Source organism: Jaculus jaculus, chromosome 3 (assembly GCF_020740685.1).
Source record: "Jaculus jaculus isolate mJacJac1 chromosome 3, mJacJac1.mat.Y.cur, whole genome shotgun sequence".
NCBI classification, from domain to species: Eukaryota; Metazoa; Chordata; class Mammalia; order Rodentia; family Dipodidae; genus Jaculus; species Jaculus jaculus.
This window is the reverse complement of record NC_059104.1, coordinates 114,437,023-114,725,380: the sequence shown is the minus strand read 5'-3', so window position 1 is coordinate 114,725,380 and position 288,358 is coordinate 114,437,023. Positions and strand designations below refer to the sequence as shown.

Sequence of the window (288,358 nt, the reverse complement as noted above, 5' to 3'; positions counted from 1 at the left end):
CAAGAACAGAACTTGGGCGTCTTTCCTTTCTTTTGTCCCTTCTTTTCTTCCTTCCTTCCTTCCTTCTTACCTTCTTTCTTTCTTTTTCTTTTTAGGTAGGGTCTGACTATAAAGCTGGCCTTGAACTTGAAATCTTTCTGACTCAGCCTCCCAAATGCTGTAATTATAGGTGTGTGTTACCATGCCCACACCAACCTTATTTGGCGAATTTACACTGTAGCTACATTGGTGACAATCACAGAAGGTTAAAATTGCTCTACAAAGACTTAATCTCCTGTGTGCAGTACAGCAAGGTGTGCACACCAGCAGACACTCAAGAGTTCTGAGACCCATGGAAAGAAAGCAGACTGGGCTTCCATTTCTAGCTCAGCCTGAGGGTAGGAGGAATCTACCAGTCATTTTGTTTGTTTGTTTGTTTGTTTGAGACAGAGTTTCCTATAGTCTAGACTGGCCTCTGTCTCCATAGCAAGTCCCTGTCTCAAACCTGCCTCATTCTGCTAAAGGCTGTTAAAGGCCTTACACTGACCCAACAACTATGTTGGCTTCCATACCCAGTTTCAGGCAGCATCTCCCATAAGGGACCCTTCTCCAGGTCTTTGCTAGCAATCTCAGTTGTGGACCATGAACTGAAACTTATTACAAGTTCCCAATGGGCCATTAGATTCACTGTCTCATAGCCAGTGGAGTGAACAGCAGAGCTGTCCAGTACCCTGAACCAGCTGGAGGTTTTTCTGATACTGAAGGTCCCCTTAGACTGTGGTTCAGATCACTCAGCTCACAGGCTGCTATGGGCTGACCCCAAGTGGCCATAGTTTATCTTTCCATAATATTTTAAATCTGGATTTAAAAATTAAAAATAGAATTTTAGGTGAGCATGTGACTGCCCAGTCTATCTGACAAAATACACCATATGTAATAGCTAATCTTCATTGCCAACGTGATTGGATTTAGAAGTACTTTGGGGAAAGTCTCTGGGTGTTTTCAGGGAGGGCATTTCTAGAAAGGTTTAACAGAGAAGAGAAGACCCACCTTGAGCATGCTTAGCCATGTACCATTGGCTGAGACCTCTGACTAAAAGAAAAAGAAAAAAAAGCTGACACCAACAATTATCTCTGTACTTCCTGACTACAGATGCAATGACTGGCCATCTCGAGCTCTGACCACCATGTCTTCCCCACCATGATGGACTGTAACCTTGAACTGTAAACCAAACTACCCCTTACTTCTTTAAGTTGATTTTGTAAGGCATTTTGGTCTTGGTGATGAACAATGTAACTAGTGTGCTGTGTGAACAAGAATGACATCCCAGGGATGGCAAAATGACTCAATGGATAGATCTTGGGTCCCAGGATTCTTTTTACTATCTTATTAGGCTTGGGCTACTTACTATTGAATTACCTTGCAAAGAAAGAGGAGATACTTTTCTAACTTGTATAAGGCATTAGCAACTAAACCAGTAATGTACCTGTTGCAGTCTGCTTCACATTGCTGTCAGAAATCACCCAACCAAGAGCAGCTTTGGGGAAAAAAATAATAATAATAAAGTTTATTTTGGCTTATAGACTCAAGGGGAAGCTCCGTGGTGGCAGGGAAAATGATGGAATGAGCAGAGGGTGGACATCACCCCCTGGCCAACATAAGGTGGTCAACAGGAACAGGAGACTGTGCCCAATACTGGCAAAGTGAAATTGGCTATAATACCTATTAGGCTGCCCCCAACACCTACTGGAGGTGTTAATTCCCAAATCTCCATCAGTTAGGAACCTAGCATTCAAAATACCTAAGTTTATGGGGGACACCTGAATCAAACTACCACATTCAGTCCCTGACCCCCATAAACTGATAATCACCCATGATGTAAAATGCAATGTATTCAGTCCAACTTTAATTTTTTTATTTTTTGTTTATTTTTATTTATTTATTTGAGAAAGAGGCAGAGACACACACACACAGAGAGAGAGAGAGAGAGAGAGAGAGAGAGAGAGAGAGAGAGAGAGAAAGAGAGAGAGAATGGGCGCACTAGGGCTTCCAGCCACTGCAAATGAACTCCAGATGTATGTGCCCCCTTGTGCATCTGGCTAACGTGGGTTCTGGGGAATTTAGCCTCGAACCAGGGTTCTTATGCTTCACAGGCAAGCGCTTAACTGCTAAGCCATCTCTCCAGCCCCAGTCCAACTTTAAAAGTCCCCATATTTTATCAATCCTAATGATGTTCAAACATCTCCACAATCCAAGGTCTTTTAACTGAGCCATAATACCAAAAAATCTTCCCAAACATCATATAATGGCAGAGATTAAACATTCACATGGCAAAAGATGACATTGGGCACAGCAAAGAAATATTCAACTAATACAAGATTCAAACAGGGCAAACATCAAACTCTGTAGCTCCAAATCCAACAACTCTAGTCAGTGACAAATCTCCAAGTCCAATGATTCTAACCAGCAACAAGTCTCTGGAGCTCCAATTCCACCCCTCCAGCTATGCTACTCACAATCCTGGAAAACTTCATCCAGGGCTGGCAGCTCTCCTTAGAAGCCATCTCATAGTCCCAGCATCGCCACTGGGTCTCCATTGCAAGCCACAGTCCATCTTCACAGCTCCACTGGGTCTCCATGCAGGCATCCAGCAAACCTGCTTCACACTGTGCATGGCAGTTTCCAAAACATAAGACTGCAATTTAATGATCTTATCTTTCCTGCATTTCTTATACTCCATAATACCAGGTAGAGTACAAATTTGTTAATCCATAGGGGAATAAAGCAGATTTTGAAGAACAGGATACTCCTTGAAAACTCAGGCCCCTTCAAAAGAGTCTACCTTCTTCCCATTGCACCAATGTAGGTCAGCTGGACCAATCTCAAAGGTTGTAATCTCTCACATAATTGCAGCTGAACAGGCAGAAGTTTCAGCCCAAATATTTTATTTCTGTGCCATATCCCTCCACTCCCACCAGTCCATTGCAACCCTGCACAAATTCTCTGGTCACAGGCATAGCAAGCCTCTCACACAAACTGCTTTTAGCCCAGTCCAAGCAAATCTCTTTCTCATGATCATTAGCCAAACCTCACAGTCCATAGGCCAAGCTTTCAAATCCTTCCACATTCCCCTTGAAAATCAGCTCCAAAAGGCCAAAGCCATATAGTCAGGTGTCTGTCTAGCAGCAACCTCACTCTTGGTACCAATATTACTGTTGTAGTCAGGTTTGCATTGCTGGCAGAAATCACCTGACCAAGAGCAGCTTTCATATAAAAAGGCTTTATTTTGGCTTACAGGCTTGAGGGGGGAAGCTCCATGATGGCAGGGAAAATGATGGCATGAGCAGAGGGTGAACATCACCCCCCGACCAACATAAGGTAGACAATAGCAAGAGGAGAGGCTGCCCAACACTGGCAAAGAGAAACTGGCTATAACACCCATAAGCCTGCTTCTAACAATACATTCCCTCCAGGAGGTGTTAATTCCCAAATCTCCATCAGTTGGGAACCTAGCATTCAGAACACCTAAGTTTATGAGGGACACCTGAATCAAATCACCACAGTACCTAATTTACACAATGCAAGTAGAAAGTAGATGGAAGTGCAAACCCCACATTTAACATGTCACTTCCAATCAAGAAAGGGCCACCAAACTTTGTCCTCTGCTCGCCACTCTCTTTTTCCTTTCCTTCTTCTTTTCTTTTTTTCTTTGGTTTTTTCTTTTTTTTTTTTTTTTTTTTTTTTTTTGGTTCTTCATGGTAAGATCTCATTCTAGCCCAGGCTGACCTGGAATTCACTCCGTAGTCTCTGCGTGACCTTGAACTCATGGCAATCCTCAATCCTCCTACCTACCTCTGCCTCCCGAGTGCTGGGATTAAAGTATGTGCCATCATGCCCATCTTCACTCTTATCTCTTTTTCTCCCTCTTTTTTTATGTCCTCCTCAATCACATGAAATTCCCCAAATATGGCACATTTTTGAAGTTCCTTTATCAAAAATACAAGCAAATATACTTATTATCCTTATCAATTCTTTTTGTGTGTGTCTGAGAACACGGTGTGTGTGTGTGTATATGTGTGTTTGTAAGTATGTAGGTCCACATGTGTGTACAGGTGTGCATGTGTGTGCACATGGAGACAAGAGTACAATCTTGAGTGTCATTCCTTAGAGGCTGTACACCTCTCTTCGAAACAAAGTCTCTTACTGGTTTATCAACTAGGCTAGTCTAGCCTGCCAGCAAGCTCTAGAGATCCACCTGCCCACACATCCCTAGCCCTGAGTTTACAGGCACATGCTATTGCAGGATTAGTGTTCTGGGGGATTATAACTCTACAAACCTGGGATCCTCACCCACATATAGCAAAGAATTGAAAGCATAGAGTCAAAGAGAAATAAGTTATGGGGAATTTACCAAGGTAGAGTAGAAACAGAGGAAAAGAAAAAGCAGAAATGCCCCCAATCCCAGAAGAATTCCTCTTCTCCCAGCCAAGATGGCAGACGAGGAAGGAATGCTCTCATATAGGGTAAACTCTCTAAGGGGAAAACCGCTCACACACATGGCTCATGTCCACTTATATGAATTATCTATCTAATCAGAATGAGCCTCATTACCATCAGTCAATTAACAAAGACTCAGGATGAGCAGGGAAGAGCACTGATTCAGGAAGGGCCCACCCACAGGGGCTAAGCCGGTGAAAAGTTGAGGAAGAACCAGCAAGTTGTGCGGACAGCCATTTTGAATGAGTTGGAATGAGGCTGGAGTTCTAGTTCCACCAGGGCAGGTGGCATCTGCATGTCTGTGTGTCGGCCCCCAGCTGACTGCCTACCAGAAGCAGCTACTTTCCAGGCTGCAGAGATGGCTTAGCCATCATAACACTTGCCTGCGAAGGCTAAGGACCCAGGTTTGATTCCCATGGAAGCCAGATGTACTAGGTGGCACATACATGTGGAGTTCTTTGCAGTGGCTGGAGGACTTGGAGTACCCAATCTCCCTCTTTCTGCCTCTTTCTCTCTCTCTCTCAAATAAATAAGATAAAATAAAATAAAATATATTTTTAAAAAAGCTAATGTTCTCCTAATCATATCAATGCCACTGATACTGTCTAGGGGTGTTGGGTTCCTCTTCTCTACTTATTAAAGAATTTAAAGGCAGGAGGGGACTAAAAGGAATAAAGATTTTTAAAGTAAGAGAAAAAGAAAGCAGAGAGAACAGACTCCTGTGGGAGCAGGGGATTCCAGATCTGGAAAACCTATCATCCAGGTTAGAAGCCAGACTTTTATTGAATGGGGGAAGCCCACCAATCCCGAGTCCATGATTGGTCAACCTAAATGAAGGTGAACGTGCTATTGGCCTTCGATGTAGCCAGTACTGCTCAGGTCCCAGAAAACCTGCCAAGCAGGCCCACCTGTAGGAACTTTCACTCATTACAGGAAGGAGGAAGTGGGGTCCCCCTCTTCACTATCTTGGGTTAGAATATAGCCACCTCCCAGGGGACCACAGGAGACTGTCTCTCTCCTACTGTGTTTCACCACCATGCGTGCATTTGATGTGGGTACTAAGAGCAAGCTCGGGTTCTCATGCTGGCATAGCAAGTGCTTGACTGGCTAAGCCATCTCCGTGGCCCTTCTTTTTCAAGCTTTTATAATAGTATAATAACAACAACAACAACAGATTAGCCTTCATCTCTCTCTGTCATTGTGGAGGATATTTTGAAACAGGGTTCTTATAGCCCAGGCTGTCCCTGAACTCCATCCTCCTGCTTCCATCTCCAGAGTGCTAAGGTTATAGGTGTGCACACCCACACCCAACTGAAAGATAGCATATCTCATACAGTTTGCTGCACTTTGCTTTTTATTTTTATTTATTTATTAGACAGAGGAAAAGAGAAACAGAAAGAGAGATAGAGAAAATGGACATGCCAGGAACTCTAGCCACTGCAAACAAACTCCAGACGCATACACCACCATATGCATCTGGTTTATGTGGGATCTGGGGAATCAAACCTGGGTTCTTAGGCTTCATAAGCAGGCACCTTAACCACTAAGCCATCTCTCCAGTCCCACTTTACTTTTTCACTCAACTATATACCACACATAGCTGGTATGGTGGTCCCACCTGTAATCCTAGCACTGAGGAAATGGAGGGAGCAAGATCAAGAGTGCAAGGCCAGCCTGGGTTGAGATACTGTTTCAAACAGAAAAAAAAATATCCTACGTATCTCTTATATCAGTGCATATAAAGTGCACATTTTTAGCAGCTGCACAGTATTTTCCACATAGATACCATAGTTTATTTAGCTGCTTCCTAGTGGCAAACATACGTTATTTCCGTTCTTTTGTCATTTCCAACAATGCTGCAATAAATACACATACATCATTTTGAACATGTACACTTTATTAATAGAATAAGGTTCCAGAAGCAAGAATGTTGAATTAAAGGAAATGTGCATTTGTACTTCCTGATGCATTTGATGGGTTTGATGAAAACAGACAAATTTTAGAACAGAGACAGTTCCGTGTTTGTATTCCTGCCATTTGTGCCACTTTTCCAAAGCTTTGTCAACAGAGCATGGCGTCTAGTTTTGGAACTTTGCCAAATCCTTTGGTAAGACATGTTACCTCATGGTTTTAATTTGTATGTCACTTAGGATCAATCAAGTTGAACATCTTTTATATGCTTAAGAACAATTTGTATCTTTTACTATATAAATTATTCATTTCAGTCATTTTTCCATTTTACTGCTGAGTTGCTGGAATTTTCTTCATGAATATAAAGGAACTCTTTATGGGAGATTAGCCCTCCTGTGTCCTACAGATTGTAGAGAGCTTCTCTAGCCTGTCATTAGTCTTTTGACTTAAGGTATTTTGTTGATACATGATTTTTTAATTATTTCTATTTATTTATTTAAGAGAAAGAAACACACAGGGAGAGAGAGAGAGAATGGTGTGCCAGGGCCTCCAGCCATTGCAAACTAACTCTACATGTATGCACCACCTTGGGCATCTGGGTTACTTGGGTCCGGGGGGGAATAGAACCGAGGTCCTTTGGCTTTGAAGGCAAACGCCTTAACCATTAAGCTATCTCTCCAGCCCGACACATGAATTTTATATAGCTGCAGTTTCAATCATTGTAACCTCCCCTGCTTCAGATCTTTGGACCCTTAGAAATATTGGGTGGGAGCCGGGCAAAGTGGCACACGCTTTAATCCCAGCACTCGACAGGCAGAGGTAGGAGGATCTCTGTGAGTTCGAGGCCACCCTGAGACTCCATAGTGAATCGCAGGTCAGCCTGGGCTAGAGTGAGACCCTACACCTCAAAAAACCACAAAAAAAGAAATATTGGGTAGAGCCGGGCATGGTGGCACACACATTTAATCCGGCACTCGGGAGGCAGAGGTAGGAGAATGGCCATGAGTTCAAGGCCTACCTAGTGAATTCCAGGTCAGCCTGAGCTACAGTGAGGCCCTACCTCGAAGCCCACTCCCCCCCACAACAAAAAGAAATATTGGATGGTGGTGCACTCCTTTAATCACAGCACTCAGAAGGCTGAGGTAGGCGGATTGCTGTGAGTTTGAGGCCATCCTGGAGTTACATGGTAAGTTCCAGGTCAGCCTGGGCTAGAGTTACTCCAAAAAAAAAGGAAAAGAAAAGAACAATGAAAGAAGAAAGAAAAAATATATCGTGTGATGTTGGACCCTGGGAATTTTTTTTTTGTTTATTTATTTACTTATGTTTTTGTTGTATGTGTTTTGTTTTGTAATTTTTGTTTTTTTGTAACTCACTATATTCCAGGCTGGCCTTGAACTAGGAACAATTCTGCCTCAGTCTTCTGAGTGCTGGGATTACAAGAGTAAGCTACCAGGCCTGCAGGAACCCCTGGGATTTGGAAAGTCGTACCAGACTGACCTTGAATTTGGTATGTTGCTGAGACTGGCTTTGAACTCCTGATCCTCCTGCCTCAAAGACCCACATGCTAGATTTAGAGGTGAGTGCTACATGCCTGGCTTGCTTTGTTTCTTGGAGACAGGGTTTCACGTAAGCCAGGCTGACTTCTGTGGGGATGAACTATAAGAACAAGTTGTGGAAATGAACTGTGGGAACAGAAGAACTGGGAATCTTTCTTATGGACCTTACAAATAACTTTTGTGATATGATTGCTGTGAGATGCTAAATTCCTTACTTATAACTTGCTCTACAGTTAATCTTACAACTGTGTAACCATCTACTTAAAACTATGTGACAAGGTCTCCTCTGCCTTGGTTGATCTTTGTCCTGAACAGCACAGATGACCAATATTGACAAGCAATGTTTAGAGATGCTGACTGAACTTAAGTATATGTTCTATGCTCCTTTCCTCAGAGGCCTGATTGGACTCTCAACTCAGAACAAACACATGTATAAGAAGTATTGATCCTCAGCACTGAAGACAAGTAAGTCAGTAACTATGGACCCACAGAGTTGGTGAAGGCAACAGGTTGGCTTCATGTGACTGCTCTTGTGATCAGAGTGTATGCGTGCTCTGGGTCAGCAGAGATCAATAGGTCATACCCCTAAATCTCTTCCCTTCACAAATGGTTAAGGATTATCCAAGGTTGAAGTTTCCTTACCCTTTGCGCATACAATGTACTACTTGTTCACATATTACTGGTTTGTGCTGTTCAATAAAAATGCCAATGAGTAGTGGCACATGCCCCCAATCCTAGTACTTGGAAGGCGAAGGTAGGAGGATCGCTGAGTTCGAGGCCACACAGACTACATAGTGAATTCCAGATCAGCCTGGGCCAGAGTGAGACGCTACCTCAAAAAACAAAACAAACAAACAAACAAACAAAAAGCCAATGAGTACCTGGGTACAGGAGGGACGGAGTCGCAGTGGCAGTAGCATCAGTGCAGTGGTAACAACAGATGCAGCCAGTTTACTAATGGCTTAAACTTCTCTTCAGTTTCCCTTTTCCTCAGGCTGCTTAGAGGCAGCTAGCCCCCTCATGGGATGGGGTATCAGGAGTCAGCTCTCTCACCTCTCAAGCTCTATTAATAGAAACTGTTTGCCCCCTTCTGGATAGGAAAGTTCCAGAGGTTAGTCTTCTCTAAATTCAGGGCTGGGTCTCCCAAACAGAGCAGGCCTTGAAATTGATATGTAGCTTTGAACCTTGAACTCCTACCTCACCAGTCTGAGCGCTGACATTACAGGCTGCAACACCACACCTGGTTTATGAGTGGTGGAGATTGAACCAAGGGTTTAGTAGTTTATTTTATTATTATAAATTTATTTTTATTTATTTATTTATGAGAGAGAGAGAGAAAGAAAGAGAAATGGGCATGCCAGGGCCTCTAACCATTGCAAACAAACTCCAGATGCATGTGCTACCACATATATCTGCTTATGTGGGTTCTGGGGAGTACAACCTGGGTCCTTAGGCTTCACAGGAAAGTACCTTAACCGCTAAGCCATATCTCCAGCCATTATTACTATTTTTCTTTATTTACAAGCAGAGAAAGAGAGAGAGAGAGAGAGAGAGAGAGAGAGAGAGAACATGAATGAGCATGCCAGGGCTTCTAGTCACTATGAACAAATTCCCGATGCATGCACTACTTTATGTATCTGGCTTTATGTGGGTACTGGGGAATCAAACCCCAATCATTAAGCTTTGCAAGCAAATGCCTTAACTATTGAGCCATCTCTCCAGACCTTATTAAAAAAATATTTTATTTACTTATTTGAGAGAAAGAGGCAGATATATAGAGAGAATGGGTGCACCAGGGCCTCTAATCACTGCAAATGAACTCCAGACACATGTGTCACCTTGTGCATCTGGCTTACATGGGTCTTGGGGACTCGAACATGGATCCTTTGGCTTTGTATGCAAGTACCTTACTACTAATAAATCTCTTCAGCCCTTTATTTTATTTTTTTAAACAATATTTTATTTACTTATTTGAAAGAAAGAGAGAGAGACAGAGAGAGACAGCATGGGCATGCCAAGGACTTTTTCCACTGCAGATGAATTTCAGACACATGTGCTGCTTTATTGCTTTATGCATCTGGATTTGCATGGACAGTGAGGAATCAACCCTGGACCATCAGGGTTTGCAAGCAAGTGCTTTTAACTGCTGAGCCATCTCTCCATCCCATAACTCGTGGCCATCTTCCTACCTCTGCCTCCTGAGTGCTGGGATTAAAGGCATGTACCATCAAGCGTGGCTCTTAATACATTTCTAAAAGAACTTATAATATTTAAAATTATCTAGGTTTTATGTGCTATTTTTAAGAGAAAATATAAAAACCAAATTACAATGGACTAATCTTGTTTGCTTTGGAAGGAAGTGTCTTTAATCACCAGCCATCTCTCCAGGCCTCATTTTTTTGTTTTTTGAAACAGGGTCTCACTTTTGCCCAGGCTGATCTGCAACTCACTCTGTAGCCCCAGATGGTCTCAAAGTCACTGGAAAAAGGTGTGCCACCACATCCAGCCTTAACCCAAGGTTTAGTGCATGCTAGGCAAACACTTTACCAACTAAGCTATATACTCAGCCCTTGTTCTGTGTTTTTGAGTCAAGGTCTCATAATGTAGCCCAGACTGGTTTTGAACTTTCAGTCCTCCTGCCTCTATCTCTTGTGTACTGAGATTACAGTGTTGTGACCCAATGTTTTGCTGTTGTTTTGGTGTTTTAGTCTTTTTCTAGTGAAGAATAGTAGATAGAAATTGGCTAGGTAGCTTAGGTGACAGGACCCCAAAGTGAATAGCTTTCTCTTAGCTAACATGGGAATTGTCCTTGGCCCTGTAGGGAAAAATTTAGGTCATTTCACTTTAGTACAGGTCAGAAAGGTCTGGACCTTTCCTTATCTCTGCCTCCTTAGGGAGTCCTTTCACCCTTTCTGAGATGGCCCTTTCTAGGAAATCCTGACCCCAGACATCTGAAGTCAGGACTAGACTCACTAGACCATCAGCCCATCCTGGGAGCTCACATTAAAAACAAAACAAAACAAAAAAAAAAAACACCTGAGTCTCAAGGCAAGCTTCTCAAACCCCATCTTGCCTCCTTGAACAAGAGCTTTGCATCTATTCCTTCTCTAATACCCCACCCCTTGCTATTAAAGCTCTCCCTCCTAAAACTCTAAGCTATAATAAAACCTTTCTGAACCTTATCCTCTGGTCTGTGGATTTCGTTCATCAAATCCCTAAGACAAGAATCCAGAGACACCCCCGAAGTATTGTGTTGGCATATCATATATTGATGCATTGGCAAGGAACCACAATTCAATCCATAGAATAGGTAGGACCTTCCTTCCAAGGCCCGATAATTTGTAGAGACCCATAGTTAATCAGCCATGGCCAGGACCTGTGGCTCACTCAGACTCTGCTGCCTGTATTTGTAAAGACAACACCTCACATCTACCTAACCTCTGCTACTGTTAGAAATCAGAGCACCAGTTTCAGTTGGGGTGGAGGCGGACTGCTGTTTCTCCCAGTGTTCTCAAGGTCTTGGTAACCAGGGTCAGGGACAGAGTTAAGAAAAGAGAGAGTTCACCAATTCCAAGTGCACTCTAGCATTCTTTTTTTCCTAAGCCTTTGAGTTATTTCTTTCACATCACACTAAGGAATTTCTGGCATCTCAGCCTCAATTAGCATGGGCGAGCTAGGGCAGACTGAGAGGGCCGACCAACTTTTGTACACTGGTGAGAATGACATTCAGACCTGGCTAAGAATTCTCCCACTTGGTTTCACACTTGCTTAAGAATAATCACAGGTGATTATGGACACATGCCAGCGTGAATCAGCCCCCACCCTAGGGTCCCCGCTGTGCATCACCGGAGCTGTGCTCTAAGCTGGTGGTCTCAACTGCCCCCCAGACTGAAGAGGCAGGTACCAAGTGAGCTAAATACTCAGCCCCTGAGTTCTCTCTCTCTCGATTTTCTTTGTTTGAAACAGTGTCTCAATGTAGCCGAGGTTGGCTTTGAGTCCCAGTTCTCAGTATCAGTGGGGGTCATAAACAGGCCTGGCTCTCCTTAGGGTCACTTTAGTCTAAAAGAAAGCCCAAGATCAACATTCAAGGGTCCATCTATTACCAAAAGAGGAATATTCTCTCTCTTTCCTCACTCTGTAGCCCAGGCTGGCACACAGGGCTTCAGTCTTTTCTTTCTCTATCATGAGACTCCTGGGGAAATTCACTTCCTTGGGATCTATAATGGTTAATCTTCTCAACATGATAGGATTTAGAATTGAATCTCTGGGCACATCTGTAAGAAATTCTATTAGGTTATTTGAGGTTGGGAAATCCAGTTTAAATGTGGGTGGTAGCATTCCATGGACAAAAGAAACAGTGCCACTAAGCACAAACATTTATCACACTCTCTGCTTCCTGATTATGGAGGCAGTAAGACCTGCTACTTCACGTCCCTGCCCCCATACCTTCCCTGACATGACCGGCTTTAACCTCAAACTGTAAGCTGAAATAGACCCTTCCTAACTGAAGTTACTTCTGGTCAGGTATTTGGTCACAGAAACCAGAATGGAATTAATACAGCAAATTGGTACCAGGCATGGAGCCATTGCTGTTATAATCTCACCATGTGGTCTGTATACCTTTGGAACTTTAGTTTACAGAAGAAATGTAGAAGTGGCTAGAAAAGTCTTTGGAATATGTAAGATTTTCTTTATCTGCCTCTTATTTATTTATTTATGAAAGAGAGAAAGAGGCAGATAGAGAGAAAGAGAGAATGGGTATGCCAGGGACTCTAGCCACTACAAACTCCATATACATGTACCACTTTGTGCATCTGGCTTATGTGGGTACTGGGGAATCAATGGGTCCTTAGGCTTTGTAGGGAAGTGCTTTAACTGCTAAGCCATCTCTCCAGCCCTATCTGCCTCTTCTCTCTCTTTCTCTATCTTTCTCAAATAAATAAAAGGGGGAAAAAAAAGTACTGAGAGAAATGTGGACAGTGAAAGCCTGGTTCTTGAGGTTTCAAAAAGAAACAAGGACTTTATCAGGATCTAGGCTATAGGCAGTTCATACTACAGGCTGCCAAAGAAATGGCCTGTCTTGAGAACTTGAATAATGCTGAATGCAAAAGTAGGAGAGGAGGGCACCCAGCCTGGTGCCAAGAAAGCCACTATAATTGAAGAGATCAGCTAAAGAGATACCTCCTGTGCTATCTGGGGCAATAGAAAATGTGTCTTGAGGACATTGAACCTTTGGAAGGTCCATCTTGTGAAAATCAAAATTCATTTGAAAGAATAAAGCCTAAACAGACAGGGTTACCTACTCAAGCACACCTGCCTAGAGAAATGTATTGCCAGTCTGGAAGGCATGTGAGGCTGCTACAGCTGTGTTCAAAGATGTCAACTTACATCCCAAGTCGATGTGGTCCTACTTTTGGAGGTATGAAAGGCAGAAGATTGAGGAGATTATGGAGTATTTCATCACAGTTCCAGAGAGTTGTTGAGTCCATGTGTCAGGGTCAGAGTCTCTGCATGGTGGCTCTTACAAGACATTATGTGCAGTTATGATGGTGAGCCCTAAGCTGCATTGGAGACCTTGGGATGTTGGAGATGCCAAAACCATGGGACATCTGCTGAAGAAAGCTGCAGGCATGGAGTGGAGCTGCCCAAGAGAGAGGGCACAAGCAGCAGAGTTGAAGAGGCAGAACCACCCAAACCATGTGGAGCTCAGATAATTCCCTCACAAGTCCCAGATACCAGACATGGTGCTGCAGGATTTGGTGCTTTCCCTGATGGGTTTAAGTTTTTTTTTTTAAGGTAGGGTTTCACTCTAGCCCAGGCTGACCTGAAATTCACTATGTAGTCTCAGGGTGGCCTTGAACTCACAATGATCCTCTTACCTCTACCTCCTGAGTACTGGTATTAAAGGTGTGTACCACCATGCCTGGCTTTAAAAAAAAAAACAAACTATTTACTTATTTATGAGAGAGAGAGAATGGTGCACCAGGGCACCTAGCCACTGTAAACAAACTCCAGGCACATGCATTCCCTGTGCATCTGGCTTACATGGGTACTGGGGAATCAAACCTGGGTCCTTAGAATTTGCAGGCAAGTGCCTTAACTGCCATGCCATCTCTCCAGCCCGGGTTTAAGTTTTGCTTTGGTCCAGTCTTTCCTTGCTTTGTCACCATGCCTCCCTTTTGAAATGGTAATGCTTTCTCTAAGACATGGCATACTGGAAGTATGTCGCTTGCTTTTCAAAAAATATTATTTATTTATTTATTAGAGAGAAAGAGAGAGAATGGACATGCCAGTCCTCTAGCCACTGCACACACCAAACATATGTGCAGCCTTGTGCCTCTGGCTCATGTGGGTTCTGGGAAGTTGAACCTAGGTCCTTAGGCTTTGCAGATAAACACCTTACCTATAAGCCATCTCTCCAGCCCCATACATGCTTTTTGATGTTAAAAGCTCACAGTGAAGAGTTTGCCTGAATCTCAGAAGAGACTCTGCACTTATACTTTGATCAGAGTTAGAACTGTTTAAAATATATGCGAGAACTTTTGATGTTAGACTGAATATATTTTAAAATTTAATATTTTTATTTATTTATTTGAGAAAGAGAGAAAGAAGAAGATAGAGAAAGAGAATGGGGCGTACCAGAGCCTCCAGCCACTGCAACCGAACTCCAGATACACTTGTACATCTGTCTTACATGGGTACTAGGGAAATGAACTGGGCCCTTCAGCTTCGCAGGCAAGCACTTTAACTGCTAAGCCATCTCTCCAGCCCCTCAATGCATTTTGCATTATGAAATAGTCATGAGCCTATGAGTGCAAGGGATAAAAGGCTATAGCTTAAAAGTGGATAATGAAGATGTGGCACATTTATACAATGGAGTTCTACTCAGCGGTAAAGAAAAATGAAGTTATGAAATTTGCAGAAAAATGGATGGACCTGGAAAGGATTATACTAAGTGACATAACCCAGGCCCAGAAAGCCAAGCGCCACATGTTCTCCCTCATATGTGGATCCTAGCTACAGATGATTGGGCTTCTGCATGAGAATGAAAATACTTAGTAGCAGAGGCCAGTAAGTTAAAAAGGAGACAAAAAGGGAAGAGAAAGGAAGGGAGGAGGGTACTTAATAGGTTGACATTGTATATATGTAAGTACAATGATTGTGATGGGGAGGTAATATGATGGAGAATGGAATTTCAAAGGGGAAAATGTGGGGGGGAGGGAATTACCATTGGATATTTTTTTATAATCATGGAAAATGCTAATAAAAATTTAAAAAAATTAAAAAAAGAAAGTAAAAAAAGTGATATATTTATTTAAATATTAAAAAATATATTTTCAGGGGTGAAGAAGATGGCTTAGCAGTTAAGGCATTTGCCTGCAAAGCCAAAGGACCCAGGTTTGATTCCCCAGGATCCACATAAGCCAGATGCACAAGGAGGCACATGCATATGGAGTTCGTTTGCAGTGGCTAGAGGCCCTGGCACTCTCTCTCTTTCTCCCACTTTCTCTCTCTCAAGTAAATACATAAATAAAATAGATTTTAAAAAATTATTTTCAGGAGAGAGAGATAAAATGGGCTCACCAGGGCTTTTGGCCACTACAAATGAACTCCAGATACATGTTCCACTATTCGTCTGGCTTTACATGTATACTGGGAATCAAACTCTGGCTGTCAGGCTTTGCAAGCAAGCACTTTAACTGCTGAGCCATCTCTCCAGCTCCAAAAGTGATATGTTTTTGAGTGTCAAGTTGATAGGAGGTAAAGTTGTAAAGGTTAACCTTGTCAACTTTCTGGAATATTGAATTACTATGGAAACAAATCTGTGGTCAGGTTTGTGAGGGACTTTTTAGATTAAGTTATTTGAGGTGGGAGGACCCACCCTAAATATGACTAGAGCCATTCCATGGGCTGGAAATCCTGGGCTGTATAAAAAGGAGAAAGGGAGCTGAGCATAAGCATTCATTGCTCTCTGCTTCCTGATTGTGGACTCCATGTGACCAGCTCTTTCGTGCTGCTCCATCCTGCCTTCTCTGCCGTAACTGACTGTTACCTCAAATTGTAAATTGAAATAAACTCTTTATTTCTGAAGTTTTTCTGGTCAGGTATATATATGATCACAGCAATGAGAAGGTCACTGACACAGGGCTCATTGTCTTAGGAGTCTGGTAGCTCAAGAGAAGAGAACAAATGTCTCTTTAGAATATCTTTGCTCCTGCCAGGATAGTTGCTAAACCTACTCTTTGTTTGTAGATCTCAACCTTGAGGGACTTGCTATGAAAAATCCTGAAACATGCCTGTCTGAAATACATATAAAGAAAATATAATTTGGAGCCAAGATAGTCTGTTGATGTCAGATAACCATACATAAAACCATTTTTCCATAGCCTCTTCACTTTACTTTTGGAAGTCACTGGCACAAGTGACTTCATTTTGTTCTTTACTTCAATATGGTCTTGCTATGTAGCTCAGGCTGGCTTCAAATTTATGATTCTCTTGCTTCAAGTACTTTGGTTATAAGAAAATGCTACCATGTCCAGCATTAGGCTATATCTTAATAAAAGATGGAATACACCATTAGAGTTGGTCCTTCCCCTTTGACTTAGCCCAGTTATCTATCTATCTGGTTTGTAATCTCAAGCATTTGTGCTTTAGCTTCCTACTTGGTCACCAGCAGGTGGAGCCTGACTGGAGGAGGTGTGACACTGGGGGCTAACCTTGAATTTAGCCCAATGAATGTTCAGAACTAGCTATTTTTGCTTCTCTCTCTTTCTGTTGCCGATGTGTAACATTATGAGGCCGTTGTTCTTCTCCATTATGATGAAACATCTTGAAATTGTAAACCTGAAATAATCCCTTCTTCCCGTAAGCTCTATCTGGTTGGGTGTTTTGTCCTAGCAACAAGTCACCAATTGTTTATCTATCTATCTATCTATCTATCTATCTATCTATCTATCTATCTTTCTTTCTTTCTTTCTTTCTTTCTTTCTTTCTTTCTTTCTTTCTATCTATCTATCTATCTTTCTTTCTTTCTTTCTTTCTTTCTATCTATCTATCTATCTATCTATCTATCATCTGTCTATCTGTGATACTGGGGTACCAACTTAGGGCCTTAGATCTACTAGGCAAGTGCTTTACCACTGGGCTATGACTGGGACCTCCTTTTTTAAAATTAATTAAGTTTTTTTTTTTTATTGACAACTTCCATAATTGTAAACAAAATTCTATGGTAGTTCCCTTCCTACCCCAAGTAACCCCTTTGAAACTCCACTCTCCATCATATCCCCTCCCCCTCTTAATCAGTCTCTCTTTTATTTCGATGTCATGATCTTTTCCTCCTATTATGGTGGCCTTGTGTAGGTAGTGTGACTGTGAGGTCATGGATATCCAGGCCATGTTGTGTCTGGAGGAGCACGATATAAGGAGTCCTACCCTTCCTTTGACTCTTACATTCTTTCCGCCACCTATTCCACAATGGACCCTGAGCCTTGGAAGGTGTGACAGAGATATTTCAGTGCTGAGCACTCCTCTGTCACTACTTATCAGCACCTTGGTGCCTTCTGAGTCATTCCAAGGTGACTGCCATTTGAAAAGAGAAGCTTCTCTAACCAAAAGTGAGAGTAGCATTAACATATGGGTGTGAATATTAAGAGAAGTGCTTACTGGGCAGTTTGGTGATCACAGTATATAATTTAGCCAGACAACAGCAGATGTTATACCCCTAGGGCTCATGACTAACCCTGTTGTAGGTTTTCAGTATCAGGGATGTATTCCCTTCCATGGAGCTGGCCTCCAGTCAAATTAGAGGACAGTTAGTTTCCCCCATAACAGATGTGCCACTATTGCACCCATTGGCTGGCCAAATATAAGGTTTGCAGTGTCCACTGTTGGGTATCTTCACTGGTGTTTTCTATCTCTCCCATTGAACTGCATGCAGCATGGCTTTTTCCAGATTTCTGCCAGCTGGTATACATGGAGGAGGTTATCAGCTCAGCTTGCAGTCCAAGTATGTGGAATCTTCAGCAATAGGTCCTACCTTATATTCCTGGTGGGAAACCAGGGGCCTTGGCAATGGCCTATAATATTTTGGGGGCATCAGGAACCGCCCTGGCAAAGAACTCACTGGAAGGTATCCCATCCCTGGCACTGAAAATTTTCTAGTAACAATGTATGGCTCCTGAGTATTCAATTGTCCAAAAAAAGTAGGTTTCCATATGACTTATTTATATTCTCTTGGATTTTGATTAGCCCTCCCTCCACCTTTCCTTTACTCAATCTCTTCCCCTGACGACCATCTCTCTCTCTCTCTCTGTCTCTATCATTTATCTGTGACACTGGGAACCAACTTAGGGCCTTGGATCTACTAGGAAACTGCTTTACCACTGGGCTATAGCCTATAGCCTGGGCTCTCCTTTTCGGTTTTTTTTTTTTTTTTTAGGTAAGAATTTGCTCTAGCCCAGGCTGGCCTGGAGTTCACTATGTAGTCTCAGGGTGGTCTTAAACTCACAGCAATCCTCCTACCTCTGCCTACCATCCTCCTTTTACTTTTTATTTTGAAACAAGGTCTCATTAAGTTGTCCAAACTGGGCTTGAACTCAATCTGTAGCCTACGCAGGCCCTGAACTTGGGATCTTCCTGCCTCAGCCTCCCATGTAGCTAGAATTGTAGGCAAGCATCACAAAATTTAGTTACCATAGTGATTTCAGAATCTGTTCATTTTCCTGCCACTGATAATTTAGTCTTATTTAAAATTGTTTCTAGGGCTGGAGAGATGGCTTAGCAGTTAAGTGCTCGCCTATGAAGCCTATGGGCCCCGGTTCGAGGCTCGGTTCCCCAGGTCCCACGTTAGCCAGTTGCATAAGGGGGCGCACGCATCTGGAGTTCGTTTGCAGTGGCTGGAAGCCCTGGCGCGCCCATTTTCTCTCTCTCCCTCTATCTGTCTTTCTCTCTGTGTCTGTTGCTCTCAAATAAATAAATAAATAATGAACAAAAAAAAATTTAAAATTGTTTCTAGCTGGGCGTGGTGGTGCACACCTTTAATCCCAGCACTGGGAGGCAGAGGTAGGAGGATCACCATGAGTTTGAGGCCACCCTGAGAGTACATAGTGAATTCCTGAGCTAGAGTAAAACCCTACCTAGAAAAAAAAATGTTTCTAGTATATACTTCCAAAATGTTCTCTCTCAGTCTCACCATGTAATTGGCACTGAGTTCTGATTCTAATTATGGTTTGAGAAGTAAGGGAGAGGAGGGCAAGTGAAGAATGAACTTTGCCTTGAAAGCTGGTAAATTTGTTGAAGGGTCTTCAAGCAAACCAAGATAAATCATAAGAAGAGAAGCAAGGCAGCTTCCACCAGCAAGGGAGGCTCAGAATATGTCGACACACTTGCTTAGTTGTGCAAAGCCCCAGGTTAAAATTCCAGCACTGCACATTAGTACAGATATATTGACAGTCCACAGTATGATCTAGTCATTTCTCTGGGAAACTTTCACTTTCTATGGCTGAGAAAACTGTTAATTCAACTAATAATATAATTTGGTATGTAATAAGACCCAACTTCAAGTTTGGTTTTATCTTCTTCATTTAGCCCAGAAATTGTAAGCAGTAAGTTTTCCTTTAACAACCATCACAGAAGGTCTTTTGTTTTCAGCTGGGGCACTGGCCAACAATTTAGGACTTTGTGCTGGTTATTCTGTTTAATGACCTTCAGTTCATCGGTTCCTGTGGCTTTCACACTGCTTTGTGCCAGTCCCAACTTGTTTCCCTTAATGTCTCACCTTTAAGGAGCACCTCAGATGCACTCTTAGTGAATAGTTTTGCCACAAGCCCCCAGAGGGGCATCCTTTAATATTGCATGGATTTCTTTGTTTATGAAGGTGTGTCACTATGTAGCCAAGGCTGCTCCAAACTTGAAGTTTTGATTACAAGCAAAGAAAGATACTCAGATGAATTTATTTATTTATCTTATGTTTTGTGTTTGTTTTTTGTTTTTTGAGGTAGGGTCTCACTCTAGCTCAGGGGAACCTGGAATTCACTATGTAATCTCAGGGTGGCCTCGAACACATGGCATTCCTTGTACCTCTGTCTCCCAACTGCTTGAATTAAAGGCATGCAGCACCATGCCCAGCTTCCTTAGGATTTTAAAATAAAATGGGGCTGAGAGTATAACTCAGTGGAATGGTACTTTTCTAGCATTTGTGAAGGCCTGAGTTTGATCCCCAGAAACACATATGCATGCAAGCATGCATGTACACACACACATACACAATTACATTTTGCTTCATTTTTGTATTTATCCCATTTGCACATGTTAACTTTTATACCTCATAATTCTAAAAGTTTATGGCTTATATATTAAAATGTTTAAAAATAGCAGGGCCTTATAGCAAAATAATAACATTTTAAAGAAAGTTTTATTTAATTAACTAATGTTGGTGTGAAACCCAAGGTCTCTTGAATGCAAGGCAAGTGCTCTACCACTGGGCTGTACCCCAATGCCAAGAAAGGTTTTTGTTTTAATTATTCAAAACATTTTATTAGCAGATATTCATCATACATGATGGGTTTCATAAAGACAATTTTCTTCAAATATATCAGGTACTTTGACCATATTTATCCCAGCCCAGGAAGGTTTTATTCTTGATGTTTGCTGGCCAAAAATACTAAAACTTTTGGGTTTGTTTTGCTTTGCTCAAGTAGACCCAATCATGGTCCTGTCCTAAATCGGAAATTGGTTCAGCAAGGGGCAGGTGTAGCCATACAGCAAGTCTTATTGGCTCTAGCCATCACACTAATCCTGGCAAAATGAGAGAGAGCATGCCAGATCAAAGCCCATTTGGAGAAGGAAAGAAAATAATTCCAGTCTGTTCCTTTGATGTGACATTGAGCCATTAATATACATCACATCTGTCCAATTTAAAACTCCTGCCCAGTACTGGTATGAGTTAACTGCACACCACTTGAGACCTGGATATTAAGTTACTGTGCCCTTGTATGGGAAACAGGATTTGTACTACAGTTAATGATGGGGTTTAGAGTCAAGCCCATTGTCATGCATTCTCTGTCCTCCCCACCAAGCTGTCTATGTGTTCCTCTTGAATAACCTTGCCTGTGGAAAAGTGGGCTCTAGCTCTGCTCCAAAGTGGGTCTCTTCAGCTGTTATGCCCTCTTTCTGATATACACTCTTGACTCTCTGGAATAGAAGGAAAGGATGTAAGTGTTGGCCTTTTCTCTCTGGTAGCTGGTGGCATTCCCATCTTTTTCTGCCCTGTCTCACTGACTAGAAGGGAGAGGGGGAGGGTTTTAAGCTGTTAGCAGTATCTTGAAAAATAAATCCATCATTCAAAATATCACTTTTGTTTTGCATGCATTTTAGAACATGGCCCTGAGTTTTGATTTTAGAAAGTTTAATTTTAGAGATTTTATTTTAGGCTTGTGCAAAATTTGGAGGTATTCAAATAATAGAACCAAGTTAAAGACTAGGTTTATAAGTGCACAAGATGTTAACCTCTGGTCGAAGTGGGAATGAAGTGGTAGAGGATCACTTCCTGCTCTGTATCTATCAGGGTGCAGAGTAGCAAGTGGACACCATGAAGGAACTGGGAGTAACCACAGAGGGCGTGGAGCGATGGACCAGGTTGGTAGTGAGGAGTGTGGATGCAGAATGGTAAGAAACTGGTATCTTGGGAAATCTCTGCAGAGGGAGCCTCCCCTCCCCCATGAGAAAACCAGCCTGGTCTAAAGCCATGGGCCTCATGCACAAAACTTAGATATCTGTTGGTAACTTGCATGAAGGTAAAAGAACTCATAACAAGTTGATGCTCATGGTACTCCTCGAGGTTAGCTAAACCAGGAGCTAACTTTAAAAAAAAAAAAATCTCAAAATATTTGTGACATGCAGTATAGCTTAATGAGTAACAGTTATGTCAGGGCAAATGACACATCAATGATCATTTCTTTGTGTTGGGGACACTCAAAATTCTCTATATTTAAAACAAGTTGATATAATTTAAACTTACTTCTCCATAACTAGCAATGAGATTGAATCAGTAATAAAGAAAATATATACTTAGAGCCAGGTGTGGTGGCACATACCTTTAATCCCAGCACTCAGGAGGCAGATGTAGGAGGATCACAGTGAGTTCAAGGCCACCCTGAGACTACATAGTGAATTCCAGGTTAGCCTGGGCTACAGTGAGACCCTACCTTGCAAAACCAAAAAAAAAAAAAGTCCAGGACAAGATGGATACACTACCAAATTTACCAGACTTTAAAAAAAGAATTAATGATATTTCCTGAAAATAATTCCTAAAATAGGAAAGGAAAGAACTCTGATAACAAAACTAGATAAAGACAATGAAAAAAGAAAATTATAGAGCAATCACAGGATCATCTTAATAGATGAAGAAAAGGCTCTTGACAAAGCCCAGCCCACCCTCATGATACAGGCACTGAAAAAAGTGCATTTGCTGTGGCAAGAGGCCCTGGCAGGCCCATTCTTTCTTCCTCTCTCTGCTTGTAACTAGCTAGTAAAATATTTTTAAAAATTCATTGAGATTCCATCTTACCCCAGTCAGAATGGCATCATTAAGAAAATAAAGAGCAAATGCTGGTGCAGATATGAACAAAAGGAAAATCTAATAGTGGGAATGTGTGGTCCTACCTCTGTGGAAATCAGTTCTGAATAAAGTAAAAATTGACCTACCATGGGATGCCGCTATACTTCTCCTCAGTATTTACCTGAAGGAGTCTAGGTCAACATGTCATAGAAGCACCTGTACGTCAGTGTTTATTACTGTGCTGGTCACAGTTAATGATGTTATAGAACCAATCTAGGTATCTTACAACACAGGATGGATAAGGAAAATGTGGCATGTATGGATGCAACTGGAGATAATGTTAAATGAATGATGCCAGCCAATCTCAGAAAGACAAAGACCATATGTTTTCTCCTATTGTTTCTAGATTTTATATAGCTACATAAAATCGTATGTGTATTTTTGTTTTGTTTTGTTTTTTTTTTCAAGGTAGGGTCTCACTCTAGCCAGGCTGACCTGGAATTCACTATGGAATATCAGGGTGGCCTCAAACTCACAGTGATCCTCCTACCTCTGCCTCCCAAGTGCTGGGATTAAAGGCGTGCACCACCACGCCCGACAATGTATTTATAAAATGAAACTAGAGGTGGAATTATCTAGATCAACAAAAAGGACTAATGGGAAAGAAAAGGTATGAGAAAAGGAAAAGTAGCAGGGAACAAGGTAGGAAATATGTTCAGCATATTATATGTACCTGTAAAGTTACTGTTACAAATATGCTCTGTCTGCACAGAGTGTAGTGACGTATGTCTGCAATCCCAGCACTGGGGGGGATGAGACAGGAGGATCATAAGAGTTAGAGGCCAGCTCTTGCTACCCAGTGAGACACTGTGTCAAAAAAAGAACATTTAGTTTTTTAGTTTTTAAAACAATTTTTTGGTTTTATTTATTTAAGAGTGACAGACAAAGAAAGAAAGAGGCAGAGAGAGAGAGAGAATGGGTGCATCAGGGCCTCTAGCCACTGCAAACAGACACATGTGCCCCCTTGTGCATCTGGCTTACATGTGTCCTGGAGAACTGAGCCTCGAACCAGGATCCTTAGGCTTCACAGGGAAGGGCTTAACTGCTAAACCATCTCTCCGCCCCCTGTGTTTTAACTATGTAGTCTCAGGGTGGCCTTGAACTCATGGCGATCCTCCTACCTCTGCTTCCCGAGTGCTGGGATTAAAGGCGTGCACCACCACGCCCGGCTTTTTTAGTTTTTAATTCAATTCAGTTTTTATTTATTTATTTATTTGAGGGCAGGCTGGAACCTGTTGCCATTCCAAAAAACCCAGATGCATCTGCCTTTACTACACAATTCATTTTTATCAGTCTTCTGTGCTATAGAAGATTAAAACTATTCCATGAAACCCTGAACTTGATCTCTAGCAGTGCAGAAAAGGCAGTGAGGGTAAAGGGGAAGCTGTGCAGAGTGAATAAGAGCAAAGTATAATGGTACATATATATGAAAATTTATAAGGCAGGTAAGATTACTTGCTGTACAAGCTTGAGAACCTAAGTTTGATCCCCCAGCACCCACATAAAAAGCTAGGAATACCCACCCATGCCTGCAAAACAAATGCTAGTGGGTTGGGAGGGGGTGGGCAGAGACAGGAGGTTCACTAGAGCTCACTGTGGCGCACGCCTCTAATTCCAGCACTCGGGAGGCAGAGGTATGAGGATCACCATGAGTTCGAGGCTACCCTGAGATTATATGGTGAATTTCAGGTCAGCCTGGGCTAGAGTGAGACCCTACCTCAAAAAAAAAAAAAAAAGGAAAGAAAACAAATGGGAAGCACCAAGGTCAAGGAGACACTCTCAGTGAATTAAGGAGGAAGGGCAAGAGAGGTGGACACTCAGTATCTTCCTTTGGCCTATACATATGTGCACAAAAGGGACCTACATCTGCACACACATGTGCATCAAAAAAATGCCTGGCATAGGCAGGATGTGGCCACTGTTACAATAGTGCCAGGACTGTTCTGGGGATAATCCACTGCTCTCCGATTGGATTTGAGGCCTATACCACAGGAGGGAATTTATGCCTGCTGCTGTAAACCTGGTCAAAAGTCCATAACTAGGGAGGTCATCGGCCCTACGAGTGGAGCTTACTACTGTTATGGTACTAAATGGACAGGTCAAGCTGCTTCCTAATATGTATGTTTATGCCCATCAATGAGTGCTGCTCTCAGCCTCAGTTACAGCAGTTTCTCTTAGCAGTGGACAGAGGTTAATGCGGACATATAGCTGGCATAAATGCTGAGAATAAATAACTCTTGTGTGCTCACCCTCAAACAGGACATCTATACCCTCTCCCCCAGGGCTCAGAAAACATGGTGGAAGGAACTGGAGAGATGGCTTAGTCATTAAGGCATTTGCTTGTAAAGCCAAAGGACCCAAGTTTGATTCCCAAAACCCATGTAAGCCAGATGCACAAGGTGGTTCATGCACCTGGAGTTTGTTTCCAGTGGCTGAAGCCTGATGTGCCCATTTCTTCTCTCTCTATCTGCCTCTCTCACTCTCAAATAAATAAATATGTTAAAAAATTATTAGAAAACATGGAGGAAGAGGAGGGCAAAAGAATATTAAATGCTGGGGAAGGGGGAGGAGCATTGTGGAATGCTGTCTTCTGGACATGGTGTTGCTGTTATGCTTACAACTTCACAACAGTCGGCGGTTTCCTGCCCAAGACTGAGGCCCCTCCCCCTCATCAACATCCTGTCATGGATGAGAAAGGGGCTCTGTTGTAGTCAGGGTCGCATTGCTGGCAGAAAACACCCAACCAAAAGCAGCATGTGGGAAAAATGGGTTTATTTTGGCTTACAGACTTGAGGGGAAGCTCCATGATGGCACAGGAAAACGATGGCATGAGCAGTGAGTGGACATCACTTCCTGGGCAACATCAGGTGGACAACAGCAACAGAAGAGTGTGCCGAACACTGGCAAGAGGAAGCTGACTATAACACCCATAAGCCCGCCCCCAACAACACACCACCTCCAGGAGGATTCAGTTTCCAAATTGCCATCAGCTGAGGACCTAGCATTCAGAACACCTGAGTTTATGGGGGACACCTAAATCAATCCACCACAGGCTCACAAGACTCCATTCCTCCCAGAGTAGCTATTGGCAGCTAATAGTTGTGATGGATGGAAATGGCCTGTTTTCCATGGTGTAGCTACTGGTAAGTTGTCCATACTTCAGGAAGTCACATCCCACCCATGCTCATGCAAACAACTGCACTTACCTCAGTAACAAACACACACAGCCATGAAAGTAAGAAGGGATTAGTTGGGAAGGAGAAGGGGTTTAGTGGGAGGGGGATAGGAGAGTAATGCAGGGTGAATATGATTGAAATACATTATATACACTGATGAAATAGTGAAAAAAAAAAGCCTGGTATAGTGGTGTGTGCCTAAAATCCCAGCACTAGATAAAAGAATTCCTGTGGCTCACTGGCTAGCTAGTGTATCCAAATAGGTGAGCACCAGGTGGTTCAGAGGGCCACCCTGACTCAAAGAATAAGCTTGACAGTGGCCTCAACGCCCACACATACCAACATCCATGTACACATACATATGCAAAAAAGAAAAGCAAATAATATGTGAGTGAAGTGGGGAAATGATGCTGGCATTGCCAAGAAAGAAAATCTTCGAACTTCCCTGTTATCTTTTCTAAAATGAGAACTTTATTTAAAATAACAACATACCATAGATTTTTTGCTTTTTGCTTTTTGTTTTTTGAGGTAGGGTCTTGCTCTAGCCCAGGCTGACCTGGAATTCACTATGTAGTCTCAAAGTGGCTTTGTACTAGCAGCAATCCTCCTACCTCTGCTGAGTGCTGGGATTAAAGGCATGCGCCACCACACCAGGCCTTCTACATACTGTTATCTTCTTTTATCCCCTCTTCCCCACCCCCATTCCACTGAGGAGCCCCCTCTTTCTAGGTAGTCCTTTTTCTGTTTGGTTGTCTCATTCCTCTTGCCCTCCTCTGCTCTCCATGTCAAAATGCTGACGGGCTCCAAACAGTGCAGGTCTCATGGAGCAGTGCCTCAAAGGGTTCCTTCCTACCCTGTGGCTCTTATTCCTGTTATCTTAAAAATTCATGCAAATGTATTCTTGACTGGTTTTCAATATCAATTATGTGCTCCATTCTAGACTATGACTTGACAAAGTGTATCAAGCCCATTGCCATGGGAATCTGTGAAGGAACCCGACTGTTCATTTGCAAGAACAAACAGATGAACTGCAATTAGCCCATTTCCAAATAACACTTCTGAAGATACTGGGACTTTCACTTAAATGTGTTCAACCATTTAACCAAATATTTTAGTAACCTGCAGAATCCTGGGAGTATGACTTTACATGCCAGCCTGTTCTGTTCTCAGCTGAGCAAATGAAGCTTGGCACGACTCCTTCCTGCAAGGATGTTCCCATCAGCATGGCTCATTCCAAATTCTGGGCAAATCGAGAGTCAGTGTTAAATGACATCATGTGTTTCCTCTGGCTAAATAAGTCTAATAAGTCATGATCTTTTTTGTTTCAGAAAATGGAGATGTTTTGTAGTCTGATCATGTTGAAAGAATATTAACTATGCATTTAAAAAACTTAGGGGGTCAAGAAGAGTGGAGACGTTCAGACTACATTGGGCATGACTATCATTTTACTTTCAGAATTGAGGATTTTTTGAGGTGTTATGTGAAACAAGTCTGCTTTACTTTTGGGTTAAAATATGTCAAAATGTTTTGAGAAATGATAGGTGATGTTGTTAAACACAAAACAAGAAAAGGCAACATTTATTTGAGTATGTAAATTACAAATTAAAAACCATCTGAAACTGAATGCAAGAGGATGCTAAGCATAATTCCTTTGAAAAATGAAGAATCATATTCAGACATCTTTTGTTTGTTAGGTTTTTTTGTTTGTTTGTTTGTTTGTTTTGAGGGTATGGTCTGGCTTTAGCCCACACTGACCTGGAATTCACTATGTAGTCTCAGGACAGCCTCGAACTCACGTCGATCCTCCTGCCTCTGCTTCCCGAGTGCTTCCTGAGGGATTAAAGGTGTGTGCCACCACATTCTGCTTGTTTGTTTGTTTTTTCAAGGGTTAGGGCTAGTAGTTTCTCACTTTAACTCCAGCTGACTTGGAACTCACTCTGCAGTCCCAGGCTGGACTCGAATTTACAGCAATCCTCTTGCCTTTGCCTCCTGAGTACTGATATCAAAGGCATTCACCACCATGCCTGGCTTCAGACCTCTTTAATTGTTCAAACTACCTCTAAATTCCTATATTACTCAGTATTTATTCTTCATGGAAATACTTGAAGGAGGGTTAGTAAAGTTACAAATTTCAAACCTGGCTCAAGATCAAACTAAGAGAGTGCTCCCTGCTTGTCTCCGGTGCCAACACTTTACCTGGATTGCCATTCCCGAGCTGCCTTCTGCAGACTGCACAGAGGATCCACGGGCTTGGGAAGGTTCCCTTCAGGGCTCCTAGAAGAACTGATTCCACAGCCAAGCTTCTGTATGTCTTGTAATGTGCTGGCCCAGGAGGAAGACTGGGCCCACTGAAGATATGATCCTCTAGAACCCAGATTCATACAACTGAATATAGGATTCACAAAAAAAAAAAAAAAAGGCAATAGTAAAATGTTTCTGGATGCACAATGACCAAAATTTAATTCAAAATCAAATGCATAATGAATCTGAGGGTTTCCTGGTGCAGTAGGCATATTATATCTGTAGCCTTGGTTCTGACACACAACCTGCTCTTGATACTTACTGTGCAAGTCCTCCAGCCACAAGGTGCTAACTGAGCTGCTGCCTGAAACACCTTGGCTCAGAGTCAGGACTATGAACTGCAGTGTTTTCAGCGTGCCCTCAAAGGTTTTTGTTCTTATAAAAACATAATAGTGACCAGGCATGTTGGCACATGTCTTTAATCCCAGCATTTAGGAGGCAAAGGTAGTAGGATTGCCATGAGTTTGAGGCCACCCTGAGATTACATAGTGAATTCCAGGTCAGCCTGGGCTAGAGCCAGACCCTACCTTGAAAAAAAAAAAAAAAAAAAAAAAAAAACAAACAAAAACGGGGGCAAACAAAAGAAAACAAAAAGACCATAATGGTGGCTGGAGAGATGGCTGAGCAGTTAAGACACTTGCCTGAGAAGCCTAAGGACCTTGGTTTGAGTCCCCAGTACCCACATAAACCAGATGCACAAGGTAGTACATGCATCTGGAGTTTGTTTGCAGGGACCAGAGGCCCTGGTATGCCTGTTCTCTCTATTTACTTCTTCCTCTCTCTCTCTCTCTCTTTCTCTCAAATACATAAAATATTTTTAAAGAAAAAAAAACATAATGGTTATATTAAGGAACACAAAGATTTCTGATATTTTTCACATGGACATTCCACAGAGTATAAGTATCAAATTCATATGTCTTTGGATAGTATTGTGTTAGAATGTTCAATTTTAAAAATTGCTTTTTGAAGCTGGTTGTGGTGGCGCACACCTTTAATCCCAGCAATTGGGAGGCAGAGGTAGGAGGATCACTGTGAGTGTGAGGCCACCCTGAGACTACATAGTGAATTCCAGGTCAGCCTGGGCTACAGGGTGACCCTACTTTGAAAAACAAAAAACAAAACAAATAAAATGCTGTTTGAGTTACTTACTTGTGTTTCCTAAAAATTCTTCAATAAATTGTGGTTTAGGATTAAAACATAATTTCTAACAGTTTCTGAAATGGCCTTAACTATATGTCTGCCATTTTGTATCATGTATTTATGCAACATGGATTTCTCAGCATTGATGGTTATAAAATCCAAATATCTAGCAACTCAGAAAGCTGTTGAAGATGCTCTGTATCTTTAAAAAAAATTACACACACACACACACACACAGGTTTTTGTGGGTTTTTTTTTTTTTTTTTTGTGGTAGAGTCTTTCTCTACCCCAGGCTGACCTGGAATTGTGTAGTCTTAGGTATCAGGGTGGCCTTGAACTTATGGTGATCCTCCTACCTCTGCCTCCCAAGTGCTGGGTTTAAAGGTGTGTACCACCATGCCAAGTTTAAAAAACATTTTGTTTTCAAGGAGGGAGAGAGAAGGGAAAGAGAAAGAGAGAATGAAGGGGTGTGCCAGGGCCTCTAGCCACTGCAAACGAACTCCAGATGTATGCACCACTTTGTGCATCTGGCTTTACATGGATATTGGGAAATTGAACTCTGATCTTTAGGTTTTTTTTTTTTTTTTTGAGGTATGGTCTCACTGTAGCCCAGGCTCTAGCCCTGAAACTCTGTAGTTCCAGGTTGGCCTCAAGCTCACAGCAGTTCTCCTACCTCTGCCTCCTGAGCACTGAAACTAAAGGTGTGTACCAGTATTTTTAATTTTTTAATGCATGTGTGTCCATGGGCACACCTCTGCAAATGAATGCCAGACACTTGCACTGCTTTAAATTTTTTTAAATTTTAATTTATTTATTTGATAAAGAGAGGGAGGGAAAGAGAGATAAAGTGGCAGAGAGAAAGAAAGAGGGAATGGGCACATCAGGGCCTCCATCTGCTGCAAATGAACTACAGATGTATGCATCACCTTTGCATCTGGCTTACATAGGTCCTGGGGAGTTGAACCTGGGACCTTTGGATTTTCAGGCAAGTGCTTTAACCACTAAGCCATCTCTCCAGCCCTTGTACCACTTTAAAAAAAATGTGTTTATTTATTTTATTATTTATTTGTGGATCAAGGGCTTCACAGGTAGAGAATTCATGTGCTAGGGCCTTCAGCAACTGCAAACGAATTCCAGACACATGCATCACCTTGTGCATCTGGCTTACATGGGTCCTAGAACATCAAACCTGAGTCCTTTGGATTTGTAAGCAAGCACCTTGATATATATATTTGAGAGAAAGAGGCAGATAAAGAATAGGCATGCCAGGACTTGTAGCCACTGCAAACAACTCCAGACACATGTGCCACCTTGTGCATCTAGCTTTACCTGGGTACTGGAGGATTGAACCTGGGTCCTTGGGCTTTGCAGACAGGTGCCCTAACCATTGAGCAACCTCTCCAGGCCATGTACCACTTTTTGCATCTGGTTTTATGCCAAAGAACTTAACTCAGGCCAGAAGGCTTTGCAAGCATGAGCCTTTAACTGATGAGCCACCTCCCCAGCCCAAATATGTTCAGAATCAAATAGTCAAGATTTAATTTTTTCTAAAAAAATCCTGTAATTTATTTATTAATTTGCAAGGGGGGAGAGAGGGAGAAAGAAACAAATAGGGCCTTTAGCCCCTCTGAACAAACTCCAGATGCATGTGCCCCTTTGTACATCTGGTAAAAATTTCTTTAGGCAAAAAAGGGTTGTGAGTAGAAAAGGTTAAGAAGCATTGGGTAATGTGGTGGTTTGATTCAGGTGTCCTTCATAAACTTAGGTGTTCTGTATTCTAGGCCCTCAGTTGGTGGCAATTTGGGAATTGAAACCTTCTGGAGACAGTGTACTGTTGAGGGTGGGCTTATGGGTGTGATAGCCAGATTCCTTTTGCCAGTGTTTGGTAAACTCTCCTGTTGTGGTTGTCCATCTGATATTGCCAGGAGGTGATGTCCACCCTCTGCTCATGTCATCATTTTCCCTGCCATCATGGAGCTTCCCCTCAAATCTGTAAGCCAAAATAAACCTCTTTTTTCCCACAAGCTGCTCTTGGTCCAGGGTTTTCTGCCAGCAATGCAAAGCTGACTGCAACAGGTGACAGACATATAAATTCAGTTGGGACAGCAGTGAGCTCTCTTCCTACAGAGAGGTAAGAGACAGCGGTGAGCTCTCTTCTAACCTAGAGGTAAAGGACAGAAGATAGAACCCAGGGACTGAGGTTCACAATGCCCAGGTGGATGTTGCATCTGGACAGCCTTTCACTGTGGGCTTGCTCTATGCAGGGACACCAGTCCTTGGCCAACCGCGGTAGAGCAGACAGGTGAAGTCTGGGGTACAACTTCCAGGGGAAGGCAAAGTCCCAAGGAAGCGCCAAATTCCTGAAATCAGCCCTTGTGGTGAAGAGGAGGTTCAGGCTGCAAGTCAAATAAACTTCTGAGGAGCTATAAACGCTTCGAGTTGGCAATTCAACTAAAAATGTTTTTCCAGGGTCTCCAGGGTCTTCCTGCTCCTTGGAATCTTTCTTTTCTTCTTCTTTTTTTTTTTCGGGGGGTGGGGTCGGATGGGGGTGGAGTTAAGGTAAGGTCTCTCTGTAGTCCAGGCTAACATGGACTTCACTAAGTAGTCTCAGGGTGGCCTCGCACTCACGGCGATCCTCCTACTTTTGTCCCCAAGTGCTGTGGTTAAAGTTAGCGTGAGCCTCCACGCCTGGCCTCGGGAAGCTTGAGGCAAGGCCCCCTTTCCCACCGCCGCGGAGTGGGACACTCCAGGAAGAGAACATGTCGTTACCAGGGCGTTTTAGCACCACCCTGAAGCTGGCTGGGAGGCTTGCCGAACCGACTTCTGTGGGGCGCGACCGAGGGTCTTCAACGTGTGGGCCACTCTCCGGGGGGACATTCTGGTTGGTCACGCCTCCAGACTACCTGTCAGTGGTCGCGGGGTTTCCGACAGCATTTCCGGTATGCCGAGGGACGCGACCGGTCAGTCTCCCCGGGATCTGCGAACGGCGGGCCGCACGCGGGGGGGCGGGGCGGGGCGGGGCGCGTGGAGCATGCGCGCTAGCGCCGGTGAGGACGCCGGCCAGCGGGTGAGCCGCCCAGCCCCGCTGCGGGCAGCGCCGCTCTGATGCTGGGACGACGACTTTGAACTCCACGGTGACATAGCTCCATAGATTCGGTTTCCTACCTCCGGAATGACGGAATGACGTCAATGACCCTTGCCTTTTACAGCTGCTTGATGACTAAAAGAATGGTCCATCTCGGGTTGGAGGGGTGGCTTATTAGTTAAGGTGCTAGCCTGCAAAGCAGGAGAACCCAGGTTTGATTCCTCAGGACCCACATAAGCCAGATGCGCAAGGTGGAGCACGCGTCTGGAGTTCGTTTGCAGTGGCTAAAGGCCCTGACGCACCCATTCTCTCTCTCTCTACCTTTTTCTCTCTAATAAGTAAATAAAAAGAAGAATGGTTGATCTGCCTTTGTACCTAGCCCTGACTGATGACATTCGTGTTAATTTTGTTTCTTTTTATCTTCACATTCAGTCTGTTCAGCAAGTACCTACTGTGGGTCCCCTGGTTTCCAGAAATGCAGATTTAATGGTAGGATAACAGTCTAACCGTCCAGTGGAGAGACACAAATACACGGCTGTTAAGAGGGGCTGTGGTGGCCCAGTTGCTGGGTACCACTGTCAAGGCGTCACGTGAGCCCTCCTGTGAGGAATCAGAAAGAGATAGGTAGAGGAAACCTAGGAGAGACAGATGCCGTCTAAGCTCAAAAGTGACAGCACTGAGGCAGACCAAAAATAAACCCAACACGGCTCAGGGAAATTTTGCGGAAGAGGGGGCGGAAAGAATGTCAGAGCCACATGTTGGGTGATGATATGCAGAGACATTTATCTTACCCATAACTGTGAGCTAACTCCACAATGCACGACCCATATACCTCAACAAGGAGGGGCCAAGGGGAGGGGGCAGGTCACGGATGAGCCTAATAATGGTACCAAACTGACTGTATTTGCTGAATAGAAAACTAATAAATAAATAAATAAATTTTTTAAAAAGTTTAGCATAAAAAAAGTGAGATCAGGGAAAAAGATGAAGTAGTTTTAAGTCCAGTCAGGGATGCTGGAGGGTAACCCAGGCCAGATCATGAAAGATCCCAATGTATAACATTGTGGTGGCAATACAGGTTTATCTGGGCTGTTGTTGTTTGAGTCAGGATCTCACACCATATCCCAGGCTGGCTGCAGATTTGTGGCAACCCTCCTGCTTCAGCCTTCTGAGTGCTGGGATTATAGGCATGGCCTCCTGCCCTCTCTCTCTCCCTCCGTGTGTGTGTGTGGGGGGGTGTGAATTGGAGCCTCCTTGCACATGGGGATGGTAAATACACTTCTACAACTAAGCTACATTCAAAGTTCCCACATTTGTTTATTGAAGCACAAAGTGGTCATTTAAGGGTCTTGAGAGAGGGATGCGATCTTAGTTGGATTTTAGTAAGGTTTGCTGGGGAGAGGTCACCTAGAGATGAGGTACAATTTAGCTTGTAGGCCACAGGTAGAGTCTCTGTCTCTAAAAACAAAGAACAAAATACTTTTAACCTAGTAACTGACAGTTTTCAATAATGTGGAAGCTTCTCCTATGTTAAATAAAATAGTATGTACCATTAGAACTTTGTTTGAGGGCCAACAAATTCCTCTGGAGTCTAGAAAGCAATTGGAAAAATCTCAGGTAAGGCCGTACAATTCTGAATCTTCAGAAACTAGTGTATGGGTTTGTTAGTTCTTTTCCCTACAACTAGGACTGAGGCTTTAGTACCTCCTGTATGAACTTAAAAGGTTTAATTTGAAAGAAAATATTAGGACTCAGTTGGCAAAGCACATTCATGCTTTCATTACTCAAATGCCCCTTTGTAAGCCTGCATTTTTGCTCACCTGTACAAAGCTGGGAGGTAATGAAGTGTTATCAGACTTGTGTAAGACAGGCCTCTCCCTCAAGATGTTGGAGAGAAGTTGGGCCAGGCTGAGCAGCAGGCTCAGGCTTGCAGGCTGGCCATGGGGATTAGAAGCCCTAGGAGAGTCACTGGAGGTATTCCTCTCCATCTGCCTTCCTGTTAGGTGATAAGTGAGTTGAGTATGCTTTTATTTCAACAATGTAGTCCTGAATATTGCTTTTGAAACCACAGTTTTCAGGATTAGCTAATAACATGTTATCATTCCTATTTAAACCTAGCTATCAGTGATGCCATCTCAGGTGTGCTCAGGGCAGGCCCCAGGGTTTCAGTGCCCAGCCCTAACCTTGCATGAGGGATGGGCTGGTGGGTCCCCTCAGAGTTCCTTCAAGGGGGAAGTTCTAAAAGAATGACTTTGGACCAACTCTTTCTGTGCTGCTCTCTGTGTGATTATGTATTGACAGAATGCAGACCTGAGGGGCTGGAAAGGTTGCTCAGTGGTTAAAGGTGCTTCTTACTTGCAAAGCCTGCCAGCCCATAATTCAATTCTCAAGCCATCAACATAAGCTCTACTCAAAAAGTGGCATGAGCACGTGGTGGTTGCAGTGGCAAGAGGCCATGGTGCTCTCGCTCTCCACACATGTAAATAAATAAATATTTTTTTTTTTTTAGTGTAGGCCTGAATTTAGTCTGAGCTGCTCTTATTGTGCAGTGATCTGTGTTACCCCTTCCATTCTCTTAAGCCTGTTCTAAAATGAGAGTTTGAGTGATTGCTGGACGTTTCCTTCTGAGGTCCTGATGAACAGAGCTATATAAATCAAATCATTGTTAATTCTTTTTTCTGTGGAGACAGGGTCTCAATAAGTTTCCCAGACTTGTCTCAAACTTGAAACCCTCCTATCTCAGCCTCTTGAGTGCAGGGATTTTAAGTGTGGACCACCATGTTAAGCTCAAATTACTTCATTTAAGGTCATAGCACGAAACTGTAAACTAAAGAACTGTCTGCAAGCATGCCTTTTAATCTTCATTTTTGCCTGTTAACCAGTCTTCTTGTCATTGCAAAATTGATTTCTATTTTTATTTGTTTATTTATTTGAGAGAGAGAGAGGCAAATAGAGAGAGAGAGAATGGGCACTCCAGGACCTCTAGCCACTGCAAATGAACTCCAGATGAATGTGACACCTTGGACATCTGGCTTATGTGGATGCCTAGGAATTGAATCTGAATCCTTGGGCTTTGCAGGCAAGTGTCTTAACCATTAAGCAATCTTTCCAGCCCCCCACCAAATTGATTTCTTAATGACACCACAAATATTGTCAAGTACGCAGGATTGCATAAAGTTGAATATAATGGCAGAGATGGCACAGTCTTTAATAAGTTTGGCTCTTGCCAGACAGGAACATCTAGAAACTGGAGGAAGATGTTAACAGGAGTAGTGAAAAATAAGTGACATCATTACCAAAGGTCAGAGACCTTCAGAAAAACAGGAAATGCCCATTCAAGGTTCTTTATTATGATACATAAAACACAGTGATGAGGAAAGGAGTGTCAATAAAGGAGCAAGCATTTGACTTATTGGGACTGTAAACTAAAATAAAATAGAATTGTTTTTATAATATCATTGTGTATCTTTGAAACAAAATTCAAGTTTCTATAAAATTTTAGGCTTCTTAAAATTAAATTCTAACTTAGATAATGTTATAGACACCATTTCCTGAATTTATTAATCTTCTTTCTTGTTTCAGAAGAAACTACCTAACATTTTGTGTTTAATACCAACATATCCTCAACTCTTCTTTTTTCTTTCTCCAAGGTAAGGTCTTGCTCTAGCCCAGGCTGACCTAGAACTCATTCCGTAGTGTCAGGCTGGCCTTGAACTCACAGAGATCCTCCTACCTCTGCCTCCCAAGTGCTGGGTTTAAAAGCGTGCACCACCATACCTGGCCCTTATAACCTCAGCTCTTTATCACCAGAAGAATCCATTTTCTAGACCTGTCCTGCTCCTCAATCTATTATTTATTTTAATTTATTTTTTGATGTGTGTGTATGCTTGTGCGGATGTCCATGTCAGTGTGTATATGGAGGTCAGAGGACAAGTGTCAGTCTTCCACTTTGTTCTCTCATTCTTTTTCCTTTTTTTTTTTTTTTTTTTTTTTTGGTGTTTTGTTTTTTAGAGGTAGTGTCTCACTCTAGCTCAGGCTGACATGGAATTCACTCTGTAGTCTCAGGGTGCCCTCAAACTCACAATGAACCTCCTGCCTATGCCTCTGCCTCTGCCTCCTGAGTGCTGGGATTAAAGGCATGCACCACCACACCCAGCTTCTCTCATTCTTCTTTTCATTGCTGTGTTTACCAGGCTAGCTGGTCTGTGAGCTTCTAGGAAATTTTCTTGTCTCTGCCTCCCTTCTCAAGGTTGGCATGCTGGGGTTACAGAAGGTCATCTCAGCTTCCAGCTTTTACATGAAGTCTAAGGATTCAATCTTAGATACTCACATTTGCTCAGCAAGTACTTTACTCTGAGCCATCTCCTAATATTTTGTGATGTCAGGGATTAACTCCAGGGCTTTCTGTGGATTAAATAATCACACAACCATGAGCAACATCCCCAGCCACTGGTCCTCATTTTAAAATACATTTTGTCAGACAAGTGTGTTGGCACATACCTACAATCCCTGCATCAGGGAAGCAAAGTTGGGAGGATCATGAGTTCATGGCTTGTCTGGGTTATAGTGCAAGTTCCATGGAGAGACACTTTCTAAAAGAAACCCCTCAAACCCCTCAAAAGTCCCATACATTTTGCTTAATAACTAACATTTAAAGCAATATGGTAGTTTTTCCGGTATTAAATAATATACAGCCGGGCATGGTGGAGCACGCCTTTAATCCCAGCACTCGGGAGGCAGAGGTAGGAGGATCGCCGTGAGTTCAAGGCCATCCTGAGACTCCATAGTGAATTCCAGGTCAGTCTGGGCCAGAGTGAGACCCTACCTCGAAAAACCAAAAAAAAAAATATATATATATATATACAGCATGCATTATTTATTTTATATTTTATATATAAAGGGCTGGAGAGATTGCTTAGTGGTTAAGCACTTGCCTATGAAGCCTAAGGACCCCAGTTCGAGGCTTGATTCCCCAGGACCCACGTTAGCCAGACACAAGGGGTCGCACGTATCTGGAGTTCGTTTGCAGTGGCTGGAAGCCCTGGTGTACCCACTCTGCTCGCTCTCTCTCTCTCTCTCTCTCTGCCTCTTTATCTGTCTATTGCTCTCAAATAAATAAATAAAAAATAAATAAATATATATTTTATATATAAAGATTGTGTGTCTTGTACATTATATGTATCATGAATATATGAGAATCATACAATATAAAAATCAGAGATATATGACAAGTTCATATATATATATATATATATACACATACATATTTCATATGCTCATTTCTGAACAGTTCCAAAGCTAAGACTGTAATTATTGCTAAAAGTCAAAGTGTTTCTCTTACCTCATACCACCTTCAGTGTTGAACATCATGAGGTTGGGAGAGAGAGAAGACTGGGATAGTGGTTTGTCAGAGCATGAGTTAGAAGTTTGTGAGGGAAGGTGTGAAAGAAACTTGGAAAATAATAGGGTCTGGCAGGTGTGAAATAATAATAATAATAAATCTTTCCAAGCCTGAAGAGAAGATAATGGAAGACATTATTATTACTGCAGCCTTAAGCTCTCTGCCACTAAGCTACATACTTTGCATTGGAGAGCATTTTGGGGATAGGGGCTTGAGACATGGTTGCATTATATATTCCTGGCTGGCCTCGTACTTGCTGTGGAGCCTAGGATGGCCTTGAACTTCCAGCAAAGGTCCTATCTCAGTCACTGAAGTACTGGTAATATAAGCATGCATCACTGTGCCTGATCCTAGACAGCATCTTTACACACAGCCTATATCTGCTGTGGTCTAGGAACTGTTCATATCTAGGCCAGAGAGGAGAATAGGAAGCCAGAGGAAGGGCAGGAGGGAAACATCAGGCTGAGGAGAGCCTGGAGGAGCACTGATATCACATTCGTATTGCTTCTCTTCTCTTGCTCAGGAGAAACTGAATGTATGAATGCTGGTCTTTCGTCTTTCTGTTCCATCTAGGTAAGTTTTCTGTTTTCCCATCAGTGACTCAGAGGTATTTTGGGTGGCAGTGGTGAAACTAGCTTGTCTACTAGTTAGGTGGAACATAAGGTCCTTTCCACTGCTACCTACCAACCATTCTATTTTTAGATGCCACAGGTGAGAACATACTGGAACTATCTTTGAAATGTTCTACATAGTTATTCTCATATTCAAGAACACTTAAAGAATAGAAAAAACACAAGGGGGGCTGGAGAGTTGGCTTAGCAATTAAGGCTCTTGCCTGCAAAACCTGAGGACCCAGGTACAATTCCTTGGGACCCATGTAAGCCAGATGCATAAGGGTGCACATGTGTCTGGAGTTCGTTTGCAGTGGATAGAGGCCCTGCTGGCGTGCCCATTTCCTCTCTCTCAATTTTTCTGAAATTATATATATATATGCTTTGTTTGTTTGCTTTTGGTTTTTCGAGGCAGGGTCTCACTCTAGCTCAGGCTGACCTGAAATTCACTGTGCTGTCTCAAGGTGGCCTCGAACTCATGGCAATCCTCCTACCTCTGCCTCCCAAGTGCTGGATTACAGGTGTGTGCCACCATGCCCAGTAAAAATATTTTTTAAAAGAATAGAAAAAAGAAGAGGGGCTGGGGAGATGGCTCAGTGGTTAATGGTGCTTTCTTGAAAAAGAGAGAAAATGAACCCTAATAACTCCAACCCCATAAATCACAATGTCATATTTTTCTTATGTAAAATTAATCTGGGGGCTGGAGAGATGGCTTAGCAGCTAAGCACTTGCCTGTGAAGCCTAAGGACCTCGGTTCGAGGCTCAATTCCCCAGGACCCACGTTAGCCAGATGCACAAGGGGGCACACGCATCTGGAGTTCATTTGCAGTGGCTGGAGGCCCTGGCGCGCCCAATCTCTGTCTCTCTCTCTATCTGCCTCTTTCTCTCTCTGTCTGTTGCTCTCAAATAAATAAACTTAAAAAAATTAATTTTTAGGGGCTGGAGAGATGGCTTAGTGGTTCAGGCATTTGCCTGCGAAGCTTAAGGAGCCAAGTTTGATTCCTCAATACCCATGTAAGCCAGATGCACAAGGTGGTGCATGTGTTTGAAGTTCATTTGCAGTGGCTAGAGGCCCTAGCATGTCCATTCATTCTCTTTCTCAATAACTAAATAAAATATTTTAAAGAAATTAATTTTTTTGGAGTGCTAGGCAGATGGCTTAGTGATAATGGCACATGCTTGCAAAGCCTGTTGGTCTGGCTTCAAATTGTCTAGCCACCTGCTAATACCAGACGGATACTTGCTTGCAGTGGCAAGAGAACACAAATAAATAAATAAATAAATGATTTTTTTATTTGTATTTTTTGGGGGGGTAGAATCTTGCTCTGTAGCTCTGAATGTCCTGAAACTTACTTTGTATACCAGGATAGCCTTGAATTATTTTGGAGACAAGATCTTAGTCTCATGTAACACAGGCTATCCTAAAACTATATAGCTAAGGCTATCCTTGAACTCCTGACACTTTTACTTCCACCTTCCCCAAGTGCTGAGATTACAAGCATGTGCCATCATGTTTGGCTCTATTACAAAATTTTAAATCTTGTTCTTTCACCTATTGTAACAGCAAAAATATAGCCGCATGTTGTTACTGGTCTTAGTAGCCATCCAAGTAGACAAAATGATCAGTGGATGACTGAATCACAGTTTTCTCACTTTAGTCATGTAGGCAGCTTTGGATTAATTGTAGTCCAGGCTGGCCTCAAACTCAGTGATCCTCCTAAATCTGCCTCCTGAGTTCTGGGATTAAAAGTATATATACATCACCATGCCTGGCTAATTTTAATTTTCATTGTATTTGTTAGCAGTTTAGGGATGGGTTGGTGGTATAGTAGACAGCTTCAGGTGGCTGGGATGAACCTCCAGACCAGATATAGTGTATACAGGAAGGGATTTATTGAAGCTTTCAGATGCAGGGGAAGTTCCATAATGGCTGAAGAAGCTGGTCCCCTTTTACGGGTCCACACACACACAGGGAAAATCACCAGCAGTGTAAGCAAGCACACTCTAGAAAGCCCATAATGGCAGAACTCAAGCACTTTACATATCTTTAGATTGGAATTCCAGGTGTGCCCCCAACACTTTAGGGCAGGACCCTAGGATTGGCCCACAGTGACACCAAGTTACAAGCTTTAATAAAACTTTGAAATCAATTGGGGACCATCCATTCAAACTACCATGGGCGATTTCATTAATTTATTCACACACAAATGTTAAAAACCTATTAACTCAACAAATGCTATCAAATATGATGATCTGCTAGGCATTGAAAGTACAAGTCTTTTTTGAGGACCTTGAGAATTGTATCCAGAGCCTTGTGTATGCTAGTAAGCATTCTACCACTAAGCTACATCCCCAGGCCTCTAAAACATTTTAAATAAGGGACTAGATTGTTCTTTGGTTGCCAGAACCAGTTTTAGGCTTATCTCGGCTGTCAAAGGCAATGTCAGAAACCACACGTCTGAAAAGCTGAAGTTGACAACTGCCTCACCTAGTCATGCTTTTACTGTGAAAGATCAGCCAGGACCTCTCAATTTCCACCTGTGGACATTTGCCAGAGCTTGAAGCACAGTCACTCTGCCCTACGCCCTGGATCAGCTCAATTCTCTGAGGAAGTAGCTTGCTGTGTTGGTGGAAAGACCTAAGTTCACATTCCCAGCTTCAGGCAGGCAGAGATGCTGGGGGAAGCTGGCTAGCGAGACTTGCAAGCTCTGGGCTCAGGCAAGAGCGGCCTGAGCAAAACAAAGAGGGGAAGCCAGGCATGGTGGCACGTGTCTTTAAACCCAGGAAGAGGTAGGAGGATGGCCATGAGTTTGAGGGCACCCTGAAACTACATAGTGAATTCCAGGTCAGCCTGAGTTAGAGTGACTCTACCTTGAAAGACCAAAAACAAACAAACAAACAAACAAACAAAAAAACCAAAAAAGGAAATCAAGGAAGACAGCTAACATCAACCTCTGACCACCATGTGCCATACAACTACACACATGTGTGTCTACATGCCACAGGTACACCATACATATACTCATACAAAAAAAAAAAAAAGGAAAGAAAATCCTTTTCCTTGGAGAGTTGATGACTTACACACACAAACCCTATTATAATAAAAACATGTCACAAGAGTAATATAGATGTTCCTTGACTTACTATGGGGTTATGTCTTAGTGTTCTGATAAACCCATCATAAGTTAAAAATACCCTATGTTGGGGCTGGAGAGATGGCTTAGCAGTTAAGGCGCTTGCCTGCAAAAGCCAAAGGACCCAGGTTTGATTCCTCAGGACCCATGCAAGCCAGATGTACAAGGTGGCACAAGTGTCTGGAAGTTCATTTACAGTGGCTGGAGGCCCTGGCATGCCCATTCTCTCTCAAACAAATAAAAAAATATTTTTAAAAATCTTTTTAAATATCCTATGTTGGAAGCACATTTACTCAAAGTGAATTCAAAGAAGGAGATACATTTGACATATGTACCAGCTGAACATCCATTTTAGCAACACAGTGCGCTGTAGAGTGTGGGCTGTTTCCCCCTTGACCACCAGGCTAAGACCTGCACTTGTCCCTGCCCTGCATTGTGAAGTGGAAAAAATGGTTGTGTTGAACCATCGTAAATCAGGCATCCATTGTATTAACAAATCCTCATATGAGTTCAAATACAGGCTCGTATAAGGGACCTTGGAGGAGGTGTCATTAGTATTGCTCATCCCTAGGACTAAAAATATCAAGGTAACTAATGACAATGACCTAGATTTCCTGGCTTCCTGTTTATGAACCTGTTCTGCTGCCTTAACAAACTGTATCCCTTAAGACCAGGTCACTGAAGCAACAGACCCTACTGCAGTTCCTTACCATCTAGAATTCTTCATGAAGCAGTATGGCAACTGATTTCCCCAAAGTGAGCAACCCAGGAAGGGGCAAGGCAAATGCCACACTGTGTTTGAACACCCTGCTTTGGAAGACACACATCATTTCTGAAATATCCTATGGGCTACATGGGTCAGCCCTGTTCAGTGTGAGCAGGAACCACAGGAAGCTAGAAGCTCAAGATCCACATGCCAACATAGTTTTTGGTGAGAAGTGTTACTGATCTGCAGACAGTTGTCTGTTCCTATAGCCCCATAAGGGCCGCATAGAGCTGCTAACTCACTCGAGTATTTTCTTATAAGGAGGGCAATAATCCTGTCAGATCAGACCCCACCTTTAGGAGCTCATTAAACCATTGAATTCCTCAGGGTCCCTATGTTAGCCAGATGTCCATAGCTGCAATGAATACCTAAGTGTTGGCAGTCAGGTTCCCATTGCTGGTAGGAGTCACCTAACCAAGAGCAGCTTGTAGGAAAAAGAGGTTTATGTTGGTTTACAAGCTTGAGGGGGGAAGCTCCACGATGGCAGGGAAAACAATGGCATGAGCAGAGGGTGCACATCACCCCCTGGCCAACATAAGGTGGACAATAGCAACAGGAGAGTGTGCGAAACACTGGTGAGGGGAAACTGGCTATAACACCCAGAAGCCCGCCCCCAACAATACACTTCCTCCAGGAGACATTAATTCCCAAATCTCCATCAGCTGGGAACCTAGCATTCAGAACACCTAAGTTTATGGGGAACACCTGAATCAAACCACCACGCTGAGATAAACAATTTAAACAGAGTAAGTATTCTTCGGGATCACAGTTTCAGTGGATGGTCATTTGGTTCCATTGTCCCGGGCCTGTGGTAAGGCAGAGCATCATGGCTGGAATGCATGGTACAGCAAAGCTGCTAACTTCATGGCAGCCAGGAAGCAGAGAGGGTGGGATGGGAGGAGAGGGGCTATGGTCCCAATTCCCAAAGCCTCCATCACCTCTTGACAGGTCCAACAGGCCCTTAAGCTATGAACTCATGGATGGATTGATCCATGGATAAGATTAGAGACCTTATAATCCAATCACCTTCCCCAAAGGTTCCATCACTGTGTTTTCGGATTTTTACCTCCTGCCCTGTGAATCCTAAGTTTTAGCTTCTCATTTATTTATCAAAGATTTGAGGAAGTGGACTCTGAGAAGGTTAGCCTATGAATTGTGAGATGTAGGGAGAAGTGGTCTCCAAGGGGTGGTTAGGAAGGCTCAGGCCAGAAGGAGATTCCTTGCTCAGCTGGAGAGTGGACAGAGGACATGGAAATGAGGTGTCCAGTGAAGTTGGAAAAGGGCCAGAACTTAGAGGAGGTTAAGGTAAGAGGGAAGAAATTCTCCCCCCCCCCCATCCCTGCTGGGCTCAGATGGCTAAGGGAGAGAGCTGATTCATTTTTGGGACTTAAGGGGATTTGCCCCAAAGGGCCCAGCAACTCAGGAGTGTTAGACTGGGGAGGAAGTAGTAGGGGTTACTGTTGCCAAAGAATTGTTCAGACCCATCGGGGGTAAGACTGCCAGGCACCAAGTTCCAGCTTTGCTAGCCCTGCAAGGGTAAGTGAGGTGGCAGCTCTTTACTTCCTCTCTTTGAGCCTTTGTCTCTGACTGACTACCAGTTGAAAAACAAAAACAAAAACTACCTTGCTCCTATTTCTCCTGAACACTGCTCCATTAGGGACTAAACCTAGCACATGAACCCTGAGGAACATTTCAGATCAAAACCTATCCCCAAATATAGTAACTTTGCACCAATGGCTTCAACACATGGAGCTTTTTTTGTTTGTTGGTGGGGTTTTTCAAAGTAGGGTCTCACTGTAGCCTAGGCTGACCTAGAACTCACTCTGTATCCTCAGGCTGTCCTCAAACTTACAACAATCCTCCAACCTCTGCCTTACATGTGCTGGTATTACAGGCGTGCATCACCACGCCTGGCTTCCATATGAAGTTTTGTGGGATACAATTCAATTGATACTACATATGTATTTCAGTATACCATTAAAATTAAATATATGTGTAGTGATTTGATATAGACAATGGATCGAAGAAGCAAGAATGCTTTTAGGGTATGGTGGCATTCAGATTCCCAGAATAAGTGACTGGCAGCTGATCAGAGAATACAAAAGAAGAGATAAGTTTGAATCAAGAATCCAAATCGAATGTTTTGCTTTGATGCTATACCTGTGGAAATTCAAATAGGCATGTGCCCAAAATAACATCTGTCATGGCAGCCAACTCCAAAGGATTCTCCACTCCAGTATTCCTACCTTCCTGTGGGTCCCTCCACACTCAGTAGGGCTGACCTATGTAACCCGTTGGATATCTCAGAAATTATGTGTGTTTTCCAAGGCAGTGTTCAAAGAGTATGACTTCTGCCTTGCCCCTTCCTGGGTCACTCACTTTGGAGAAGCCAGTTACCATGGAGTGTTTTTCCAAGGGAAATTCTAGGTGGCATACGAGGTCTTGTTAACAATAGGTACTTATTTGGCAGGCATGAAAATGAGCCAGTTTGGAGGCAAATCCCCCCAGCCTCAGGAAATTTTTCCTGTGAGAGAAGTCAGATACCAATCATCCTCAAGGTAACTTTGAGAGCCTGAGGCAGAACAGACTAAGCCACCCCTAGGATCTCCATTTGTAGAAACTGTATGAGATAATAAATATTGATTGTTTTTGGCTACAATTTAATGGCAAAAGAGAATATATTTGCCTTGGAGATAGATTACAAGTCATCCTGAAGCAGCCCATACGTAGTTAAGTATAGCAGAGAGATGTAAGAGCTTGGTTTCTTGTGCTGGACTTAATCTTGTCTCTGCCGTTTATCCCTCTGGGCGTGTTTCCTCATAACAAACTAAACTGACCCATTTTATTTTACTTCTGAGGAGTCAATGAGTTACTGTATAAAAATTAGCTACAGGGCCTAGGAAATAGTATTCTCATCATCTTTGCCATTATCATATGTGTCTAGTGACACTACTCAGTAGTGTTATCTAAGCAGTAGTATGTTATAAGCAAGCAATAGATCTGGAGTTTCAGGAACAGTGTTCTTTCAAAAGAGGCCACTGTATGCATAAGGGCCTCAGGGGCTTCTGACTGCTGCACATTTTGCTGCCTCTAATTTCAAAGTACCTAAAATCCTTCTAGAATTTGCCACAATGCTTACATACCACCATTTTTCCATGGCCATTACCTGTCAGAATTTTGAAGCTATACTAGATTCCTTGATGATATCCTAGATTTACCTTGTTTCTTTTCTTTTCTTTCTTTCTTTCTTTTCTTTTTTTCAAGGTAGAGTCTCACTCTGGTCCAGGCTGACCTGGAATTAACTCTGTAGTCTCAGGATGGCCTTGAACTCACAGTGATCCTCCTACCTCTGCCTCCCAAGTGCTGGGATTAAAGGTGTATGCCATCTTGCCCGGAATTTTTTTTTTTTTTTTAGGTAAGATCTTTTGCTCTAGCTGACCTGGAATTCACTATGTAGTCTCAGGCTGGCCTTGAACTCACAGTGATCCTCCTACCTCCACCTCCTGAGTGCTGGGATTATAAGTGTATGCCACCACACCTGGTTTTTATCTTTTTTTTTTTGATCCAATCATTTGTTTTTTTTTTAAATATTTTATTTTTATTTATTTATTTGACAGAGAGAAAGAGAGAGAGAGAATGGGCACACCAGGGCCTCCAGCCACTGCAAACAAGCTCCAGACAGGGGAATGAAACCTGGGTCCTTTGGCTTTGCAGGCAAACTCCTTAACTGCTAAGGTATCCCTCCAGCCCCAATCATTCGTTTTTGTTTTTTGTTTTATTAATTTTTGTTTTTGAGGTAGGGTCTTGTTCTTGATCTAGCCTATGCTGACCTGGAATACACTATGTACTCTCAGGCTGGACTCAAACTCATAGTGATCCTCCTACCTCAGCCTCCCAAGTGCTGGGATTAAAGGTGTGCACCAATATGCCCAGCTAAAAGTATTTTTTAAAACTTGACAACTTCTATAATTATAGACAACAAACCATGATAATTCCCTCCCCTCCACAACTTTCCCCTTCACCAATCCACCCTCCATTACATTCCCTACCCCTCTCAATGAGTCTCTTTTGTTTGATGCCATTATCTTTTCCTCCTATGATGAAGGTCTTGCATGGGTAGTACTAGCACTGGGAGGTCCTGGATATTGAGGCCAATTTGTGTCTGGAAGATTGGATTGTAAGCAGTCCTACCTTTCCTTTGGCTCTTGCATTCTTTCCACCACCTCTTCTGACTTAGACCCTGAGCCTTGGAAGGTGTGATAGAGATGTCTCAGTGCTGAACACTCCTCTGTCACATCTCAGCACTATGGTGTCTTTTGGGTCATCCCAGTGGTCACTGCCATCTGAAAAGAGAAGCTTTGCTAATGAAAAATGAAAATAGCATTAACATATAGGTGTAAACGTTAAGAAAAGTGCTTACAGGGCAGTTTAGTAGGCATAATATATGCCTTTAGCCAGACAACAGCAGACATTACTCCCCTAGGGCTCATGACCTCCCCTGCTATAGGCTTTCAGTACCAGGCTTGTATTCCCTCCTGTGGAACAGACCTCAGGTTCAATGAGAGAGCAGTCAGGGTTAGACATGCCACTATTGCACCTGTTGGGTTATTTGGCCTGGCTGGTCAGACTTAAGGTTTGCAGTGTCCACTGTTGTTTATCACTACTGATGACTTCTCTCTCCCATAGGGCTGCATGCAGCGTACCTTTTTTCAGCTTTTGTCAGTTGACCCATAGGGAGGAGATTTTTAGCTCAGCTCCAGTAAGATTTCTCAACATGGAGTCTTCAGCAATAGGGTCTTACCATGTATTTCTGGTGGGAAAGCAAGAGCCTTGGCAATAGCCTATAATGTGTTGGGGGCTTCAGGGGCCTCCCCGGTCAACAATTCACTGAAAGGTATCCCGTTTCTGACACTGAAATTTTTCTAGTAACAATCTATTGCTTCAGGGTGCACCATTATCCAAAAAAGTAGATTTTTATATGGCTTCTTCATAACATCTTAATTTTTTAAAAATTTTCTTTCTTTCTTTCTTTCTTTCTTTCTTTCTTTCTTTCTTTCTTTCTTTCTTTGTTTCAGAGAGTGAGAGAGAAAGAGGGAGGGAAGGAGAGAGAAAGAGAAGGAGAGAGAGAGAGAGAGACAGAGAGAGAGAGAGAGGGAGAGAATGGGCACGCCAGGGCCTCCAGCCATTGCAAACAAACTCCAGATGCATGTGCCACCTTGTGCATCTGGCTTACGTGGGTTCTCAACAGTCGAATCAGGATCCTTTGGCTTTTCAGGCAAACACCTTTACCGTTAAGCCATCTCTCCAGCCCAACATTGTAAATTTTGATTAACCCTCCCCTCAACCTTCCTTTACTTAATCTCTTCTCCTGACTATAGTTAGGCCTTTCCACCCCCAGTAGTCTGTTACATCTACTTACATGTATACAATACCATCGTTTTAAGTCCTCTTCTCTCCTTCCTCCTTTATAGCCCCTTTCTAGTTTACTGGCCTCTGCTACTGATTTTTATGCCAACTCACAGACAAGTCTATACATTTTTAGCTAGGATCCACATATGGGAGAGAAGAAGCGGCATTTGGCTTTTTGGACTTGGGTTACCTCACTTAGTATAATCCTTTCCAGATCCATCCATTTCACTGAAAATTTCTTTCTTTCTTTCTTTTTTTTTTTTTTTTTTTTTTTTTGTTTTTTTTGAGGAAGGGTCTCACGCTAGCCTAGGGTGGCCTGGAATTCACTATGTACTCTCAGGGTGGCCTTGAACTCACAGTAATCCCCTTACCTTTGCCTCCGGAGTGCTATGGTTAAGGGCATGCACCACCATGCCTGGCCATAATTTTATTTTCCTTTACAGCTAAATAGAACTCCATTGTGTAAATGTACCACATCTTCATTATCCACTCATCAGCTGAGGGACATCTAGGCTGGTTCCATTTGCTAGCAGCAATAAACATGGTTGAGCAAGTGTCTCTAAGGTAGTGAGATGAGTCATTAGGATGTATGTCTGGGAGTGGTACAGCTGGGTCACATGGTAGATCTGCTTTAAGCTGTCTCAGAAACCTCTGCTCTGATTTCTACAATGGCTGGACCAGCTCGCTTTCCCACCAACGGTGTAGAAGGGTTCCTCTTTCTCCTCATCCTTGCCAGCAGTTATTGTCATTTGTTTTCATGATGGTAGCCATTCTGACAGGAGTGAGATGGAATCTCAAAGTAGTTTTAAGTTGCATTTCCCTGGTGGCTAAGAATGTAGAAGATTTTTTTTTTTTAGATATTTATATGCCATATGTATTTCTTCTATTGAGAACTATTTAGTTCCATAGCCCATTTCTTAAATTGGATTGCTTGATTTCTTATGATTTAGTTTTTTGGGTTCTTTTTATATACTGGATATTAATCTTCTGTCAGATGTATATCTAACGAAGATTTTCTCCCATTCTGTAGGTTGCCTCTTTGCTCTATTTACAGTGTCTTATTCTGCACAAAAGCTTTGTAATTTCATGAGATCCCAGTGGTTGACTAGTGGTTTTATTTCCTGAGCAACTAAGGTTATAGTCAGAAAGTCATTGCCTATGTCAATATGTTGAAGGGTTTCCCCTACTTTTTTCTCTAGCAGTTTCATAATTTCAGGTTTGATATTAAGGTCTTTGATCCATTTGGGCTTAATTCTTATGCATGGAGACAGATAAAGATCTATTTTCAATCTTCTACATATAAAATATTTTTTATTTATTTATATTTACAATGGGAGGGAGAGAGAATGGGTACATTAGGGCCTCTAGCCACTGCAAACAAACTCCATGTGCCACCTTGTGCATCTCCAGTCCTAATCATTCTTTCAACATGTATTTTATACACCATGCCCCTGTGCCATGCTAGGGGTAGACCTCAGGGCTTCATTCATACCAAATGAGCACTACTCCACCCTCTGTCCATATACGAGAGAGAGAGAGAGAGAGAGGGAATTTAGTAAGTACAATACTGTCCTCCAGACACAAAGTGGCTGTGGAATTCATAACCCACAGTGGCTGATGCTACCTCATAATACCTGCATAATAGGAGGAAAAAATGAAAAAAAATGATGACATCAAAATATAAGAGAAACTGGTTAGATAGAAGGATTAATGACGGGGGGTTGAGAGGGTGGTGGGAGGGGATTGGGATCATGGTATATTGTCTATATGTATGAAAGTTGTTAATAAAAAGTGAAAAAGGGACTCTAGGGCTGGAGAGATGGCTCAGCAGTTAAGGTGCTTGCCTGTAAAAACCTAAGGAACCAAGTTAGATTCCCCAGTACCCACATAAGCCAGATGCACAAAATGGTGCATGCATCTGTAGTTCGTAGTGGCTACAGGCCCTGGTGTACCCATTTTTTTCTCTCTTTCTCCTTGCAAATAAATAAATAAAATAGAGGCTGGGAATGGTGGTGCATGCCTTTAATCTCAGCACTCAGGAGGCAGAGGTAGGAGGATTACCATGAGTTTGAGGCCACCCTGAGACTAAAGAGTGAATTGTAGGTCAGCCTGAGTGAGACTCTACCTCAAAAATAAAAATAAATAAATAAAATAATTTTTTAAAAAAGGATTCTAGTAAGTGTCATACATTATTTCTAGATATGGGGTTAGAACCAGGGAACAAGCCAATGTCTCTATATGAACACAGCACACATTCTGTCATTCTAGTGAGGGACACAGTCTATCTACAAACAAGACTATACCATGAGATATGGATACACACTACACAGAAAAGTAAGCAAGGGTAAGAGGAGGCAGAGGAGAAACCTGACCATGGCTGTGAATCTGACCTCCTCAAAGTCTTTATACCACATCTTTCCATCCCATAGCCATTATCAGGGTGCTTTGCCCTCCCCACCCTCTTCCCATGCCTGGGTTGTTCCAAACCTCACCTCCCTCATTACCTGGAGTCTGGGCCACTGTGTCCAAATCTGAGCATGTTTTGTTCTTGCTGTAAGTACCTCAGCAGTTCAGTATCCTTCAGAGGATGTAACCTGAACTTCTCTACACTCTGGCTGATTAACCCTTCTCTTCTTTCACTGAACAAACAGAAGCAACCGCAGAGAACATGCGCGATCTCTTGACAGCTCAAGTCCCCACTATCCTGTATTTGTGCCCAGCTGCCTTTCCTACCCTGTGCAGTTAACTGTTCACACTACTGAGGTAAACCCACCCACTTGATGCTGATCTCCGTCCTCTCAGCTACTCAAAGATGTCACTCACTCTCTTCTCTCTTTACAAAGCTATTTCCATGGTAGACAAACATGATTTCTGACATACTTCTGCATTTTTTTTTTTTTTTTTTGGTCTTTTTCAAGGCAGTGTCTCACTCTAACTCAGGCTGACCTGGAACTCACTCTGTAACTCAGGATGTTTACAAACTAACAGTGATCCTCCTACTTCAGCTTCCTGAATGCTGGGATTAAAGATGTGTGTCATATCTAGCTTCTGACACAATAAAAACCACTCTGTTGGGCTATGGAGATTGCTCAGTGGATAAAAGATCTCGTGTAACTCTTGCGTTCCTGAGTTTTCTTCCAGGACCCCACATGAAAGCTGGAAGGTGTAATAGGCTTCTGTAATCCCTGTGCACCAATGATGAGAAGAGGGCTGGAGACAGGAGAAATTCCCAGAAGCTCATGAACAGATTGGTGAACAAGAAACGCTGCCCCAAACAAGGCGCAAGGCAAGCACCAATACATGGAAATTGACCTCTACGCATGTGCTGTGGAACATGTAAGCCTGCATTCACACACAAACACACATAAACATCAAATAAATATTTTGTTTTACTTTAAAAAATTGTTTAATTTTAAAAATTATTTATTTATTTATTTGAGAGAGCAAGAGAGAAAGAGGCAGGGAGAGAGAGAGAGAATGGGAGAGAGAGAATGGGAGCCCCAGGGCCTCCAGCCACTGCAAACGAACTCTAGACCCATGTGCCCCCTTGTGCATCTGGCTTACGTGGGTCCTGGGGAATCGAACCAAGGCCCTTTGGCTTTGCAGGCAAACGCCTTAACTGCTAAGCCATCTCTTCAGCCCCAAATAAGTAATTTTTTAAGAGTCTGCTTCTTTTTCTTTGAGGTAGAGTCTCACTCTAGGCCAGGCTGACCTGGAATTCACTATGTTTTCTCAGGGTGGCCTTGAACTCATGGCAATCCTCCTACCTCTACCTCTGCCTCCCGAGTGCTGGGATTGAAGGCATGTGCCACCAGGCTCACCTATTTTCTTTCTTTCTTTCTTCTTCTTCTTCTTCTTTTTTTTTTTTTTTTTTTGCAAAAGCTCTGTTTCTCCTATCCCAAAGGCTTAGCTCAGTTTTCTTGTCACACAGATAGTCAATTTCTTCTTGGTGTTCTTGCAGCTCAAAAACTGCTAAACTAAGATGAAGGTCTCAGGCACAGTGCTTCTCTTTGACCTTTTGTGCTCATGTCCTTTGCTTTCTTTTCTCCCCTACTAGGAGAAAATAGAAACTTGAGTTTCTCTTCCACAAGGCAGGTCATAGACACTAGAATCTCCTTTCCCCAAAGCATGCCATAAAGCCCAATGATAATATTCTCACCTTCCCTGCCCTTCTGTCTTGCAGCTGGCTGGAAAGAGTTCTCTGACCTATCTTGTCTGATGGGAGCGCATAGGGTCCTACCCCATATCCTGGAGGGAAGAATGCTGAGTGGAAGGCCTGGAAGCATCTGAACAGACAGGCTCCGCTAGGTTTCCCTGTGCAGCCCATTTCTATTAGCTCACAAGCTTTTTGGCAAATCATATTTCTGTCAATTGTCCCTGCTTCATTGAAACTAAGCCTAGAAAAAGAGAGTTTATTTTGGGGCATTGGGACTTCATTCTGTCACATAAAACTCTGATCAAATAAATTTGTCATGCCTGTCTTTTATATAGTGTTGGTAGACATGACCTTTCCTGATGGACAGGGAAGGGATTGATTTTTGCTTTCTGTGCTTAGGATGAAACCTAGGGTCTCAAGAGTGCAAGGTTAGTACTTTATCACTGGTCTATATTCTTCCCCACTTTTTAAAAAAAACTTTGAGACAGGTTCTTGCTAAAGTTTCCATTCTAGCCTTGAACTTGTTCTGTAACCTGGGTGGTTTGAGCTTGTGATTTGCCTGCCTCAATATCCTGAGTAGCTGGGATTTATAAGCCTATAAAATCAGGTCCAGTACGAACATCCTTTTTTCACTTAATTTTATTTTTTCACTTATTAGAGAGAGGGAGAGAGAGAGGATGAGCATATCAGGGTCTCCAGCCTCTGCAAACAAACTTCAGATGCATGCACCTTTTGTGTCTGGTTTACATGGGCACTGGGGAATTAACCTGGGTCCTTTGGCTTTGCAGGCAAGTGCCTTAACTGCTAAGCCATCTCTCCAGCCCAGGAATATCCTTTTAACCAATCCAATTGTATTAGACAGTCTCATTACTTAAAACGTACATGTTATTATGTGCTAATATCTCCTAATATTATATCTCCAGAACATTAGGTTTATATATGAGGTTGCTCTCAAAAACCCTCTCATTTTTCTGTTACATCTCAGTACACGAAGATGTTATTCTTCCCTATACCCAAAGCCTTGGTATCAATCATATATATATATATATATTTTTTTTTTCTTTCTCTTCAGACAGAATTTTTTGTTTTTTAAATGAAGTAGGGTCTCACTCTAGCTCATGCTGACCTGGAATTAGTCTCAGGGTGGCCTCAAACTCTGGAGATCCTCCTACCTTTGCCTCCTGAGTGCTGGGATTAAAGGTGTACACCACCACACCCAGCTCAGACAGGATTTTATGTAGCTCAGAGTGGCTTTGAACTTGCTATGTCGTTGAGGCTGGCTGTGAACTCCTGATCAGGAGTCCCGCCTCCACTTCTCAGGTGCTGGGATTACAGGTGTGCATCATCACACTTGGTTTATATGGTACTGGGGACTGACCTCTGGGCTCCGTGCATGCTAGGCAAACTTCCTACTGCTGAGCTATATTCCTAGCCTTTGCATTTATTTGACATTCTTTTAAAAAGGGTTTTATTTTATTTTATTTGACAGAGAAAGAGAGAGACAGACAGAGAGAATGGGTGTGCAGATGCATGCACCCCCTTGTGCATCTAGCTAACATGGGTCCTGGGGAATCAAACCAGGGTCCTTTGGCTTTGCAGGCAAATGCCTTAACTGCTAAGCCATCCCTATTTGACACTCTTGAAGTCATTGTTCAAATGGCATCTTGTTGGTGAGCTCTTTTGACTACTGTATTTGAAAAAATAATATATGTGATATATATTATTATATGTTATAGTCTTATATCCCTTCTTCCTCAGTCACTGAGGGCCCTCCTCTGACTATTATGTTTTTGAATTTTGTTTATTGACAGTTTTCACATATGCATATAATGTGTGCCTTTAAATTTTTTTTAATTATTTGGGAGAGAGAGAGACTGGGCATACCAGGACCTCTAGCCACTGCAAACGAACTCTAGGCATGGGCACCACCTTGTACATATGACTTACATGGGTCCTAAGGAATGGAACCTGAGTCCTTAGCCTTCACAGGCAAGGACGTTAACCACTAAGCTATCCTCCAGCCCTATAATGTGTTTGACCACAGTCCCCTACCATTCATTACGTTCTTATGTCCCCTCTCCCTGTCCATTGAAACCATTCTTCTTTCCAGCACCTCCTCCTTCTACTTTGATGTCTTTCATTACTTCTCTACTGTCAGTGATGAAATGTTGATGGGCCTTATGCAGGTCTTATGCAGGTAATGACAGCTGCTGTGGGGTCATGGCTGTTTCATGTTTAGAAGATAACACTCTACAGAACTCATCCCCATCCTGTGGCTCTTGCATTCGTTCCTCCTCCCTTTTCACAAAGTTCCCTGAGCCTTGAAGAGAGTAAAACAGATGTCTCATTTAGGGCTGATCACTCAACAGTCACTTACTCTAGCACTTTGATGAGTTTTGAATCTCTCTAGTAGTCACTGCCAACTGCAAAAAATGCTTCTCTGACCAAAGGTGAGAGCAGCATTAATCTATGGACATAAGAATGAACATTCAAAGGGCAATCTGATGGTACAACATATAAATTTGGCTAAATAAGAGTAATAGCTTACTTCCAAGGTTCTACCTTCCTAGCAATGAACTTTAGTGTAGGCAATGAATTCCCTACCATAGTGTGGGCCTCAGAGCCAATCAGAGAGCAGTTGGTTACCCCCATAACAGTCATGCCACTATTGCACCAATCTGCATATCTTGCCTGGCAGGTCAGTTGTGTAGCTTGCAGGCAGCTAGGTTAGCTGAATTGCTGAACTTCAGGTTCAGTGAGCCACTATATCTCAATGTCTCAGAGGAAAAAAGGGGGATTGAAGAAGACACCTGGCATCCACCTTCTGTAAATGGCCTGTCAAGGACACACAGTCCACTGATTTTTTTTTCCCTCATAGTATGTTCTTGTTTCTCTGAACTTTTACTTCCCTTTTCTATGCTCCTTCATATATCTTCATGTTCACTTTGCTTTAGTTTGGGTAGTGAAAGTTCTTCGGTGACACATGTTGAAGCGTTGGTTCCCAATCTGCTCCACTATAGGGAGGCAGTAGAAGGTTTCAGAGGTGGGGCCTGGTGGATGGATGCGAGGTTGAGGGAGGCGGCATGTCCTTGGAGGAGATTTTGGGAACAGAAACCCTTCCCTCTCTCCTCTCTCTTTGCTTCCGACTGTCAGAACATGAAGTGATTAAGTCTCCCCCTCATAGTGCTTGCACCCTGAAGTCCTTTGTCACCAAATCAATGGGTTCAAGTGAGTATGGACTAAAACTTCTCAAACTTTGAGCCCAGATGAATGAAATCACCTTATTAAAGTGATAGATCTCTGGTGTTTGCCACAGAGGCAATCACTTTTCCTGCTTCTCAAAGTCATGTGAGTATCTGCAACACTTCACACCTCCTGGTATCTTTTCCAGGGTGTTGAATGATTTATTCTACTCCAAGTAAATGAACTCTAACTTTTCTTTTTTAAAAATATTTTTATTTATTTATTTTAAGCTGAGAGACAGAGAGAAGTGAGATAGAAAGAGACAGAGACAATGCTCCAGAGCTACAAGACCCCCAGCCACTACAAATAAACTTCAGATTCATGTGCTACTTTGTGCATCTGGGTTTACAGGGGTAATGGGAAACTGAACCCAGGTTGTTAGACTTCGTAGGCAAGTGCCTTAACCGCTGACTCATTTCTCCAGCTCAAACTCTAACTTTTCATATGATCATTATGTTCCAGCCTCCTTAACCCGAGTGGCAGCATGGTCTTCTGGTTCCTGCCTGCACATGCTGCCAGGATGTGTGGCTGCTTTGAACATACTCACTTCCATCCTTATCAGGCCCAGCCAAACCCTATCTGGGTTATACTATAACTTAACCTTGTTAATAGCCTTGGGGCCATAAGATTGTATGGGGACTGATCTTGGGCAAGACAGGTTATTTTGCAGTAGGTAAACCTCCCATAAGTAAAAATTAATGTATGATTAAACCAAGATCACGCCTCCAGAAAACATGGAAATTTGTAATTGTAAACAGAAACTATCATTATCTTTCCTCTGAGGTGGTTTTGTGCAGTGATTCCCAAACCTCAAGGCAATGGAATGCATTGCCTTAAAGTGGAGACCTCTGTTTTTTATCTGTTTATACCTGATTTTCATTTTCTAAATTGTCATCCATCTGTTTGCACCTTCTGAATGCTGTGATTGATTTCTCATTACAAGACTTTCATTACTTACAGGAAGGGCCAGCGTCTACACTTACTGGTGGGCAGAGGCAGCATCACCAAGGTTTATCTCTGCTCCTGCCAGCTAGCAAATGGCAATGATCACATTACAGGAGTTCTATCTGATACAGCAAAGTGGTCACCTCTTCAGATATAAGACACGTCCCAAACCAAGGTGGACAATTCTCCAAAAATATGCTTGAAAATCACTTTAGGACTCAGATCCATCTTTCCACAGGAATAGAGAAATAAGTGAAGATCAGGTAAAGCCTGAATTCTCCCCCATGGGTATAAACATATGATGTACCCAAAATCTTGTTGGCTATTCTCTAAGTCCTTCTTCCTCTCTTTGAGCTGTAAGATCATCTGCATCTAACCTTATCATCCAAGTCAGTGCTTAGAACCCTATATTCAATCAAGCTTCAATTATGATCCTCAAATCTTTCTTTAATCTTAATGTCTTTTTCCATCCCCATTGCTATGATCTCATCAGGGCTGTGATCCTAGCTTTTTGTATGTTTGTTTGCTTATCTTGTTTTGTTTTTAAAATTCTATTTATTTATTTACTTATGGGAGAGAGAGAGAGAGAGAGAGAGAGAGAGAATGGGTGGACCAGGGCCTCTAGCCATTGCAAATGAACTCCAGATGTGTGTGTCATTTTGTGCATCTGACTTACGTGGGTTCTGGGGAATCAAACCTGGGTCCTTTGGCTTTGTAGGCAAGTGCCTTAAGTGCTAAGCCATCCCTCAATCCTACCTTGTTTTGTTTTGAGACAAGGTCTTGTCATTTAGCCCAGGCTGGCCTGTATCTCAAAACATTCGAGGTCATGCTCAACTACAGAGCTGGTTAGAGGACAACCTGGGGTACATGACACCCTCTCTTTCTCTTTAGGGGACCCTCAAAAAAATGACACCACCACCACAACAAAACAAGAAATAAAAACATGAGCCCCTGCTCTTGGGAGCTCAATCTAGATGGGAATAACAACAAGTAATCAAAAGCCACTGAGAGAGTCCCTTGATATAGGCCTGTCAAGGGTGCATGAGGTCCAAGGACAAGAGTAACTGCACTGACTTTCCTAGGAAACCTGGAAGCAACACAAGAGGAAGTGATATTTGAGTTGACTCATGAATGGTGACTGGAACTTCATGGAATGTTCCAAGGGGAAAGAGCCTTGCAAGTGGAGACTAGCATTTGCAAAGGCGAGAATGCATGGGCAGGGTTGGCACATTTGGAGAACTGCAAATGAATTCATGCGGCTGCAGGGCAGGGTGTGCCTGATAAGGCAGATCAGGGAGGCCTCAGCAGCCCATGGTTATTAGTACCTTTCTCTTTGCTAGTATAGAATACCCAACAGCAAGCAACTTAAGAGAGGAACAGTTGATTTTGGCTCACAGTATGAGGGTATGTACCCTCATGGTCTGGAAGGCATGGAGTGGCTCTTGCCTGTGGCAGCAGGAGGGTGAGGTTGCTTGTTCACATCTGAGTAGGTCAGAAAGCAGAGACCAGACTGTAAACCTCCAGGCTTGGCCCCCGGAGATCCACTTCCTCCAGCTATGCCCTCTAACCTTCCAAACAGCACCACCCCCTCCCCTGGGAACCAAGTATTCAAACATATGGGGAACATTTTACAACCCAAAGACAGCACTAGGTAAGAAGTTTCCACTTTATTTTCTATAAATACCTATTACAGAGTTAAGCATTCTGAGGCCGAGGAGATGGCTCAGTGTTGTGAGTGCTCTCTAAGCAAGTGTGAGGACATGAGTTTAGCTCCCCAGCACCACATAAAAGCTGGAGAGGCAGATACAGGGCATGCCTGGGTTTGCTGGCTAGCTGCTCTAACTGAATCAATGTCCAAGTGAGACACCCTGTCTCAGAACAAAACAAAAAAGGGTAGAGAGCAAATGAGAAAGACACCTTATGTCTAGCTCTGGTTTCCATACTCATGCACACACATGTGCATAGATTCTTGCACATACATATGCCCACACATACACATATCACACCACACACACACACACACCAAAAAAAAGACCTCTGGTTTATTTATTTTTATATCACCTCTGGCATCTAGTACCATGGTGGATACATAGTAGGTCTTCTGTGTTTTATATTTTAAATGATTTTTTTTTTAAATGTGTGTGTATGGTGCTGGGACTTCGGCCTAGGGCCTTGTGTGTGCTAGGCAAATGCTCTACAACTGAACTATGCCCCCAGCCCTTAAATGACTTTTAAAATAGTTTTTGTTCTCTTCAAATCATAAAAATCTGGCAAAATGTAGCTTAAAACTGAAAGTTAAGTTTAATAAAATCTGCAAGCAAACTTCTTACATTTTATTACATTTCCACTATCATTTTAATACAAAAACAAATCCAGATACACAAGAAAAGGAGCTATTACTTTCTCCTTTAATTTTAAGTTTCTGTACTGTTTAAACACTGAAGAAATAAGTTTGTATATTTTTCCAATTTAAAAAGAGTTTATGTTTTGTTAATTTAGAAAAGCAAACAAAGCCCTAAATATTGAAGCTCTACAAATAACTCCCTTATGGTTTCCATCCCCTGAGAGTTGTTGCACAGTGAATTAGTTCACTGCAAACCCACTAGCAATGTTTCACTCCATTATAGATTTCTTTGGTAGGACAAATTTGATTTTTCCCTCTTAAACAATGAGTGGTTTATTTTAAAGTAGGTGAAAGGTAATGTGGAGGGGCCGGGGAAGGGAGGGGAGCCCCAGCTTCACAGATGTATGGTTTAAAGTTTGCCAAGTACTTAGTGGAGGGTTGTGCTAACTTCAAACAGTTGGAAGGGCTAATGTAACCTGAGAACCCGAGAGTCTTGTCTCCCTTTCAGCTCTTACCACAGTCCCCTGCACACCATCAGCACCAAGAGCAGGATTTCAGAGGTCACAGTCCCCAGTGGACAGCACATGAACACAGGAGGAGAAAATGGGTGATTACGTTTCCCTTCAGTTGCATGTTCTGTGCTGGATTTTGCAAACAGCTTGCACTGTCCTTGAGAAAGAACTTTGCGTTCTCTGAGAGTCTGTGTTCTCAATTAGTTTGTTGCTAAAGTCAAGCAGTGATGGTGTACAGAGTTACCATTTCTGGGTAGGCTGAACAGGCAATTGAACATCTTATGTGTTCATAAGCAAAACAAATACAATGTTGGTGATAATTCTGCATGACTTGTCACTTGTTAATAAAGCACTCAAGCCTTTGCCTTTTGCGGCAGGCATGGTGGCACAGGCTTGTCATTCCAGCACTGAGGTAGAAGGATTGCGTGTTTGTGGCTAGCCTGAGCTATACAGTGAGACCCTGTTTCCAAAAATCAAATTAAGACAATAACAAAAGGTGGGAAGAAGCTGGGCATGGTGGCACACACCTTTAATCCCAGAAGTAGGAAGATCACTGTGAATTCAAAGCCACCCTGAAACTACATAGTGTGAATTCCAGATCAGCTTGGGCAATAGTGAGACCTTACCTTGAGAACAAAAAATTAAAATAAAATAAAAAATTCCCTGGGTTTGAAGTATCTTTTCTAAGCAACCCACTCTGGTACCGTTTTTCCAGAACAGATCTCAGAGCAAGGGTGTTTCAAAACAGACAGTTCCATTCTTTGAGACTTTTCTTGGAGGGTACTATTTGCCTCAGCCTGCCCCAGATCTCTGGTAGAGGGCAGGGTAGGCTGGGGGCCTTTGGCTGGTACCCTGCAGAATTCCACCATAGAAAAGCTCTGGGCAAGGGGTAAATTGGGACCATCCTCTGGGGACAGGAACCTGTCTTTCCTCCCAAAGGAAGGAAGGAGATATCTTCTTGTGGCATGTCATTTGGTTTGTTTGTTTTTGTTTTTCAAGGTAGGGTCTCACTCTAGCCCAGGCTGACCTGGAATTCACTCTGTAGTTTCAGGGTGGCCTTGAACTCACGATGATCCTCCTACCTCTGCCTCCTGAGTGCTGGGATTAAAGGCGTACACCATCATGCCTCTCATGGTGCGTCATTTTTGAAGTGGAAGTTTACCTGATGTTCCAGAAAGAAATGCTTTAGCCACCAACTGGCTTCCTGGGGCTCAAAGCCAAATGCAGAGCTCCATTTTTTTTTTCTTTTAGGCAGAGTCTCAGGCCCAGGTTGGCCTTGAACTAGACATATATCTGAGGATGACCTTGAACTTCTGATTCTCCTTTCTCCACTTCCCCAGTGCTGGGATTATAGGCATGAGACACACACCTGGCCCAAAGCTTAGTTCTTTTAGTTTAAATACAAACACTACCTAGTAGAAAATAATTTGCTACTCTGAGCCAACAAAGTTAGAATGAGGCCTTATTTATTCTGAATACAAGGCTGAATAAAATGGAAGAAAAAGTACTGGAGTACTGTGATCTTGGCAGCAGAGGGAAAAGAAAGAGGCTGGTTTAAAATCAATAATAAGAGCCTGGCATGTGGCACACACCTGTAATTCTAGCACTTGGAGACTGACAGAGGAAGATTGCCATGAGTTTGAGGCCAACATGGGCTATGGAGCAAGACCTTGTCTCAGCAAAAGCAAACCAAACCAAACAACCACCACCACAACAGATGCCAAAGCCAAAAACAATAATAAAGAAGTTAGACATGGTAGGACATGCTTGAAACCCTAGCATTTGGGAGACCTAAACAGGAACATTGCATGAGTTTGAGGCTAGCTTGAGCTACATAGCAAGACCCTGTTTCAAAAAAAAAAACCCCACAGGCTAGCCTGGGCTACATGGAGACCCTACCTTGAAAAAAACCAACCAACCAGACAAACAAACAAAGGCTGAGGATATAGTCATTTCACACAGAGAGGAAAAAAAGGAAAAGGATGGAGAGTTAAGACAAATGTTTGCTATCTCCTTCCTTCCTTCCTTCTTCCCTCCCTCCCTCCCTTTTTCTTTCTTTCTTTCTTTCTTTCTTTCTTTCTTTCTTTCTTTCTTTCTTCTTTCTTTCTTTCCTTATATCTCACCTTCCCTCCACCCCTTCTCTTTCCTGCCTTCAATTTAAATTTTTTGAGAGAAGGTCTTATTATGTAGCCGCAGCTAGCTGGAGCAAACTATGATAAAAGCAGTTGGCCTTATGGGCTGGAGAAATGGCTTAGTGATTAAGTGCTTGCCTGCGAAGCCTAAGGACCCCAGTTTGAGGTTCTATTCCCAGGACCCTGTAAGCCAGATGCACAGGGTGGTACATGCATCTGGAGTTCATTTGCAGTGGCTGGAAGCCCTGGCGCACCCATTCTCTCTATCTGCCTCTTTCTCTCTCTGTCTGTCGCTCTCAAATAAATCAATAAAAATAAACAAAAAAAAAGTTTAAATAAAAAAAAAGAAGTTGGCCTTAAACTTTGGGTGAACAGGCAGCCTCTGCCTCTTGCATGCTGGCATGACAGGTATATGCTACCCTGCACAGAGAAGGTTTCATTTTTAATAGAGGCGATAGCATGTTCATTCTGCAAGCAACTCCTGAGTGTTCTCCACACAAAGACTAGTTCACTATTTTATATCAGAGGGAAAAAAAGCCCAACACTAGAGAAATGCATGTCTAAATTTTCCCAGTGGTTCTGTTCTCAATGTCGAATTGGAGGACAAATCTCTTAAGTGTTAGCGATAAAACACAGGACCTCATTCGTGCTAGGAAAGTGAGCTACTATTAAGCAACATCTCTAGTCTGTTTTCTACCAAAAAAGTATCAAAGGAACATGGTAGATTAAAGTAACCACCCCGAATGTTCCTCTGGCATCTTTCAAGATGGCTGTTCAGAGGGCCTGGAGAAGCTGTCCTGTTGCAGGGGTAGATCAGTGAGGTCAGCTGAAGCTGCAGACATTCTCTGAGGCTCCCTTATCTGCCTTACCTGGATTTAGGGAAGATGATATCTATGCCAGCCGGAGATTGCCACAGGACGCCACATATTCTGAGAGATGTTATCTGAGAGGCTCTGTGCCTAAGGAGAATGAGCCTTTGTTCTGCCTTTCCTTCTTCAAACTCCCACCACCGCTGGGGGCCTCGAGCTCCTGTTTCTTCTTGGAAATTTCAGTTTATGTCCTCTATGAACATGTGTATGCTAATAACATTCTGCTGTTTTTCTCCTAATGTATTAGTAGTTTAGCAGATTCAATGCTTTTTCAGGGGGAGGGTAGCACAAGGGAAGTGCCAGAGAGTGAGCCCAGGATCTCGTGCATGTTAAGTGCATGCTTTATTATTGCTTGACACCACACTCAGTTACTGATTTTTTTTAAACACTGGCGATGGACCCCAGAAGTTTGCACATGGTAGACTAGTACTGTCCCGCTGAGCTACAATCCCTGCCCGAGAGCTGTTTTAATCAAAGTTGAAAAAAAGAATCAAGAGTCGGATAACCTTTTATGATATATAAAAACTGCATGAAATTCAAATTTCAGTATCTGCATTCAAAGTTGTATCAGACCATAGGCATGCCTGTCCATTTAGGTTCTGTCCACAGAAACTCTCTGCCCAGAGGGGAAGAATGAGACTAGTCTATGCCTACAGTGCCAGCATTGGGAGGCAGAGGTAGGAGGAAAATGAATTTGAGCCCAGCTTGGACTCCAAATTGAGAGCTTGCCTCACAAAAAGCAAAAACAAAATAAAGAAGCCCAGAATGAGAGAGGTGAGTAGTTGCATCAGAGCTTTTATCCCAGTCCCACAGAGCTGAAAGTCTTTACTGTTTGATCCTTTACAGAAGGTAGAACAGGGGCTGGGGAGAGGGCTGAGCCATTAAAGGTGCTTGCTTTCAAATCTTGATGCCTGGGGTTCACTTCCATGGTACTCTTGTAAAGCCAGATGCACAAAGTGGCACATATCTCTGCAGTTTGTTTGCAGTGGCAGGACACCCTGGTATATCTCTCTTAAATAAATAAATAATAAAATATTTTTTAAAAGGTCCATCAGGGCTGGAGAGATGGCTTAGTGGTTAAGCGCTTGCCTGTGAAGCCTAAGGACCCCGGTTCGAGGCACAGTTCCCCAGTTCCCACGTTAGCCAGATACACAAGGGGGCGCACGCGTCTGGAGTTCGTTTGCAGAAGCTGGAAGCCCTGGAGCGCCCATTCTCTCTCTCTCCCTCTATCTGTCTTTGTCTCTGTGTCTGTCGCTCTCAAATAAATAAATAAAACATTAAAAAAAAATTTTTTTTAAACAAAAAAGGTCCATCAGCTGGGCATGGTGGCGTACACCATTAATCCCAGCACTCGGGAGGCAGAGGTAGAAGGATCACCATAAGTTTGAGGCCACCCTGAAACTACATAGAGAATTTCAGGTCAGCCTGATCTAAAGTGAGATACTACCTCGAAAAACATTTAAAAAAAAAAGGTCCATCAGCTCTTGGTATACAACACTGCTTCTCAAATTGCATTCTATAAAATATAGATGCTTATGTAAAAAAGGCTTCCATAGACAACCAGTATTTATTTTAATTTTCAAATATATATATATTTAGAGAGAGAGAGAGATTTTATTTATTTATTAGACAGAGAGAGAGAGAGAGAAAGAGAGAGAGATAGAGTTGGGGGGGGGGAAGGGAAGGAGACAATGGGCATGCCAGGGCCTCTAACCACTGCAAACAATCTCCAGATGTATGTGCCACCATGTGCATCTGGCTTAGGTGGGACCTGGAGAATCAAACCTGGGACCTTAGGCTTCACAGGCATGCACCTTCACTGCTAAGCCATCTCTCCAGCCCTCAAAACTATTATTATATTTATTTGCACATGTGTGTATGTCTGTGTGCATGTGCATGGGTACACTAGGGCCTCTTATCCCTGCAAATAATCTTTATGTGGCTACTGAGAAATTCAATCCAGGCCACCAGGCTTTGCAAACAAGCACCTATAATAGTTGAACCATCTCCCCAGCCCCAGAATTTGTTACTATTATTACTATTAGCACTTTTTTGTTTGTTTTGAGAGATGCTCTCACTCTGTAGCCCAGGCTGTCCTGAACTCACTATTTTGACTAGTCTGGCCTTGGACTCATGGTAATCCACGTACCTGAGTCTCCTTAGTGCTGGAATATAGGTGTGAGTCACCATATCCAGCTTTATTCTTTGGATATTTTTGGACAGGGTCTCATCATGTAGACCTGGCTAGTAACATATACCAGGTGAGCCTTGAACTCAGGTGGTGATCCCACCTCTGCCTCTTGAGTTCTGGTATTACAGGTGTGTACCACCACACCTGGCTCAGACTGTGTATATTATTGTGTGCACTGGCCTTTAAAGGATATGAGCAGTCCTGTAGTCAATCAGTCCTGTTTATTTTAAAATATTTTTATTTATTTGCAAGCAGAGAGAAATAGAGAGAAGAAAGTCCAAGAGAATGGGTGTGCCAGGGCCTCTAGCCACTGCAAATAAACTCCAGGTGCATGTGCCACTTTGTGCATCTGGCTTTATGTGAGTACTGGGGAATTGAACCCAGGTCATCAGGCTTTGCAGGCAAGAGCCTTAAACACTGAGCTATCTCTCCATCTCTTAAAGCTATTTTTATTTATTTTACTTTATTTTTTGTTTTTTTGAGGTAGGGTCTCACTCTAGCTCAGGCTGACCTGGAATTCACTATGTCATCTCAGGGTGGCCTTGAACTCACGGCGATCCTCCTACCTCTGCCTCCTTAGTGCTGGGATTAAAAGCGTGCACCATCATACCCAGCTTTTAAAGTTATTTTTAAAAGTTTATTTGGCCTCAGCACAATCTCCCTTCTCTTGCTTCTCTTTTACACAATGCCTATACACACCCATGGGACTAAGAAGAGCTCTTGCCTGGAGCAGGGACTTCCTTCCAGGTGAGAGGTATTTTCAAGCAAGGTTTGACGTGTTTTTACAGGACTCCTTCAGTTTCTAAGGAATGTTAGAAATCATTTTGCCCATCTGTCTTTTCATAGATTGGGAGATGGAGGTTGATAATGGTCATGTCAATGGCTGTTATTTCTTCAGCCCAGGATGCTTTTTCACTTTATAGCCATCTAGCTTAACCTTGTGCCTCCCTCATGTATTTGCTCAGATGTCAACTTCCAGAAGTGAGAGCTTCCTTGCTATAACCCTAAAGAAAATTGACACCCCTTTCCTCACTCCTCATACACACCTCCTGCATAGTTTTCTTTATAACACTTATCACTTATACATCCTACACAATAGATTTCCAAAAACATTTGCTCTCACTCCTCATTGGAATGTAGGCTCTCAGGAGGATTCGTCTGTTGTGTTCACTGTCGAATCACGAGGCCAAGAATAACAAATGACTCCTGTGTACCCTTTAGGGATTGTCATATGTGCTGGAAGCTGAGGTGGATCTGTTGCCAGACCTATTACATCCTGTAATGGATGCCTATTAGGTAAGAGGATGAACGTGAGGTGTCAGCAACATGAATGTTTGGATTCAAGCTCTTTCTCTCTCTCTTTTCTTTTTGGATGGTGCTGGAGAGCTAACCCAGAGTCTAGGGTAGGCCAGCATGTGCTTTGCTCTGTTAGTGAGTTTTCCTCCCTACCCTGGATTCAGAGTCTGACCCTGGCCTTTGGTAGCTATTGCAGTTTGGTCCAGGTTTGATGCAGATACACATAACACTAAAAAGGCATTATTTTATTTTTATTACTCTTTTGCAATGGAGAATCCCAGGTTAGTAGGACAAGACTACAGACAACAGGGTCTCAGGATCCATGTTTCCATGGATCTTCTCCATGTTCCTGAAAGGAGGTTTTCCACAACCCAGATTTTTTCCTGGCTGTGTGAGCTCACAACTGTGTTAATGGCTGATGAAGACTCCAGGGAAAGAGTTTTAGGGTCTCCTTCTTATTTTTTGTTTTGTTTGCTTCTGTTTATTTGCTTATTATTATCACTCTTATCTTTATTTTTTTTTCTTAGTTTTAGTTTTTCAAGATAGTGTCTCATTCTAGCTCAGGCTGACCTGTAATTCACTATGTAGTCTCAGGCTGGCCTCGAACTCACAGTGATTATCTTACCTCTGCCTCACAAGTATTGGATTTAAAAGCATGTACCACCACACTCCAGTTAATATTTTTACCTTTTTAAAAATATTTATTTTTAGTTTTATTTATTTATTTGACAGAGAGAAAGAGGTAAAGAGAGTGAATGGGCACACCTCGGTCTCCAGCCACTGCAAACAAACTCCAGATGCATGTACCACCTGTGCATCTGGCTAACATGGGTTCTGGGGAATAGAATCTGGGTCCTTTGGCTTTTCAGGCAAACATCTTAACCACTAAGCATACCTCCAGCCCTATTTTTACTTTTTAAAGGCAGGATCTCATGTAGCCCAAGCTGGTCTTGGATTCCTTGCCTCTATCTCCAAAATGCTAGGATTGTAGGCTTGCAACACCATGTCTGGCTTGCTACTTGACCATTACTGAGTACTCTTATATAGATGATTAGAAAATTGCTCAGAGTGCCATTTAATTACATTATGTGATATATTTAACTATATGCCATTTATTTATAATCACATAGAATGTGTTTTCGTGTGTGTCTTAAAGTGTTGCCCTAGCCAGCACAGAGGTGGATGGATCCTTCCCTCACTCAGCAACTTCAGCTTAGGTGTGGAGGCTGCTGACGCCACGCACCCCAAAGGATAGGGAACGGTTATTCATTGCATACAGAGGTGTTGTAGGGAGCACAGCAGTGCTCGGAGAATGAATGGAGAAAGGGAGTCTGGCTTGACTTCTGTCGGGACGATGGCCAGGTTCTATGGGACCAGGGCTTACACGATTGAATTTCACTGCAGTGAAAAGGAGTTCATTGCCAGGGTTTCTTATCAGCCTGCCCACCAATGGAGCAGGAGGAGAATCATCAAGATCTAAAGCTTTCTAAGCATAGAAAATGGAGTCAGACTTAGTCAAATGACTTTCAGGTATTTACCCAAAGGACTCCAGGTCTATATGTTACAGAGATACTTGCCCATTCTTATTTCAGCTTACTTCAGCACTGTTCACTATAGCTAAGTTATGGATCTGACCTATGTGCCCATCAATAGAGGAATGAATGTGTATCTTATATATGGAATTGTATGCAGCCATGAATAGAATGGAATTGTGGGCTGGAGAGATGTCTTAGTGGTTAAGACACTTGCCTGGGAAGCCTAAGGACTCACATTGGAGTCTCCAGCTCCCACATAAGCCAGACAGAAGGTGACAAAGGTGTGCAAGGTTGAACATGCTCACTAGGTGGCACTAGGCATCTGTAGTTTGATTACAATGGCTGGAGGTCCTGGGCATCGCAATTCTATCACTGTCTCTGTTTCTCTCTCATAAAAAAGGCCAGTCTGTTGGGCTTGCCTCAAGCAATAACAAAAAAAGAAAGGAATCATGTTATTTGCTACTGGAGTTTAACTATATGAAGCAGATTAAGTCAGTCTCAGAGAGACAAACATTGCATGTTTTATTTCATTTGTAGATCCTAGATTTTTGCTTTTTTTGTTTTTTCAGTTTTTTTTTTTTAAAGGCAAGATCTCACTCTAGCCAAGGGTGGCCTGGAACTCACTGTGTAGCCCCAGGCTAGCCTTTAACTCACAGCGATCCTCCTACTTCAGCCTTCTGAGTGCTGACACTAAAGGCGTACACCACCACGCCCAGCAGATCCTGGATTTTATAAGAACACACAAACCATAAAGGACATCTGACATGAAAGCGGAGGAGAAACTGTCTAGGGGAATGAGGCAGACCGATAGGAGAGAAAGGAGAGAGTGATGGTATTTGGGGGAACATGGGCAAAGTACATGACACACTTGTAAAAAATGTCTTAATGAACTCCAGTATGGTGTACAATGAATATCACCAATAAAAACAAGTCAGACTGTAATCAGAATAAAAGACTTGGAAAGTCTCACGTTTGGGCTGGGGCTGTAGCTCAGTGCTGCAGCTCTTGCCCAGCACGTACAAAGCCCTAGTTCTGAGCCCTAGCATAGCAACAAAACATTCAAACTTTCTAAAACGTTCCTGTTACACGTTATTTTCTTCCTGCTACTCAGTGGCAAAAGTAAAACACTTAAGCACATTTTATTTTTATTATTTAATTTACTTATTTATTTGAGAGAGAGAGACAGACAGAGAGACAGGGAGAGAGAATGGCTACACACCAGGGCCTCCTGCCACTGCAAAACCTCCAGACACATGCAGCACTTTATGCATCTGGCTTTATGTTGGTACTGGAAAATCTAACCCAGGCCATCATCAGGCTTTGTAAGCAAGTACTTTTAACCACTGAGCCATCTCTCCAGCCTCTTCAGCACATTCTAACAATTACTTGATGGTCTTAGAAATGTTAAGGACTGAGGAGAGAGTACTTGCAGTGATGTAAAGTGGGTACCACCACCCTAAGGGGCTGTCAAGGCAGCTTATTTCAGAAGCTGCTTTAAACAGTATGCAATCTGTCAGCTTGTCTCCATTGGAAGAGAAGTTTCACTTTATTAAATGGGTGAACAAAGCTGGAAGTGATGGAGGATCATGCTTATAACCCCAGCACTCAGGAAGCAGAGGCAGAAGGATCACTCAACTTTAAGGTTATCCTAGGCTGAATAGTAAGTTCTAGTACAAATGAACAAGCAAACCATGCTTTTTAGTTTTGCCTTCAAAGCTTGAAGCATCTTAACTAAGCCATGTGCTGAGGATTAGACTCTTACTGTGGGGATTCCCCGTCCTCAGCTGGAATGCAAGTCACAAAGGACATGAGGCTTTTGATACTGTCTGTGTCCATTGTTTACTGTTAAATAGCACACATGACACAAGTGCTGGACGGTTGGATGGTGACTGGATGGTTGGATGGATGGATTGTTGATGGATGGATAGCGAGTAGATGGTGGATAGATGATGGATGCATGGATGAAGTTTAAGCAGGCTGCCACTAGGTGGCAATGCTCGCCTGGGTCTGTGCTACAAATGTTCACAGCCTCTTCAAAGTCCAGGGAAAGCGAACAGTTAGTCCTACCTCTGTCACCCCAAACCCAAAATGCCTCAAGCTCTCTCATTCAATCCTTCCACCCCCATCCAAGGATGATCCTTCGTCCACAAACTTCAGAGCATTAGAATTACAAGATTTTTCTCTTTGGCAGTGATTCTAGATATTATCTATTATATTTCAACTCTCCAGAGTTCCAGGACAAGGAAATACAGGACAGGCAAGCCCCAAGCCTCACAATAATAGAATAATTCGCAGCAATCAGTTTAGTTCAGATATCTCAAACTTCAGATCCCAAAACAAATAGCCTGAGCTATTTGTTCATGAGAAATTCACGTACAGAGGAGACTGGGAAGATGGCTCAGTTCAAAGCCCTCTTGCACAATCCTGATGACCAGAGTTCTGAGCCCCAGAATCCATGAAATGCTAGACACAAGTAGTGCTCTGTAATCCCAATTCACTTATGGCAGTGGGAGGCAGACTCAGGTGGGTTCCAAAGTTCACAGGCCAGCTCATGTGGAATTTGCAGAAGCAAACAAAAAGAGACTCTGTTTCAAAAGAAGCTGGAAGACAAGAACAATACCCCAAGGTTGTCCTCTGAATTCCGCACACATCACATGGCATATGCACTTTAGCAGGGCCCTTCCAAAGTAAAAGTGAGGAATGTCTTTGAGCCTGTAGGAGGAGAATCTCTGTCCTTTCACTTTGCCAGAGGTTGGAAATGTCAGAGGAGTCTGGCCTTTTATTATGTCTCCCTCCCTAGAGGAGTTCTCCTTTCTTAGGAGACATCACCACCCACTTTCCACAAGGTTACATCCTTCCTGGAGATTTGAGAATCCTAGGAATATTGTCCTTTCCTAGAATTCCCGACCCTCTATCTAGACACCTGGTGTCAGGGCAGAACTGACTAGTTCAGTCCCACTCCATAAAAGACCCAAGCCTGGCTCAGCTGGGTAGGAGCCTTGTCTTTTTTCCTTCTCTTAAGCTCTAAATTTGTCTCCCTTTCCTAAGATGTAAACCCTCTCTCTCTCTCTCTCTCTCTTTCTCTCTCTCTCTCTCCATATGTGTGTGTGTATATATATATATATATGAATGATATCTTTCTAAAGCTTATCCTCTGGTCTGAGGGTTTCATTTGTCAAAATTCACAAGCATCTGGAGGCTGATGTCTCAGTGAGAGCTGTGTGTGACTGCTGAACTTTTGGGACTCTAGCACCTGGGTTATTTCCCAACCAAACACCAAGATAAGGTTCGGTTGCTCTCAAAGATACTCCAAATTTTTGTATTATAGATACACAATCATACACACATGTGTGAGCACACACACCTAGAGAAGTTCCTGAGCAGACTCGACATGACACCTCCATGGGATCCCAGTGCAGAAGTCAATCCCATTCCCTGCTGTGCTGCAGCTGACCCTGAATTCCACTTGTGCCCTCACATTTGTTTTCTTTCTGTGGTGCTGGGATCAAATTCTGCTTCTTCTGCATGTAAGACAAGCACACTGAATTACAGCTTCAGCCCCTGCATTTCCTTAGGTTTTTTGTAATTTTTGTTTTTTTAAGGTAGGGTCTCATTCTAGCTCAGGCTGACCTAGAATTCACTACATACTCTCAAGGTGGCTTCAAACTCACAGCACTCCTTCTACCTCTGCCTCCCAAAGGCTGGGATTAAAGGCTTACACCACCATGGCAGGCTTTTTATTTTTGAGACAGGGTCTTGTATATCACAAATGGCTCTCAAACTCATTACCACAAAATTACTATAGCCTAGCCAGGTGTGGTGGCACACACCTTTGATCCCAGTACTTGGGAGGCTGGGGTAGAAGGATCACTGTGAGCTTGAGGCCACTCTGAGACTACATAGTGAATTCCAGGTCAGTCTGGGCTACAGTGAGACCCTATTTGAGCAATAAAAAAGAAAAACGTTGCTGTAGTCCAAGTGTACACCACCATGCTAAGTTTATGTGGTACTAGGGATCAACACTAGAGTTTTGTATATGTGAGGCAAGCACTACCAGTTGAGCCCCTTCTCAGCTCTACATTCATTTCCATTCCTAGAGAAGCTATGATTTGCTTGCTGCCAGCAACTAGCTCTGCTCTTTGACCCTTACACCTGACCTTTCTTCATTTGCCCTCACCTTCCCCTCCCCATTTGTGACAGGTGTTTAAAGTCTGAAAGGTCCTAGCTGAAAATACCATACTTATGTGGGTGGGACCCAGTGATGTCTGACTCATTGCAGACTGGCCCTTAACACAGCCTCCCTGCATTAGTCATGTGACCCCACGTTTTGGCAGTCATCCAAAATGTACTCTTCTCATAGCAGCTTCATGCAGCCATCATTTGTAAGCATTTTCTATGCATCTATCACATAGGATCAGGCTCTGTGTTTGTTTATAAAAACAGATACACAACTGGGCATGGTGGCACATGCCTTTCATCCTACCACTCAGAAGGCGGAGTTAGGAGGATTGATGTGGGTTCAAGCACAGCCTGGACTACACAGTGAATTCCAGGTCACTCTGAGCTAGAGTAAGACCCAACCTCAGAAACCACAACAGTTATACCACTTTCATGTCAAAACTAGACAAGCAATTGATAAAAGTATGATCAAACATCTAGTGTACAATAATAGAATGAGAGTATAGAACAGAGTCTTCTGTCAAAGAGAAATGAAAAATCATTCTGGAATCAAGATCACTTCAAAATCTTTATCTACACACAGAAAAAAAAATCGACACATAGTCTCACTCATCTACAACACCTATCCTGAATCTACCCAAGATACCTTACATACCCAGCAAGCACCTCATGGACTAGACAATAGGATGGATGGGGAGGGCGGGGAGGGCATCGAAGGGTAGAAAACAGTAATCTGGACCCAAACGGCAATGGTACCATAAAATTCTACTTCCTAAAAGACAGACCCAATGGCTGAACCTTCACTAGACCCTTACAGGAAACACCTGAACCACGAGACACTGGAGAGGGTAAGATCAAGACTAACCTAAATCTTCTACATCTTCCCTCCCTCCCTCTCCTCCTCTCCCCCCCCCCCCTCTCCTCTCTAACTCTTGTATATTAGTTATGTTTTTCCTCAATTTCTTAGTGGGCACCGACCTGTAACCCCCACTTTCAGATTGGGGCTAACATCCACAATGAGCTTTTGATCAGAGAAACCTACAAGGTTTCCCAAAACAATGACAGACTTCTATCAGAGTACTTGATGACCCACCAAAGGCCAGTGGTAAGACCCTATTGCTGAAGACTCCATACGCAGCTGACACATAAAATGGAATGGCATGGCTGGAAGCCAGGAGAGAGTCAGTCCCCAGATAGTCAGCATGTCTAGTGCCAGAAGGTGCTACATGGGCGACTGGGGGAAATGACCAATATCTGTCCAAGCAACTCATTGTCTAACCTAATTAGCAACAAATAACCTGATGTGATGTCCACACAAATGCAATAGGGGTACACAGCCATGGTGAGGAACCAACTGCTCTTGATTTGGCTAACTGATCCCCTCAATGGTACGAGACCCATAGCTGGAGCTGGGAAACAAGTCAGAACCATACCCAAACACAAGCCCACTCTACAATATCAAGCTACCATCAATCACGGGGTATAAGAGGGCCTACACCTATCATACTGTCTATCAAAAAAGTAACTGTTATCTCAATTTTCCGGGTGCTAACTTACTCTCCGTTGGAGAATCTGCTTCTCTTTTTCAGATAGATACAGATCCTAAGAAGAGAGCTGCCCCAACATACCTCAAAAGGGGCCCGATTGAAACTAAGGACAAGTGGCGAAACAAGCAAGGGTGATGTTTTCCTGATGAACTGGATACCAGCACAAAGGGGAAGGAGACCAACACAGAGAAAAATCAACTCCTACCAAATCAGAGAGCCAGAGCCTCAGAGGCCCCCAACACCTCATCATTGAAGCAGACCAAAAATGAGCCCAACATGGCTCAGGGAAATTTTGCGGAAGAGGGGGCAGAAAGAATGTCAGAGTCACATGTTGGGTCATGATATGCAGAGACATTTAGTGTACCAATAACAGTGGGCTAACTCCACAATGCACGACCCATTTACATCAACAAGGAGGGTCCAATGGGAGGGGGTAGATCATGGATGAGCCTAAACAATGCTACCAAACTGCCTGTATTTGCTGAAAAGAAAACTAATAAATTAAATTAAAAAAGATAAAAAATAAAGATTTGTAGAATATTAAAAAAATCTTTATCTACAAAATAAGAATGCTAATCTCTGCCCAAGCAAGTATGAAAATTCTGAAGCTAAATCTATATTTCCATATTCCTCAGTCCAGCTCCTAGCTCAGAGTAAATGTTCAAGACTGCTTTTTTTTTTTCTTTTTTTTTTTTTTTGGTTTTTTGAGATAGGGTCTCACTCTAGCCCAGGCTGACCTGGAATTCACTATGGAGTCTAAGGTGGCCTCGAACTCACGGCAATCTTCCTTCTTCTGCCTCCTGAGTGCTGGGATTAAAGGTGTGTGCCACCACGCCCGGCTCAAGACTGCTTTTTGATTTTTCCCTCCTTGTATAAGCAATCCTTTGTGGGAACATAGAGGGGAAAAGAAGTTAACTAAGAGCTTCCTGACAAGCTGGGTGTGGTGGCGCATGCCTTTAATCCCAGCAATTGGGAGGCAGAGGTAGGAGGATCATGGTGAGTTTGAGGTCACCCTGAGACTCCATAGTGAATCCCAGGTCAGCCTGAACTGGAGTGAGTGAGACCCTACCTTGAAAAACCAAAAAAATAAAAAATAAAAAAGCATTTCTGCAAAGCAAGCAAAACTCAAGTTGCGGTTGGAAGGGTGAATGGGAACTTGGGAGCACAGGAGAAGGCTCCAGGCAGAGGACAAAGCACTTCCTGGAAGCTGTCACTGGCAGACCTCGGGAGTCAGATTCAGGGACAGAGTTGAGCATCGTGAGACTGTGGGGAAGTGATGCTGATAAGAAACAGAGGAGGCCAAAAGCGGTCCTGGCAGAACAGACAGCATGGCAGATGGAGGTCTTCCTAACAGACTGGCTTATCTGGGCAGACATTTCCAGGCCCTAGGGCTCTTCAGGAAAAGCATGCCCTCAGCTAACATGTGGCAGGTCCCAAAGGCAGTAACAGCTGGAGGCTGTCAGCCAAACACACTCTTGGCAGCTGAACAGCAAGTTTTTTTCTTGAAGATCTACGAGGCATACTTCCAAATCTGTCACAAGAGGTATTTTGTATTTGTATTTTGTATTTGGCATACTTCCAAATCTGTCACAAGAGGTATTTTGTCCTACTTCCTCTCAACCTTCCAGAGCACTCTCACTTGCCCAGACACTGTGCCAAGTCCTCCTTTCACTGACTCACAACAGCACTTTGAGATAGGGGACATTACACTTTGCTAAGGAGCAAAGCATAGTTTGCTCCACATGCTCTCGAGCTGCTGAAAGGGTCCTGATGGCTGCTGTGTGCTCCAGCAGATGTGACTCCAGGGAGCCAGTGAGGGTGCCTTGGGATGCAGGAAGAAACAAGTTCCAGTTAATGACTCTGTTCTTAGAATAAGCTTAAAAGGCAACCTTTAAAGATAACCTTCAGGGTAGATAGTGGATGAATTTGAAAGGATTTGGTGCTCTTTAATGTGAGAGGAAAAATGAGAAAGGGAACATGAGATTGGGGGAGGAGGAGAGGAAGAGGGATGGGAGAAGAGAGGAGGTGAGAAAGAAAGAGAGAAAAGCAGAGGCCTTCAGAGGAATGGGCAGAGAGTGATGCAATTGATGGCTGGCTGATTCTGTGACATTTTGGCACTTTGGTTAGTGGAAAATGATGAAAATGCTGGATTTCATATTTGTGTTGATGCTGGTTATGCAAAGGTAACAGTACAGATAGCAGATTCCTGAGGCACAGGGAGGTAAGAGCACATAAGGTTCTAGAAATTCATAGGTATCTTGGTGTGGAAACTTGGGCTCAAGGCAATCTATGTCTCAGGAATGGTGTGTGTGTGTGTCACTGTCACCAGGTAACAACATCCACTTTGCAGAACGTGTGTGTGGGGGGAGGATGTGTCCCATATCAGAGATGGAAAGAGAAGTTAGTGATGCTTATGAAAGGTCTAACTCCATTTGCATCTTGAAGCCTATAATAGGTACATCTTATGCAAATATAGAATCTCTTCTAATTCCCTTCCAGTTTTTGTTTGAATGCATTGCTCCATATCCCTGACAAGCAGATTTCTTCAAATCACCAAGAAACTCAATGTCTTTGGGAGTAATCCTTTCCAGTTTTGAAAAATTCTGGGGTTGGGAATTGTTTTTATATTGTAAAATAAAATTTTCATTATGTATTCATCTAACAGATGCTATGGGTTGGTTCTATGTACCAAGGACACAAGTCCCCACTCCTGTGTTTATAATGGGAACGAAGACTAAAGGAATATAAGACATAGCCTATGCTATGTGGTTCTATATGTGCTTGCCAGCACATACTAAAAAGCAAAATAAATACACTTCAGGGCGGGGATGTGGATTAGAGGTATATGTTTATTACATCAGATGATAAAGGCACACGATGATGACAGGGACCCTCAGGGTCTCTGATGAGGACATTTGGGGCCTTGTGGACCACATGGAAATTCACCTGTGAAGTTGTAGATGCATGCCATTGCCTTCCAGTTCTGAGAAGCACTCTTTGTTTGAAGAAAGCAGACCTGATATTTGAAGATTGCTGTTTTGCACTTCACTATGGAAACTGAGAACTTATTACCTCCGGTGGGGGCAGGCTGCTTGCAGCCTGGGAGCAGGTGAGTGGCCGCAGGACAGAGCATGTACAGAGGCTCTGCCCAGCCTGTACCACCTGCAGGAGCCGAGTTTCCAAAGTAGAAATGTTTGCCACATCAGTGCCAGCTATAGTGGACTTCGCTGTCTCCCAGGAGAACTGGGAGCCACCTGAGGGGTTATCCTGGGGATGGGATCCTCATAGGACACAAGAGCTAGCAATTACAGCTTGCAGACACTGCTGCTTTCACGACCTGCTTTCCTCGGACTGCACACACTCCCATTGCCCATGCCCTGCCTCACTGCACACTGGAGTGGCCCCAGATTGGCACACGATACACCATAAATTACATGCCTGCAATTGAACTCTTGACCTATTTTATTTGGAGATTGCACCTTGCTACGTTACCCAAACTGGGCTCAACCATCATCATCCTGCCTGTTTCCAAAGGAGCTGGGGTGACATGTATCCCAAATCTCAATTGTTAGAATCTTCTTGTGAGACCTGGTTTCTAGCCCAGGCAGGCTTTGAACTTAGTATGTAGCCAAGGATGACCTTTTCTTTGCCAAGGATGATCTTATACTTACTTTTTAAATTTTACTTACAATTTACAATTTTTATACATGTGTTTAATATATTTTGATCATAATCTCCTCTCATTGTCTTCTCTTGTTTTGTCTCCCTGTTCCTCTTTAACTGAACCCCTTCTTTTTCTCAACTACTCTCCTACTCTCTCTTCTACTTTGATGCCTTTTTCTGTTTTTCTTTTCTTTTCTTTTCTTTTTTTTTTTTTGACTTTTTGAGGTAGGGTCTTACTGTAGTCCAGGCTGACCTGGAATTCACTCTGTAGTCTCAGGGTGGCCTCGGACTCATAGTAATCCTCCTGCCTCTGCCTCCCAAGTACCAGGATTAAAGGCGTGCCCCACCACGCCGGGCTGCTTTTCTTGAATGTATGTATGTGATCCACTGAGTTGAATTAGGGCTGCCCACATGAGCATGGGTACTGGGTGTTGCACACAGGTTCACATTGCTGGCAGAAATCACCTGGCCAAGAGCAGCTTGTGGGAGAAAAAGATTTATTTTGGCTTATAGACTCAAGGGGAAGCTCCATGATGGCAAGGAAAATGATGGCATGAGCAGAGAGGGTGGACCTCACCCCCTGGCCAATAGCAACAGGAAAGTGTGCCAAACACTGGTAAGGGGATGCTGGCTCTAACACCCATAAGCCCGCCCCCAACAATATACTCCTCCAGGAGGCATTAATTCCCAAATCTCCATCAGCTGGGAACCCAGCATTCAGAACACCTAAGTTTATGGGGGACACCTGAATCAAACCACCATAGTGGGGGATTATTTACCAAAGCATGTGCAATTTACCAGTAGCTATACCACTACAGAAAGTGTCTCCTGCTCCCCCAGCAACCATTAATTGCCAATAACTTCTTAGGGAGGGATGTGGGCCTCAAACCCAAACCGTCCTTCATCATCCACAATGAAATGTTGAGTGGTGCAATGCTGTGCAGGTTTTGTGCAGTCAACCACAGTTGCTGTGAGGTCATGAATGCAATGGCCATGTCATGTCTCAAGACAGTGTTCCATAGCACGCCCTCTTATCCTCTGCCTCTTATGTTCTAACTGCCTCCTCTTCCACAATGTTCCTTGAGCCTTGGAGGCAATGGTATAAATGTCTCATTAAGTGTTAAGAACTCTACAGTTACTTACTCTCTGTACTTTGATGGGATTTAAAATTTTATTTATTTATTTATTTAGGAGAGAGAGATTGATTATGGGTGCACCAGGGCCTCCAGCTGCTGCAAACAAACTCTACATGCATGAGCCACTTTGTGTGCCTGGCTTTATATGGGTACTAAGGATTAAAATCTGGGCCATCAAGCTTTGTGACCAAATGCCTTTAACTGCTGAGCCATCTCTCCAGCCTTTGATGAGTTTTGAGTCTCCTCAGTAATCATTTCCAACTCCAAAAGAAGCTTCCAGCCAAAGGTAAGAGCAGCCCTAATCTAAGGGGCAAAAATATAAATATTTAGGGGGTAACTTGATGGGTATAACATATCCACTTAGCCAAACAGCAGTAGTAGCTTTCCTGACAGTTTGAAGTGCCATCCCAGGTTCAGAGTTTCCTGTAAGACTTGAGGAGACCTCTGTTGCAAGTACGTTACAATCCAAACTGTGCTCTGCTCAGTCCGCTCTCACTTATTTCCTCACAGTATTTGTCTCTGAGAACCTCTGAATTGTGAGAACCCAGATTATGCTCAAAATCTCCATCTCAAGCTCTGTTTGGTTTTTGTTTTTAGATTTTGTTTTTTAAATACTGGTTAATCATCATTTTCATTTTGACTGAATTTGAAATCATCTGGGTGTCTTTGAAGAGTGTTTCCAGAGAGGTTTAACTGAGAAAGGAAGACCCACCTTGAATGTGAGGGAGAGTGCCATCTAATGGTCTTGGGTCCTGGGCTATAGAAGGAGGAAGTGTTCATCTCTCTGCTTCCTGACTGCAGACACATCGTGGCCAGCTGCCTCAGGCTCCCGCCATCATGCCTCTCCCACCATGATGGACTGGACCCTACAACTGTGAGCCAAAATAAACTCTTTCTTCATTTTTTTTTTTTTTAGGCATTTTGTCACGGCAAGGAGAAAAGTAACTAACAAAGTACCTAACAAGTATTAATCCCCAAAACTGCTCTTACAAGTAGATGTTTGCCCCTCATTTTACCACTGAGTACACATGAGTGTGTAAGGAGGAGCTCAAGGCACCATTTTGATTCTAGAAGCAGAGGCTGGCCTCTGACCTATTGAGGGTGTGCTACTCTTTGGGAAAGCCTGTTGTGAATGTCAGCTGACGGAGCTGGGGAGGCAGGCTGACAGGACTACACGCTGCTCTGTGGGGGAGGGGAGGGCTGTCATAGCAGCAGGTAAAGTTGAGGCCCCAGGTGCACATCAGTGAGCTTGTTTAGCTTCACTGAAGTGGGGTTACAGTGGAAGCTGTCAGTTGTTTTTCTATACCTGGGATTTGGGTACACAGGGGCATAAGGGTATAGCTGGGCACCCACTGAAGTCATATAGCTAAGCACAGCAGGGCTCAGAGGAAGACCATCTGTCTCCAGTTTCTTTGTTCAAGGCACTGGGGACTGAATCTAGGGCCTCCTGCATGCTAGCCAAGTCCTCTATTGCTGAGCCAGTCACTGCATTGACTGGGATTGCATCAATTTTGGCTACTGCTGTTCCTTCCCTCCCACCAAACACACCTTTCAGGCTGTTCACCAGGAAGCTTCTGACTTGTTAAACCAAGAACTACTTCCAGTTTACTAGAAAAATTATATAGCCCAGGTTGGCCTTGATCTGGCTGTATGGCTCAAAGATGACCTTGAACTATTGATCTTCCTGCTGAGATCATAGGCATTTGCAACCACAATAGGTTTATGGGGGTGGTAGGGATTGAACAAGGTCTTTATACATAGTATGCAACTGAGCCATGTCCCTAGCCCTGGAAAAAGTTGATACTCATAATTCGCAGCCCTCTCTTGCTTCTGTGGCTCCCAGTTTAGAAAGGCTTGCTGAGCACACATTTTGCACATGACTAGGGCTGGGTTATGTGCCCATAAGAATGGGTGGTTCAGGACACTTTGCACCCTATGTGTCTCTTGCCACACCCCTGTACTATTGAGAAATGGATTATGAGTTCACTGTCTTCAGATAAAGAATCCAGTTGGTCCTGAGAGTCCTAGTAAACTGCCCCTGCTCCTCTGCCTATTATCTCCTCAGACTTTGTCAGTGGGGAGGAAGGTGGAATGAAGGAGATAGATGTCTAGAATTCGTGTCAGCTGTTAAATCTCCTTAGGTATATGCTCAGTCCTATAGAGCTAAGAAATATTTTCAAATTTTTGCTAGGCGTGGTGGCACATACCTTTAATCCCAGCACTTGGGAGGCAGAGGCAGGAGGATCACCGAGAGTTTGAGACCACCCTGAGACTACATAGTATATTCTAGGTCAGCCTGAACTAGAGTGAGACCCTACCTCAAAACAAACAAACAAAACAGAACAAAAATGTATATTTTTAAAAATTTGTATGTGTGTATGGGATGTGTGCCATGGCTTGTGTGTGGTCAGAGGACAGCTCTAAGGTGTCTTAGATTCACCTTCTTTGAGACAGGGTCTCTTGCCACTCAAATAAACTGCCAAACTGCAAATGAGCTGTCAGACTGCAAACGAGCATCAGACTAGCAGGCCCCCAAGCTCTGGATTCTTCTGGCTCTGCCTCTCATTGTCGCAGGCACACTGGCCTCTGAGATGCATGTGCCACATTGAGCTCTATGTGAGTGCTGGGGGACTGAACCTGGCCAGTAGGTTTTGCAAGAAAATACCTTTAACTGCCTAGCCATTACCGGGCCCAAGAAATATTTTCTACAGATAACCAGGCATGGAGTTAGTAAGGGAAAGTGGGAGACATTAGGATGGGGGAAACAGAGGGTGCTGGAGGGATTTCTCAGTGGTTAAAGGTGCTTGCTTGCAAAGCCTGATGGCTTGAGTTCAATTCCCCAGTACTCATGTAAGCCAGACACACAAACTGGTGCAGGCATCTGGAGTTAGAGTGCAGTGGCTGGAGGCCCTGGTGTGCCCATTCTCTTCTCTCTGTCTCTTTGCTTGAAAGTAAATTAATAATAATTAAAAGTTTTTAAAAGGTGAGAAACAGCTGTTTGGATGCCAATGCCATTGTTCTCCTGTAACCTTCTCCAGTCTTAGCAGAATTTGTTTGCTCTAAGCAAGCTTCCCTGGGAGAGTGATGGCATAGTCGACATAGGGAACTGTTATTCCCAACAGGTTCACTGTCACAGGGCTCTCATGTTCAGCTGATTTGGCTCCTGTAAGAATGGGTCAGGCTCTTGGGTGGATATCTAGTGCTTTTTAGTCTTAAATCATGAGTGAGCTGCTGTGACTGCCCTCATCTGAGGCCAGGTATCATGAAGACCGATCACAACTCGCACCTACAGTCTGTTCCACAGACTTGTCCTTGGCTGCTGCGACCCACAGCTCTGAGGCTGCTGGTAAAACTTACATCACAGGACAGGAGTGAAATAGACATATGCTCTGCTTATTTTCTTTGTTATTTATTACTGGGGGTCTCACATGGTGGCCTAGGCAGGCCTGAAGCTCACTGTGTAACCCAGACTGAGCTAAAACACAGTGAAGAAGGGCAGAAGAAAGCTAGCTTCTTTTAGGTAGTTTCAGTTAAGAGATTGAGTTCCAGAGGGAACCAGGAGAAGCCACCCCAAATGCCACCTTGCCCTGGCATAAGAACAGAACTCTTGGTAGAAATGGAACTTGTGTCTGATTGAGACTGATCTATAGCAGCCCCTGCTGCCCACAGTCTAGTGCAGTGCCCCAGGTGGGCTGGGGCTGGGTCCACCTGGGACTTCCCCTTCCTTATAAAGACTCTCATCATCTTCCTGGCTGGCTTTTTTCTCTCTGCAGGATTCTCCTGGACTTACCCCTGAGCTTCTTGGATACACGAGTCTAGCTTCTTCCTCACCTAGCCTGACTGGGTGGGGGTAGGGGGAAGAGCAGAACACTGTTTCTTGGTCTGGGGAACACTTCTGCTTGATAGTTTGGGGTAACTTCTCAATTTGATTACATGCATGATTTGCCTCTCATTTCTGAATCTACCACATGTGTATTTCCGTTACATTCTACATCTACCATGTGGATGCTCTCAAATTTCCTTAAACTCAGGGTAACAATGAGTGTAACTCTCTTTATTGCTCATTTCTCCTCTGAGTATCTTGGTCTCTGCTTTGATATTTTCCCTCTTATTCTTCCTTGAGCCACACCGCTTGCCAAGTGTGTTCCCTCTAAGTCTCCCTATCTTCCCCATGATGCAGCTGTACTCTAATCTCTCCTTGAAAGCTTTAATTTCTCTTAAATGGGCTTTATAAACTCCCCTCCACATGCTTGGGGCTCTACTCCAGTCTTTCCTTAAAAATTTCTATTTTTCTTAAAATAAACCTTATAAACTATGCAGTGTTTTCCACAGGAAAGTGTGTTTCCTACTTCCCACGTGTTTATGACTCTGCTTCAGCCTTCCTTCCTAGATCCCAATCTCCCTTAAAATAAACCCCAGAATTTGTGATTTCTAAATAAACTTAATAATCCATAACTTATCCTTCTTGAGTTTATCTTTATCAATTCTTTGTTAGAAGTAGAACCCAAACTTGGGGCTCATAAATTTGGGGGACTCCTCCTGAGCCCCAAATCCTGCATCAACAGCAATCCTCCTGTGTTAGTCCCATAAGTGCTGGGTTTACAGGCATAAACCATGATGCCTGGCAGGTATACTTTATTTTATAACATTTCAGCTGCACAGTGACGAGAGTTCATATAATTTATTGCCCTTTGATTAATTTCTATATTCTCTACCAAATTTATGCATATTACATCTTATATTGATTTGGTATCTTTCTGTAATAGTCTTCATGGTTTTTATATCTTACATGGAGATTACTAGGAAAAAAGATTGTTTCTGTAATTCTTCATATTTTTTCTTTTTGAGTCAGTGTCCATATCTCAGTCTAGTCTCATACTAGTCCTTGTGCCTCAGCCTCCCACCTACGGAGATCACCAGCATGAGACACTACACCCAGTTTAGTTATATTATTTAGGAAATAATGATAAGAAAAAGTCCACACATGTTCAGTATTAAATATTGCTAGAAAATATCAAAGAATATTTTCAGGACACAATACTAGGATGAAGATAGGAAAAGGGTGGGTAAATGTATATACTATGCTTCTCAAACTGCCAGGTAAGCACTTCTCTTAATATTCACACCCTTATATTAATGCTACTCTCACTTTGGGTAGAGAATCTTCTCTTTTCAGAAGGCAGTGACCTTGGGGCCACTCAGAAGGTATCACAGTGCTGGAAAGAAGTGACTGGAGTACCGAGTAACATCTTGATCGATCACATCTTCCAAGGCTCAGGGTCTAATGAGGAAGAGGTGGCGTAAAGAATATAAGAGCCAAAGGAAGGGTAGGACTCCTTACAATGTGCTCCCTCCCGACATAAAATGGCCTCCATATCCATGACCTCATAGTGCCTGACACTAGCTACACAAGACTATCATAAGATGAGGAAAAGATGATGACATCAAAATAAAAGAGAGACTGATTGAGATGGGGAGGGGATATGATGGAGAATGTTATTTCAAAGGGGAAAATGGGGGGAGGGAGGGTATTACCATGGAATATTTTTTATAATCATGGAAAAAGTTAATAAAGATTGAGAAAAAAAAGATAGGAAAAGGGGGAACTAAGGAGGGAAGGGTTACTCGACAACAAGTTGATATTCAGCAAAACAAACAAACAAAAAAAAAAAAAGAAAAAACAAAGACAGAAAGAAAGGTATGGAAAGGCCTTTGGGTAGAGGGAGGGGATGGAGGAAATACACACAACTAATGGCAATGTGAATCAATTCTATAGAAACCTTCTTCCTGGACACCATTCTACAAGTCATTATTCTCAATAAGGGGGAGGGGCACCTGAACAGAAGAGCCCCTATAAAAGGTGAAGAAAGCATAACCCTAAAACCATGGACTCTGGCTAGTAATTCCCAGTATTAGATCCCCGCCCCCAGTGAGCATCAGGGAGACACAAGGTCCCCAAAATAATGCAGGCCATTGCCAAAATACTTGGTTACCTGCAACAGCTAAAAGGCAAGGCCCAGTTGCTGAAGATACCACAGCCTTCAACCACAGGACATCAAGTGACCATGTTAGAACTGAGAAAGAATCCAGTTCCCTTCTGGCTAGCCCTCACAGTGCTGGAAAGTGCTATGAGAGAGGCTGGAGAATAAGAGTTGCCAACAGGTTGAATATGCCAGAGATCCTGCCAATTACAAAATCAACCAGCTGCGCAAGAAGTACACACTTGTGTAATAGTGGCACACAGCTAATGTAGATAACCAATTGCTCTTGGATGAGACATGAGACCCACTCAGTGGGGAAGAACTCATATCTGGCTCTGGGAACCAAGCCAGATTCTCTAGGACAGGAAACCAATAGGCTCCAGAGAGAACCTCCACTGCTCTTTAGAAAAAGTGGACATACATATCAACACATCTCTCTAATAACTAGGCTTATTCCATTTTATTTAAACTGTTCTCACTTTATTTGGAGAACATGTTCTATATTACAGATGGAGTAGAATGCTGGGGAGAACCAGGACACATTAATTCATAAAGAAGAGAGAGCCAACTGTCTACCAGGAGAAGGGTCACTTCCATTTTATCTTTCTAGACTAAGAAGTCATTGCAGAGGGAGCGGTGACACTGCTTTCATGTGTAGCCTGAAAACCAGTTCTAGGGAAATGGTGAAAGACATGGTGGTCACTCAAACCTCTTAAAAACAGTGATCCAGAGTCCACAGAGAAAGCAACACTAAATCCAGTATCCTATCTTGCCCGCCAAGGCTCAGGGAACATTGCAGAAAAGGAGACAGAAAGACTATAAGAGCCTGGGTGGGTGGGAATCACCTGAAAATGACTGACTGAGGCCCCTTGGTCCCCCCTCCCCTCACCCAACAAATATCAGTAATACCACTGAAGAAGACCTGCAGCGGAATTGGGGCAGAAGAGAGGGATCTAAGAGTATAACCTTTTAATAAAAATCAATAAATACTGCAAAAAATTTTTTTCTTTTTTTTTTTTTGTGGTAGGGTCTCACTCTAGCTCAGCCTGACCTTGAATTCACTCTGTAGTCTTAGGATGGCCTCGAACTCATGATGATCCTCCTGCCTCTACCTCCTGAGTGCTGGGATTAAAGGCGCACCACCATGCCTAGATCCTGAAAAGATCTTTTGAAAAGGAATATTTATATTTTCAATCCCCTGTTGCTTGAATTTGTAATTGTGGAACTGATAGAGCTCAGGGCCAAATTTGAACTTAGTGCTGGGCTTAAAGTCAAAGCATTTGGGTTGAAGGTTAAAGCTCCTGCCTCTATATTATAGTGAACAAGACAGTCACATTTTCACAATGATAGAGAGACTGTAATCTTCTACTAGAAATCCTCCCTCAAGCAGGGCGTGGTGGCACACACCTTTAATCCCAGCACTCGGGAGCCAGAGGTAGGAGGATCACTATGAGTTTGAGGCCATTCTGAGACTACAGAGTGAATTTCAGGTCAGTCTGGGCTAGAGTGAGACCCTACCTTGAAAAAAAAAAAAACTGGGCTGGAGGGATGGCTTGGTGGTTAAGGTATTTGCCTGCAAAGCTAAAGGACCCAGGTTCTATTCCCCAGGACCCACCTAAGCCCACAAGGGCCACAAGGTGGCCCACACATCTGGAGTTCGTTTGCAGTGGCTGGAGGTCCTGGTGCACTCATTCTCTCCCCCTTGCTCTCTCTCTCAAATAAATATTTAATATGTATAAAGAAATGTTGAAAACAACAGATGGCTAAGTGTGCTTGCATTCATCAACAGAGTGTGTGTTTGCTCTGGATAAGGACAGAACAGGTCATGCTCCTAAATTTCCTTTCTTTAACAAATGTTTGCAAAATTATTGGGGTCAAAAGTTCCTTGCTTGGTCTTCTGAATCTGCATCGCTGTGGCCGCCTGCAGTAGCCTGGCCTCCTCCAGTGAGGGGCTGCGCTACAGTGGACACCTGCCTCCTGCAGCCCAGCGACCGATGCCTATGGCGACCACCCAGCAGCAAGAAGGTTGGTAACTGTTGGACTAGGTAATGCAGCTTTTGCATTTGCAGGGCGCTGTGCATTTCAGAGCTGGAACCCTTTAGAACAGCTAGTAACAGAAACAGCAAGAAAGATTTCATCTCCTCCCATCTGCTGGCAACGCCAAGATACAAATAACCCATAAGAGAATTATGATTTTGAATCATCCAAAGTAAATGAAGCAAAAGACTTACTGGAGGCAACCACCAAGCATTAATGGATGCTGTAGGACCACAGTGAAGGAAGAAAAAAATACAAGATTTAGAATCCTAAAAACTACTGTAAACCTTTTCTTCCATCATTAAGCTATGTAACAATAAAAGAATTTTATTTCCTTTTAAAGGAAACTTATAAGCTGATGCTTTTTTTCTCATTGTTATCTGTAAGATTCAAAAGATTTTGTTCTGTTACTCTATCCCCCAAACACACAGAAAAGCATGAATAGCATTTGGATTCTTGGGCAGGGTTAAACTTTTCTTTCTTTTTATTTATTTGTTTGTTTACTTATTTTTGTCTTTTTTTTTTTTTTTTTTTTTTTTTGAGGCAGGGTCTCACTCTAGCTCAGGCTGACCTGGAATTCACTATGTAGTCTCAGGGTGGCTTTGAACTCATGGTGATCCTGGTACCTCTGCTTCCTGAGTGCTGGGATTAAAGGTCTGTGCCACCACGCCCAGCTCAGATCTCATTTTGAATATTATCTTCTCATCATGTGATCTTGGGCACTTATTTAATTTGTGAGTGTGTAACCTCCATTTGTAAAATAGAGAAAATAATCCTGTCTCATAAGGTGGTTGTAAGGAATGAAGATGTCTAACTAATGTAGTCACATAGTGTGATGGTTTGATTCAGGTGTCCCCCATAAACTTAGGTGTTCTGAATGCTAAGTTCTCAGCTAATGGAGATTTGGGAATTAACGCCTCTTGGAGGCAGTGTATTGTTGGGGGCGGGCTTATGGGCATTATAGCCAGTTTCCCCTTGCCAGTGTTTAGCACACTCTCCTATTGCTATTGTTCATGTTATGTTGGCCAGGGGGTGATATTCACCCTCTGCTCATGCCATTTTTTTCTTATGCCATGATGGAGCGTTCCCTCAAGTCTATAAGCCAAGATAACCCTTTTTCTCCCAAAAGCTGCTGTTGGTCGGGTGATTTCTGCCAGCAAAGCGAACGGGACTGCAACGCATAGCAAATGTTCAAAAAATAAACTATTAGTATCATTTCTGCTTTCTACCAGAGTAACCAATTATATAACTGTTCTCTAATACATGCACATTTATTTCCTGCTTGTGTTTAAATATTCATGCCAGATGAAAAAAACTGAGATCCTGTTTCAAACAAAATAAAATAAAAAAACAAAAGAAAATGTTGGCTGAAGAGATGGCTTAGCAGTAAAGGCCTGTGAAGTCTAAAGACCCATATCAACTCTCCAGAACCCACATAAGCCAGATGGACAGTGAGGCAAGCATGCAATATTGCATATACATATGGGGGGGTACATGTGTCTGGAATTAGATTGCAGTGGCTGGAGGTCCTGGCTTGCCAATTCTCTCTCTCTTCCTCTCTCTCATTAAAAAAAAAAAAAAAAAAAAAAAAAAAAAAAAAAAGGCCAGTCTGTTGGGCTTGCTTCAAAAAAAAAAAAAAAAAAAAAAGGACAACAAAACTTGATACCAATACTAATGAGGTATTTATTAGTTACCTGAAATTCAAACTAAACTTAGTTTCCCAGGCTTGTCTTGAACTTGCTATTAGCTGAGGATGACCTTGAACACCTTGATCTTCCTCCTCCTGAGTGCTGAGATTACAGGCAAATGATACCAGGCCATGCTCTATAGAGGCATGGTGATGCTCAAGGACACAAGGCAGCTATACACCATTTCCAGTTGTTAATGATGGCCATAATGGATGTTCATGAGTGTCAAATAGCTGTGCTGCAAGGGTCCATCTCATGAATTTTCATAAGGATGTTGTAGCCATATTTAGTGTATTTTGGAATCGTGGAACTTTGTGGGTTGTGGACCATCATCTTTTCTATATTTTTAATGTTAAGTTAGAAATTGGCAAGGGAAGCTGGGTACGATGCATATGTTTATGATCCTAGCACTGGGGAGACTGAGGCCACATTCTAAGTTCTAGGCCAGCCTGAGCTACACAGGAAAACCTGCCTCAAAAGAAAAGGGGGGGCTGGAAAAATTGCTTAGTGGTTAAGGCGCTTGCCTACAAAGCCAAAGAACTCAGGTTCGACTCCCCAATACCCACATAAGCCAGATGCACAAGGGGGCACACACGTCTGAAGTTCATTAGCAGGGGCTAGTGGCCCTGGCACACTCACTGTCTCTCTCTCCCTCTCCCTCCCTCCCACCTGCCTATTTCTCTCTCTCTCAAATAAATAAAGAAAAATAAAATATTTTTTTAAAAAGCCAGGGGTGGTGGTTAAGGCCTTTAATTGTAGCACTGTCAAGCAGAGGTAGGAGGACTGATGTGAGTTCTAGGAGTTCAAGGCCAGCCTGAGACTACACAGGAAATTCCACGTCAGCCTGGACTACAGTGAGACCTTACCTTAAAAATAAATAAATAAATAAAAAGACAAGGGAAGTAGGCCCCTTGGCACCCCAGTAGTCGAAGTTACTCAGAAGGCTGAGACTGGAAGACCATTTCAGTCCAGGGGTTTGAGGCCAGTGGGAGGAGAAATAATTAGGAAAAAAAACTCAGGAAGAAAAGAAGAAATAATAATTAGGAAAAGGGGAAGTGGCCGGACACCTTGGGCTTTCTGATGAATTCCAGGGCAAGTGCTGGGTCTGCAGCAGAGGTGGCCGGCAGCAGTGCGGGGTTGGTGAGGCTGCGCTGCAGTGGTCCACTTCCCGGGATGACTGCGGCGCTTCTGTCTCCCTCACCTCTGGAGGCACAAGTTGGAGCTCCTTAGACAGAGCTGCTTAGCTCTAGTGACACGAGGCCTAGAGGTGGATCCGAGTCAGATTTCCATCAGAGTACAAAAAATTTGAACACACACAGACGACTAACACACCAGAAAACAGAGCAAAACGTTCCAGCATTGGAAACAATACAATTCTGACCTTTAAAACAATAAAAATGTAGTGAAAGGGAGAGCCCCATGATTTTTTAAAAAATTATTCCAATGCTTCCTTTCATCGTGTTCTTGATCCAAACAAAAAGTGAAAATAAACCAGAAAGATTTCACAAAATTACAAGGTGATTTTTCTTTCTTAATGCCAAACTTGCTCTCGGTAGGTGTTCTAGACCGGAAAGCTGTCCGGGTTCTCTGGGGTCTGGGACCGGGTCAGCGGGGCGGGGGCGGGGGCGCGGGCGCCGGCCTGCGGGACCTCTTCTCCACATCCGCTTTTCCGCTTCGCCGAGGCCCCAGCGCCGAGGAGCCGAGGAAGCCACGCCGTGCCGGGGGCGGAAATCCCCGAGCGGGACTGGGAAGCGCGCGGTTCTTACCGCTGGAGTTCCCCGGAGCGCCGCAGGAAAGCCCCGCGCGGGGTGGGGACGGCGGGCGCCGCACTTAAGGGGCGCGGGGCGGGCGGGGGCCGAGCCACTCTCTCCCGGCCGTGCGGAGAGCGGCCGCGGCGCTGCGGTGAGTGCGCGGGGCGCGGGCGGGGGCCGGGGCGCGGGCGGGGGCCGGGGCGCGGGCAGGGGCCGGGCCCGGGGGTGGCTGCTGAACAGACCGCCCAGATCCGCCGGGCCGAGGAGCACGGCGACCTCAGAGCTGTCGCAGCTCCCTCGCTTCCTGGCTCCCTCCTGCCGGTGCTCTGGGCTGGTTTCACCTTGGGGGCGAGCCAGCCGACCGTGGAAGCCCTGGCGTTGTAATTCGATGGCCCAGAGGTATCGCCCAGTGTCAGTGGGCAGCAGAAAGTTGGCACCGTAAGGACTCGATGTTTGATCACATGAGGGATGCTCCCCGCTGGTGACTGAACAGCACTAGCAATGCTCCTTTTTTTTGGGGGGGGGGAATGGAACGGGGAGAGTTAAGACGGTTATGCACAGGATAGCTCAGGCTGGCCTAGAATTCACTAACTAGTCCAGACTGGCCTTGAGCCCCCATCAGTCCTCCTGCCTCAACCTTCTTCGAAGGGCTGGGGTGACAGACATGAGCCACCACCATCTTCCTTACTGGGAAGCGCTCTTAATCTAGTCATCAAATGTGTGGAGTTGTTCACCTGTCTACTAGATGCTGGGTTCTGCTCTGAAAATTTTACATGTGATTTATTTTCACATTTCCTTATCGCAATCATAAGAAGCGGGTGCCATTATTATCTACATTTGACAATGAAGAAACGGGCACACGGAGATTTATTTAAACTAGGTTGCTCTCTTTGTAAAAGATATGTGACTCCAAATCCTGTATTAAACCATTCCCAAGCCAGTTTTATAGTCAGAGGTGTAAAATTGAAGGACCCGGGCTCAGTTTGGTCCACTAAATTGGACTTCAGGAAGAAGTGTTCCCGGGAATGGCAGTGCATGCCTGTAATAAACTTGAGAGGTGGAGGCCAGCCTGGGCTACGATGAGACCTGTCTCAAAAAAAAAAAAAAAAAAAAAAAAAAGCAAGAAGTCTGAAGGCCTATTATTATATCCAGGTTCTGTGGGTGTTGTAGGAAGACTGGGACAGAAATAAAGCATAGTTGTTACTCTGAAGCAGTTACATGGAGACAAGGAACATATACCCAACAGGGTCAGAAAGATGGACAGGCCAAGTGTCCCAGAGGGTGTGGACACCCAACAGCCCTGGGGTCTACCGAAAATGGGAAAGTAAGCAGAGAAGAGGTTGGAGTCCCCAGCCAGCCCATCTGAGAAGGAATTAGTAGAAAGGAATTCTGAGACTGTGGTGTTGGAGAAGTCAAGGGAGCAGACTTCACCTAAGAGGATGTGGGCCCAGGGTCATCAGATGCACAAGCTTCTGTGTGGGTGTGGGCAAAGAAGCCACTGGTGGTATGAATATGGAGAGTGTTTTAAGGGTGCAGGCATGCACAGTAAGTGGGCTCATTGTCTGTAGACACGTGTTCAGTTTGCTGTGAAGGGAGGGGGAGGCAGAGCACTTGCTAGAGTGGAAAGTGAGGTTGAAAGAATACTGGGCTTGTTTCCATTTGAAAGTTCAGACAGCTCCTATGTGGAAGGCCAGTGTGAGTAAAAGTGAGGCCATTGGAGTCCAGGGCAAGGTGCCTGTGATAATCCCAGAGGTTGGGAGGCTGAGGCAGGAGGATGGCTCCAAGTTCAAGGCCTTGAGCACAAAGCAAGAACTTGTCTCAAAAGGAGTATCAACAACAAATTTGACTTAAATATTTGATGTGAATAAATTAATTATCCTTTCCACAAAGATGTGAAGTTACCATATTTTGTGGAAAAATTTATCTTCATCTTTCTTTTATGTTACTTCTGGTGGACATAATTATTTCAGCAATTTCACCTTCTCATAATTTTCTACTGAGAGAGGAAACATTGGCAAGAGTCCAGTGGCAAATAGCAGGGGTCAAAGTTCAGGGCTGGAGCAGAGAGCAGGGGTTTTCTAAGGGTGCTGCTGCCATGTAGGAACCCAGACCTGGACTTGTCCAGTCATCTCACTTTTCAGAAGTCTGGAATCTAGATTGCTGTGGGACATTACCTACATTTAAAAAAAAAGTTAGTCAGGCCTGATGCACACCTTACCTTTAATCCCAGCACTCATGAGGCTGAGGTGGGAGGATTGCTGTGCGTTTGAGGCCAGCTTGGAACTACAGGCTGAGTTCCAGGTCAGTCTTGGCTAGTGTGAGAACCTGCCTTGGAAAACAGCAACAAGAACAACAAAAAATGGTGGATGCCAGTCGTGGTGGCACATGCCTTTAATCCCAGCACTCACGAGGCACAGGTAGGAGGATTGCCGAGAGTTTGAGGCCACCCTGAGACTACATAGTGAATTCCAGGTCAGCATGAGCCAGAGTGAGGCCCTACTTCGACAAACCAAAAAAAAAGGTTGATGGCACCTGAGGAATGATACTTGAGGTTGTCCTATGACCTATACACACACACACACACACACACACTTGAACACATGCATACATGCAAATAATATTGTGGCTCTAGAAAAAAAACTGATTTGGAAAACTGTTGAAATTTAGCTAATTCATTTGGATGAATTAACCTTGTGTCAATCTCAGTTTTTTGGCTCCTACAACCACTAGTAAGGATGTGGAGAAAAGAAACCCTATACACTTTGCTGGGAATTAAAAGTAGCATACCCGCTATGGAAACCAATATGCAGTTTTCTTGAACTGAGTCCTGGTGCCATGATCCAGGTACCACGTTCAGACACATGCCTGCAGGAACATAAGTAAACATACAGTGGAGACACCAGCACACCCATTTTTATTGTGCTACTGTTCAAAATGGGGCAGGCTAGGTGCCTGTCAACCGATGCATGGCTATCTTTACAGGATAGTATATATGTTCAATATACATTCAGTGGAGCCCCACTCATCCATAAAGAGGAATGAAAGTATGTTGTTTATAGGAAAATAGGTAGAATAGGAGATCAGCATGTTAAGCAAAATAACCCAGAGACAGATACAAGTGTGGCTTATTTTCTCTAAAGAGACTATTAGCAAGAGGGATATGGAATGGGGGGAGGGCAAGAGAGGGTAGAAGGAGGGTGGACATGGCCAAAGCAATATATATGCACACTTGGAAATTTTACAATTGAGCTGATTAATCATATAATTCATATGAAAGAAGCAGATAGTGTGGCTTATGGTTGTAAGGATTTCAGAGACTGAAATAAATGGATTGCTGTGAATTCACAGTCAGCCTGAGCTAGAGTGTGAGACCTTCTGTTAAATAGTAACAAAGAAAAAAAAATAAAAAGTTAGCAGGAGGATTTCATAAAATGAAATCCAGCAAGGAATAAATAGGGAATTTTTTCTACTTTCTATAGTGGCACCATGGTTATGTAAGATGTTAACTTTGGGGAGCTGAGTAAAGAGTGTGAAGAAACTCTATGAGTCTTCTTAAGTATAGATAAATTTTTAAATAAAAAAGTTTGCAAATTTAGCAAACACTATACTCATTTCAGTGCAGGCAGACATAAAGCATCCATGGACCGTGGGATCGTGACATGCAGTTTTGTGTGTGTGTGGGGGGTTCTTAGGTCTCTATAGTGCCTGCTATATCTTTCTTTCTTTTTTTTTTTCTGGTGCTGACAACTGAACCCAGGACCTTGGGTGAGCCACACCTCCAGCTGAAGCTCAGATTAGCTTAGCATCTTGTGCATTGTACATTATGCAAGTGCTCTTTTTTTTTTTTTTTTTCCAGAGGAAGGGTCTCACTCTAGCTCAAGCTGATCTGAGGGTCTCAGGGTGGCCCTGAACTCATGGTGATCCTCCTCCCTCTGCTTCCCAGTGCTGGGATTAAAAGCGTGCACCATCACGCCTGGTGCAAACGCTCTATTTTTGTGAAACTGTTTTAAGAAAAAGATCATTGTGCTTAGTGTGGTGGCACATGCTTGTCATCTTAGCACTAGCATGTGTGAGGCAGGAGGATCATGAGTTTGAGGCTAGCCTGAACATAGACAGGCCATGTCCAAAAATACAAACAGTAATAAAGTAAAAGAAAGAAAGATCATAGAGATGTTTGTGTTATGTCTGTGAATTATTTGACATTTAAGACTTTCTCTATTTTTTGTATTTTGAACAGGTTTATCAAGGAGGCAAACTATTCAATTGCTTCTTGCTTTTTCCCAGTTTCTTCTGTAAACCAAAGCATCTCACAATGGAGGCCTAAAACCCTTACAAGGGACTTAGTCTAATCTCGGGAGGTAGTTTTGTGCATGAATAAACAAACTAATAGTGAACTGGACTTTTTGAATTATTATCTGAGGAATATTACCCTAAAGAATCTAATCTAATTATATGAGATATAATGATAATTATTTTTGTTATATATTTGATGTGTGGAAGGAAAGATGTGATTGTAGCTGGGGCATACTGTTGAAGCACTCTTTTCAAACTTGGCTAGGCAACCTTCCTTACACTGGCTGGTGTGGAAAAAATAAAGGAAAGATTTGAAAATGAGGGCCATTTATTCAGAACAAGGAATTAAGAGTCACACTTCTGCAAGATTAGAGAAATTTATCAATGAAATCTTTGACATTCAAAAAGACTTCCACAGTGACAGAGAGCAGTCAAGAACAAACTTTTTTGTTGAGCACAATAAATTTAAAGTAGGAAAGATAAAATATGATCAGAGGTGAAGAATTATCCTATCACAAAGCCAGTGGTATTTTCAAGTTCTAAAATTTGCTTTGTTTCACCATGCTTTATCTCTCTGAAAGATGAGAAACAGGATGATGGCTAAATGGTTACATTTTGACAAATGAGCCCATTTATTCTGAAAGAAAGCTTATAGGACCTCAAAGAAAAAAAATTATGACAATGGGTTAAGGTTTTAACTATTGAAACAAGTAATGAGGTTAGACCCAATTATTTATTTTGATGGAGTAAGAAGAATATATTCTGCACCTGGAGGTGCAACAGCAGCATCTGCAGTAGGAAAGCACGTGTCTATGAGCTTTAAGAAAGGATGCTAGCAAGTGAGCCGCAGAAAAGCCACCAAGCTTTGTTGCTTGCTCCCTGCCAGTGTTATTCACTCAGAAGTGATTTACTAATAAATAGTAAGTCATACTTGAAACATGTTAATAATGTATTCTTTCCCTCCTGTGAGGTAGATCTTGTGCTTTATTCCCCGGGCTATCAAATTTCACAATTAAAAAAATAAAAATAGATAATATTTTGAATACCTTTGCTGTCAAATATTTGTGCAGGCATAGCTGTCAACTGTGGAAAGAAGTCAGTTTTGGGACTTAGGCATTTTACCTGCATGTTGGAGGAATACCGTAAACTTGCAAAAGCTGACCCACCTGTGAATATACCTTATACAAATTGACCTGATGGCCTAAGACAATATGCTTCCAGAAAGGCTTTGACTCTCACCATAGGCATCCTATTTGTGTGGTGTGTATAGAAGTGGTGCCACTGCACATGATCATGCCTTAAAAATCTCTCAGAATAGGGACTGGAGGGATGGCTTAGGTGCCTGTCTGTGAAGCCTAAGGACTCAGGTACAATTCCCCAGTAGCCATGTAAGCCAGCTGCACAAGGTGTTGCAGGTGTCTGTAGTTCATTTGCAGTGATTGAGGCCCTGGTGTACTCTTTCTCTCTCTTACATCTGTCTCTGCTCATAAATAAATAAATAAATATTAAAAAAAAAACTTATCAGAATAGAATTTATGTTCTAACCATGCTGAAACTCCACATGCATAAAAAAGTTTTAGGAGCTGGGTGTGGTGACGCACACCTTTAATCCCAGCACTTGGGAGGCAGAGGTAGGAGGATCACCATGAGTTTGAGGCCACCCTGAGACTCCATAGTGAATTCCAGGTCAGCCTGGGCTAGAGTGAGACCCTGTCTCGAAAAACCAAAAAAAAAATAAATAAATAAAAAAGTTTTTGGTGTTCAACCTAGTAATAAAATCGACCAAATCAAAAGCCATGCACAAAACTACCTCCCCAGAGAAAGGCTGGTCCCTCTCCCTCCACATCCATTTCACTATGAACATAGCAGAAGATAGCATCATCTTGTCCAATTTGATGAAAGGTGCCAACAGGTTTGAATTGAAATATGATTTTTCATGTGAGCTGTACCGAATGTCCACATATTCCACGTTCCCTGCTGGGGTTCCTGTCTCAGAAAGGAATCTTGCTAGAGCAGGTTTTTACTACATGGGTGTCAATGACAAGGTCAAGTGCTTCTGTTGTGGCCTGATGCTGGACAACTGGAAACAAGGAGACAGTCCTATTGAAAAGCACAGAAAGTTGTATCCCAGCTGTAGCTTCGTGCAGAATCTGAACTCAATCAATAATTTGGAAGGCAGCCCCCAGCCTTCTTATCCTTCTCCCATGACCAATGCCATGCCTTCATTATTGCCAAGTTTGGAAAACACCAGCTACTTCAGCGGTTCCTACTCCAGCTTTCCGTGCAATCCTGTGAACTTCAGAGCAAATCAGGACTTTCCTGCTTTGAGGACAGGTGCTTACCATTGTGCAATGAACACCGAGCAGGACAGACTGCTCACTTACCACATGTGGCCCTTGAGCTTCCTGTCACCAGCAGAGCTGGCCAGAGCAGGCTTCTACTATGTTGGACCTGGAGACATGGTGGCTTGCTTTGCGTGTGGTGGAAAATTGAGCAATTGGGAACCAAAGGATGATGCTATGTCAGAACACCGGAGGCATTTTCCCAATTGCCCATTTCTAAAAGATCAGCTTCAAGGCACTTTGAGATATTCTGTCTCTAATCTGAGCATGCAAACACACATGGCACGCTTTAAAACATTCTTTAACTGGCCTTCAAGCTTTCTTGTCCATCCTCAGCAACTTGCAAGTGCAGGTTTCTACTATACAGGTAAGAAACTTAAAACCTGGTCATTTACAAAATTCACCTGTTTTGTGTTATACATGTTAGTGGACAAATGATATGTATTCGTAAATTCTGGTTTAAAATTAATTTCAGGTCACAGTGATGATGTCAAATGTTTTTGCTGTGATGGTGGACTGAGATGTTGGGACCTGGGAGATGATCCATGGGTGGAACATGCCAAGTGGTTTCCAAGGTAAATGTCTTGAAATTTTCTTTGCAGGCATTTGGAATAGTCACAAGATGGGTTATATGTGTTTATCTTATACTCAGTGATTACATTACTATTTGTTTCAAAAATACATTTGTGAATGAGTTTAGGATGGGTTATATTAAAAGAAAAATGAATTGCTTAGAAGGTTTTGATCAGTTAAACATGGAAGAAATCGGTTTGGAATAATGTTTTTAGAAACATATATTTGAGGGCTAGGTGAGTGCAAATGGTAAAGTACTTGCTAATCATGAGTTTGGATTCCCGGGTCCACATAAATCCCTGGCATAGTGGTGTGCACCTGTATTCCCAGCGCTCAGGAGCCAGAGGCAGGTGGATCCTTGGGACAAGCTAGCCAGTGAATATAATTGGTTTGGTGAGCTCTGGGTCCAGTGAGAAACCTAGTCTCTATAAATAAGTTGGAGAGTGATTGAGAAAGACACCTGATGTTGACCTGTGGGCCTGAACACACACATCTGTGCCCATACACATATGAACAAACATACACACATGCACATACGTACATGCAAAAAAATATATATGTAAAAATGATACATGCTCATTGTAAGAAGTCACATAAGGGGCTGGAAAGGAAGGTGGCTTAGCAGTTAAAGCATTTGCCTGCAAAGCCTAAGGACCCAGGTTTGATTCCCCAGTACCCATGTAAGCCAGATGCACAAAGTGCCACATGCAGCATCTGGAGTTCTTTGCAGTGGCTGGAGGCCCTGGTGCTTTCATTCTCTCTCTCTCTCTCGATTAAATAAATAAAAATAAAAATATGTTTTTAAAACTCACGTAGTATAGCTGGGCATGGTGGTGCACGCCTTTAATCCTAGCACTCGGGAGGCAGAGGTAGGAAGATCACCTTGAGTTCAAGGCCACCCTGAGACTACATAGTGAATTCCAGGTCAGCCTGGACCAGAGTGAAACCCTACCTTAAAAAAAAAAAAAGCTACATAGTATAGGAAAGGACAGAATAATAAAACTAAAGTGTTCAGCAAATAAACAGTTCCTATCTAGTGAATGTTCCTTTAGACACTGCTAAAAATATACATATATATGAAATACATGTACCAATGCGATGGATGTATGCAGTTTTGCATAGTAGTAGTGCTAGTAGTAAATCAAAATTGTAGATACCCTAACTAGTTTTCATTTCTTTCAAATAGTTAAATATGTATCTTGGACATATTTCCTCTCATTGAGTATTTCCCAATAGGTCATCTGTTGCCAGATGTTGCATTAAGTGTGTAAAATATTCAGTTGAACATAAGACTCCCTGGTACCCTCAGCTCACTCGATAGAAAAGAGGGCAGACAGTTAATATGAACCTAGTTATGTAGCATTTTGGAAGATGATAAATACCATGGATTAAAAGATAAGGGAGCCAGGCGTGGTGGTCATGCCATTAAGCTCAGCACTTGGGAGGCAGAGGTAGTAGAACTGCTGTGAGTTTTTGGGCAGCCTGGGAATACAGAGTGAGCTGTAGGTCAGTCTGGGCTAGAGTGAGACCTTACCTTGAAAAGAAAAAGAACTCTGAATGTGGTGGCATGTGCCTGCAATCTTTGCTTCTGGAGGTGGAGGCAGGAGGATGAACAGTTTAAGGCCCAAACAAACAAACAAACAAAAAGTTCAAGGCAAGCCTCTGCTACAAAATGAATCTGAGGTCAACATGGGAAGGATGTGTGGTAGTTCAATACCAAATAGGGATGCCTTGGTAAACAGATTCTCCTCACCTGTTTTTATCACTTTGTAGCATTTTATTCTTGTGTCTTCCTCCTTGATTCCTTTACATTCTTTTATACTCCAAGCCAGGTGGCCTGTGATAATATTTTTTATGGCTAAAATTTTTATTAACTCATTTTGATCACTAAACTTGCCTCCTATTTTCTTCATTGTATATGTGTGTATATGTACGTGTGTGTGTGTATTTTTTTTTGTTTTTGTTTTTGTTTTTTGAGGCAGGGTTTCACTCTAGCTTAGGCAGACCTGGAATTCGCTATGTAGTCTCAGGGTAGCCTTCAACTCATGGCGGTCCTCCTACCTCTGCCCCCCAAGTGCTGGGATTAAAGGCATGCACCACCATGCCTGGCTTTTATTTTATTTTTTACAGTGTTTTTTTCTGGTGATGTCATATTTTAAAATCTATTTACTTTCAAGGAAAGAGAGACACACAGGGAAAGAGAGAGAGGGAATTGGCATGACAGGGCCTCCTGCCGCAAACATGTGCCACTTAGTGTATCTGGCTTTACATGGGTACTGTGGAATCAAACTCAGACTGTTGGGCTTTGCAAGCAAGAGCCTTTAACTGCTAAGCCCTCTCTCTCTCCAGCTCCCATTGTACACATTTTTATATAGGCCTTTTGCAGTAAGGTTACGTTGCTTGTAGAAATCATCCAACCAAGAGCAGCTTGTGTGAAAAAGAGGTTTATTTTGGCTTACAGGCTTGAGGAGATGCTCCAATGATGGCAGGGGAAAACGGTGTGAACAGAGGGTGAACATCATCCCCTGGCCCACATAGGTGGACAATAGCAACAGGAGAGTGTGTCAAACAATGGCGAGGGGAAACTGGCTATAACACCCATAGGTCTGTCCCCAACAATACACTCCCTCCAGGAGGCATTAATTCCCAAATCTCCATCAGCTGGGAATCTAGCATTCTGGACACCTAAGTATATGGGGGACACCTGAATCAAACCAACATAAGGTCTGTCTTTATAGCATCCCTGTGGCCCATAGTAATACAGATATTGAAAAATGTGAAGAACAGCCACATGGGCTTTTAAAAAGAATTTTATTCATGAGAGAGAGTGAGTGAATGTGTCAGGGCCTCAAGCAACTACAAATGAACTTCAGACACATGTGCCACTATTGCATCTGGCTTACATAGATTCTGGGGAACTGAACCTGGGTCCTTAAGGCTTCACAGGCAAGCACCTTAACCACCAAGCCATCCCTCTAGCCCCACATTGGCTTTGGCAAAAGTGCTTTCCATGGTGGCAGTGTTGTGAATACAGAAACTGCCATGCATTCACCTTGAAGTGCATCAATGGATGCTTATTCTCTGGAAATTGCCAAACTTGTAAATAATGTGAGATGCATCCAGTTTCCTTGTTCTTTCTTATCTTTCTTTTTGAGTTTTCAGCTTATAAATGGTTATGGAGGAGTGTAGGATCACCTATTTAGAGGATTTTCTGTTTCCCTGTCCTATCTTTTTAATAGTTTGTTTAATTATTTGAGACCAAGAGAAGGGGGGGGAGACGGGGGGGGGGGAAGAGAATGGGTGCTCTAGGACTTCTAGCCACTGCAAATGAACTCCAGACACATGTGCCACCTTGTGAATCTGGCTTATGTGGGTACTAGGGAATTGAACCTGGGTCCTTAGGCTTTGCAGGCAAGAACCTTAACCACTAAGCCATCTTCCCATCCCTGTCCTATGTTTTCTTTTTTTAAATTTTATTTTTATTGATTTGACAGAAAGGAAGGAAAAGGGAGGGAGGGAGGGGGGAGAGAGAAAAAGTGGGCATTTCAGGGCCTCCAGCCCACTGCAAGTGAACTTCAGACGCATGCACCACCTTGTGCATCTGGCTAACCTAGGTCCTGGGGACTCAAACCTGAGTACTTTGGCTTTGCAGGCAAATGCCTTAACTGCTAAGCCAGCCCTCCAGCCCCATTTTGTGTTTTTAATGTCACACATGAGTGTACCTTTGGGAATCTTGTGAGGGGCTTCAAGCAGCCTCACTGAACTAGAGTAGGCAGAGATGCTCTTCACTCTCAGCTACTCAGCCTTGACAGCATGCCAGCCATGCCCTCCCTGCCTATAGCAACTTTACTTTCCCTGCAATGTCTCTGCTGCTTCCTCTGCGCTGAACGAGCGTGCAGCGGTTCTATGTATGCTTATGCTCACTTGAAACATCGACCACCCCACGAACAGATTAGCTCTGCCCAACATACAATAAACAAAATTAGCTGAAGTATGAATTATCCTGATAAACATAAAATAGCAAAATTTTATAAAATATTTGAACTATATGAAAAAATGCTAGTAGTAAATAAAATTGAAGTTAACATAGATAGGTGGCACTTTCAAAACAGACTTAAACCTTCACACAAAAATATCTGAATCTGAGCCAGAAGTGGTGGCACATGGCTTTAATCCCAGCACTTGGGAGACAGACATAGGAGGAATGCTGTGAGTTCGAGGCCACCCTGAGACTACACAGTGAATTCCAGGTCAGCTTGAGCTAGAGTGAGACCCTACCTCGAACAAACAACAGCAACAACAAATATCTGAATCTGATAGGTATGCGGCTCACACCTGTACATCCCAGCACTTAGAAGGCTGAGACAGGAGGATTGCCACAAATCTGAGGCCAACCCAGAATACATAGTAAATTTAGGCCTCCCTGGGCTAGAGTGAGATCCTGTCTTTAAAACTCCTGCATCTGGGCTGGAGAGATGGCTTAGCACTTAAGGTGCTTGCCTGTGAAACCAAAGGAGCCATGTTTGGTTCTCCAGATCCCACCTTGGCTATATGCACAAGGGTAACATGCCCAGTAGGTAGCACAAGCATCCGGAGTTCACTTGCAGTGGTTGTGGCCCTGGCATGCTGATTCTCCCTCTTTCTCCCTCTGTCTCTAAAAAAATTTCCTGCATTTTGGGGCTGGGGAAATGGATTAGTGGATAACAAAAACCTGCATCTTAGGGCAGGGGAGATTGCTTAGCGGTTAGGTGCTTGCTTACAAAGCCTAAGGACCCACATAAACCACATATATAAGGTAGTGCATGCATCTGAATTTCATTTGCAGTGACTGGAGGCCCTGGTGCACCCACTTTCTCTCTGTGCCTCTTTGTATCTCAAATAAATGAACAAATAAACTATTTTTAAAAATTTGCATCCTAGTGTATGATAGACATAAGCTAGCTTTACCATGCTAGCATTTGTGAAGAAAAACAAACACACAGAATTATTTCTCTGGGCTACTTTTTTTTTTTTTCAATCTTTCTAAATTTAACTCTAGAACTTGTGATCTTAAATGGTGTTTAACTGATTTCAAGTGAGATGAGCACTTGAAATGAGGATTTGTTATTGAACTTTAATTTCACTTTTTATAAAGTAACCCCCTGAGTTTCATTTTGTTTATATTTTAGGTGTGAGTACTTGATAAGAACTAAAGGACAAGAATTCATCACTCAAGTTCAAGACAGTTACCCTTATCTACTTGAACAGGTAGGGCAAGTTCCTTTTCTTTGTGTGTGTGTCTCATAATGACAGAGTGGAGCTTTAGTGAAAAGGAAAGAGTTGCTTTAAAAATATCTCTCTTTTCCCACAACATAATCCTATTTATTGATTGATTGGTTGGCTTTTTGAGGTAGGGTCTCATTCTAGCCCAGGCTGACCTGGAATTCACCATGTAGTCTCAGGGTGACCTCCAACTCAGTGATCCTCCTATCTTTGCCTCATGAGTGCTGGGATTAAGTGTGTACTACCATGCCCAGCTCACAACATAATCTTAGAAAGTACTGTTAAGAAAAATTGAAAAATACTAAATGTCTACTTTGGAACAATATTTGTCATAATAAAATCTTTGGTAGTTAAAAAAAAGAAAGAAAAATTGATCCCCAAAATAATATTTATCACTTTTCTCTGAAAGCCATGTTTTAATTCACTTGGCAATAAATTAAACTATTTAAAGGAAAAATTGACCATCATAGTAGTATCTAACAGTTTTACTATGTAAATTTCTCTTTAAAAGACTTGCAAATCCTATTGCTCCTTCTAATGTTCTTGATTAAGCAAACAAGAGCTTTTAAAACAGTAGGAGGTTCAAAAACTCCCTAGTCATAGTCAGTGGAATGAGAATAAAGTTTATATTTTAACTTATGTACATTTCCCCCCCTGTAGCTGTTAACCACATCAGACACTACAGAAGAGGAAAATGCTGAGTCACCAAGTATGTATCATGATAACTGTTCCTGCATTAAGTTGAGCCATTTGGTACTGTTAAGATTGAAGGTGATGCATGAGACCTGCACAATATTGGTCCCACCCAATATTCAGTCATGGATGGTGAAGGCAGGAGCCCCCGTCACTCCCTAAGCAGTTAGTGGCAGTTAAAGGTTGCTAGGGGATGGGGAAGGTATTTTCTCCAGGGGGTGTAGTGAATAGTAAGTTGCATGTGCTCTGGTAAGTAACTCCCTCCACCTCTCCCCATTCTCATGCATAAATCCTGTGTTCCGTACAGTTGTTCATCTTGGCCCTGGAGAAAGTTCTTCAGAGGATGCAGTCATGATGAACACGCCTGTGGTCCAAGCTGCCTTGGAAATGGGTTTTAGTAGAAGCCTGGTAAAGCAGACTGTTCAGCGTCAAATCCTGACCACTGGAGAGAATTACAAGACCGTCAGTGATCTTGTCATAGGTTTGCTTGATGCAGAAGATGAGATGAGAGAAGAGGAGAAAGAAAGAACAGTCGAGGAAAAAGAAACAGGTAGTTTTTTTTGTTTTAATTTTTATTAGCATTTTCCGTGATTATAAAAAAAATCCCGTGTTAATTCCCTCCCTCCCCCCCCACTTTCTCCTTTGAAATTCCATTCTCCATCATATTACCTCCCCTTAACAATCATTGTACTTACATATATACAATATCAACCTATTAAATACCCTCCTCCCTTCCTTTCTCTTCCCTTTATGTCTCCTTTTTAACTTACTGGCCTCTGCTACTACGTGTTTTCATTCTCACGCATAAGCGAGAGAGAAGAATCAATTTTCATCCTTCTGCAGATATATATCCAGTTTTCCCAACACCATTTGCTGAAGAGGCTGTCTTTTCTCCAATGAGTATTTTGGGCATTTTTATTGAATATCAGGTGGCTATAGCTACTTGGGCTTACATCTGGGTCCTCTATTCTGTTCCACTGATCTACATGTTGAAGCAGGTAGATTTTTAGGAGTAGAGTCTTTCCACAGGCCACCCTGAGACTATATGGTGAGTTCCAGGTCAGCCTAGGCAAAAATAGAAAAAGAACATGCATATTTGTGGAGAGAGCACATTAAATCTAAATCTAGCCACCTAGAAAATATGCGTATTTCTTCCAAACAAGGTGAACACTCTCCAAAGATGACTCCAAGTCAATAACATTCAAGGATTTACATTGTCAAAAAGAGCTTTAAGATGGCATGGGATTACTGTCTGTGATTCAAGCAGTTGGGAGGCTGAGGTAGGAGTTTGAGAGTAGCCTGGGGTTTAGCAGAGTGAGGCCCTATCTCAACTAAGTAATATTTTATGTAACATAACACTATGTACAATATATACATGGAAGTTTAAAAAAGAAAAAAAAAACCACTACAGCTGAGCTCAGCTTCTTGGCCTCCCCTTCTGTCTCCACTGCTCAGTTCCCTGTATGACAGGTGTCCTCAAGAAATATCTGATTGAGTGAAAGAAAATAGTGACACTTAGGTTAATAATTATCTTACAGTTTTCTGAAGATAATGAGTGATTAATTTGTCAATTGTGTGACCAAAGAAGCAATTTTCAGATAGTTTTCAGAATAAATAACATACCCTAATGGTATAATTAAATTTTCACACCTTTATTGTCTATGGCATTGAAATGAGACTTGTCTTAACTATCAAAACCAAGTTTCAAAAAGCTTGAAAATTTCAGAGAGCTTTTTATGTTAATTTAAGCAAAATGCAATCAAATAAATCTTGGATTGAAAAACTAATAAACTCCAACATCAAATGTAAATCATCTTATTATCTTTTAATCCCTACTGCTTTTCTAATGTAGATAACTAAACAGAATGCATTGCCCTGAATCTTTATGTTTCAGCTATTATTTCTTTATTCCTACTCTTCAAATTACTCAAGTTTGGCTTTTTTCCCCCTCCAAGGTAAGGTCTCACTCTAGCCCAGGCTGATCTGGAATTCACTATGTATTCTCAGGCTGTCCTTGAACTCACAATGATCTCCTACTTCTGCCTCCTGAGTGCTGGGATTAAAGGCATCTGCCACCATACCTGGCAAAAAAATATTTTTATTTATTTGCAAGCAGGGAGAGACAGATGGGCATACCAGGGTTTCTGCCACTGCAAATGAACTGCAGACGCATATACCACTTCATGCATCTGGCTTTACGGGGGTACTGGAAAATCAAACCCAGGCCATCAGGCTTTGCAAACAAGTGCTGTTAACTGTTGAGCCATGTCTTTAGCCCTACAGGCTTGGCTTTGGATATGTTTAGTCTTCTGTACAGAGCACTAGCACTGTGACAGACATTGCTTTAGGCCCCTCTGTCATTTATTATCAGAGCTTCGGTTATCTTCAGCATGCATACCTGGAGTTTGACCTTTTGACTAAGCACCTTATTTTTTCTTTTTGAGATTGTATTTGTGAGTGCAATGCATTGAAAATCTAACAAACTTCTCTCCTAAAACTGTTCTTTAGACAGGCTGCCTTGTGTGTTTTATGTCACAGAAATAGCTTTATAGTAGAAAATAAAGTACTAACAATAAAAAATATTTTTTTCCAGGTGTGATAAAGCTCACCTGTAATCCCATGACTCAGAAGGAAGAGGCAGGAGGGTTAATTGCAAGTTAGATGCCAGCCAGAGCTACATAATGAGACCCTGTCTCAGAAACCCAACAGGATGAAACAAAAATTTAAAAAGGAAATAGCTTTGTGGACCATGGTAACCTACATGATAATTAATTTAAAAAATTAGATTCATGGACTGGAGAGATAGCTTAGTGGTTAAGGCGCTTGCCTGCAAAGCCTGATTCATGTTCGACTCTCCAGGTCCACATGCGCCAGATGCACAGTGATGCAAGCCTGCAAGGTTGCACATATGCACAAGGGGGCGTATGTGTTTGGAGTTCAATTGCAGTGACTGGAGGCCCTGGCATGCCAATTCTTTCTCACTTCTCTCTCTCTCTTGAGTTAAAAAAGGCAGTCCCGGGCTGGAGAGATGGCTTAGCGGTTAAGCGCTTCCCTGTGAAGTCTAAGGACCCCGGTTCGAGGCTCGGTTCCCCACGTTAGCCAGATGCACAAGGGGGCGCACGTGTCTGGAGTTCATTTGCAGAGGCTGGAAGCCCTGGCGCGCCCATTCTCTCTCTCTCCCTCTATCTGTCTTTCTCTCTGTGTCTGTTGCTCTCAAATAAAAATAATAATAAAAAAAAAGGCAGTCCGTTAGGCTTGCCTCAGAAAAAAATAGATTAATAAGTTATAGTACAAACAGAAAATGAAATTGTAGCTTCAGAATATAAATTTTAGCTGGGTGTGGTAGCATTTGGGAGGCAGAGGTAGGAGGATCACCGTGAATTTGAGGCCAGCCTGAGACTACATAGTGAATATCCAGTCAGCCTGGGTTAGAGCAAGACTTTATCTCAAAAAAATTGGTAGATACAAATCTAGATCTTGCAGGAGAATGAAGACCCCAAGGGGTAGGGAGATAGTCATTGATAAGTTTTATTCTTCACAGGGCAGCTATGCCTTTCACCTCTCTTCTTATCAAAATACTTGGAGTAGTGGCAACGTGCTGATTTGTGGACATAATTAACATCTCAGTTTAAAATGGAATTAAAAGAAATGGAAAATTGTAGCCGGGTGTGGTGGCGCACGCCTTTAATCCCAGCACTCGGGAGGCAGAGGTAGGAGGATCGCCGTGAGTTCGAGGCCACCCTGAGACTACATAGTGAATTCCAGGTCAGCCTGAGCCAGAGTGAGACCCTGCCTCGAAAAACCAAAAAAAAAAAAAAAAAAAAAAAAAGGAAAATTGAAAAATTAAAAATGTTTTCATTTATTTGTTTTCATCATTTCCGATTTGGCTAAACAAATAAATTGAATTGTCAATTTACTAGATTCTAAACTTCCCTTGGTTAGAGAGCAGCTTACTAGTATTTTGTGCTGCTGGATGCTTGAGGCACAGTTCATGTTGCCAGGCTACTACTTTTGCTAATCATGTGTCCTCGGTGGCCTTGGGGTGCTAGGTAAGCACTCTCCTCCTAAGCCAAATCCCCAACTCCCCCCTTTTATTTTGAGATAGGACACACTCTAGCACAGACTGACCTGGAATTCACTATGTAGTCTCAGGGTGGTCTCAAATTTATGTTGCTCCTCCTACTTCTGCCTCTCAAGTGCTAGGATCAAAGGCGTGCACCACCATGCCTGGCTATACCTCTTTATTTTATTTTTAGAGAGATTGAGAGAGAGAGAGAGAGTGTGAATTGGCATGCCAGGGTCTCAGCCACTGCAAACTCCACATGTTTGTGCCACCAAGTGGGCATGTGCCACCTTATGCTTGTCTCGCCTTTGTGTGTCTGGCTTATGTAGGATCTGGAGAGTAGAACATGGGTCCTTAGGCTTCACAGGCAAACACCTTAACTACTAAGCCATCTCTCCATCCCTAAACCCCTTTTCTGAGAAAGGGTCTCATACTTCAGGCTGGACTAGCTTTGAACTTGCAGCAGTCCTCCTGCCTCAGACTCCTGAGTGCTGGGAATACATTCAGCCTAGTCTCATGTCCTCTGGTAGTTTACTCCCCTTGTAGTGGCTCTCTTTTATTATGTGTTAGATAAGGGAATTGTGGCCTACTCCAAAAGCTGTTGTGAAGATGAAATGAGTTAATAATGTAAAGTTCAGTCAGTGTAGCCCTAGTAATGAGCATGCCACTATAAAAGAAAACACGGAATCTTCACATTTCTTTCTCCCCATTACACTTGCCCTTTCCTGTTGTCTTTAATCTGCTTCCTTCTCTCAGTAGTCTTCTTTCTACTTTCATGCCATGTATATGCATACATATGTATATGTGCATGCATAAAACTCTATGACTGGGCACAAGGGACCAGTTCCCCCAAACTTTGCCATTAGCATCAGTGCCTTACTGATATGAATCCAAGATGATTCTCACTGTATTATGTAGGTATGGAAGGAAGTTGAGCAGAGTTTGAACATGTTTATGTTCTCTTCTCTTTTTGCATAAAGATGATCTAGCATTAATCCGGAAGAACAGAATGGCACTCTTTCAACATTTGACTTGTGTCATTCCGATCCTGGAGCATCTACTAAGTGCCAGACTGATTAGTGAGCAAGAATATGAAGTTATCAAGGAGAAAACACAGATTTCTTTACAAGCAAGAAAACTGATTGATACTATTTTAGTCAAAGGAAATATGGCAGCTACCACATTCAAAAACTCTCTGCAAGAAACTGACCCCTTGTTATACAAGCATTTATTTGGTAAGTACTAGAGAAATCTTTGGAGAACTCTGTAGGTCCATAGAAAGTAGGCTCTTGTTAATAATTGATAATTATTAAAAATAACTCAAGTTAGCCGGGCGTGGTGGTGCATGCCTTTAATCCCAGCACTTGGGAGGCAGAAGTAGGAGGACTGCCGTGAGTTCGAGGCCACCCTGAGACTACATAGTGAATTCCAGGTCAGCCTGGGCTAGAGTGAGACCCTACCTCAAAAAACCAAAACAGGGCTGGAGAGATGGCTTAGTGGTTAAGCGCTTGCCTGTGAAGCCTAAGGACCCCGGTTCGAGGCTCCGTTCCCCAGGTCCCACATTAGCCAGATGCACAAGGGGGCGCACGCGTCTGGAGTTCGTTTGCAGAAGCTGGAAGCCCTGGCGCGCCCACTCTCTCTCTCTCTCCTTCTACCTGTCTTTCTCTCTGTGTCTGTCTCTCTCAAATAAATAAATAAATAATTTAAAAAAAAAACCAAAACAGAAAAAAAAACCCTCAATTTATAAATAGTAACTGCACAAAAATTTAAACACTTATTAATTAAACACTTGCCTTAGAATTATAATATTTGGCAAAGAATAAACTGTTTAAAAACTATATTCTGTGCTAGACATGGTGGTATCCACTTGTAATCCCAGCATTCAGGAGGCTGAGGCAAGAGGATTATGAGTTCAAAGGCAGCCTGGGGTAGGGATAATTCTCTTTCTTAAATAAATGACTATGTAAATCAACATATAAAATGTATTCTGGGGCTGAGGATGTAGCTCAGTAGTAGAGTGTGTGTTTAGCATGCACTAGGCCCTGGATGTGAATGCCAACATGATAAAAATCTATGGCTAAATATAAACTTTATTTGTCATAGTAATGCCTTTTCTTCCTTTAGTGCACCAGGACCTAAAGTATATTCCTACAGAAGATGTTTCAGGTAATAATACCAACATTTTAGCCAGTGGAAAATGTTTTATTTTCTTGGCCTTTCATTGAAAGAGAGGCTAATTGTTGTTCATTAACATTTTTAAAAAAGACTGTAGAAACTGATACATGCTTACTAAATAAAAATCCTAATGTTAGAAAGTGTAGTTAGTTTGAAAGAAGGGATTCAGTGGAGGGAGGGGAGGGAAAGGGGGCAAAGGAAAGTAGGTAGGAGAGGATTATAGTCATGGGATATTGTGCATATATGTACTGAGGTTGTCCGTAAAAAGTTGCAAAAATAATAAAGATAATGCTTACAAAAAAAAAGAAGGGGTGGCTGGAGAGAAGGCTCAGCAGTTAAGGCACTTGCAAAACTTAACAATCTGGGTTCAATTCCCCAGTGCCCAAATAAAGCCAAATGCATAAAGCGGTGCATGTATCTGGAGTTCATTTGCAGTGGCTAGAGGCCCTGCCACGCTTATGTTCCTCCATTCATTCTCTCTCTCTCTTTTCTCCTTGCAAATAAATGAATAAAACAAATTTAAAAAAATATTTATGAAAAGGGGAAAAAAACATTTTTTTTTCTTTTTTGCTGGATGTGGTAGCATATACCCATAATACAAACACTTTGGAGGTGGAGGCAGGAAGATTGCAGGTTTGAGAACAGCCTGGGATATATAGTGAGACCCTTGTTGCAAAGATCAAAAGTACAAAAAATTTTTTTTTCTTAGATCTACCTATGGCAGAACAATTGCGGAAACTACAGGAAGAGAGAACGTGCAAAGTGTGCATGGACCGGGAAGTCTCCATTGTGTTTATTCCCTGTGGTCACCTGGTCGTGTGCAAAGACTGTGCTCCTTCTTTAAGAAAATGTCCTATTTGTAGAAGTACCATCAAGGGTACAGTTCGAACATTTCTTTCATGAAAAAGATCTGAGGCCACATACGGTGATGCATACCTAGCACATGGGCTGTATAACAAGTTTGAGGCCATCCTGGGCTGCATGAGACCGAGTCTCAAACAAACGAGCAAAAACAAAACAAAACAAAACAAAAAACTAAGACTTTGTGTAAGCTCAAGAATGATAAATTCATCTTGTAAACTGATCTGATTTCCTTTAAAATTATATTTATGTACAACTCACAATTTTGTTTTAGATGAATTTATTTATGTCAATGTTCATTGGAAATATATGGATGTATTTATTTTAGATACCACAAGAACAATAGGTTTTTGTTCTTGTGAGCCAAAAACAGGGCTATCACTACAAACATGATCATCAGATTTTCAGCATTACTGAAATTATAAATGAAGTAAATATTTAAGATGTTTGAATTTACTTTTCAGAACTAGAAACACAAAATTTCCATCTCTTTTTGTTCAGTGTTCTATACATAGTCTTGTTATTTGTTGAGTGATATTTTAGTGACATGGAATTTTTGTAAAGAATTCTGAGGAAAAATTTAATAAAGCAACAGAAGTTATTCTTATTCTCAGTATCTTTCTTTCTGTGATCATGGGTGGTTTTGTCATGTTTATGTTCTACCATACCTCTTTAAGATTTCTTGAATGTTAAGAGGCATGGTGGGACTGATTGAGAGTGGGGAGTGGATACTATGGAGAGTGGAATTGTGAAGGAGAAAGTGTGGGGGGGAATCACCATGGTTTATTGTCTATAACTATGGAAGTTGCCAATAAAAAAACAGAGAGAGCTGGGTGTGGTGGCGCATGCCCTTAATCCCAGCACTCAGAAGGCAAGAGGTAGGAGGATCACTGTGAGTTCGAGGCCACCCTGAGACAACATAGTGAATTCCAGGTCAGCCTGCGCTAGAGTGAGACCCTACCTTGAAAAGCCAAAAAAAGGGCAGAGAGAGAGAGAAAGAGTCTATAGCTATACCACCCTGAATGTGCCTGATCTCGGAAGCTAAGCAGCAGGATAAGGCCTGGTTAGTACTTGGATGAGAGAGAGACATCAGTAAACTTCAGCCCTAAAAAAAAAAAAAAAAAAAAGAGAGAGCTATGGTGGCTTTTGCCTTTAATTTCAGCACTGGGGAGGTTGAGTAGGAGGATTACCATGAGTTTGAGGCCAGCTTGGATTATACAGTGAGTTCCAGGTCATACTGGGCTAGAGTGAAACCCTGCCTCAAAACAACAGCAACAACAAAAAAAGATTCCTTGAATGTTGAACTATCACTTTCCATAACATTTTTGTTTTTGTTTTTCTATTCAGCTGGATGTATTCCTAAACACCTGTAATCCCAACACTTGGCAGGGCGATCAGGAGTTCAAGACCATTTTGTTACATAGTGAGTTCAAAGCTGCCCAGTTAGGGTATGGACCTGGATTTATAGATACTAACTCTTGTATTAGTTTACCTGAGTAGGCCAGCTGCTTCTTAGTGCACAGCCACAAAGAAAGAAGGAAAACTAACTCTCAGATTCATTTAACCAAGAGGGAACCTGTTGCTGCAGTTGCTTCTGAAATGAACATTGCTCAAAGGAAAGGATGTAGAGAGCAGGACCAGTGAACACTGCTGACCCAGAATACACACACACACACACACACTGTTCACCAATGTTACCACTCTAAACCCATCTGTTTCAACATTTCAGTGGGCAGTTTATTACTTTTAACATCCATTGCTTACCACGGCAGTTAACATATCTCCCGCATGCACACGTTGTTCTGGGTCAGGAGTACAACTGGTCACTGAGGGAGCAGGGCAAAGAGCACAGCTGAAGTTCAGTTGGCATCTCTAAACATTCTTTGTCAACACTGGTCACCTGTGCTGTTAAGGCCACAGGTAAAGTAAAGTAGAAGAAACCCTTACATTCTCAAACTCAGTCCTGTCCCGCTGGTCAGGTGATCAGCCACTCGTGATGTCCGTGCCTCTCTCATTATCCCATGCACTCTTTCCCGGTGTTCTGACTGTCTGGGCTCAGGCACTTCTTGAAATGCTGAATCAAGTTAGTGTTGGCTAGACTCAACCCTGTACTCTGCCAGGGCCGTTTGGACTGGAGCATGCCATTGACAGCGTGTACATGCTAAGTTATTGATAACATGAATGTGCTTGGACTAAAGGTGTGTACCACCTTTTTGTTTTTGTTTTTTTGTCTTATATTTGCCAACAGGATTTTTTGCAAAAAGTTTCCCCAATCATATGCATTTGTCTTGAGTTTCTCACAGATATGGTAGGGTGGGGGTGGTGCACAGAGGCCCTTTTCCAGGCTCTGGATTGGTACTGTACACAGAGGAATTTAAAAACAAATATAGGGGGCTGGAGAGATGACTCAGCTGTTATGGCGTTTGACTATAGAGCCAAAGGACCCAGGTTCGATTCCCTAGGACCAACGTAAGCCAGAGGCACAAGGCATATGTTTCGAGTTCATTGACAGGGGCTAGAGGCCATAGCATGCCCATTCTCTCTCTCTCTCTACCTACCTATTTTTCTCTCTCAAGTAAATATTTAAAAAATAATAAAAAATAAACATATAAGGAAACTTGAGGATCATTTGCTGGAGTCAGGGAGAGAGAAGATGCCCTGAAAAACAGGGCAGGTGAGCTCTTACATAATGACCCCTCTTTGGGGGGTAATCAAAGGAAAGACATGATCACAAGGTGGTAGAAACAAGAAATGATTTGGTAAGTCTCTTGCCCTTCCAGACACAGGCTGGAGCTCATAACCCAGACACGGAAGTTGGCTAGAAAATTCCCTGGAGAGTGAGAATCAGGGGTGGGGGAATTTGTCTCTGATGCAGTCTGGGTGGGAGAGCTTGGAAGGGCAGAAGCCCCTTAGAATCTGTATAGCACTAGGGTTAGCCTTACCTTTGGCTAGCAGTTGCTAGGTGTTACCATGGGTTATTTATAGTATGCAGGCTCCAAATGGGTAAACATATAGTTATGTGGGTGAAGCAATCATATGTGTAAAAACTCAAATATGAAGCAAATTTAGCCCTGTATGGCCTGTTCCTCTCACCAGGAAACCAGCAGGTATTTCTGCAAGAACAATCCCCTACCGGTTCGCCACCTTGTGGTGGCTCTTTTACTACTGAGGCTGCCAAAGTGTGCTCTTTGCCTTTTTACAAATTTTCTTTTTCTTCTTTATTTATTTGAGAGAGAAAAAAAGAGTGAGCGAGAACCAGCTAGAGAGAAAAAGAATGGGCATGCCAGGGCCTCCAGTCACTACAAACTTGAGAGGTATGAGCCACCTTGTGCATCTGGCTTATGTGGGAACTGAGGAATTGAACATGGTCCTTAGGCTTTGCAGACAAGTATCTTAACTTCTGAGTCATCTCTCCAGCCCACTTTCTTTTGTTTTTTGAAATAGGGCTCACTGTATACTTAAGGCTGGCCAGTAACACACTACTTAGCTCAGGTTGGCCTTCAGCTTGAGAATATCCTCCTGCCTCAGCCTCCCCAGTGTTGAAATTATAGACATGAACTACCACACCTGGATAGTTAATTGGTTTTTAAAATATTTTATTTTTTATTTATTTGTTTATTTGACAGAGAAAGAGAGAGGGAGAGGGAGAGGGAGAGAAAGAGAGAGAGAGAGAGAGAGAGAGGGAGAGAGAGAGAGAGAGAATGAGAATATGGACATGCCAGGGCCTCCAGCCACTGCAAACGAATTCTAAACACATGCGCCCCCTTGTGCATCTGGCTTACGTGGGTCCTAGGGAATCTAACCTGGGTCCTTTGGCTTTGTAGGCAAATGCCTTAACCACTAGGCAATCCCTCCAGCCCTTAATTGGTTTTTGAATTAATGAGGTTTAATATATTACGCTACATCTACACAGTGTAGTATTGAGATCCATATACTACTATTGAGTAATCTCTAGAATCATTCAGTATAGAAAAGTATGCTATTGTTTATCTAAGAAAATCTAAAAATATATAAAATTATACTTTTTACATGGAAACATTAATAAAAATGCCATGTCATTACCTATGGAGAGGAAGGAAGGAAGGTGATATTGAGGTATCTTTCAGAGCAACATGGTCATGAGTGACTCTGGGTTGGGCTTTAACCAGACTGTCCTGGTCACACAAAACTCATTCAGTAGCTTCCAGGTCTTTGTTAGCTTATGAATCCAAAGAATGAAATCCATTGATCATAGAGGGTAAAGATTTTATTATAGAGACTTTAGATAGAATTTAAAGGAAGGAAGGAAGGAAGGAAGGAATGCAGAACTCTTATCCTAAAGGAGGTAAGAGGAAATTCCAGAAAATTGAAAAGTCCACCAGATTGGGATCTTTTATGGACAGGCTGAGGGCTAAACTAACCAGCCCCAATGACAGGTTTCTAGGTAGGTGATCAGTATTGTATCATCAGAGAAAGGGAATTATCTTTCTTATCTTTTCTAGAAAAGGGGAACTCCTTTAGGGAAGAAAACATCTAAGGAGGGACTGTTTTAAGGAAAAAAATCTGGGGAAATAGTTCCTTTTGGCAGAAAAAGATAAGGAAAGACCAGACCCTTTTGACATTTCTGACCTCTAGCTAAGTGGAATGACCCAGATTCTCCCCTCTAGGCTCAGAAACATTCCTAGTTTTTACTTTCAGTGGCCCTGTTACCAATAAACTGTTTCGAAAGGAGACAGTACAGATTTTCAGAAGGTGGTTACAGATGTGCAATCAAAAAGATTTGTGGAGTCGGGTGTGGTGTTGCACACCTTTAATCCTGGCACTTGGGGGGCAGAGGTAGGAGGATTGCTATAAATTCATGAATTCAAGGCCACCCTGAGATTACATAGTGAATTTCAGGTCAGCCTGGGCTACAGCGAGACTGTACCCTGAAAATCTAAAAATAAATAAGTAAATAAAGGTTTCTGGGTTGGGTTACTCAGTGCTGTGCTTGCCAAGGCCTTAGCTTCTTTCTCTAGGGCTGAAAAGAAATTAAACAGAAATCAAAAACTGTCATGTATTTTTGAGAGGTCCAAGAAGGAGGGTCTGAGATGAAAGAGTGCGTATAATAAATACTTCAGTATGCCCAACTTTGAGAGTGGGAAAATGGAGAAGGAGCCTGCTACCTGCTTGTAGATGTACACTGCTGTGGGTTCCTGGATTCTTGATCCAGGTGTCCAGGTGCTGGCTGCCGTTCCCCAGAAGGCATCCAGGCAATCCGGGGTGGGTGAGTGTATGACAAGAGTAAAAAAACACTCCCGGGAGAAAGTTGAACAGCTCTTCCAGTTTATTGTCAGTGAAATGGGTTTATAAGCATCTGAGGGTGGGGGGGAAGGGTCCTAAGGGGATTGAACATACCAAGTTCATTTCCGATGCCTAATTAGCATATGGGGACATTCATTCTAGCACATAAGCATTGGCAGGTGTGGTGGTTTGATTCAGGTGTCCCCCATAAACTTAGGTGTTCTGAATGCTAGCTCCCCAGCTGATGGAGATTTGGGAATTAATGCCTCCTGGAGGGAGTGTATTGTTGGGGGCGGGCTTATGGGCTTTATAGCCAGTTTCCCCATGCCAGTGTTTGGCACACCCTCCTGTTGCTGTGTTTCACCTTATGTTGGCCAGGGGGTGATGTCCACCCTCTGCTCATGCCATCGTTTTTCCCTGCCATCGTGAAGCTTCCCCTCGAGCCTGTAAGCCAAATAAACCTCTTTTTCCCAGAAGCTGCTCTTGGTTAGGTGATTTCTAACAGCAATGCGACCCGGACTGCAACAGTAAAGTGGTACCAAGGAGTGGGATTGCTGCTAGACACCTGACTATGTGGCTTCAGCCTTTTGTAGCTGATTTTCAAGAGGAAAGTGGAAGGAGTTGAAACCTTGGCCTAAGAGATGCCTTGCAGTGCTGTAAGTACAGCTTAATGGACTATTCTGGTCTGAGCTCTAAGACCTGAATGCAGTAAGAACTATGGACTGTGAGGTTTGGCTTATGAGGGTGAGAAAGAGCTGTGCCTGGACTGGGCTAGCAGTTTGTGTGAGAAGCTTGCTCTTGTGCCCATGTTCTGAGAAGTTGTGCAGGGTTGCTTTGCGTAGAAATGAACTGGTGTGTGCAGAGGGATATGGCACAGAAAGGAAAATCTTTGGGTGAACTGCTGCCCGTTTAGCTGCAACTGAGAGATTACAACTTTTGAGACTGGGCTAGCTGACCTGCGCTAGGGCAACAAGAAGAATGTCAACTCTTTTGAAGGGGTCGGAGTGCTCAAGGAGTGTCCTGTTCTTCAAAGTCTGCTTTAATCCCCCCTGGATTAACAAATTGGTACCCTACCTGGTATTGTGGAGTATAAGAAATGCTGGAAAGAGGGTCATTGAGTTTGCAACACGGTCTTGTGTTTTGGAAATGGCCATGGGCAGTGTGAAGCAGGTTTGCTGGTTGCCTGCATAGAGACCCCATGGGGCCATGAAGATGAACCGTGGCTTGCAGTGGAGACCCAGTGGAGATGCCGGGACCATGAGATGGCTGCCGAGGAGCTGCCGGCCCCGATGAAGTTTTCCAGGACTGTGAGTAGCCTAGCTGGAGGGGCGGAATTGGAATGCCAGAGACTTGTTGCTGGTTAGAATTATCAGACTTGAAGATTTGTCACTGGTTTGAGTTGCTGGACTTGAAGCTACAGAGTTTGATGTTTGCCCTGGTTGTTTTAAATCTTGTATTGGTTGAATGTTTCTTTGCTATGCCCAATGTCATCTATTGCAGTGTGAATATTTATTCTGTGCCATTCTGGGTTTTTTGAGGTTATATTTTGGTATTATGGCTCAGTTAAAAGATCTTAAACTATGGGGATGTATGAACATCATTGAGATTGATAAAAACTATGGGGACTTTTAAAGTCAGACTGAATGCATTGTATTTTACATCATGTATGGATATCAGTGTATGGGGGCCAGGGGTGGAATGTGGTGGTTTGATTCAGGTGTCCCCCATAAACTTAGGTGTTCTGAATGCTAGCTCCCCAGCTGATGGAGATTTGGGAATTAATGCCTCCTGGAGGGAGTGTATTGTTGGGGGCGGGCTTATGGGCTTTATAGCCAGTTTCCCCATGCCAGTGTTTGGCACACCCTCCTGTTGCTGTGTTCTACCTTACGTTGGCCAGGGGGTGATGTCCACCCTCTGCTCATGCCATCGTTTTTCCCTGCCATCGTGGAGCTTCCCCTCGAGCCTGTAAGCCAAAATAAATCTCTTTTTCCCAGAAGCTGCTCTTGGTTGGGTGATTTCTACCAGCAATGCGAACTGGACTACAACAGCAGGTGATCTAGGGTCTCAGGAGGATGGGCTGTGTAAGGGCTGATAAGCAGTTTTCTAGGCAACTGGCCAAAGTTCACAGGGCTATGGGCAGAGTCTAAGTTCAGGTGTGCTGGGCTTGGAAAGAAAGTGGCCTTCTGTAGCCTGGGGGTCCACAGCCATGCCTGGAAGCTCAGGCTCCTCTCCTGAAGGCTCCAGTCTATGTCTGGCAGTGCCCGACAAACTGCTGGCCTGTAGCAGCAGGCAAGGATGTTGGTGTAGGAAAGGGGAATCTGTAAGCAGGAGAAGAAGCAAAGGGAGGTGGCATGGCTCAGGATGGGTAAGGAAGAGAAGGGGGGCTGGAGAGATTGCTTAGTGGTTAAGGCACTTGCCTACAAACCCTAAAGACCCATGTTTGACTCCCCATATCCCTTGTAAGCCAGATGCACAAGGTGATGCATGCTCTAGGTTGCACATGCCCACAAGGTGGCATGGAATTTGATCACAGTAGCTGGAGGCCCTGGTATACCAATCCTCTCCCTCCTTGTGTGTGTGCTCTTGCTCTTTCATTAAAAGAAAAGAAAAGCCAGTTTTGGGGGCTTGCCTCAAAAAAAAATTAAAAAAGAGGGGGATCCAGGCATGGTGGCACACCCCTTTATTCCCAGCACTTGGGAGGCAGAGGTAGGAGGATTGGTGTGAGTTCAAGGCCACCCTGAGACTACATAGTGAATTTCAGGTCAGCCTGAGCTGGAGTGAGACCCTACTTTGAAAAATGAAAAGAAAGAAAAAAAAAAAAAAAGAAGAAGAGGGACCAGAGTGCATTAGCTGGGGTATTTGCCAATGGCACACACAGATGCAGGTGGCACAGTTCCAGCTGGAAGTCAGCTCAGGGATGAGGGGTACGTGGCATGAAGGGCCTAGAGCTGTGGATGCGCATGCTACAGGCCGAGGGAGAAGTGGAGAAGGGAGCACATAAGAGGGAGAGATGGGAGAGAGGCAGAGAAGGGTGTGGGCATGAACATAGGAAACTGAGGTGGGCACACATGAAGAGAAAGAAGTATAGGCACCTGGGTCAGCTGAACAGGGGAGAGAAAGAGAGCGAGGCTAGTGGCTGTCATGCTTTTATGCCCCTTGGGGTGTGGTGGGATGGCCAGTGGGAGGGAGCTGCCCAGTGGAGGGGCAAGCTCAAGACACCAGCTTGTCTAGGTCCCCGTGTAGAGTGGGCCCTTTGAAGGAATATTCCAGTTTGGGAGGGAGAGAGAGCTCTGAGACCCACGGTCACTTGGTGCTAGAGCACAAGCAAGGATTGCTTGTCAAAGTCCGAATTTCATTCTCCAGCACTGAACACAAATATAGAGAAACCAAAAGCCAAACAAGAGGTTAAATAAAACTTTGAATTACTGAATCTGAATGGATGTATTCATATGAGTTTATACTGTATTTTATTTTATTTTTAATTTTTAAATTTTTATTAACATTTTCCATGAAATTTCCATGGTAATTCCCTCCCTCCCCAAATACTGTATTTTATTAAAAACAGAAACATGGCTAGGGAGGTGGCTACACAGATAAGTGTTTGCAACACAAGCATGAGGGAACTGAGTTCAACCCCCATGTAAGGAGAATTGCCAGGGCTCAGTTGTCAGTTAGACTGATCAAAAGTGGCAGGTGGTGGGCTGGAGAGATGGCTTAGCAGTTAAGTGCTTGCCTGTGAAGCCTAAGGACCCCGGTTCGAGGCTTGGTTCCCCAGGTCCCACGTTAGCCAGATGCACAAGGGGGCGCATGCGTCTGGAGTTCGTTTGCAGAGGCTGGAAGCCCTGGCGCGCCCATTTTCTCTCTGTCTCCTTCTACCTGTCTTTCTGTCTGTGTCTGTCGCTCTCAAATAAATAAATAAAAAATTAAAAAAAAAAAGTGGCAGGTGGAAGTTTGGTGACAGACTTTTTCAAGGAAACAAAATGGAAGAGTGTTACAGGAGGACACCCGATATTCTCCTTTGGCCTATGCATAAATATGTGCATATACTATACACACAACACACACACACACACACACACCAAAAAATAATGACCCCAAACTGCCAAATATGGTGGCACATGACACTGAAAAGGTAGAGGCAAGAAGATCAAGAGTTCAAAAATCATCTTTGGTTACATAAAACATTTGAGCCAGCCTCTCAAACAATAACAAACAAAATTTAGAAGTCAACCTGAATAAGCTTCTATTGGCCAAGATCAAATTGTTTGGGCACCAACAGTAACTGCAGCAGGTGACAACTCAACAAATTATTTCAATACTTGAATTCATAATTGTAGCTGCTCACTTTAGAGATTTTTTTATTTCTGTGTGTATGGACATGTGCATGCCACAGCATGTGGTGTGGAAGTCAGCCAGGGACAGAGGCTCAAGGAGATGCCACTTTGCCTGCCCTGGCAGGATGAGAACCAGTTTCTGACCCAATCTCATTAAAGATGGCTGCAAGCATCAACTCCAGTGACAACTTCCTGCTGCCTCTTCAAGTTTTCCTAGCTTTTTATTTGATTTTTATTTGCTGTTTGCTACCCTTACTGGGGTAAAGTGGAATCTCATAGTTGTTTTAATTTGTTCAGGAAGTATTTTCCCACTCCTATATTGTGGAAAGGTCCTATTTTTTCTTCCAGTAGTAGCAGAGTTTCTATTCTTATATTGAGGTCTTTGATCCATCTGGACTTGATTTTTGTGCATGGCGAGATGTGTGGTTCTAGTTTCATTTTTCTGCATATGGTTACCCAGCTTGTCCAGCACCATCTGTTGAAGACGCTATATTTTTTTCCAGTCTACATTGTTAGGGCCTTTGTTGAATATCAAGTAGCTGTTCCATTTGTCTACAATCCTTTTTTGAAAAAAATTAATTTATTTATTGAGAGAAAGAGAAAGGAAGAGGCAAGTAGAGAGGCCACAATGGGCACATCAGTGCCTCTAGCCACTGCAAATAAACTCTAGATGCATGTACCATGTGGTTTATGTGGTAGCTGGGGAATCAAACCCGGGTCCTCAGGCTTCATAAGCAAGCACTGTAACCACTAAGCCATTTTTCCAGCCCCCTATAATCCTGTTTTTATGCTAATACCATGTTGTTTTTGTTACTATGGCTTTGTAATATATCTTTAGATCAGGTATGGTGATGCCTCCAGAAGTGTTTCTTTTGCTGAGAATATGCTGGGATATGTGAGGCCTTCTGCCATTCCATATAAATTTTGAGATCATTTTTTTTCTAACTCTGTGAAGAAAACCGTTGGGATTTTCATTGGTATTGCATTAAATCTGTATATTGCTTTGGTGAGATTGCCATTTTCACAATGTTAATTCTGCCTATCCAGGAGCATGGGAGGTCTTTCCATTTTCTCAAGTCCTCCTCAATTTCTTTCTTGAGTGTTTTACTGTTTTCATTATATATGTCTTTCACATCCTTGGCTGATGCTATTCCAAGTTTTTTTTTTGGTTGTTGTTGTTGCTATTGAAAATAGGACAATGTCACTAATTTCTTTCTCTGTATCTTTATCTTTTGCATATAGAAAGGCTACTGATTTTTGTGTATTGATTTTATATCCTGTTACTTTGCTGAAGGAATTAATCACCTTTAAGACTTTCAAGGTGGAGGTTCTTGGGTCACTTATATATAGAAACATGTCATATGCAAATAGGACTAACTTAAGTTCTTCCTTTCCAATTTGTATCCCTTTTATTTCTTTCTCCTCTCTTATTGCTCGAGCTAGGATGTCCAGTACTTATCTTGAAAAGCAGAGGTGAGAGTGGACACCCCTGTCTTGTTCCTGATTTCAATGGGAATTCCTTCAGTCTTTCCCCATTAAGTATTATTTGGGCTTTCAGAGCTTTATATATAGCCTTTATTATGTTGAGATATACACCATCCACACCTATTCTCTCCAAGGTTTTGATCATGTAGTGATGTTGTATTTTGTTGAAGGTCTTTTCTGCATCTATTGAAATGATCATGTGGTTTTTATGTTTAGGCTTATTTATGTGGTGTATTACATTGATAGATTTCCATATGTTGAACCAACACTACATTTCTGGGATAAAGCCTACTTGATCAGGATGGATAATGCTTTTGATATGTTGTTGAATTTGGTTTGTGAGGATTTTGTTCAGAATCTTTACATTTAAGTTAATCAGGGAAATAGGCCTATAATTTTCTTTTCTTGTGGCATCTCTGCCTGGTTTTGGTATTAGGGTGATACTAGATTCATAAAGGAGTTGGGGAGCTTTCCCTGATCTTCAATTATGTGGCAGTTTGAGAAAAACTGGTTTCAGTTCTTCCATGTATGTTTGATAGAAGTAAGCTGAGAAGTTATCTGGTCCTGGACTCTTCTTTTTGGGTGTGATAGATTGTTTAGATTATTCTGATCCAAATTTAGCTTTGGTAGGTGGTATGTGTCCAGGAATTCATCCATTTTCTCCATATTATCCAGTTTTGTGGAGTAGAGGTTTTTGAAATAAGTCCTGATGATTCTCCCAACTTCACTTATGTCTTTTCTAATTTTGTTAAAGTGTCTATTTTTTCCCCCTTGATCAAATTGGCCAGGGGTTTATCAATCTTCTTTATTTCTTCAAAGAACCAGCTCTTTGTTGCATAAATTTTCTTTTTTTAATTTTCAGCTTTAAGAAGGAACCTAGCCCTCCCTGAAGCCAATCACAGTATAGGGCACAGGCCAAGGAAGTTGTGTGTTTTCACTGCTTGGCTCAAAAATCACAACTACATCTGCTTGCTACATGTGGATAGCAAAATCACTTTGGTTCTTTTTGAAGATATTTTCTACTTAAAGCATACCAATAAACATTTACACTAAAAATCTCAGACATGTTATTTTAATCAGATACAATAGAAGAAAAACATTTTAAAATTAATCTTTGTAGATTAAAAAAAAATCTGGCTTACAGTGCATCTTCACCCCAGAGGACAGTATATAGGCCCCTTTGCTGGCAAGCACCACTGCCACATCTCAGTCATGTGTGCACAGTGTGCCACAGGCCCTTCAGACTCATAGGGGCACAGTGAACACAGCTGCTGTGGGGTCCAGACGGTGTGGCTCGCACACATTCTCAAGGTTGGGGTGGGGGGTGGTATCTACACTCCTGTGCTACAGGCAGCATTGGCCAGACAAACTAACATTCTCCTGCTGTGTCATCTGCACAGAATCTGGCTCCTTTATCCCACCCCACATCTGCCTCTTAGGAAGGTAAGGCCAGAGCCCAGCACATGCACTCAACTAATTTCCTGAGGATACTTAATGATTTCCTTCCTTCCTTTTCTTTCTCTCTCTCTCTCTCTCTCTCTGTCTTTCTTGAGGTAGGGTCTTGCTCTAGCTCAGGCAGACCTGGAATTCACTATGTAAGTAGTCTCAGGCCGGCCTGGAACTCACAGCGATCCTCCTACCTCTGCTTCCTGAGTGCTGGGATTTGGGATTAAAGGCATGTGCCACCATGCCTGGCTTTTAATTATTTTTTTTTTAATTTTTATTAACATTTTCCAAGATTATAAAAAAATATCCCATGGTAATACCCTCCCTCCCACCCACACTTTCCCCTTTGAAATTCCATTCTCCATCATATTACCTCTCCATCTCAATCATTGTACTTACATCTATACAATACCAACCTATTAAGTACCTTCCTCCCTTCCTTTCTCTTCCCTTTATATCTCCTTTTTAACTTACTGGCCTCTGCTAGTATTTTCCTTCTCATGCAGAAGCCCATTCACTAATTTCTGCTCTGACCTTAATTACTTCTTTCTGTTTGGAGCTTTTTGGGTTGGATTCTTCTTGTTTTTCCAATGCCTTTAGGTGGATGGTTAGGTTATTGATTTGGGATCTATCTTTGCTATGAAGGTATTTAGTGCTATGAATTTCCCCCTAAGGACTGCCTTAATATGTCCCATAAGTTTTAATATGATGTGTTCTCATTGTCATGCAATTCTAGAAATTTTGAAATTTCATTTTTTATTTCATCCAGTACCCATTTATTGTTTAAAAGTGTGTTGTTTAGTTTCCAGGAACTGATGGAATCAGGATCCTGGTGCATCTTTTGTTCTTAATCTCTAAATCCAGCACTGTGATCTGATATCATGGAGGAAATTATGTTGATCTTAAATATATGGAGGCAGGCTTTATGGCCCAGCATATGATCTATTTTAGAGAAGGTTCCATGGGTTGCTGAGAAGAATATATAACCTGTGGATTTTGGGTAGAATGTTCTGTAGATGTCTGTTAGGTCTAATTGTTCTATAGTGTTGTTGAACTCTCTTACTTCCCTATTAATTTTCTGTTTGGATGATCTATCTATTGCTGATAATGGAGTATTGAAGTCCCCAACTATGATGGTGTTGGTGGTTATTTCTCTTTTATTGACAAGTAGGTTTTGTTTCATTAATTGTGGTACTCCTGTGTTTGGTGCATAAAGATTGATGATTGTGATATCCTCTTGTTGGATCATTCACTTGATAAGAAGTGGACTTCTTTGTCTTTTTTGATTACTTTTGGTTTGAAGCCAATTTTATCCAATATTAATATAACAATGCCTGCTTGTTTATTTCTGTTTGCTTTGAATGCCATTTTCCACCCTTTCATCCTGAGAAGGTGTCTGTCATTCATGGTGAGGTGGTTTCTTGTAGACAGCAGATTGAGGGGTATAATTTTCTGATCTACTCTGTTAGCTTATGTCTCTTGATGGGTGAATTAAGGCCATTAATGTTTAGGGTAACATCTATGAGGCTTGACTTAATCCCTGCCATATTGTGGCTTATGTGGTTTGGTGTTTTCTTGGACTTTGTAGTTTCTTGTGCCTTCTTTGAGTTTTGTTATCGTGATCTGCTTTTTGTGGGCATTTGAGGTTGGTTATTTGACTCTTTTGTGTGGAGAATTCCCTGAGGTTATTCTCTGTAGGTTTGGCTTTGTGTTCATATAGTTGTAAAGCTGAGTTTTATCATGGAAAGTTTTGCTTTCACCATCTATTAAGAGGGATACTTGTGCTGGGTAGAATAGTTTGGGTTGGAAGCCATAAGTTCTTAGACTTTGCAGTGTTCCATTCCAGGGCCTTCTGGCTTTCAGGGGTTCCATTGGAAAGTCTAAAGTAATTCTGATGGGGTTACCTTTATATGTAATGTGTTATTTCTCTCTAGCTGCTTTTAGGACTTTCTCTTTGGTATTGATGTTTAGAGTCTAATGGCAATATGTCTTGGAGAATTTCCCCTTTTATTCAGTGTGTTTGGAGTTCTGTTAGCTTCTTGTAACTTGATGGGACTTTCTTTTGAGAAGGCTGGAAAGTTTTTCTCCATAATTTTGTTGGTTAAGTTCTCTATGCCTTTGGTCTGAATTTCTTGCCCTTCTGGTTTTCCCATGATCTGAATGTTTGGGCATTTAAGAGTATCCCACAGTTCCCTCATGTTCTGTTCACAAAAACTTTTGAACTTATTGAACCTTTTGGACTCACTGTTTCCTGTGTTTTGTCTTCCAGTTCTTATTTTCTATCCTCCACATGGCTGACTCTTGGAGCTTCCACAGAATTATGGACTTGTTCAATTTGGATTGTATTTTCTATTGCTTTTTTTGTTTTGTTTTTTCCAGGTAGGGTTTCACTCTAGCCCCAGGCTGACCTGGAATTCACTATGGAGTCTCAGGCTGGCCTTGAACTCATGGCAATCCTCCTACCTCTGCCTCCGGAGTTCTGGGATTAAAGGCGTGTGCCACCACACCCAGCACTTTCTATTGCTTTTTTATGTATAGTTTCCAGCCCTCTAGTGAGTTCCCTTTTTACATTATTTTCTGGTTTTCTTAATGCTTCTTAAAATTCATCCTTGGATGTACTTATGTGTCCATTAAGCTTATCCATCTGATTATTGAGGTCTTTTCTTTTTCTGCTCTCCTTCAGATCATGTAACTATCTTTGGAACCCTTCCTGGTTCTTTTCTAAAAAGAAAAGGTCTAATCTAGTGAGGATAGCATTTATACAATTATTGGACCTCTCGATTTTTTGCAAGTTCTCCTAATTGTTTGGCCAGGGTTGCATAGCTTTTATCTTCATTTTGGGGTTCTGATCCTATTGTGTCTCCTATGTTTTGATTAGAGACATCCATTGTGGGACTCAGTGACATTGTTGGATTTACTTGCATTTGACTTTTCATGTTATTCCTTTTGTCCTGTGGTCTACCCATCACAGTGTAGGAATCGTATTTAATTTAGGAGGAAGCAGTAGTTTACCCTTGATGTATCCTCAGTGAACATTACCTTTTACATTTGCTTAAATTAGGCTTCTGATAGCAATGGGGCCTGTCCACTCAGAGGGAAGGAGCCCGGGCTCTGGTGGGGGCGAGAGAATGTGATGAAAGGGTTTGTTGGTTGGTGGTTCAGGGTATGGGACTGTGTGGTCAGGTGGCTCCAGGGGGCAGAGGATAAGGGGGATGGGAGGACAAAGCAGACTGGTGCTGCAGCAGGGTGATGGAGTGGGGCAGGATGGGATTACTGGTGGTTCTGTGATTCTGAGGGGTGAGCGGATAGAACAGTGGGGTCCATTGGGACCATGTAGCAGGAGCTCTATAGGACTTCTAGGTCTTGTGACAGGGCAGGGCTGGGATACGGGATTGCTGTGGGTCAGGTGACATGGGGGGATGGGTGGTGGCCCTATTGGTGGGAAGGAGGAAGGAGAGGTGAACAACAGCTTGTTGGCTTGGGTCCAAGTAGCCTGCAGGAAGAGCAGGAGGACATCGTCTGCACAAGGCAGGTGGCAAGTTGGATCGGGGTCACAGTTCCCTGATGGCAGGATAACAGGAGAAGGGAGGGAAGGGGAATGCTATTCTGCTGACCTGGGTCCAAGTAGTCTCCAGGAAGAGCAGGAGGACCAGGTCCGCGCATGGTGGGGCAGTGGGTGGCACTGTGGTCATATGTGGAAGTCCCCAATGGCAGGAAAACTGACAGAGGGAGGGAAGAAGAATGCTAGCCTGCTGATCTGGATCCACTTAGCCTGTGGGTATTACAGGAGGAACCCAGTGGCACGAATATGTGAGGGTGGCTGGGATGGCTGCTTGAGGGGACTGTGGGACTGGTGGGCTACCTGAGATCGTGGGAAATAGTAGATTCCCTACTTTTCTCCTCTGTGTTCTCCCACTGGAGGTCTAACTAGGATCTACTAACCCCTTAAAACCCCACTGACCTTGTTTTTCCTTCGCCGTGTGGTGAAGCATGGATAGGCAGACACCATCTTGACTGGAAGTGCTCTTCTTTTAGTTTTTCAAGGTAGGGCCTTGCTGTAGTCCATGCTGAGCTGGAATTCACTACATCCCAACATCTTTTAATATATATATATATTTGCAAGCAGGGAGAGACAAAAAAAATAGACAAAGAAAATGGGCACAGCAGGGCCTCCAACCACTGCAACTGAACTCCAGATCCATATGCCACTTTGTGCATCTGGCTTTGCATGGACACTGGGGAACCTGGGTCATTAGGCTTTGCAGGTAAGTGCCTTAACTGCTGAGCCCTCTCTCCAGCACTCTTCTTTACTCTCTCTTAATCATCTCTTGTCTCCTATGTGAGTAGGATCATGCTCTCCTTTTTTGATTCCCACCTCCTCCCCCCTCATGTACATGTGTGCGCATGCATGCACACGCATGTGTGCATGCATCATCTCCAGAAATTTCCTCCCTGGAGTTGTAAGGAGAAATTTTCTCCATCCACCCTCCCCTTTCCCAGGCCAGGAAGAGGGAGAAATTCTTTTGGCTTGGGCTTCCCTGGCAGCCTTCCCTCTGGATCCTAACTCTCCATTTTTATTTTTTTTAAAGTGTTTTGTAAAGAGAGAGAAAGAGACAGACAGACAGATAGATATTGAGATTGGGTGTGGCCAGGGCCTCCAGCTACTGCAAAGGAACTCCACATGCATGCTCCACTTTGTGCATCTGTCCATCTGGCTTATGTGGGTCCTGGGGAATCAAACCAGCATCTTTTGGCTTTGCAGGCAAACACCTTAACTGCTAAATCATCCCTCCAGCCCCTAACTGTCCTTTAAAAAAAGCCAAAAAACCCTATGATTCATAATTTACCCTTCTTTAGACCTGCATTTTAAATTCTTTGCAAATTTGGACAAGGTCTCAAATGCTTGGGTCCACAGGCCTGGGATCTTCTGCAACTTTATGGGATCTAATGCCGCCTGGACCCAAAGTCTTTTTTTTTTTTTTAAAGCTTTTAATTAATTATTTTTAATTTTTATTAACATTTTCCATGATTATGAAAAAATATCCCATGGTATTTCCCTCCCTCCCTCCCCGACACTTTCCCCTTTGAAATTCCATTCTCCATCATATTACCTCCCCATCTCAATCATTCTACTTACATATATACAATATCAACCTATTAAGTACCTTCCTCCCTTCCTTTCTCTTCCCTTTATGTCTCCTTTTTAACTTACTGGCCTCTGCTACTAAGTATTTTCCTTCTCACACAGAAGCCCAATCATCTGTAGCTAGGATCCACATATGAGAGAGAACATGTGGCACTTGGCTTTCTGGGCCTGGGTTACCTCACTTAGTATAATCCTTTCCAGGTCCATCCATTTTTCTGCAAATTTCATAACTTTATTTTTCTTTACCACTGAGTAGAACTCCATTGTATAAATGTGCCACATCTTCATTATCCACTCATTAGTTGAGGGACATCAAGGCTGGTTCCATTTCCCAGCTATTATAAATTGAGTGGCAATAAACATGGTTGAGCACATACTTCTAAGGAAATGAGATATATCCTTCAGATATATGCCTAGGAGTGCTATAGCTGGGTCATATGGTAGATCAATCTTTAGCTGTTTTAGGACCCTCCACACTGATTTACACAATGGCTGGACCAGATTGCATTCCCACCAGCAGTGTAGAAGGGTTCCTCTTTTTCCACATCCCCGCCAACATTTATGATCATTTGTTTTCATGATGGTGGCCAATCTGACAAGAGTGAGATGGAATCTCAATGTAGTTTTAATCTGCATTTCCCTGATGACTAGTGACATAGAACATTTTCTTAGATGCTTATATGCCATTCATATTTCTTCCTTTGAGAATGCTCTATTTAGCTCCATAGCCCATTTTTTTTGATTGCTTGTTTGATTCCTTATTATTTAACTTTTTGAGTTCTTTGTATATCCTAGATATTAATCCTCTATCAGATATATAGCTGGTGAAGATTTTTTCCCATTCTCTAGGTTGCCTCTTTGCTTTTTCCACTGTGTCCTTTGCAGTTGGACCCAAAATCTTTTTTTTTGTTTGTTTTTTATTTTTATTTTATTTTTTTATTAGCATTTTCCATGATTATAAAAAAAAAATCCCATGTTAATCCCCCCCCACACTTTCTCCTTTGAAATTCCATCAAAATCTTATATGAAGAGGACGACAGCAAGAGCCCATATTCTTCTTCCACCTTCTTTTGATAGGGTCACTTTTGTTTTCTTTAGCGAGTGTAAGACTAGCTGGCCCATGAGCTTCCAGTTTCCTGGACCTGCCTCCCATAGTCACAGGTATCTTGGGATCACAGTTGCATGGGCCACTTTGTGTTCAGCTTTACATAGCTGCTCAAGAGGATGCAAACAGGATTGGTAGGCTTACCAGCAAGCACCTTTAGCTGTGGAGTCATCTGGCTTACGTGTCCCTTTTCAGAGTTTTCCCTAACAGGAATTTTAAAAAGTAGTTTACGGCTGGAGAGATGGCTTCGTGTTTAAGGTAGGTACTTACCTGTGAAGCCAAAGAACCCAGGTTCAATTCCCCAGAACACACATAAGCCAGATGCACAAGGTGATGCATGCATCTGGAGTTTCTTTGCAGGGTCAGAGGCCCTGGCATGTTCATTCTCTGTTGCTCTCTCTTTCTGCTTCTTTCTCTCTCTCAAATAAATAAAATAAAATATAAAAAAAAATTTCTACTTAAAAAAAGTAGTTTAAGCTTAACAATCTAATTTTATTGTCTACAATAACCACTTGGCATTTCTTACTGATTATATATTTTTCTTACCAATGTAAAAATAACTGTCATAAATCAAATTTCTACATACATATATAACCCCATATAGCTCTACATACATATATATGGGGGCTTTTCCTTTAACTGTTCTTCCTTTTTTTTTTTTTAACTAAGGCAGGGTCTCATCTTAGCCTAGGATGACCTGGAATTCACTCTGTAGTCTTACGTTGGCCTCGAATTCAAAGGTGTGCACCATCATTCCTGCTACTGCCCTTCTTTGTACATATAATACAAACTGTCTCCATTATTATGGCTTATTATGTAACCTATGTTATAGAATAAGTTTTCTCAACCTTATTTCTTTTCTTCTGAATCATCTTGAATCCTGTTTTTTTCTACAAAAATAAGATAGGACCTCAGCAGATATAGTCTATTTCAAAATTACTAACTAGTCTACAATGAACACTATGACAAAAAAATCAATGGGATAAATGAGCACCTGAATCAATATCACTGTTCTAGGTTATATTAGATTAAAAGTAACAAAATGGGGCTAGAGAGATGTGTTGGGCCTTGAGAGGCCTGGAGGTGAAGCCTACTGGAACTTCCTGAGCCTGGCTAAAGTTTGGTGAACTGTCTCCACCCAGCTATGACTCAACAGGGAGCCAAATGGCCTCTGTCCTACCACTTCCGCACAAGAAGTTAAGAGTCCCCGCTCCTGCACACTTAAAACCAATCATCTCAGAGGTCCCGGTATGCTATTGGCCCTTACATCTCACCCCACCCTGAAGTCTCCGCCTTCCTTCTCAACATTATATAAACACCCGCCTGTAACAATAAAGTGAGTTCCTGCTTCGAAAAGACTCCCCACTCAGTGTGGTTTTTCTCTGGTGGCCAGGAGAGGCTCATCATCCCCTCAACCCCTAGGGAGGAACCAGCAGGCCTGGTCCTTCCCTGGGCACTACCTGGCCCCACCCTTGGAGCCCAGCAGAGATGGCTTAGCAGTTAAAGTGTTTGCCTGCAAAACCAGAGGACCAAGGTTCAATTCTCCAGGACCCATGTAAGCCAGATGCACAAGGTGGCACATGTATCAGGAGTTTGTTTGCACCACTGAAGGCTCTAGCCATTCCCATATTTTCTCTCTCTCTTTTCTCTGTCAAGTAATAAATAAAAAAAAATTTTAAATGAAAAAGTAATGTTACTGTTTTAAGGTGGGTGTTACTTTTGAGGGGGCATTAAGACTTTTTTGTTTTTGAAGTGCAATGTTTTCCCTGATTATTTTAGTTTTTTGTTTCTCTCTCTCTCTGTGTGTGTGTGTGTGTGTGTGTGTGTGCACGGTGTGAACACTGGATGTTCCATTTCATTGCTCTTCTGCCTGGACATTGTTCTGAGCCAGAGCCTACTGATTTTGGAGCTTTCTGGGCTCTCAGATTCTCAGGTATCTGCTCCCTGCAGGACTGAGTTAACAGGTATGTAGGTCCACACTCAGCTGTTTATGGGGGATCTGGAGATTTGAACTGTGGTGGTCTCAGGTACCATCAAGCTCTCATACTTGCATTCGAAGCACACTTAGCTGCTGAGTCATTTCCCCAGCTCACTATCTCACTGTTTGGGTCTGGACGAGAACTGAAGAGACTTCATCTTGAATTTGGAATGAACCAAATTCTTGCTATGGGGTTTTGCTATGACCCCATAAACATTAGTAGTGTTTTCTATAACTTTCAAGAACTAATGACTTGAACTAAATACTGTGCTACTACACAAGACCCATGTGCATTTTTGGAAGCTCTTGGTCATCGGGAGTCCTGACATTTCTTCTCTCTGGATCACAAACTTACAAATGCTCTCTTTTAACTGTCAGCATCTGAACAGAAGACCGGCTGTTGTGTGACTGGCAGACAGAAAATGATGGAGAAATGGTTCAGGATCCTGGAATTCCCCTGGCTGCCCAATAAAGTGACTTGTTATTTTTTACATTTTTGAAAAGTTTGCCTCCTGGAGCTTCCCTGAGAGCAGAAATATCTGACTTCATTGACAAAGACTGTATTGCAGAAGGTAAATTAAAATGTTGAAACCCTATGTAGTAGTCACATCTCCAATCTCAGCAGGCTGGAGGCTGAGGTAGGAAGATCTGGAGTTTAAGGCCACTCTTGGTCATAGGGAGACCCTGTCCTCAACAAAACAAAACAAACACTATCGCCTCCTCAGTGCGGTTGAAAAAGCCATAGCACAAATGCTGTTATTACTCTATGCTGATAGCCCTCCTACAAAAGGGGGAAGACAAAGGTCATGAATAGTGGCGTTTTTGTATTTCTGAGACAGAGCCTCATGCAACCCAACCTGGCCTTGAACGCCTAACCCTTTGTCTCTGCCAGCTGAGTTTTAGAATTACAGTAGGTGTGCATCCGCCTTCTGGATTTGAAAAGCCTACTTATTTAAAGCCTGGGCTGGAGAATAGTATAGCAGTTAATGCACTTACCTGCAAAGCCTAAAGATCCAAGTTCGATTCCCCAGTGCCCACGTAAGGCAGCTGCACAAGGTGGCACAAGTACCTGGAGTTCCTTTGTAGTGGCTAGAAGCCCTGGTGCGCCCACTTTGTCTCAAAAACAAAACAAAACTCGAATATCCCGAAGTTGGTTCAGCTGTCAGTGATTAGCTCTTACAATAGATACATCTTTCCTCAATGCCTGTCTCCAGAACTTTAAGTGGGCTTGAGGCCCACCACCTTGGAGAAGAGCCTGGCCACAGCCCCAAAAGCAATGGGCACATGGTTATTATGTGTCCTCAAGGGGGTGCTCGGACCACAAGGGGGACATATTAAAGGTGCAAAGCCCTAAACACCTCAACGCGACCAGTCCACGCATCTGAGTGTTCGCCAGCGCAGCGGATGCCCTCCCTCAGCCCATGGACAGTGAGGCCCGGATGTTCGGGCTCTTTACCAAACGCGCATGCGCACGATACAGGCTCTCCGCCAGGGGGCCCCGCGGCCGGACGGGCTGACGTCACCGTGCGTCGGCAACGGTCCCCTCGGGCTGGGGCCTTTCGGGAACACAACGGCGGGGCCGGCGGGCCTGAGCTCGGTCGCATCAGGGTCAGGCGCCGCGGCGGCCGGCGTCTGAGGAGGCTCCGGCTCCGCGGTGAGTGCCGCGCCTTCCTCCGGGCGAGTCGGGGCTGGCGGGACGGGGCCGCTTCCGGAAGTCTGCGGGGCCGTGGCCGGGCGTCGCCGTGGGCCGCCGTGGGCCCACCGTGGCTTCGGCTCGGGCCGGAAGCCGACTTGAGGACTGGGCTGTCGGAGAGGTGCTCTTTGGAGCCCGTCCACCTTCCCATCCCGGTTTGACGACGTGTTTCTTTCTGTTCTTCCGTTTGTTTTGAGACGCGCGTTGGCTGCGACACAAGCGGCGTCCCCGCCGCCCGCCCGGTGCCGTCCTGCGCAGTGTGGCGGCGCCGCTCCGCACAGCGAACCTGCGCCCCGCCCGCTCGCGGGCGTGCCCGCGCCCGCGCCCGCGCGAAATAACGGCGGAAAATGGATGGGTGATCCCGTCGTTCATCGAACTACTGTTCTGCTTTCCACTCCCCCCATGGCCCAGCTAGCTTGCCTAAAAGGAGAAAAATCTAGCATGAGATAATTAAATGAAGTAATGAAGGCACTCGTTTTTGTATTTTGAGATGTCCTATGTGTTGCTTTGGAGCTGTTAGGGAATGGAAGTCTTCAGGAGTTTGCATTCATGGGCTCTTGCCGATGCCTTTTTAATTCCACTAGCTGAGAGACTGGACTTTATTTGTCGTTATTTGTCCTGGCTAGTTGCGAACTTGCTATGTAGTTGAAGATGACCTTGAGCAACTCCTGACCCGTTTGCCTTCTAAGTGTTGGGATTATAAAATACCTCCCCTCCCCCACTTTCCTTTTGTCTCCACCAAAGCACCAAGTCAAAGATCTTTAAATCAGCTGAGCATGGTAGCTCACACCAGCAATCCAGGCACTTGCTGGGAAGATCACTAAAATTCAAGGCCAACCTGGGCTACAGAGTGAGACCTTGTCTCGAAAACCAAAACAAACAAGTGGGAGTCAACCGAGAACAAAATGTTTTCTGTGTGGAATTATCTGTGTGTCTTTAAAGTTGCACATTTTAAAAGTGTGTATAGTTTGTGCTCTAGGAAAGATATTGCACATTTTGTATTTTAATCTAGAGGTTTTTCAAAAAATGGCAGAGTAGAAGTCATTTTCTAGACTTTACTGAAAGAGGGCATACGTTGTATTTGCTGGATACAATTTTGCTGGTACAGTTTTCAAAAATAACTGTTTTTCTTTCCTTTTCAGGTCTACAGCCCTGAAGACTTTTCCTTACCATATTTTTCTCCTGCAGAAATTAAACCCCATATGAAAATTCTAAAACTATAAAAGAATACAGTTTGAAATCTATGGAGTATATTTTCGTGTATGAATAATTATATTTAGAAACATTTTTTTCAGAAAGGCTAGGCAATTGCTGGTACATTTGAGTGACAGTTTTTCTGTTGCCAATACAGTATTTTGTTAGACATTTGTGATAAAAGAGAGATAGGTATTTTGATAAATTGCTCTAGTTGTAATACACTGATGTTACTAACTGGTCCTTTAATGAAGAGTAGGTTTTTTTTTTTTTAATGCATTGTAAAAAGTCTTGTACTGGAAGGATTTATGATTAACTAGTTAAGTTTATGGAGAAAAGACCGTCATTTGACCAAATATTAGAGTGATATGGACAGATAGGAAGAATTATAGTGAAACTGCAGGAAGGAGAAACAAGCGTATACTATTCAACAAAGGTAGATGAGGAATAGTTTGAGCTTTAAGTTAAGTTCATTCCCATATTCTATAATAGGCATTTTGATAAGCTTGGTGTTAATTTTCCCAAAAGTTGTTAAGCAAATATCACCTACCTAAGTAAACATTGTGTGAGGCTAAATAATATGTGAGGTTAACTTATGTACATACATATAATGCTTTATATGAAGACTTTAGTTACTTTTACTTGATAGAATAAAATGAGTATTTTGTATGCTATATTAAAGCCCTTATAAGGGAAAAAAAAAAACCTTACATATAACTTTTATGTGTAAACCACAATTGGAATTATCTCCAGACTTTATAGTTTATATTCAAAAGCAAGTGTGTTAACTTTTACAGACCTTTAGGTTAGTTACATTAAATTATGAGTAAATAGTTCATAAGTTACCTTAAAAACTTAGTCTAATTCCAAAGATCACTAAGTGGAGGCTTAGTTTAGGAATGATAGTCATCCTATACACATAGACTCAGTAAAGAAGGTATAGTGAATTCTATCTTAAGTAGGAGCCTGTCATTTGAAGCTTGTGGTGAAGATACAATTTAGTGTGAAGAGATGAGAAATTTTATATGAATGTTTAGGCAGTCAAAGTATTACTGTCTGTTCATGCACAAAATTACCTCCCAAAGAGTTGCTCAAGGTACAGAAAACAGTACAATGGAAGATAGCACAGTGTTATCCAGCTGGACAAGTGACAGCAAAGAAAAAATGAAGTACGACTTTTCATGTGAACTCTACAGAATGTCTACATACTCAGCCTTCCCTATTGGTGTTCCTGTCTCAGAAAGAAGCCTTGCTCGAGCTGGTTTTTATTACACTGGTGTGAATGATAAAGTCAAGTGCTTCTGTTGTGGCCTGATGCTGGACAACTGGAAACAAGGAGACAGTCCCATTGAAAAACACAAACAGCTCTATCCTAGCTGCAGCTTTATTCAGAATCTGGTTTCAGCTAGTATGCAACCCACTTCTAAGAATTCCTCTCCAGAGCGAAACAGCTTTGCAAATTCATTGTCTCCTACTTTGGAACACGGTGGCTCATTCAGTGCTCCTTACTCCAACCTTCTGTCAAACCCTCTTCATTCTAGAGCTGTCGAAGACTTCTCTCCAGCGAGGATTAATCCCTACAGCTATGCAATGAGTACTGAAGAAGCTAGATTTCTTACTTACAAAAATTGGCCATTAAGCTTTCTGTCACCATTAAATATGGCAAGAGCTGGCTTTTATTATGTAGGACCTGGAGATAGGGTAGCCTGTTTTGCCTGTGGTGGGAAGCTCAGTAACTGGGAACCAAAGGATGATGCTATGTCAGAACACCAGAGACACTTTCCTAACTGTCCATTTCTGGAAAATTCTTTAGAAACTATGAGGTTTAGTATTTCAAATCTCAGCATGCAAACACATGCAGCTCGCATGAGAACATTTATGTACTGGCCGTCCAGTGTTCCAGTTCAGCCTGAGCAGCTAGCAAGTGCTGGTTTTTATTATGTGGGTAAGAATCTAATAGCTACATAGTTTAGTTTTTTTTTTTTTTTTCTTCTTCGAGGTAGGGTTTCACTCTGGCTCAGGCTGACCTGGAATTCACTATGTAGTCTCAGGGTGGCCTCGAAGTCATGGCGATCCTCCTACCTCTACCTCCCGAGTGCTGGGATTTAAAGGCGTGTGCCACCACACCCAGCAAGTTTAGTTTTTAATTATGTGTGTATGTGTGCCCATGTGCACGTGGGCATGTGTGCCCTTCCCCCAACACATTCACACCATAGGTTAGCTTTATGTGGGTGGATGGGGAGTGAACTGTGGCTGGCAGGCTTTGCAAGCCAGCACCTGTAACCACTGACCTATATCCCCAGTCCCATAATAGCTATATGTTTTATCCAGTTGGTTTTATGTATCAGAACAAACACATAGTGAGGTTTTGGTTTGTTTTCTTGTTTAGATCGCAATGATGATGTCAAATGCTTTTGTTGTGATGGTGGCTTGAGGTGTTGGGAGTCCGGAGATAACCCATGGGTAGAACATGCAAAGTGGTTCCCAAGGTAATTGGCTTTTAAAAATTTTAAATAATTACTATTTTTTGTGGTGCAGAGGATTGAACCCAGGATCTCATCTACAGGTAAGCACTGTCACTGAGCTGCACCTCCAGTGTCTTAGTTTTTATTGTTGCTTAAAAAGAATTTAGAGGTACTGTTCTTAGTGGAATAGAATTAGAAATTCTATCTTTGTGAGCTTGAACCTCATTTGTAAAATGAGGCTGTGTTAGATTCTTTAATTTATTTTGATAAATGAATAAAATTTGCCATTTTAACCTGTTTTTTTTTTTTTTTGGTTTTTTGAGGTAGCGTCTCACTCTAGCCCAGGCTGACCTGGAATTCACTCTGTATTCTCAGGGTGGCCTCAAACTCATGTGATCCTCCTACCACTGCCTCCTGAGTGCTGGGATTTAAGGCATGTGCCACCACACCTGGCCATTTTAACCATTTTAAAAAATTCATCTATTTGCAAACAGGGTGGGGAAGGAGTGAGAGAGATAATGGGCATGCCAGTATGGATGGACCAGGGTCTCTTGCCCCATCAAACTCCAGGTACATAAATCAGTTTATGCATCTCGTGTTAACTGGGGCACTGCATAATTGAACCTGGACCAGTAGGCTTTGCAAGCAAGTGCCTTTAACCACTGAACCATCTCAAATCTATTATTGATTTTTAGACAGGGTCTCACTCTGGTGCAGGCTGACCTGGAGATCAGGCAGGCCTTAAACTCTGCTATCCTCTTACCTCTACTTCCCAAGTGCTGGGATTAAAGGCATGGGTCACTATATCCAGCTATGATGAATTAAGAAAAAAATTATTTTGCCAGGCATGGTGGTGCATGCCTTTAATCTCAACACTTGGGAGGAAGAGTTAGGAGGATCACTGTGAGTTCAAGGCCACCTTGGGACTACATAGTGAATTCCAGGTCAGCCTGACCTAGAGTGAGACCCTGCTTCGGGAAAAAAAAAAAATAAATTAAAAAAAATATATATATACACACACACACACACACACACACATATATATATATATTTGAGATAGAGAAATAGGCAGATGGAGAAAGAATGGGTGTGCCAGGGCCTCCAGCTGCTGTAAATGAACTCCAGATGTGTACACCACCTTGTGCATCGGGCTTATGTGGGTCCTGGGGAATCAAACTTGGGCCCTTAGGCATTACAGGCTAGTGTCTTAACCACTAAGCAATCTCCCTAGCCCTGTGATGAATTTTTAATCTCAAGTAAGTGACAAATCAGAGTGGATAATTGTTACCAGTGTATTTTACCACAGTTTAGTAATTCACTTATCAAATATTGGGGTCAGTGATTCTGTTTTTTTTTTTTTTTAGCTGTCTTTTATTTTGGTTGAAAATGTGTTTGATCATATCTTACCTTTAGAAAAGGTAGAGCATGGGAGTTTTTTTTTTAAATTTTAATTTTTTTTCTTTTCACAATTTTTATTAACATTTTCCATGATTATAAAAAATATCCCATTGTAATAACCTCCCTTCCCCCCCCCCCCCCGCACTTTCCCCTTTGAAATTCCATTTTCCATCATATTACCTCCCTATCTCAATCATTCTACTTACATATATACAATACCAACCTGTTAAGTACTCTCCTCCCTTCCTTTCTCTTCCCTTTATATCTCCTTTTTAACTTACTGGCCTCTAAGTATTTTCCTTCTCACACAGAAGTCCAATCATCTGTAGCTAGGATCCACATATGAGAGAGAACATGTGGTGCTTGGCTTTCTGGGCCTGGGTTACCTCACTTACTATAATCCTTTCCAGATCCATTTTTCTGCAAATTTCATAACTTCATTTTTCTTTACCACTGAGTAGAACTCCATTGTATAAACGTTCCACATCTTCATTATCCACTCATCAATTGAGGGACATCTAGGCTGGTTCCATTTCCCAGCTATTATAAATTGAGCAGCAATAAACATGGTTGAGCACATACTTCTAAGGAAATGAGATGAGTCCTTAGGATATATGCCTAGGAATGCTATAGCTAGATCCATCTATATTATTGTGAATTTGATAATTTCTTATTTTTTTGGTCACAGCTGAATAAATTCCATTGTGTATATATATCATATCTTTATAATACATTCATAGACTGATTCCATTTACTAACTATTGTGATATATAGGGTAGCAGTAAACATGGGTGAACAAATATCTTTATGGTGACATGTGGGGTCCTTAGGGTATATATGTCCAGGAGAGGTATAGCTGGATCATATGGTAGTTGAATTTTTAGTTTTTTTGAAAAACATCCACACTGATTTCCACTAGCTGTACCACTTTACACTTCTACTAACAGTAAAAGTTCCCCTTTCCTTATAGCTTTGCTAATATTTGTTGTCCTTTGATTTTTTTTTTTTGATAGCTATTTTGTCCATGAGTTTATGTCTGTTCTATAGCCTCTCTTGCCGTTGATTAGGTTTGTTCCATTGTGATCTGATAGAATATAAATTATTTCAGTTTTCCTATATTTGCTAAGATTTGCTTTGTGTACTAATACATGATCTAGTTTTGAGAAAGTTCCATGTACAGCTGAAAAGAAGACAGCATTTATATAGATTTTTAATTTTTTTTTTTTTTAATTTTAGGCAAGAGAGAGACAGAGAGAGACAGAATTGGCACGCCAGGGCCTCAGCCATTGTAGTTGAACTCCAGACCCTTGTGCTACCTAGTGAGCATGTGCAACCTTGCCCTTGCCTTACCTTTGTGGGTCTGGCTTTTGTGGGACTTGGAGAGTAGAACATGGGCCCTTAGGCTTCACAGGCAAATCCACACTCTATCATATCCCCTCCCCCCTCTCAATTAGTTTCTCTTTTTTAATTTGATGTTATCATCTTTTCCTCCTATTATGAGGGTCTTGTGTGTGTAGTATGAGGCACTGCAAGGTCATAGACGTGAAGGCCAGTTTATGTTTGGAAGATAGCATTATAAGCAGTCCTAACCTTCCTTTGGTTCTTGCATTTTTTTTTTTTTTTTTTTGCCACTTTTTCCACAATGGACCCTGGACCTTTGAAGCTGTGATCGATGTTTCAGTGATGAACACTCTGTCACTTCTTCTCTGCACTATGGTGCCTTTTCGGTGTCCCAGTGGTCACTGCCATCTGAAAATAGAAGCTTCTTTAACCAAAGGTGAGAATAGCATTAATATGGGTATAAATCTTAAGAAAAATGCTTACAGGGCAGTTTATTGAGCATAGTATATGCATTTAGCCAGCCAACAATAGGCATTATACCCCGAGAGCCCATGACCTCCCCCACCATAGGCTGTTGACTAGGTTTTCAGTGCCATGTATGTATTCCTTCCCATGGAGTGGGCTTCCAGTCCAAATAAAGAGCAGTTGGTTTCTCATAACAGACATGCCATTATTGCACCAGTAGGGTCATTTGGCCTGGTTGGCCAAACTTAAGGCTTGCAGTATCTACTGTTGTTTATCACCACTGATGACTTCTGTCTCCCATAAGGCTGCATGTAGTGTAACTTTCTAGCTTCCTGTCAGCTGATCTACAGGGAGGAGGTTTTAGCTCAGTTCCAGCTTGATTTCTTAGTGACCTTACAGTCCAAGCACATGGAGTCTTCAGCAATAGGGCCATACCAACTATTTCTGGTGGGAAACCATAAGCCTTGACAATAGCCTGTAATGTTTTGGGGGCATCAAGAAGCTCCCGGCCAACAACTCAATGGAAGCTATCCCATCCCTGGCACTGAAATTTTTGTAGTAACAATCTATGGCTTCTGGGTGTACCATTATTCAAAAAAGTAGATTTCCATATAGCTTACTCATAACATCAGAAAGTTTTTTTGTTTTTTTTGAGGTAGGGCTCACTCTAGCTCAAGCTGACTTGAAATTCACTCTGTAGTCTCAGGGTGGCCTCAAACTCACAGCCATCCTCCTTCCTCTGCCTCCCGAGAGCTAGGATTAAAGGCGTGCGCCACCATGCCCAGCTTACATCTGAAATTTTGATTAGCCCTTCCCTTACCCTTCATTTTTTTTCTGCTTTTTAATTTTTTTCAAATTTTTATTAAAAACTTCCATGATTATAAAAAATATCCCCCTCACCCTTCATTTTTACTCACTCTCTTCCCTTGACCTCACTTAGGCCATTCCATTCCCAGTAGTCTGTTCATCTACTTACATATGTACAATACCATCTCTTCAAGTCTTCTTCTCTCCTCCTTCTCTTATAGCTCCTTTCTAGGTTACTGGCCTCTACTCCGATTTTTATCCCAACTCATAGACAAGTCTAAACATTTGTAATGAGGATCCACATATGGGAGAGAAATGCTGCATTTGGGTTTCTTGGCTTGGGTTACCTCACTTAGTATAACCCTTTGCAGGTCCATCCATTTTCCTTCACATTTCATAATTTCATTTTTCTTTGCTACTGAATAAAACACCATTGTAGAGATCCTTCATTTCCTCAGCTAGGCTTACTCCAGGGTACTTTATTTTTATTTATTTATTTTTTTGGGGCAGTTGTGAATGGAAGAGATTACCTGATTTCCTCCTCTGCTTGTTTGTTGCTAGTATATAAGAAGGCTACTGATTTCTGTGTGTTTATTTGGTATTCTCCTATGTTGCTAAATGTGTTTATCAGCTCTTGACAGTTTGCTGGTAGAGTCTCTAGGGTCCTTTATGTATAGAATCATATCACCTGCAAATAATGATGATAATTTGATCTCTTCCTTTCCAATTTATATCCCTTTCATGTGTGTCTCCTATTGCTATAGCTAAGACTTCCAGTACTATATTAAATAAAAGTGGAGTCAGTGGACATCCTTGTCTTGTTCCTGAATTCAATGGAAAAGCTTCAAGGTTTTCTCTTTTTCTTTTTTTTGTTTTTCAAGGTAGGGTCTCACTCTGGCTCAGGCTGACCTGGAATTCACTATGTAGTCTCAGGGTGGCCTTGAACTCATGGTGATCCTTCTACCTCTGCCTCCCGAGTGCTGGGATTAAAGGCATGCGCCACCACACCCGGCTAGTTTTTCTCTATTTAGTATTATGTTGGCTATAGGTTTGTCATAAATAGTCTTTATTATGTTGAAATATGTTCCTTCTATTCCTAGTATTTGTAGGACTTTTGCCATGAAGGAATGTTGGATTTTATCAAATGCCTTTTTGCATCTATTGAGATGATCATGTGATTTTTGTCCTTCAGTTCATTTATATAGTATATTACATTTATCGATTTGCTTATGTTGAACCAATCCGTGCATCTCTGGGATAAAGCCTACTTGGTCAGTGCGAATGATCTTTTTGATATATTCTTGTATTCTGTTTGCCAGTATTTTGTTGAGAATGTTTTTAAAATTTAAATTAAATTAATTTTTTTGAGGGCTGGAGAGATGGCTTAGCGGTTAAGCGCTTGCCTGTGAAGCCTAAGGACCCCGGTTCAAGGCTCGGTTCCCCAGGTCCCACGTTAGCCAGATGCACAAGGGGGCGCACGCGTCTGGAGTTCGTTTGCAGTGGCTGGAAGCCCTGGCGCGCCCATTCTCTCTCTCCCTCTATCTGTCTTTCTCTCTATGTCTGTCGCTCTCAAATAAATAAATAAAAAATGAACAAAAAAAAATTAAAAAAAAAAATTAATTTTTTTGAGAGAGAGAGGAAGAATGAGAATGGGCATGCCAGGGCCTTTAGCTACTGCAGACTCACTCCAGACACCTGTGCCCTCTTGTACATCTGGCTTAGTGTGTCCTGGGGAATCCAGCCTGGACCCTTAGGCTTTGCAGGTAAGCACTTTAACCACTAAGCCATCTAGATCTCCACCCTTTGTTGAGAACTTTTACATCTATGTTCATGAGGGAATTTGGTCTGTGATTTTCTTTTTTTGTTCTATCTTTGTCTGGTTTTGGTATCAGGGTAATGCTGGCTTTGTAGAAGGAGTTTTTTATTTTATGGAAAAGTTTGAGAAGCATTGGCATTCTTCCATGAAGGTCTGGTAAAATTCACTAGTGAATCCATCTGGGCATGCCCTTTTTTTAGTTGGGAGATATTTTTTTTTTTAATAACTGATTTGCTCTCTGCTTGTTATAGGTCTGTTTAAATGGTTTATCTCATCTTGTTTTAATTTTGGTGGGTCATATAAGCCTAGGAAATCATTTCTTTCAGATTTTCAAATTTAGTAGAGTATATGTTCTTAAAGTATGTCCTTATAACTTTCTGCATTTCTTTGGTATCTGTTGTAATGGTGCCTTTTTCATATCTAATTTTTATTTCCCCGAGGTAGTGTCTTACTCTAGCTCAGGCTGACCTGGAATTCATTGTGTGATCTTAGGGAGAATTTGAACTCACAGTGATCCTCCTACCTCTGTCTCCTGAGTGCTGGGATTAAAAGCATGCCCTACCACACCTGGCTTTCATCTTTATTTTACTAATTTGTGTCTCTTCTCTCTTCCTTTCTTTCTTTCTTTCTTTTTTTTTTTTTTTTGAGGTAGGGTCTGACTCTAGCTCAGGCTGACCTGGAATTCGCTATGTAGTCTCAGGGTGGCCTTGAACTCACAGAGATCCTCCTACCTCTGCCTCCTGAGTGCTGGGTGCGCCACCACGCTCAGCTTCTTCTCTCTTTCTTTTGGTCAGATTTGATAAGGGTTTATCAATCTAGTTTATCTTTTCAAAAACCTACCTCTTTGTTTCCTTGATTCTTTGTGTTTTTTTTTTTAATTACAAATGATCAATTAAGTAATTCCTAAGGTAAATCAAGTCATGGCAAGAGCCTCTACAGTCTTCTCAACTTAGGTTTACAGAATTTTTTCTCATCCTTTTATGCTAATCAAACGGACCAACTTTTCCACAATTTTCCACCTCTCTGGCATCTACTCCTCTCCTCCTTTCCTGAATACTGGCTCTTCCTTACTTCATCCTATGCAACTCCAAGACTATTTCTGTTTCTAGCTCTCCCACAAAACCTTACCAGGCAACTTTGGTCTCATGGATCTTTCCTCCTTTGAGTTCCTGGCACTTATCCATTCAACAAATATTTACTGAGTGACTTGTTGGTGTTTTTGGTGAGTGACTCTTCCTGATCCTAAACACATGCTATGGTATTAAAAATGTAAACTGTACAGGGTGCTAATTTGTTATCCTCTCCCTGGAGAAAGGGGTGGGGGATCCATGAGACTAAGTTGTAGGACATATGATATTACAGAGAAGCAAAATAACAATAAAAATTCCCCGTTACTTATAATCCTACTACCTGAAGAATCTCACCACTGACATTTTCCTGTATAGCGTTTTTTAATTTTTTTTTTTTGTTTCTTCATCCAGTTTAAAAAACTAATTTTCCCTATAAATGAAAATTTAATCAAGAAAGTACTGTTTCTGGGCTGGAGGGATGGCTTAGTGGTTAAAGCATTTGCCTGCAAAGCCAAAGGATCCAGGTTCAATTCCCCTGGACCCATGTGTTAGCCAGATGCACAAGGGGGTGCAAGTGTCTGGAGTTCATTTACAGTGACTGAAAACCCTGGCACACCCATTCTCTCTCTTTCCTTTCTCTGTCAAATAAATAAATAAATATAAAATACAAAAAAGTGTTTTAAAAAAGAAAGTATTTTTTCCCTTGTGCAATTATTATTATTATACATGAAGTATCTCCACCTCCACTCCCTGGCTCTTTTGTTTGCATGTGGAATGGTTTTGTCTTACCAACTAGAGAACTTACTCAGACTCATGTGATCTTTTGTAGTTCACTGGCCCTATCTGTACTAGGAACTCAACACTGTTCTAGGGCATCTCCTTCAGGGATTCTTTCTTAGGATATAGTCTGTTTTTCTCTCCCTCCCTCCCTCCCTTCCTTCCTTCCTTCATTTGATAATGTTTTTTAATTGACAGCTTCCATAATCATAGACAATAAACAATGGTAATTCCCTCCTTCCCCCTCCCCCTTTCCCCTTCGCGACTCCACTCTTCATCATATTCCTTCTCCCTTTCAGACAGTCTCTCTTATTTTGATGTCATTATCTTTTCCTCCTATTATGATGGTTGTGTGTAGGTAGTGTCAGGCATTGTGAGGTCATAAATATTCAGGCCATTTTGTGTCTGGAGACTCCTTTGTAAGGAGTCCTACCCTTCCTTTGGCTCTTACATTCTTTCCACCACCTTTTCCAGTGTGATAGAGATGTTTCAGTGCTGAGCACTTCTCTTATCACTTTATCTCAGCACTATGGTTCCTTCTGAGTCATCCCAAGGTCATTGCCATCTGAAAAGAGAAGTTTCTCTAACCAAAACTGAGAGTAGCATTAATATATGGGTATGAATATTAAGAGAAGTACTTACCAGGCAGTTTGGTGAGCATAGTACATACATAAGGCTCATGACTTCCCAGTCATAGGTTTTTCAGTATAAGATATGTGTTCCCTTCTGTGGAGTGAGCCTCCGGTCCAGTTAGAGAGTGGTTGGTTTCCCTCATAACAGACATGCCACTATTATACCTGTTGGCTCATTTGGCTTGGTCAAATTTAAGGCTTACAGTCTCCACCGTTGTTTATCTCCACTGGTGATTTCTCTCTCTCCCATGGAACTTCATGTAGCATAGCTTTTTTGAGCTGTCAACTGGTCTACATGGAGAAGGTTTTCAGCTCAGTACCAGCAGGATTTCTCAGTGACCTTGTAGCCCAAGTATGTGGACTCTTCAGCAATAGGGTCTTCGCATCTATTCCTGGTCGGAAACAAGAGCCTCAGCAATCGCCTGAAATGTTTGGGGGAGTATCAGGGACCTCCCTGGCTAACAACTCAACTGGAAGCTATCCTATCCCTTGCACTGAAAATTTTCTATTAACAAGCTATGGCTTCTGGGTGAGCCAGTGTCAAAAAAAAAAAAGTTTCCCTATGACTTATTCATACCCTCTTAGATTTTGATTAATCCTCTCCCCATATTTCCTTTGCTTATTCCCTTCCCCTGATTTGTTCTGTTTTTATAAGGTAGGGTCTTTCTATAGCCCATGCTGACCTTAGGACCTACTCTGGATGCTGTTTTGAACAGCACCATTTCACTGCTCTTCTTTAAGACCTTAAAGGTACAGGCTGCCTTGGTTTACAGTGTAGTCATGTTCACCTGCAAACCATAGGCTGTCTAGCTGGAGTACCCAGATCTTTCCCTCACTTCCAAATGAGCGGGTAACAGTAAGCACTAAGTACTTGCATAAATTACTTTTCTGAATAATAAACTTTAAACTCAAATTACTCAGTGGGCTGGGCATGGTGGCACATGTGTTTTAGGCCAGCCTGGGTTACATAGGGATATATAGGAAAAAAAAAAAAAAAGAATTATTGACCGGTGTGAATTTATTCTTGCCATTCTTCTTGTTTTGTAGTTCTTCCTTTATTGTGTTGTATTATTTATTATTTGAGTATGGTTTACTTTTTCCTATTTTCTCATGTTTGTGCTTTCTTTTCTTTAAAGTGTGAAGGATGCTTTCAGGTGTTTCTGCAGAGCTGCTTTAGTGGTCATATATTTCTTTAGCCTGTTTTTGTTGTGGAATATTGTTATTTCTCTATGAATTTGGATGGCTAGCTTTTCAGGATAAAGTAATCTTGGTTGATAGTTGTTACCTTTCAGAACTTAGAATACATCTTTCTAAGTCTTCCTGGCTTTTGAAGTTTGTGTTGAACAATCTGCTGTTATCCTTTGTATTTGAAAAGATGTTTTTCTGTAACTGCTTTCAGTATATTTTCTCTAGTTTTAGTGTTTAGTGGTTTAATTGTCATATGGTGAGGAGAGGTTCTTTTCTAGTTTTGTCTGTCTGGTGTTTTAAAGGCTTCCTGTATCTGTATTGGCATCTCCCTACGTAGAAGAAATTTTCTTCTATGATTTTGTTGAAAATACATACTATGCCTTTGGAGTGAAATTAATTCTTTTTCTTAAATAGCATTTTATTTTATTTATTTTTTAGAGAGAGAAAGGCAGACAGAGAGAATGGGTATGCCAGGGCCTCCAGCCCCTGCTGATGAATTCCAGACTCATGTACTACCTTGTACATCTGGCTTATGTAGGTAATGGGGAATCAAACCCTGGTCCTTAAGATTTGTTGGCAAGTCCCTTAACTGTTAAGACATCTCTCCAGCCCCTCTGAATTCCTATGTTAGATCTCTTCATAGTGTCCCAAATGTCTTGAAATTCACATTCATACCTTCCTATTAGTTTATCTTTCTTTTTGTTGTACTGTGTTATTGGATCTGCCACCTTGTCTTCTAGTGTAGCTAGTCTGTCCTCCCTTGATCCATTCTGTTGGTGAAACTTTCTGCAGAATTTTTATTTGACTTACTATGCTTTCCATTTCTAGTATTTCTGATTGGTTTTTCTTCAGAATTTCCATTTCCTTACTCAAGTCTTCTATTGAGCTCTTTATTTCATTTAGTTGGTTACCTGTGTTCTCCTTTAGGAGTTTGTTTCCTTTTTTGATTTTTTTGATTTCTCTGAACATAGTTATAATCATTCGTTTAAAATCTTTGTCAGGCATTTCATGTAAATAAGACCACTGGAGATCATTTCTGTGGGTTTATAATTTTGGGGGGGAGTTGTATTGTATTGATATTTTTGTGTCTCATATTATAGAGATATTTGCGTCTTGAGTTAATGTGATGCTTGGGTTTTCTAATTATGTGTAGTATTCTTTTTTTTTTTTTAGAACTTTATTTATTTATATTTATTTATTTGAAAGAGGGAAAGAGGCAGAGAGAATGAGAGAAAGAGAGAGAGAGGGAAAATGGGCGTGCTAGGGCTTCCAGCCAATGCAAATGAACTCCAGACGTATGTACTCCCCTTGTGCATCTGGCTTACATGGGTCCTGGAGAATTGAACTGAGGTCCTTTGGCTTTGTAGGCAAGCTCCTTAACTGCTAAGCCAACTCTCTAGCTCTATCTACAGTATTCTTAGATGTATAAATCTGAAGTATATCTTCAGGGTGGGAGCTTCAGGTGCCAGGTATGGCTGCTATATTATTCCCAGTGTAACAGCAGAAGTGACACTAGGCATTGGGTTTGCCTGCTATGCAACTATTCTAGTAAGCTGGGTGGAGCAAAATACAAGCATATTTTAAAATTCAACTGAGCAATATACACAATCAATAGTGTGAAATATTTGTGTAAGAGTGAGAATTAAAACAAACAGATGATTTAACAAAGTCAAAGTCCTTAAGGGTGTGTGTTACCCCACACCCTTAGTCTTGTCAATTGGGAGGCTGAGATTTGTGGTCTGTAATGGGTTCCAGGTTAGCCTGGGGCCCAATGAGACCTTGCCTCCACTAATGACAGAAGAATAAAACAAAGGCATTGTAAATCAGGAAGCAACAAAAGACAACCCCAAAATATAGCTTATTTAAGAATGATAAAGCTTACCATCAATTTAATTTAACACATAACCTGTCCTGACATGCAAAGTGTGATTAGCACTTCCAGTGCAGGGTGATATACAAGGCTTTGGGTCAGGTACTGACCCAGTGTAAGTAGGCCATTACCTTTTGAATGGCTTCCAGTCTCACCTATGCTGAGTGCCCACTCAGGTCCCTCTTTGCTGCACTGTGGGCTTGGGTAGACTGGTTAGATCAGTGGATCAGGTGTTTTGATTGGTTGTGCTAGATGTTGTGTGGCTGATCTCTCTTCTCCAGATCTCCATGGTTGCTTGTTTAGGCAATTGGGGGAGGATAGGCTGTGGAAGGTGCTTGAAGTTGTATCAGAGCTGTGTAGCTGGTCCCTGTGGTTCTCTTTCTCAGGAGATGCTCAACTGGTCCTTGCTGTCTTCTTTAGGGTTTTGACTTTGTGAGGAGGCTGGTGTGTGTGGAGAGTCTCCTCATATGGGTTCTGCTCCTGTGGCTCAGGCAGGGCAGGGGGCAGTGTAGCTCTTCCCAGAGGACTGGGACTGCTGGCACCTTGGTGGGACCCAATTTTGACTGCTTGTGTGGTTGCTAATAGCTCTGACTTTCTCCTGCTTCTCTGCTGTGGTTGATAATTTCTTGTACACCTTCCCTTTTTTGGTAGAATAGAGTATGTTGTGGTGTTTTTCTTCTTATCCCCCCTCCTCCCCCCAGACTGCTATGGTCTGGCTTCTACACCACCATCTTAACCAGAAGTCTCTTGTTGTTTTTCTATGGCTCTCTTGCATTAACTATTATTCAAGCATGGTTTTATTCTTTCTTATGGCTTCATGTATATACTTTTCTTTGTCTTCACTCTGAAAGGTTCCTTCACATATTTTCTGTAGAGCTGGCTTAGTGGTCATGATCAAAGTTTTTTCTCTTCAGTTATGATAGCTTTGCAGGATATAGTATAGTAGTCTGGCTTAGCAGTTGTGTTTCATAACTTGAAACACATCACTGCAGGCACGCTCTCCTGTCTTAAGGTTTTTGTGGAGAAATTTGTTGTTATTCTAATGGCCTGCCTTTATAAGTGTTGATGCTTTTCTCTTGCTGCTTTCAATAAACTTTATGTGGGCTGTATTGTTCAGTAGTTTAATTGGAATATGATAAGGGGAGATTCTTTTCTTATGTCTTGTTATCTGTATTGGCATCTCTTTCCCTAATTTTGGAAATTTTTCTTCTTGTGATTTTGATAAAAAAAAAAAAACAACTATGTGTTTGGTCTAAAATTTCTTCTAAGATTCCAGAATTCTTAGGTTTGACCTCTTCAATAGTATCCTTAGTGTTTTTAAATTGCTGCTTATACCTTATTAATTTCTCTCTCCTTGTTGGAACATTCCAATTCCTTCACCTTATTTTCAAGTTCAGGTATTTTGTCTTTTTCTTGATCCTTTCTATTAATGAGGGTTTCTGTGAAGTTTTGTATTTTACTTAACTGTGTTTTTTATTGCAGTGTTTCAGATTTTTTTAAATCAGTATTTTTATTTCCTTGTATGTCTTGTATTTTACATCCTTATTTCATTTAGCATTTTTTTTTTGTGTGTGTGTTTTCTTCAGATTGTTCCAGGAATTTAATTTTTCCTTTGATTTCTTCTTCTTTCTTTTTTTCTCCTTAGTTTATTCTTGCTGGAATCACTTACTGTGGGATTCATAGGTTTTGAAGAAGTTATGTTGCCTTGATTTTGTGAGTGAGTGTGTGTGTGAGAGAGAGAGAGAGAGAGAGAGAGAAAGTGTGTGTGTGTGTGTCTGTGTGTGTGTGTGTGTGTGTGTCTGTGTGTGTGTATGTGGTATTTCTCACTCCATTGGGGTATTTACCTCCTGGGTTATTTCATTGTTTGTACTTTCTGCTTGTTTTACCAGTCATATTCTTAGGCATGTAGAGTTCAGAAATTATATCCTCAGGCCAGGGGCTCAAGATGCCTGGTGTGTCATGTATATTATTCTTGGAGTAGAACACTAACAGGAGTGGTCATAGTTTATGGATTTGCCTGCTGTGTGAATGTCTTAGTACTGAATTAACCATGGTCCTTTGCATTGCCTGTTCCCCATAACTGATGGCTACCTCCACAGTGCATGACACACAACCCCCATGAGGATAACCAACATCCCCAATAAGGAGGGTCCCTTCGAGGGAAGGGCAGGGATGAGGGTAAGGATGGTACCAATAAGTGCTGTTTACATACTGAGTATGTCCAGAACTAATTAAAAATAAAAACAATGATCCTTTAACTTCACTAACTGTTGGTGGATAATTAAACAAGGTTGGAATGGAATATACTAGAATTTTAGTTACTTAGAAGTTGGAGAGGTGTAGGGTGGGTTAGGATGGAGACTAGTGTTTAAATTTGAAAAAGATGAAGGTGGCAGACATATCTGGGAGAGGAAAATTAGGATGCAGTTAGGTTTCACAGAGTTTGGAGGTTATTAAGGCTATAGTTATGGAGAATAAAGAAGAGGAGATAATGATAGAATATGGAGAGAGACTGACAAGAGAGGGAAAGTTATATGAGTTGTGTGTGGGAAAAATAATAGAATGGTCACAGTAGTAGGCTGGTTGGAGAAAAGTATAGAACAAACCTAAAATCCACCTGAGCAATACAGAAACACAAAACTATCATGGAATATATTTATGTACACAAGAATTCAGATGAGCAGAAAAGAGTCAACTAAAAGATAAAAGAAATGACAAATGTTAACTCTAACATGCAAACAATTTATGTATATTTTTGTTTATTTATTTTATTTGAGAGTGACAGAGAAAGAGGCAGAGAGAGAGAGAGAGAGAGAGAGAAAGAGAGAGAATGGGCACGCCAGAGCCTCCAGCCACTGCAAACGAACTCAAGATGCTTGCGACCCCTTGTGCATCTGGCTAACGTGGGTCCTGGGGAATTGAGCCTCGAACCCGGGTTCTTAGGCTTCACAGGCAAGCGCTTAACCACTAAGCCATCTCTCCAGCCCACATGCTAACAATTTAAAACGGCAAAGTATGCTAAGTGTACATCAGATCTAAAACTTCAGTATTTCTTGGAGGGATGGGTTTTGAATTCTTTCCCTTCTTGTGATGTTTCCTTTAGCAACTAGCATGGGACGTCCAGTTAGCACTTTCTAGTTCAAACCTATATAACCAGATTTGGGGTACGTATTGCTCTAGTGGATATCAGCCAAGTACTGTGTGTGTGTGTGTGTGTGTGTGTGTGTGTGTGTGATGTATACATGTGTGTCCAGATATGTGTACCTGATATATGCATATGCAGAGGCCAGAGGAGAATGTTAGTGTCCTCCTCTTATTGCTTATCATATATTTACTTTTGAGATGCTGTTTCCTTTCAACCCAGACCTGCTGTCTGTCAGTGAGCTATAGCAGTTCTCTGGCCTCTGCCTACCATGTACTGGAGTTACAGACATGCATGGACAATTTTTTTTTTTTTTTTAATGTGGTTCTGAGGAATGGAACTTGGCAGTTGGTGTCCTGAGAGGCCCTCATGCTTAAGGTGCTTTTTGGAACAAGTTTTATGACTATTTTTCTTATGTTTTAGGTGTGAGTTCTTGATACGCATGAAAGGGCAGGAATTTGTTGATGAAATTCAAGCTAGATATCCTCATCTTCTTGAACAGGTAAATAGGTTTTAAAATTAACAGTATTGAATTATGCTACATAATAACTATAGAAATAGTTTTAGAAGTGTTATTTGTCAGCTTTGTTTTGTTTTGTTTTGTTTTTGTTTTTGCTTTTTGAGGTAGGGTTTCACTCTAGCCCAGGATGACCTTGAATTCACTATGTAGTCTCAGGGTAGCCACAGACTCACAGCAATCCTCCTACCTCTGCCCCCTGAGTGCTGGGATTAAAGGTGTACACCACCACACTTGGCTAAATCTGCTTTCTTATTCTAGTTACATATTTTTTTTATAACTCTATTAAAGATATTCCCTGATTTTCTCTCTCTCTCAGCTCAGAGAGAGATAGAGAGGAGACAGATAGAGAATGGGTGCACCAGGGCCTCTAGCCACAGCAATCGAACTCCACACGCATGTGCCCCCTTGTGCATATGGCTTATGTGGGTACAGGGGAATCAAACCTGGGTCCTTTGGCTTCACAGGCAAGCACCTTAACCACTAATCCATCTTTCCATCCCACCCCCTGATTATTCTGTTACTAACCTGTTGTTCAGGGTTCTTTTAAAAGGTTATGTTTTTGAGGTAAGGCCTTGCTTTAGCCCAGGCTTACCAAGAATTCACTGTGAACTCAGGCTGGCCATGAACTCACAGTGATCCTCCTACTTTTGCCTCCCAAATGCTGGGATCAAAGGTGTGTACCCCATGCTCAGCAGTTTGCTTTAATTTTTAAATAGGATCTCACTCTGTAGATGAGGCTATCCTGAGCTCACTATATAGACCCAGGCTTAACCTTGAACTCATGACTATCCACCTGCCTCAACCTCCCCAGTGCTAAGATTATAGGTGTGACCTCATCACTGAAGCAGACCAAAAATGAACCCAACATGGCTCAGGGAAATTTTATGGAAGAGGGGCTGGAAAGAATGTCAGAGCCACATGTTGGGTCATGATATGCAGAGACATTTATCGTACCAATAACTGTGGGCTAACTCCACAATGCACGACCCATATACCTCAACAAGGAAGGGCCAATGGGGAGGGGTAGGTCACGGATGAGCCTAATAATGGTACCAAACTGCCTGTACTTGCAGAATAGAAAACTAATTAAAAAAAAAAAGATTATAGGTGTGAGCCATCATAACTGCCTATGTTTTTTTTTTAAAAAAATTTTTTTTTATTGGAGAGAGAAAGGGGAGAGAGAGAGACAGACAGACAGAATGGGTGTGTCAGGGCCTCCAGCCACTGCAAACAAACTCCATATGCATGTGACACCTTATGCAACTGACTTAATGTGGGTCCTGGGGAGTTGAACCTGGGTCCTTCAGCTTTGCAGGCAAGTGCCTTAACTGCTAAACCATCCCTTCAGCCCCTGGCTATGCTTTTTATTTTCACTTTGTTTTTGTTTAAAATCATACATCTTGTCACTATATACATTTGTGTTGGGGCCAGAGAAGGCTCTTTTAATATTTTCTAGAAAAACAAACAAAATATAACTTGTAAGTTGTTCAGACTGTTTGATAACTATGCAATTGAATATTCCTTTCCAAATGGAACTAGGAACCATTATGATAGCTTCATGTTCTACTGGAATGGAAGATATGCTTGAATTCTAATTTAGAAGTAGATGATGTTTAAGGGTAACAAAGCAAAGCATATGTATGTATATTCTACCCATTTTGGAGCTTTTAAACTGGCCCTCTTATAATCCAGGTTGCCCTTGAACTCCTGATTCTCCTACCTCAGTCTCTTCACTACTAGGATTATAGACATGTGCCACCATGTCCAGTGTAAAGTGAAATATTTAAGATACTCAGTTTTCAAAAGGGTATGCACATTTATTTATTGTTGCTGCCAGTCATGGTGGCTCACAACTATAATCCTAGCACTTGTGAGGCCGAGGCAGGAGGATTGCTGCAAGTTTGAGGACAGCTCAGCTAGAGTGATACACTGTCAGGCCCTTCCCCCAAGTTTTGTTCTTCAGCCTGTTTTTTTTTTTTTGAGACAGAGTCTCAGTCTGAACCAGGCTGACCAGGAACTCTGTAGCCTAGACTGGCTTCAGACGTATAGCAATCCTACTTCAATATCCCAAGCACTAGGATTAAAGGCATGAGCCACCACACTTGGCCCTTTAGCTTATTGAGATTTCTGATTTTACCTATTAACTTCTCATTTTACAGTTGTTGTCAACTTCAGATACTCCTGGAGAAGAAAATGCTGATCCTCCAAGTATGTATGAAAGCATTTCAGATATAGAATGAGAACATTTATAAGAATGAAATGTGTGTACCCATTTACGCTGTTAGCTAAGGTCAGAAAGTTGGTATCCTACCCAAGTCCTCTGTTCTTTAGTTGGTGTATTTATTCTCTGAGAAGTCTTTAATTACACCTTTACAACATACCCCAATTCTCACTACTATTCACTAACAACCTACTCCATGCTGAAATTGTCTTCTGTCATAATATACCAATAGTGCTATGAATTCAGTTTGCCTTGTCAGTTTTTGTTTTGGAGCAAGTGATATTATATATTTATGTACTTACTCTATAACAATTTCCAGCAGATGGCAGTAAAGTACCTTAGGAAAGTTCTTGAAAATGAACATGTATAATTCACAAAAAGACAGTGCAGAAAATTCTTCCCTGACCACACTATGAAAAATGGCCTCCTGCTTCCTATTATCTTTATAATATTTTTTCTTGATAATTTTTCTCTATATCCAAAATCACATTACTTCTGCTTTCATATGTTTTTAAGTTTTTATGTATTTGTTTGGGAGGGAGAGAAAGAGAGAGAATATGTACATGAAACACACCAGGACTTCCTGCTGCTGCCAAAGAACTCCAGATTCATTCATCACTTAACGTATCAGATTTTAACACGGGTACTGGGGAATTGAACCCCAGGCTGTCATTACATCTTTCATTATATCTTTGGACATAGTTTGTGTGAATTGGTCTTATATACTTCTTATTTTTATGCTTTTATCCACCTGACTAGTCCTTACTTATTATTCAAGTGTAAAAGTCTAGTCCCCCAATGTTAGTGGGTGGATCCTGCCAATCCAGGGCCTCATGCTTGCTAGGCACATGTGCTACCATTGGGCCATGTCTACATGTTAGATGTCATCTCTTTCTTTGGGAGAAGTTGGGAGTGGGTACATGCATGCATGCTGAGGGTGGAATCCAGGGCCTCAAGCATGCCAGTCAAGCTTTCTACCCAGGTCACATTCCATCCTACTATTTATTTGTTTATTTTACTGTGCTGTGAATCAAATCCATGTCCTTTTAATGGTAGATAAGCATTCTACTTCTGGACTATATAGCATAGCCCATGTTCCTAATTAGTTTTGGAGGGGTGGGTTTGTTTGAGTGCATGTATGTAAATGTTAGGGATGGAACCCAGGACTTTGTTCGTTCCAGCCCTAAGTTAGTCTCTCTCTCTGTTTTTTTTTTTTTTTGTTGTTGTTGTTTGTTTTTTTTTTCTTCAAGGTATGATCAATATAGTCAACTCTAGCTCAGGTTGACCTGGAATTCATTATGTAATCTGAGGGTGACCTTGAACTCATGGTGATCCCCTTACATCTGCCTCCCAAGTGCTGGGATTAAAGGTGTGCACCACCATGCCCAGCTCTAAGTTAGTCTTTTATTGAAACATTTCAGTTTCATCTGTTTGGAGGTATTTCTCACTTCTGTGTTTGTGTGGCTACTATAATCAGGTTCATATTGCTGATGGGAAAACACCCTACCAAGAGCAGCTTGTGGGGGAAAAGAGGGCTTATTTTGGCTTATAGACTTGAGAGGAAGCTTTATCATGGCAGGGGGAAATGATGGCATGAGCAGAGGCAGATATCACCTCCTGGCCAACATCAGGTAGACAAGAGGAACAGGAGAGTGTGCCAAACACTGGCAAGAGAAAGCTGGTTATAACGTCCCATAAGCCCACCCCCAACAATACATTGCCTCCAGGAGGTTTCAATTTCCAAAGCACCATCAGTTAACTTAGCATTCAGAACACCTAAGTTTATGGGGGATACCTGAATTAAACCACCACAGTGGCATACAGGTTAAAAAAAAATGTATATCAGAATCATTTGGGGGTAATTATTTTTTCTAGGTGGGGTTTTGCGATAGTCTAGGCTGACCTGGATTCACTATGTTGTCTTAGGGTGCCCTTGAACTCACAGTGATTCTCCTACCTCTACCTCCTGAATACTGAATTAAAAGCATGCACCACCATGCCCCGCCTGGGGGTTTATTTTTAATGGTGCAGATTCCTGATTCTTTTATTTTTATTTATTTGACCGGGGGGGGGGGGGGCGGGGGTGGTGGATGGGCGTGACAGGGCCTCTAGCCACTGCAAACGAACTCCAAATGCGTGTGTCTCCTTGTGTATCTGGCTAACGTGGGTCCCGGGGAGTTGGATCTGGTTCTTTTGGCTTTGCAGGCAAATGCCTTAACTGCTAAGCCATCCTCTAGCCTGGGTCTTTTATTAAATAGGTCTAGTATGTATATAGTCTAGGAAGCATAGTATATAACTATATTTCCATTTAATCACTATTAAGTCCATATTTTATTGGAGTTACAAATAATTGATGCATATAGTATATTTCCTGTAGTATATGAGACCAAAGGCTATGTTCTAGTCATTATTCTCCATAGTTTTATATTTTTGGAATTTAATGTTAGTAAATGTTTTTTCAAATAGTTGTTCATCCTGGCCCTGGAGACAGTTCTTCAGAGGATGCAGTCATGATGAACACACCTGTTGTTCAAGCTGCCTTGGAAATGGGCTTTACTAGAAGCCTGGTAAAGCAGACCGTTCAACGTCAAATCCTGACGACTGGAGAGAACTTTAAAACAGTTAATGATATTGTGTCAGCACTTCTTAATGCTGAAGATGAAAGAAGAGAAGAAGAGAAGGAAAGACAAGCTGAAGAAATGGCATCAGGTATTTGGAACCTCAGTTACAACATTATTTCTCAATGAAGCCTATAGGACAGCATATGTTACAGGACAGCATCCTTGTCTCAGGCCCTCCACCTGCTGGTAACCCCACCACCACTCAGTCATTCATTGCTAAACTCTGGTGTCTTTTTGCCCTTTCCAGTTGACCTTAGCTGAGAAACATTGATTCTAGCATTTTTCTGAAGCCTGTAATGGCTTCAAATTCAGTATGTAGCTGGGGCTGGACTTGAAATCTTGATCTTTCTGCCTCTGTGTTCTACTTGCTGGGATTACAGGCTTGTGCCAGTATGCCTCATTTTGCCATAAGCTTTTGAGCTATGTTGCATTTTTGTCCTTCATATATAACTAACTTGTTTTTAAAAAGCAAGATTTAAGAACTAATGCAAAACTGTGTGTGGTACATGTTTGTAACCCTCACATTCAGCAAGTTAAGGCAAGATAATCCTGAATTCAAGAACATCCTAGGCTACACAGTAGCTACACTACTTTAAAGTGATGCAGATCTTACTTCTGAATTCTTTTAAAAAAGTTTCTGGCAAAGAGATTAGTCAGCACTTGAAGCACTTGGCTGCAAAGCCTAAGGATCCAGGTTTGATTCCCCTGTACCCATATAAAGCCAGATGCACAAAGTGGCGTAAGCATCTGGAGTTGATTTGCAGTGGCTAGCAGCCCTAGCACACCCATTCTCTATGTCTCTCTCTGCATGCAAATGGATAAGTATTTAAATAAAAAAAAAGTTCCTTCACATTTTTTTTTTTTTTGAGAAAGGGTCTCACTGTACCAGATTGACCTTGAACTCACTGTAGTCTAGTCTGGCTTCGAACTCACAGCAGTCCTAATGCAGCTTCCTAAGTGCTGGATTTATAGATACAAACCACCACACTGGTTAAAAAGCCTATCTTTTGTTAATTTTTTTATTGACAGCTTCCATAATTATAGGTAATAAACCAACCCCCCTCCCCACTTTCCCCTTCACAACTCCACTCTCCATCATATCCCCTCCCACTAATGCTGAAAGACCTAGGGTTGTTCCTGGTGTTATATTTATTTTTCATTCTTTTGGCTTTTTGAGGAGGGCCTCACTCTAGCTCAGGCTGACCTGGAATTCACTATGTAGTCTCATGGTGGCCTCAAACTCACTGTGATCCTCCTACCTCTGCCTCCCAAGTACTGGGATTAAAGGCATGTGCCACCATATCTGGCTCATCCTCTAAGATTTTGATTAACCTTCCCCCCCACCATTCCTTTACTCAGTCTCTTCCCCTGACCTCACTTAGGCCTTTCCACCCCCAGTAATCTGTTCATCTACTTAAATATATACAATACCATCCCCACAAGTCCTCCCCTCTTCTTCCTCCTTTATAGCTCCTTTCTTGCTTACTGGCCTCTGCTAACAAGTTTTATTACAATTCACATTCAAGTCTAAACATTTGTAGCTAGGATCCACACATCAGAGAGAACATGCAGCACTTGGCTTTCTGGGCCTGTGTTACTCATTTAGTATAATCCTTTCCAGATCCATCCATTTCCCTGCAAATTTCATAATTTTGCTTTTCTTTACTGCTGAATAGAACTCCATTGTATGTTTGTACACTTCTTCATTATCCATTTATCAGTTCAGGAAGGAACACCTAGGCTGGTTCCATTTCCTAGCTATTGTGAATAGAGTGGCAGTAAACATGAGTGTTCAAGTATCTCTAAGGTAGTCAGGAGAGTCTTTAGGATATATGCCTAGGAGTGGTGTAGCTGGGTCATACAGTAAATCTATATTTAGCTATCTCAGGAACCTCCACACTGATTTCCACAATGGTAGTATGAGTTTACATTCCCAACAGTGTAGAAAGGTTCCTCTCCGTCCACATCCTCACTAGCGTTTATTGTCATTAGTTTTCCTGATGGTAGCCATTCTGACAGGAGTGAGATGGAATCTCAGAGTAGTTTCAATTTGCATTTCCCTGATGGCTGAAGATGTAGAACTTTTTTTTTTAGATGTTTATTTTCCATCTGCATTTCTTCCTCCTCCTCATTTTTTTTTTCGAGGTATGGTCTCATTGTAGCCCAGGCTGACGTGAAATTCACTATGTAGTCTCAGGGTGGCTTTGAACTCATGGCGACTCTTCTACCTCTGCATCCTGAGTGTTGGGATTAAAGGCATGCACCATCATCACACCTGGCTGTCTTTCTTCTTTTGAGAACTCTATCCATAACCCATTTTTTTAATTTTTATTTTTTAAAACCTATTTGTTTTTATTTATTTATTTGAGAGTAACACAGAGAGAAAGAGAGAATGGGCACACCAGGGCCTCCAGCCATTGCAAACAAACTCCAGATGCATGTGCCACCTTGTGCATCTGGCTTACATGGGTTCTGGGGAGTCGAGCCTCTAACCGGGGTCCTTAGGCTTCACAGGCAAGCGCTTAACCACTAAGCCATCTCTTCAGCCCCATAACCCATGTTTTAATTGGGTTGTTTGAATTCTCATTATTTAGTTTGGTTCTTTGTATATCCTGGATATTAATCCTCTCAGATATATAACTGGCAAACATTTTCTCCCATTCAAACATAAATATTTATTTTTTCATTAACAACTTCCACAATTATAGACAATTAACCATAGTAATTTCCTCCCCCCCCTTCCCCTTTACAACTCCATTTTTTTTTTTTTTTGGTTTTTCGAGGTTGGGTGTCACTCTGGTCCAGGCTGACCTGGAATTAACTATGTAGTCTCAGGGTGGCCTCAAACTCATGGCGATCCTCCTACCTCTGCCTCCCGAGTGCTGGGATTAAAGGCATGCGCCACCACGCCCGGCTTTTAAGACAGAGACTTTATATGAACTCTGTAAAATTCTAAGGTTTCTAATCATCTTGAAAATTTCCAAATGGTAGACCTTGAACCATAAATCAGTTTTCTTCCTTTTAAAAGCTATATTTAATGTCTACATTGCAGGTAGGTTATGGTTTGTGACTATGTGAATGTAGTTGGTGGAGTATGAAATTTGATGGATCTTTTCTTGTTTTAAATGAAGGTGACTTGTCATTAATTCGGAAGAATAGAATGGCTCTCTTCCAACAATTGACATGTGTCCTTCCTATCTTGGATAATCTTTTAAAAGCCAATGTAATTAATAAACAGGAGCATGATATTATCAAACAAAAAACACAGATTCCTTTACAAGCAAGAGAACTGATTGATACCATATTAGTTAAAGGAAATTTTGCTGCCAACATCTTCAAAAACTGTCTAAAGGAAATCGACTCCACATTGTATGAAAACTTATTTGGTGAGTTGATTTTTTTTTTTTACATCTGTTGAACATGAAAAATAAGTGTAGTTTATAAACTATGCATTTTACTTGTTCCAAGAATAGTCATATCTTTTATTGTCTAGGGAGTGTGCCTTAATGTAATAGTTCCTGATAATACACAGGTAAAGTCTATATCATTCAGTAGGTTGTAGGTGAAGACAGTTAGCAGGTAAAGCAGTTTTGTATTTGATGGAGTGATGCTTTTTATGTGCTTGCTTTCTTTAGTGGAAAAGAATATGAAGTATATTCCAACAGAAGATGTTTCAGGTAAAGCAGAACTAGGACAGAGCCAAATTACATTATTCTGTTATTTTTTTAGTCAGAGATAAGTGGAAATTGAATTTCATTAAAGTTTCTTTGTGTTTTTAGGTCTGTCCTTGGAAGAACAATTGAGGAGATTGCAAGAAGAAAGAACTTGTAAAGTGTGTATGGACAAAGAAGTTTCTGTTGTATTTATTCCTTGTGGTCATTTGGTAGTGTGCCAGGAATGTGCCCCTTCTCTAAGGAAGTGCCCTATTTGCAGAGGTATAATCAAAGGGACTGTTCGTACATTTCTCTCATAAAAAAAATGGAAAATAGGCTGTGTATTAGCCTATTCTGAGAGTCTTTACAAAATTGGTTACTATTGGAAGCCATCTGAAACAAGGAAGGAGTTAACTGGCTCTTCACCTTGTGTATTTACTTTCTGCTCTGCTTGGAGCTAAGAAGCTGGCTTCATTCAAGACAGTATATATATTTAATTGTTAGCAGTTTAGTTTTCTGGGAGTGCTTATATTTGCCAAGGTAAATCAGTGTGTATGTGTGAGAGGAGCCAGTGTCTGCTTGTTAGGGGCTGTGTCAGGAGGTCCTGGACTTGGTATTCTTTATGAGAATTGAGCACTCAAGAATGTGTACTTTAGAAGAACTGGAAACCAGTTACGGTGCCACGTTTACTTTTGGTGCTTTTCCTTTTTGTAAAATAAGGATTTTTTTTTTCTTTTGTTGGTAAATAAAATTTCTCCTAACTTGTGAGAAACATCTTAATAAAGTCCTATTAAAAAGCTTCCATCATCATAGTGTGTTCTCTACCCAATTTAAAAAATAACCTTCATTGCACTCAATTGATAATAAAATAGAAATTGGATTCATGAAATAAATTATTAAAAATGTTTTGTTTTTACTTATTCTACATATGTATTCTATACATACATACATACATACATACATATACATACACACACACACACACACACATATATATATGATGTTTGTGTCTGTTTGTTTGTGTGATGCCCCCACAGTAACTCATTGTAGCACTGTCTAACACTAGATGGGCTGTCTGGGTACTGGCTTTCTTCCGGATTCCAGCTTCAGCAGTAGTGTCTTACCTTTTACTTCAGGTGTATAATCAAGTGCTTTGACAAAAGCCTGTCTTGTTTGGGGGACCTTGTAGGTCTCTCTGATCAACAGCTCAATATTGGTAGCTCCTATTACTGATACTGCAAATTATAGTTCAAAGTCCTTTAAGGTTAAGCTTCATCCCACACTCTCCAGAGCCCTTCTTTTTGGATGCTCCCCCATACTCCTATTGAGAGTGTCTACCTTTAAGGAAGAAGGTTCCTATGGTTCCAGTTCATTTTGGGTTTAGTTTTGTGTTTACTTCTCCCCATCCTCTTCCCCTCTCCCCCAATCCTTCCATCCTATTGTCTGGGCTCAGGTTGTCTATCTGGTATGTCAGCAATTCAAGATGAACCTCAGGTGAGTGAGAACATGTGCCATTTGTCTTTCTGCTTGTGTTCACTGAATATAATCTGTTCTAAGTCTATCCATTTTCCTACAAATTTCATTGTATCATTTTTTTCTTAATGCCGAGTAGCATTCCATTGTGTATATGTACCACAACTTTGTTGTCCATTCATCCAATCATAGGCTCCTGGGTTTATTCTGGTTCTTACCTATTATGAATTCAGCAGCTATGAACGTGGTTGAGCAAATATAAATATCTCTGTAGAGAAATATGGATATTTAGGGTAAATAGCCAGTAAAGAAATAACTGGGTCTGCTGATAGTTCCATATTCCTCTTTTCAGGAATCTCCACATTAATTTCCATGGTGGCTGTACAAGTTTGCATTCCCACTAACAGTGAGTGAGGGTTCCTCTTTCCCCATATCCTCACCAACATTTGTTGTCATTTGATTTTTAATGATTTCCATCTCATAGCTCTTCTAATTTGTAGTTCCCTGATGGTTAGGGATGTTGAACATTTTCTTAAGTGTGTATTAGCCATTTGTATTTCTACCTCTGAGAACTCCCTAATCAGTTCTCTACCCCATATTTAGAGTCGATTAATGACCTATTGTTTTTGAGTTCCTTGCAGATTGTAGATATTAGGCCTCTGTCAGTGGTATAGCTGGTGGAAATTTTCTCCCATTCTGTGGGCAATCTATTGGCTGTGCTTATGGTATGTTTATCTGTACAAAAGGTTTTTGGTTTCATGATATCCCATCAGTTAAGAGATTAATTGTTCAGGAAGTCATTCCCCACTCCTATATCATGGAGAGGTCCTCCTGTTTATTCTTCTAGAAGTTGTAGAGTTTCAGGTCTTATATATTGAGTTCTTTAATCCATTTGGAGTTTGTTTTTTTTTTTTTTGATTTTTTTTAACTTAATTTATTAGTTTTCTTTTCAGCAAATATAGGCAGTTTGGTACCATTGTTTAGGCTCATCCATGATCTACCCCCTCCCATTGGGCCCTCCTTGTTGATGTAAATGGGTCGTGCATTGTGGAGTTAGCCCACAGTTATTGGTATGATAAATGTCTCTGCATATCATGACCCAACATGTGACTCTGACATTGTTTTCGCCCCCTCTTCCACAAAATTTCCCTGAGCCATGTTGGGTTCAGAAACTAGACCCACTCATCTCATGATACATAAAAATCCTAGGATCAGAAAATCAAGACCAATGGAGTTGATTTTTATGTATCGTGAGATGAGTGTGCCTAGTTTCATTTTTCTACATGTGGCTATGCAATTTGTCCAGCACCATTTGTTGAAAATGCTATCTTTTCCCCAGTCTACATTATTTGCACTTTTGTCAAAGATCAAGTAGCCGTAGCTACTTGGCCTAAGGTCTGAGTCTTCAGTTCTGTTCCATTGGTTGATATTTCTGTTTCTATGCCAGTACCATGCTGTTCTTGTTACTATGGCTTTGTAATACAGCTTTAGATCGGGTATGGTGATACCTCCAGAGGTGTTTGTTTTGCTGATACGTTTGAATATCTGAGGCCTGCTGCCATTCCATACAAATTTTTTATTTTTTATTTATTTTTTTTAAATTTATTTATTTGAGAGCGACAGAGAGAAAGACAGACAGAGGGAGAGAGAGAGAATGGGCGCGCCAGGGCTTCCAGCCTCTGCAAACGAACTCCAGACGCGTGCGCCCCCTTGTGCATCTGGCTAACGTGGGACCTGGGGAACCGAGCCTTGAACCAGGGTCCTTAGGCTTCACAGGCAAGTGCTTAACCGCTAAGCCATTTCTCCAGCCCTCCATACAAATTTTGAGATCACTTTTTCTATCTCTGTGAAGAATAATGCTGGAACTTTTATTGGTATAACATTAAATCTGTATATTGCTTATGGTAGAAGTGCCATTTTCACAATATTATTTCTACCTATCTTAGAGCACAGGAGGTCTTTCCATCTTCTCAAGTCTTCCTCAAATTCTTTCTTGAGTGTTTTTATGTTTTCATTGTGTAGGTGTTTTACATGCTTTGTTAGTATTATTCCAAGGTATTTAATTTTTTTGTTACTATTGAAAATGGGATAACCTCGCTGATTTCTTTCTCTGTATATTTGTCCTTTGCATATAGAAAGGCTTCTGAATTTTGTCTGTTGATTTTTGTATTCTACTTTACTGCAGGATTTAATCACCTTTAGAAGTTTTGAGATGGAGACTTTCATGCCACTTATGTATAGGATCATGCAAAGAGAGCCAATTTGATTTATTCCTTTCCAGTTTATAATCCCTTTTATTCCTTTCTCCTTTCTCATTACTTGGGCTAGTACTTCTAGTACTATGTTGGCCAAGGGTTTATCAATCTTGTTAATTTTTTCAAAGAACCAGCTCATCATTTTATTTATCTTCTTACTTGTTTTCTTAGCTTCTAGTTCATTAATTTTTGCTCTGATCTTTATTATTTCTTTGTGTCTGGAACTCTCAGGGTTGGATTCTTCTTTTTCTAATGTCTTTAGGTGGATGGTTAGGTTATTGATTTGGGATCTGTCTTTGTTATGAGGGCATTTAGCACTATAAATTCTCTCCTTAGGACTGCATCCATTGTGTCCCATCAATTTTTTTTTCAAGGTAGGGTTTCACTGTAGTCCAGGCTTCTCTGGTTTTCTTCAATTAAGTTAAGCCTAGTGAAAAAGCTGAATGCTCTAAGAGCTATTGTTCTCAATTTCATTTATGCTGTTTTTTGTTTGGTTTTTCAAGGTAGGGTCTCACTCTGGCCCAGGCTGACCTGGAATTCACTATGTAGTTTGAGGGTGCCCTTGAACTCACAGTGATTCTCCTACCTCTGCCTCCTGAGTACTGCATCAAAGGCATTGCCATGGCAATGTTTGGCACACTCTCCTGTTGCTATTGCTATAACCTTATGTTGGCCAGTTGGTGATGTCCAACCTCTGCTCATGACATTGTTTTCCTCTGCCATCATGGTGCTTCCCCCCGAGTCTGTAAGCCAAAATAACCCTTTTCCCCCACAAGCTGCTTTTGGTCAAGTGATTTCTGCCAGCAATGTAAACCTGACTGCAACAGTAAAGAGTGGGGTTGCTGCTAGACACCTGTTTGTGTGGCTTTAGCATTTTTGGAGCTATTTTCAAGAGGAATGTGGAAGGATTTCAAACTCAGTCTAAGAGATGCCTTGCAGTACTGTAAATACAGCTTGATGGGCTATTCTGGTCAGAGTTAAAAGACCTGAATGTAGTAAGAACTATGGACTGTGAGGTTTGTCTTGTGAGGGTGAGAAAGCTATGCCTGGACTGGACTAGAAGCAATTTGTGTGAGAGGCTTGCTGTTATGCCCGTGTCCTGAGAACCTGTGCAGGGTTGCTTTGCGTAGAAATGGACTGATGTGTACAGAGGAATATGGCACAGAAAGAAATCGTTAGGTCAGAACTGCTGCCTGTTCAGCTTCAATGGTGTGAGAGATTATAGCCATTGAGATTGGGCCAGCTGACCTGCATTGGGACAACAGAAAAAAATAGTTTTTTGAAGGGCCTGAATGCTCCAGGAGTGTCCTGTTCTTCAAAGTCTGCTTTATTCGCCCCCCTGGATTAACAAATTGGCACCCTACCTGGTATTATGGAGTATAAGAAATGCAGAAAGAGAGGGTTATTGAGTTTGCAACACGTTCTTGTATTTTGGAAATGGCCATGGGCAGTGTGAAGCAGGTTTGCTGGATGCCTGCATGGAGACCCTATGTAGTTGTGAGGATGGACTGTGTGTTGCAGTGGAGACCCAGTAGAGATGCTGGGACCACAAGATGGCTGCTAAGGAAAGCTGCCGGCCCTGATGAAGTTATCCAGGACTGTGAGTAGCCTAGCTGGAGGGGTGGAATTGGAACTCCAGAGACTTGTCACTGTCTAGAGTTACTGGTCTTGGACTTACAATGTTTGATGTTTGCCCTTGTTTTAAATCTTGTATTGGTTGAATATTTCTTTGCTATGCACAGTGTCATCTTTTGCAGTGTGAATGTTTATTCTGTGCTATTATGGGTTTTGGGGGGATATTTTATTATTATTATTATGGCTCAGTTACAAAACCTTGGATTAGGGCTGGAGAGATGGCTTAGTGGTTAAATGCTTGCCTGTGAAGCCTAAGAACCCTGGGTTTGAGGCTCGATTCCCCAGGACCCACATAAGCCAGATGGACTAGGTGGCACAACCATCTGGAGTTCATTTCCAGTGGCTGGAGGACCTAGCATGCCTATTCTCTCTCCCTCTCTCTACCTTTCTGTCTCTTGTCTGTCACTCTCAAATAAATAAAAATAAACCAAAAATAAAAAAATAAAAAAAAAACCTTGGATTATGGGGATGTTTGAACACTATTAGAATTGATAAAAACTCTGGGGACTTTAAAAGTTGGATGAATGCATTATATTTTGTATCATGTATGGTTATCAGTTTATGGGAGTCAGGGCAGAATATGGTGGTTTGATTCAGGTGTCTGCCATAAACTTAGGTGTTCGGAATGCTAGGTTCCCAGCTGATGAAGACTTGAGAATTAATGCCTCCTGGAAGCAGTGTATTGTTGGGGATTGGCTTATGTGTATTACAGCCGGTTTCCCCATGCCAGTGTTTGGTATACTCTCCTGTCGCTGGTGTCCACCTTAAGTTGGCCAGGGGGTGATGTCCACCCTCTGCTCATGCCATTGTTTCCCCCTGCCATCATGAGCTTCCCCTTGAGTCTGTAAGCCAAAATAAACCTTTTTTTCCCCACAAGCTACTCTTGGTCAGGTGACTTCTGCCATCAGTGTAAACCTGACTGCAACACAGCAGTAAAAGACTTTACTGAGGAGGAAGTATTTTCCTTGTAGGATCTTCAGTTTGTTCTGTTTCCCTTCCCCCTTTCCCACTTCCTTCCCTCCTTTTTCTTTAGTCTCTCTCATTTTTTGGCAGAAAGAGACAGAGACAGACACAGACACAGAGAGACAGAGAATGGGTGTGCCAAGGCCTCTAGCCACTGAAAACGAACTCCAGATGCATGCACCCCCTTGTACATCTGGCTTATGTGGGTACTGGGGAATTGAACCTGGGTCCTTTATCTTTGCAGCAAGCGCTTACCTGCCAAGCCATCCCTCCAGCCCTGTTCTGTTTTAAATGTGAACCGATTGCAGTAGTATGGGGTTATAACCACAAATGTTCAGATTGTGTAGATTTCAAGTACATGAAAGGTACCTGGGGAACTGGGAGCTCAGGCCTACTCACTCTACTTGTGCAAACTCTTCAGTACAGGGGGACCAGAGATTGGGGAATCAGGAACCACTAATCTTAGGAGCTAGGGGTAAGAGGCCAGCTCCTACACTGGCCAGTGCACTCTCTGGCTCAGTATAACAGATTTGGGGACCCAGGGACCAGTCAATCCGGAAGGTGGAGCAAAAGGCCTCCTTCAGCAGCATGTATGCAAGGGCAGGTTGCCTAAAGCCAGCAGCAGAGGTACCAGGACCAGGGAACCTGGGAAGTGGGGAAGGAACCAGGAACCCTGGCCTACTCCACCGTGTGCGCACACCCTCCAGAGCCGGGGATCCGGGAGTTCTGTCATTTTCTTTCTTGCTTTTTTTTTGTTTTGTTTTTTCGAGGTAGGGTTTCACTCTTGCTCAGGCTCACCTGGAATTCACTATGTAGTCTCAAGGTGGCCTCAAACTCATGGTGTTTCTCCTACCCCTGCCTCCCGCGTGCTGGGATTAAAGGTGTGCGCCACCACACCCAGCTGCTGTCATTTTCTTTAGATACCTACGTGAATTGGAATTGATGGGTCATGTGGTACCCTTATTTTTAATTTTCAAGCTACTCTTGGTCAGGTGACTTCCTACTGTTTTTCATTAGAGTTGCACTGATTTACATTCCCAGGAAGTGTGCAGAGCTTCTCTTTTCTCCATAACCATGCTGATTGTTCATTCTTTTTTTTTTTTTTTTTTTAGATTTTTATTTATTTATTTGAGAGTGACAGACACAGAAAGACAGAGGGAGAAAGAGAGAATGGGTGCGCCAGGGCTTCCAGCCTCTGCAAACGAACTCCAGACGCGTGCGCCCCCTTGTGCATCTGGCTAACGTGGGACCTGGGGAACCGAGCCTCGAACTGGGGTCCTTAGGCTTCACAGGCAAGCGCTTAACTGCTAAGCCATCTCTCCAGCCCTGATTGTTCATTCTTTGATGCTAACCACTCTAACTGGTGTGAGGCAATCTCTCACTATGTTTCTAATTTGCATTTTTCTGATGACTACTTATGTGCAGCAGATTGGTTGTATTGGCTATTAGTACGCTTGCTTTCTTCTTTCTTTTTTTTTTTTTTTGGTTTTCCAAATTGCTATCAGCTGGGAATCAAGCATTCAAGACACATAAGTTTATGGGGACACCTAATTCAATGTCAACACTTGCAATCTGCCTTTGGGTTTGTGTATTCTATGTCCCTTGAATGTAACAACACAAAGCAAACCTGAAGGGAAAAGGCAGATTGGTGCACCATGATGTTCTCCATGGTGCTTGTGGGCCTCACTGTCCAGTGGGTAAGAGGGCTTGGGGGACACCAGGCACTGCTGTTCCCCCTCCCACTCTACCGCCTTCAGTTTGGGTCAGATATTTTAGCATCTTCTCTCCATTCAACATCACAGAGACGGCTACACATTTACTAATAGTGAGGACAATGTGAGAATCAGCAACTGTAGATGTGGAAGACACTTTGATAGTTGTGCAAAATGGTACTAGAAGAGCCTTATTTGTACAGAGAATCTCCACAGGAACCCAGATTCTATTGATTTCACATCAGAAAACCTATGAGGAAAGAAGCAATTGAAAACTAACCTGAAAGGCATTGTGATGGGTACTGCTGTTGGACTGATTGGTTCATAATCACCTAGGCGACACACCCCTGGATGTGCCTGTAAAGCTGTTTTTAGAGAAGTGTAACAGGGAAGACCCACCCTGAAAGTGGGTGGCATTATCCCGTGGACTGGGGTATTGCATGAAATGAAAACAGGAAGAGGAAGTGAACTGAGCACCAGCATTTGTTACCTTCCTTCAGGTGCAATGCGCCCAGCTGACCAATGTTTCCCTGCTACATTTTCCCCACCATGATGGACGCTACCTTAAACTCTGAAATAAACCTTTCCTTCCTTAAATTGCTTTTGACAGGTATTTGGTCATAGTGACAAGAAAAATAAAGCATATCAAGGGATGGAATTATTGTAGTGATAAACCCTGTTTGGATTCTAGGCCTTTGGAACTGGCTTCCAGGAAGAACATGGATGAGCCCAGAGCCATGGGTTAAAATAATCCTTGAATGCCTTAAGTAGAGCTTAACAGGAGTTAGGAAGACCAAAATGCAGAGAGAAAATGTGGATGGTGAAGGCCTACCTTAAGTTGTCAGAGTGTAACAAGGACTCTCCTGGGAACTGGGCTTGAGGCTAATTCTGGAAAAGAATCTGGCTTCATTCTTTCTGTCCATGTCTCAGAAACTTAATTGAGGCCGAATTCAAAAGTAGTAATTTAGGGGCTGGGAAGATGGCTCAGTACATAGGCACTTGCCTGCAAAAAGCTTTCTGGCCTGAATTCCATTCTCCACCCATAAAGACCCTGATGTATCCATAAGTACACAAACACACAAATTTTAAAGTATTAAACGAAGTTGCTTGGAAGGGGAAATTTCAAGATAGCGTCATGTATAAAAATGGTGAAAAATGTGTTCTTTGATAAGTAGTGTGTTTAAAGATGCAGACAAAAGCCGGGCATGGTGGCGCACGCCTTTAATCCTAGCACTCAGGAGGCAGAGGTAGGAGGATTGCTGTGAGTTTGAGGCCACCCTGAGACTCCATAGTGAATTCCAGGTCAGTCTGGGCTAGAGCAAGACCCTGCCTCGAAAAAAACAAAGGAAAGAAAAGCAGACAAAGCTGGTGTGGGCAAAGTGGCTACAAATTGTCTAGGAGATTGCCAGGAGAGAGAAACCTCATGCTCTTCACAGGGACGGTAGGAAAGGTGCCCACAGGTAAGATTTGAAGGTTCCAGCTAGTGAAAGCAGAGCCTGAGCTGAAAATGCTGCTGATGGGGTTTCCATCTCCAGCTGCCATTCAGAACTTAGAAGCACAATCCTCGTGGGGTTGGTTTGCAGGCAGGCAAAGTGCAGTATCATGGAGACTTGCACCAAGGTTCCAGAAAGTTTCTGAAGCCAGGCAATGTGGGGCAAGGTTTCCCTGCATGGAGAGCACAGCATGGAGCTGTGAAGGTGAAGCCTAAATTGCAATGGTGACCCTGGGATGCTGGGAGACCCCAGGACTGTGGGACTTATGCTGGAGAAAGCTGCAAGCATGGCATGGGCTGGCCCATGGGAAGAACTTTGTGTACTCCTGTAGCAGAACTGGAGGCTCACGCTGAGATGATTCTGTTGTGAGGCCACATGCTAGACCTGGGGCTGGAGCTTTGGTCTTGTTGGGGTTTCAGGCTTGCTTTGGTCTTTATTTTCTTGTTATCCTCCCTTTCCTTCCTTTAAGTATAGGAGTGCTTATTCTGTGACACTGTGTATTGGAATTTGCAACTTTTTGATTTTAAGGAGGTTCACTTTGAGAATACCAAGCATGTGCCTTGAGTCTCGGATGACAGTCTTTGGACTTTTGTGTTATATCAGAACCGATGTTTATAGATAAACTAAATGGATTTTGCTCTATGAAATGGTCATGCGCCTTTGAGGAATGAAGGTGGAATGCTATGGCTAAAAGTAATGTGTCTGGGTGTCAAGTTACTAAGGGTTCATCTTCACTGTCAATTGTCTGGTTTGGGAGTTACCTCAGATACATACTTTTAAGTTATCAGTCGGTATTTCCAGAGAGGCTGAGCATCAGCATTCATTGCTTTGCATCCTGACTATGGACAAATGAATAAACTTTTTTGTAGTTCTGCCTCTTGTCTTGCCCCACCATGATGAATTTTTACCGTTGCAAATAGTGAGTCAGTACCAGCAGGCTTTGCTAAGCAGAGCTTTTTTTTTTTTTTTTTTTTTGAGGTAGGGTCTCACTCTGGTCCAGGCTGACCTGGAATTAACTCTGTAGTCTCAGGGTGGCCCTGAACTCATGGCGATCCTCCTACCTCTGCCTCCCGAGTGCTGGGATTAAAGGCGTGCGCCACCACGCCCGGCTTAAAGCAGAGCTTTTAACAGCTGTCTTCCCAGCCCCCAAACTTCCCTCTTTCAGAGGTGGAATGTTGAGGGTTAGGTATAAATGCACCAATAGCTTGAGTAAATGGATACTATGAAGTTCTGACATTGAAGGACACTGGAGAAACTGAGCCAGCGAAGGTCTTACCTCTATGACAGAGCTACCCAAGGTCTGGCTTCAGTGTGTCCAATAAGCCTTTATTTTACATTCAACTGTTGATACGTACTTTAAAAATAAAATGTGAACTGCGTACCTACATTAGAAAAACACAAAACTTTAAAGAGAACAAATTTTATTCTAAAAATAGAACTCAGTAACAATGAAATACCAAAATCTAGTCATTGTAATAGAAAAAAAAGTAACAGGACTTTGTTTTTTTTCCTGAAGATACAAAATTATACACAATATACTTTCACTCTCATTTACCTACATTTGAATTATTCTTTTTATGTATTACCCAAAGACATTTTAAAGCCACAGAATGGCTTCTGCCTGATTTTAGACATGCATCTGTACTGTTTTATTTTCAATAAATACATTTTTAAGGAATGCTAGAAAAATTGAACGTATGCTTAAGTAAATGTAATTAGGAAGATAAATGTACAATTAGGAAATGTGTTCCAAAGTAATTGGTTTGTATTACTGTTCTCTTATAATTTTGCAGATTGAAATAAAAACAACAAAACTACATTGAGACTACTGGTATTTGAAGCTAGCAAATCAGAAAAGATATAACTACATTATTTCTACCCTTTTCCCTCCCCACAACAGGGATCTTTACAAGTGGCTTCTATTTTCAAAGTGCTAAACGAATAAGCATTCAAAGCTTGTACTAAAGTCACTAGAATGGAACAGACACAAGTTTAAAGGCCCTCATCCCTGTAATGTCTGTCTTAACTACATTTGGCAAAGAAATGAAAGTAGTGGCTGCACAAGCAGTAGCACACAGCTTAGCCACTGACCCACACTGACCTAGCTCTGTCTCATGAAGACTCTTCCATACCACCTGCAAGCTGTGCTTATCTATCCACCTCATAAAGCCCCTTCCACGCTGCCCACATGTTACACACAACCCACCAGCCCATGTGTCACACTAATCCCGTTTCATATAGATCCTTCCACACCATGTATCACACGCATCTGTGCATGACATTGTTTATTATCAATTGGCCATAATATACATTATGTAGAAATGAGCCTTTTAAATCAAAGCTATTGATAGCTGACATTTTCTGTAAATCCAAAAGCTGGTCATTACATTTTATAACTACTAAATATGAATGCATGTTCATTAGGGCATTTTGGCTCATTTTTGAACTTTCAAAAATTGGTGTATTTACTTTGGCCCATTAAGATAGAAATATCTTACTATTTAATGACTAAATGCCTCTTTTGTTAAAGCCTGACCCTGAGTTTGAGTGCTAGAGTATAAATCATAAAACTAAAAACATTCCAGAATATACTGGCTAATGTGGGAGTTTCTCTAAATTGTGCTTTTTCTTATACATAGTGCATCTGAAAGTTAATCAGTGGGGCAGGGTAGCGATCTAGGGGAATACCCAAATAATTTTCTGTCTAAAATAATTTATTTCAAAATACAATAATTTCTTAGTATAAAAATGTCATTTCCCCAGACTTCTAAGTTGACAGTGTACAAAAAGGCAGCATTTTCATCCTGCAGGTTTAGTGGCCTGTGGAGAATATCATAGTCCCTGGTTTAATGAATACAGCATTAATCTAGTTTTGAGAACATAAACTTCTAAATATTATTTTGGAAATCATGTAACAGGGCTTAAAAAGTTACATGTTTTTATATTCCATTAAAAATTTCTAAATATGGAAAACAACTCTATATTTCTTAAAAAATACAGTAAATATAAAATTAAAATTGGTAAGTTAATATGAAATAGGACAAACATCCAGTGGTGACAGTGTGTTCACAGTAGCAAATAATCTAACTGCCAGTTCCCCTACATAGTAGTCTTTAACACAGGGGAGTACTGCAGTTTGCCTGAAGTATAGTAGAAAAGTCAACTAACAATGACAGCTTAGAAGCAGCAGACAGCTCTCCCAGAGCTCTGTGGACATCTAATGCAGTGAAGCACAGGTTTCATTCAGGATTTATTCATAGACAGTAGTTTCTGGAATGTATACTCTGCTTCTAGACCAAGTACTAACTACTTTAAAACATAATGTTGATGCTTTCTTAAGCTGTGTTTAAGACCTGGTTTACTCACATGTGTAATTTCTGTTGCGTGATATTAGTAATTAGGATATATCCAGTTCTGAAAATTCCAAGTGTTGTGACAATGTGACAAGCTCCTTAATGTGCACCCAGATAATGTCCAGTTTTTCAGTGATGATGTCTTTAAAATATTGCAACTATGTGACCAACCAGTGCTACCAAAAAAAAAAAAAAAAATCAAGGAGGAAGGAGGGAGAATTTTTCTTAACTGGTCTTGTTTTGTACTTTAATCATTATGTAAATTACCTTTAGCTTTAATTATTCATTTAAACACCCAAACAAAGTCCTTTTTACCTTTAGTAATGATGAGGAAGTTTCATGTACTTATGTAATGTAATGCATTATTCATTTTATGCATGGCTTACTTATACTATTTAAGAAAATATTATTTTAAACTAATAAACCAAAAGGACTGCAGTCTTTCTTCATTTCTTGGTCACTGATTTCTTCAAATAATGGCATCATGTTCATCACTGCAATATATAAGAAGTTGAAATTACTTGTATTCTATCAAAACTACAAATTCTAGTCTTCACAAGCAAAATCACCATCGCTCTGCATAAAACTCTGTACACTTGTTATATATACTGTATGTACTGATTTGGACTGTCAAATGGACATCTAGGCAGATCTCAACTCTGACCTTCACCACTTAGCTACCATAATCCTCTCTAAAATGAAAACCACCAAGTGTCTTGTTATCCTACTGGCAGAGAACCAAAAGGTAAAGTGAAAGCAAGTGTGAATATGAATTCTTCTGTCTTCATAGCCTGGGGCAGGGGGCTGAGACAAGGTCTCACTGTGCAGCCTAGGTCATCCTCAAATTCAAGGGAATCCTCCTACCTCAGCTTTCCAAGTGCTGAGATTACGAGTATGTGCCACTGTTTATAGTAGTCTTTTTCTAATTAAATTGCCAACATAACTTTCTTACTTAACAGACTGTAAATTGTACCCTAATTAAAAAGCTGGATGTGGTGGTGCATGCCTTTTAACACCAAAACTCAGGAGGCTGAGTAGGAGAATCAACGTGAAGTCAAGGTCAGCCAGGACTACAGATTATACACACACACACACACACACACACACACACAACATACATACATTGCACAAAATGGGGGGGGGTGTCTCAAGACTACTGATTTCTATATTGAAGTAAGACTCCTTTAACAGTGAAACTTCTAGAGTCTGTTTCTGTCTGCACAGTCCCTTATACTATGAGGAGTCTGGACTCTGACTTCTTTCATGTACATACAGCATTACCTCATCAGTATATCTGAGGGAAAAGTTAGCCCATAAGGGATAGAATTATGTACTTTGCACTTAGCTTAAGATGAGATAAGAGTACATTTTAGGGGCTAAAGAGACTGCATAGCGGTTAAGGCACTTGCCTACAAAGCCAAAGAACCCAGATTCAATTCCCCAATACGCATGTAAGCCAGATGCACAAGGTAGTGTATGCATCTGGAGTTCATTTGCAGTTGGCTACAGGCACTGGCGCACCCATTCTCTCCCTCCCTCTCTCTCCCTCTCTCTCTCTCTCTCTCTCTCTCTCCTCACTCTGTAAGTCAATAAAGACACTGCTAACAGCAAAACCCTAAGAAGCATCTTAACCTAGCTGTGGGATGACAGTGTTTTTCTTTTTAAAGTACATTGTAATTACCTCACTGTTGAATAACTCAATTACATTACTAAATATTGATTTCAAAATGAATGGCCTATAGTTTACTATAATAAAACCATATGCTTGCATGCCTCCTACATAACTGGTGGATGTTATCAAGCAAACAAATATGTCTTGAATCATAGTGGCTTTAAAAATATTTCAAATTTTAAATTCAATGCTATGAAACATGCACATTTTTCATATCACATAATCACATATCTGTACATAACTTATTTCAGGTATGGGGAAGAAAGCACATAAACCTATTCTTGTGATGAACAACTGGCCTGGCTCCAAGTATTTGTCATAATTTAAAATATGCAAAAGTGTGTAAAACTTACATGCTTCTATACCGAATGCCTCTTCTTGAATAATACACTTTGCATCCAACATAAAGGATAGATAAAACTCCCAGTGTTAGTACAATGCCACCAACAAAGCTGCCTGTGTCAAATTTTGATCCTTTACTTTCCTTAGAGTGAATAGCTGCTGTAACAAGGAGAAAACAAAACTGGAGTTAGCATTTTATTTTTAAATATTCTGTATTTTCAACTCTAAACTTCTGGGTAAGAAGAACACTGAAGTGAGAGGTGAGGGAATAACTTTAGGTAAAAAAAAGTTTCTGTATTTTTGCAAAATGGAATAGTGACTTAAAATGCAGCATTTGACAACTGATTTAGAGTACAGAAAAAGTAGGTCAATTTCAATACATACTTGTTAGAGATGTCAGTAAACTGTTGTGGGCTGTGGTTACCAAGGATGTTGATGTCTGGGTCACATTTGGTGAAACACTTGTGGCGTTGGGTGTAGATTTTAAGGCAGTAGAAGTCATATTTGTTGAGACTCCTGGTGTTGACATTTTAGAAATGGTTGTAGGTTTCACAGCGACAGTTGTTACGTTGTTTAACACCACTGATACTAGAGTTGTTGGTGGGTTCACAGTGCTACTGTTAAATTGACTGGTGTGGTTGGAGGTCACATGTTGGACGATACTCTCTGAAAGAAGGTCAAGAAACATCAAAATTGGTAAAACTTTCCTCCATACTGTTACTTTCATGGTCACACAGCAGGTCTAACAAAGACATCATTCAGTCCACTCATGGTCTTTTGTACTATACTCAAACTAGTATTATCAACAAAACAAGGCCTGGATTTAAATGTTTTGAAAAGATACAAAAAGAGGGGCTAGGGATCTAGCTCAATTGGCAGAGTACTTGCCTGGTATGCATGAAGCCCTGGTTCAGTTTCCATCACATAAACTGGGCATTGTGGCACATGCCTGTGACCCAGCTCTGGGTGGGGGTGGGGTCGAGGCAGGAAGATAAGGAGTTCAAGTTCAACCTCACACACAGTGGCTTAATGGCCAGTCTGGGCTGTATGAGATTCTAAGATAATACCACATAATTGAGTTACTTAGTACAAGAACAATGTCCTTATCAGTTGTGTTTGAATATTGCACTATACTTCACATCACATTATAGGTTCTGAACTTTTTTTTTTCTTTAGACATGGTCTTCTTATGTAGTGCAGACTGGCCCTCAACAGGTGGCAATCATCCTGCCTCAGCCTACCTGAGTTCTGGGATTACAGGTCTATGCCACTATACCTGGCAACAAATACTTATTTCTTCAGATGAATAAGCAATGAATAAAAGAGGTTTTTATTTTTTTTAATTTATTGACAACCTCCTTAAATATGCTGATCATAATCCTCTCCCACCACTCTCCTTTGTTCCTCCCTTCCATATCCCCTCCACTGCCTTCTTTTTTAAAAATGGTTTTAGGGCTGTGGATAGCTCAGCTGTTAAAGCGCTTGCTTGCAAAGCCTAATGATCTGAGCTCGATTCTCCATTACCCATGTAAAGCCAGATGCACAGGGTGATGCATGCATCTGGAGTTTGTGTGAACTGGAGGTCCTGGTGTGCCCATTCTCTCTCTCTCTCTCTCTCTGGTGGGCATGATCCCAGCATGAATCCTAGCACTTGAGAGACAGAGGTAGAAAGATTCCTGGGAGTTCAAGGCCAGCCACAAAATTCCAAGTCAGTCTGGACTAGAATAAGGGAGAGGAGACAAACAGGTGGACATGCTGGGGCTTCTTGCTGCTGCAAACACACTTCAGATACATTTGGCATTATTTTTGTGCATCTGGTTTTATGTGGGTCCTGGGGAACGGAACCCTGGCTAGCAGGCTTTCCAAGCAAGTGCCTTGAACCACTAAGCCACGACCCCAGGCCTTTGGTATTAACTGCTACAGTATTTTATTGGGGTTCTGCTATGGTCTCTTCCAGTGAGGTAATAACTTTTTTTTTTTTTTCTAAGATCAAAAGTTGGACTTCAGATCACTGAGAAATCAAGCCTCCTCCCTGTTGACTAGCTGTTAGGATGCTGGAAAGGTCTATGCAGCCTGTTGGGGAGAAACATTACCAATGGTCTTTAACCAGCAGTGGACCCTGCAAGCTTTATGGCTGGCCAACCAGGCCAAAATGTCAACTGACACAATGGGGGTATGACTGTTATGGGGGATACCAATTACTCTCTGATTAGATTTAAGGCTGACTCCATGGGAGGGAATTCATGCCTGGCACTGAAAACTTAGTCAAAAGCCTATGACAGGAAAGTCATGGCGGGGGGAGGGGACTATTACTGTTGTTTGGCTAAATGGCTATTTTATGCCCACCACACTGCCCTCCTACTACTTATGTTTATGCCCATATATTAATTCTTTTCTCACATTTGTTTAAGAAGTTTCTCTTTTCAGATAGCAGTGGCCACTTGGAAACTCAGAAGAACTCACTGAAGTGCAAAGAGATAGTGGGGTGTTCAGCACTGAGACATGTCTATCACACTTTCTAATGTTCAGGGGCCACTGCTTAAAAGGTAGAGGAAAGAATGTAAATGCCAAAGGAACTGGAGTGCCATATTGCTTTCCAGATACAAGCTTGCTGTGGTATTCATGCTCACAGAGGCTAATGCTACCTACACAGCATACAATAGGAAGGAAAAAAATATAGCAGGGACTAGTTGAAAAAAGAAGACATACAGGGAGGGACTAGGGAGGGGAGCAAAGGAGGGTGGTGGGAGGGGGTTATGATCATGGTATATTGTATGTATGTGAAGACTGTCCATAAAAAGTAAAAATAAATAAAAAGACCAAGGGTAGGAGCCATGCTTAAACTACTAATTATTCAATTGTGACTGTACCATGAAGATATGCTAATACAGCTTTGCATTAACACAACCACATTTTAAACTGCTGAATGAATTCACTGTAGTAAAATAGAATTGTGGTGCAGCATAGAACAGCCTTTATAGTCTGTCTTTAAACAGAATGGTTTTCATAGTAATAGTCAACACAAGGCTGCTTTGGACTCACCCCTCCCCCACCCCACCCCCCACGTCTTTCTTCTCTGCATGACAAGACATTCGTCACAGAAACTGTACAAAGCCAAATGGGCAAGGTCACCACCTCCCCACAAGCTATAATGTTAGTTCTGTACTTAAAATATGCTAGAGAGGGCTGGAGAGATGGCTTAGTGGGTAAGCGCTTGCCTGTGAAGCCTAAGGACCCCAGCTCAAGGCTCAATTCCCCAGGACCCACATTAGCCAGATGCACAAGGGGGCACACACATCTGGAGTTCGTTTGCAGTGGCTGGAGGCCCTGGCATACCCATTCTCTCTCTCTCTCTCTCTCTCCCTGTCTGTCGCTCTCAAATAAATAAAAATAAAAAATAAAAAAATGTTAGAGAAACAACTAAGTAGCTGAAATCTAAAAGTTCAAATGGAGTGCCAAAGAAGTTTTATAATAAATGATGTTGGGAGATGTTTAAATGTGTAACTTGAAATTCAAGGACACTCTATCTCTTTAAGGTCAGCACTCACCTGGTGGCTCAACTCCTTTGTTCTGAAATATAATTAGTCATTTATCTTGTCTGCAAATGATAACCATATCAAGCTGGGTGTCTTGGCACATACCTGCAATCCTAGGACTTCGGAAGCTGAGGCAGGAGGATAGCAGTTTAGAGGGCAGCCAGGGCTGTAAAACTCTGTTTCAAACAATATGGAAAATGAAAACCTTCCTCAAGTTGTACCTTCCTCCCTCTAGGGACTGTTCAGAGACTGACAGGTACCTCAAAATGTCAGCAGAGCAGGCCATCCAGGCAGATCATGCAAAGCTTAGCTAGGAAGGTCCAAAGAGGGCATGCTGTGGGAGGGAGTCAACTTCCAAGTTTGCTCAGGAGGGGAAGGAGAAGAATGCCACTCCTCCTCAAGTTGGGAGGGCTGGAAAGGAGCTACCTGAAGAGCCATAGCCTCCTGCACTTAAGCCGGGCCCAGCAAGAAAGGCTTGTTTTTGTGGGCAAAGGCTCTTGTTTCCCATGAATCAATCAAATCATGGGGTTGCCTTAATACAGCAGTTTTCCATCAGCAAAAGGGGGCCCTGGTGTGCAGAGACAGTGGAGTGGGAGGCCTGAGCAGGGGAATCTCTCAGGAACTTCAACCATTCAAAGGCCACCCAAAGGGTGCAGCTGTCAAGCAGCTGGCTTTCCCCCTTAAGCCCTAAGTCTGCTCTTGTAAGTGAACAAGCAGCACAAGAGGGGAGGAGACGTGGAAGAAGGCCAAAGCTATCAACTTTCTCACTGCAGTTTCTAAGCTGGAAGCAGGTATGAGTGGGCAAACACATGTTACAGTTTTGAGTTATTGTAGCTAAATTATTTTGATTTTGAAGGAGAAACAGCCAACCCCTTGAGTCTGTGAACCAATGGGTCTTGGTTTTGAGTCACCACCCTGAGCCCAAATCCAATCGGGTCTTGGCTCCTTCTGGGTCAGTCTCCTGAGGGCACAAACCCATCGGGTTTCTGCACACCCAGGTCTGATAATAAGGCTCACCCTGCTTGGATGACTATCTGTATAAGGGAGCCTAACCATATGGGCAAGCCTTTCTCTTGTTCCCGTGATTTCACCTGAACACCAGTGTGTGAATCTGTCTCTTCCCTTCCAAGTCGGGCTAGGAAGGGGGGAACACGACTCGACCTGAGGATTTTCTTGCTGGCCTTCTACATGTGTCTTGCTTGGGAGGCTTTCTTAACTTTGATTACATGCATGATTTTTCTTTAATCTGAGTCCTTCACTATTCTTAATCCTCTCTGGTCTTTTAGTGCAGGGGATCCTTTGGTTCTTACGCTTTGCTTTCCATGAGTGGGTACATGTGCCTCCTCCAGAGCCTTTCACCCTGAGACAGTGCTCTGATAGAGGTTCTCTCCATCTCTCTTCTCCCTTACAGCTGGGCAAGGAGGAGAAGTCTCCTCTGGCTTGAATCTTTCAATCACCCTCTTCCCTGGATCTTAATTCCTACAATAAATCCCAAAATAGGGCTGGAGAGATGGCTTAGTGGTTAGGTCTAGTATCATAGATAGTATGTCCACATTACTGAAGCCTAAGGACCCCGGTTCGAGGCTTGGTTCCCCAGGACCCACGTTAGCCAGATGCACAAGGGGGCACACACATCTGGAGTTCATTTGCAGTGGCTGGAGGCCCTGGCACACCCATTCTCAATCTCTCTCTCTCTGTCTCTTTCTCTCTCTCTCTGTCACTCTCAAATAAATAAATAATAAATGAGCAAAAAATAAATAAATAAAAATCCCAAAATATATGATGTGGTTTAATTCAGGTGTCCCCCATAAACTTAGGTGTTCTGGATGCTAGGTTCTCCAGCTGATGGCAATTGGAAATTAAAGCCTCCTGGAGGCCGTGAATTGTTGGGGATGGGCTTATGGGTGTTAGAGCCAGTTTCCCCATGCCAGTGTTTGGCACACTCTCTTGTTCATATTGTTCACCTTATGTGGCCAGGGGTGATGTCCACCTTCTGTTCATGTCACCATTTTCCTTGCCATCATGGAGCTTCCCCTCGAGCCTGTAAGCCAAAATAAACCTCTTTTGCCCACAAGCTGCTCTTGGTTGGGTGATTTGTACCAGCAATGCAAACCTAACTGCAACAGTAAAGTGGTAAAAATTTAATTCACAATTTACCTTTCCCAGAGTCCATTTTATCAGTTCTTGTTAAAATTGGACAAGGACCCAAAAGTTGGGGTTCACCAACCCTCCCCAAGCTCTAAAATCTTTTATCATAATTATTCTGGACAGAAAATACACCCACTAAAGTTTATGCTTCAGTAATGTGGACATACTATCTATGATACTAGAATCTGCGCATGGAGCCACCATGGACAAGGCGTACATGATATGCAGCTGTCCACGCTCATTGATGGTTTGAATTGTAGCTCCCAAACTTGAATGTTCAAGTGCAAGCTCCCGGTCATCAAATGAAAGTAAATCAGTAGGGTAGGCTGCAATCCTACATGGAGGGGAATCCTGGAGAACACCATGTGACATGGGCCAACTCAATCCATCTTGTCTCCTCTGGCTGTTTGCCTGGCTCCTAAAGTTAGTCACATTGAACTCCAGAAACAACAAGACACATGAATAAATATCTCTATGACACTGAAGCTGCTCCCAAGCAACACTGGGCCTAGCAGGTCAGAGTATGGCCAAGTGAGACAATTATCCATGATGGCAAGGCTACTCCCTGTAACACAAGCCGTCATCCCCCAGAACCAGACTGCTCCCCTCAAATGATGGCAATAACAAGTTCTTTGGAACACCTTGCATTAAAGTACCAAGCAGACCACACCCTATCCAGGACTGACTCATTCTTGCCCCTCTGCCCCAATTCCTTCTTTACATAAGCCTGCAGGATTCCAAAGTTGGGGGTCCCTAGACCCCTTTTCTCTGTTACTCAGCATGTAGATTAACTCTCTTCTGCATTTTTTTTTTTTTTTTTGAGATAGGATCTCACTCTAGCCCAGGTTGATCTCCTCTGCTTTTTACCATTACTTGTTGCTTTAATGGCAGGTTGGGATGGATGGTGAGTGTATAGTTAGTTCTTTGGTACTCCCAGAGCTAGGATTTCTGCCTGAAAACTTCTATTTGCCAAGAAACCCGGAAAATTACCAGTAAACCACCAGAATACCAGGGAAGATTTTCAGCCTCAGGAGGGAGCAGCCCTGTTGATGGTCTAACCTCCACAAGCAAGGGACAGTGAGCCATTAGTGTGTGGAGCTGTGCTCTGACGGTAGTCCTAGAAACAGGCAAACTTGCCCACCAAGCTTTGCTCACTGGCAGCAAAGCACATCTGCACCCATGTCATGCCACTGGTGCAAGTGGCTATGCTGGGCTCACTGCTTTTCCAGGTCTCTGGACCTAATCCCATGGAACTGTGGCACTAAGCACCTGCCAAACCACCCTGAAAACTTGTTAAATGAAAAGTGACAGCATCTACAGATTTCAACCAGAGATACAAGGTGTTTTGGATCTTGGCTCTCATGTCATCTCACATAATTACAGGAATAATGAAGAACTGTAATAACAGCCTCCATCCCCGCAGCTGCAGTGATTATCCCACAATAAATGAAAAAGAGAAAGAACACGCATGTGCATGCAAATGTTTTGGGACCGACATAGAAAGCATTCAACAGTCAGTCAGTTTTTTCTATCTGTTTTGTGGCAAAACAACTCCTCAAGGCAATTATTTCATGATAGTGCCGAGCTTCCACTTACTGAGTTCTCCTTCCTGTACTTGCTGGGGTGCCTCAGATGATTTGCTTCATGTCCTGCAGCTATGAACACCAAGGACTGGAGGCATTTTCCAAGGCTGTTTGTGTTGGGCACTGAGCATAGCGCCTGCTGTGGCAGATGTGCTTGCTGATTTATTTAACTACTACTTTCATTACCCACAACTCTCCTATAGCAGAGCTGCACAGTCAAGTTCCCTATGAGAAGCTCAAGAGCAGGAACTGTCATGTCCTATTTCCCATTTCCACAGCGACTACACATGTCATCTGAGAAACACCCTACCAGAAGAGCAAGAAAGGGCAGTTTCTGCTTATGGAGTCAGCCAAAAAGGAAAGCGCCAGGCCTTTCCTATTATCACTAGCCACCCTTTTTTTTGTTTTCTTCTAACAAGGCAATATACTCCAAGACAGTTTTTTCCCCTTTAATATCATCTAAAACTTATCAACATTGGGATTTGTTCCACTCTCTCAGTGTAGTATAACTGTTATGTTGAAGCAATTTTCCTTATTCCTATAAGTTTGAGTCCAAAAGTCTTCTAGGAGTCATTTTTCTGTTTGCCTTAAATATTTACAAGTGAAGGGTGGCAATTTGTTTTCTTCAGGGCATCAAATACACTCTTAAACAGAGTTGAGAATTCACACCCAACTTTTAAAGATCTCAGTTATCTTTAAATGTATTTTATTTCCCATTATAGTTGCCAAAAATAACCGAGTTCTTTCAGACATGACCCTGAATGTTATTTTGAGGCACCTGTGATTCTAAGCATGGTTGTAGCATGAATAAATTAAAGAATACCTACATCATGGGATTCCGAAAACCCGGAACAGCTTTCTTTCACAATAACATTTTACAACCTTAGCTCATCAACTAGATGTCAGTGTAATCCCCGGAGTATACATGTGTTACAAGCAAGGAGACCTGCTTCCCTCGCTGTAATCCACATGCTCATCTTAAAACTTCTAATTTTTTTTTTATTACATGAGGCTAAAAATTCAGAACTGAAAATCTAGATTCAAATAAATCTATCTTATATAAAAGTCTAGAAAAATATAGATTAGAATATTCATTAAAAATGGACATATTAAGATTCATTCCATTAATGTAAACAGGATGTTTATTTCTCTGGCAAGAATTGAATCAGGCATTTTCAGGCCAAGCCATTACCTGCCTTAAAGACTCTGAAAACGAAGAACTGAGTGAGCCCAGGTCTATATGCTCAGTCAGAAGGCAAGCCTGCTCATTCCCAAGGTGACCTGGACAGAAGCTGGGCAGAGGGTGAGAGGAGTGGCCTGTCTACTCATGGCAGTGAGACTGTCAGAAGCCTAACCTCTCTGAGTCATGTAATCAATGTCCTGGCCATTCTGTTCCACTACCATGGACTCCACCACCACTGCTAACCCACTAATTACAAAGAGACTTGAGTAAGTCACAGAGACACGAAGCACGACTCCTGCTACTTAGAATCCTCCCAGCCTCTCCTGCAATCCTGGCTCCCACAGAATGAAACAGAATCCGACACACACCTGGCTCAGCCCTCAGTCATCTCTTCTTTAACACTTGTTGCAGCACCTACTCCATGCTCAAAGCATTGCCAGGGGGCTCTGATGAGAAGAGCCTCACCTGCAAGCGTTCACAGTGCAGTGAGAAAGACAAGGAAGAATATAGTTACAGTATGGCAGGACAGGGGTCAAGTGGTTTTCATCTTTCTTAGCCTTTCCAGTTCCCTTTTTATTAAACTTCTGGTTTCCATTTTTATATAACTTAATTGCATATTAGCTACTATTTTAAAAATGTGGTTATGTTCTACGGTATAACATAAAATATATTTGGTCTTTACTCTGGTTCCTGGTAGGTCAACTTCTACAAGCCTTGGAATGTGTCTTGCTGTTCATGAATCCTGTGGATTCATGACACATGATTAGGACCCCTGCTGGCTCCTGGGTAGAACTTCTCACCAAAGACAAAGAAGAGTCTCTGGTTAAGATCTTCAGCTATTGTCACTTTCAGTAAACAGAAGGGTAGGCAGTTATGCTCTATAGAAACTCTTGAAGTTAGCTGGGTGTGATGGCACACGCCTTTAATCCCAGCACTCAGGAGGCAGAGGTAGGAGGATTGCTGTGAGTTCAAGGCCACCTTGAGACTACAGAGTGAATTCCAGGTCAGCTTGAGCTAGAGTGAGACCCTACCTCGAAAAACAAACAAAAAAACTCTTGAATTGAGATTTGGTGGATGGGGCTGGGTGTGGTGGCACATGCCTTCAATCCCAGCGCTTGGGAGGCCAGCCTGAGATTACATATGAACTCCAGATCAACCTTGGCTAGAGACCCTGCCTCGAAAAGCCACACACACCATCTATTTTCTATTACTATTTTCCATTCTCTTTCTCCCTCTCAAATAAATAAAATAAAATTACTTTTTTAAAAAAGAAATAAAAGGCTAGAGAGATGGCTCAGTGTTTAAGGCACTTGCTTGCAAAGCCTAAGGACCTACGGTTTGATTCCCCAGATACACAAAGTGGTGCATGCATTTGGAGTCTGTTCAGTGGCAGGAGGTTCCGGTGCGCTTTCTCTATCTGCGTCTTTCTATCTCTCAAATAATATATGATATATGAGAGATATATGAGTGTCTAGGTGTCAAGATGATGGTATTCCTACATACAGCATAGGAAATCTGCAGCCCCCAGCCCCACAGCCTGCCTATGCATGTCTGCATGCAGCCGAGTTGTCCCAGTAAATTTAAGGACAATATTTCCCTGGTTCTGTGAGCCATTATGGCAAACTAAGGCAGGGATTACAGGAACCTGTGCTTGACTTCCTAGATGCTCAGCCCAGAGCACAGGAGGTTGTTGTGTAAGTGGATCTGAAACAAGAGCAATCTATGGGACTGAGTCCTCAACTTGTGAGACTGGATCCTCTCAAGTCAGTGACAAAGTTGAACTGTAGGGTACCCAGCTGGGAAAAAAGTTTTCCCAGATCATGTTTTACCTTTTTGAGGCAGATCAGAGGGGCCCACGTTTCTTTGGGTGCTGAGAGGTGGTAAGCATTGTTAAAAACCAGTTTAAACCACTATTAGTGTTAATGATAAGTTCTTTAAGTGCTGTCATAAGATGCTCATTTTCCTGTAAATATGCACACACTGGGGATAAGACAATTTGATGTTCTAACTGGCAGCTCTGAACTCTCCCTTGCTGTCCTGGTTGCTTGAACTCAAGGGCTATCTGTCAAACAGTTAGGTCCACTACCCTTATGCCAGCACCAGCCACTTGGAACATTCCAGGGATATGCTGAGGAAACTACACATGAACCACAGCTGACTGAAAGTGGAGCCCAGCCAGACTGTTTTAGAGTTTGCATTGGGTGTTTTATTATGGTAAGTCACAGTGAACTTTAGATGACTCTGAAGCCACTTCCGGCCAGGCCAGAGGGACTATAGTGCAAAAGGGATAATGCCATGACTGATATAAACCCAAGCCTTTATCTGCATGAATGGTTTGTTGTGACTGGTATAAACACCTTGGCTGGTTAGAGGCTATATGGCTCATTTAGCAAGTGGAGAAACAATCACTTGTGGCCTACTAAGGTACTGTGACATTAGATGCAATCAAATTCTCTGTCTAGTGGTACAAGCTGAGCCATTAACATGAAGACACACTGTGGCAGGTGATGGGCTCCCAGAGCAGCTTAACTCCCTGCACCGTCCTGGCCAGGGCAGCTTGCAGGGATAAAGCCTGAGCATGTGGACTTTCCTTTGACAGCTCACTAAAGCCTCTATGACCCCATAACTCTTGCTTTCCACATGCCCAGAAAACAGGTTGTACATGAACGATGTCAGTATGAGCTGGACCTGTTTGAACCATAGTTGCAGAGGCCTATAAGTGCCTTGCCAGGCAGCTGAGCAGAGAAATCTTAAAAGGCGCAGGGGGAGAGGGGACCTTAAAAGACTCTTTCCTGGAAAGTCATTGAAACTATTTGCTCACCTACATTTCTGAGTTTGTGGAAGCAGTGGTTCTTGCTAACTTTTAAAAAATTATATAGTTATTTGAGAGAGAGAGAGAGAGAGAGAGAGAGAGAGAGAGAGAGAGCGCGCTAACTTTTAAAAAATTATATAGTTATTTGAGAGAGAGAGAGAGAGAGAGAAAATGAATGAATATGGGTGCACCAGGGCCTCCAGCCACTGCAAATGAACTCTAGATGTGTGCGCCCCCTTGTGCATCTTGCTTACGTGGGTCCTGCAGAATTGAACCAGGATCCTTTGGCTTTGCAGGCAAACACCTTAACTGCTAAGCCATCTCTCCAGCCTATGACATTAAAATATATTTGTGTATGTGTGTGTGTGCATGTGTGTGTGTGTAATTTAAAAGCAGAGAGGAAGGGAGGGACAGAATGGGGATGCTAGGGCCTCTAGCCATTGCAAATGAACTCCAGATGCATGCACCATCTTGCACTTGGCTTTTTCTCCTTATTGCTAGGAAATATACTCTAGCCTTTTATGTGATCTGTTCCTAGCCAAACTGAAAAATTTCCAAATCTTTCCTGTATCTTCCTTTGTGCATCTGATTTCACTGTAAATTTGCAATATAAATGCTGCAGCCTGACCTCTGTGCTGCCTTGTAATCTCAGCCAGATGAACTTTGAATTTCACCTCCCACGAAGTATCAAGAACAAAAGGCATCCGTGCTCCAGTGTCACAGGACTGCATCTCGGGTACCCATTTCCATTTGAAACCTCATTAGCGATGCCTTTGCTGTTCACATGCTATTAGCATTCTGGTCTTCAGCACTCCCCTCCTCCAAGGTACCCACTAAGCTCCATTTATAGAACTCTAGGTTTCTTCTAAACAATTCCAAACGAATAAACCAAGTACAAAGAGTCCACATCTGATACATTGTAACAACAAAGACTACCCTGTTCCTGGTATTAATTTTATGTGTAAGTTTCCTACCACTATAATGAAATATGTGACATAAGTATCTTATAAAGGGAAAAGGCTTATTTTAGCTCTGTTTTGCAGGTTTTCTATCTGTAAGTGATGGCCTCATTGTTTGGGGCCTATACTCAGACAAAATATCATGGAAGTAATGCATAATTAGAAAAACTGCTCACCCCATGGCCTGGAAGCAAAGAGAAGGTGCCAGTCTCACTATACTGCCAATGACCTCTCTAAAAGGTCTTAGTACCTTCCAACAGTGCCCTTCTCCAGGACTAATAAGCCTGCAGAACATGGGCCTTTCAGGACACGGAAAAGTCAAATTAGGGAAGTGCTCAAGAGAGGAACAAGGTGCTTAACAGTCTTGGAGGAAACATTTGTTTGGAAGGCCTGGCCCATGGGAAATGAGCACGCATTTTAGGTGAAAGTCTATAGTAAAACCAAGGAATCTATACTTTAGGGAAATAAAAGGTGCCTATTTTAATTTATTTATTGTTTGTGTATGTGCTGTGTGTGTACTATATGCACAGATATGTGTCCATGCAAGGCTCTATGCACTTGTCTGCAGTGGGGTATGTTGCCTGCAATGGCCAGAGCCGAGCATGGGGTGTACCATTCCATTGCTCTTCTGTCCATTCTTACTTGAGTGGAAGTCTCTTATTGCTCCTGGAGCTTGCTGTTGTTTCCATGAGTTTGGGTTATTTTTGGATCTTTGCTTCCCTATGGGGCTGGGGTTTTAAACACATGGCCATGTCCAACTGTTTATGTGGGCTCTTGGGCGTGAACTTGAGCATTCTCTCAAGCCTACTCAGGCTCTCATGCTTGCTGAGCCATCTCTCCAGCCCAAGTTTCCTATTATTTAAGATGAGACATGAGCTGTAGAGATGGCTTAGAGGTTAATGTGCATGCCTGCGAAGCCTAAGGACCCTGGTTCAATTCTCCAGGTCCCAGATAAGCCAGATGCACATGGTAGCGCATGCATGTAGAGTTCATTTGCAGTGGCTAGAGGCCTTGGTGTGCCCATTCTCACTATCTCTCTCTCTCTTCCCCCTCTATCTGTAATAAATAAAAATAAATAAAATCTTTAAAAAAAAAGTAAGATGAGACATAGTGATCCAGAAACCACCGCTCATGTAGAAATGGCAAAGGTTACAGAGAAGAAAATTAGTGTTTCCACTGGAGTAGTTGTGAACTTTGGATACCTTTCCAGGGAGATCTATTGGGTCTAGCTTACTGAACAGATGTTTAAGTAGAGCTTTTAGATCTAGTCCTTTGCCTAAGAACCGATTATCCCAAAACTTATTACCTTAAAACACTATCATTAGCTCATTAACTGTGTAGTGAGACATACAGTTGGATGTAGCAAGTCTCTGTTTAAGCCAGAAGGAAGGTGTTGGCTGAGCTGAATTCTTATCTGGAGATTCCCGACAGAAAAAAAAAAATCAGCTTAAAGTTCATTCAGGACGCTGACAGCATCTAGGTCCTAGAGTCTGTGGATGTAAGGTCTCTTGTTTTACTTGTTGTCAGGTAGGGCTGCTCTATGTTCCTAAAGGGCACCAGCATTCATGTGCCCTCCCCATGTTACAGCTCATAGATCTTTCAGACCTTTCAAATTTCTGACTTCTTTCTCTGACATCAGTCAGAGAAAACTTTGCTCTTAAAGAGCTTCTGTAGCCAAAGGTGGTGGCTTGAGCCTGTAATCCTAGCACTTGGGGAATGTAGGCAGGAGGGTCAAGAGTTCAAAGGCAGCCTGGGCTAAGTGAGACCCAGTCTCAAAACACTTGGGTGGCAGAGGGGCCTGGGGCTGTAACTCAGTTGGTAGAGTGCTTCCTTGGCATGTGCGAAGCCCTGGGTTCAACCTCCAACACCACATAAACCAAGTGCAGTGGTATACAACTATAATCTTAGCACTCAGGAAGTGGAAGCAGGAGGATCAAGAGTTTAAGGTTAATCATAAATCAAAATAAATGTTTCCTCCCTTCAAAAAAAAAAAAAAGGAGGGGAGTTCAAGGTCAGCAAAACAAACAACAGCAACAAAAAACTAGAAAAGAATATCTCGTACTTACAGGGGAGGAAATAAAGCAAGGTAAGGGCCACTAGAGCTCATCAAGAGATCTTGTATACAATAGAACTGCAAGGCTTTGTGAATCTGTGGAAAGTAAGCCTCCTAGCCGCCCAAAGGCAAGAAGAGACCTCTCACTAAAGTCAGGGTCAGGGAGCCCAAACTGCCCCAATTATGACTAGACTCAAGTTCTCCTGGATGAGGGAAACTAGATTTTCAATTTATCAGGTACCATGTTTCTTTTTCTTCCTGCTGTGCTTCGAATTGAAGTCAGGGTCTTACACATACCAGATAAGCACTCTACCACTGAGCCCTTAGGGTTAATATTTCCTTATGTCCTGCAAAAAGAACTATTAGCTTCTACTGTCAGATATCAAACAAGAGTCAGTCATGTGCCTTATAAGCCCAGGTACAGAACAAAGTCAGTGATATAAGACCCAGTTTTCAGGACTGTGTGTTATTTTTACTTTTTGTGTGTGTGTGTGTGTATGGGGGGGGGTGCATGTTTTAAACAGTCACCTAGCAACAAATCTCCAAGAGAATAAGAAAGACTCTTCAGCCATTTTATGTGTGTCTAGTCGATTAGACACATTTACTGAGAATGAAGGGAAGCCAGCGGTGGTGGCTTAGGCCTGTAATCCAGCGTTCATTAGGCTGAGGTCTCAGTTTGAGGCCAGCTTGGGCCATATATATAAAATGGTTATCTTGGCTCAAAAAAAAAAAAAAAAAAGTCAGGATAGGGAGATGGGTCAGCAGTTAAGAGTGCTAAGCATGAAGGCCTGAGACTGCCCAGGACCCATGTAAAACAGCTGGGCATGGCCATGCACATCTTCAACTCCAGACTCCTGTTGGCAGGGAGGGTCATGGAGACCAGAGAATTGCTGGGGCTTGCTGACCAAAAAAGTAAAGGCAGCAGCTCTTTGGGTTGAGTGAGAAACTATATCCCTTCCCCCCAAAAAAGTCAAATGTGTGGACATAGGAGGACTCCCAACATTCTCCTTTGGCCTCTGTGTGCATACATGTGCACAGGACACAAGTATCTACATACATATATGCATGCATATAGCACACACACACATATCACATCACATACCACACAACAATACTCTACATACACACGCCCCCTCAAAAAACTTAACACAAATAACAATAAATGGGGCTAGGAGATGGCTCAGTGGGTAAAGTGTTTGCCACACAAACACGAGAACCTGAGTTCAGATTTCCAGCATCCACACAAATGTTGGTGGTGGTGGTGTGAACCTCTAATCCCACAGAGAAGGTGGAGACAGGGAATTCCTGGGGCTCACTAGCCAGCCAGTCTAGTTGAATTGGTTTTACAGGATGAGTCCAAATTTCTTTCCTTAGAAACTTTAAAAAATACAACGGAAAACTACGGAAAAGGACTCATATATAGAAAAAGGTATAAATAACTGTATTATATTTAAATGCTCACTAAGGTATTCTTAGAATCAGTTTGCCCTTCTAGACCTTCTTCCCAACCTGCCTAGGCTGCTCTGTCTTGAGAGGTGATACTCAGGGGTTGCAGATGAGCTATGACTCCTAGTCCCTTGGTCCAGTTTGGCTATAGCTGAAGGCTACCATGACAATGCTGTATATTCCTCATTTTCCTAACATAACTAAAAGGACAATGTCTTCTATTAAGCACTGCTGTAGACTAAACTCAGGCCTGAATGCACTGCATTCATCTGCTGTCTCACCAGTACTTATTTGGTGAATACTTAGTACTTATTCTGTGCCAAACATTGTTCTAAATATTTTATAAGCCTTAGCATTTTTCATAATAAGCCTAAGTGGCAGATGTTCTTAGCCTCTGTAGTGGTTGGAATAAAATGTCACCATGGTCTCAAGTGTTTGGATTAAGTTTCCTATTTTGTGCCCATCTGGTGGAGCCTTGCTAGAGTGTGTTTCTGGGGGTAGACCCTGGGGTGGATTAGCCCAGGCTGACTGGGTGTCAGCGCTGGCTCTTTCAGACACCTCTCTGCTGCAGGCATGTTAAGTTGTGACCTTGTTGACATGCCTTTCCCTGTCATGTTGAAATTTCCTCTCAAAGTTGTAAGCCTGGAAAAAATAAACCCTTTCCACCTGTCTGCTGCTTGTGGCTAGATGTTCTGTCCAGCCATGAGAATATAACTGCAGCGGCCCCATTTTACAGACGAAACAAGGTACATGGAGGGAATGGAGCTTGCAGAGGGTCACAAACTAGTGAGTGGAGGAGTCATGACTTGAACTTGGGTAGTATGGCTCAAAGATCCCTACCCTTAATCACCAGTAGGCCTCTAGTCACAAAGAGCAGCAGTGCCATGAAGTAAAAAAGCTTAGGTTGGGTTGGGTGAGTAGGTGTGCCACTGCTCCAACATTAACCGTAACAGCTTCTGGCTGAGAAGAAAGCTGTAAATAGATATTAGGTAGAAAAAAAAATAACAGCATAACAATGCTCAGAATTACTGCAAGTGTTTCATAAACTTCGGCTGGTTAATGCACCAAATATTTTTGATGTTTCATGTTCCATATGTCTGACCCCAATGCACAGCCCACACCAAAAAGGTTTCTTGTACCCCTCCATGCCAGCTCATTGCTTCACAGGGTCAAGATGGTAAGAAAATGTGTCTGAGCGATCTGAGCATCACTGCCAGACCTTTACCTGCAGCTCTGGGCTGAGTGACCTGAGCACCATTGCTAGAGCTCTACCTGCAGCTGCAGGCTGAGTGATCCGAGCACCATTGGAAGGGCTCAGCCCCAGAGATTTGCAGCCTCAGTGCAGGGAACAGGCATGCACAGGGTGCAGCTGCCACACAAGAATTCAACCATCAACAAGCTTAACACTCCATAACAAAGAGATATTCAGTCAGCAAAAAACCCATTTGTTGAAATGTCAGCATACAGAAATCACTGGAGGTGACAATGGCACAGTTCTGTATTCTAATAAATGGTTTTTTAACTGTGTAAAAGTAGTAGACTTATTTTTGTTTCTGAGTGTAGGAGCATACATGTCACAGTATGTGTGTGGAGGTCAGAGATCAACCTTGGGTGTCAGTCCTTGTCTAACACCTTGTTTGAGGCAAGGCCTCTTGTTCACTGCTACATTTGCCAGCCTATAGCCAACCTGTGAGTTTTAGGTGAGTCTCCTGTTTCCACCTTTCACCTTGCTGTAGGTGTGCTAGGATAGGACATCTACAGCATCCAGCTCCATATGGGTTCTGGGGCTCCAAATTCATGTCGTCCTGTTGGTATGGTATGCATTTTATCAACTAAGCCACCTCCTTAGCCTGTTGTCGTTGTTATTATTATTATTATTATTATTATTATTATTATTATTGAGACAGGATCTCACTATATAGCACATGCTTACCTAGAACTCACTATGTAGGCCAGGATGGCCTCAAGTTTACAGCAGTCCTCCTATCTCAGCCTTCTGAGTGTGAACCAGCAAGCCTGGCTTTGACTCTAAAAAGTCACTAATACCAAATATTTTCCTCTACAAGAAAAAGGAAAAATGCAAATCTTGCAATTAGGAAAAACGTGTGTGCAGTTAGTGTTTTCTAGAGATGGCACCAGACTCGAGCTGCAGTCACCCGTGGACGCAGGAAGAAGATGCTGTGTATCTGCCATGTGCCTGTCACTGTTCTGTGCTCTGCAGTTTCATGTAATATGCTACTTAGGTGGGTTTACAGATGAGAACTGACCCAGAATGTCAAGTAAATATCTCTAACTACTGTGAATGTGGCTGTATAGACACATTAAAAGGTCTTTGGGGCTAGGGAGATGGCTCAGCAGTTAAATGCACTTGCTTGCAAAGCCTGCCAGCCCAGGTTTGATTCTGCAGTACCCATGTAAAGCTGGATACACAAAATGGCACATGTATCTGGAGTTCATTTTCAGAGGCAAGAGGCCCTGGCACACCCCATTTTTCTCTCTCTCAAATAATTTCTTTTTAAAAAGGTCACTGTTTTCTCCAAGCTCAGGGCTCCTGTCACTAGTTTTGTCATCTAAACACTGTAGTACTGATGAAAGTCCATCTGAAATCACCATCAATAAACACAGGTAAAACAAGCTTCTCAGATCTTTTCAAAATGTTAAAATCCATCTCTTGTGTTTTGTTGTTTTCATGCTAGGGTTGAACATACCAGCACATGCTACCCATAGTCCCTGTGTATGCTTTTCATTAACTACTAAAGCCATGCAGAAAGTTACAGATATTATAAATAGCTGTGCTCTCATCATGTGATAAAGAAACACCATGCTGCAACACAGAACCTCCTGAACAGGGTGCCTCTCTTCAGATGCATTTCTCTTCTGTAACTACTAGCCTGAGTTTTCTTTTGAATATGGATGTATGAGTGGGTGCTGTGTCAGGTTCATGTGTGTGTAGAGGCCAAGAGGTCAATGTTGGAGGCCTTCTTCAGTTGCTCTCCACCTGAGTCTTTGAGACACACTATCTTGCTGAGCCTGGAGCTCACCAGTTTGGCTAGACTAGCTAGCCAGTGAGCTCCAGGGATTCTCTGGCTCTGCCTTCCCCATGCTGGGATTGTAGGTGCAAGCCACCACAATGGTCCGCACCTGAAAGTTTATGTGGGCACTGGGAGCCTGAACTCAGATCCTTGTGCTTGAATGCCAAGTACTTTACCCATCAGGTCATCTCTCCAGCCCTTTAATATGTTTTTTCACATTATTTTTACTTTAATACTGTCTATTTCTAAGCAGTATAATAGTTCACATCTTATGTAACTACACTATACAAAACACATTGTTTTGTCATTTGCTTTTTGTATTCAACTAAACATTTCTCAAAGCAAACATTTTTACTCCAATCTATATTTAAAGATATTTTATATAACATTGGATTAAACATGTTCATGTTTTTAGGTTATAAGAGATCTAGTCCATGGGGTCCTCAGAACCCAATGAATATTGACACAAGTCCCACATCTAGGAATGCAGTTAAATACTAGATCAAGTTGCTAAAGGTGGATATGCAAATTGACTAATACTTCTTAAAGGAATGAAATGCATACAAATGGGGACATGGCTAAGGAAATTATAATATGCAGCTATACCTTGGACTATAATACAACTATGAAAAACAAGACATTAAAAGCATAACCACAAATTCTTTGATATGCTTGCCTCCAAAATGTGAGGCCTAGTTGCACATTCCTTGTGAGTAGACCTAACTTAGAGGCTGCGTTCTAACAAAGAGAAGACAATGAAATGATGATGCCTCTTGACTTATGAGGCAAGGCGTAAGGAGATAGCTTCCACTCAGATCTTGCCAGCACCAGGCTCTCAGAGAAGCCTGCCATCTTGACTCAAACAGCCAGCCCTATGGACAGCCTCTTCTGGGGAAGAACTGAAATCTGCCAATACCTAGCCAAGTCAGCCACCTACGAGGTGACTCCTCTAGCCCAGTCATACCTTTGTGACTACACCCTAAATCTGAGCCTACTTAGGCTCCCACTATTAGATCTAACTCCCATTAGATAATCAGTGCAGTTATGGAGTAAATTCATACTTCAAAGATACAAGCTGTCCATGTACAGCATGCTTGTTGTGCAAAGTCACAGCATTAATAGGGATTACTTCTAGGGAACTGTTTGGGAAAGAAAGGAAGAGAAGGACAGGCGACTTTCAAAACTCTTGTTTTAGATGTCAATGTGTTACCTGGAAGACCAGGGGCCTGCACTGAAATGGCTACAGGTTACTAAAGGCTTATCAAGATTTAAAAGAAGCACAAGAAACCTGAGCTAATTGAATTCCATCTCCTGTAAAATATAAGAAAATCACTTGAATTTAAATGCATTACTAACAAGTCCTATTATGTAGTTTCCTACTTCACTGCTGATTAAAAGGGGCAAAATGCGGGTGGAGTGGGCAATTAGAGGGAGGTATAATGCCTGCACAAGAGAAAGTCTATCAGAAATAGCAGACAAAACTAAGACAAGCCATCCAAAGCCACTAAAGTGAGGAACAAAGACCCCTGCAAATCTGGAAGCCTAGAGGATATAACTGCCTCAGAGGGCTGTGATTATAAAGCATTCCAGCATTCCACATACAGAGTTTTACCATCTAGCAAACTCGAGCTCTATTAGAGAGTATTTTACTGTCTTTGTATGGACTGGAAATGAACTCGGGAAGTGAGTGAAGCCATGGCACAAAAGATGCTGGAATCCATGTTAGGTGTTCAAATGTTTACATAGATAATACTAGTTGCATGACTTTGGAAAGGGAGAGAGCCAACATTGGTGAAGTGGGTCCTCAAGACCCCATCATCAGAACAGGGTTTCCTTTATTAGACCTGTACTGCTGGGGTGACCAACAACCTTCTCAGAAAGTCATAAATACAACACAAAAATAAGTTACTATGTGTTTCTGAGAAACAGCAGAGGTGACAGGAAACCTACTGTTGGGAATAGGCATAAGAGGGATTGAGGAATAGCCAGTTTCCCCTTGCCAGTGTTTGGCACACTCTCCTGCTGCTATGGTCTACCTTACGTTGGCCAGGGGGTGATGTCCACCCTCTGCTCATGCCATCGTTTCCACCTGCCATCGCGGAGCTTCCCCTCGAGCCTGTAAGCCAAAATAAATCTCTTTTTCCCAGAAATTGCTCTTGGTTGGGTGATTTCTACCAGCAATGCGACCCGGACTGCAACAATGGGTGTCCACTTTATATTAAGTGCAGAGCACACATTGACTGGACTAGACAAGCTCAGCAACTGTTTCCCACACACCCAGGCAAAGGCCCTGTGGAACAGAGGGCCCAGTTAGCCACTGCCCTAGGGCAGTGCTTCTCAGCTGCTATGACACATCCCCACTCTGTTTAACTGGTGCCCAGATCAGTATGTATGTATATATATATTTACTTATTTTATTTATTTTGGTTTTTCGAGGCAGGGTTTTGCTGTAGCTCAGGCTGAGTTGGAATTCACTATGTAGTCTCAGGCTGGCCTCAAATGCACAGCGATCCTCCTACCTCTGCCTCTGCAGTGCTGGGATTAAAGGTGTGCACCTTTACTACACTTCAGCAGTCCTGGGACTCTGAAACCATATAGCTTTTTGCAGAAGGCTTTTATCTGAAGGTAGGGCAGTGCTAGCAGAAAGAAGGACTGAAGGGAGGGATGAGGGAGTGGTGGAAACAAGCACTTCTTTGGAGATTTATAGCTAGCCAGGTGTCCAGCTCCCCTGGAGTCCTAAGCTGACAGCCTGCCTTCTTTTGAGAAAGGCAGGGCAGTTCTATGATGTCTGGACAGACTCCTGGGGTCTAGGAGTTAACTGCTGTATCCTGAAAACCTTTTTCCTCCTCAGTAAAAAGATTAGGGACCTTGCTGCCTCCTTCAGTGTATCTATCGTCTAGAGGCCTACAGTGAGATGTGAGGAGTAGGGGAGAGAATCTGTGGTAGCTTGGGAGGCAGCTAGCTTGACTACAGGCTAGCTACCTACCTCAAAGTGAGGACCAGCACCTGAGGTTGTCCCCTGACCTCCATGGGCACATCACTGCATGTGCGCCATTGCACGTGCACGCATGCACACACACACACAGAGTAAGATTTAAATATAAACAAAACAATGAGGAAGCACAGTGAGAGGGACTCTCCTCTCTAATGCCAATTCATTTTCTGTGGTCACAGCGCTTCCCACATCTATGCAGCTCTGCCTGCTGTGAGCTTTCAGCTGTTCTTCCTTAATTTTCTCTCTTGGAAATGATCCCCCAGGAACAGGCAGTGTCTGATTACTAACTCAGTGAAATATCTGACCTCAGAGCTTCAAACTCTCGGCCGGCTCCTTCCCTCACCTGTTTCACCCAATCCATCAGCAAAACATCTCCGTGCCTCACGCCCTGGCCCACCGACAGTTGGACCCACTCAACATCTTCCTAGTTGCCATCCTTGTGTTCTGAAATGTCCATCAAACTATGTGATTACCCACTTTATGGTCGGGCAGTGGTTTCCTGCAGTTATGTCAACTCCAATCTCCTGAAGATGTCAGCAACTGTTTCCCCTCAGTTAAGTCCCAGACAACTCTTTCCCTGTCACCAGTCACATACCAAAACAGCACAGATAAAAGCCACATGACCTAACAGCCTGAGCATCGCCTGGAGTAGCAGCCTGGGCTGAGAGGGCTGCTCAGCAGGACACAACCTGTGACCTTTTGACTGTGCTGTCTACCCCTTGTTCCCTAGCCCTCTTACCATCAGAGCTTTACTGGAACAAAAGGCGTCAATGCAAAGAATGCAATCATGGAAAATCTTCAGGTATCAAGAACACTATGTGGGAAGGCCCTGGGGCAGAGAGGACAGAACAAAGTAAGACCAAGAAAAGTCAGTCTAGCCTAGGACAGTGAAAAACATATGCACTTGGTGTTTAACTTGTGCAGGTGCTACTTTAAAGGCAGGGGCTTTATATGCTATCTTACTTACACCAAGAGATGGCTACACTGTCCCGGCCCCATGAAATACTGTAGTTATCATTAGCTCTACTTTATAGAGAAAGTGAGGCCAAGAGAACAGAGAACTTGCTCATGTTCAATTAACAGCAAAACTATTTTTCTCTTTGTAGTTCTCCTGAAAAACATGTCACACATACCAGAAATTGGGGGTGGGAAGCGGCACCAAAATTAGTCAATAAAATTCACTGTGGGATGAAGTAAGTAAGCAGCCAAGCCATTTCTTCCTGAACTCTCAGGTAACAGACTCAAAACTGGCTGTTTTCATGTCATAAAGACGAGACCATAATGAGATGTTTTGTAGGAGATGGTTAGTTCCCATTTTAAGAAACTGCTCATGTGGTTAAGTTTTAGTTGAAAAACAAAAGGAGGCTAAAAATACTTAGACTTAGTAAGAATAACTCTTACTTAAAATCTATGTATTTATAGTGTACAACATGCTTTGATCCATTTATACATTATGCCAGGGCCAAATCGAATTAATACATGCACTTACTCAGTTACGATTTTACATGTGTGTGAATGCATGTACAAGTCAAGGAGATGAAATCAGGTATTGGCCTCAAGAATGCCATCCATCTCCTTTGAAATGGGTCTCTTATTGGCTTGTAGCTTATAAATTAGGCCAAAATGGCCAGCAGAGAGCCTCAAAAATCCTCTTGTCTTTGTGGCCCCAGCACTGGGATTACAGGCACGCCACCACACTAGGCATTTTTATGTGACTGCTGGGGATCAAACTCAGGTCCTCATTCTTGAGGGACAGGCACTTTACCCACTGAGCTATCTCCTAAGCCATCAACTTATTGTTATTTATGTTAAGATCTGAAAATCTACTCTCTTAGCAATTCTTAAGTATATACATTATGTTGTCACTAACTGTGATAAGCATGAAGCACACAAGTCTCCAATGAAAATACTTTGAGCAATGATGTTTAAATAAAAATTTGCTACATTTTACAATATTCTCATAAGAACCATGAATTATTTTTATAGTCAGAAAAACAAAGTAACAAAAACCCCAGACCAGCAAATCTAAAAGTAACCCATTTAAAAAAATGAGCTAGCAGAATGTGGTGGCACATAACATTAATCCCAGTACTCAAGAGGCTGATGTAGGAGGATCACCACCACAAGTTCAAGGACACCCTGAGACTACATAGTGAATTCCAAGCCAGCCTGGGCTACAGTGAGACCCTCCCTTGAAACAAAAAAACAAATAACAACAAAAATGGGCAAAAGGGCTGGGGAGATGGCTCAGTGGCTAAGAGCACTTGCTATTTAAATGTGCAAGCCTAAGAATGCCAGAACCCAGCACCCTAGAAGCCACATAAAAAGATATGGGTGTGGCCATACATATGTATAACACCAGTCCACCTTGTGGGGGCACTACAGAAGCACTGGAGCTTGCTGACCAAAAATGGTGGATCTGGCTATCCATTTTATGGAAGTAGGTGAGCAACAGTGAAGGGCACTTAAAGCTCTCTGCCACCCCCATGCACATGCACTATACATCATACTCCAAATCACATAAACATAAGCATGTGTGCCAAAACAGAAAAAAGAAAAGATAGGCACAGGAGACGGGAGTGGTGGCACACATCTGTAATCCCAGCATTTGGGAGGTGGCAGCAAAGGTATGTAAATTTCACACTTATGAGGATGGTTAAAGAGCTAGAAAAATGTGGAGAAATGCGAGCTTTAGTGCACTGCTATGGAACTATGAAATGGTGCAACTGCTTTGGAGACAGTCTGGGAGTTCATTAAATAGACACCATATGACTCAGCAATTCTATTCCGACATGTACACCCAAACAATGTGGAACTGTAGGTTCATGCATATTTGTACATAAGTGTTTATAGCAGCATTGCTCATAATACCAAAATACCCGTCAACAGATGAATGAATGATCAAAATGTAGTGGGGCCATGGCTATAATGGAATTGCTGCTGCAACTTAGATGGACTTAAACTTGTTAAGTTGCAGAAGTCACTAATGACCACAAACTACATAACTGCATGCACATGGAGTTTGGAATAGGGAACTCTAAAGAGACAGTGTTGCTTAAGGCTTAGCAGTTAGAGGCAGTGATAACTGGAGAACACAGGGTTTCCGTCCCAGTGACTGGGGTGGCTAGTATACAAGTATAGGGGAAAAAAAACACCAAACACTGGTTTTGTTTGTGCACTTGGAATAAGTTGATTTATATGTCTGTAGCGGTCACAGACTATCTTACTGTGGACTTTATAAGGGACTTTACTTAGCTTACAACCACACACATCCAACTTTGGTTCAGCTCCTGTAATGCCTCCAGCTGTGTCACAGCATGGCAGAGACATCGACAGGGAAGAGCATGTATGGAAGGGGCTTCGGTCATGAGGCAGCCTCAGGCTGTGACAACCGCACTCTCACTCTTAAGATAGGCATTCATCCCTTCTAGAGCTGATGCCGCCATCATTTTATTACATTTCAGTATGCTTTCACATTGTCACAGTGGAGGCCAAGCTTCCATCCACAAACATGTGGCATAAACCTTCAAACTACAGCATATGGTGTGTGGATGACATCTCAAAACTGCTTTAAAAGAGTGCTGAACATGGCGGATCACACTTATAATCAGGACTGCCATGAGTTCTAGGCCAGCCTGGGATAGAGGGAGACCCTATTTTAAAAAGGCCAAAAAGGAACAAAACCAACAACAACTTCTAAAGCCAGTATAAAATTATTCAAGCAAGAATTCAGAGTCTGGGGCTGGAAAGATGGCTTAGCGGTTAAGCGTTTGCCTGTGAAGCCTAAGGACCCCGGTTTGAGGCTTGGTTCACCAGGTCCCACATTAGCCAGATGCACAAGGGGGCGCATGCATCTGGAGTTCGTTTGCAGTGGCTGGAAGCCCTGGAGTGCCCATTCTCAATCTCTCTCTCTGCGTGTGTCTCTTTCTCTCTCTCTCTCTCTGTCACTCTCAAATAAATAAATTTAAAAAAATAAAAACTCTTTAAAAAAAGAATTCAGAGTCTGGGCTGGAGAGATGGCTTAGCAGTTAAGGCACTTGCCTGCAAAACCAAAGGATCCATGTTTGCTTTCCCAGGACCCACATAAGCCAGATGTACAACATGGTGTGTGCGCATCTGGAATTTGTCTGCAGTGGCTAGGGACCCTGGTGTACCCATTCTCTCTCTCTTAAATGAATAAAAATATTAAGCCAGGCACGGTGGCACACACCTTTAATCCCAGCACTTCAGAGGCAGAGGTAGAAGGATCACCATGAGTTCAAGGCTACCCTGAGACTACAGAGAGAATTTCAGGTCAGCCTGGGCTAGGGCAAGACCCTTCTTCAAAAACCCAAAAAAGTAAATAAATATATATATATATTTATAAACAAAGAATTCAGACACTTACCAATAGTTTGCAACCATGGGTGCATGTGTGAGTGCATGGTGGATTAGAATCACTGCAGGATATTAAGGAATGAAGGGCTCCCCCAGAGAAGTTGAGTAAGTTGCTAGAATCTCTATTTCTAGCTTCTGATCCCATTGCTAACATATAGTTCTTGCTTCCTAGTTTTCTGAATGTAATAACACAACTACAGAGTAGACATCCTCTATGTGCTAGATGAGGAGGCTCACACCTGTCTCAGAGGAGGTGGCCCCGGGGAATTGGGTGTCAGTTCTTCCTTCTGCCTGGGAAGATCTTCCCACTGGTATTGGTAAGGTTGGCTCTCTCCTGCCCTTCAGGTCTCAGTGTAAAAATGACAACCCAGAGGCCTTCCTACACCAACCAACCCAAAGCCAGCCTTTTCCAGTCACTCACTCTTACTGCATTACCTTCTCATGTAGGTATTTTAGCCTGTTTGCCTTTCTTTAATCACCAGAGCCTTCTGCAGCTGTTCCCAGGCCTGTATTATTTACTGGATATTTTGTGCCCAGCAGAGTGGGCAGCTCAAACAAGCATATTATCATCACTGAGAAAATGAACACAATACGGTAAGACTATTATATTTTACAAGGCAAAGTATGTGGACATTCAATAGCACCACCAATTTTTCAAATGCAATCTCAAAAACATGAGTTGAGTATCATTAATAGTGTGAAGAACTGAAGAAGGTCTTGTAAGTATTAATTAGTTATTGATAATGGTTAGGGAAACACTTTCCTACAAATCTATCGCTAAAAGCCAACATCTGCCATCTGTCTTCCTTCCTCCCTCCCTCCTTACCTACCCGTTACCTTCTACCATGTGCATTGGAAGTAATCTGGCACTACACATGGCTCTCAGCTTGAGAGGAGTTTTTTTTTTTTTTTGTTTATCTGTTTTGTTTTGTTTTTTAACAACACAGAATCTTACTATTTAGAGCTGACTGAACTGGAACTCCTAATTCTTTTGCCTCAACCTCAAGAATGTTGGGATTACAGGCATGCACTACTACTTCTGGCTTGTAAAATGTATACAATGGTGCTTTAATAAGTGAGCAATTATAAAACATATATTTGATTCTACAGTTCAGTTCAATCAGCCAAAAATATATGTATTTTTACAACAATGCTATATACTGCCATAGCACTAGGTGCTAGCTGAATAAATCTTAGGAGAACAAAAGAAACATGAAAAGCAAGACTCATTAACTCCTCCAGTATGGTGAGGTCTGTAAGTGATGGATACCAAGTGTTCTAAGTACTATTGCAGACAGAACCCACTTTTCCTAACAATACATGCTGAGAATACATAAGTCATAACAGTGTGTCAAAGAAAGATGCAATCTTCCTCTTGGAATTGGTGTTAAACAAACCATGCTAAATGAACCAAGTAAATTGGTATATAAGATACTCAAAACATTTCAACAGTTAGAAAGGGCTATAATACTATAAAAGAAAAACAAGCCTCAGGTTCTATAAATATACACAAAATCAGTGTTTCATAAGTATTTTCAAGAAGATTACAGAAGATATAAGACAGGAAGAATAAAAGTTATGAGTTATACTTTAACTTTTTTTTGTAAATAGTAATAGTATCAGATTTCTGTTAAAAACAAACACTGGGGCAATCACTATTTTCTTCCAGAATAACCTTCTCTTTTCTAGAAAGGATATGGAAGTTGCCCCACAGCCCTGGAGCTGCCCTCAGCGCACTGACTGACCATTAATAATGACTCACAGTCACTGTCAGTGATAGTGGCGCTTCAGTGAAAAGCCTTTTTAAAAGTAAATTCACTTCAGTTTCATCAATATGGTGAAAGAGCAGTTTTTAAAAATAAGAAACCAGGGCTGGAGTGATTGCTTAGAGGTTAAGGCATTTATCTGCAAAGCCAAAGGACCCCAGTTTGATTACCAGGACCCATGTAAGCCAGATGCTCAATGTGGCCCTTGTGAATGGAATTCATTTGTTGTGGCTGAAAAGCTCTGGCACACTCATTCTCTTTCTACCTCTCTCTCTCTGTTTTTCTCAAATAAATAGCCAGGTGTGGCGGTGCACACCTTTAATCCCAGCACTCAAGAGGCAGGGGTAGGAGGATCACCATGAATTCGAGGTCACCCTGAGAGTACATGGTGAATTTCAGGTCAGCCTGGGCTAGAGTAAGACCCTACCTTGAAAGACCAAAACTAAGTAAATAAATAATAATAATAAAACTAAGAAAGTGGGCTAGGCCTGATGGTGCATGCCTGTAATGCTTATACTTAAGAGCGAGACTGCGGAAGGATGAGGAGCTCAAGGTCATCTTCAGCTACATATCAAATTTGAGACCAGCCTGGCACACCTAAGAAAAACAAAAAGAACCCAGGTTTCAAAGCCAGAAGGTGGAGCTTACTGCCCCATGATTTTTTTTCTTCAATATTTATGTATTTGAGAGAGAGAAAGAGGCAGATAGAAAAAAACAGTGGGCACAAGGCCTCCAGCTACTCTAAACAAACTCCGGAGGGATGTGACTACATGGGTTATGGGGAACTGAATCTGGGTCCTCAGGCTTTGCAGGCATGCGCCTTGACCACTGAGCCATCTCTCCAGCTCTGCCACGTGATATTAATGATCCACTTTCAATTTGCTCAGTGTGTAGCAGAAATGATCCCTACCTCACCATTGCTCAAGCTTTGTAACAGAGAGGCATTCAACATGTGGGGACTATTATCACTGTTGTTATCCTTTTTATTTTCCCCCTCTTTTAGAGATAGAGAGAATGGGTCTACCAGGGCCTCCAGCCACTGCAAACGAACTCCAGATGCATTCGTCACCTTGTGCATCTGGCTTAAGTGGGTCCTGGAGAATTGAGCATCAAACTAGGGTCCTTAGGCTTCATAGGCAAGTGCTTAATGGCTAAGCCACCTCTCCACCCCCCAATTCTTACTTCTGTTCTACATTCTTAGTTTGTCTAAGGTTAAACATTCAGTAGTGGGCTGGAGAGATGGCTTAGCAGTTAAGCCTGAGAGGCTTAAGGACCCTGGTTCAATTCCCCAGGACCCAGGTAAGCATAAGGGGTACAGGCATTTGGAGTTCGTTTGCAGTGGCTTAGAGGCCCTGGCAGGCTCATTCTCTCTCTCTCTCTCAAATAAATAAATAAATATATAAATAAATAAATGATAAAAATATTTAAAAATTTTTTAAGTTCAGTAGTGTCCAATCAGATTCAATTAAGGCCAACAGGTGCATACCTATAATCCTAGTACTTGCAAGGGTAAGGCCCACTCAAGCTACAGAGCAATGTCCCAAATTTAAAAAAAAAAATAATGTTGTTATTTGAGTGTGTGTGGGGGAGAAAGAATATGAATGAATGAGATTGAAAACATGAGAATGGGTATGCCAGGGTCTGTTGCTGTTGCAAACAAACTCTAGGAGCATTTGTCACTTTGTGCATCTGGATTCACATGGGTATTGGGGAACTGAACCCAGGCCATCAGGTTTTGAAAAAAAGCACCTTTAACTGCTGAGCTATCACTGTAGCCCCCCCCCCCTTTTTGAGGCAGGGTCTCACTCTAGTAAAGGCAGGCCTGGAATTCATTTTGTAGTCCAAGCTCAAACCTACACAATCCTCCTGCCTTAGCAACCCCAAGTTATGGCTTTAAAGGTATATATTACCACACCTGGCCTTAACACCCAATGATAATTATTACTGTATTTAAGAGCAGTCTAGCCTCATTCCTCCAATGAAAATTTTTCCTCTATTTTAATATATTTTACTAACTCTTCTGAAGTTTAGCACAATTATTACCATGTCTATAATAGAAGCACATCCTATGTTCCTCCACACCCCAGAGGACAAGTTTAGAGCTAATGAGAACAAAACACCAAATACACTGAGAACATGAAGTATATAAGACAATAGGATGCTCACAATAGCCAAGCCTCCAAGAGTTGGGCATGGGGACACACCCTCGGTCCTAGCACTGAGAGGCTAAAGCAGAAGGAATCTCAACTTCAAGGCCAGCATGTGCTACATAACAAGTCTGTGACCAGCCTGAGATATATTGCAAGATTCTGTCTCAAAAACTTACTGAACAAGCATAAAAAGCTCAGCAAAATTAGACAATAATGTAACATATGCACTGCCAGTATAAACTTAAAGAGGTAAAAAAATATTGATTTCACATGACCTATATTTTACCACAGGAATTCTAAACATGAAACCAAACAAAGGGAAAATTTCAGGGTTAGAACTTGACCCATTTTGAGCTTTAGCACTTAGAATGTGTCCGCACATTAGAGACACTCAGTAAAAGTTATTGAATAAAAACAGAGAAAGAGACTATGTCAAACTTTTACTGGTTGCTAACTCAGTCAACAACAGAAAATAAGGATACTGAGAGGGTAACCTTGTGGTAAGAAACACACCACTATCTGTCAAGCTAGTGAACTCAGAGTCCCAAGGAAGGAATCCATTTGTCTCAAACTAAAAACACACAAAAAGGGCCTTATTGGTTGTTTCACTAGAAAGGCGAGATGGTAGCTGAAATCTAATGGTTGAAATGTAAGGAGAGCCTCAGTCGGCCAAAGTGGTTTGGAGTTGACTGTTCCATCAGCAAGGCCTGCAGCCATCCACACTCGTATGTGTACACTCATGTCACATCAAGAATGGAAAATCCTCATCTGCTTTACACCATCTGGTGTGAAATTCCAGTATGCTTTCTTTTAGACTGTATCCTTAAAGGGCAACCTCCAGGCAGGTATAAGGAGGGTTTCATGGGTAAACACTTCATGGTTAAGTCAGGTCCATGTACTAGCTTACATATGCATTCCTGGCTGTTACTATTTTAGCCTAGATACAAGAAATCTCTTTCTTAAATCTTTTAAAACTGTTGGGGGTGGAAAAATGGCTCAGCAGTTAAGGGCACTTGCTTGCAAAGTCAGCCAGCCTGGAGTTCAATTCCCAAGCCTCACCTGAACACAAAAAGTGGTGAAAGCATCTGATTTTTGTTTGCAGCAGCAAGAGGCCCTGGCACACACTACACACAAATAAGTTTTTAAAAATTTAAAATCTCACCTGTTGTAGTCCCATTGGAGTTCTGTGGAGACACAGAACTGGTTACGTTCAAAGATCCTAAAAAAAAAAAAAAAAAAGGAGGGAGAGAGAGACAGATTCTATTATGAAAGAATACTGAACATGTAACTAACATTGGCAGCATGCTCACCCTGCCCCCAGGGTAGTGGTGGTGGTATGGGAGGAGGGTAGATTATTCCACAGGAAGTTTTACCATTGTCAGTGTTGCTATGAAACGTATCTTGAAGCTGTCAGTAAATCTGAGCCTATGTTGTAGGATCTTTCAAGACAGAAAACATGTAGCTTATGTAACAAACACCTACATAATATTAGCTACATGCAGCAGCCCTGTCAGAGTGCATTCACCCACATGAGGACAGACAGTAGACATGCGATGTGGTGACAGGGGAACCATTTCTGCTACTGACAACTCTGCTCTTCTGAGACAGGCTGACCATCCAGGAGGGCCTCTTTTTGTTCATGGATGCCTCCAGATCGTCCACCACCAGCACCCCTAATTTCATGTAGGGGAGAAAAATGACATTGTAGGATTTTCACTGTTCACTGAAAGTCTTCTCAGTAAGGATCTTTCTAACTGTTTGTTGACAATTTCCATAAACATTTAGTAGGATTCTTACCCATACCACAAGGGAAGAAAGCCAGTGTTTTACTGTGTTATTTCACAAAGATAACCCTCTCCTACTTAAAACCAAGAAGCAAAACACAACCCCCCAGCAGAAAAATGCTAAATCAACTTTCGTGGAATGGCTTCTTCTTAAAGGGACTGCAATCCGTTTAGTACAAAGGACACAGTGTAAGATGAAACTCAAAACAGGTCAAGATTAGAAGATCAAGACATACTTAGTAGGTGTCTAATAACTGACAATAATATGAAGGGCTACTAACATGACAGGTGGTATAGGCATGAGCTTCCTTCATCTAACCCTTCCAGAAATTCTGTAACAGATGCTATGACAGGAACTGAGGCCCAGAGAGTCACTCAGCTGGTTAAGGCAAAGTCTGGATGTGGACCAGGCTGATTATTCTAAAGCCCATACGCGAGCTACCATAACCCTGCTCCTTCCCTCATGTTCCAGTCATTGCATCTCTAGCTGCTGGCTCCAAAATCTAGAGGTCATCCTTGGATTTCTTCTTTTTTCTGCTTTTATGGTCAATCCTTTAAGTTATCAGCCCCACCCCCAATGCCTATCTCCATTACAATATCAGCTTTTATCTGGACTGTCTGCAACTATACAAGCTGCCTGTTAAATCACTCCTGAGATGATTTCTTGGCAAAGTATTTGAAACTTTGAATACAGCCATTTCCAAGCCCCTTCAGCTCAGACTTTTCACTTGTAACAGTTAATAAAATTTCTTCTTTCTTTGAAGATTGTCAAGATGTAGGTTTCTGTCACTTACCACCAAAAAATACTAGTAGCCTCCCATCCCATCCTGTAAATGTCCTTCATTGGACTAAATCTGCTCTATTTGTTGATTGGTTACCTTGTTCCAACAAAGAGAGTGATAAAACTATGCAGCAGGCTGGGAATAATATCTTTAAAATATTTTATTTTTATTTATTTATTTATTTGAGAGAGAGAATGAAACAGAGGAAGAGAGAGAGATTGAGATTGAGAGAGAGAGAGAGAGAATGGGTGCACCAGGGTCTCCAGCCACGGAAAATGAACTCCAGATGCATGCGCCCCCTTGTGCAGCTGGTTTACGTGGGTCCTGGAGAATCAAACCGAGGTCCTTTGGCTTTGCAGGCAAGCGCCTTAACTGCTACGCCATCTCTCCAGCCCGGAATAATACCTTTAAACCAGAATTTCAATGACATTTTTTTTGTTTTTTTGGGTAAGAGTCTACCTCTAGACCAAAATAGTCTGGAATTCACTATGTAGTCTCAGGGTGGCCTCAAACTTACAACGATCCTCCTACTTTTGTCTCCCAAGTGCTGAGATTAAAGGTGCTGGGCTCAGTAAGTTAAAAAGGAGATAGAAAGGGAAGAGAAAGGAAGGGAAGAGGGTACTTAATAGGTTGGTATTGTATATATGTAAGTACAATGATTGAGATGGGGAGGTAATATGATGGAGAATGGAATTTCAAAGGGGAAAGTGTGGGTGGGGGAGGGAGGGTAATACCATGGGATATTTTTTATAATCATGGAAAATGTTAATAAAAATGTGAAAAGAAAAAAATTAAATTAAAATTGAAACAAAAAGGTGCTGGGCTCAATGACATTTTTATCATTTCTTACAATCTTCTAGACAGTACTATGGAATCAAAACACTACTTGGTTTAAGAGACACTCTCACCTAATACATCTCAGAGATGAAGTGGTTAAGAGTTTAGATTCTGATCTGAAATCAAATGTATTCATTGTTTATTATTTGGGGGGGGGAGTAGAGGGTTAAGGCAAGGTTTCACTGTAGCTCAGGAACTAATTTATTCTGTAGTCCTGTGTCCCGGCTGACAACTTACTCTGTAACCCATGCTGTCCTCAAACTCACGGCAACCTTCCTATCTTAGTGTCCTCAGTACTGGCATTAAAGGCATGAGTGAGTCATTATGCCCAGTTCTACTTTAAGCTGGCTTATTTCCAAGACTCAGCTTTTATAGCCTCAAAATGGGGATAATACTATGAGGATCCAAAGGGGTGATTGGGGAACAGAAAATGTACCTAGCAAATATTAACTATGCAAATATGATGACTGTTAACACAATCACCATACCTTGTAATGACACTTATTCAACTTACACACCATATATAAAGGCTTAAATAATTATTGTGTGTGTGTGTGTGTGTGTGTGTGTGTGTGTGTGTGTGTAGGGGGGGCTCTTCACGTTTTGAGATAGGACTTCCCCATGTAACCCAAGCTGGCCTTAAACTCACAAGCCTCCTGCCCTTCCTCTGAAGTGCTGAGATTCATTACAGGTATGTGCCAGCAGGCCTGGCCTACTTCTTTGCTTTTCTGTGAAATCTTCCATCGAACCTAGTTTGAAGGTGACATTATAGTCTGCAGAAATGAATCCACTTTTGCACTAGTTCATGAAACCAGGGCTGTTCCACAGCAGAGTATTTAAGGTTTCCAAATAGCCCTAATTTCTAGCGAGATGCTAACAAACAGAACAGTGACTGTTAAAGTAGGACAAAAGAAAAGTTTGTGTTATAAGGGCTAAAGAAGGAAAAGGACACTCGTCATTTTTCTAATCAGTAATTCATTAGAGAAAATAGAAAAGAGGTCTACTTTCACACAAAGTAACAACTTTGGGAAAAAAAAAAAAGAAAGTGCCTCCCAAAAATATTAGTGTGAAGGTAGCTACAAGATATGCAATCAACATGATTTCACTGATCATTCTTTTCTTAAATGATCTCAGAATTAGGTCTGCACCTCTAGTTTGTCAGAGGAAGAAGTCAAATGAACAAAACTGACAAGGTTGGTGGCACATACATATAGCACTTGGGAAGCAGAGGAAGGAGGATCAGGACTTTAAGGTCATCTTCAGTTATATAGGAAGTTAAAAGCCAGTGCAGGCTACACATTGCGACCCTGTGTCAAAAAAAAAAAAAAAAGTATGCAAAACAGAAACAGTTGTTAAATTCACCCAGATTATTCCAGCAAAGGCAGGTGTTGTGCCTGAGCCATCTGGTTATGTAAACTGACATGTTTGCTCTTGCTGGATAAAACTAATCTAAAGCTAAATACACAGATGTACATCACAGACCGACACAAAAACGTTCTGTCACTTAAAGCAACCTATTCTAGCTTAATGTTACTCAGTGACTGGAATTCTATATAAGTCGACAAAGGAAAACAAAATTTTTACAGCAAATAGCAGCTTCCTGGCCTAGTCCAAAAAAGTTATTCTCAAAGTCTCCACCGGGTCAAGGCCATAAGAGAAACAACCCCCGCGCCCTGCACAGAAGAATGTCAGAGTCCTCTGGTTGTTATGACCTTGCTGGTGACGTCGCGGGCTGCGCTGGACGGGGCGGCGACGGTGCCTTCAAGCGCTCACCCCAGCTCCCAACCCGCTCCATCATCCCGGAAGTGTAACTTTAAACATCTGGGGACCTTCCGACTGCGCCGCCGTTTGGGTGTCGGGAAACCAGACGCTGAAACGCCGGGTGTGTGTGTGTGTGTGGGGGGGGGGATCCTGAAGGTCCTGCTTGACCTGTTTTCACGGGAGTCCGTAGGTAGACCAACTTTATAACCCACCGAAAGCTGCGTACAAACGGAAGCCTCGGCGACAGCCCACCCCGCGGGACCCGTTAGCTTCAGGGAAAGGCTCTCCTCGGAGCTCCACCACCCTCCACCCTCCCGGCCAAGGCCGGCCCGGGAAACGGACTCAACAGGTTACGCGCATCCTCCGGGCCGCAACCAGGGCCACGGGCAGGTGGCCTGGGGCGGGCCTCAGTGTCCACCCCGCTGCGGTCCGACACGCGGACACTCCCCACCGCCTACAGCCCAAGTTGCAAAGCCGGGCCAGGCCGCGCGCTTCCCGCCGCCCGCAGGACTGACTCACCCGGCGGGTCGGCGGCCGTGCCCAGCACCTCCAGCACCTGCAGCGCCCCCAGGAGCAGCACGGCCCGGGCGCCGAGCGCGCACACTCCCATTGTTCCCGGCGCAGGACGCGACGGCCTCGCGGGTCCCCGCCCCGAGCCAGCGAGCAGGCGGGAAGCGACAGCTCTACGTCCCCGTCCGCCCGCCCGCCCGCCGCGGACCACCTCCCCGCGGCTGCCGCTCTCCCGCGCCAATGACCAAACAGGGCGCGGGGCCCACCGGGAGGGGCGGGGTCTGGCGGGGGCGGGGCCTGGAGGGGGCGGGGCCTGGCGGGGGCGGGGCCTGGGTGGCCGGGCCCGCGTGGAGAGTCTGGGCGGGACGGCGCGGGGCGGGCGTGCGCGTGGGGACCGCGTCCTGCAGCGGTGCCTTTCTTTTCTTTTCCGCGGGGGCGGTGCTGCCTCTCTGTTCCAAAGCGAGCGTTCTCGGCTGCACGGCCCTGGAGGGCTGGGACTGTTTGAAGAGTGGTTTGCGGGCCGGGCCTGGGCTGCCTGGGGGAAGTCGCAGGCCGGCGGCTGAGGGAAGGCCAGGTCGGAGTGGAGAAACGGCAGTGCAGGGGATTGCCCCAGGGGAGTTTCTCAGTCTGAGAGGAAAGGAGAAAAACTGCTTGAAGAGTTCAAGCTGAAGCTTAAAACAGCCACGATCTCCGTGCCCGGCTGTGCCTCCTCCTCTCCTCGGAAGACATTCCGCGTGGAGAGAGAGAGGGCGGAGCGAGCGGAGGAGCTGGGAACTTCGCACTAACAGCCGCTGCGGCCGCCAGGCCCTCTCCCCTGATGTCTGCTGACCTGGCTTGGGCCGCCTAGCTGATCTAAACAGTTTTTGGTAAAATCTCTCAAGCCCTTCGAGTCGTTTCTAGCCAATTGGCTCACAAAATATAAAGTTGCATTTTTACTTCACTCAGAAATCTGAGGTGGCATGTGGCTGATGTAGCCCGACCGAGTCGTGAGCCCTCAGCTGACTTGGAGAACAGAAAAACAACAAAAAACAGGTGGCTCCTTACAAGTGTTCTAAACGCTGCAGCTCTCTGGCACTTGGTCTAGAGTGTATGACAAGGGCCGCTTTGCAGTTAAATTGCAAAAGCTTTATGAGAGATGGTAGCTTCTGCTATGAGGCAGGCAAATCTTATCAACTTCCATGTGATTGACTGATCACAGGAGATTAGCCAGGCACTCTGTCTGTTCTAAATTTATAAAGACTTCCATCTGAGGATGCAGTACCCAAACTGCACTTTCCAGCATCCACCATGGGCAAAACGTATACATTGCACGCTTAGGTTTTGGTGGTTCTGTCATTGAGAAATCTGTAGGCTCCGTGTACATATATATCTTGGGGAATTGTGTAATGAATATAGTGCTTCTAGGTGTAGCATGGGAGTGTATGTTCTGTAGTCTGAATGCCACGCCTATCAACTGTTGGGCCCATTCCCCAGGGTGTTTGTGTTAAGGGATGGAAACTATAGACACTGGTTCAGCATTGGCTTGTAATCCCTTCATGTCTCTGTCATGATGGGAGGCAGATAGGAGAATCCCCAGAAGTTTATTGGCTAGTCAGCCTGACTTTATGCTATGGTGAACAACAAGAAAGCCTGCCTCAAGCAAGGACTGACACTGGAGGTTGTTTTCTGACCTCCACACATGAGCCTTGTGTACATGAACACACAAAGAGGTGGAGGTTTTGGGAAGATGCTTCAAAGAATATTTTCATCTACAATTTAAAAAAACAGATGATAATATGAAGCCAAGCACCCTTAGGCCTAAGGTGTTTCTTTATAGCAACAAAATGAACCATGACAGTATGAAGACAAGATATCAATTTGTTAACATTTCCTGGAATTGACTTTGATGGAGGCATGCTCAAAGCTTCTCTGCTCTGATTCCCACACTATGGTATGGTGTGCCATGCTGGCTTTGTTTGTTCTGAGACAGGGTCTCAGGCTGGCCTTGAACTATCGTCAGCCTTCTGGATGCTAGGGTTATATGTGCACCACCATGCTCAGTGCTGGCTTTAATAGCTATCTGGAATCTCAACAAAGCACTCAAAGCCCAAAAATTCAGGGTCTCTATTCCTCTGTCTTTGCACCTATCCTTCCTGTTCAAAAGATATAAAATTGTTAAAACCAAAATGGAGTTACCCATGTCAACCTTAACCCCCCCAAAAACAGAGTTGTGAAATTATAAAGAAAAAGTACTTAACAATGATTGCTTGATAGATACCATCACAAAAGGCTGTCAGAAGCTCTGCAGCCACAAGAACCTTACACAAACAGTGCTGCTTTACAGTGGGCTCAAGAATGTTATCCAAGATCTGCCAATGGACTCATTCATGTGAAACCTGAATTCAGGTATGACCTTGTCACAAAAAAAAGAAGGAACAGGTGCTCGAGAAGGGTTCATCTGATTCCCCCCCATAGATTAATTGCCTTCTAGCTAATGAGCACATCAGGCTTGTGGGTAAATTAATATTTGCATATTTGCAGAATCTGTCTGGCTTTGAGATTGAGATGGATACAAATTAGGCAAAGCTGTGGAAAGATTTAACAAAAGACTGTAAATTGGCCTGTGTCCATTTCCCTGTTTCTGCCAAGTGCCTGTCAACTTCCATTTCAGCAGACTGACAACACATTATAAACAATGATTAAGTCTTCACAATGAAATGACAGCTGATTTGTTAGTTTCCTCCCTCTCCCCTTCTCATACCTCTGCTTTCCTTTTCTCTTATTCTCTTATTCATCTTCTCCCCTCATCTTTCAGTTTCTGCTTCTGGCTTCTTCCTTCAGAGTACAAAGTATAGACAGTGTGAATCTAGTTAAGCATTCAAAACACCTTATTAGATATTTCGTGTTCAACACTGGTTCTTGGGTGGCACAAGAGTTAAAGGAAGAAGCTGAAAACAAATGTGGTGGTTAGAATCAAATGCCACCCCCCCCCCAACACGTGTTTTGAATGCTTGGCTCCCAGCTGATGGCAGTTTGGGAGGTGGAGCCTTGCTGGAGCAGCGATGTGGTTGGGATGGGCTTGAGGGTATTGAGTGCAGCATCCTTTGCTGGAGGCTCACTCTCCTGCCACTGTTTTCCATCTGCTCAGGTCACATTTTTCCCTTCCATCATGAAGCTTCCCCAATAAACCAAAAGAAAAAGAAAAAAATTTCCTCCCATCAGCTGCTTTTGGTAGGGTGCTTTATCCCAGCAATGATAAAGTAACTACAAGTAAAAATAAAACAAACAAACAAACAAACAAAAAAGAAACAAGGAGAAAGAAAGCTTACATGTTGGATTTTTCTGGAGAAACAAGGCCAGAAAAGAGTTCTAGTTGCACAGACATGCAGTGACCTTATTGGAGACAGAGGCAGGAGGGTTGTAGAGTTTAAGGGCAGCATGGTCTACATAGTGACTTCCAAGCCAGCCTGGACTGCTTAGCAGGACCTTGTTTCAAAAAGCCAAACAACAACAAAATCAACAGAAAGAGAGAGAGAGAGAGAGAGAGAGAGAGAGAGGGAGGGAGGGGGAGAGAGGAGGGGGGAGGTAGGTAGGTAAAGAAAATTAAGGAAAAGTTGAAAAGAATTCTGGCTGGACATGCTATGGTCTAATGTTTTAAAGGGATGACCTCAAAAAGGGAGTTGGAGTATGGTATCAGTGGTAATGTGACGGGAACTTAAGATTTATAAACCCACTTCTTTTTAAGAGTTAGTACTTGGGAGCTGGAGAGATGACTTAGTGGTTAAGGTGCTTCCCTGCAAAACCTAAGAACCTATGTTTGATTCTTCAGGTCCCCATGTAAGCCAGACGCAGAAAGGTGTCATGAGTGCCCACAGTCACACATGCGCACAACAAGGTGGGACACACTTCTGGAGTTCTAGTACAGTGGCTGGAGGCCCTGGAGTGCCCATTCTCTCTCTCTCTCACTGTGCTCTTGCATATATAGCATGTGTATATATATGTGTATCATATATATATATATACACACACACACACACACACACACACATATATATACACACACACACACACATATATATCTCCAGTCTCTTGGGCTTGCCCCCCCCAAAAAGTTCTTTATTGGGCTGGAGAAATTGCTTAGTGGTTAAAGTGGTTAAAGGCATTTGATTGCAAAGCCTGATGGCCTGGGTTCAATTCCCCAGTGCCCATGTAAAGCAAGATGCACAAAATGGCACATGTGTCTAGAGTTCATGTGGCAAGAGACCCTGGTGTGCCTATTCTCTCTCTCCTTACAAATATATAAAGAAAGAAAAATTTATTTACATGTGTGTGTGTTTGGTGTGTCATGGCCTCTGGCTGCTGCAAACAGACACTAGACACTTGCATAACTTTTTGTGTCTAGCTTACATGGGTGCCTTGGGAATTGAACCCAGCAGAAGGGTTTGCAAGCAAGTTCCTTTAACCACTTAGCTATCTTGCCACCTCCTGTTGTGTGTGTGAGATGGTGTGTGTGAGTTTAAGTAACCCACTATGCATGCATGTGTTTAAGTAACCCACTTCTTCTTAAAAGAAATTAGGAGGACTGGAGAGATGGCTTAGCAGTTAAGGCACTTGGCTGCAAAGCAAAAGGACTCAGGTTCAATTCCCCAGGACCCACATAAGACAGATGCACAAGGTGGCACATGCATCTGGAGTTTATTTGCAGTGGCTGGAAGCCCTGATGTGCCCATTCTCTCTCCCTCCCTCTCTTTCTCAAATAAATTTTTTTTTAATTTTAAAAAAGAAATTAGGAAACAAAGGAAAATGGATTCATTTATCATTTGACCAAACTGGGGATAGAGGGACTCCCACTTTCTGTCTTTTCTGTAGCAGTGTTAGAATTTTATAGAAAAGATGAAAAGGGGCTGGGGAGAGGGTTCACTCATTAAAGGTGTTTGCTTGCTAAGCCTGTTGGTCTATGTTTAATTTCCAAGAACCCATGAATAGCCAGACAGAAGCTCAGTGTTCATTTCTGGCAGAAGCAAGAGATCTTTTTCTCCCTTTCCAATAACAAAAGAAAGAAAGAAAGAAAAGCTAGGAAATATGCATATGTTCATTTAAGTTGTTGGAACTGTGTGAAATGTCCTTTTGGGAAACAAGTCCCTTCTCTGGATGGCACCAGCACCTCTCAGCCTTTCCCTCCCCCCAACATAGAATACCTGGAGAAGTTTTCATTCTTTGGGATCTATTGTTTGGAAGTGAGAGACTGGGTTTTGGGTGGGCTTAGAATGCTCAAAGCCAGTGACTCTTCAGTCTTAATTAAAAAGCAATATCATTTATTTGTAAGGAGAGAGAGAGAGAGAACACCTTGCAAACAAACCATATGACACATGCACCACTTTGTGCATCTGACTTTAGGTGGGTACTGGGGAAATCAAACCCAGCTTGTTAGGCTTTGGAAGCAAGTGCCTTTAACTGCTGAGTCATTTCTCCCACCTGTCCAGTCTTAAGTTTTTGTCTATGTTTAGCAAAGAATTGAAAAATGCTGATATGAAGATGGGTAAATTATGAAAGATTTATTTTTAAAAAGGGCAGAAACAAAAAAGAGGAAAAGCAAAAAGGATCCTAAGCTGAGAGGGGATTTTCCCCCTCCCAACCAGGAGGGGTACCCAGAGAGAGGACAACCTGGAAAATCCACATGGTGACCTGGATCAGGTCTTTTTATAAATTAGGCATCCAATAGGGATAAGCCTTATTGTCAAGTTAAAATGTATATGAAGGACCTTGATTGGCTGGTGGGCCCAGGAGGAGAGCACAGACTCAGAAAGGACCTGCCCACAGGTATCAAGGTCGGGGTTGGAGGGGGAGGAAGGTAAGGAAGAGAGCTCTTCAGGAAGAACCAGGAAGATGCTCATTTGCCATCTTGGATCAGACGGGAGCTCTGGTCTCTCTAGGGCAGGGCAGCATCCATGTTCTTCTGGGCCTGTGTTCTTAGCTGACTTCCTGCTAAAGAAAGTTAACTTGCTCCTAATCTGGTGTGCCGGCCTGCAGCACGAAGGTCGAAACAGACCCTGAAGGAGGGAGTGGGAATGAATCTGAGACAAGAACACAAGGAATGGAGCCAAGACAAGTTCTGATCAATGCTCAGGTTTATTCAGGTGGACACAGGCTTATATAGGGAAGATAGAACTTTCTCTACAATGCTTAAGTGCCTAAGGTCAGCTTCACCTGGGCCATGTGGTAACGCCCCTATATTAGGTGCCTATGCTTTATGTTAAATAATGCCTTTGTAACTGTCATCTCACCTGGGCTGCCTTCTCACCTAGGCTGTAGGATGTGTTAAGAGATTAAAGACCACCTGTAGCTCCCAAAGCCAAAGAGCAGCTGCAGCTCCCCTGCAGCTCCCCTGCAGCTCCCGACAATCTGGATCAGTTTCAATGGCCCTGATAGCCAAAGAGAGGGCCAAAAGTGTCTCTCTTTAGAAGTTCTCCTCCCCTGCCAGGGCCATTACTCAACAAACTTGCTTAATTTAGTCCCCAGCACTGGGGGCATGATGAGGGGGGAATGCAGTGGGGTTTAGGGAGCTATGTTTGAATCCAAAGGATTTGCTACCTGAGAGGTGATGCTATGTTCTTAGTGTGTGTTTTCCTAGGCGGGATTCTAGGAGGATTGCAGGAGAAAGAGATCTGAGTTTGCAGGGTTTTGTCTGCTAAACCACAGGTGACTTGTCACTTCTGCTTTGGTTCTGTCTCTTCTAGGTAGGGGCCACAGGGATCCGGCCTGGTTTTCTTTCTTGTGACTTGTCGTGTCCTTTGTAGTTCTTTTTTCCTTAAGCCTTCATGTGGAGTTAATTCCAAGTCCTTAGATCAGTCTTTCAGCTGCCCCTGACTGTAAGCCCTGTTCATAGCCAGGGCTCCCTTCCTACTTGTCACAGACACATTGACAACACAAAAGTCGGGAACTCTGGGATTCCCTGTCTAGCAGGAGTGAAGTAGGTGTGAGGTCTTGCTCACCTGCCAGGTGCGCTGGGCTCAGGAAGGTGGGCTGGTGTCACTGCTCTCCTTGACTACTGAGTCAGGGACACCACTGCCCTGATGATAGGACAGTGGAACAGCTTGCAAGGGCTGGCTGTACTCCTTGCTGACAGTCACTATGGGGCTTCTTATCACTGGCTTCCCACCACAGCAGTGACTCTAACCAAATCCTGCAGAACTAGCACATGGATATAAGCCCAGTAAAGGTTCCAGATCTCAAAAGCCCAGCAACACCTGTTGCCATTCATTATGTGTCCTGATGAAGATTAGCAACCACAATGTGCATAGAGAGCTGGGCATAGGGCTGTCCCTGCAGGATTGTTATCATCCTGAAAATCACATATAGAACCGTTCAAGTAGTTAGAAGTCATATCTGACTCTGAAATATTTCTTTTTGAAATAAATTTGATTATGTTTATTTAAACCACAAAAAATTGACAGAAAGTAGGGAGATGGATCAGTGGGTAAACTGCTTGCTTTACAAATATTGAGGACCTGATTTTGGACCCCTAGTGCTCATGTAAAAATGTCAGTCATGGTGGTACATGCCTGTAATCCTAGCACTGGGGAGTGGAGACATACAGAACCCTGGAGCCTGCAGGTTAGTAGCCAAGGCAAATCTGTGAGCTCTAGGTACATTGTGGGACTTTGTCTCAAAGAATAAGAGGAGAATGCCTACAGTTGACTTCTGGCCTCCACACAACAGACATTCATGTGTGTGAGCATCCACATGTATGAACATATGTATACAAAAAAAAAAAAACAAAAAGCAAAATATCTGCTGTGAGGAATATTTTTTTCTTGAAGGATGTAATGTTAAAGTTGTAATTTTTGCTCAGCATTTCAGTTTCTCATCTGGGACATGGAGGAGCAGGGCTTACTATTCATTCATTTAAAAAGAGTTTTAACAGGTGAAAACAAAACAGGCATATACCACCAGCAGCCATTAGAAATACCCATTGTGCCAGGAGAACACAGCAGTGTGCTAGAGAAGAATTGGGTGGCTGCTTTAGAATACGTTGTTAGGAAAATCCTTGAGAGGGGCATGCGAAAACCAGGGCAAAGTACATTTCAACGAGCTGCATATGTTGAGCAAGCAGAAAGGAAATCTTGTACCTGAGGCTTACTGTGTAAGAGCAGTAAGGGAATATGTCAGCTCTGGGGGTTTTCATATGAGATGGCTTAGTGGTTAAGGCACTTGCCTGTATGGTCATTTGTTTTCATGATGGTAGCCAATCTGACAGGAGTGAGATGGAAGCTCAAGGTAGTTTTAATCTGCATTTCCCTGATGACTAGGGATGTAGAACATTTTTTTTAGATGCTTATATGCCATCCATATTTCTTCTTTTGAGAACTCTCTATTTAGTTCCATAGCCCACTTTTTCATTGTGTTGTTTGACTTATTATTTAATTTTTTGAGTTGTTTGTATACCCTAGAGATTAATTCTCTATCAGATGTATAGCTGGCAAAGATTTTCTCCCATTCTGTAAGTTGCCTCTTTGCTCTATTCACAGTGTCTTTTGCCGTATAAAAGCTTTGTTATTTCATGAGGTCCCAGTGGTTAATCTGTGGTTTTATGGTCTGAGCAACTAGGGTAATATTCAGAAAGTATTGCCAAGTCCAGTATGTTGAAGGTTTTCCCCTACTTTTTCCTCAAGCAGTTTTAGAGTTTCAGGTCTGATATTAAGGTATTTGATCCATTTGGACTTAATTCTTGCACATGGAGAGAGATAAGAATCTATTTTCATCGTTCTACAGATACATACCCACTTTTCCCAGTACCATTTGCTGAAGAGGCTGTATTTTCTCCAGTAAGTATTTTTGTCGAAGATCAGGTGGCTATAGCTACCTGGACTTACATCTGGGTAAAGCTTAAGGACCCATGTTTGACTCTTCAGTTCCCGTATAAGCCAGATGCACAAGGTGATGGAAGTGCACAAGGTCACACATGTGCACAAGTTAGCTCATGCATCTGAAGTTTGATTACAGTGGCTTGAGGCTCTGGCACACCAATTCTCTCTCTCTCTCTCTCTTGCTCTTGCACATAAAAAAAGGCCAGTCTGTTGGGCTTGCTTTAAAAAAAATGAATGTTATGGGGTGGTAGCTGGGAATGTAGCTTAAGGGTAGAGTGTCTGCTTGGCATCATTGAGAATGAAGGTTCAATCTCCAACACAGTTAAAGAAAAATACATGGAAAGTCCTTTAAGAGTTGGAATGTAACATTATAATTGACTGATTTTATTTTACTATATATGTGTATATATTTTTTCTTTGTGACACACTCTTGCTCTGTAACCCTGGCTGGCCTGGTACATGCTATGTAGGTTGGCTTCAAACTCATGACAATCCTTCTGCCTTAGCCTCATGAGTGCTGTGATTATAGGTATACAGCACCATGTCTACTATTTTTATTGAGGCTTGGGACATAGCTCCATCAGTATGAATTTGCAGATCCTTGCAAGCACGAGGACATGAGCACAATCCTCAGAAGCCATGTGAAAATGCCAGATATGGTGGTGTGCACCTGTAGTCCCAGCAGTAACAGTGGAAACAGGAAGATCCTTGGGGCTAACTTGCCAGCCAATCTAGCCTAATTGCTGTACCTTGGCCTAATGAAGAGGTGTTCATAAGACTAAGACTAAGACCCAAGATTGTTCTATGGCCTCCACATGCATGCACTCACACATGTACACACATGAGCACCTGAACACACATGAGCACTCATGTGCACACACCACAAAATTGTTGTTAAAGGTTGGAGGGTTGGAGACATGGCTTAGCAGTTAAGGTGCTTGCCTATGAAGCCTAAGGATCCAGGTTCACTTCCCCCCGTACCCACATAAGTCAGATGTACAAGGTGGCTCATGCATCTGGAGTTCATTTGCAGTGCCTGGAGGCCCTGGCATGCCCATTCTCACTCTCTCTATCTACATTTCTCTCTCTCAAATAAATAAAAAATATTTTTAAAAAGGATGACAGCTACTGTTACAAAGAGGACAAAAGGCAGAAACAGGGGAGAGTGGTTAGAAAGTGTACGAGTTACTTTTCATTGTTGTGACAAAATAGCTGCCAAGCAATTGCTTCATTCATTCATTCATTTATTCATTCATTCATTCATTCCAGCTGGCAGTTTGGAAGTCCAGTCCATCATGACATAGAAGGAATGGAATGGTACTGTCCACATTCAGGATGGGGTTTCCCACCTCAATTAATCCAATGTAGAAATACCCAGAGGTATTCTGTGGTGACTAAATCCAGTCAAGTTGACAAAGATGATTACCCATCACAGGAGGATATTGTTTACTTGTTTGAACTAGGCTATAAGCAGTGAAAACAGAAGAAATGTATGTATTTAGTATGCAGATGGAAAATAAATGATATTGGATATGGTTGTGGGGGGAAAGGGAAATCAAAACAGGTGTTCTTGCCTTATCCCATACCCTGAAATAGTCATATTGTCCATCTGTCATGTCTGAATCTCTTATCAGCACCCCACCCAGAATGTATTCAGAGAGAGAGAGAGAGAGAGAGAGCATTATCTAGAGTCAGCCATCATTTCCATCTACATCGGTCAAGGCTGGAGCTGAGCAGTGGTGGCTGTGATGGGTAATGTCTGGTTGTCAACTTGATAGAATTTAGAGTCACCATGGTAACACACTTCTGGCCATACCTGTTAGAGATTTTCTAGATTAGCATAACTGAGGTACAAAGACCCACGCTAACTTTGGGCAGCACCATTATTCCACGGCTGGGAGTGCTGGACTGCATGCGAAGGAGAGCACCAGCATTCATTCATGGTTCACTGCTCCTCCCTGCTGTGCCCACGTGATGCCAGTTCTACTCCTGCCATGCTGCCCCTACTGTGATGGACTTCCCCTCAAAACTGCAGGTCAAAAATGAGCCTTTCCTTCCTTAAGCTGCTTCTGGTTTGCTATTTTGTTTCCTAAGTGAGAAAGTAACATATGGTAGAGTGGCTGTTATCAAAATCTACTCTGACCTGCTAGGGCACTTTGAGTATTGCATGGACCAAGAGAAGAGCAAAACAAACAAACAAACAAGAATTGTTAAAAACAACAACAAAACCTTAAAAGCTATTTCATAAAACCAGTCCATCATATGAAGTAGGCACTTAGAAGTTGTATTTTTTTTAGGACCTCACTTGGGTCTGCAAGTATGCAAAGGCGGCATAAAGGCTGGCACCTCTGTGTTGCTCTGCTTTACTTTGCTTGGATTCTTTCTTGACTGAGATGGGTTAATTAATCACTCAAGGACTGATTTTCTACCTCACCTATCTCATCTCCTGTCAAGAGTGAAGATCCAAAGGCAAGCCATTGTCCTAAACCAGCACTCCCCTTGGATTCCAGGAAGAACAAAGCTTCTGAGGCCAGACCACTCCCTTCAGTTGAGGGCAATTATCCAAGACAGTGAGGCTGCTTTTTGTACCACTCTCCTCCCTTCACATTCATACCATATAATTTCCACCGTGTAAATAAGAGCAGTCCTGATTGGCTGGTATTTGTTCTGGGCAATTAGGGTGAGCCACTTTGCATACCATTTCTTCTCATGCAATCTCTGCCATGCAGAGGGGCAGGCTTACATATGAGGGAGATATGTAATTAAGATAAAAACCTGGGTAAAATCATTAAACACAGGTCACACAAAGATGCTAAGCCATATGTTTTATCCTGAACATGGGTTACTGACTATCGTGTTGGTGATACTGTAGGAAGGGAATATAAATTCTGCCTACTATTTTTTTTTAAATATCTTTATTTATTTATGAGAGAGAGGATGAGAGAGAGAGAGAATAGGTTGCCAGATCCTTTTGCCTCTGCAAATGAACTCCTGATGCATGTACTACTTTGTGCATCTGATTTACACGGGAATTGGGGAATTGAAGTTGGCCTGGCAAGCTTTGCAGGCATGTGTTTTTAACTGCTGAGCCATCTCCCCAGCCCTGTGTAGAAACTCTGGACTCAGTCAGCAGGTGACGTACATTAGATCCAGATGGGTAAGTGTGAGGAGATCTTGTCCCTTCCCATGTCCCCTTAGCCTTCCTCTATCTTTCTATTCCATCTCCAGCTCAGCAGTGCTGGTTCTTTGTCCAGGATAACTAGTGAGGAGCAGTGAGAGACTTGATATGTATATGCTTTAGAAAACACAGTCTGATGATACAGGGAGAAAACAGGTCTAAAGCATCCAAGGTAGTAAGTCCAACAAACCTGGTTCCCTTGACTTTGAGCAGCATGTCTGTTTATACCCCTTTGAGAAAGAACACATGCATATCAATACCTAATATATTTTGTAAAAAGGCTAGGGACTGTAATGTCATAACAGATCCATAGGGAGACATGAGTTGAATATGGAGACTGGCTTGTGGAACTGGAGAGGATACTAAGAAAGACAGCCAAGGATCAAGAAGAGGATGGAAAGGCTTCTTACGGGTGACAGCAAACAATGTGAAGAGAAACCATACTGCTGGATAAAGAACAAAATTGCGCTGAAGTAAGCAAGACCACCAAACCTGATGAGGAAGTTGGGATATTTCAGAGGCTAAAATAAGTTAAAGGAGAAATACAAAAATGTCAGTAAAGTTGATTTTCACTGCTGGAGACATTTACCAAACATTTTAAATTCTGATTTTGTTTTTATTTCTTTTGGTCAGGATCCCATGTAGCCCAGGCTACTCTCAAATTTCCTATGTAGCCTGAGAATGACTTTAAGCTCCTCATCTCCTGCTTCCTGAGTTCTGGGATTTTAGATTTATGCCACTTTCACTCTGCTTAAGCAATGCTGGTAATTGAACCTAGGGCTTCATGTATGCTAGACAAACATTCTATCAATTAAGATACATGCCCAGTCCTCTAGTTTTCACATTCATGAGGGACCCAAGTGACAGGGTTCAGGGCTCACTAAAAGAAGAGGCTGAATAACAGAGTCCTGTCAAGACCCACAGGCTGGGAGCATCAGTGTCCTCCTTGATATGTTGTTTCTTTCCTGGAAGTCAAATATTCACCATGTTCCATCCATTTCATACCCCCACTATTGCTCCTTGTCTTAACCCTTAAGCTATTGGTCTTCTCATTGGCAGTCAATAGCCACTGGAGTCTCCCAGCAGCCTAACTAGTGCGTGCTCCTCAGCCTGCTCCAGTTCTCTAGCTCCATCTCTGTGCTGTGTGCTCCTGTCTTCCATGTCCCTATGCCACCTGGCCTGGGCTCTTTCATGTCTCCTGGATGGAGCTCCTGTTGTTTCTGCCCCTGCCTGTGATGGCCACAAGACTTCTTCAAACTTCACTCAGGTGTGCTGCTCTGCAATACCTCCTGACTTTATTCATCCATCTTTGCTTTTTGTTTATTGCTCTGAGCTATGGTCTTGCCATATAGCCCAGGTTGGCCTTAAACTTATGGCACTCCTTCTCTTGAATGCTAGCCTTAAAATTTGTTTTTGTTGTTTATTTTTATGCATTTATTTGAGAGTGATAGACAGAAAGAGAAAGAGGCAGATAGAGAGAGAATGGGCACTCCAGGGACTCCAGCCACTGCAAATGAACTCTAGATGCATGTGCCAGCTTATGAATCTGGCTTTTGTAGGTCCTGGGGAATAGAGCCCCAAACTAGGGTTCTTAGGCTTCACAGGCAAGCACTTAACCACTAAGCTATCTCTCCAGCCCTGAGTGCTAGACTTTTGAGTGTGTGCTACCATGCCTGGCTCACATTCCAATTTCCTCTCTCTCTTTGTAGAACAGGCTGCCTCTGCCCCTTGAGTGCAGGGATTTCAGGTATGTACCGTCATGGCTGGTTCTGCCTTTATTTTTAAACAAAAAGTTCATTTAAAAATTATTTGTTTATTATATTTATTCATTTACTCGAGAACAACAGACACAGAGAGAAAGAGGCAGATTGAGAAAGGGAGAGAGAGAATGGGCACACCATGGCTTCCAGCCACTGCAAATGAACTCCAGACGCATGTGCCCCCTTGTGCATCTGGCTAACGTGGGTCCTGGGGAATGGAGCCTTGAACTGGGGTCCTTAGGCTTCACAGGCAAGCGCTTAACTGCTAAGCCATCTCTCTAGCCCCAAATGTTCATTTTCTTAAAAAAAGATTTTTTCGTTTGTTTTTCAAGGAAGGTCTTACTCACAGCAAGCCTTCTACCTCTGCCTCCTGAGTGCTGGGATTAAAAGCATGCACTACCACATCTGGCTTAAAAAACTTTTTTTTATTGACAACTTCCATAATTATAGACAATAAACCATGATAACTCCCTCCTTCACTTTCCCCTTCACAACTCCACTCTCCATCATATTCCCTCCCCCTCTCAATTAGTCTCTCTTTTATTTTGATGTCATCATCTTTTCCTCCTATTATGGGGGTCCTTGTGTAGGTAGTACCAACCATTATGAAGTCATGGATACCCAGGCCATTTGTGTTTGGAAGAGTGCATTGTAAGCAATCCGACCCTTCCTTTGGCTCTTACATTCTTTCCACCACCTCTTCTGCAGTGGGCCCTGATTCTTGGAGGGTGTGATAGAGATGTTTCAGTGATGAACCCTCCCCTGTCACTTTTCAGCACTATGGTGCCTTTTTGAGTCATCCCAGAGGTAACTGTCATCTGAAAAGAGAAGCTTCTCTAATCCAAAAGTAAGAGTAGCATCAACAAATGAGTATGAACATTAAGAAAAGTGCTTACTGGGCAGTTTGGTGAGCGTAATATATGCATTTAGCCAGATACCAGCAGGTGTTACACCCCTGGCACTCATGACCTCCCCCGTTATAGGCTTTCAGTACCAGGCACGTATTCCCTCCTGTAGAGTGGGCCTCCAGTCCAATTAGTGAGCAGTTGGTTTCCCCCATAGCAGACATGCCAACAAAGTGTTCATTTTTTTAAAAATTGTAACATAGAGCTGAGTGGCTAAAGATACTTGCTTGCAAAGCCTGACAACCAGAGTTGGATCCTCCCCAGCACACACATAAAGCCAGATGCAAAGTGCACATGAGTCTGTGATCCCAATATGCAATGGGAAGCAGAGCCAGGAGAATCTGAAGCTCACAGGACAGCGAGACTGGTGTGTGTTTGCAGTGGCAAGAGACCCTGTCTCAAAGAAGATGGAAGAACGCCGACACATCAAGGTTGCCTCTTATGTACACCCAGACACAAACAAAATAAAATATAGAATGCTTCATGAATTGGCCTGTTTTCCTTGTTGATGTTGTAGGAGAAAGCTCTGGGTGGGCTTTGAACTCCCCAAATAATCTTCCAAGCCACTAACCCAGTTCTTATCTATGATTAGCAAAGAATTGAAAAACATAAATAGGAAGAAGGGTAACTTATGAAAGAGTTATTATTATTAAGGGAGAATTGAGGTAAGAGGAGAAAAGTTCTCAAGCTGGGAGGGGTCCTGAATAGGTTGCCATGTTGGGAGCTTCAGTTGGGCTTATTTATAGCCTTGGAAATGTAATCAAGCACTTAACTGGACTGAGCCTCATTGCCAAGTTCAAGTGTATAAAATGCATAGGAAGGACCCTGATTGTTTGATGGGCCCAGGAAGGGAGTGCAGGCTCAGAAAAGGCCCACCAATGTGGGAGAGGGGTGGAGGTAGGGTTTGGGAAAACAGGTTTGGAGAAAGCCTGAAAAAACTTTCCAGGCCAAGAAATAGCTCTTGGTGGCCATGTTAAGTCAGATTGGCGTTGTCTTTTCATCTGGCTAGGGCATGTTGACATCTGTGTTCTTGGGCCTGTCACTCCCTTCAAAAAAGCTATTGCTCCTATTCTCTGTCAAGCATATGGTAAATAGCTGAAGGATCTTAGTGTCTCGTATAGCACTTCTGCATAGATGTTGACTAAAGAGATCATGCTCTGAACTTTGAATATGGTATTGAGCTGACGTGTCCTACTATAAATGCTTCTGAAAAATTAAGTAAGAAACATCCTGTGTTATTCTTTTCTAAGTAACTAAATTATTGTATGGTAAATGTGTGACTACAAGACAAATAAACCTAATTCACCTAAAAAAATTAAGGCTGTCTAATTTTTGTGAAATAGGTACTGAAGTGTGCTTAGATTTGAACAATTAATCGCATATGGTGAGCACTCAGTTTCCTTTCCAACTGGAAGATAGAGAAGATTACAACTTTAAAGATATCTGAGAAAGAGTATATCATATTAAATGCAAGATCAGGAGAATATTGTGATAGCAATATTGAAAAATAAAAGTGCTAAGAAGTCCTTAGAGCTTCTGGAAAAACAACTCCCTTCCCTTCCTGTCCACTTCTCCCTTCTTTCTGTTCCCCTTCCCTCCCTCCCTTCCCATCCCTTTTATTCATTCCTCCTCTTTCTCCCTTCCTTCTTTCCTCACCTTTCCTTCCCTTCTTTCTTCTTCCTTCATTTTTTCCCACTGTTTTTCCTCTTTCCCTCTCACTCCTTGACTTTGTAATCAGATAATTTGTAAGATATAGTGACAAACGGCTCGAAAAGTGAAATTTAAGAAACTGGTATAAAAACACAAGCTTGATGTTTTATTCCTTACATTCAATAGATTGAATATTTCTCTGCCAAGTAGCTGTAACGGTTTCTAACTACTTCCTGGACACAGTCTGCGCGGTGCTGTCTGCGAGCCGGTAAGCTCATCTCGCTGTCAGAACCTCCAGTGAGCACATCTGCAGTAGCGCCACTTAGGTGGATAACAAGGCCAACTCCATTCCTTAACGGGAGTGTGTTGGAAAGTACTTATTTTAGGACTGGGGCTTATTGCCAGGATGCTTAGCAATTCTATGCTTGGATCAGTTGCTTCCTTGTTGCTGGGACAAAATGCCCAGCTTGAAGCAGCTTGTGGAAGGAACAGGCACGGTAGGCTAGAAGCCCCTGCCACATCTCAGGAAGCAGAGAGCAACTGCCCTGTAGTCATTGTAGGGCTGGCCTCAACCTCTTCACTCTTCCTCCATTAAGGCTCCACCTCCAAGAATTCCGCAACTTTCCTGAGTAGCCCCTCCATCTGGGATTAAATATTAAAACACACGAGGCCTGGAGAGACGGCTAGTGGTTAAATGCACTTCCTGAGCAAGCATGAGGGCCTGAAACTACGTGAGCCCAGCCAGATCCCACATCAACGTCTGGGTGTGGCCATGTGCACCTGCAAGCCCATTCCACAAAGGAGAGCAGAGTGGGGGATTTCCCTGGCTTATGAGAGACAGCAAGTTCCAGGATCAGTAAGAGACTGTGGCTCAAATAAGAACTGGAAGCAGAGTTCTGGAGTGGGCTCCCGACATTCTGCTCTGGCCATGACGGGGGAGTACATGGAGAGCTGCAAGGGCACATACACATGTATACACCAAACACACACACACACACACACACACACACACACACACACACACACACACTTCATATACACAGCAAAAAGACAAACAAATAAACCAACCCATATGAATCCATATGGGCCAGTTTTCATTCAAACTATCAGGGTTGGGAAAAGACAATGTCCACTCCTATTACTAGAATGGAAGACACTTTTAAGCATGTTTATGCTTGTGTCTTTGTTCAGATATGACCACAGGGTGGTTTTGTTTCTGTCATGATCACAGACAGGTAAGTCTGATGATGATGTTCTGTGAAGTTGTTTACAATGGACACTGAGGCTTAGTTGTGAGTATTGGGTCAGCTCTGTGGTGAAGAGATGTATAAAAGTAAAAATAACTGGAAGATAAGGAACAGGATGTGATAACTGAGCTCAGTAGGGCTCCTCAAACTTTGAGGTTCATTTAAATCAACTGACTTCCTTGTCAAGACACAATGCTGGGTACCACTCTGAGCTTCTAATTCAGTGGGGCTGGAGTGGGGCATGAAAATTCACCTTTATATTCAGTTCTCATATTTTTGAATGCATGGAAGTTGTTGGAAGGTGAAGATGATTACAGGGAAAGAGAGAAGCTAGTGGAGTTAGCTGCATTTTCCAAGATAAAAATCTAGAGTGTCCTTCTGGTAACAATCACATCTCTCAATGCATTGTTAGGTCACACTATGCACTGGGGGTACTTTCCTATCCCAAACCACAAGATGTTGGAAGAAAGCCATATAGGAAGAGTCCACATTCAAAATAATTTGTGCAAATTTTTGACTACTGAGGTTTATAATTCACTAAAAGTAAAGCATTTGGGCTGAGTCTTTAGACATGCACACACACACACACACACACACACACACACACACACACACACACAGAGAGAGAGAGAGAGAGAGAGAGAGAATTCATGTGTTTGTTGCTCATGTTCCAGGAAACCCTCACTTACAAATAGTTACACCTATTTAGGAAAGTCGCTAGAAAAACCAGTTCTGCACAGCATTATTTGCAAACTGGGTTACTGGCAAGTACATGTTATTCCTATTAAATGCAAAATAGGCCTTATAGTCCTCCTCCCAATAACTTGTGATAGTTAACCATTATTGTTAATTTGAATGGATTTAGAATCACCTAGAAAACCTACCTTTTAGTGTATCTGTGAGAGTGTTTGCAGAAAGGTGTAACTAACGAGGGAAGACCCAGCTTGACAGTGGGCAGCACCATCCCACGGGCTGGGGTCTCCAAATGAATAAAAAGGAAGAAATAAGTATAGCACCAACGTTCATCTCTCTCTGTTTCCCAACTGTGGGCATCATGTGGCCAGCTGCATATCCTCCAGCTGCCATACCTTTCTTGCAATGATGGACTGCACTCCCAAACTCTAAGATAAAACAAACCTTTCCTTCCTAAAGCTGCTTATTTATTTATTCATACATGTATGCTTGTGTGTGTGTATGTGAGCGTGTGTGTGTGTGTGCCTACATACACACACACACACACACACACACACACGCACACACCAGGGTCTCTTGCTACAAAATAAATGAATGTCTCAGAATGCAAGGCTATGTGGTTTTATGTGGGTAACTGGAGAACTGAGCCCCTGCTGTCAGGCTTTGCAAGCAAGTGCCTTTAACCACTGAGTAATTCTCTCAGTATCCTTTAGTTTCTTTTGTCAGTTATTTTATCACAGAAATGAGAAAAATAACTAATATAGAAAGTTGTTACTGGGAATGAGAGTGTTGCTATGGTAAACCTGACAATGTGGTCATTGGAACTGGTTTGTGGGAGGAAAATGGGAGAGTTTGGAGCTGCAAGTTAGAGAAACACGAGAATGCTATAAGCACAGCCTACTGAGTTTGGTTCACGAAGTTTCAGGAAGGAACAAGGACTCTGTCAGTAACTGGGATAGAGGCCATTTATGTGGTATTCTGATAACAAATCTGATGTCATCCTGCCCATGCCCTGAGAACTTGAGTGAGCCTAAATTAAAATGTAACTTAAGTCAACAGTCCTTTTTATATATGTGATTTTTTGACAGGGTTTTTTAGTTACCTTTGCATTGCTGTGACGAAACACCTTACTGAAAGCAGATGTTGTGAGGAAAGGAGTTTTTCTGGTTTATAGTGTCAAGGGGGACCTTCATGATGACAGGGGAAAGCATGGAACAAGCAGAGGCTGGACATCACCTCTGCCACAGCAGGTGGAAAACAGCAGCAAGAGAGTCACGAAGATGGATATGGTGGTTTGATTCAGGTGTCCCCCGTAAACTTAGGTGTTCTGGATGTTAGGTTCCCCAGCTAATGGCAATTGGAAATTAAAGCCTCCTGGAGGCAGTGTATTGTTGAGGGTGGGCTTATGGCTGTTATAGCCAGTTTCTCCATGCCAATGTTTGGCACACTCTCCTGTTGCTATTTTCCACCTGATGTTGACCAGGGGGTGATGTCCACCCTCTGCTTATGCCACTGTTTTCCCAGCCATCATGGAGCTTCCCCCTAGAGCCCATAAGCCAAAAAAAAACCTCTTTTTTCCCCACAAGCTGTTCTTGGTTGGGTGATTTCTACCAGCAATGCGAACTGGACTGCAATAGGAAAGTGGTACCAAGAGTGGTACCTGACTGTGTGGCTTTGGCCTTTTGGAGCTGATTTTCAAAAGGAATATAGAAGGATTTGAGGACTTGGCCTAAAAGATGCCTTGAAGTGCTGTAAGTACAGCTTGATGGACTATTCTGGTCAGAGTTGAAAGACCTGAATGCAGTAAGAACTATGGACTGTGAGGTTTGGCTTATAAGGGTGAGAAAGAGCTTTGCTTAGACTGGGCTAGAGGCAGTTTGTGTGGGAAACTTGCTGTTATGCCCATGTCCTGAGAAGTTGTGCAGGGATGCTTGGTGAGGAAATGAACTGGTGTGAGCAGAGGGATATGGCATAGAAAGAAAAATCTTTGGGTGAATTGCTGCCCATTTAGCTGCAATTGAAAGAGTACAACCTTTGAGATTGGGCCAGCTTCATGGGGATAACAGGAAGAATGTAGACTCTTTTGAAGGGGCCTGAGTGCTCAAGGAGTGTCCTGTTCTTCAAAATCTCTTTTATCCCCCACCCCCCAGATTAACAAACTGTGCCCTACCTGGTATTGTGGAGTATAAGAAATGTAGGAAAGAAAGGGTTATTGAGTTTGCAACATGGTCTTGTGTTTTGGAAATGGCCATGGACAGTGTGAAGCAGGTTAGCTGGATGCCTGCATGGAGACACCATGGAGCCATGAGGATGAAGCATAGATTGCAGTGGAGACCCAGTGGAAATGCCTGGACCATAAGATGGCTGCCAAGGAGAGCTGCTGGCCTTGGATGAAGTTTTCCAGGACTGTGAGTAGCCTAGCTGGAGGGGCAGAATTGGAACTCCATAGACTTGTTGCTGGTTAGAATCATTAGACTTAAATTGTCACTGGCTAGAGTTGTTGGACTTGAAGCTACAGAGTTTGATGGTTTCCCTGGTTATTTAAAATCTTGTATTAGTTGAATATTTCTTTGCTATGCCCAGTGCCATATTTTGTAGTGTGAATGTTTATTCTGTGACATTATGGGCTTTGGGGGGATTTTTTTGGTATTACGGCTCAGTTAAAAGACCATGGACTATGAGGGTGTATGAACTTTATTAGAATTGATAGAAACTATGGGGACTTTTAAAGTTGGACTGAATGCATTGTATTTTATATCATGTATGGATATCAGTTTATGGGGGCCAGGGGCAGAATGTGGTGGTGGTTTGATTCAGGTGTCCACCATAAACTTAGGTGTTCTGAATGCTAGTTTCCCAGCTGATGAGATTTAGGAATTAATGTCTCCTAGAGGCAGTGTATTGTTGGGGCCGAGCTTATGGGTGTAATAGCCAGGTTCCCCTTACCAGTGTTTGCCACACTCTCCTATTGCTATGGTCCATCTTATGTTGGTCAAAGGGTGATGCCCACCCTCTGCTCATTCTGTCATTTTCCCTGCCATTGTGGAACTTTCCCTCTAGCCTATAAGCAATGTGAACAAATTTCATTTGCATTTTACATCATGTATAGTTATCAGTCTATGGGGGCCAGGGGTGGGATGTGGTAGTTTGATTCAGGTGTCCCCCATAAACTTAGGTGTTCTGGATGCTAGGTTCCCCAGCTGATAGCAATTGGAAATTAAAGCCTCCTGGAAGCAGTATACTGTTGGGGGTGGGCTTATGGGTGTCATAGCCAGTTTCCTCATGCCAGTGTTTGGCACACTCTTCTTTTGCTATAGTCTACCTGATGTTGGCCAGGGGGTGATGTCCACCCTCTGCTCATGCTATCGTTTTCCCTGCCATCATGGAACTCCCACCTCGAGCCTATAAGCCAAAATAAACCTCTTTTTTTCCCCACAAACATTTCTAAGCTCACCCCCAACATGCCTCCTCCAGAAAGGTTCTACCTGCTATGTTTTGTTATGCTTTGGTCAATTTTTTTCTTTCTGTCTTTTCCTTCCTCTGTTTTGAAATGAGAATGTTTACTTTATGCCATCGAATAGTGGAAATGCAAAAGTTTTTAGAAATTTATTGTGGATCACAGTTAAAACATTTTTTTTTGTCTCAAAAGAGACTGTGGGCTTTTGAATAATGTCTGGATTATTAAAGATTATGGGGGCTTATTTATTTATTTTTTGTTTTACGAGGTAGAGTCTCACTCTAGCCCAGGCTGACCTGGAATTCATTATGGAGTCTCAGGGTGGCCTCGAACTCACGGCAATCCTACTACCTCTGCCTCCTGAGTGCTAGGATTAAAGGCATGCGCCACCACGCCCAGCTATGGGGGCTTATTTTGCATTGTGAGATGAAAATTAGACTTTAGGGTCAGTGGTAGATGCAATGATTGGCAATGTGTTTGGGTATCAGATGAAAAACAGGTGGGATTGTAATGATTCATGTTTGCTGTCAAACTGATTGGTTTACAGTCAACAAGGTGACATACTTCTAAATATGTCTTTAATGGCATTTCCAGAGGAGTTTAAATGAGCAAGGATGACTTACCCTGAATATGGAGGGTACTATGGCCTGGACTGGGGTCTTGCAATCAATATAAAGAATAAATTGGCTGTAGTGCCAGGATTCATATCCCCTCTCTCTCCTTCCTGACTGTGGACACAATGTGACAGGCTTCCTCATGCTTCTGCTGCCACTGTGAGACCTGCTTTCACCACCACGCCTCCCATTGTAATGGACTATACCATCAAATTGTGAGGCAAAATACCCTCTTCCTTCCTTTCAAGTTGCCTTTTTTTCAGATATTGTGTCACAGCAATGAGAAATGTAATTTATAGACTACTCTATACTTCCAGTATAAAGACAGCAATTTTCAAAAGCAATGTATGTTCATTCTTTTGAAATTTTTAAATGGTTTGACTACAATTTTAACATTGTGATTTGATACTTTTCTGAGATATTTGGTATAAAGATTTGGCAAACTGAGTGTTGTACTGGCTTTTTTTTTTTTTTTTTTTTTTTTGCTTGCTGTAATCAAATACCTGGGAAGAAGCAACCTAATGGAAGAAGGGTTTATTTTGACTCATGGTATGAAGAGGTCACAATCTGCTGTAGTAGGGAAGGTATAGAGCAGGCAGCTCTTGGGTGACGGGATGCTCTAGTGGCTTCTTATTACCTGGTACTGACCATGCAGCAGACAGATCCCAATAGAGCTAGAGTTGGGCTATAAACCTCAAGGTTTATCCCCCCACCAGTGATTCACTCCTAACTGGACAAATCTCCTGACGGTTCTACAATCTCCCCAAATAGCACCATCAGCTGTGGACCAAGTGTTCAAATGCATCAGCTTGTGGGAGTCATTTCACATGTAAAACCATAAATTACTACTTCTGTTCCCCATAGCAAGAATCTATTCAGTCCAACTTCCAAAGTCTCCCTAGTCTTACAATTCTAACAGTGTTCAAAAATCCTAAGACTAAAATGTCTACTTAGATTTAAGGCAGTCTCTTAACTATGAGCCCCAGGAAAATGAAATAAATAATTTACATACTGGTAATATACAATGGCACCAAGTGAACATTGCTATTCCAAAAGGGAGGAACTGGAGCATAGGAAGGAAGACTGGCCCACAGCAAGACTAAAACTTAGTAGGGCAAACATCAAACCCTACATTTCCATGTTTGGCATTTGGGGCTTATGACGGCATTCTCTGTGTTGAGTAGCCTCACCCCTCCAGCTCAGCTGTCTGTAGCACATATGGCTTCTGTCTTGGGCCAGCTGTTCTTGGAGTTTCCTTGTGAAAGTCTCATGTTTCTATCATATCCAGCACACCAAGTATCTCTGAATCCTAGGGTTCACCTTCACAGATAAACACAGACACAGACACACATGCACATACACACACACACACACACACACACACACACACACACACCACTCAAGAGATCATACAGAAAATTCAATGCTGCTACAAATTACCTGGCTTCACAGGCTTGTGGAACCTGGGGTCAGAGCTTCCATGACCCTCTCACTCTTTCATTTGGCTTGAAAAACTGGCACTACATGGATGATGACAATTTCTGCTGCTAGCCTGATGTGGAACATGACCTCCTTCTGCCACAACTTCAGAAGCCTTTGGGTGCCTGCCTCACTGGAGCTGGCCTGGAAAATCATTTTTTTTGTTTATTTATTTATTTATATGAAAGAGATCAAGAGTGAACGAGGCAGAGAGAGAGAGAGAGAGTGAGCCAGGGCTTCCAGCCACTGCAAACAAACTCCAGATGTGTGTGCCCCCTTGTGCATCTGGCTAACGTAGGTCCTGGGGAATCGAGCCTTGAACCGGGGTCCTTAGGCTTCACAGGCAAGCGTTTAACCACTAAGTCATCTCTCCAGCCCTGGAAAAACATTTTTCCAAGTGGCTTTGATTGAGCAGGAGTGCCTGGAGGATTTCTATTGGGCATCCTCCTTTCAAATGAATTTACATTTTTACAAATTAAATGAGATTTGACTTTTGATGAATAACACGTTTCTCTCAAAGTACCTTTCCTATAGTCTCAATGCAAAATTCTAAGTTTCTCTCTCTCTCTCTTTTTTTCTTTTCAAGGTAGGGTCTCACTCTAGCCCAGGCTGACCTGGAATTTACTATGTCATCTCAGGGTGGCCTTGAACTCATGATGATCCTCCTATCTCTGCCTCACAAGTGCTGGGATTAAAGACGTGCACCAACATACCCGGCTGTAAACCAATGTCTACAACAGTAACAGCCACTTGCTTTGCACTTGTCTTGTCTGCAAGTTTAAGCATGTTTACATTTCTTTCCTCACCAAACCATGCATTTTCACATCGTCTTGCCTTGAGTTCTCGCTATAAACCTCACTAAACACAGTGGGCAATACCTATGCACAGCCTGGATGTTATGTTGGCTTGAAGTTTCCACCATCAAATAAATTAGTACATTACTCTTGAATTTAGCCTTACCCAAGTTCTTAGCACCAGGGCAGAATGAAGATAGATTCTTTGCCAGAATGTCACACAAAGGTCCTTGTCCCCCCTCTGAAACCTCAATGAGCTCAGCCTCTACTTTCTGCATTTCTATCAACATTCTGTTTATTTTTTAAAATTTTATTAAGTAGAAACTTTGTATGAACACAGCATATGTTGGTAGCATCATTTCCCTCCTCCCTGTCTTCAGTGGCATTGCTGGTATTCATCATGGGGTTGTGGGTTATGAGTTGTGAGTCATTGTGGTGGCAGCAGCATTCTGTTTTTTAAGCTCCTACCAGAATGGTTCATTAAGCTTGGGTTACAGAAATCTATGGTTTCTCTAGACTTCAGCCCCAAACTTTTCTACATTCTTCCTACAAATGGGTACAAAAGGCCTATGAACTATATACAAGGTCATATTTATTCCAGTCAAGACACCACCTCCCCCACCACATTTATAGGCTGGTTATTTTTCTCATCCCTGGGACCAAATACCTGACAGGAAGCAACTTAAGAAGGGGAAGGTGTATTTTGGCTCAAGGTCTACGGGGACGCAGTCTGTCTCGGAAGGCAGGCAGGAAGAAGAATGCGTGGCAACAGGAGTGCTTAGTGGATGCGTGTTGCATGACATGGGGCCACGAAGTAGAGAGATTTGGCTAGAGACAGGGACAGGCTGCTCGCCTGTGGTGCTCTGGATGAAACATTCCCCTTAGGTTCATGTGTTTTGAATACTTAGAGCAGAGCTGGTGGCAATTTGGGGAAGTTGTTGGGCCTTTGGGTCTATGTGGAGGCGGTGAGTCACCGGGGGTAGACTTTGGGGTAATACAGCCCTGCTCCAAGCTTAGCACTTGGGCTGCTTCCGCCCAGATGATGTGACAGGATGTGAAGTCCCGCTGTCTGTTCTTGCCATACTTTTCCCCCATGAAACTTCATTTCACAACTATAAGCCAAAATAAACCTTTTCCTCCCTTAAGCTACTTCTGGTCAGGGCTTTTGTCCCAGCAACAAGAGAGTAACTGCTACACACATCAGGTCCCTTCCCCAGGCTCTACTTCCTCTGGGTCGGCCCCACCTCCCAAAGGTCCCACAACCTCCCAAAACAACAGAGCCTGCTGCAGACTAAGTGTTCACCCACATGAACCTGTGGGGACACTTCACATCTAAATTATGACACATTTCCTAAACTGTGATTTCCTAAACTGTGAAACATTTGTTTTGTTTTTATGTTCCATAAAATCTGTATTTGTATCTAGGATTTTTAAAAGTAAGAAATACAATATCTAGTGAATCTACTGGTTCAGTCTGACTGCCTGTCTTCTTCCAATGTATGTGGCCCTAAAAACACTTATCATATCAGGACTTAATATAATAAATTATTAAATGTTTCATTAACACTCTCTTTAGAAAGCTAGAAATACTCTGGTTGTTTATGTAGTAAACATAAGTAGATCAAGTAACTGTAAGTGACTTAGAAGTAAAACATTTGACCTTGTTACTGGAGTCCTTGGCCATCCATAAAGCCTGTATCTGGGTCCAAATGCTGCCTAAATTAAAAGAAAGCACCATAAAACAAGTGGAAAAGTGAATTGATTTATAGTTTTGGCTAAAACTTGGGGGAAATTCTTAATCTACCTCTGCCTTGTCCAGTGTTATGATGTGTAGAAAATATGAGACAGAAGGTAGGAAATGTGCATATGGACAAATATTTTGCATATTTATAATCTATAAATATTATACATAATATATGTTATGTATTATATATTCATCTCTTGGAGGATGAGCCTATCCTGGCCTCAGGCCTCCTATGGGTGACCCATTTTATTTACAAGGTAGAAAAAGCAGTTCTAAATCTTTCCATAGTAACACTATCTTATTTTATTACTAATAGTATCCTAGTTTATTACCCTAAGTTTATTACTATGTAAACTTTGGAAGCACTCCAACCAGACATTACTAGCTTTATCTCCATGGTACTATAAATGGCCCTGCCCTGAACACACCAACAGTGTAATGAGGAGTCACTGGCTTGGTCAATGGCAAAAAAATGTTGCTTCTAGGTAAATTGCTCAGGACAAATAATGCTTAGTCTTCACTGGAGTGACCTACTCACAGGAATGGGAGACTGGCCTAACAAGATGGAGACAAACGTGCTTTAATGCTTCAAATTGCCTTTTCTTCTTACACTCATTCTAATATTGTTTTTCTCCCACTTTTATTTATATGTAAATATTATTTATTTAAATTTGATTCTTTTTCTTATTTTTAGCATATATTAATTTTACAAAGTAATAGTATTCATTATAATACTTTCATGCATGTATATACTGTGCTTAGCCCATATTCTTCCCCCATTTCCCTCTCTTGTCTCCTGGCCTCTCCCTCTATTCATCTTCCCGATAAGTCCTTCTATTTTCATCAGATATCCAGATTTCCCAATGAATGAGAGCACCAAGTGTTCTTTCACTGCATGAAGCTTCTGGTGGGTGCAGTTTCAGACAGCGGGATGAGACGCTAAGAACATGCTACTCTTGGATCTGCCCTGCTGGCATGTTGACTATTTTGAGTTGAAAATCTGCAGATGGAGACTGATCACGGTGGCTGTCCATTTCTTGAAAACAAGAGCTGACATTCTCATGTGAATGTTGTTCTTTAGATTAGGAATGGGAAACTGAAGCAAAGTACAAGGAGAGAAATTTGGATGATGAACAAATCTCATTAAGCTAACTCTTCACTCCCTAATCTTTTCTGTACTTTCAACCATCCTGGTCCACCACCTTTGCCCTTGCACATTTCTCAGGGTGTATCTTGCCCCTGCCCCTCCACTCAGCTTCTTGTCTGCCACGAAGTGAAGAAACTTCTCTGTACCACTTCCTGCTGTTGCCATGGTGTTCCACCCAAGGGCGCAGAGCAAGCAACCATGGATGGAATCATCATAAACGTCCTTTAAGTTGGTTACAGTAATGAAAAGTAAGTAACAAACTGTTTTGAATTGATTGTCTTCTGATATTATATAGCTTTGAAATTATTTCAGCATATATTTTTTGCATATATATATATATATATATATATATATATATATATATATATATATATGTTGGTTTGAATAGTATTTCCTCCTTCCTTGAGAGTGTAACATTAGATTCTGTACGTGAGAACTTGGAGTGAACCTCCCCTCCCTCTAAGAGTGTGATTTATCTTTTCAGATCTTGGAAGGAATATTCCTCCTCTCAGCGATGTTGCATCAGATCTTTCTTCTCAGTCCCATATGAAAGTTGCTGACCTCAACTATTGGATTTGAGGATATGTATCAACTCGAGAGTTTGGTCAACAGTTTAAGAGTTCAGCCTGTGACAAGGCTGTACTATAAGTTGCCTCTCTGAACTCTGAGGGCTCAGGCTGCCCAAGATGACATCCAACCTTAGAACCCTGAAGCTTCCCATGCCAAATCAACACTGACATCACTCTGTGGCACCAGAGGTCTCATACTGTGCTGAGGATCTTCACGGTTCCCATCACACCAGCTTCTCCTGAGTATAGTTCTTATGAGTTACCTTGAGCTTTAATTAGACTTTGCTTTCACCACCTTACCTTAGTCAACAAGCCGAGAAGTGATGGACTTTTACTTTCCAAAGGAGTCTGCTTACATTCTAATTGAGCAATTGAACCTTGATAATTTTAGAGCTGTAATGTAATGTAGCTGTTTTATCAAATGTATTCTCTATGAAGTTTGTAATGTAATATAGCTGTTTTATCAAATGTATTCTCTATGAAGTTTGTTCATATTGCTCTCATATATTTTCAGCATTGTGAATGTAAGAAAAAATTCTCTTTGTATGCAATAAACCAAGCGATTTTTAAAATTGTGCTTTCATTGTTTCCTTATTTCTACCACATGCAACATATGTCAAATGATTTTCAGGTCCAGCTGAAAACCTCTGGGAGGACAGAGATAAATATTTGCCTCCTCTATAGTTCTCTTATTTTTGTTTAACTCTTATTCTCTATGAATAAAAATGGAATAGAAACTATAACTACTTAGAATATATAAGTGGAACACAGAATAGATAAGGTCCCAGAATATGATTGCACATATTTATTTATTCATGCATTGTTGCTTCAACAGTCATCGAGTACATGCGATGTGCTATATACTCCATTATATCAACTGGGTTACAGACACTAATTAGACCAAATTGTTTTCATGGAGGCTTGAGGCTAATACAGATAAATAGACATGATAAATTGGACAGAAGAAGGTGTCATAGATACTATGAGACATATTGGGCTTCTTATTACTGGAGTTCCTAGCCATAAAGCCTGGCTCTGGGTCTAAAAACTTGTCCACATTAAGCAAAAACATAAAAAGCAAGTGTAAATATGAATTGATTTACAGTTTTAGCTAAAATTTGGGAGAAAGAAATTCTCAATTTATCTGTTGTTTATTCATAGTAGAGAACAATGTTAGGGCATTGAGACTAGATGAGGAGGAAGATGGAAGTTGAAGAAAGAGAGGCTGGCAAAGACCTCATGAAGGAACTAGCTTTTGAGTTGAATTTTGCAGGGTGGATTCTGCTGAAGGATGGGCAATGTAAGGAAATCTATTCCACAGAAGCTGTTTAAACAACTGGATGTGTCAAGGGTCAGCCTGACTTGTGCTTGACTTGACACTTAACTCCTAACTCCCTTGTATGACTGAAAGGACTCACAGTTCTACATCAACAGCCCAGCTGCATGTCTAATCTGCTACTTTGATACTAATCCACAAACAAAGCTCTCTCCTATTTTCTTGAAAACACATGCTTTTTGGGTACCTCTAAGGCTTAGGGGTGAGCCATGGCAGCTATGTGGCTACATAGCTCTGGTTTGAGTTGGATATTGCTAGTGTTGCTTAGAAGTGGGGTATGGGATCATAGGCCTTTGACTCAGAAGGACTCCTGGCACTGAGTGAGAAGGGAATGGGCCATGGTGAGGCTTTTCTGACCTGTGTAAGAGGTTGCATTGTTCTAGTGAGTTCGTGAATAATTTAGTATCTGAAGGCCACGTATGGATGGTCTTCCTTGCTTTGCTTATGCCTTTTGAAGGTGTAAATAAAAGTCTATTTTAGCTTTGGAGTCATATAAAATTAGGCTGCAGGCTGCACTTGGCTAGGGTGTAGTTTGCAGACCATTTTCCATGCCATGTGAGTGGAGAAGGGAGACATGGCTGGGCTGTTCTAAGAGGAGAGATGGCCTCTTTGTGTTTTACAACCACCATTGTGGCTTCCTGGAGACGGTTTTAGAGTTGCACATATATGGAGGTTAGTGTACTTGTTCAAGCAGATGATAAGGCCCTGGACTAACTCAGAAGCTATAGGCTGGAGAATGAAGGTTATTTTAAAAGGGGCAGAGGAGATGGCTCAGTCAACAAAGTGCTTACTTTGAAATGAGGATCTGAGCCCATTCCCCAGAACCCATGTACAAAATGTTAGGCATGATACCTCATGCTTGCTATGGAAATAGGCAGGAGAATCTCTGGGGCTCACCAGCCAACTAGTCTAACCCAATTAGACCAGTTCTAGACCCCTGAGACACCCAGTCTCAAAAAAGGTGGATTGGACTGGAGAGATGGCTTAGTGTTTAAGGCATCTGCCTGCAAAGCCAAAGGACCCAGGTTCAATTCCCCAGGACCCACATAAGCTAGATGCCCAAGGTGGCACATGCATCTGCAGCTTGTTAGCAGCAGCTAGAGGCCCTGTTATGCCCATTTTTTCTCTCTTTATCTGTCTCTTTCTGAAATATAAATAAAGATGTTTTTAAAAAGTGGATCATGCATCGTGGGATTAGAAATCAGTTAAATTGGTGGGGAGAGAATTCCTCTGGGCAAGATATCTCAACCTGTGGCTCTTACAATCTTTTGGCCTCTTCTTCCACAAAATTCCCTGAGCTGTGATGGGTGAGTTTTAAGTCTACTTCAGTGTGGGCTCCCAGGAGCCTCTGGATCTCTGTTTTGGTGTGTGTTGAGTACCTCAGGGTCTGACTCCTTCACCCCGGCACTGGTTATCAGGATCAGCATGGAAGCAGCACTCTTGCTCGTCTCCTCAGTTCTGCGGATTCAGCTGCGGCTTGGCTGAAGTGCAAGGGGTAGTTTATCTCCTCAGGTCTCGCTACCTTCTGAAAAAGAAAAAACAGATCATCCAACAAAGAGTGAAGTCAGTATATCTTAAATGAGATAAACATTATTTACTTAGGAAGAATTTGATGTATGTAACCTCTGTTTAGCCAGAAACTAACTAGTGAAAGCTTGACACTAGAGAGCATAATCTTTGTCTCCATGGGATTCTGATCAGGTTCCCAATTCCAGATCTGGGTTCCTTTACACTGAGAGGATCTCTTAGTCAATCAGAAAGTTATTGGTTACCCACCAAGGCTGTGTGTCATTATTGCACTGTTGTGTACATCCTGTCAGAGTATTTGTTTCTGAGCAGCTAAGACCTCTTGTTGGTCAGACCGTTGTTGGTCACTTTCCCCTAGCAGCTCATGTAGGGTTTTCTAGCACTAGATTGGTTAATTGTGTGGGCACTGGCTCTCCAACCAGGCCTCTCGGTGATCTGTGCTGGCAGCATATGGTGTCTTCAACAATAGGGTCTTACCTTTTGCCTCAGGCAGGTAATGAAGTGTTTTGACAGAAACCTGTCTTGTGTTGGGGACCTCATAGGTCTCTCTGATCAACAGCTCATTGTGGGTAGCAACCAATTTCTGGGACTGTAAATTACAGGTCAGAGAAAAAATAACTTTTTTTCTTTTAAGCTTAGGCTTCATCCCATGTTCTCCAGGGTCCTTATTTTCAGGTGGTCCCCCCTTACTCCTGTTGAGGGTTATATCTTTTAGTCTATCTCCAAGGATAAAGGTTTCTATGGTACCAATTCACTTTGGATTTAGTTTTGTGTTTTTTTTCCCTACCCTCTCTTTTCCCTCCCCAACAAATAACTGAATGCTGCTCTCACAAAACATAACCCATACCTGCAACCCCACTGAGGAGGATCGCCAGCAGAATGGGGGCAAGGATAAGGGAAATGAGGGTACCAACACATGATGTATCCATACAAAACACGTTACTATTAATAATAATAATAATAAATATAATAAATGTAAAAATAATAATAATAAAAAAAGAAAAACAGAAAAAACAAAATAAATGAGGCCTGGGGAGATGGCTCAGCAGTTAATTGTGCTTGCTTGCAAAGTCTGCTGGCCTGAGTTGAATTCTCCAGTACTCATGGAAAGCCAGATGCAAAAGGTGGCACACGCATCTGGAGTTTGTTTGCAGTGGCAAGAGGACCTGATGCTAGCTAGCTTGGTCTCTCTCTTTCTCTTTCTCCCTCTCCCTGTCCTCCTTCTCTTCCCCCTCTCTGCTCACAAACAAACAAACAAACAAACAAACAAACAAACAAATAAAATATTTTGTAAAAAACAAAGGGGGGGGGATCATGCCTGAGAAACACTTGAGTTTGGACTCTGGCTTGCACATACACCAGGCAATACCTGCACACACTTGAACACACACACTCAAAGAACAGCTTAAAGACATTAGTGATTTTGGTTTTCTGAGGCAGGGATATTGCAAGGCAGGGTGGTACAGGCAGTGGGGTCTGTTTTTAGCATCGAGAACTCGTGTGAAGGACACACAAGAGGACGGCTGTCACCCAGATGAGTTCTTTTACTGTAGAAAGGACAGACAGGGCTGGAGCACCGCTGGGGCACATGTCGATGGCTCCCCCAGATATTCAGGAGGCAACGTTGAAGGAGAAAGGCCTTGCATCCTCCAAGCATTTCTGGCCCAAGAATAGCCACATCAAGACAGGGCAGGAGAGGGGAACTGAAGTCCAGCTCTGGCAACCTGGTCAGCTTCTGGAGTCAACAACAAAAGCTGAGGCTGGTGAGAAGGGTGGCATTAGGGGCTGAGGTGTGCTGACAGTGAACAGTCTGCCAGGGTGAAGGCTGTTGGTATAGTTCTGTGAGAAGCATTTGTCTAGTCTAATCAACCATCAGCAAGGATGATCAAGGAAGAGTCAACGAGAGCTCTTTGTTCTAGAACTTACTGGCTACTAGAATCTACTGTTGTGACAAGTTTAAATCAAAGCCCAGAGCTTAAGTATGCAAGGTATAGCAGCTTTCTCTATGTGTCATGAGTTGACCTAATCTTGACTCCAAGTTGCTGATCTACTGGGCTGAGAGAAGTGTGAATGTAAGCCACCTAACAGCTTTGTGGCCCCACCTCAGTCACATTCTTCACTGTGCTACTGTTGCAGAGCTCCGAGTCCTTAGTCATCTCTCCACCCAGTAACTGCTGATCTGCCAATAGTGTGTTCACAATCCTGTCGGGCGTGACAGCTCCCAGCAGTTTCCATGACACATTTAGGATACTGAAATAACTGGCAAAGCTGTGACAGCTTGTGCCCAGGGCTCTGTTTGCCTACGTGAGACCAGTATCTCCTGTCTGGATTCTCACTGATGGCCAGGTGATGGTTGGGTTCCACCTGCTCCTAGACCTGCAGATCTCCACACCACCTCTAAAGTGTCAGTGACTGGGCGGGCGTTTCTCTCTCTCTCTCTCTTGCTTTCACAGCACATTACTCATAGTTCATCAAATCACAACTTGAAAAAACATGTTCTTTCCTCCAAAGAAGGCAAGCTGGAAGGTGAGCGGTGACACCTGAAGTCGTCCTCTGACCTTCAGTGGTACCCAGGGGCATGTGCACCACAGACACATAAAAACAAAATGCCAAGATTGTACATTGAAACATGTGAGTGCTTTTGTGGTTTTCATTTACTTGGCTTCAAAAATGTTTTTAAATTTATTTTTATTTATTTATTTTCAAGCAAAGAGAGACAGAGAGAGGAGAGACAGAAAGAGAATGGGCATGCCAGGGTCTCTAGCTATTGCAAATGAATTCCTGATGCATGTGTCACTTTGTGCATCTGGATTTATGTGGGCAATGGGGAATAGAACCTGGATTGTTAGGCTTTGTAGGCAAACACCTTAACTACTGAGCCATCTCTCCAGCCCTCATTTTTTTTGTTTTTTGAGACAGGGTCTCGTGTATCTCAGGCAGGCCTTGAGCTTGCTATGTAGCCAGGATGGCCTTGAACTTCTGATCCTTTGGCCTCCATCTCCTGAGTTCCATGTACCTCTCATCATGCCCAGTTTATGCAGTGATGTGGGTTGAGCCCAGGGCCTTGTGTGTGCTAGGTAAGCACTCTACCCACTGAGCTACCTTCCTGGTTCCTAGTGTGTTTTTACAGAGAGTAAGATTAGCAAGAGTGAGGAAGATCCCAGGCATCTGAAAGACTAAATGAAGGGATGATTAGTGGGCAGGCAATGGGGATGAGGTGGCTGAAGGTGATGTCTCTAGACTTTCAGTGTAGAATTGCACATGTGGACTACCCCAGTTACTTAGGAGACATGACAGTAGGGATGGAGACTGGGTATTCATGATGTAGTCTCATGCATTCTTTCTACTAGCTAAGAAGGTTTTAGAATTTTGTTGGAGTTGACACTGGATATCAGAATTGTTGCCTTAATTTGTGGATTGTTAGGGATGCATGTCACTAAATTGAACTAACTTTTTGGTTGTTGTTGTTTATTTTTTTTTTTTTTTTTGAGGCAGGGTTTCACTCTAGCTCAGGCTGCCTTGGAAATTACTATGTAGTCTCAGGGTGGCCTTGAATTCACAGCAATTCTCCTACCTCTGCTTCCCGAGTGCTAGGATTAAAGGTGTATGCCACCATGATCAGCTCAACTAACACTTCTAAAAAAATTATTTATGGGCTGGAGAGATAGCTTAGTGGTTAAGCACTTGCCTGTGAAGCCTAAGGACCCTGGTTCAAGGCTTGAATCCCCAAGACCCACGTTAGCCAGATGCACAAGGGGGTGCATGCGTCTGGAGTTCATTTGCAGTGGCTAGAAGCCCTGGTGCACCCATTCTCTCTCTCTCTCTCTCTCTCTCTCTCTCTCTCTCTCTCTCTCTGTCTCCTGTCTGTCACTCTCAAATAAATAAATAAATAAATAAAATAAACAAAAAATTAAAGAAAAATATTTATTTATTTATTTGAGATAGTGAGAGAAGGAGAAGGAGATGATAGATACATAGATAGAAAGATAACAGAGAGAACACTAGCATGCTAGGGCCCCTAGTCACTGCAAACAAATTCGAAATGCATGCACCACCTTGTGCATCTGGCTTACATGGGTACTGGGAGAATCGATCCTGGGTCCTTAGGCTTTGCAGGCAAGCACCTTAACCAGCAAATTCAGCTAACTTTTTTTTTAAATTGTTTATTTTTATTTATTTATGTGAGAGAGAGAGAGAGAGAGAGAGAGAGAGAGAGAGAGAGAGAGAGAGAGAGAGAGAGAGAGAGAGAGAGAGAGAGAAGGAGAGAATGAGCATGATAGGGCTTCCAGCCACTGTAAACGAACTCCAGATGCATGTACCATCTTGTGCATCTGGCTTAAGTGGGTACTGGTTAATCAAGCCTTGAACCAGGGTCCTTAGGCAAGTGCTTAACTGCTAAGCTATCTCTCCAGCTCCCTCACCTAACTTTTAAGAAACAGTTTGCTGCTTGCTTGCTCTTTTTCATTTTCTCATTCAACTAGGCAGAGAGGTTGAAGATGCAACTTCCAACACAGGAAGCCTGAAGCTCAGAGAGGCCACGTGAGTTGACATCTGCAGGTAATGTGCAGCATCAAACCCATGTCAGTTATGTAGCTTCACCCAGGTGGCTAAGTCACTGCACATCAGTGACACTGAATAACAGAAAGGACCATCGTTAACAGTTCTGCCAGCGCTATAGTGTGAGCTGGTCCTCTTGTGTGGACAGCCTGCTATTTTTCTATTTTATTGTTTTATATTTTAAATACATTTTAAAATTCATTTTAATGCCCATAGGCAACTATGTCAGTTTTTACTCTATTTTTTTTTTGGTCATGGGGATTGAGCTTAGGGTCTCACACATGCTAAACAGGTGTTCTATCATGGAGACACTCTCCAGTTAGTTATTTGTATTAACTTTTTAAAGAAGTAATTTTAGCTTTGAGAATCATTTATTTTTATTTATTTTTTTTTATTTGAGAGAGAGACAGAGAGAGAGAGAGAGAATCAGAGAGAAAGAGAGAGAAAATGGCATATCAGTGCTTTCAGCCACTGTGAATTCACTCCAGACATGTGTGTCCCCTTGGGCTCATGTGCAACATTGCGTGCTTGTGTCACTGTGCATCTGGCTTATGTGGGACCTGGAGAGTCGAATATGAGTCCTTGGGCTTTGCAGGCAAGTGTCTTAACCACTAAGCCATCTCTCCAGCCCAGTCATTCATATTTTTAAACATTCTCTGTTTTTCTGAATGGTAACTTTGGTTTTATTATTTCCTTCTTTGCAGAAAGATACACTAGATGGTCACCTCTATTTATGAGGCCAATATAATGTACTATCAAAACTTGATAAGAGAGGAGCTATAAAAGTAAGTTACAGATCAATCTCATTTGCAAACCTAGATGCAAGAATTCTAATATGCATTAGCTGTAATGATGAAAAGAATGTAATGTATAATGGCTGCAAGAGTGTAATATATCATGATGAGTTACAGTTAATTCTTAAGAACGCAAGGGGAGAATTCTTCATGAGACTTGGAAAAAAATACAATAAAATCTTACACTTATTTACTTTCCCATACCTAGTTATAATTTATGTCAGTGGAAAACTAGAAACACCCCTGTTGGGTTACTGGTTAGGGAGGCCCTGAGGCTCCTCAAATAATACAGGCTGTTTCTAATGCTCTTGGTTGCCCACCAGAAGTTGATGATAAGATCCTATTGCTGTAGAGTCTACATACTTCAGCTGCAGAACACTGAGAAACACTGCTTCCTCCCTGTTGGCTTGCTGTCATAATGCTGGAAGGTACTAGGGAGGCCGCTAGGGGTGAAAAGCCATCAACAATCTTAACCAAAGGTAGATCCTGTGACACATGCTATGACTAGCCAGGCAAGATATACCCATTGGTACAATAGTGACATGATTGTTATGAGGGTAACTGACTGTGCCTTTTCATTGGATTTGAGGCCTACTCCATGGGAGGGAATACATGAGGTGTACTGTACACCTAGGCGAAAACATATGTCTAGGGAGGTGATAGGCCATAGGAGAGAGATCACTACTGTTATTCACAACCCCTCAGCTGCATCATCCCTCACAAAACCTGCATAATATTGGGCCCATCAACACTCTATCATGGTTGATGGAAGAGGGTACAAGGGTCCTCCATTCCTCCCTTAGGAATTACTGACAGTTAATTGTTGCTTGGGGAGTGCCATGGTGTAAATTGCACGTCGTCTGGAAAATAACCACCCACCATTGCTTGTGCAGACAGCTTTAATTAACCTCAGCTAATTATACAAATATACAAGAAAATAGAAAGAGATCAAAATACAAGACAGACTAGTTGGAAAGAAGGTGGGTTTCAGTGGAGGGGGACATGGACAGGGAAGGAGAGAAGGTCGTGCCAGGAGATTATGCTCAAAATACATTCTAGATATGTATAAAAATTACCAATAAAAATATAAAAAGACACTGGGGCCTGGCATGGTGGCACATGCCTTTAATCCCAGTACTTGGGAGGCAGAGGTAGGAGGATCGCTATGAGTTTGAGGCCATCCTGAAACTACATAGTGAATTCCAGGTCAGCCTGGACTACAGCAAGACCCTGCCTTGAAAAACCCAAAAAATAAATTAATTAAATAAAATAAAGAAATAAAAGACACTGGGCATGGTGGTGCATGCCTTCAATCCCAGCACTCAGGAAGCAGAAGTAGGGGGATATCTGTGAGTTTGAGGCAAGCCTGAGACTACATAGTGAACTCTAATAGGTCAGCCTGGACTGGAGCAAGACCCTACCTCATGAAACCAAATATATCATGTAGATATAGATTATATTGGGAGAGAGAGAGGGAGAAAGAGAGAGCGAGAGAGGCTAGGGAGATGGTTCAGTAGTGAAGGCATTAGTTTACAAAACCTAACGACCCAGATTTGACTCCCCAGTACCCATGCAAAGCCAGATGCATAAAGTGGCACATGTATCTGAAATTTTTTTTTTATATTTTTGCAGTGGCTGGAGACCCTGGTATGCCCATTCTTTCTCTGCTTGAAAATAAATAAATATTTTTTTTAACAATTTAAAAAAAATATAAAAAAGAAACAGAGAAAGGAGCTTTAAAAATATTGTGTGTAGGTACACTTATGCTATAGCATGTCTGGATGGCATAGGACAACTATGGATGCCAGCCTTCACCTTGCGACTTGTTTAATACAGGGCGGCTTCATTGTTCACTGCTACGTCTGCCAGGCTTGCTGGCTCACACGCTTCTGTCTTCCTGTCCCTGCCTCACACCTCGCTGTGGTCACACCGGGAGTGCGGCTGCTTGGACGGCTGGGTCTGGCTTTACGTGTGTCAGCAGTGTACGGTATTCAAGGATAACCTTTCTTCCAACTTCAAAGTGATTCTAAACACAGAACTGGGGAGCTCTGAGCCCCTCATATTTTGAATACTCCCTCCATTGAGTGAGTCTTAATAAAGGTAGGGAAGGCCCTGTTTCCTTTTGAGGCTGTGGAAGAAGTGCCTTGCTCTTTGGAAGGTGTGGTAGCTTCCCATTTGTATTCTGCTTGCTTTCTGTGGTTTTTGTTTGTTGTAATCAATGGCGGTCTGGAACTATTAAGTGCAAAATTCCAGAAGCAAAGAATATATAGATTTCAAATAACTTTTATCATAGCATGTCATAGTTGTTCTATTTTATGATTATTGTTCCTACTTCCTCCCCTCATTTTCTTTTCCTTCCCTCCCTCTCTCCTTTCCTTCCTTTCTGCCATGGCATAGCCATTAGTTAATTGCACAAGATCTGGTAAATAATCTCTTACCCATTCTCATGTAACATCCTAATTAACTTCAGTAAGTCACAGAAATAGACAAAAAAAAAAAAAAAAAAAAAAAAGAGATCAAAGTAGACTGTAGGACTGGTTCGTTCTCTCCATCCTTCCTTCCTTCTTTCCTTCCTTCCTTGTGCTATGAACTAAACACAGGGTCTCAGGCATGCTACCCAAATATTCTATCTCTGTCTGGCACCCCTAGCCTGTCAATCAATCCCTTAACAATCCTGGTTTTAAAATCAAACTCGGGCTGGAGAGATGGCTTAGCGGTTAAGCGCTTGCCTGTGAAGCCTAAGGACCCCGGTTTGAGGCTCGGTTCCCCAGGTCCCACGTTAGCCAGATGCACAAGGGGGCGCACGCGTCTGGGGTTTGTTTGCAGAGGCTGGAAGCCCTGGCGTGCCCATTCTCTCTCTCCCTCTATCTGCCTTTCTCTCTGTGTCTGTCTATCTCAAATAAATAAAAAATTAAAAAAAAAAAATAAAATCAAACTCTAAGGCTGGTCATGGTGGCACACACCTTTAGTCTCAGCACTTGGGAGGTAGAGGTAGGAGGATCACCATGAGTTCGAGGCCAGCCTGAGAGTACATAGTGAATTCCAGGTCAGAGTGAGATGCTACCTTGAAGAAAACAAATAAAACTCTAATATAGGTATATATGTACTGGAGAAAATATGGAATATTTTAGAGTTCAATACTCTACACAGTTTCAGGCATATACTTGAAAAGTGTCCCCAGAGGATAAGGGGAGACTAATGTATGTGACCATAGCACAAACACAACCCTCTCCTTTATAAGACCTCCAGTCTGTGAGTGGAACAGGGATGTGTGTGCAGTTTAGAAGAATTTCCTCTGAGGCAGCACCTATGCCAATCCCCAGAGGGCTGGCTCTGCAGTGTGGCTCAGGTTTTCCTTGGCTTCTGATCATTTTCTGAGCCTGCTTTTCTGGTCTCTTCTTTGATTTCTGTGAGCTCTCTGGTGTCTTTTTCCAATAAGTTTCATTTCTACTTCAAGTTAGGATCTGGTACTGTTGCAATCTAGAATTTGGATTCTGGGGCTGTGTTTCAGCTGGTCTAGTGCTGGCCTAACCTATTCTAAGCTGGCTTCAGTTCCCAGTACCACACACACTGGTGTGGCAGCACAGGCTTCTGATCTCAGCACTCAGGAAATGGAGGCAGAAGGGGCAGAGGTTCAATTTCATCTTTTGTTATATAGAGACTGTGAGGCCAAGCTGGGCTACGTGGGGCACTGTCTCAAGCACACACACACACACACGAGAGAGAGAGAGAGAGAGAGAGAGAGAGAGAGAGAGAGAGAGAATACCCTCCAAAATTCCCCCCAAAATGAGAACTGAGGCTATTTATAAAAGTGTTCTGACACTTCTGTGGAAAACCCCATTCCATGAGCCAAAAGCTGATCATCTAAACTTTTTCTATAAAAGGTCAAATATGAAACATTTTTCAGCAACTCATGTCTGCCTTTGTTGTGTTCTGAAGCGTGATGTGTAAGCCCACAGGGGTGGTTGTATGCCAGTAAACCTTTACTTACAAAAGCAGTGAACGGGATTGGCCCATGGACTATCAGTTTCTGATATCTGACCAAGACAATTATGAAAAAGGAAACAAGTTTATCGGCACAGGACTGCATTCCTAGGCTGAGGCAGAAAGTTGGTTATGAGTTCAAGGCCAGCCTGGGCTTGAACATACACTGTTTCAACAAAACAAAACAAAATGAACCAAAACCAGAACTAAAAGCAAAAGGACAGACTCAATCTACTTACTATTCAGATGTCTGACCCAGCCCACAGGAAAACAAGGTTGGACTGGCGCAGAGGTCTACTAATAGACTCGGGGAGAGAAAAGAACTCAGGAATAGGCATGCCAAGAACTTACATTTAAATATTTTATGGGAAAAAAGAAGTTTGCTATATTAAGCCCAAACTCTTGAGAACCGGAAATCTCTGGTTTATCAAGCCATTAGAGGGGCTAGGGTGGCATACATAGGTGCATATGTGCAGGATCGGTCAGTTGTTAAAGTCTTTAATACCAGGCAAGCATGAGGACTTTTGTTCAATTCCAGGAACCCACACTAAAAAAAAAATACTGGACATGGTAGCACATGCTTGTCTTCCTAGCATTGGAGACATAGAATCCTGGGGCTCACTGGCCAGCTGGTCTAGCCCAGTTAGGCAAATTCCAGGCCAGTGAGAGATCCTGTCTCAAAAAATGTGGCCAGCCTCAGAAAATTTTGTGGAAGAGGGGGCAGAAAGATTGTAAGAGCTATAGGTTGGGATGGCATTCGCAGAGGCATTGCCTCACCACCCCCATAAATGCTTCTCTCACAAAGCATAACCCACAACCCCATGGGGGATACCAGCAGCCCCACTGAGGAGGGCCCCAGAGGAATGGGGGCAGGGGTAAGGGAAGAGATGACACCAATACCTGATGTGTCCATACAAAGTATGTCCTTTAAGAAACCATACTATATATACTTAAAGGTGGGCAGCATTGGAGGAATAACATCCACGGTTGTCTTTGGTCTCCATCTACATCTGGACATATATGCACTCACACTTGTATATACACATGAGCACACACACAGCAGGTCCTGACACAAACAAGTTTTTTGTAACCACCACCAGCAGGATTTGGCAGCATGTTAAAAAAAAAAAAAAAAAACTGGCTGCCATTCTAAAGCTAAGAGAGAATGTTTAAGAGTGTCAGGGAAGGGAAGCCCCATGCCCACGGAACCTTCTTTGGCTATAGGTAAAAGGGAGATTGGTATGAATCAAGCTGTTTCCTGAGTGGCTGGAGCTGCCAGTAGAACACAGTGGTGCTCCAGCGGTCATCCCGGGATTCTAGGCAAGAGCTCCAGCACGATTTTCAGCACACATTTAAGAATATGAAACAGTTTCGTTTTATTTTGTTGTTGTTGGTTTGGCCCAAAGGTGTTAGCTTCTATGTCATTAAATTCAAATTTAAAATACGTTCTTTTAAGATTTAGCCTTTTTAGTTATTTATTACAGTCAGAGGGAGAGAGGGAGGGAGGGAGAGTGAGAATGGGCTCACCAGGGCTTCTAGCCACTGCAAATGAACTCCTGATGTATGTGCCACTATGTGCATCTGGCATATGTGGGACCTGGAGAACCGAATCTGGGTCCTTAGGCTTCACAGGCATGCGCCTTAACTGCTAAGCCGTCTCTCCAGCCCTAAATTTAAAATATTTTTCAGAAAGAGTCTCACACTAACTTAGTCTGGCCTGAAACTCATTATGTAGTCCAGGTTGGCCTTGAACTTGTAGCAAACCTCCTGCCTCCTAAATGCTGGGATTATAAGCACGCATTCCTATACCCAGTTTATGCAGTACTGAGGATCCAGCCCAGGGTTTGCATGCTAGGGAAGCCCTCTACTAACCCAGATACACCCCTTGCCTTTTTGTTGATGATTTGCTAACTACTGGACTTCCAGGAACAAACAAGAGGCAAATGACCCAGTCCAGACACAGCTAGATATCTAGCCAGCTTTTTAGGTTGTTGTGAATACTTAAAAATATCTTATAGAAGAGGCAGTAAAAAAGACTTTCGGAGGAACTGAGGAGATGGCTCAATAGTTAAATGTGCTTGCTTGCAAAGCCTGTGGGCCTAGGCTTGATTCCCCAGGACCCATGTAAAGGCAGATGCACAAAGTAGTGAGCAAAAGTGTTTGGATTTGTTTGCAGTGGCAAGAGAACCTGGCATTCTTATGACCCCCTCTCTTGAATAAATGAAACTAAAAAAAGTATTTATTTTTTATAAAAACTTTGGAAACATATAAATATAGCTTCAAATGTCAGTGTCATCATAGGAGCTATGAGAATTTCCTCACTTATAAGATAAAAGAAATAATGAGTAGAACATAAGTGTTGAGATGAATTGAAATGGTTGGACATTCAGTGTCATAAACTTCCTTTGGGAGATGGCTTATTAGTGAGTGCCTTTAGCAAATATTTAATAGATACCTACTCAAGTTCCCCTCTAGGTACTGAATCAAACAGATAAGTGGCCCACTTGAAGGTAGTGAAGATGAGAGCTTTTCATCATTGTTGGTGACAAAGTGGTCATTAGGGTACAGAATGTGAGAGGCTAGCCAAAAAGGACTGTCTGATACAGGCAAGCAATAAATGAAGTACAAAGAAAGTATATTCTAAATTACAATTAACATGTTTTAAGCATTCTTTTTTTAAAAAAAATTTTGTTCATTTTTATTTATTTAGTTGAGAGTGTGTGTGAGAGAGAGAGATTGAGAAAATGGGCACCAGGGCCTCCAGCCACTGCAAACGAACTCCAGACGTGTGTGCCCCCTTGTGCATCTGGCTAACATGAGTCCTGGAGAATCGAACCTCAAAACCAAGGTACTGAGGCTTCATAGGCAAGTGTTTAACCGCTGAGCCATCTCTCCAGCCCCTTAAGTATTCTTTAAAAATATTTTTATTTATTTATAAGCATATAGAAAAACACAGAGAGAGATTGAGATTGAGATTGAGAGAGAGAGAGAGAGAGAGAGAGAGAGAGAGAGAGAGAATAGATGAGCCAAGGTTTCTCTAGCCTCTGCAAAAGAACTCTAGATGTATGTGCTGCTTTGTGCATCCAGCTTTACGTGGGTACTGGGGAAGCAAACCTGGGTCATTAGGCTTGGCAGGCAAGTGCCATCTCTCCATTTTTTTTTATGTTGAAAAGAAACTATTTACCTATTTCAAATTTAAACTAGTCTTTCTTTTACCTATCATTTTACTTATTGTACCATATCCTGGAAGAAGTATAAGACTGAAATTTTAACTGAACAAAGTACTCAGATAATCATTTATTGATTAATTCGACCAGCCCTTAAATATTTCAGATATAACTTCCTTTTTATGCCAAGAATTCCACTTTTCACACCAACATTGTGGGGGAGGAGGTAACACTTGAAAACAAAAGTATTAGATTAATTCTATTTTTACCTTGCACATGTGTGTGATTGAGACATATACTTAGGTTAAGCTCGAGTTCACGATATAGCTCAGGATGAGCTGCAGTGTTTGGTCATCCTGCTCCACCCCGTGAGCACTGGAACTGTGGAAGTGTGCTCCCTCGCTCAGTTTATTTGGTGCTGGGGATGGACACCAGGACTCGAGTGCTTGCCTCCAGCCCCAGATTAATCATTTTTTTTTTTAAAAAAAACTATTTATTTGGAAGACACACAGAAAGAGAGAGATAGAGAGAGAGAGAGAGAGAGAGAGAGGGAGGGAATGGGCATGCCAGAGCCTCCAGCCACTGCAAACGAACTCCAGATGTATGTGCCAGCATGCACATCTGGCTTACATGGGTACTGGAGAATCAAACCTGGGTCCTTGGCTTCTAAGGCAAGTGCCTTTAATGGCTAAGCCATTTTTCCAGCACAATAATAATCATATTTTCATAACAGAATGATTTCTTAGCTTAACATATTATAATAGATTTCCTTTGGAGGATCATTTTTTCTTGAATGACATAATCTAATTGATAATTAAGAAAGAACACCAATGTACTATTAAATTTGAATAAAACATCCACCCGTTATTTGGGTTCCCCAGCCACTTCTATATATATATGTAGTTGCTTTTATTCAGGACTAAGTAGATTTCTAATGTGAAAGGAAAGGAGAGAAATTCATTCACATGGTGCTCAAGTAGTCTTCAAATGAATGTTTCGTACACACACATGTACACAGAATGAACTTAATGTGCTCCGTTGCCAGTGCCTAGGTTGTTGAATCCACTCTTGTTCTGTAACAAGGAGAGTCACTGACTAATTCTATGAAGATGTTTCCATGAAGAGAATTTGAATTTTTTTAAAACTATGCTGTTCCTTTTTGGGGGGCTCAAGCTGAGGGAGTCATGCATGCAAAGCAAATACTCTGCCACTGAGCTACATCACCATGAGCTTTGCTCCTTCAACACAACTCATCCCTTTGTAACCATAACTACATCATTATTATTATGACGGTGGTGCTAGGGATCACACTGAGGGTGTCAAACATTAGACATACATTGTACCACTGAGCTATATTTCCAGCCAATACCTGCATGTTTCTTCACCATTTAAAGCTGCCAAAGGCAGCAGAAAATTACAGCTGCTCCTCAGCTGTTGGTCAGGCCAAAGTGCCACACACCTTCTTTTTTTAAAGTATTTTTATTTATTTGCAAGTAGAGGAAGAGAGAGAGAGAGGGAGAGAGAGAGAGAAAGAGAGAGAGAGCAAGAGAGAGAGAAGGAGAGAGAGAAAGCCCGATACTGGATATGCCAGGGTCTTTGGCCACTGCCAAAGAACCCCAGATGCATCATGTGCCAATTTGTGCATCTCACTTTTATTAGTATAATATTTTTAAATTTCTACTTATTTGGGAGGGGGAGAGAAAGAGGCAGATAGAGAAAGACTGAACAGGTGTGCCAGGACTTCCAGCTACTGCAAATGAACTCCAGATGCATTTGCCACCTTGTGCATCTGGCTTACGTGGGTTCTGGAGAATTGAACCTGGGTCCTTTGGCATTGCAGACAAGCACTTTAACTGCTAAGTCATCTCTTCAGCCCTGCATCTGGCTTTATGTGGGTACTGGGGAATCGAATCTGGGCTGTCAGGCTGTGCCATCTCTCCAATCCCTGCCTTCTTCATTCTGTTTGCTGGTGATCTAAAGAGTAACTGTTTGTCCACTTGCAAAAATCAGTGAATTGATGGCCAGGGGTCATGTCTTGCAATAGCCCTTGCACTTGGATAAAAATGTAAGATTTACCATCAATGCAATTGTTTTTTCTGTAGTCTATAGGGTCATGGTTTAGAGGTTCTTGTCATCTAGATATGAGCTTTCACTTTGCATGGCCTTCCCATTGGTTGGGACATTGACAGCTGGGTTGTGATGACCAAGGATTGCACAAACCAGAATTTGTATCTTTGCTGGTTCATACAGCATGTTTGTGGTTGCAAGTACACTTTTGGTTAGAATGAAGAGATGTCTGTTTAAATGGCAGATTTTTTTATAAGAGGAAGGGCGACCTCATGTGGCAATTTAGAACATAACTGAATTCTTTAGCATTGCAGGCTCCAAGATGAGTTATGTATCTCCTCATTTTAACTCCAAGTCCTGTGGTTACTTTTGTTGTTGTTGTTATTTTCTTTTGAGGTAAGGTCTTGATCTAGCCCAGGCTGACCTGGAATTAGCCTCAGCCTGGCCTTGAACTCACAGTGATCGTCCTACCTCAGCCTTCCAAGTGTTGGGATTAAAGGCATGTACCACACAACACCCACTGTGGTTACTTTTCTTTTTTTTTTTTTCCAAGTTAGGTCTTGCTATAGCCTAATCTGACCTGGAATTCACTATGTAGTCTCAGGATGGCCTTGAACTCTTACTGATAGTCCTACCTCTGCCACCCGAGTGCTAGGATTAAAGTGTGTGCCACCTGGCTGTGGTTCCTTTATTATTATTTAGCAGGACTGATGCTATTTGATGGCTAAGGAGACCTCAAGAAAGATATGTAGATGAAGGCCTGCATGCTGAAGCCCCTCATGTTATGTGATTGACAGTTCCTGCTGAGCCCAGTGTTGGAATCATCTATACTGGCATAGCAGATCTGGGTGAAGCCCCTCTTGGACCTTCTGAACCAGCCCATTTACCTCATGTAACAAGTGAGCCACTCAGGGTAGCCTTGGCTAAATTTCTAACTTACAGAGCATGAGATATAAAATGGTTGTTGTCCTAAACCATATTGTATGTGGTGCATGTATGTATGTGTGTGTGTGTGCACATGTGCACACATGTACCTGTGGAGGCCAAAGATTGATCTTGAATGTTGTCTTCAATGCCTGTCTACCTTATTCTTTGAGACAGGGTCTCTTGCTGAACCTATAGCTCATTTGTTAGGTTAGACTAGCTAACCAATAGGTCCCAAGGATTCTCCTGTCTTCCATTCCCCAGTGCTTGGATTACAGGAATGTGCCTCCACATCAGCATTTTACATGGGTATTGAGGATTTGAACTCAGGTCCTCTTGCTTGTGTGGCAATCATTTTAGCCACTGGGCCATATCTTTGGGCCTCTTCAGCCACTCTTTAAGGTAGGGTTTATGTGATAATCAATAGTTGAACAAAACTGTTGTCAGTTCAAGTCCTCTAAAAGTGGATTACAAAATGCAACTAGACACACAAGAGACCCTGGAGGAAATACTTAGGAAGTAAAAGGGGGTGCTAGAGGAGGAGAGTCAGCCTTCAGACTGTGATGCACGGCCTGGAGTCTGTGAAGGAGGACTAAGCAGGTGTTCGAGGTACACCCAGTTCTAAGAAAGGTTTGGCCAGCCTGGGAGAGTTCATTCCCCATGTCTGTTGGAAAGGTTCTATGGATCTATCCAGAATGCTCTATCACCAGCTGCCATGTCAGACTTGCATGCGCTCTGTGTTCTGTTAGAACATAGATTGCAACTCACCCAAGTAGTTTGTAGAATCACAGTGGTAGGTCCATTTCCTTTTCTGCATTACATAATCCTTTACTATAATTCTTAAAATCAATTATGGTGTTTTTATATAGCTGTGTTACTCAGATTTTGAGATTCTTTTTTTTTTTTTTTCCCGATGTAGAGTCTCACTCTAGCTCAGGCTGACCTGGAATTCACTCTGTAGTCTCAGGGTGGCCTTCAACTCATGGTGATCCTCCTACCTTTGCCTCCCAAGTGCTGAGATTAAAGGTGTGTGCCACCATGCCCAGCTTGAGATTCTTTTTTTTTTTTCTAAATATTTAATTTTTATTTTATTTATTTATTTGAGAGCGACAGACAGAGAGAAAGACAGATAGAGGGAGAGAGAGAATGGGCACGCCAGGGCTTCCAGCCTCTGCAAACAAACTCCAGACGCGTGTGCCCCCTTGTGTATCTGGCTAACGTGGGACCTGGGGAACCGAGCCTCGAACCGGGGTCCTTCGGCTTCACAGGCAAGCGCTTAACCGCTAAGCCATCTCTCCAGCCCTGAGATTCTTTTTAAAAATATTTATTTATTTGAAAGAGAAAGAGAAAGAAGGAGAGAGAGAGAGAGAGAGAGAGAGAGAGAGAGAGAGAGAGAGGGAATGGGTTAATAAGGTCCTCTAGCTCCTGCAAATGAACTCCAGATGCATGCCCACCTTGTGCATCTGGCTTTTGTGGGTCCTGCTTCACAAGTAAGCACCTTAACCGTTAAGCCACAAAATCCAGCCCCAGACTTTGAGATTCTTGGCGATAGGCTCTATGTGTTTCCATCTCTGCATCATTCCTCATTCCCCTGGCTCCTGGCTTAATGAATGCTTGTTCAATGGGTAAGAATAGTGCTTAGACAATATGTTTTGTGCCTTTCTCAGAATAGATTACAGTTATCTGAATTTCTTTGTAACAAGTTTATTGTTGATGATGATGAAACTTACTACCTTCACAGTTTACTTCCCTGGTCTTCCATGTAGCCACATCTACCATTCTTTATACCTATAGAATAGACCCCAAAGTCCTAGCTAAGTGCTGCATCCATCTCAAAGTCCAGGATAGCCTCCCTGTCAGGTGTTGGGGTGCCACCAAGATGTGTGTGAGCTGCTTCAGCATCAGACAAACAGGTGGCTGACATGAAGCTCTGGAGTGAGACATGGTCGGCAGTTACTGTGCTTAGAACTGAAACTGTTTGAAAGTTATCACCCATGGTGATTTGAATGTGAAACATTCATTGTAGGCTTATGTGTTTGACTATTAATCTCTAGCTAGTGACACTGCTCTGTAAGGTTGTAGAACTTTTAGAAGGTAAGCCTTGCTGCAGGAAGTGTGTCAGTGGGCTGTGAGATTTTATAGAGCACACTGATTGCTGTTCTCTCTCTTGATTCTCCACACTGTTGTGATGATATGATGCCAGCCTCCTGCTCCTGTTGTGCTTTCCCTGCCATGGTGGGCTCTGAAACTGTCAGCCAAAAGAGATGTTCTCCTTCCCTGTGCTGCTTCAGGTTGGGTGTTTGTTCACAGCAACAAGAAAGTAACTGATCATATCAACTGACCCCTCTGTCGGAAAACCCAAGTCTTCTAGCAGACTCAGGAGTTCTGAAATAGTTGCATTAAGATTCTATCTGTGCAGTTGTTGTGAAGGCTCCTGGTGCTTCCTGCTCTGCCTGCTTTCATGAACTGAATTCTGCACTTCTTCTCCTTCTTCTCCAATAGCTCTTTTAATTTTTAAAAAATTTTTTGTTATTTATTTATTTAGGTTTTCGAGGTAGGGTTTCACTCTAGTCCAGGCTGACCTGGAATTCACTATGTAGTCTCAGGGTGGCCTCGAACTCACAGCGATCCTCCTACCTCTGCCTCAAAAGTGCTGGGATTCAAGACATGTGCCACCATGCTCAGCCAATAGTTCTTTTAAAAATATTTATTTATTTATGTGCAAGATGAGAGAGACATATAGGGACAGACAGAGGGAATGGGCATTCCAGGGCCTCCAGCTGCTGCAAATGAATTCCAGATGCATGCACCCATTTTGTGCAATTGGCTTTACATGAGACTGGGATATTGAACCCAGATTGCTAGGTTTTGCAGGCAAACACCTTCAACCATTGTGCCATCTCTCCAACTCCCAAAGCTCTTATTTTTATTTTCATTTAAAGCACATCAATTGTGCAGTAATAGATAACTTTGTATAGTGCATTTTATATGCATACCCCCATATCTGTGGATTCTATGCTCCAAGATCCCCAGTGAATATCTGAAACCTTAGATGGTCCCAAGCCTAGTACATCAAGACTTTTCTCACTGCTGTGTCAAAATGTCTTACAGACGCAACTTAAAAGGGATTTATTTTGGTTCACAGGTTTCTTTCTTCCTTTTTTTTTTTTTTTTTTTTTTTTTTTGAGGTAGAATCTCACTCCAGTGCAGACTGACCTGGAATTTACTATGCAGGCTTAGGTTGGCCTCAAACTCTTTCTGCCTCCAAGTGCCAGAATTTAGGGATGTGCCACCACACCTAGCTTGGTTCACAGTTTAAGAAGGGTCATCATCCATCAGAATAGGAAGGTGTGGTAGTGAGGTGTGAAATGGGTGGTCACATTGTATCTGTTCTCAGGAACCAGGCAGAGAGGAATGCTGGTGCTTGGCTCTCTTTCTCTCTTTCTTCAGCCCTGGACCCCAGCCTATATAGGTTGTCTTCCCTCTTCTGTTAAATGTCTCTGCAAGGACACTTAAAGACACATCCAAAGGTGTGTCTCCTAGGTGTTACCAAATCCAGTCAAGTTGACAATGAAAATTAACCATCACACATATATACACATATCTATATCACATACATATATACCTGTGATAAAATTTAATTTATAATTTAGGCACAGTAGGTTGGAGCTCAGTGTGTTGAGTGCTTACACAAATTGATCCCCAGCAGCCTAGAAAGATCAGGCACGATGTCACACTCCTGTTATCCTACTACAAGGACACAGAGGCGGTGATGGGGGAGAGGGCTCTGTGGGATTAGAACTCCCACATCTGCAGCTCTTAGGTCTTGGATTCTTATATGTTAGCAGAAATTGAGAACATAGACACAAGAGAAGAGTAAGTCATGAGATTTCTCTTAGGGAGAGTTTAGGTAAGGAGAAGCAAAATATGAAAACGTCCAAGTGAAAAGAAATTCTCCCCTGGATTTTAAACACAGCTGCTTGCTTTAGTTTTGGCACAGGATTGGGCTACACGTTCAGCAATGGTTCCTCTAAATGTCCCCAATTATTGCTGCCAGTATGATCCTACACATTCCAGAACCATCAGCATCACCTCGGGTCTTCTTTTACTTCTTCCTCAGATTCCTCTTTAGGCCCAGTATCAAAACCACAGAAGACCTCATCTTGCTATCTGAAGATACCGTTAAGGACATGGAATTTGTTTGAAACAAAGCCCTCAGGAGCAAGGACAAAGGTCTGTAAGGATTCATGCAGAGCCTGGCTGTTGTCAGAGAGCAGCCCATTACCACACACACCACCAGGAAGAGAAATCTAAGCATCTGCATGGCAAACCTTGATGTGGCAGTTAGTGACATTTTCACTTTCCTATGAATTTGTATCCATAGGTTGCATCTATTGGCTTTGCATTGGAATCCAATTACCCATGTACATAGCAAGAGTATATTTGGGGAAGGGCTCAGCAGTGTGTAGTTCCTACTAAACCTAGAGACCTAGGCTTCCCTCAAATCATTGCTTTGGCCAGCTCCACCTGTGTGGCTGAGTGGGAGAAAACAAGCCTTGTTCCACAGAGCAAAGGCTGATAGAAATCCCTCAGGCAAGTGCATCCACACCTCCTGTTCTTATATTTTTTCCCCTTTCTTCCATAGGGCTTCCTGAGCCTTGGAGGAGGTGGTTTAGATGTTCTGCTTAAGGTTGAGCACAAAATAATCACTGATTCTTGGCAATTTTATCATTTGTGCATCTCTGCATTAACCTCTGCCCATTGAAGAAACAAACTCTTGTGATGGAAGATGTGAGCAGCACTGCTCTATGTGACTACATATTCAGAAGACAATTTGACATTCTGTCCATTTAGCAACGGAACAATGGTAGCTTCCCCTGCTAGGGCGCATGTCCCTATCTACAGATTTTTGGACTGAAAACCAGAAACTGAACAGGAATCTTCCAGATTGGGGTTGTTGAGATGTCCAACTTTGTTGAGAAGCTACAGGCTTCTCAGCATGTGGGCCCCTGTCATATAAACCCATATACACATACTCTATTGGTTCTTCTCTTTAGAGATATTTGCCTAATAGAGTGACTATAATTTTCCCTTCATAAGCAGAGTAATTGATTTTTTCCCTAAAGAAATCACACAGGGAATTTATTGGTGTTATATTTTATCTTCTGGAATCCAAAAATCATTGTGCAATCAGGCTTTGGGACAGGAAAGTTATAGCACTTTTGGGATCCTCAGCAGCCGAACTTCATAGATCTTTCCAGTAGAATCTCACCATTACCAATAGAGTTCCCAGTCTCTAGGTCTCTCCATTCATTGTGGCTCTGTCTGGTCCATGTGCACACAGGTTTTCTTTGTTTGAGACCAGATCCTAAAGGTTAGAATAGTGCCTATAACATAGTTGTAGTAGTTACTTTCTCATTGCTGGAACAAAACCCTGGCCAGAAGTAGCTCATGGAAGGAAAGGTTTTATTTTGGCTTATAGTTTCAAGGAAAGTTTCATGGTAATGGAGAAAGCATAGCAAAAGCAGATATTTGGGTGTCATATCTTGTCACATTTGCTGGGAGAAAGCACCAAGAATGAGCTAACATCATCAAGCTGTGCTGGCCTTTTAAAATCACAAGGCCTATCCCCAGGGACACACCTCCTCCAGCAAAGGCTCTAACAGCTGGCAGCTAAGTAGAAGGTTTAATCACAAACACATGAGGCTATGGGGGCCACTTTACATTCAAACCACCATAACAGTGAATAATGCATATTGAATGAGCAAAACGTTATAATTTCCTGAGGAAGGTGCCTGATTATCTCTGCCAGGGACAAATGCCAGTTTCTGCTTCAAGTACTAAGCAGGAAGTGAGATAGTACACATTTTTGGCCACTGTAGAGATTTGAATGTAAAATGCCCCTCCCCCAGCTCATGTATTTGAGTATTGAATTGTGAGCTGGTGGAGGTCTTCTAGAAGGTTGTGGAGTCTTTAGGAGGTGGAGCCTTGCTGGAGGATGTGAGTCACTTGGAGCCTTGAGGTTTTACAGTCCAGGCCTACTTGGTGTTCTTTGTTTCCTACCTGCCAGGATGATGACAGCTTCCTACTCCAATTTGCTGTACTTGCCATGACGAATAGAGCTGTTTTCCTTTCATAGATGTTTCTGGTTTGGTATTTGCTCCCAGCAATGAGAAAGTAACTGCTATAGTCCCCAAGGGCTGCTGAAGGTCAGGAGTACTTCTCAGAGAAGGCTGTGGATGGTGAGGGCTGATGACAGCATAGTGAGCTATTTATGTCTGTCCCTCAAAGCCTGACAAGCAATCAGCAGTTCTGAAGAACTGACATTTAAAACAAGGAGAGATTACTGCATAAAGTTTAGTCTCTTTTTATACACTACATCTAAATTTGATATTCCAATTAGCATATTTGAGTGAGTTAAGATGGCATCTATGGTGGGACAAATAATTTTTATTCATAATTTACAAAGAAAAGTCATGCGAGAAGTAAAGTCTAATAGCAGACTCTCACATAGAGCTTGGAGATCAAATTACTGGTCCTTTGATACAAGGATCTACGAAATACAAATCTGCCATATCAAAAATAGAGTAGATGGGGCTGGGGAGATCATTCACTCTGTGAAGTGCTTGCTGTGCAAGCATGTGGAAATGACTTCTGAAAACCAGCACCCACATAAAAGCTGGGCATGGTAGCATACACCTGTAATTCCAGCATTGGGGAGGTAGAGGCTGGAGTATTCCTAGGTTTGTTAGCTAACTACTGTAACCTAATCAGTGAGCTCCGGGTTCAGTGGGAGGTCTTGTCTTAAAAGTAATGTGGAAGAGTCATTGAAGAAGACACTGGATGTTGACCTCTGGCCTCCACATGCACATACTTGTACTGCAAACACACACGTGTGCCTACACACATGAACATGTATATGCATATATGTGCAAACCACACACAAATGCAACACCCCCACAAAACCAGTAGGGGCCCATGATTATCTTGACTGTAGCATTTGGAGAATGAAGGGACATACTTCCGGGATACATGATGCATAAACTGGACCTACAGTGTCACCAACTGACTTTGCATTCAGTGTGGCCTAAACAACCTCAAACGGGTATCTTACTATTACATAACCTCATATTGATAGGTCCCTACCTGATTGGCAGAAACCAATGTAAGTTCTTTCCAGAACTACCAGAATCAGTTGTGAAATCAACTAAATCAAGAATCAGTTGCTTATGTTTATGCCCATATATTAATGCTACTCACCTGTTTGGCAAGAGAAACTAAGTTTTTCAGATGGTGGTGACTACTGGGGTGACTCAAAACTTGTCAAAGTACTGAGAAGAAATTTAATAATGGTGTGTTCAGCATTAAGTGAACATGTCCATCATGTCTATCACACCCCCCCAAGGCTCAGGGACTATAACGAAAGAGGTGGCAGAAAGAATGTAAGAGGCAAAAGGAAGGGGAGGAGTACTTTGCAGTACTTTTTTCCAGACACAAAGTGGCCTTGATATTCATGGCTGACACTACCCACACAAGGCATGCATAATAGGAGGAGAAAAATAATGAAATCAGAACAGAAGAGAGACTAGTTGGAAAAGAAGGAGGATTTCAGTGAAGAGGGGATTTGTGAAGGAGAAAAGGGAAGTGGTGGGAGGGGATTATAAGATCATGGTATATTGTCTATATTTATGGAAGTTGTCAATAAAATTTATAAAAAGAAATAAAATACTTGTTTATGATTATGGAAAGAAATTTAAGACATTTGCTTATAAGTGGAGAAAGTATTGGGATTTAATTACACACACACACACACACACATATATATGTATGTGTGTGTATATATATAAACATATATATATATATATATATATATATATATATATATATATATACACACACACACACACACACATATGGAGAGGGGGGGGGCAAACCCAACAGACTGGCTTTTTTTTTTTAATATTTTTTTTTTTTTAATTTTTTAGTTATTTATTTGAGAGCGACAGACACAGAGAGAAAGACAGATAGAGGGAGAGAGAGAATGGGCGCGCCAGGGCTTCCAGCCCCTGCAAACGAACTCCAGATGCGTGCGCCCCCTTGTGCATCTGGCTAACGTGGGACCTGGGGAACCGAGCCTCGAACCAGGGTTCTTAGGCTTCACAGGCAAGCGCTTAACCGCTAAGCCATCTCTCCAGCCCGCTTTTTTTTTTTTATATGGGAGAGCAGAGCAAGAGAGGGAGAATTTGCTGCCAGGGCCTCCAGCCATTGCAATTGAACTCCAGGTGCGTGTGCCACCTTGTGTGCATGTGTGACCTTGTGCACTTGTGTCCCCTTGTGCATCTGGCTTATGTGGGACCTGGAGAGTTGAACATGGGCCCTTAGGCTTTGCAGGCAAGTACCTTAACTGCTAAGCTATCTCTCCAGATCAAATTTTATATTTTATTTTAATTAAAAAATTTAAGTCAAAACCCAAGCTTTGTGATTGTTAGGCAAGCCCTTTGCCACTGTGCTACATCCATTCCCAGAGCTCTCTTTACTGTTTTGTTCTCTTTGAAACAGGGTCTCATATAGCCCAGCATAGCCTCAAATATGCTATGTAGCTGAGGCTGATTTACATTTCCTGATCTTCTTCTTATTCTCCTGCCTCTACATCCTAAGTGTTGGGATTACAGGAGTGCACACCATACCCACATGATTCTTTTTATTTTATTTTGAAGCAGGTTCTCATTAAATTTCCCAGGCTGGCCTTGAACTTGCAATCCTTCTGCATCAGTGTTCTCAGAAGGGTAGACTATAGGCCTGTGCCATCAAGAACAGATCATTATTATTTTGTATGCTTATGTCTGTGTATACATGTGTGTGGGCATGTGTGTGTGCACAGGAGGTCAAAGATTGGCATTGGGTGTCTTACTCAATTGCTCTCCACTTTATTTACTGAGACAATATCTCTCACTTAAAACCTGAGCTAGCCAGTTTGCTCCAGAGATGTCCCAAGCATTGAGGTTACAGGAGGGCTGCTACACCTGCTGGGCATTTACAAAGGTGCTGTGGATCAAAGCTCACCTTTGTGTGACAAGTGCTTTATCCATTGAGATATCTCACCAATGTGTGCGTGTGTGTGCCCATACACACAGAGGTATAGGTTAAAGTCCTCCTGCCAATGCAAATCTTCTGCAACATCTATGGTCTCTCTTGAAAGAATGCTTGGAGAAAGAGAAGATAGGGCAAGACTGATGTTTGGGCTGGTGTGGGTGGTGGAGAGGGGGCCCCTAGAGCAGTAGTGGCAGAAGAGGTGCAGGGCAGGAGCTAGGAGTGGGCAGAGACCATGAGACTGGAAGCCATTGGGAATGGAAAGAACTGGACCTCTCAGAGGACTTAGTGAGAGTCTGGGCCAAAAAGATAAGGGGAAGTTAGTGTAACTTTGGGCTATCTTAACGAATATGAAGAGGGGGCACACCCACCCCTGCTCCATCTGAGGGAGATGGGCCTCAAAACCCCAAAACAGTATGATAGGATTATTTTTGGCTCAGTCTTTGATTTCATTATATAGGATGTATTCCTTTGTCACTGAACATGTACAAGTAACTTAACCATAGAATAACAATTGAAATTCTTTGTGGATGTAATATTTATTGACGTTTGATAACTGAATGTTTACCTGAGGAAAATCATAGATGAGTGAAACCAAGTCATGCTATAAAGGAGTGTCTCCTCAGAGAAACATGCAAAACCCAACCACAATACAAGCGTCAGGCAACTGCTGAATGAAGTACAGGAAGAACCTTTGTTCATTCTAGATGAGGAATACTGATACTGAACCCAACAGATAGATATTTTTCCTGGAGCTTCTATTTCTTCCTTAAATCATTTCTCTTTCCTGTTAAGAAAGACATTAAGAACATTTTGATGTGTTATAAAATGCATAAGAAACAACTAAAGGCTATATAAACACAGAAAATGTCACAATGTCATAGTATCTATATTAAACCGGCTTCTTTTCTTTTTTTCTTTTTTTTTTTTTTTTTTGAGGTAGGGTCTCACTCCAGCTCAGGCTGACCTGGAATTCACTATGTAGTCTCAGGGTGGCCTGGAACTCATGGTGATCCTCCTACCTCTGTTTCCCAAATTCTGGGATTAAAGGTGTGCACCACCATACCTGGCTTTGTTTTTTAATTAATTAATTAATTAATTTTATGAGAGCAAGAGAAAAATACAGAGAGAGAGGCAGATATATATAGAGAGAATGGGCACACCAGAGCCTCTAGCCACTGCAAACAAACTCCAGATGCATGTGCCATCTTGTGCATCTGTGTATACATGGGTACTGGGAAATCAAACCTGGGTCCTTGGGTTTTGCAGGCAAGCACCTTAACTACAGATAATTCTTTCCTGCTCTCTCTCTCTCTCTCTCTCTCTCTTTTTATGCTTGGGAACAATGACATCTAAAGCAAGATTGTATAGAGTGGGTCCTGGGCATGAGATGCCTTTATGTCCTGTCTCTTCTATTTTCCCATCATTGTGACTTTAATCCAGACACTCCTTAGCTTCTTTTAAAACTGTATTATTGGAGGACATCCAGTTAAGATGGTGGTGTAGGTACCGCGCCAAAGCAGCCTGGGGGGGGGGAGGGGAAACAAAACAAAACAAAACCTCAGCAAAATACACACTTTTATTAAAAAGTGAGGTGTATAGGAAATTGAAATGGCAGCGGAGAAGTAGGAGAGATCCAGAGCATCCAGAAACCGCACAGGCCAGCAGAAGCACCTCAATTGTGGCAGGGGTGGCGGCGCACCAGAAAGCCACCAGGCTCGGCTTGAGCTTCAGGAAAAGCCAGGTGAGGGGAGCTTCCACTCACACCCGGGCTCTCCGCAGACTGTAGAAACGTGAAGGGAGAGCGGCAGTGAACAACGGAGGAGCAGATCACAAGGTAGAAGAACACAGGGAACAGTGAGAGAACCAGAGCAGCATTGGCAGCCTCCCCTCCCCTACTGCCAGTGCCCAGCTCCAGCGAACAGAGCAGTGGTCCTGGACCGGCCACGCCAACTTGTACTGATGGCAGGAGCAGAGGTAACTGGGATTACACCAGGGAAGAGTCTCACCTGTTCACAAGCTGACTTGGAACCCTCAACAGATCAGAAATCTTAACTTCCTTGTTGTCAGGATTAACTGTGTGGGTGGGGCACCACACACCCTAAGGGACAGTTAGAGGATTTGGTTGTCATAATACCTACTCCTGGTTAAATACTCTTGAGAGTCTTGAGAGCCACACCTAATGCCTTGAGCTCCTACCCTGAAGTTATATAATCAGATTGTCTGATACATCTAATAATACCTAGCTAACTAGAAAACCCAATCATTAGATAATCCAGGATGTAAAAATATATACATTATATCACAAGAAACACCAGAAATCAAGACAATATAAATCCAGTAAAAAGTATTAATACATCAGAAATGACCTCCAGTGAGAATGAGTTAGAGGAAACGCTTGAGAAAGATTTCAGAAGAATGATTATAAATACGTTCAAAGAAGAAATCAAAGAGGAAATCAAAGGATCAAAGAAAACATAGGACAACAATTTAGTGAAATAAAGAGGTCAAAACTAGACATAAATAAGGAAATAGAAATAATAAAGAAAAATCAGTCAGAATTACTAGCAATGAAGAATACGGTTAATGAAATAAAAAACTCTGTAGAAAATCTCACCAATAGAATGGATGGAGAGGAGAGAATATCTAAGCTAGAAGACCAGATGGCAGATCTAATACAGTCCAACAAAGAGAAAGACAAAGTAATAGAAAAGTGAGAGTGGCAATTTCAAGATATTCAGGACAATATGAAAAGATCAAACATAAGAATTCAGGGCATAGTAGGAGAAGAATTCCACTCCAAAGGCATAGTAGGTGTCTTCAACAAAATCATAGAAGAAAACGTCCCTCAAATTGGGAAAGAGGTGCCAATGCAAATCCAGGAATCCTTTAGAACACCAGCCCAACAAAATCTGGAAAGAAACTCTCCTATGCCATATTATCATCAAACTACCAAACAAACAAACCAAAGAAAAAATATTGAAAGCAGTCAAAGAGAAAAATCAAGTTACCTACAAAGGCAAGCCTATCAGGATCACAGCAGATTACGCAACACAAACTTTAAAAGCTAGAAGGGCATGGAGTGATGTATTCCAAGTCCTGAAAGATAACAACTGTCAACCAAGGTTACTTTATCCTGCAAAATTATCCATTCAAATAGACAGAGAAATAAGGACATTCCATGACAAAAGCAAGCTAAAGGAGTATTTGAAGACAAAACCAGCTCTACAGGAAATACTTGAAAGAATCCTCCATGCTGATGAAAAAGAAAAGCACACATATAAGGAACCGGGGAAAAAACAAACAATACTCAAATACTAGGTAACACAAGAGAGCAAAGGTAAAACCAGAAGAACTACAAAAAATGGCAAAAATGAATACACACCTTTCAATATTATCTCTTAATATCAATGGCCTCAATGCCCCAACCAAAAGGCATAGATTCGCAGACTGGGTTAAAAAGCAGGATCCTTCAATTTGTTGCCTACAAGAAACCCACCTTTCTTCAAAGGATGGACACTATCTTAGGGTGAAAGCTTGGAAAACGGTGTTTCAAGCAAATGGACCTAGAAAACAAGCAGGGTTGCTATTCTAATATCTGACAAGGTAGACTTCAGTCCAACATTAGTTAAGAAACATAAGAAAGGTCACTATATATTGATTAAAGGCACCCTCCATCAGGAAGACATTACAATCCTAAATATATATGCACCTAGCATGGGGGGCTCCCAAATTCATCAAACAAATGCTATTAGAACTAAGGTCACAGATAATACCAAACACAGTGGTAGTGGGTGACTTCAACACCCTACTCTCATCAATTGACAGGTCATCCTGGGAAAAAATAAACAGAGAGGCATCTGGACTAAATGAGGTCATAGAAGGAATGGACCTAACAGATATCTACAGGACATCTCATCCAAATGCTACAGAATATACATTCTTTTCAACAGCACATGGAACATTCTCTAAAATAGACCATATATTAGGACACAAAGCAAATCTTAACAAATTCAGGAAAATTGAAATAATTCCTTGCATTCTATCTGATCACAATGGAATCAAACTACAAATCAATAGCAAGGAAGACTATACAGCATACACAAAATCATGGAAACTAAACAATACACTTCTAAATGATGAATGTGTCAATGAAGAAATCAAGAAGGAAATCAAGCAATTTATAGAGTCAAACGATAATGAGAACACAATATACCAAAATCTCTGAGACACAATGAAGGCAATCCTAAGAGGTAAATTTATAGCTTTAAGTGCCTATATTAAGAAATTAGAAAGATCACAAGTAAATGACCTAATGCTTCACCTTAAAGCCTTGGAAAAAGAAGAACAAGGCAAACCAAAAATCAGTAGATAGGAAGAAATAATAAAGATTAGGGCAGAAACTAATGAAATAGAAACAACAACAAAAAAAAAGCAATCCAAAGTATCAATGAAACAAAGAGTTGGTTCTTTGAAAGGATAAACAAGATTGATAAACCCTTAGCAAATCTGACTAAAAGAAAGACAGAAGAGACACAAACTAATAAAATTAGAGATGAAAAAGGTAACATCAAAACAGATTCTAGAGAAATTCAAAAAATCATAGGGACATACTATAAAAGCATATACTCCACAAAGTATGAAAATCTGAAAGAAATGGATGATTTCCTTGATCTATATGACCTACCTAAATTAAACAAGATGAGATTAATCACTTAAATAGACCTATAACAAGCATGGAGATCTGAACAGTTATCAATAATCTCCCAACTAAAAAAAGCCCAGGCCCAGATGGATTCACTGCTGAATTTTACCAGACCTTTAGGGAAGAACTAATGCCATTGCTTCTTAAATTTTTCCATAAAATAGAAAAAGAAGGAATACTACCAAATTCCTTCTATGAAGGCAGCATCTGATACCAAAATCAGGCAAAGATAGAACAAAAAAAGAAAACTACAGACCAATCTCCCTCACAAACATAGATGCAAAAATTCTCAACAAAATATTGGCAAACAGAATACAAGAATATATCAGAAAGATCATTCACCCTGACCAAGTAGGCTTTATCCCAGAGAAACAGGGATGGTTCAACATACTCAAATCGATAAATGTAATACATTATATAAATGGACTGAAGGACAAAAATCATATGATCATTGCATTAGATGCAGAGAAAGCATTTGACAAAATCCAACATCCCTTCATGATAAAAGTACTGGGAATAGGGGGAACATATCTCAATATAATAAAGGCTATTTATGACAAGCCTACAGCCAATTTATTACTTAATGGGGAAAAATTGGAAGCTTTTCCACTAAAATCAGGAACAAGACAAGGGTGTTCACTGTTCCCACTTTTATTTAATATAGTACTGGAAATGTTAGCCATAGCAATAATGCAAGAGGTACACATAAAAGGGATACAAATTGGAAAGGAAGAGATCAAGTTATCATTATTTGCAGAAGACATGATTCTATATATAAAGGACCCTAAAGACTACCAGCAAACTGTTAGAGCTGATAAACACCTACAGCCATGTAGCAGGATACAAAATAAATACACAGAAATCAGTAGCATTCCTATATGCTAACAACAAACACACAGAGGATGAAATCAGAGAATCATTCCCATTCACAATTGCATCAAAGAAAATAAAGTACCTGGAATAAACCTAACCAAGGAAGTAAAGGGTCTCTACAATGAAAACTATAAAACACTCAAGCGAGAACTTGAAGAAGACAGAAGGAAATGGGAAAACATCCCTTGTTCTGTATCAGAAGAATCAATATTGTGAATATGGCAATCTTACCAAAAGCAATCTACACATTTAATGCGATCCCCATCAAAATTCCAAAGGCATTCTTGACAGAAATAGAAAAAAAAAATCCAAAAATTCATTTGGAATCGCAAAATACCTCGAATATCTAAAATAATACTGAGCAACAAAAATAAGGCTGGTGGTATCACCATACCTGATTTTAACCTATACTACAGAGCCATAGTAACAAAGACAGCGTGGTACTGGCACAAAAGCAGACATGTAGATCAACGGAACAGAATAGAGGACCCAAATATAAGTCCAGGTAGCTATAGCCACCTGATATTCGATAAAAATGCCAAAAATACTCATTGGAGAAAAGACAGCCTTTTCAGCAAATGGTGCTGGGAAAACTGGATATGTATCTGTAGAAGGATGAAAATAGATTCTTCTCTCTCTCTCCATGCACAAGAATTAAATCCAAATGGACTAAAGACCTTAACATCAGACCTGAAACTCAGAAATTGCTAGAGGAAAAAGTAGGGGAAAACCCTTGAACATGTTGGTCTTGGCAAAGACTTTCTGAATACAACCCCAATTGCTCAGGCAATAAAACCTCAGCTTAACCATTGGGACCTCATGAAATTACAAAGATTTTGTACTGCAAAGGACACTGAATAAAGCAAAGAGGCAATCTACAGAATGGAAAAAAAAATCTTTGCCAGCTATATATCTGATAGAGGATTAATATCTAGGATAGACAAAGAACTCAAAAAGTTAAATAATAAGAAGCCAAACAAGCCAATTAAAAAATGGTCTATGGAGCTAAATAAAGAGTTCTCAAAAGAAGAAATACAGATGGCGTATAAGCATCTAAAAAAATGTTCTACATCCCTAGTCATCAGGGAAATGCATATTAAAACTACATTGAGATTCCATCTCACTCCTGTCAGATTGGCTACCATCATGAAAACAAATGATCATAAATGCTGGCGGGGATGTGGAAAAAGAGGAACCCTTCTACACTGTTGGTGGGAATGCAATATGGTCCAGCCATTGTGGAAATCAGTGTGGAGGTTCCTAAGACAGCTAAAAATTGATCTACCAAAACTGCATTATCAATTTGCAAACTGGGGATAATCATGTTTTATCTAATTGTTGGATTAAATGAGTCAATTTGTGTGCAATGTGAACCACTTGGTTGTCATACAATAAACAGCCAATGCATTTGAGATGTTATTATTATTCTTAAAATGCCATTGGGACTCTTGCTTGTGTACACATTTGTGTTTGCATGTGTGTGTGCATGTGGATATGTGTGTGCTTGCATGAGGATATGTGTGTGTTCATGAAGATGTGTGTGTAAATGTGGATATGTGTGTGCTTGCATGTGGATGTATGTTTGCATGCAGATAAGTGTGTGGGCATGTGGATATATATATTTTCTCATTTGCTCAGAACTCACCTCTTGAATATGTATATATATGTATATTCTGATCATATTATTTTTTTCCCCGTTTTGCTGTGCTGGGAATCCAGGACCTCACCCATGCCAAGGAGGTGTTATATTACTTTTTTGATCAATGAGCCCCTAAAATTATAATTAAATTTTATTAAATCTTAATTTCATCTGTCCCCAAGTTTCTTGTTTTTTTCCAACATGGACTAGGGGGTAGCTCTTTATTTTATTTTATTTATTTGAGAGTGTGAGAGAGAAAAAGAGGCATAGAGAGAGAGGGAAAGGTAGGTAGGGAGGGAGAGAGAAAGAGAGAGAGAGAGGAGAGAATGGGCATGCCGGGGCCTCTAGCCTCTGCAAATGAACTCCAGATGCATGTGCCACCTTGTACATCTGTCTTATATGGATCCTGGGAATCGAACCCGAGTCCTTTGGCTTTGCAGGAAAATAACTTAACCGATAAGTCATCTCTTCAGCCCCTTTTTTCTTTTCTTGTTTTTATATTTTAGTTTTAGGGTATAGCTCTTTACCTAATATTTAAATATTTAATGCACTCAACAGTTTTCTTCCTGTTAAATTTAACCTTCTGCTCAGAGCATTAATTCCATGTTTGAATTTAGGTTCTAGAATAGCTATAGAATATTCTAGGAGTTCTGCTGTTCGACATAAGGGGACTATAACTTTCTGTTTTATTGGTGATAATTTCACCAACAGTGTTTTGGATAGCAGCAGTTCTACAGATCAGCTCTTTGGGGGTCTAGCATTTTCCAAAGGGCACTCTCTGAAGTGTTTTGTGTGGTTTCAATAGGCATATCATTTAAATTATTATGATTGAGGGTTGAGGATATGGCTCAGTGGTGGAGCACTTGCCTAGCATGCACAAGGTCATGGGTTCAATCCACAGCACTGCTGGGTGTTAAGGCCCATGCCAGCAGTTGCAACACTTAGGCCAACCTGGTCTGCATAGCAAGTTTGGGCCAGCCAGAGCTTATAGTTAAAACCTGTCTCAAAATTTATAATTTAGGAAAGAGTGAAGTGATGTTTGTTCAGCACTTTTTAATATTGCAAGCATCTGCAATATAGCAGGTAGTGCTTTCCAAGTTATATCTCCATAATATCCAGTTTTGGAAACCAGCTTAGAATTCTAGGGACACAATTTGGGAAATGTTGGTTTATAATAAATTCTAAGTTCAGCCAATAGTATGCATGTATTTTTCCTGTAGAAATCAGTTTGATAACATGTTTTCTATTGTGTGAAAATGTGTCCATTGCTCTTTTAGTCTCTCAAAGACCCTTATGTGATTTTTTTTGTTGTGTTTTTGAGGTAGGGTCTCACTCTAGCCCAGGCTGACCTGGAATTTGCTATGGAGTCTCAGGGTAGCCTCGAACTCATGGCAATACCCTGACCTCTGCCTCCTGAGTGCTGGGATTAAAGGCGTGTGCCACCACGCCCGGCCTCTTATGTGATTTTATACCATGTATTATCATCCATATATGTGTGTGTATGTGTTTATATTTATCTATCATAATCATTATCTATCTATCATCATCATCAATCTACTATCTATCTATCTACCTATTCTCTATCTGTAATTTATCTTGTTGGACAAGTTGGATTGTATTGGTTAAGTTAAGTATGCCATTCTGTATTCTGTTGTCCAGGTTGCTGTAGTGTTTAGAACCATGCAGCCTGACTTAGCAACCCTGTTCAAGCTGTTGAAGCCACAGGCCTTTGGATAATTCCCTTTGCCTCTTTGGATCTTTTTATTTTCTCATCTGTATCATGGATTTTTATCCTTGTTCTATGATCTGTTTCTTAAGTGCTATTTCACAATGGTTTCATCAAATACAAATTAGCATTTATTAAAAGCTTAATTTTGAATTTGACAAAAACAAATAAGTATAGATTGGAGCTTAAAATGTTCCAAAGTTTCATGTCCAACAATTACTAGCAGTTTTTGTTTATGGCTAAGCACTTGCCCTACATGTTTATAAAAACAGGAAAAATTGGGTTACTTTTGATCATGTAGAACAAATCTTTGGGAGTGGGCAGTTATGAACAATGCTGTTCTGTTGCCCACTTCCCTCCTCTGGGGGGGGCTGTCCTAAACTATCTGAATCCAGAAAGGAAGAACATCTTCATAAATCACTATGTGATGCTGTATGACTGAAGCTTAAAGCAGAGAGCTTATCACTTTATATTCACAGTATAAAATAGCATTTTAACTTTCAAGTATATAAGGTTGAATTTTTCACCTAATTTAACTTTTGTTTTGCAGTGCTGAGGATTGAACTCATGTCCTCATGAATGCTAGCTTAGTGTTCTACCACTGAGCCACACTCCAGCCTTCTCCTTAGGCTTTCAGATGCAGCTTCATTGTGGTTTTCCAAGTAATCCCCTAGTTCCCAGCTTTTTTTTTTCAAGCCTATTCTAAGAAGAACACATGAAATTCTCTTATTTATAACCATAGCTATTACCGTATAATCTCTGAATGCCTTTTATATCATCCTCAGCAAGTGAGAAATCTAGCAGGTCTCCATTTCCATAGGTTGGGTACATCACAGCCTCAGGGTCAGATGAATGAGCCAGACCCAGAGAATGGCCAAGTTCATGAGTTGCAGCAACCAAGAAGTTAATTCCTACAACCAAAGAAGTACATGGAGTACATACTACAATAACTATACAAACGTCTGTAATATGTCCTATAATAATAAAAGTGAACGAGATACAAAAATACTCAACTTTTGGTACTAGTTTACTTATGTCTGGCCTTCAAAAATGAGAGAATCAGAATAGAAGAGCTTTTATATAGTCACTGAAAAACTGGAGATTCACCTTGGTCCCTGAGTGAGGTCAATTAAGGTCAGATAGGTTTACTCTAAAGCACCTTCCCAAACAAAGATCTGAATGGAGATCAGAAGAAAGATAAAGGAGAACTGGGAATGGAACCAGAGTTCCAGGGAAGAGTGGTGTGTCTTGCAGGGAGGCAAGGATGAACCAGCCACCTGGAGATTTTGTCTGTTGAGGCTTTTACTGAGGTGAGATGAAAATTGTGTTCTACCCAGGACAATGTGAGCCTTGGGCATGAAAACTGCATTGAGCTTCCAATGCCAACCGAGGAAGAAATAATGACTGCATTTTATCACTGTTGGTTTTAACTGTGGAGTTGGCTGAAGGTGGTTTGTGACCCCAAGCTCAGGATGTGTGTTTGAGATAGGCAATAGCTTACTAAACACATCATTACCATGAGTTTACCTTTTAAACTTGCTGGCTTTGGGTGAGGAAAGTATGGTTAATTGTATTTATTGTCATAAATTTGCTCTTTAGCTTTGTGACCAGTTCAGAGCCCCAAGTTGCTCTCCTGGTTCAGTTTTCATTAAGCTTTGATGGACAGTTTATGGATTGCTTGATGAAATGTCAATGTTTGAAAGTTTTGGCTGCCTCTTTGAGAATTTGCCTCCTACTCCAGTTTCCTCATTGCTTACCCTAACAATATCTTAACTACTTCTGCTTTTGATTGTCTTTTTTTCTTAAAGAAAGGACCTTACTATCTAGTACCTGGAATTTTTTATGTAGCCCCAGTTGGCCTTGAGCTCACAATCCTGCTTCTGCCTCCTGAGCTCTGGGATTTAAGCAAATAAGCATCTTGTATTAATCATCCAGATAGCAACATTCTGCAGTGGAAGACAAGTTTTAAGCATTAAGCCCTAGGATTAAAGCAACTCCACCTCTAATGGAAAAACTCTGGACAAATCAGTTGATGTTTTGTCAGAATAAGTAGAATTTTCAGCATCTGGAAGATGTGTGCTCAATAACTGCTTAAGACTTCCTTACTCTTTCTTTCCTTCCTTTCTTTCTTTTTTCCTACCTCCTTTCCTTCTTCCCTTTCTTCTTACAATTATCTTCTGTTAGGATTATTTATATCAGAGATCTATAATCTCTTAGTTTATAAAGTAATGAACGTGGGTTGAGCCATGAAGTTGATTCTTTTCAAGCAATAGTGAATAACCCTGGAATTGCTTATATCTTACCTATCACAATCTCTGCTCCTCTGTCTTCTCCACCTTTGGTTGATTTCATACATACATATACATACATATATATATACATATATATATATGTATATATATACATATATATATATACACATGCATACATATATGAAACATGAAGAAAGAGCTGTAGTTTATTGAATTATTAATGTGTTCCAAGCATCATGCTTACAACTGTATAGGTATTATCTTATTTAATTTAAACAACAGCTCTTCAGGTGGGTACTGTTAATATTTCCATTCCACAGATGGGAAGACTGAGACTCAGAGAAGTGATATAACTCTCCTAAGGATGCATGATGAGTAATTGATAGAGACACAGCAAGCTGAACCCAGAGCTGCCTGACTCTGGAGCCCAAGCTTCTGTCTTCTGCGTATGGAACATTAGGAATATGTTAAAGGAGATAAAGTATTTATGGCATATGATTCAGTGGTTGACACTTATAGTCTCTCTGATTATTACAAAGTAAATCAATGACCAAATTAAAGTTAGTATAAGTCTGGGTGCAGTAGAAGAAACACAGGCTTCTATACCTAGGCTGCTACCATCAGTCCAGTATTCATCTTTGTCAAAGTGGGCGTCTCCTCCCAGGCCTGGCCCAGGTGCAAAGGCGTGAGCCAGTGTGTTCCCCGGTCCATCAAATGGGTACTGGTCTCCATGGGCTGCAAGAAAATAGGGTGAGTGACCTTAGGGACTGACCTCTGCTGTACACATTTCATCTTTCTGATTCATGTGGTCATGCAAGTTAGAAAGGACTGTCAGGCCACTTAGTTGGCATCACTGGCACCAGCAGCCAGCGCACATGCAGGGTGGTTTGGCTACGTATGTGGTGCAGGTGTATTTCTTTTGTGAACCACTGCTCACCACTGGTAAGCACCACATATCGAAGGAAACGAGACAGGGATCTTAAACACATTGACGACTAGTTTGTGGTGGCAGTTAAAAGTTTCTTACATTTGGGGCTGGAGATATGGCTCAGTGGTTAAAGGTACAAAACCTGATGGTCCAGGTTCATTTCCCCAGGACCCAAGTAAAGTCAGATGCACAAAGTGGCACATGAGTCTGGAGTTTGTTTGCAGTGGCAGGAAGCCCTGGCATGCCAGTTCTTTCTCTCTGTCTCCAAATAAATAAAATATTTAAAAAGTTTGTTAAATTTGGTAACTTTAGGAACTGGGGAGGCAGCTCATTTGGTCAAGTGCTTACCTCACAAGAGTGAGCACTTGGCTTCAATCCTCAGCACTAGCATAAAATGTAATCCCACTGCTGGGGAGGCAGAGACAGTGGAGCCCTGGGGTTTACTGGCTAGTCAGACTAGCCTAACTGGCGAGTTCCAGGTCAATGAGAAATGGACACCAGAGAGCAAACCTTTCCACATGCTCACACATGCACATGCACACTCACATACCTGTGCGCACTTGCACACACATAAACATGTTTACACACACATGACACATGATACACATACATTAAAATATTTGATCATTTTGATTGGCAAAATGGTTAAAGGAAGGAGAATGAACCTGGTCCTGCATGTGCAAATAGCCTGGCTTCCAGTTCTTACAAGCTGAGCTTCTTGCTTGTAAGCACAGTTGATGGCTTCAGAGCAAGCCTCACCCAGGGTATCTTAAAGTGGGACACAGAGCTGCTTATCTTCAGATTGGTGACAAGCCATATCCAGTAATCCAGTTCTTAAAAAACTTGCAGTGCTGTTTATATTATTTTCTTCAGTGACCCTAATACTGTGGGCTTAAGTTCAAATTTCAGCTAAATTCATAGTACCAAGTTGGGCATGGTAGCTCACACCTGTTATGCCAGTACTTGAGAGGCTGAGACAGGTGGATCACCATGAGTCAAGGCTAGCCTGGGCTACATAGTGAGTTCAGGATAACAGACTAGATGGGTCTCAAAAACATTCGTAGTGGCCAGACAGTTCAACATTAAGAGTGATTAAAATTGGCAGTTTGGTTATCTGAATTTGCACCAGTTCATGCGTATGTGTCCTATCTATGCAAGCCTTTTCATATGTACGTTTGCATTTCCTCCTATCTTGTTACATGAAAAGCATTGAAAACAGGCCATAGAGGGTAAACCACTTCTTGGGAATGACTTGAGGTTTTTGAAAGTTGACATTAGATCATTTTAAACTGATAATACATACATACATACATGTTCTGCTATAAGATGATTCTATATTTAATGAGTCATGCTATCAAAAATTATACATGTAATGAATCATGCTATCAAAATGCTTGCAAGATTTTTTCTATGTTAGGGTCAGATGACAAGCACTTGAAGCTTTATAGATTGGATGGGCTCTGTCACAATGATAGCCCATCAAAAGTGGCCATCAGACAAGAGGTAAGTGAAGGAGTGTGGCTATGTGCTGTAAAACAACAAAACTTTGGGTGGGCTGGATTTGTAGGATGGGTCTTAATTTGCCAATTCCTGTGATAAAAAATGGCGATAATTTAACAAACTAGAAAAACCATTGTAATATTGCTATAGATCTCCAGATCTCATCATTTATCTCTATATGAGCCATTCATTTTTGGGAAGCACTGTGGATTAAAACCAGAGCCTCTCATGTGGTAAACAATGCTTCAACACTGAGATCCACTCTAGCCTTTATGAAAGGAGATGAACATGAGTACAAGTTACAGACACATAAAATAGCACTTAGCATTAGTTCACAAGAGCCATCCTTACCTCCTCTCGCAAAGCCAATCATGATGTTTGCAGTTCCAAATCTAACTCTCTTGAAGTCCAGTGGGATCTGCTCGCTCCACATGCTTAAAGCCTTTGCAACTATTTGGTCCACAACAAAGTGTGGTAAGTCTGAAGTATATGACACGATTCTAGTAGCAAACCAGAAAACAATATTTGACTTCTTAGGGAAAGGGTTTGTTGGTTTTGTGAGAATGAGCCATTGCAAAACTTACCGGTAAGTGATGACTCTGGAAGTCCATTTTGGACTGCTTGGGAACAGTGAGTATTCAGCCACATCTGGCACTCCACATCTGGGCTTCTTCATAATTTCTATGGTGTGGGGGTTTAACTCTCCAGTCATAGGCAGGCCAAAGAACTTTTGCATCTCCTTGAGTTTGATTACTAAACTGTTGATATCCTTTGTCTTGGTGTCATGAAAATAAAATCTTTTAAGATAGTGCTGTTGGAACGAGATTGAAGAATTTGTGATTTTTATTGGCTTCTTTTTATTCCAGAAGTCTGCCCACCTTTTGCTTGGAGGTGTGGATTCATACAGTGATTTGAAGAAAGAACAGTTCTGCAGTCACTAAGTGAAATGAGCATATCTGGTGGGCAAAGAATGGAGGATTGGCAATGAAGTACTGGCCTACCATGCCATAAGATGGACAGAAAAAAAAAGTCCCCCAGGTTTTCTTTATTCTCAATAAACAGTTTGAGAAGAAACACACCACCCTCTTTGTAAAGCCTGGATGTGTTTCTAGAGTAGTCAGGAAGCATTGAGGTGTCCTTAAGAGGCATACGAAGGGCTGGGGAGATAGTTCAGTCAGTAAATTGATCACCTCACCGGCATGAGGACCTAAGTTTGATCCTCACATAAAAGAAGCCAGGCATGGTAGTACACTTGCAACCCCAGCACTAGGGAAGCAACAAGCTTCTGGCCTGCAGTCTGGCCAAATAAGGCAACTTCCAGGCCAATGAGAGGGCCTATAGGCCATATATGAAGGACAACAACAAAGGTTGTCTTCTGTACATACCCACATATGTGCACAGACCCACACACTTGTGCACACACACACATGAACATACACAAAAATGACACAGCAACCCCCCTCAGGGCACTGAAGATCTTGTGGGGAGATCTGAGGTTCATTAAGAGCCTGCTGAGATCCAGTCCCATCTATAGCTGAAAGACAACATTTCAGGCTGGGAGATGAGTTTGGGGTCTTTTTTATTTATTTTATGTATTTTTTTTGTTTTATTTTCTCTCAATTTCTATTAACATTTTCCATGATTATAAAAAACATACCATGGTAATACCCTCTCCCCACTTTCCCCTTTGAAATTCCATTCTCCATCATCTCCCCTCCCCATCTCAATCATTCTACTTACATATATACAATACCAACCTATTAAGTACCCTCCTCCCTTCCTTTCTCTTCCCTTTATATCTCCTTTTTAACTTACTGGCCTCTGCTACTGAGAGAGTTCTCAAAGGAAGAAATACGAATGGCATATAAGCATCTAAAAAAATGTTCTACATCAATAGCCATTGGGGTCTTTTTTTTGAGGGGGCAAGGTAGTGGGAGAGTTTGGCCTTTTCACATAGGGTCCCACTTTGTATCCCTGGCTGGCCTTGACTTATTATGTAGATCAGGTTAGCCTAAAATGTGTTCTTCCTGCCTCCCAATTGCAGGATAAGCATGTGCTACAATGCCTGGTGAAGGAGAATGTTAGCTGATTTTTAGTTTAACTACGGAGAACTAGTTGTCTGGGCAAAGAAACCACAGCTTATAACACTCAAATGATGTGTTCCCTTTCTCATACTGAGTTAGCAGCAGAGGTGGCCTTGAATTTCCTGAATCCCAGTTTCTTTTTTCCCCACCCTTTTCACTGCCTACCCGCTTCTTTCCTCTGCTAAGTCCCTAGGTGGCAGAACAAAGCGGATCTCCCCCATTCACAAGTGGGTGCTGAAATTTCCAAGTGCCTGGGATTAAGAACAGGGACCCACCAGTTAGAATATGAAAAAAAAAAAAGCAAATAAAAGTGAATAAACTAGCCAGGCATGGAGGCAGAAGTAGAAGGATCACCATGAGTTCGAGACACATAGTGAATTCCAGGTCAGCCTGAATTAGAGTGCAAAAGACAAAACAACAAAACAAATCAATGAATTAACAATAGCAGAAAATCCCAGAGGCATTTTAAACCACTGACTAGTGGCAAGGAATTACATGTTTATTTTAATTAAACCTTATAACTGCCCTGTCAAGCAAGTGTGACCGAAGAAATATGGCTCAGTGAAGTGCAATAGCCTACTTAAGGTGGCCCTGAAGGAGACTGACCAGATCCCAAGCTATTTCATTAGAAAATATGCCGAGGATTATGTAATGCATGATTATTCATTATTATTGTAGATAATCCCAAATGGGCTCAGTGACTTGTAACAAGTATTAGAGTGCATGGAAATGGTTGTCTGAAAACCTCTCAGGCATATGAATTTTACTAAGCAAACTTATTCCTGTGATCCTCTCTACCTGTCTCCAGTAATTGTGCTTCATTCCATATAACACTGAACTGTTCACCCATGACAATTACGAACAAATTCCTCAGTTGAAAGTAAATCACCTATCTTATTCTTCCCAGATATTTAAATTTCACAAGTACATCATCCAGAAGAAAATATCAGCATTTCTTTCTACTTTTGTAGCCCAGGCTGGTCTTAAACCTGCAATAATCCTCCTGTCTCTACCCCTGCAGTGCTGAGCTTGCAAGCAGGCATCACCACACCTAGCTGCACGCTCTTGAGATGAGCTTCACTGCTTTGTGTTGAGTAAAGGAAGCGAGGCCCACCTAGCTGCCCTCTGCAGAGTACAGTTCCATGCATGCTAAAGGACTAACTCTTTCAAGTGTTTGTCTGGAGAGTTCATTAGGTGGATAAAAACTGCTATAAGAATGTTGTTTTAGAGCCGGGCATGGTGGCACACGCCTTTAATCCCAGCACTTGGGAGGCAGAGGTAGGAGGATCACCATGAGTTTGAGGCCACCCTGAGACTCCATAGTGAATTCCAGGTCAGCCTGGGCTAGAGTGAGATCCTAGCTCGAAAAACAAAAAACAAAACAAAACAAAAAGTTGTTTTAGGGAAAATCAGTTAAATATTAGTTATTTCATATGGATCAATCCAGTTTGTTATTAGAACTTTATAAAAGTCTGAGCAAATGTGAAGGAAAATTTTTTATGCCTAAAGATTAAGTTTATAAACAATTCTTTTTTGTTTTATTTGGCTTTTTGTTTTTCGAGGTAGGGCCTCACTCTATCTCAGGCTGACCTGGAATTCACTATGGAGTCTCAGGGTGGCCTTGAACTCATGGTGATCCCCCTAGCTCTGCCTCCTGAGGACTGGGATTAAAGGCGTGTACCATCACACCCAGCTCAAAAATATGACTTTTGAGATGGAAAGACTTGTCCTTGATTCCTCTCTCTACTGGTAACAAAAATGCAACTCAGCTTGATTTTGATTTCTTTTTCTCACACTAGAGCTAGTGATTAAATGTGGAATTATACAGAAATATTTTATAAAGTGTAGTTGCTGCAAACTGCTAGCTGGTATTATCATGGTCCTTATTTGCTAGGATGATCTTGTAAGGTAGTACATATATAGCATTATACACCCATTGTCACTGAGAAAGCATATCCAGAACTTGGACTGTCACCATTGGCTTCCGGCAGTGACACCTTTCTACCCAGGTTTTCTGACCACGTAGCTTCCCACTACAAGCAACCTTCATCTTTAGAGGCAGCGTCATCTTGTGCACTTCATGGGAATAGTTCCAAGTTACAACAATAATAACTCAGTTTTCTGAGCATGAACAGTGCTTCAGGTTCTATAGTAAATGTTTTGTAGCAGTCCTATTTTGTCATATCACTATTATAATTCTCCTGCTCCTGAATTGGAAAACTGAAGATCAGAGAAGTTTAACGCCATTCTAAATCCCCGTAGAGAGTGACTAGAAATGCAAACCCAGTTTGGACAGGTTCTCAAGCCAGCCCTGAATGTCTACTCAATCCAAACATACTGCCTTTATACTTAGAAACATTACCCACCAAGGGATTAATTTCAGTGCCAACCTAGAGGGACAAATAAGTAAAAAAACACACCTCTAATGCAGATGGATGGTGAGATCCCGGAGCCCCAGGGGATCACAGCTAGACATACCTGAGCCTGGTCCCACTGAAGCTCACTCACGCTTTTGGCCTCCTCGGGCAGCGGCAGGGCCAGGTGGCCTGGCAGCAGACACACAGCCCACAGCAGGGTGAGCCGCGGAGCTGCCATCAGGACACAATTGTTCTCTAAGACCTACGGTTTGTTTGATTTTTTCTGAGGAGGCTGGAGAAATTTATATAGCTTCTGGGACCTGAATGTGGAAATAGGTGACTCATTCAAGTGTTTTATTTCTTTTTAGAAAGTATGTGTTAGTATGTGTTATTTTTCATTAACGACAATAAGGAAGTATTGTGCCCCTATATTCGCAGGAGGAAAACATCATATTTATCTTTCAGAGGATTTTTTTTTTCTTCTTGCCTTTTGAATCCACAAGAAAATTCCTTCTCTTTGCTGGAGTCAAGTTATGGCTCACACAAGTCTTCTCAGTTAAAGACATTTGGGGCACATGACTTAGGATATCACTGTATCTGCATCTTAAAGGGAGTTTTCTAAAATTTTGAAATGTATGGGAAAGTGTGAAAAATCACAACTATTATTTTTAAGCAAATACTGTAACAGTCACTGAAGTTTACAAATAGAATGTCATGCCTGGGGTGCTGGTGCATATTTGTAATCCAACTGCTTGGGGGACTATAGAGGCAGGGTTGCAAGTCTGAGGCCAGCTTGAACTACATAGTGAAGTGTTGTCAAAAAAGAAGAAGAAGAAGAATAAATAAAGGAAGAAAAGGAAAAAAGAAAGAGAGAGAGAGAGAGAGAGAGAGAGAGAGAGAGAGAGAGAGAAAGAAACAATATTGCTAGGCTTCCTACAGATGGAGATACTGTGTAGTGGTAGTGTACATCTGAGCTCCATTCTGTTGCCTTCTAAGTACCTTAGCCAAACTGGGAATTCTCTTCTGCAAGTGTCCTTTCAATTACATCACATTTTTTTTTTTTTTTTTTTTTGAGGTAGGATCTAATTCTAGTCCAGGCTGACCTGGAATTCACTATGTAGTCTCAGGATGGCCTTGAAGTCATGATGATCCTCCTATTTCTGCATGCAAGGATTAGAGGCATGTGCCACCATGCCCAGAAGATCACTTCTTTTTTTAATGGTTCCACTACTTTTAATTTTCTTGGATTACATGGAAAAGAAAACCGCCCCCCCCCAAAAAAAAAGAAAAGAAAGAAATCAAGCATGAGTTTGATGCATTGGTTCTTGTTATCTTGCTCTGTATTCTGTAGATAATGGATTTTCCCAAGGCTAGATCTTCAACTTTTTCCAATCTTTATCCTCTTCACCCAATCTTTTCCTTCCAGTCATGCTGTCTCCAACCATGAGGTTATGTGAGATATCCACTGATTTTTATCAAAAGGCATTATCTCAGAGAATAAGATAAGACACAGACAGAGAGAAAATATTTGTAAAAGATGCATCTGATAAAAGACTATTGTCTAAATTACACACTGTACTCTGAAAACTTAATAAGAACACAAGTCATCTTACTAAAAAAAAAAACAAAAAAAAACAAAACTGAACCAGTGACCTTAACATGTACTTCACGAAAGAAGATAAAGAAGTAATTATATGAAGAGATGCTCCACATCATATACCAGCAGAGAAATGTGAATTAAAGTAACAAACCTATTAAAAAAAAACCCAACACCAGGGCTGGAGGGATGGCCTAGCCGTTAAGGCATTTGCCTGCAAAGCTAAAGGACCCAGGACCTACGTTAGCCACATGCACAAGGGGACACACGTGTCTGGAGTGTGTTTTCAGTGGCTGGAGGCCCTGGTGTGCCCATTCTCTCTTTCTCCTTCTTTCTCTGTCAAAGAAATAAATAAATAAAGCAAAATATTAAACAAAAAAGACCCAGAACACTGACAATACCCAAGGAGGCAATGTAAAGGGTCCAACCACCTTGGAAGATAGTTTGGCACTTTCTTATGAAACTAACCATCCTCTTTCCATATATTCCAGCAACTATACTTCCTATTTACACAAGGAAATGAAAGCTTATGCCCACATGAAAACCTGCAAGTGTGTTTATTAGCATCTTGTTCGTAATCCCCAAAGCTAGGAGGTGACTGAGCTATCTTTCAGTGGATGAATGGTTAAATAAATTGTGGCAATCTAGACAATGACTATCATTCAGCCTTAAATGTGAATGAGCTAGCAAGCCATGGAAAGATATGGGAGAACCTAAAATGAGTGCTACTCAGTGAAGCCAGTAGGGAAAAGACTAAATATCGTGTTATTCCAGTTATATTGCATTCCAGGAATTACATGATCTTGAAGGCAATAAAAAGATCAATGGCTGCAGAGGTGGGTTGTGTGTGTGAGTAGAGAGGAACAGGTAGGTAATAAAGGATTCTTAAGGCAGTGAAGTATTCCATATGATATTGTAATGGTGGATATATGCCATTCTTCATTTACCCAACGCTATAGAGCATTCAATACCAAGAGTATTGCAAATGCAAGCTGTGGGTAGGGAAGAGAAGAACACGAAGGGAGAGGAGAGTGCTGCTGGTGGTATGGCTGCTATGGGGGAAACCAACTGCTCTCTAATTAGACTGGAGGCCTGGAAACCTAATCAAAAGCCTATGGCAGGGGAGGTCATGAGCCTGAGGGGTGTAAAGCCTGCTCTTGTCTGGTTAAATGCATATATTATGCTCACCAAACTGCCCAGTAAGCACTATACTTGATGTTCATATTCATATATTAATTCTACTCTCACTTTTGGTTAGAGAAGCATCTCTTTTCAGATGGCAGTGACCACTGGGATGTCCCAAAAGGCAACATAGTGTTGAGAAGTGACAGAGGAGTGCTCAGCATTGAAACATCTCTATCACACCATCCAAGGCTCAAGGTCCATTGCAGAAAATGTGGAGGAAAGAATGTAAGAGTCAAAGGAAGGGTACAATTCCTTACAATGAAACTGTCCAGACAGAAATTGGCCTTGATATAATAGGAGAAAAAGACGATGACATCAAAATAAAAGAGAGACTAATGGAGAGAATGAGAGGATATGATGGAGAGTGGAGTTTGAAGGGGAAAGTGGGGGAGGGGAAGGAATTATCATGGTTTATTGTCTGCAAGGATAGAAGTTGTCAATAATAAAATTATACATTAAAAAATAAAAAAAAACCTGGGCTGGAGAGATGACTCAGTGGTTAATTGATTGCCTGTTAAACCTAAGAACCCTGGTTTGAGGCTCAATTCTCCAAGACCCATGTTAACCTGATGCACAAGGGAGCACTTGTCTGGAGTTCGTTTGCAGTGGCTGGAGGCCCTGGCGTGCCCATTCTCTCTCTCTCTATCTGCCTCTTTTTTTTTTTTTTTTTTTTGGTTTTTTGAGGTAGGGTCTCACTCTGGCTCAGGCTGACCTGGAATCACTATGTAGTCTCAGGGTGGCTTAGAACTCACGGCGATCATCCTACCTCTGCCTCCCGAGTGCTGGGATTAAAGGTATGTGCCACCATGCCCAACTTCTATCTGCCTCTTTCTCTCTCTCTGTCTGTTGCTTTCAAATAAATAAATAAAAATAAACAAAAAAATTTAAAAAAATCTAACAATGAGCATTTTTTTCACATGTCTGTTCTTTGCTTATATATCTTTGCAGAAAAGATCCTAATCTGTTCTGGATATAACCTTTATTAAATATGTAATTTTCAAATATTTTATCCCATTCTATAGCTTGTCTTTCACTTTCTTCAAAATGTGCTTTGAGGGATGGAGAGATGGCTTAGTGGTTAAGGTGTTTGCCTGCAAAGCCAAAGGATCCAGGTTCGACTCTCCAGGACCCACGTAAGCCAGATGCACAAGGGGGTGCATGCATCTTCAGTTCATTTGCAATGACTGGAGGTCCTGGCACACCCATTCTCTCCTTCTCTCTCACTCTCTCTCTCTGCCTCTTTCTGTCTCTCAAATAAATAAATAAAATGTATATTTAAAAAATCCTTTAATGTGTAAAATGTTTTTAATTTTGATGATGTCCAATCTATTTATTCATTTATTTTTTGGTTGCTCATACTTTTAAGAACTAGCTATTATGCTCAAGGATTTACTCTTACCTTTTCTTCTAAGATTTAAAAAAATATTTTATTTATTTATGAGAGAGAGAGAGAGAGGAAGATGGAGACAGTGGGTGTACCCAGGCCTCTAGCCACTGAAAATGAACTCTAGATGCATGTGACTTACATGGGTATTGAGGAATTGAACCTGGGTCCTTTGGCTTTGCAGGCAAGCACCTTAACCACTAAGCTATTTCTCCAGCCCTCTTCTAAGATTTTTATGTATTAGCTCTTATATTTGGGTCATTGGGCTGCATACTTTTTGCTTAGTAGTTTCTGTCTTTTTAAAAAATTTTTATTTTCGAGGTAGTTGTCTCACTCTAGCCCAGGCTGACGTGGAATTCACTATGGAGTCTCAGGGTAGCCTCGAACTCACAGCAATCCTGCCTCTGCCTCCCAGTGCTGGGATTAAAGGCGTGTGCCACCATGCCCGGCAGTTTCTGTGTTTTTAAAATAAAGTATGCACATTGATTAGTTTTAAAAAATTATTGACAATCTCCATGCATATATGAAATATACCCTGATCATAACCTCCTCCCACCACCCTCTTTTATCTGCCCTTCTGAATCCCCCTCCACAGAACACCCCCTTCTTTTTAACTGGTTCCCCTTATATATTTTTTAAAAATACTTTTATTTATTTATTTGTAAGGGAGGGGGAGAGTAAGAAAGAGAGGTAGATAGGGAAGGGGGGGTGTGAGAGAGTGTGAGAGAGAAATAGCATTAGAATGGACATGCCAGGGCCTCCTGCCTCTGCAAATGAACTCCAGATGTATGCACCACTTTGTGCATTTGGCTTTATGTAGGTACTGGGGCACTGAACCTGAGCAGGCAGTCTTTGCACGCCAGTGCCTTTAACCACTGAGATATCTTCACAGCCCATAGTTTTTCTATTTTGCTGTCACCTTTTTTGTTTTGCCTTCATATTATGTAGGTGGAGTGAAGGGAATTATAGCTGCTGTGCAGTTAAGAGTACAACAGCTACTTTGCGTCTATAATACAGCACTCCTCCCCATCCTTTGGCTCTTAGATTCTTTCTGCCAGCTCTTCCTCAGTGGTCCCTAAACTTTGCAGGATGTAGTAGAGATGTCTTACAATGCTGAACACTTCATTGCCATTTCTCAACACTTGGATGAGTGTTTGAGTGTTTTTTTTCTTCTTCTTCTCCTCCTCTTTCCTCTTCCTCCTCCTCCTCCTCTTCTTCTTCTTGTTTTCCAAAGTAGGATCTCAGTCTAGCCTAAGCCAATGTGGAACTCACTGTAGCCCCAGGCTGGCCTTATACTCATGGAAATCC

At 42.2% G+C, this 288,358-nt stretch overlaps 4 protein-coding genes across 6 annotated transcripts; 2 read left to right on the top strand and 2 right to left on the bottom strand.

Moving 5' to 3' along the window:
* Positions 1-88,895: 88,895 nt before the first annotated feature.
* Positions 88,896-109,651, top strand: LOC101602129 (baculoviral IAP repeat-containing protein 3). Of its 3 annotated transcripts, XM_045145034.1 has the most exons (9): positions 88,896-88,939; positions 93,026-95,790; positions 95,899-95,998; positions 101,165-101,243; positions 101,919-101,967; positions 102,259-102,501; positions 106,995-107,249; positions 108,139-108,180; positions 108,899-109,651. In XM_045145034.1, exons 2-9 carry the CDS (start codon positions 94,878-94,880, stop codon positions 109,090-109,092), a joined length of 1,875 nt encoding a protein of 624 aa, XP_045000969.1. In that variant the 5' UTR covers positions 88,896-88,939; positions 93,026-94,877; the 3' UTR covers positions 109,093-109,651. The 3 variants fall into 3 exon arrangements, with proteins under 3 accessions (XP_045000969.1, XP_045000971.1, XP_045000970.1); XM_045145036.1 differs by lacking the exon at positions 106,995-107,249; XM_045145035.1 differs by lacking the exon at positions 108,139-108,180.
* Positions 109,652-131,323: 21,672 nt separating this feature from the next.
* Birc2 (baculoviral IAP repeat containing 2) lies at positions 131,324-159,481 on the top strand. Its single transcript, XM_004661908.2, has 9 exons — positions 131,324-131,460; positions 132,642-134,638; positions 135,083-135,182; positions 150,088-150,166; positions 152,344-152,392; positions 154,872-155,114; positions 158,158-158,412; positions 158,662-158,703; positions 158,806-159,481. The coding sequence occupies exons 2-9, from the start codon at positions 133,723-133,725 to the stop codon at positions 158,997-158,999; spliced, it is 1,878 nt and encodes a 625-aa protein (XP_004661965.2). The 5' UTR covers positions 131,324-131,460; positions 132,642-133,722; the 3' UTR covers positions 159,000-159,481.
* A 10,136-nt stretch (positions 159,482-169,617) lies between these two features.
* Positions 169,618-209,437, bottom strand: Tmem123 (transmembrane protein 123). The gene is made up of 5 exons (XM_045146298.1): positions 209,301-209,437; positions 204,780-204,836; positions 173,962-174,243; positions 173,589-173,736; positions 169,618-172,057 (listed from the first exon to the last, which is right to left on the bottom strand). Exons 1-5 carry the CDS (start codon positions 209,389-209,391, stop codon positions 172,033-172,035), a joined length of 603 nt encoding a protein of 200 aa, XP_045002233.1. The 5' UTR covers positions 209,392-209,437; the 3' UTR covers positions 169,618-172,032.
* Positions 209,438-265,340: 55,903 nt separating this feature from the next.
* Mmp7 (matrix metallopeptidase 7) lies at positions 265,341-283,170 on the bottom strand. The gene is made up of 6 exons (XM_004661907.2): positions 283,006-283,170; positions 279,028-279,254; positions 278,795-278,943; positions 276,622-276,750; positions 274,513-274,674; positions 265,341-265,607 (listed from the first exon to the last, which is right to left on the bottom strand). Exons 1-6 carry the CDS (start codon positions 283,120-283,122, stop codon positions 265,579-265,581), a joined length of 813 nt encoding a protein of 270 aa, XP_004661964.1. The 5' UTR covers positions 283,123-283,170; the 3' UTR covers positions 265,341-265,578.
* Between the last annotated feature and the right edge of the window lie 5,188 nt (positions 283,171-288,358).

Excerpts from the sequence above, each read along its gene's own strand:
- LOC101602129 (XM_045145034.1), top strand. The coding sequence starts at position 94,878 with ATGCACAAAACTACCTCCCCAGAGAAAGGCTGGTCCCTCTCCCTCCAC. Across the intron at positions 101,968-102,258 it reads GGAAAATGCTGAGTCACCAA|TTGTTCATCTTGGCCCTGGA; the intron begins GTATGTATCATG and ends TGTTCCGTACAG. Across the intron at positions 108,181-108,898 it reads TCCTACAGAAGATGTTTCAG|ATCTACCTATGGCAGAACAA; the intron begins GTAATAATACCA and ends TTTTTTTCTTAG.
- Birc2 (XM_004661908.2), top strand. The coding sequence starts at position 133,723 with ATGTTTAGGCAGTCAAAGTATTACTGTCTGTTCATGCACAAAATTACC. Across the intron at positions 135,183-150,087 it reads CATGCAAAGTGGTTCCCAAG|GTGTGAGTTCTTGATACGCA; the intron begins GTAATTGGCTTT and ends CTTATGTTTTAG. Across the intron at positions 152,393-154,871 it reads AGAAAATGCTGATCCTCCAA|TTGTTCATCCTGGCCCTGGA; the intron begins GTATGTATGAAA and ends TTTTTCAAATAG.
- Tmem123 (XM_045146298.1), bottom strand. The coding sequence starts at position 209,391 with ATGGGAGTGTGCGCGCTCGGCGCCCGGGCCGTGCTGCTCCTGGGGGCG. Across the intron at positions 204,837-209,300 it reads CACGGCCGCCGACCCGCCGG|GATCTTTGAACGTAACCAGT; the intron begins GTGAGTCAGTCC and ends TTTTTTTTTTAG. Across the intron at positions 174,244-204,779 it reads CTCCAATGGGACTACAACAG|AGAGTATCGTCCAACATGTG; the intron begins GTGAGATTTTAA and ends ACCTTCTTTCAG.
- Mmp7 (XM_004661907.2), bottom strand. The coding sequence starts at position 283,122 with ATGGCAGCTCCGCGGCTCACCCTGCTGTGGGCTGTGTGTCTGCTGCCA. Across the intron at positions 278,944-279,027 it reads TCCAGAGTCATCACTTACCG|AATCGTGTCATATACTTCAG; the intron begins GTAAGTTTTGCA and ends GTTTGCTACTAG. Across the intron at positions 274,675-276,621 it reads GACTGATGGTAGCAGCCTAG|GAATTAACTTCTTGGTTGCT; the intron begins GTATAGAAGCCT and ends CTTTGGTTGTAG.